Genomic DNA, 283,596 nt, shown 5'->3' on the forward strand with positions numbered 1-283,596 from the left:
CAGTAGCAAGACTTAGAGTTGATGACTTCAGGCTACAAAATTCATACGCATTATTGATCAGATGCATTTGAAATTGATCTTTGGTCTATGCCATTGACTTACTATGGCCATGTGACCATAGTTGGTTAATGACATTGACGTAATATGGTCCACATGACCATACTAGGTGTATTGCATTAATCTACTATGGCTATGTGGCCATATTAGGTCAACAGTCCATAGGTCAATATCATTGACCCAATATGGCCACTTGCTCATAGTAGGTAAGTGATGTCTTGAGCATCCTCACCCCTTTGTGTACATGCAGCTGTGGGGCAGGGCATCTCCCACCCGCAGCTCATTGACAGCTTACATCCAGGTTTTGCCAAACCCAAGCTCATCACTAGTGACCGATGGTCAGCATGAATGAGTGTACGTGAGTGAAAAAGGAACAACTAGAAAGTTCTTATCGCAGTCAGATCGGTTAATTTGAATGCAACACTCATCAGTTGTCATCCAATAAAACAAATTTGAATGTTTGTCTCTATCAGTTTATTTCTGGAACAAACATTCACTAATCCATGTCTAGTCAACTTTACATAAAGGTGGAGTTCCACCTCGATGTGATGTATGTAGTATATGCTGGTACAAGCTGAAAACGTTGGCCACCAACCATTACATGACTGCTCTCCTAGTCATCTGCTAATTATACTGTGATGATGTTTTATTCCTTGACTTCACTTGACACCTGCCAGGCATTTCATAAGCAAAAGGTGATGACAAATATTAATATTCTAGTTATGTATTAGGTAAAGATCATTAAAGAGCCTTGGTCACCTTGGCCATTCAGGAAATAATTATATAGATAACACAAACAGAGCACCAAATGGTCCTTTCAAGAGTCCAAAATCTTTTATTGGTATCACAAGTGACACCAGGAAAACAAAAGGCATCTGACACATTTTGGAGGACAAACATCCCTTCAACAGAGCCTAATTGAGCAAGCCTATCCTGCTATCCTGAGGAGCTTTTATGGTATGAGGTGTGAGAACAGCCACAGCTAGGCCTGCTGACCATGACACATACGATTTTCCTGCTACTAACCATCCTGGCCTTTGTCCTAGTTCTGCTCATTTCCATCCAGGAGCTTTTATTTGGAGTCCTATGGATACTTTTGCTTCATTGAGCCCCGATGAAAGAGGTTTTTTGGCCCTTGAAACTCATTGGCTGCCTTTTTTTCCTGTTGTCACTTGTGATACCAGTAGATGATTTTACTGTCAAGATGCCCATTTGGTGCTCTTTTTGGCTTCTCAGTGCATGGTTCTCTCTTTTTTTGGTGATGGAGGATTTTTGGCCCTTGAAACTCATTGGCTGCCTTTTTTTCCTGTTGTCACTTGTGATACCAGCAGATGATTTTACTGTCAAGATGCCCATTTGGTGCTCTTTTTGGCTTCTCAGTGTATGGTTCTCTTTTTTTTTTCGGTGATGATGGAGGATTTTTGGCCCTTGAAACTCATTGGCTGCCTTTTTTTCCTGTTGTCACTTGTGATACCAGTAAATGATTTTACTGTCAAGATGCTCGTTTGGTGCTCTTTTTGGCTTCTCTGTGCATGGTTCTCTCTTTTTTGGTGACCTAAATTTCACCAGGGATACCCCCTCTATTTTGACAGCGTGCCAGTTGTTAGTCCCTAACTTTGCATCATGGGAGGTCACATGCTCCCCATACTTGAAAGTACAAGGTATTTGGCAGCCACAAAGGGAGCATCGGGAGAGTGCTAGAGAGACCAATAAAAGGTGGCCAAGAACTGAGCTTTAAACAGACACTGTCCTTTTCCCTGAATGGACAAGGTGACAAAAATATTTTTATATGAATGTGTCATATCGACCTGTTTGAATGCTCTGTAGCGCAGGTCTTAGACCGAGTGAGAGAGCCAACACTACAAGCTGATCAGACTTTTTTTTTTGCTTGCATGGCGCTCTCTTGAGCATGCTTACAGAAAGGGAGAGCAGAGTAATGACCTTATCAATGGTCTTCTGCTCCTTCATTGTCCAATCACAGACTGTGGTGGGCTGGGATGGTCTCAAACCACCATGACCATTAGGAAAAAGGCTGTGTTGTATAAATAGAGACCGCATGGAGTTTGTTTTCTCAATCACTCAGACCCCATAATGGAAGGCTTGCAGTGAGATAACAGGATCAGCAAGTGGCAGGAAGAAAGCAGAGCCAATATGGCTGCCTTTTCTTATTTATAAAGTAGCTAACCAGAGACCTGCCTACACATGTTAAGTACCGCCAGACCCATTTTATAAACTTTACCAAAGTTGAGGCCAGGGCCTTGACTTTGTGTCTTTTGCCAGTTTATATAATGATAACCTATTCATAGGCTGATCGTATGCGCATGTATTTCTTAGAAACATTACAAGGATGACTCCCCTTTAAAAACGTGGTTATTTTTTAATATCGGGTTAGCCGAGCAATGCAATGATTTAAGCCTTCTTCTTTTTATTCCTAAATCTCTAATCCATGTTGAGCAGTATTAAATATTTCATTAGAATGACTGGGATTTGTATGCCTGTAATCATAAAAAAGAGTCATGCATGCTTAGTAACACTTTCCAGCCGGCAGGAGCTGGCCCTTGAAGAGGTTGTGATACCGGAGGTATTGTGGGGTTTCCCAGTCATGTGATCACTGTCATTGGCGATCACTTGATTGAGTGCTGGGGGCGCCAATGAGTGCAATCACTGTGCTGGGGCTGCCAATGAGTGCAATTACTATCCTAGGGGGACGCCAAGTGAGCGCACTACCAGTACAAACAAGGGACACTGGCTGTACGCATATATGCTGTAGTTTGGTGTTAAAGTCCACCACCATACAGCCATATAAATGCAAATGGCCACCATTGGGGTTAATGAGGGAAAAAAGCCAATTGTGGTAGAAGTTATTAGGCAATTACCGTCAATTGCTTCCAGTGAAGTGTAGTTGATAAAGATGTTTGTAATTTAAATATTATGATTAGATTGTTGCACTCCATTACTAAATTCTGCCCAATGCTGTGTATTATGGGATTCAGCTACCACGTAGCACTACGTCAGGGTTCATTGGGAAACGCTGGAACCAATTCTATCAGATCCTCAGATCTCTTAAGTAACTAATTATTTTACAGCTCAACACTAGGTTTGCTTCCCCCTTGGAGCACCAACCACCCGACAATTTTTAAACCCTCACAAATGCATATTCTAAATGTCTTCAGTCTTTTTTTGTGAGGTCACTGGTCCTATGTAATGACATGGTGCTGCTTTCAGCAGCATCCTCTATTGAACCCAAGTAGATGGATGACACATGCCAGGGGCACGTCCATGACAGCCTAGGCCAGTTATTCTCAACCAAAGTTCTGTGGAACCCCAGAGTTCCTCCAGAGTTAGCTAGGGGTTTCTTGAGCCCTGGCTAACTGTCCTCCCTTCTGATGGTGCCTGCATAGCTCCCAGGGTCCAGTGTCATTTGGCGGACCTAGTGACATAACTGCAAGGGTGTCATTCTGGCCACCCCTCTGGAGGTAGTGTAGCGCTACCCTCTTGAGGGCCGCCATGTTTCTAGGTCCCCCTAAACGCCACACAGCCAGGCAACCCGCATTTTTCATGTTTGCATCCACAGTCAGTGAACAATTTGTGAGCTTGGTTTTTGTTATATTAAAGGAAATAACTTAGATAGCGAATATGGGATGCCCAAATTGACTGAATCAATGCATGAGAACAACTTCCTACCTATTTACAGAAACAGATCCTGGGCTGTTCTTTTCCTTGAAAGCTGACAGTCTTTGCGGATTAGTAGCAACAGCCCCTTATGGGCTAGGGACTCTCAGCCCCTCTGAAAATCAGCTTAATTTCTTGCAAACCACATGCAGAGATGTCTCCTCTACCCTGTAGAACTGCTCCCAGCTCTACAGCCTGCATACATTACTAGCCCTTCTAGCTGCTAAAGTATTAAGAGCAATGCTGTCATTTGAAAGCTTGCTACATCTGGCAGTCTCTCCTTTTGTGGATCCCTGGGTGTGCTGATGTACTTACTCTGTCCTTTGTGCTCCCACTGCTCCCAGGCTTTGATCCTGTTCATGCTGTACTGCTGAATGGACCCTCCTGAGCCTACCCAAGTGTAGCCTAGAGGCCAGCCCCCCCTAGACCTAGGGGACACCTCCCAGGCTAACAGCAGTCTCCTCAGCACTCAATCTTTCACCCGACTCCCTTGCCAGCCTTATTGTCCCATGTTTGTGGGTTGGCCTCACCACTTTACCAAAGCCTCTAAACCTGGGATTAGTTAGACTCCCATAAATATGCAGATTAGGTCTCCACCTCTTCCAGCCACTGGCTTCTGGAAGGTTCTATGGTCCTCCAGAGCCAGGTGGAGGAGATAGAGACCCAATCTGTCAAGCCATCCAGCTTGACCTGCAATAATCTGATATTTGTCAGAGACTCACACAGTTACACTAGAGGGTGCTACAATAGCATTCTTTAGACTTGCCACCACAAACGTAAAGGGAATTTTTCCCAATGACCCATGCAGTTAAGTAACATACAGTCCCTCCCCCAGCCTGTGAAAGCCGACTGATGAGCTCATCTCTTGGTGACTCTGCTCTCTCCTCAGCAGCAGTAATCAGCATGCTCATAGATAGCACATGAACACAACTGATTGGCTCCTTATGCTGTTTCTCTTTCTTCCAATCTGAACTTTGCTGTAAGAGAGGCTGATGCCAAGTCAGATTAAAGGATTTACACTGCTTGCCTTTTAAAAAATTGTAATTAAAGTGTCCCTAAACCCTCAACATACAAAGCATGCTTACTGTGGAACCTAAAAGGGTTAATGTTCCACATTATGTAAAAAATCTGTTTGATCCTGGCTTCTCTGATCCTCCCCTTCTTCAACATTCCCCAATCCATTTGCTGATAGTACAGATCCCTAGGAGGCACTCTGCATATGCTCAGTTTGGTGTATATTTCTAGAGTGTGTTTTTTCTTTTTTTGGGGGGAGGGGTTGTTTCATGTGATCAGCACAGGATCAATCAGTGCAGCAGATGGTCAGGGGTCATGCAGCCTCATAAGACAGTCAAAGGAGAATGCAAACTTTAACGAGTGCTTGGCAGGACACTGATAGAAGTCACAAGACTGCTATATACTGCTTATGAGAAAAACCCAGAGTCCTGGGTTTAGTAACACTTTAAACACACAGAACTGTGTTTAATTGGTAACTTTTATATCTGCCTGGAGTCCGTTGTTAAGGCAAGCGAGGTTGAAGCAGTGCTGGTGGGTACACAGTTAAATGATTACTCAGTTATTTTGTTCCAAGGCTTTTAGACTGTGTAGCTGTTCTGTGAACTTGACCGTGCTTCCTGCCCACTCATTTCCTAATCTCTCTGCCTGTGTAGGTTGGATCTTTGCTTCCCATGGTTCATTATCTCTCTGGCCTGATTTCTACCAGGTATGACCTACATGTAAAACTAGTCCCAATGAAAGCCATTTGTGTGTCTGGACTTTTAAAGGGTTAATCACGTGTAATGACTTTATGTTTGTATTATCAGTTGCCTTATACTAAAGAACCCGTAGAAGCACTTAAAGCCATATAACTTGTTATAACAAATTATTTAAACTTTTTACTACATCTAACCATTGTATAGGTTTGAGAATTTTTCAAATGAGCTTATTTAAGAAAGCAGATTGCAAAGTGCAGTAACTCACAGCAACCAATCAGAATGCAGCTTACAAAATTACTTCAGAGCGTTGAAGTGTGATTGGCTGCTCTGGATTACAACGCTTTTCAAATCGTCTATTGATATTGCACAGTTTGACTGAAGAAGACAAAAAGTGGGACTAAACATTACAATTTAATGGTTTCCCAAAATGAGAAAGGCTTGGGTTGCCACTCAGGTTCCTGTGTCCAAATCCGGTGACTCCCACGTTGGGTGCTGACTTGGGAGGGGCTGATCCCAGCTCAATGTATTCAATCTGGAAGTAGGAAGCTCATCACCACACTCCAAGCTAGACCTGGTAAAAGCAGCCTTAGACTAGCTCTGTCCAAGCCACTCTCCCTGACGTGTTTTGCCTTGCCTCAGGAGCTTAGTAATGGAGGCCTAAGACACGGGGCAAAATGCGTCTGGTGTTGTCCTGTATGGAACTAGGCTGAGGCTGCTTTTACGTGAGTGACTGTTGGGTCTTGCTTGGAGTGCGGCGGGCGGGGCTTCCTTCTGCCAGGTTTCCCAAAATGGTTACACTCAGTGCATGCCATGAATGCCGTTTAATTCTCAACTAAACTGTCAAGCCATTAAATGGCCAGTGTCATAACTGATCACATGTTCAGCACCATGGCAACTGCAGATCAAACAGAGGCTAAGATGGCAGCTTCCCTGGCTGTAAAGGATAGGAGGGTTTAGTTTCACTTTAAGTTGACCATACGCACATAGACTGCATGGATGGACAAACCTCCTGCAGCTCTTGTATTATGAGAGCCAGCACTTAGTGGATGCGGGTGTTGTTTGGCCAACAATTTTCTACGCCCAGCTCCTTTCATTTTTAAAGGATGTTGGGTGGAATGGTGCCGACAGGGCTAAATGACAGTTAAAATTTTGGTAGATTTATTGGGAATTGGCCAAAATTTGCTCCTTGTATGGCCAGCTTGCCAGTGTATGGCAGCCATCGTTGACATCAGCATGATTGGATATTGGTGGAGGCCATTTTTTGAGAAGTACCAAAAACTAATGGCATCACTGAAGAAGAAATATCAAAGTTGTGGCCACCATTTAGCCAGCTATATGTAGTAGTAACAATACTATAGCATAGGTCACATCATATTGATAGCCATATTGTCAACTGAAACTCAGCCTATCACCGACTGAAAAGTTTTGTAATACTACAACCCCATAAGGCAGGGGTGTCAAACTGGCGGCCTTCCAGCTGTTGCGAAACTACAAGTCCCATCATGCCTCTGCCTTTGGGAGTTATGCTTGTAACTGTCAATCTTGCAATGCCTCATGGGACTTGTAGTTTGGCAACAGCCAGAGGGATGCCAGTTTGACACCCATGCCATAAGGCTTGAAGCCTTTTATTACCAAGACCAATATATAGCAAGTTCCGGGGATGACATCAGCTGCTGGAGACCAGATGGGCTTAAAGTGTATGTAAACCCTAAAAATGAACTTCTCTTATTTGCTCTACTTTGGTCCATTAAATATAAAATTTGAAGAGTTTTGATATATGTGTTCAAGTGTAAAAAATAATTGATCCTGCCAGAAATTAAGTGAACTTATAACTTCCTGTGCTCTCTATTTCTGCTGCACTGAAATCTCAAGCAGCTTTTTCAGCACTTCCCATTTCCCCTGTGTGGGCTACAGAACCTTTCCTCTGCGTTATAAAGAGATGAGGAGGGGTGGGGTGTCCTGTAGTCCAAATCAGGAGCTAACTACAATGCTGCTTCTCCATAGATATAGTAGGGTGAGTGAGCGTTGCCACCCTAGAACAGGAAATGTATCGCTGGCAGGATCTCTGCGTGACAATAAAGGAATAAAAGAATGAAAAAAGAAAACGATCACAGCCACCACATATAAGGACTGATAGGATGCAATACATTCTATTTTTTTTGGGGGGGGGGCATAGATACACTTTAATATTGTTTGTTTATTTAATGGCTTCCATGGTTAAGTCACAGGTACACTTTCATACACAGCAAATAAACCTGCGTGAAGATTTTGGACTGATAATTATCCGACTGAGGTGCCACAATTAAGCAGTTCACTGCCAACTCCAATTAGCCAAATGATGGCATAATTCAAAAATGTGCTTGTTCTAACAGACTATGCAATGTAATTGTCTACTGCTATTTAGCAAATCATCAAATGTGCCTTAATCATTGGTTAGAGAACCAAATGTCTTTTATTTGTTTAGATGCCAATAAATGTATAATTTCAAAATTGTGTGCTTTGTTTTGTCTCATAAACATTTACCGGGATCATTAAAGAAGAATTCACCCATGCCAGCGTCTACCATAAGGTGCAGGTATATAGAGCACGTTATAACACACTTACCTCTGGGTGTACTGTCCTCCGGAGATGTGAGGTTGAGCTCCCTGCATTGGTCCCTGCCAAGGCCATTTCCTCTCCTCTTCTTCTGCATTCACCATGTCCTTACTACACCCATTGGGTAGGCAGTGATGATGTAACTCTTGCACATGTGCTCTGAAGTCATTTTGGTATCCGACTCCATACAAATGCCACTTAAATAGGTATAGAGTGCTCAGTACAAAAGTCTCACTCCAGGGTCTATTTGAGAAATGTATTGAAGATAACAGGTAAAGTCAATGCACTTCAGGGGAAATGCCTCCCTTTCCTCGGCTGAAATTCTGGATGTACTTTAGATTGAGGCTTGTTTAACTTTTCGTGGATGCAGTTAGGGCCACAGCCAATATGCACATGAAAAAAAAAATATTGCTAGCAGGTAAGAGGTTTTTTTGGTAGAAGAGCATGATAAAATATATTCTACCAAAAGACCCCACCTACTGTCAAATTTTAGGGTTCGCTTCCAATTGGAGGTGTACACCCAATCAGTAAATCCTATATAACCACTTTAGCTCCGGAAGATTTTACCCCCTTCATGACCAGGTCATTTTTTGCTATTCAACACTGCGCTATCTCAACTGGCAATTGCACAGTCATGCTGTACCCAAATTAAATTTATGTCATGTTTTTCACACAAATAGAACTTTCTTTTGGTGGTGTTTGATCACAATTGGGGTTTTTTATTTTTTATATAAATATATCATTTATATTATATAAATGGAAAAAAAAACATTTTTGAAAAAAACAATATTTTTTACTTTTCTGCTATAAAACATATCCAATATAAAAATTTTAAAAATCTAATTTCTTCATAAATTTAGGCAAAAGTGTATGCTGCTACATGTCTTTGGTAAAAAAAATAAATCCCAATATGTGTTTTTAAATTGCTTTGCGTGAAAGTTATAGCATCTACAAATAATGGTATATGTGCTGGAATTTTTAATTTTTACACTAGTAAAGGTGGTGATCAGAGACTTATAGTGTGGCGGGCAATCTGACACTAAAGCAGGCCATACATGGGTCAAATTCTGAAATAATTTTCTTTGGAAAAATCTTTTCTAAGAATTTTCATTTGAATTTCTCACCATTAGTGGGTCACATAAATGGCTGATTTTCGTGTGACCATCAAATTTGTGTGATCGGGCATGTTGGAAAATTTTTTGAAAAACGAACGAATTTCGAATCAATGATGCGAGAATCATGCAAGAATGATAAAGCTGTGACCTGGAAAGAAAAGAAAATTCTTGGCCATGAAAATTCTTTTCTGTAGCAACATGAGGAGAAATTGAAGGCTTGGTTGGTTGAATTTCGAAATCAATGGTGGCACCATCAGATTACAAAATGCACAAAATTTCCGATTTTCTAAAGAAAATTGGTTCTGAATTCGACCCATGTATGGCCTGCATAACTTGACACTTTGTGAGACTGGCTAACTGACACTGACTTTACAAGTGACACTGATACCGTGCTAAAACTGTACACTGTTGCTTTACTAAAGACATTGGCTGGGAAGGGGTTAACATCTCGGGTTAATCAAGGGGTTAAATACATGCCTAACCATGTGTTATGTGTGCTGCTTTTTACTAAAGATTGCTTTGTTTCTCATGCCTGTTTGCAGAGATCCTTCCCTCTGTACAGAGCCCTGTGTTGTTTGCCAACACAGGGCTCTGAGCTGTAATTACACACAGCTGATCAGCAGGTCCTAGACATGAATCATTGACTGGGACCTGCTGACTAAGTCCCACTGTGTCAAATCACAGCAGAGTCATGGGTGGGGGGCCCGTGCGCACACCCCTGAACCCGGAAGAAAGCAGCGACGTTTGGGTATGTTACGGTGCCTGTACAAGCCGCCCATCTGCAGTACTGTATATGTACTGCGGTGGGTCAGCACAAGTGGTTAAAGGGTAAGTTCACTCTTTCACAAAAAATTATTCGTCTATCCTTGCCACCCTTCCAGACTTCGTGCCACACAGCTGTGCTGCCGGCGTAGCAGTCCCTACATCGCCATACACAGCCTTGGAGTGTGTATCTGATATAATGTTTGCAATGGCAAGTGCTGACCAATGAGAAGTGCACCTTTGTTCCGGGACACCTTACCAGAAGAAGAAGCCTCAGATGCTTTTCTCATTGGTCAACATGGACAGTTGTCTGCGCTGATCAATAAGCGCTTGCCGTTGCACACATTATTATGGAGCCAAGTGACCTAAGAAAGCATGTTCTCTACAGAGATGTTTGATGGCTGGATCTGTATGGTTTTTAACCTTTAGAATGTATAGCTTAATAAAGAGTGATGTGCCATGAGTTCCCTGGACTGTTTTCTTGGATTGCTACTTATTTGGTTACTTACTAGGAGAACCAAGACCTGCTGCCATGATTTCCCAGAGGTCAGAAGTGTGGGAATCTTCAATAATCACTAGTCTGAGTTCCTTCCAGAGCTGCTAAAGGTTGAGTGCCACACATTTACTTTACTTGCATTGTTGTGACAACACTATGTCCTGTCTACCAGCTGAGCTCCTGTGTTGTCGCTCTGATACCGGGGCTTTCTATGGAGACTACATGGTCCACTATGGTCACCATTGGGAAACCCACCCCGAGTAATGCCATGCAGCCATCGCTAGAGTGCATGCAGATAGAAAGTTGCTGCAGAATGTGCCGCATTGAGATACAAAATTAGATGACAAAACAAAAGGTCAGTAGTAGTATACATTCAAAATAATCAGTAGCATGCAAAAGATCAACATATAGTCATCAACAGTAATCTCAGGTTGATGTGCTTCAATCAAATCAGATGGATTAACTCCTTTTTTTTTTTCTTTTTTTTTTTTTTTTTTAAATCAGTGGTTTGCACATGCGACCCGTGGGCCAAACAGTATTTCTCCCACTGATACAAGGCACTATTCTTCCCATTGACACCAACGATGAGGCACTGTTCCTTCCACTGACACCAATGATGGGGCACTATTCTTCCCACTGACACCAATGATGAGGCACTATTCTTCCCATTGACACCAACGATGAGGCACTGTTCCTTCCACTGACACCAAACTGTGGAACTATTCTTCCTACTGACACCAATGATGAGGCACTATTCTTCTCACTGACACAATCGATAAGACATTATTTATTTCACTGAGACCATCGATGAGTCACTATTCTTGTCACTGACACCAATGATGAGGCACTATTCTTCTCACTGACACAATCAATGAGACACTATTTTTTTCACTGAGACCATCGATGAGTCACTATTCTTGTCACTGACACCAATGATGAGGCACTATTCTCACTGACACCATTGATGAGGCACTATTCTTCTCACCGACACAATCGATGAGGCACTATTCTTCTCACTGACACCATTGATGGGGCACTATTCTTTCCACCGATACCATTTTCTACTCCCACTAGCCACAGTCCGACCCGCCTAAAGTCCGTTATACTGGCTCTTTGTTTAGAAAGTTTGGAGACCCCTGTATTAGATTAACAAGGATGCCACCTGGTTTTATGCAATTATTAGGGTAATGTCCTACTGACCCTTGGCGGCATCCATTCTAATAGTAGTACTCGCTGTATATTGCTGAAGCCTACTTAGCTAAATCCACCTTTACAGTTTGATCAGCTTCCAAATGAGTGTCCTATTGTCCCAGGCAACTCTACAGGGCAAATCGCATCTAAAAACTTTTATCAAAAACATGAAGTGCCAGGAAACACTACATTGGAACGTTTGCACGCAATGAGAGTGGGTAGCATCTGACACCAGTACTCCTCAAGCTCCTCCAGATGGGATTTGACTCTATAAGGTAAGCCTACTCTGACTTTAAACTACAAAACAAAGTAAGTGGAAAGCAAGCATGGGTTGGAGATGGGTGGAAGCAGTAATTGGAAAATTCTTGTCCTTTCCTGTTGAGTTCAACTTCTATTGTAATGTTTCTGTTAAATACACCTGCAGTGATTCCAAAATATGACACTATGGGTGGAAAGAAGGCACATCGAGCAGCTAATATTATTATACAGGATTCATATTATGCCAACAAATTGCACAGAGCTTAACAAATTAAAGGGTGATACAGATACAATGCAAAGCAACACAAGAAGGTTAAGAGGGCTCTGAGGATCAAGTGATACAACTGTGAGGGATGAGTTGATGGAGAAGAGCAAATTACAGTTGTGAAGTAGAGGTGGGATAGCCTTCCCTGAAGAGATGAATTTTCAGTGATCACCTAAAGGAGGACAGAGTAGGGGAAATCTGGACAGGTTGGGGTAGAGAGTTTCAAAGAATAGTAGAGGCTCTGGAGAAGTCCTGGACATGAGCATGGAAGGAGGTGATAAGGGAACAGGAGGTCTTGGGAGGAGTGGAGAGGATGGTTTGGGTGATATGTTGACATGAGATTGGTGATGTAGTTCAGGGCAGAGTTGTAGATGGCTACGTATGCTGTTGTTAATACTTAACATTTTTTTTATTGGCCGAGCAGAAGCTGGTGGAAGGATTGGCAGAGAGGGGCAGGGGACACTGAGCAGTTGGTAAGGTGGAGGAGTCTGGCAGCAGCATTCATGATAGACTGAAGAGGGGATAGGTTATGTAAAGGTTGGCCAAGGAGGAGAGAGCTGTAATAACAATGTGAGCAATAACAAGGGAGTGACTTGGTGAATTGCTGGTGTCATTGTTTAAGAAGGGGTGTATCTTGACAATGTTACAGAGGTGAAGGCAGCAAGATATGGACAATGATTGGATGTAGAGCTGCAAGGAGAGGACAGATTTCAGGATTACACCTAGTACCCAGGATTGAGGGGAGGAATTGATAGTTGTGTTGTTGATCTACAGGGAAAAGTTGGGGAAGGGGGCACAGGGTAGTGTTCTTGATAGTAAAGTTAGAAAAGGTCATTGTTCTTGATGGAAAAGTTGGGGAAGGGGGCACAGGGTAGTGTTCTTGATAGTAAAGTTAGAAAAGGTCATTGTTCTTGATGGAAAAGTTGGGGAAGGTGGCACAGCGCATTGTTCTTGATGGAAAAGTTGGGGAAGGGGGCACAGGGTATTATTCTTTAAGGAAAAGTTGAGGAAGGGGGCACAGGGTATTGTTTTTTGATGGAAAAGTTGGGGAAGGTTGCACAGGGTATTGTTCTTTAAGGAAAAGTTGAGGAAGGGGGCACAGGGTATTGTTTTTTGCTGGAAAAGTTGGGGAAGGGGGCACAGGGTGTTGTTCTTGATAGAAAAGTTGGGGAAGGGGGCACAGGGTAGTGTTCTTGATATTAAAGTTAGAGAAAGGGGCAAAAGTCATTGTTCTTGATGGAAAAGTTGGGGAAGGGGGTACAGGGCATTGTTCTTGATGGAAAAGTTGGGGAAGGTTGCACAGGGTATTGTTCTTTAAGGAAAAGTTGAGGAAGGGGGCACAGGATATTGTTCTTTAAGGAAAAGTTGAGGAAGGGGGCACAGGGTATTGTTTTTTGCTGGAAAAGTTGGGGAAGGGGGCACAGGGTGTTGTTCTTGATAGAAAAGTTGGGGAAGGGGGCACAGGGTAGTGTTCTTGATATTAAAGTTAGAGAAAGGGGCAAAAGTCATTGTTCTTGATGGAAAAGTTGGGGAAGGGGGTACAGGGCATTGTTCTTGATGGAAAAGTTGGGGAAGGGGGCACCGGGTATTATTCTTTAAGGAAAACTTGAGGAAGGGGGCACAGGGTATTGTTTTTTGATGGAAAAGTTGGGGAAGGTTGCACAGGGTATTGTTCTTTAAGGAAAAGTTGAGGAAGGGGGCACAGGGTATTGTTCTTTAAGGAAAAGTTGAGGAAGGGGGCACAGGGTATTGTTCTTTAAGGAAAAGTTGAGGAAGGGGGCACAGGGTATTGTTTTTTGCTGGAAAAGTTGAGGAAGGGGGCACAGGGTATTGTTTTTTGCTGGAAAAGTTAGAGAAGGGTGCAAAAATCATTGTTCTTGATGGAAAAGTTGGGGAAGGGGGCACAGGGCATTGTTCTTGATGGAAAAGTTGGGGAAGGGGGCACAGGGTATTGTTCTTTAAGGAAACGTTGAGGAAGGGGGCACAGGGTATTGTTTTTTGATGGAAACGTTGGGGAAGGGGGCACAGGGTGTTGTTCTTGATAGAAAAGCTGGGGAAGGGGGCACAGGGTGTTGTTCAAAATGGAAAAGTTGGGGAAGGGGGCACAGGGAGGAAGAATTACTATGAGCTCACTTTTAGAAAGATATATTTTTAGAAAGTGGTGTGACATCTATGCAGATATGTTAGTAAATTAAAGATGTGTGAGTTGACTGAGGGGGTGAGGTGAAGAGTAGAGAGATAGATTTGGTCATCATCCGCATAGAGATAGTATTGGATGCCATAGAAGATTATGAACTAACCAATAAACGAGATAGAGTTGTAGGTGACATCAAAGGAACTCTTAGATAAATAGAGCAGAGTCATGTAGGCCAAGGGAGCAGAGTTTTTTGAGGAGGAGTGGGTGGTTAACTGTATCAAAGGCAGATAAAAAAAAGTTCTAATAGGTCTAAGAATAACTTGTTAAAGAGATAAAAAAAAGAGGGGAAAACCACACAGGAGAATACAATGCCTTGTAGTGCTTTTACCTAGGAAAATGTAGAATAAAAAGACATAGATTAAAGTACAATTAAACACTCTAAAAAAGAAACAAAAAAAAAAAACCATGTCATTTAGAGGTGTACAGAAGCTGATTCCATGTATGAGGGTTTTTTAAACCTCTTAAGCTGGCCATACACCATTGACTGAATAAAACCTAGTGAACAGATTTCTCTATCCACACAAGGTGAATGGTGGACCCCCCAAAACCCCCTGCCCTCCCTGGGATAGGATAGCAGCTACTGATCGAGGAACATTTTCCAACATGTCCCTTTGACAGAAGTCGATCTAACAATCAACTTCTGTCGAGCAGGAACGGCCATTTACGGATTTTGAATTTTGATCAGTGTATGGCCAGTTTGAATACAGTAGCAGGCACACTGTGTATAAATCAGCAACTCCCATGTCCCACTTTTTCATTGTGCACCTACCTCACAGCAGCAGGTCTACATCAGTTCTGTAGCCAATTACAGGGCTGGTGGGAGATACTGAGGCAGTTGCAGACTCACAGATAGGAAAGTGGCCATAATGGTAGCGTGCATCATAGAGAAGGGACCACATTTTTGTTTTTTCTTTTTTGGGGGGAAACTGGGTGTGGAGACAAAAAGAGGCGAAAGACAAAACTTAAAACAAGGTACTTATTTTTCCCTATAAGGGTTTGGATACACTTCTTACAGAATGGGGAGTACTCACTAACACCACCACCACACCACCTGGGATGGAAACCTGCAAATGAACACATAAAGCAGCCTTTCTCAACCTTCGTACCCCAAAGGAGCCCTTGTGAACATTTTCAGGGAACCCCTGCTAAGAATAGTCCACTGGTAGTCTTTGAGAAAGTGCCATTTCCATTATTGGTGGTACAGTAATTGGGAAGAATGCTTCCCTTGCAGTCATGCCTGTGGCTCTGCCAAGTGGCGTTGGACCTAGAACTATGCAGATACCATCACATTGGAGGTCAATTAGCCACAGCTCAATGAACCCCTAGCCACCACTGGAGGAACCATAGGGTACTATGGAACCCTGGTTGAGAATGGCTGACATAGGGAATATAAATATGCGTAGACCAGTAGATCAATCACACACTATGATTTGAAACAGTCTAGTGAGACTTTGGAAAGCTCAATAACAATGTATTCTCAAACTCCAAAAATGTAGAGGCTTCTGCCATTGGCCTTGAGACAAATGGGATTAATAGTATAAATAATCACCTGGTCTCATTCTGATCCATCGCTGCATGTTCCATGCACTTGGTCTAGGACAGCGGTTCTCAACCTGGGGGTCGAACGACGCTTCCACAGGGGTCGCCTAAGACCATCGGAAAACACATATTTCCGATGGTCTTAGGAACCGAGACACCGCTCCTCGCCGCCACCGCCGTCTCCAGGTGTGGGCGGGATGACATGCCGCCCCTGTCATCTGGACACACCTCGAGATCAATCCTCGCCTGTGATTGGCCGCCGGCACTGTAGCTCAGGAGAGGCACACAGGCGGCCAATCACCGGCAAGGAGGTGGAGCTTGGAGAGGAGGAGCCGAGCGGCACCGCGAAGATCGCGCGAGTGAAGAGGAGGAGAGCGGCCGGAGAAGGAAGACATCTGACAGGTAAGTGTCGGTACCATGGGAGAGGGAGGGAGCGAGCGAGCCCAGGCTGGAGCAGGGGTCTGCAAGGTAAGTATCATTGGTGTCAGTGGGAATAGTGCCCCATCATTGGTGTCACTAATACCAATGATGGGGCACTATTCCTCCCACTGACACCAACGATGGGACACTATTCCTCCCACTGATACCAATGATGGGACACTATTCCTCCCACTGATACCAATGACGGGGCACTATTCCTCCTCCCACTGACACCAATGATGGGGCACTATTCCTCCCACTGACACCAATGATGGGGCACTATTCCTCCTCCCACTGACACCAATGATGGGGCACTATTCCTCCCACTGACAGCAATGATGGGGCACTATTCCTCCCACTGATACCAATGATGGGGCACTATTCCTCCCACTGATACCGATGATGAGGCACTATTCCTCCCACTGACACCGATGATGGGGCACTATTCCTCCCACTGATACCAATGACGGGGCACTATTCCTCCCACTGATACCAATGACGGGGCACTATTCCTCCTCCCACTGATACCAATGACGGGGCACTATTCCTCCCACTGACACCAATGACGGGGCACTATTCCTCCCACTGATACCAATGATGGGGCACTATTCCTCCCACTGATACCAATGATGGGGCACTATTCCTCTCACTGATACCAATGATGAGGCACTATTCCTCCCACTGACACCTATGATGGGGCACTATTCCCCCCACTGACACCAATGATGGGGCACTATTCCTCCTCCCACTGACACCTATGATGGGGCACTATTCCTCCCACTGATACCGATGATGGGACACTATTCCTCCCACTGATACCGATGATGAGGCACTATTCCTCCCACTGACACCGATGATGGGGCACTATTCCTCCCACTGACACCGATGATGGGGCACTATTCCTCCCACTGATACCGATGACGGGGCACTATTCCTCACACTGATACCAATGACGGGGCACTATTCCTCCCACTGATACCAATGACGGGGCACTATTCCTCCTCCCACTGATACCAATGACGGGGCACTATTCCTCCCACTGACACCAATGACGGGGCACTATTCCTCCTCCCACTGACACCAATGATGGGGCACTATTCCTCCCACTGACACCAATGATGGGGCACTATTCCTCCTCCCACTGACACCAATGATGGGGCACTATTCCTCCCACTGACAGCAATGATGGGGCACTATTCCTCCCACTGATACCAATGATGGGGCACTATTCCTCCCACTGATACCGATGATGAGGCACTATTCCTCCCACTGACACCGATGATGGGGCACTATTCCTCCCACTGATACCAATGACGGGGCACTATTCCTCCCACTGATACCAATGACGGGGCACTATTCCTCCCACTGACACCAATGACGGGGCACTATTCCTTCCACTGATACCAATGACGGGGCACTATTCCTCCCACTGATACCAATGATGGGGCACTATTCCTCCCACTGATACCAATGATGAGGCACTATTCCTCCCACTGACACCTATGATGGGGCACTATTCCCCCCACTGACACCAATGATGGGGCACTATTCCTCCTCCCACTGACACCTATGATGGGGCACTATTCCTCCCACTGATACCGATGATGGGACACTATTCCTCCCACTGATACCGATGATGAGGCACTATTCCTCCCACTGACACCGATGATGGGGCACTATTCCTCCCACTGACACCGATGATGGGGCACTATTCCTCCCACTGACACCGATGATGGAGCACTATTCCTCCCACTGATAACGATGACGGGGCACTATTCCTCACACTGACACCGATGACGAGGCACTATTCCTCACACTGACACCAATGACGGGGCACTATTCCTCCCACTGACACCAATGATGGGACACTATTCCCCCCCACTGATACCAATGATGGGGCACTATTCCTCCCACTGACACCAATGATCGGGCACTATTCCTCCCACTGATACCAATGATGGGACACTATTCCTCCCACTGATACCAATGATGGGGCACTATTCCCCCCCACTGACACCAATGATGGGGCACTATTCCTCCCACTGATACCAATGATGAGGCACTATTCCTCCCACTGATACCAATGATGGGGCACTATTCCTCCCACTGACACCAATGATGGGACACTATTCCTCACACTGACACCAATGATGGGGCACTATTCCTCCCACTGATTCCAATGACGGGGCACTATTCCTCCCACTGACACCAATGACGGGGCACTATTCCTCCCACTGACACCAATGACAGGGCACTATTCCTCCCACTGACACCAATGACGGGGCACTATTCCTCCCACTGACACCAATGACGGGGCACTATTCCTCCCACTGACACCAATGAAAGGGGCACTATTCCTCCCACTGACACCAATGACGGGGCACTATTCCTCCCACTGATACCAATGATGGGGCACTATTCCTCCCAATGACACCAATGACGTGGCACTATTCCTCCTACTGCAAAATTACAGTTATGAAGTAGCAACGAAAATAATTTTATGGTTGGGGGTCACCACAACATGAGGAACTGTATTAAGGGGTCGCGGCGCTAGAAAGGTTGAGAACCACTGGTCTAGGAGATGATACAACGATTTGGAAATTATGGTGATGTTACTTTTTGAAAGTACAAGCAAATGCTTCTGTATCCCAGTCTAAACAAGTACCAGACCCAGTTGCTATGTGATGTACAAGTCTCATAATATAAACTTCCTTTACCTTTCTGTCAGCACCTGTAGTAGTGAGCTCTTGTTGATACTCAACTTGGGGTTCCCCTGGGCGTGGAGTCTAAGACCCAGCCTGCTTCTTCACCAGAGCCACTGATGGTGGGGATGGACTTGCAGCAAGCTGGGACCAGGTTGCAGCCCCTAGGTACGCCCAGCTGAGGTTGAGGAGACTGCTCACGGGAGCAGAGTATAATGGGAGGCGAGAAACGTAAATCCGATGGCTAGCCGATGTCAGGACAGGCGAAAAACAAGAAAGGTCAGAGAACAAAGCCAGGGTCGGTACACAAGTAGTCAATGTAGGATTCCGGCAGTAGCAACACACAGGAGCTCCGACAACTAGGAAGTTGCTCAAGCAAAGTGGCCTAGTCTGAGCATGTCTTATATAGACAGGCAAAAAAGGAGGCAGGCCAGGAAGTGATGGAAGGGAAGGAAATAAAACCCAGAGGACAGCAGATGACGCCCATAGATGAGCACAAACACCTGAGAAGGGATCAGGAAAAGGACTGCAGCAAGGCGGTAAGAACACAAACAAGAAACTGCAGGCTAACTTGTGACAGTTTCCTTGGTGAGCCAAATCTGCCTTCATTTGTGTCTCACACGCTTCCCCTCCCAAACACTGCAACTCATGGTGGGAGGGTTTTAGCAAAGGAGGCAGAGCTGTCACTCCAGAAAGCAGTAGGCAGGACTAGGTGTGACCAGGTGCTGGTTGACAAGCTGATAGCTTATCCCCCCCCTTCGATGCGTTCTCATCCCACTGTAGTCCAAGCCGGCACAGCCTACATGAGAGTGGCAACTCTGCTCTAATTTCAGGAGCAGTGCAGCATTGTTACCACCCCCATCACAGGTAGACTTCACTGGCAGGATTTGTGGGACTTTGCAGAGGGACTAAGAGAAAACTATAAGATGCACCTATGATAAAAATGCATATTCTTTTATTTGATTATATTGTTTGATTATATTATTGAATTAAATGTATTATTTTTGACTTCGTGTTTCAAATTTTATCATACCCGGGATGTTTACTAGACTCTTGTTCGGACAGATATCAGTGAGTTATTCCTAAAAATTACTGGCCTACAATAAAAAAAATACATATTTCCATGCAAAAAAATGTACCGCTTTGAGCACAGAAATATGGACATAATCAGACCACTAGGGAGGTTAAAAAAAAAATGTTTGTGCCCAGAATTCAGCTTTAAATAATCCATTCTATTGATAGGCAGGCAAGCCTTGTAGTAAGACCATATTCTACTGTCTTTGTATAAATAAAATGAGCTGTACAAATGCCTGAAGCATTCACACAGCTGTCACGAACAATCACCTTTATTGCATGTAATATGTTTATTTCCTATTTAGTTACCATCTAGTGGCTATAATGCAGTATTGTCCTGATTGAGATATTTTAGGAAATTGCCACACTATGGCCAATAGATGGAGATGATGATTATTAAAAAATAAACTTGTTATACGCAATATGGCGACTATTCATGACAGCTGTGCAATTGCTTGAGGCATTCACATACAAATTTGTTTATAACACACAGTATGGCGATTATTTGTGATGGCTGTGTGAATGCTTAAGGAGTTTGTACAGTAATTATTTTTTTTAGAAGTAGACGCCTCTGTGTAAATAATATAAGACCTCCACCTTAACTAGGAGCAGTTCATACTCCTGAGCCTTCCTATTGATCAGTGAGGCCATCTATCTTACTGAAGGGTCAATAGGAAGACATGGAAAGTAGAAGAGGGATACACAAATGTTTACTAGAAAAGTCAAAAATAAAAAATCAAAGCAAATATAATATTGATAAATCATATTTTCAGCAAGGTCTAATCACTGCAACAGTGTTACATTACCAAACTTTTATTCAGTTCTTATCAATCTGCTGTTGCCACAATCAAACTACATATACTTTGTTCTAATGGGAACAACCTGGAAACATTTATCTGCCTTTCATAAGACAAAATGTTCTGTTGGCAGTCAAAGAAGTTTTCCTCCATAAGCGCGGGATTGGAAAACCTCTGCATTGAGTGCCTATCTTCTCCCAACCCCCCACAATTAACACCTTCCTGCTGCTGGTGGACAGAGCTGTCCAGATCAGGTCCTTTGTGGATGAGAACTGAAGTGACCAATGCTCGGCACTGCTGCATGGATTCCTTAACATACTACAGCCCTTGGAAAGCCAATGGGTTACCATAACAGGCAGGCCCACCTTGAATGCCAATTCCTAAGTAATGCTTCTCAAGGGCTGTTGGCATTCAAAGAGATTTTCCATCATCAGCAAGTGTTTGGAAAACCTCTGTATTGTGCAGAAATCCTCCCCCAACCCCCACAATTAACACTTTCCTGCTGCTGGTGGACTGAGCTGTGAAATCTGGAACTCATGTGGATTGGTAACCAAATCTACTAGAGCTAGGCAGTATCCCTTAACACATGCAGCCTTTAGAGAGCCAATGAATTGCCATAACAGACAGGCCAGTCTTGAATGCCAATTCCAAAGCAATGGTTCCCAAGGGCTGTTGACATGCAAAGAGATTTTCCACCATCAACATGGTATTGGAAAACCTCTGTATTGAGCGGCTATCTTCCCCAAACCCCCATCATTAACACTTTCCTGCTACTGGTAGATGGAGCTGTCCAGTTCTGAACCTTTGTGGATCAGCACCAAAGATACTAGTGTTTGGCAACACTGCTTGGATCCCATAACACATTGCAGCCCTTGGAAAATAAATGGATTACCATAACAGGCAGGCCAGCCTTGAATGCCAGTTCCTAAATAATGGTTCTCAAGGGATGTTGGTATTCAAACAGATTTTCTACCATCAGCAAGTGTTTGGAAAACCCCTGTATTGAGCGGCTATATTCCCCCAACCCCCACCATTAGCACTTTCCTGCTGCTGGTGGATGGAACTGTCTAGTTCTGAACCTTTGTGCCTGAACACCAAAGCTACCAGTGCTTGGCAACACTGTTTGGATCCCATAGCACATTGCAGCCCTTGGAAAGTCAATGGATTAGCATAACAGGCAGGCCAGCCTTGAATGCCAATTCCTAAATAATGGTTCTCAAGGACTCTTGACATTCAAAGAGATTTTCCACCATCAGAGAGGAATTGGAAAACCTCTCTATTGAGATTCTATCTTCCCTCAATCGCCACCACTAACACCATCCTGTTCCTCATGGATGGAGCTGTCCAGTTCCAAACCATTGTGTATCAGCACCGAAACTACCAGTGCTCGGCAATACTACTTCGATCCTCTAACACATTGCAGCCCTTAGAAAGCCAATGGGTTACCATAGCAGGTGGGCCAGCCCTGAATGCTCATTTCTAAGTAATGCTTCCCAAGAGCTGTAGACATGTAAAGAGATTTTCCACCAACAGCAGGCAATTGGTAAACTTCTATATTGAGCTGCTATCCTTCTGCAACCCCCAACAATAACACCTTCCTGCTGCTGATGGATGGAGCTGTCTAATTTGGAACCTTTGTGGATCTCCACCAAAATGACCAGTGCTCCACAGTACGATTTGGACCCCTAATACCCTACAGCCCTTGAAAAGTGATGGGTTACTATAGCAGACAGGCCACCCTTGAATACCAGTTCCAAAACAATGGTTCCGAAAGGCTCAACAGCTCCATTAAAGTAGATTAACCACTTCAGCTTTTGAAATGTTTTACCTCTTTCATGACCAGGCCATTTTTGCTATTTGGCACTGTGCTTTTTTACATGGTAATTGCACATGTTATGCAACACTGTCCCCAAATGAAATGTATATCATTGTTTTCAAACAAATATAGCTTTCTTTTGGTGGTATTTGATCACTACTGGGTTTTTAATTTTTTATTATCTAAACGAAAAAGGACTGAAAATTTTGAACAAATATATATATATTTTTTTCTTTCTACTAAAAACATATTCAATATAAAAATGTGAAAAAAATCTAATTACTTCATAAATTTAGGCCAAAATGTATTCTGCTACATGTATTTGGTAAAAAAAATCCCAATAACTGTATATAGATTGGTTTGCATGAAAGTTATAGCATTTACAAACTATGGTATACAGTATATACTGGAATTTGTATTTATTGGTACTAGTAATGGCTGTGATCAGCGATTTATATTGGGACTGTGATAGTGCAGAAGGTAATCTGACATTAACTGACACTAGGTAGGAAGTGACTGACACTGACGTCACCAGTGACGCTAATACAGCAATCAGTGATAATACTATACAGTTACTGTACTAATGACACTGGCTGGTAAGGGGTTAACATTGTGGGTAATCAAGGGGTTAAGTGTGTGCCTAACAACTGTTACGGGTGTATTATGTGCTGATTTTTACTAAAAATCTTTGTTCCCTCTCCCAGCTTTGCAGGGAGAAGAATCAAAGAGATTATTCCCTCTGTACAGAGCCCTGTGTTGATTGTTGACTGAACACAAGGCCCTGGGCTGTGATTGGATACATCCGATTAGCAGCTCCTGCCCATGGATCATTGGCTGGGAACTGCTGACAAAATCCAACTGTGTCTAATCACAGTGGGAGCTGGCGTTCTGGAGTGTGCTCACGCCCTGTACCCGGAAGAGGCCAGTGACATACGGGTACATCAATGTGCCTGTATGGGCTGCCCTTCCGTACATTGTGGGCGGTCCTTAGGTGGAGTGTTAATGTCATTTCATAAGCCACTTTTTTTGGAATCTGCAGCTTTATTAAAATAATATCTAGTGATCCTGCCATGATTGTTCAGGCACTTCCTGTGATGATGCTCTGTCTCTGAGTGCCAGATGAGCATCAGGTAATCATCCCAAAAGTCCATAATTTTTTATTGGTGATAGCAGGAAGAATATAGTAGCTCACGTATTTCAGGGGCCAACAAATCCCCCTTCATCAGGGCTTCGGCTTACCAGGTTTTAACCAGGATTCCCATTAGATGTTTGAGATAGAACGGATGTTTCATTTAAATCATATTTCTCTTCAGGAGGTTCTACAGAGTCCATTTAAAGCGGGTCTCCACCAAAAAGGGGATGTTCCACTTTAAGGCTTTTTCCCCCACTCCCTGTTAAGGATTGACGCCTTTGGGGAGCGGGGAGGAGTGGGTACCCGAATCTGACAGGTACCTGCTCCCATTTCCTCCCTAGGTGATTGGAAGCGCAAGTTGCCCTCCCCCCTCCATCTTGTAGTCTTCTGGGACCTGTGACAGGTCCTAGAAGACTACGGGACCATTCACAAAGTGCAGCGCTACTCACACATGCCCAGTGGGCACCCGGCTGTGAAGCTGCAAGCTGCTACATCCGGGTGGCCAAGCTGTGGATGCCAGCCCTAAAGAGACAGGACGGTCAGTCAACCCGGCCGGTGCGAGGACACTGTGGGATTGAGGGACCGGTAAGTGTTTTTGTAGCTACTGACTTTTATTTCTTTTCATTCCCACTGGACCTCCTCTTTAAGTAGCCTTGCTATTTAGCCTAATCCCTGATGAAGGGGGCTTTCTTGGCCCCCAAAATGCATATTTTTCCTATTGTCACATTACTATCACCAATAGAGGATTATGGACTCTTGCGATGATTGTCTAATGCTCCGTTTTTTATTTCTCAATTTAAGCCTGCTTCTTTCCTTCATTGGATTTCATTACTTTCAAAGATGGAGGTTGAGCATCACATATGCACATTACCAGGGGCGGATTGACCATTCGAGCACTCGGGCACTGTCCGAGGACCCAGGGTCAGTAGGGGCCCCATGAAATGCCCCTGGTACCTTTTTATAGGCTTTTTTGGGTGTGGTTTGAGTGTGGGCAAGGACACAGGGTCCCCATGATCCCCTATTGCCCGGGGGGCCCCATGAGTTGTCAGTCCACCCCTGCACATTACCCAGGGTGGTCTATAGGCCCTTCCCACCAGCCATGATCTGCCTGTATTTTATAGAAAAGCGCAATAAAAATGGAGAAAACAAAAACCCAGCATGATGAAGAGGGGAGCAAATGCAAAATATAGGAAATTATAAACTTTAGCTTTTAGGTAATCTGTTACTTTTGTCCTGAATGGGCATAGTGCGCATTCACTGTGATGTAACCTTATACCTGACAATATCTCAGCTGCTCCCTGTTTGTACAAGCTCTGGATGTAGCCTGTATGTGAAAGGAAATACAGCATTTGTACAATAATGTGAGGCAGGACTAGACTCGGGATAAATGATCTCTTTCTTTGTATTATGATATGCTGGCTTCCTAAACTGGAACAGATGGCTTGTGGGAAATGTATATCCAATACAAGCCAACAAATGGCCATGCAAGATAGAACTCTAAAGAAAAATCTAAACTCCATTCCGATACGGAAATACACAAATGTACAGTATTTATTAAAACATCATGAAATTTATTTAATAAATGCAGTTAGTGTAAGTACCCGCGTCTGCAGGGCTGGTGCTAGGCAATACCAGCTACTTGTGATGCCCCAAAAAAAGAAATAAAATAAATAAAACATTTTAAAAACAGTAGAAAATATTAAATCAACAGAGCATGAAACTGCTAAATTTCTTTTAATTTGCAAAAGTAAGTGTCATAAGATGTCAACAGCACCAATATTAAAGATAAAATCAGTGTCACAGATGGACTGTATCTGTGGCTGGCAGTGGCAGAGTGAAAGTTGCAATGAGTGGAGGATGATGGATCCACACTCTGACAGATCCCAGACTGGAATTCCCCAGGCAATGGGGGGAGATAAAATGCTGTGACAGCAGGCAGCCTGGCCCACACACACACAGACCTGCAAGCCCTGCAGGCACTAGAAGAGCAGGCTGTGAGATCGTGATGATGTCATCACTCACTGACACATTGCACGTGTGATGGATGGCCGGCCGGGTCACACTCACACAGACATAAGACATCAGAGTCAGACATTACCTTCTTCTGCAGCAAAGCTCTGCCTCCACTGATGAATGGGAAGGGAAGGGCTAGATCTCCACAGTGATCAGCAGCTGCCAGCCAGCTTGCAGCAAGGGACTGAGTCTGAGAGAAACACTGGAAGGAGCCACAGCTCAGCTGCTACACTGGCCCCGGACACCCGGCATCTTCCTCTGTCCTTTCTTCCACCCCTTCCCTCGGCTGGAGGATCGTTCATGATGTGGCGGCATCCCACACAGAGAGAGCGCCGGCCAATGCTGTGCCCCTAGGTTGCAGTACGCCCTAGGCAGCCACATAGTTTGCCTAGTGGAAACACAGGCTCTGCACGTCTGTCATGATATCAGCCTCCTGCACAGCAGCACTCCGACTGGAGGTGTGCCAACATGCTGACAAGAAGAGAGAGTAGTGGGATGGCCCATCTGTATCTTTCTGCTCCTTCACTGCCCACTCACAGGCTGGGGGCTTACCAGGCTAGAGAAAAGGAATGTCACAACGTGGCTATGCTGTCTGGCAGGGCTGTGCAAATCTCAGGACAAAATTGCAAGCCATACGGCAGGTAAGACAGCCCTTCATATATTTATTTGATATGTGCATTTAGTGGTTGAACTGGAGTTTAGCTTTACATTTATTTTCCAGAATTCCTCCTATAAGCTTCACTATTGCTGACTATTTGGTTCTAATGATATACAAAGATCTCCAAACCTTTTGTCACGTATTGTATCATAGGTCCACGCTGCTTCTTCCTCCTAGTTTTACAATCTGCTGGATGGGCAGGTCAGTACATGTTGTCTTCTTATGTTTTGCATTTGAGAAACTGGATATATTCCCCGAACACAGACACACTTCTTTTTATCTTGCTTGAATACCAAATTTCATATTGCACCTACTTTTTCACTTACGTTTTGTAAGGACATTCCCTTGCAAAGTCAAGGGTCTATTTTCCTTTACTAAATCAACCCCAATGTATCCCTGTCAAAAGAAAGGGCTACGTGAAAATGTGCCTACAGAGGGGATTGAACCCCCTATACTCACCTTACCAGTGATCCCTCACCGATCCTTCGTTCTCCACAGCCAGCACTCAAAGTGGACGCTCAGCCACATCTATGGCTTTATATTTTCCTCCCCTTTATAAAGTTGGATTTTACTATTTTTTGGGGGGAGTGGCTGTTGGATACTTTTTCAGCGGGTCCTGACCTCACACTTCCAAGATTCTACCCTAGGCGATAATTAGGTCCCCCCTACCCCCGCTGGAAGCCTCCTGAGATACTACGGTCACACATCCCAAGGGGTTTTGGGTCAATCTCCCAACACACTACACATGTGCCTGGCAATCTCAACCAGATTGCAAATATGTCATCTGGGGACTGGCTCAAAAAAAAAAAAAAAAGCTGAATAGACTGCCGACCTCCTGATGACGTCAGAAAAGAAGATGGTGCTGTGGGATCCAAAATACTGAGATGGAGCAGCAACCTTAACCAGACAACGCTGAATTTGCTTGGCAGATGGGTATGTTTTGTGGTGACTACTCTGCTTTGCATTACAGAATGCAGCAGGAAGAGCTAAAACATGGAAAAGATAGATGGGAACACAACAAGGAAAGGTCTAGGAACTACAAAAGGGACAATTCATGGTTGGAGTCATCAAGAGACAGAAGAAGACTGAGAGTCAGAAGGTGAGTCAACCTAGCAAATTCCAATAATAACTGAAATACCTGCCCCTATTAATATTCTTGAGGTTGTGTCTTCCTGCGTACTTGATGATTATATATTATGGACTTTAGAATAGTACAAGCTATGTTTAGGTCTTTGTACCAGTACATTTTTTATAGAGCTAATAAATAGGAACTGTCTACATGAGCTTTGTTTTAGACAATAGCTGCTACTCAAGTTACAGTGTATTTGAGGTAGTACCTAACTGGTGTGATGTCAGAGTGATTATGTTCACATGGTAAGTGATTTTCCAATTCAAACTGTAGGGCTTGACAGCCCACTTTGATTGATCAAAATGGGGTTCAAGCAGGGGTTCTTCTACAACAACATGAATAGCCAACTGAGAATGCCGAGCCAACTGGCTCCCTTGTTGCTTCTTACCAGTCCCTCTGACTGTATTGTCCAGCTCTTCTGGTTCTCTTGGCTCTCTCAGTCTGTAATGGCCAGCACCCTGCTGCGTGGCCCACTCCTGGCCTCTGGGTAGGAGTTCTCCAGATACTCGATAGGCGCTTACCTGATTCCTAGGATGAGACCTCCTGGCTACTGGCTAGAGCACCTTTGTTCCCTGGTTAAGACCTTCTGTCTCTTGACTCCTGACTGGAGCTCCGCAGACCCCTTTGTGAAACCTCCTGTCTCCAAACTGGGAGCCCTGAGCTATCCTCAGGCTTGAGTATACAACGACCCTACACACCTATGTACTCACACAGACTGCAAGTAGACATGTGCAATTAATTTCAATACGAATCAAAATTGGGACGTCATTTTCGGGTTTTTGGAGATTTGGATGTATCCGAATTTCTGAATCACAACAGTAACAAATTTCAACGAATCCAAAAAAAATTATAACAACATTTTCTGAATTCAAATTTGAAAATGAATTTGAATCAGAATTGGAAACATATTGCAATAAATACAGTAAGGTATAAAAGCGAAGTAAGATGATGATTCCTACTTAGGCTGCTTTATAGAATAGAAAAGAATAGACTAGAATAAAACAGAATGGAATAAAATAAAACATAATAGAATTGATTGAAATCTAAAAGAATAGAATAGAGAAACATAGAAAATATCAGAATAGAATAAAAAAGAACGAATACAGCCGTCTTCTGAAATTCAAATAAAAATTAACGAATATACGAAACTAATCTGAATATACTAAACAAATTCCAAAAACAAATCATTGTAATATAACGTATGTAACAAAACGAAACTGTTAACAAACGAATCCGAAATGAAACAAAACAAATGTTTCTGTTGTGCACATCTCTAGCTGTAGGCATCCAGTAAAATCCAGACAGAATTGAAGGTTTCCGTCCCACCTGAGACACTTTGGAACCTTAGAGGTCCAGGCCCCAATCCAGGTTTACAGAATCCAGAGAAAACCAAAAACACAACTTTCTCTGCTCTGAAACAATAGTCTGGAACTCCACATCAAGCCTTAATATGAATTCTGTGGCATTTTCTCCTACATTTCCACTGTCACACTGGATATAAATAGAAGGAAATGTTTAGGCAGGCCTTCACAGTAAATAGTTTATAGTTTGAAGAAAATTGTACAGATTTCAAAGTGATCTAAAGGATGAGCACACATGGTCCAAACTTTATACAGGACAAGGTCAGGTTGTGTGTGGGTTCACAAGGGAGCAATAATGAGCACTTTCTGCCACTTGCTAATCCAAACATGCATTCTCTAACGTGCTGGAAATTCGCTGTCATGTTGGCGACAATCTTTCCATTGTTGAACAAAAAAAGAAAAGACAAGAGTTTCCTGGTTGTGTGAACACACCTATCACCCAGACCTGGAATACGATCAATAGCGTGAAGGCTGATGTCCCAGCATACATTACTCTTGGATGAAACGTCAATAGCCATTCATTATATCATGTTCAAAAGGGTTGGAAGACCTTTTTAAGAGATGTACTTATACTGTATATGTAATATAATATATACAGTGCATCCAGAAAGTATTCACAGCTCTTAACTTTTGCCACATTTTGTTACATTTGTTTCCTCAACATTCTGCAAACAATACCACATAATGACAATGTGAAAGAAGGTTGTTTTGAAATCTTTTCAATTTATTAAAAATAAAAAATTAATTAAAAAAAACACATGTACGTAAGTATTCACAGCCTTTGCCGTGACACTCAAAATTGAGCTCTGGTGCATCCTGTTCCCATTGATCATCCTTGAGATGTTTCCACAACTTGATTGGAGTCCACCTGTAGGAAATTCAGTTGATTGGACATGATTAGGAAATGCATACTGTAAACCTGTCAATATAAGGTCCCTCAGCTAATAGTGCATGTCAGAGCACAAACCAAGCCATGAGGTACAAGGAATTGTTCGTAGACCTCCAAGAGAGGATTGTATCAAGGCACAGATCTGGGGAAGGGTACAGAAAATTTTCTGCAGCATTGACGGTCCCAATGAGCACAGTGGCCTCCATGATCTGTAAATGGAAGAAGTTTGGAACCACCAGGAATCTTCCTAGAGCGGGCCACCCAGCCAAAATGAGCGATTGAGGAGAAGGCCTTAGCCAGGGAGGTAACCAAGCACCCGATGGTCACTCTGAAAACTCTCCAGTGTTTCTCTGTGCAGAGAGGAGAACCTTCCAGAAGAACAACCATCTTTGCAGCACTCCACCTATCAGGCCTGTATGGTAGAGTGGCCAGACAGAAGCCACTCCTCAGTAAAAGGCAAATGGAAGCCCACCTGGAGTTTGCCAAAAGGCACCTGAGGGACTCTCAGACCATGGGAAACAAAACTCTCTGGTCTGATAAAACAAAGATTGAACTCTTTGGCCTGAATGCCAAGCATCATGTCTAGAGGAAACCAGGCAATGCTCACCACCTGGTCAATGCCATCCCTACAGTGGGGATGTTTTTCAGTGATGGGAACTGGGAAACTAGTCAGGATCGAAGGAAAGATGAATGCAGCAATGTACTGAGATATCCTTGATGAAAATCTGTTGCAGAACGCTCTGGACCTTAGACTGGGGCCACGGTTCATCTTTCAACAGGACAACGACCCTAAGCACACAGCCCACATAACAAAGGAGTGGCTATGGGCCAACTCTGTGAATGTCCTGGAGTGGCCCAGCCAGACCCCAGACTTGAACCTGATTGAACAACTCTGGAGAGATCTGAAAATGGCTGTGCACCGACGCTCCCCATCCAAAATATGTGTTCCCAGCTTGTAGCATCATACTCAAAACGACTTGAGGCTGTAATTGGTGCTAAAGGGGCTTCAACAAAGTATTGAGCAGGGGCTGTGAATACTTATGTACATGGGGTTTGTTTTCGTTTTTTATTTTTAGTAAATTGTGAAGATTTCAAAACAAACTTCTTTCACGTTGTCATTATGAAGTATTGTTTGTAGAATGTTGAGGAAAAAAATGAATTTATTCCATTTTGGAATAAGGCTGTAACATAACAAAATGTGGCAAAAGTTAAACGCTGTGAATTCTTTCTGGCAAAAATGCCAAACTGTGCCCCTCTCCCCCTCCCCCTGGTTCATGATGTGCACGTTTAGAGGCTCCTATGCCCAGCAGTCACTCACTTGTCACAATTACTGCCTTTGTCACTACTCTCATCCCTTGTAACAGAAGGAAGGTGCCCCAATCCCTACAGCAAACCACTGTGCCCAGGGCAGCCACCCCTTGTCCTGGCCCTGATGGTGGGGTTTGGGGTTCAGAGAACAGCTACTCCACCATAGAGATCTCCCCTCAACTAGTGCCCCCACAGTTCACCCTGGATAAGACACCATGAGGCTACCACACTCCCACTAGTACCCCTCCAACTATGGACACCTAGTTGTTTCACAGCTCAAGAGAACATGTCCTCTTCCTCTGCATAACCTTTCCTCCACCTATCCATTGGTGTCCTTTTTCTAGATTGTTTTTAATCACAGATCAGGACCTCAGTTACACATTGCGGTGGGAAGAAAGAGACAAACTTTAAAGTGGTTGTAAACCTCAGATGTGATACTGTGTACTTGTTTCAATCCAGAGCCCTAAGTGTCATTTCTGTCTGCTGCTTTTTTCTCTGCTGTTGGTATGAGTCACTTCTGATTAGTTTTCCTGACAGCAAGAGAAAAATGGTGACAGGGGAGGATGCAACCTGTGATTGACAGTCTCAACTCTGTACTTCTGTGCTGTGCAAGGGAGGACTGACCATTTGGAAACTCAAGCACTGCCTGAGGGCCCGGGGTCAGTAGGGGGCCCCATGAGATGCCCATGGTACCTTTTTCATAGGTTTTTTTGAGTTTGGGCAAGGACACAGGAGCCCCATGATCCCCTATTGCCCGGGGGCCCCATGAGTTGTCAGTCCGCCCCTGGTGCTGTGTGAAGGGGAGTGTGTCCCTTCTCTTCAATCAGCTCTCAGAACTCTCGTCACTGATGTAACCAGCTCTCCGCCCTCTGCTTTTCAAACCTGAGAGATCCAGTGTAAATTCTGCACTTTGAATGGATGTAGGAAGGGGATCAGCAACCAGTAGATCACGATCTAATAATAGATCGCAGCCAGGTGACTGGTAGATCTTGGTCTGGGCTTGCTGACCCACCATCCCAGAGCATCAAACAGAGTCCAATGGAGAGGAACTACTTGTAAAGTTGAAGCTGTATTAGGGAGCAGGAGCCACATAAGCCAATGCCTCCTCTGTAGTTCTGTCCCATGTGGAGTGGTACCAACTGTACTCCACCTCTTATCCCGGCTAGTGGTCTCCAGAGTGGTGCCAGCAGCAGGAAAGAAGAGATCTTCAGGTTAGTGTAAACCAATATACTGGGCTTAATAGTATAGGGCTGCTTTCACAGTGACATGCTGAGGTTTACCCACACCGCGGGTGCAGTGCGATGCGGTTTACCCACCCGCACCTGCAGGTTAGCTGCGCTTAGCCATAGACGTCTATGATATCCTGTGGGTTTGTTGCACTTTCTGAAAGCACATCAAAACTCCTGAATGTAGTAGTTGTGGTGTGCTTTCTGAAAGTGCACCATACGTGCAGGATATAAAAGAAGTCTATGGCAAAGCGCAGCTAAACCAGGAAAGTCGCAGATGCACTGCACTGCACCCGCAGTGCAGGTAAACCACAGCACACCAGTGTGAAAGCAGTCTTATAGAGGGCTCAGAATAGTAAGGGTTCAATTACATTTTCAGTTTGGGGTGGTAACAAGGCACCCCCTTTAGCTGCAGTGGTCAGGGTTGTACACATTTTTTTTTTTTTTTTTTTTAAGTCCGCAAACGTGCAAACTACAACGAAAAACCCGTAAGTGATCACAAAAAAAGTGCAAGTGCGAACACCACACGAAAAAGTGCACTTAGGGGTGTGTTTGTCCTACCCCCGAAGGGGTTGAACCGTTACCCTGATCCCCCGGGGCACGAAGCTCCTGACAGGGACAAGGTTCCCATTTGGTCCTCCTGGCCAAAAGGCCTGGTGGACCACCGTTCCTTATGCCCAGCCGAAGCCGGACATCCAGGGGTGTACACATGTCACAGCTGCAGTAGGAGTTATACGCCTTGTCATGATTGGTGGGTGTAGCACCTGCCAAGCATGACCCATTCAAGTGAATGAGGCCACTCTGTGAGTGCCCTGCAACCTTGTGCAGTACAGCAAACAAGGGGTTAAAGCGGGCAGTGTTGTATTTCTCTCCTGCTTTAACCCCTTGGATCCCGCAGAAGCCTGCAGTTGCAGGGCGCTTGCAGAGTGCCCCATTTACTTGAATGGGTCATGATTGGCAGGTGGTTGCACCCACCAAAAGCAACAGGGGTTTAATTCCTGCTGCAGTACCTGTACACCTTTGGCTGCTGCCTCAGCAGCTAAAGGGGGGATAAAGATTGGGGGCAGTAAAACCATTATTAAACTGCAGGGTTTTACTCCCCCAACTCCATGAGTGAACAAGCTCTAAGGGTGCCGCTGCCAAATGCAGCTAGAGGCTCATTCACAAGTGCAGCAGGCACTGCTGCTCCTCTGAAAAGCGATCCGAGTGTGCTTGGCAAGCGGTGAGGAGTCGATATGTTGCCTCCTCACAACCTGATTTCAACCCACGATTGCTGTGCAGTGCACACTATTGCGACACGGTACTGTGGCAATTAACCTCCCTAGCGGTCTGATTATGTCAGTATTTCTGTGTTCAAAGCGGTACATTTTTTTGCATGGAAATATGTCGCTTTTTTATTGTAGGCCTGTAATTTTTAGGAATAACTCACTGAAATCTGTCCGAACAAGAGTCTACTAAACATCCCGGGTATGATAAAGTTTGAAACACGAAATCATAAATTATAATATAATAAATAATCATAAAAAATAATAATATAATAAAAATAATAAATTTAATTCAATAATATAATCAAATCAAAAACACTGAAATTTGAAATATAGCGCCAAGTTCGCACATCACTGAGCTTAGTCACAGAATCGTTTTCAGTGTCTGATGACGAGTTTCCCCACAAATCATTATCAATCAATTCTGCAAGTGGTTCTAATTTACTATCGCTGTTCTCTAGCTGATCTAAAGCCGCTTTTGACCTAAAGGGACGCTTTTTGGACGCCATGGACGTTTCTCAGTTTCCAGACAGAAAGAACAGTAAAAATGCAGGCAGGGCACAGGACAAAGCACTCGGGACAAAATGTATGTGAAATGGTTTTATACAGTAATGTTTTACTATGTGAATTTAGTGTATTGAATGTCATTTTTAAAATTTTTGAATTTCCCGCCGGTTCTGTCCCATGTACGTCCTGTACATCCCGATACTCGCAGGGACCGGAACCCAAAAGACGGATGCCGGCATTGGCCGGAAGAGATGGCCGGGGATGCTGCAGGGGGGACATCGCGGGAGCGAAGGACAAGGTAAGTTCAAGAGGGATCCCGGAGCAGCGCCGCATGGTAATCCCGAGTATAGCTCGGGGTTACCGCTTTTGGTACTGAAAGTTTACCCCGAGCTACACTCAGGAATACCGCCAGGGAGGTTAAAGGGTTCAATCAGGTGTGAGGAGGCGACACTGGGCCCGGTGATATTTGAATTTTCCCATGTTGTTCAGGTAGATCTCCTCCTCTTTGAGGCTGCTTACCCCTGATGAAGGGGAAAGACGTCTATAGATAAACAGGTACAACTTATGTAGGAGGATTTGATTCATCTCTGTGTATAGCTCTCAGGATGGTGAGTCTTCTGTCTGAAAGTGTAAATTCCTCCAGTATTTGACACTTCTTGTAGAGTCTACCGTTAGCAAGGTGAGCTTGGGATCACTGTACCTGATAACAGTACAGGCAGAGAGCACAGGAAGTTACCAACTCACAAACTTTCTGGCAATTGTAACATGTATTTTCTTCACTTGCAATGTGCCCCTGAACTTGCTAGAGAATGGACAGTCCAGAAGGTATCACTTTCCCTCTTCTCTTATAGGAGTGTCTAATTACTGTCTATGCTGGTCCAGCTCCTCCGCCCCTCTCCTTGCCTCCCTACATAACCTTTTATGTAGCTGTCAGAGGAAGAGCAAAAGTGAATATTATAGAAGGTCATTTGAGTGACAGTTCTGAGTCTGTTGGGGCTGATGACATTCACACTGGTGGCATTCAGCGGCAGTGTAGGGGCATTTGAAAGTCTAGACAAGGGAGGCTTTTACAGGTAAATAACTGGCATAAAATACATTAAAATAAATGAAATAATAACATTTTATTTATTTATTAGAGGTATTTATATAATGCCAGCAAATTACACAGCACTTTACAGATTGCACTTTCACATTAATCCCTGCCCTGGAGGAGTTTACAATCTGCGGTCCCTATCTCACATATATACTTACATAGGCACACTAAAGACAATTTATACAGGAGCCAATTAACTTACCAACATAATGGTGAGAAACCAGAGTACCCACAAAATGAGAGCATGCAAACTCCATGCATAGAGTGTCCTGGCCGGGATGTGAACCAGGGAACCCAAAGACAGATGGGAAGGATGCCCCATTCCATTCACTAAAGCACATGAATTTCACAGCATGATAATCAGTTTCAAGAGGAAATCCCTACCTTTCCATAAAGGGAACCTATATGTACCCATTCACACCAGCATAGACCTATTCACCCCAACATAGACCCATTCACCCCAACATAGACCCATTAGCACCAACATATACCCATTCACACCAGCATTGACCCATTCACACTAGCATTGACCCATTCACACTAGCATTGACCCATTCACACCAACAAAGACCAATTCACAATAACATAGACCAGTTCACCCCAACATAGACCTGTTCACACTAGCATAGACCCATTCACAATAACATAGACCCATTCACCCCAACATAGACCCATTCACACCAACATAGACCCATTCACCCCAGCATAAACCCGTTCACACCACCATAGACCAATTCACACCAACATAAACCCATTCACCCCAGCATTGACCCATTCACCACAGCATTGACCCAGTCACACCAGCATAGACCCAGTCACACCAACATAGGCCCATTCACCCCAGCATAAACCCATTCACACCAACAACACCAACATAGACTCATTCACAACACCATAGACCCATTCACCCCAGCATAAACCCATTCACACCAACATAGACCCATTCACACCAACACAGACCCATTCACACCACCATAGACCCATTCTCACCACCGCAGACCCATTCACACCAACATAAACCCATTCACACCAACATAGACCCATTAGGACAAAAATAGACCCATTCACACCAACATAGACCCAATCACACTAGCATTGACCCATTCACACTAGCATAGACCAATTCACACCAGCATAGACACATTCACACCAGCATAGACCCATTCACAATAACATAGACCCATTCACAATAACATAGACCCATTCAACTCAACATAGACCCATTCACCCCAGCATAGACCCATTCACAATAACATAGACCCATTCACCCCAACATAGACCCATTCACATAAACATAGACCCATTCACCCCAGCATAAACCCATTCACACCAACACAGACTCATTCACCCCAGCACAGACCCATTCACAATAACAGAGACCCATTCAACCCAACAAAGACCCGTTCACACCAACATAGACCCATTCACCCCAATATAGACCCAATCACCCCAAAATAGACCCATTCACACCAACATAGACCCATTCATCCCAACATAGACTCATTCACCCCAGCATAGACCCATTCACACCAACATAGGGCCCCTAAGACAAATCCATCATGAGAAAAATACGTATGTTGCCATTGCTGAACTCCTTCTGAAAATGCTAGTTGCTTGGCTGTCATACAAATCATCTTCTAAAATCTGAAGCTCTGCTTTGAGATCCCACTGCCAGCCTGCTTAATCTTTACCTTACCATAATAACTTCCTTTGCTTGGAGCACACAGGTTTCCCTTTGGTGGTTGGGGTTGTCAGGCAAGGTTGGTTGAAAAATATAATAAAATATGAATAAATACATTTCCTACATCATACAAACACAGAACCTTCCGGTAATTATAGGGGCACAAGTAGAACGCCATGCTTTTCTGGCATCCTTTGAAGTGATGCTCCCGAGCTGAGTGCGAAGCATTGTCTGAACCTGCAGACAGTCCTGTATACAGATCCTGTCTATCTCCCCCCCAGGGGACAAAACCTATCATACTTCCTTGATAAGACTTTCCCACCCATTGCCAACAGCCCAGCTCAACACACTGGATCAGTGAAATCCAACAGAAAACAAAACAAGCTGAATTTTCCCATGGGCAGTAAATAAAAAAAATACATAAAAAAAAGAAAATAGCATTTTTGTGTGTCTGAGCTGTGTTGCTTTTGCACAATTTACTTTGATGAGGCTGTATTAATAATTAAGAGCAGGATTAATCTTTGGGGGGGTACGATAGAATGGAGAAAACAGATGTATGCCCAAACGTTTGCTTTCAGGCATGACCGTGGTCCAAAAATCTGCTGTATCTATCTAATTGTACTCTGATGTTCAGTGTTTATATTGTGGTTGCTTTTATGCCTCGTATTCCTTCATGATCCACAACACAATGTACACACCGGGCCCTTCAATTCCCATAAAATTATATTTTTATTTTTCTTATTTTTTATTTTTAATATTTATTTTTATTATATATATATATACACTATATTGCCAAAAATATTGGGACACCCCTCCAAATCATTGGATTCAGGTGTTCTAATAACCTCCATGGCCAAAGAAGCACCTAGGCATGCAGACTGCTTCTACAAACATTGGTGAAAGAATGGGTCGCTCTCAGGAGCTCAGTGACTGCAAGCGTGGTCCCGTGATAGGTGGCCACCTGTGCAATAAGTCCATCCATGACATTTCCTGGCTACTAAATATTCCACGCTCAACTGTTATGCAGGCCATAGATGGGGAGAAAACCGGCCCTTTTTTTTTTTAGAAAAACGAAAAATCAGTCGTTCGATCAGCCTACGTTACCACCATTGGTAAAAAAAAGTTGGCTGATTTTCGTCCCGTCTACAGCCGGCAATTATATAGAATATGCAGAAGAAGAAGAAATAGAATATGCAGAAGAAGAAATAGAATATGAATAAAAAGAATAAATAGAATATGAAGAAGAGGAAATAGAATATGCAGGAGAAGGAGAAATAGAAGAAATAGAATATAAAGAAGAAGAAATAGAATATAAAAAAGAAGAAATAGAATATGCAGAAGAAGGAGAAATAGAATATGCAGAAGAAGGAGAAATAGAAGAAATAGAATATGAATAAAAAGAAGAAATAGAATATGCAGAAGAAGAAGAAATAGAATATGAATATTAAGAAGAAAAAGTTGCAACCTTGTATCTATTTGTATCCATTTCAGATACAGATGGTTCTATTCGGATACAAATAGATACAATGTTGCTATACTTTTAAATGTCAAATATAATATCGGACTGAAATTCTTTTTTTTTTCTTCTTCTTCTTCATATTCTATTTCTTCTTTTCTCTTCATATTCTATTTCTTCTTCATATTCTATTTCTTCTATTTCTTCTTCTTCTTCATATTCTATTTATTCTCCTTTATATTCTATTTCTTTTTTTTATTCATATTCTATTTTTCTTTTTCTACTTCATGATCTATTTCTTCTTCTTTTTCCTAATCTACAGTCAGGTCCATAAATATTGGGACATCGACACAATTCTAACATTTGTGGTTCTATACACCACCACAATGGATTTGAAATGAAACAAACAAGATCTGCTTTAACTGAAGACTGTCAGCTTTAATTTAAAGGTATTTACATCCAAATCAGGTGAACGGTGTAGGAATTACAACAGTTTGCATATGTGCCTCCCACTTGTTAAGGGACCAAAAGTAATGGGACAATTGGCTTCTCAGCTATTCCATGGCCAGGTGTGTGTTATTCCCTCATACCAATCACAATGAGCAGATAAAAGGTCCAGAGTTAATTTCAAGTGTGCTATTTGCATTTGGAATCTGTTGCTGGCAACTCTCAAGATGAGATCCAAAGAGCTGTCACTATCAGTGAAGCAAGCCATCATTAGGCTGAAAAAACAAAACAAACCCATCAGAGAGATAGCAAAAATATTAGGCATGGCCAAAACAATTGTTTGGAACATTCTTAAAAAGAAGGAACGCACAGGTGAGCTCAGCAACACCAAAAGACCCGGAAGACCACGGAAAACAACTGTGGTGGATGACCGAAGAATTCTTTCCCTGGTGAAGAAAACACCCTTCACAACAGTTGGCCAGATCAAGAACACTCTCCAGGAGGTAGGTGTATGTGTGTCAAAGTCAACAATCAAGAGAAGACTTCACCAGAGTGAATACAGAGGGTTCACCACAAGATGGAAACCATTGGTGAGCCTCAAAAACAGGAAGGCCAGATTAGAGTTTGCCAAACGACATCTAAAAAAGCCTTCACAGTTCTGGAACAACATCCTATGGACAGATGAGACCAAGATCACCTTGTACCCGAGTGATGGGAAGAGAAGAGTATGGAGAAGGAAAGGAACTGCTCATGATCCTAAGCATACCACCTCATCAGTGAAGCATGGTGGTGGTAGTGTCATGGCGTGGGCATGTATGGCTGCCAATGGAACTGCTTCTCTTGTATTTATTGATGATGTGACTGCTGACAAAAGCAGCAGGATGAATTGTGAAGTGTTTCGGGCAATAATATCTGCTCATATTCAACCAAATGCTTCAGAACTCATTGGACGCCGCTTCACAGTGCAGATGGACAATGACCCAAAGCATACTGCAAAAGCAACCAAAGAGTTTTTTTAAGGGAAAGAAGTGGAATGTTATGCAATGGCCAAGTCAATCACCTGACCTGAATCCGATTGAGCATGCATTTCACTTGCTGAAGACAAAACTGAAGGGAAAATGCCCCAAGAACAAGCAGGAACTGAAGACAGTTGCAGTAGAGGCCTGGCAGAGCATCACCAGGGATGAAACCCAGCGTCTGGTGATGTCTATGCGTTCCAGACTTCAGGCTGTAATCGACTGCAAAGGATTTGCAACCAAGTATTAAAAAGTTAAAGTTTGATTTATGATTATTATTCTGTCCCATTACTTTTGGTCCCTTAACAAGTGGGAGGCACATATGCAAACTGTTGTAATTCCTACACCGTTCATCTGATTTGGATGTAAATACCCTCAAATTAAAGCTGACAGTCTGCAGTTAAAGCACATCTTGTTTGTTTCATTTCAAATCCATTGTGGTGGTGTATAGAGCCAAAAATGTTAGAATTGTGCCGATGTCCCAATATTTATGGACCTGACTGTATTTCTTCTATTTCTTCTTCTTCTTCTTCATATTCTATTTCTTCTATTTCTTCTTTATATTCTATTTCTTCTTTTTATTCATATTCTATTTCTGCTTCTCATTCATATTCTATTTTTTGCCTTTTTTTTCTTTTCCTTCTTCTTTCATGTCACTGCTCATGCGCATTTTTTAAAATCGGAAAAAGATCGGCAGATTTGTCCATCATTGCCGCGAAAATCGGCAGAACGACAAATTTGGCCGATTATTTTCCAGCAGGACCGATAATCCAACAGGGCAAAAATCTGTAAAAACGGCTGACCGATTACCTCACTAACGATCCAAAAATCGGACGTTTTTTTTTTTTCGGCGGATTTTCGGCCATTTTTCATTCCATCTATGGCCGCCGTTACAGGGAGCCAGGCCTTCTCGTCTGACATCACTGCCTGACCTCACAAATGCCCTTCTGGAAGAATGGTCAAACCTTCCCATAGACACACTCCTAAACCTTGTGGACAGCCTTCCCAGAAGAGTTGAAGCTGTTATAGCTGCAAAGGGCGGGGCCAACTCAGTATTGAACCCTATGGACTAATCTGTTTACCCTACAGACTATTGTTGTTTATGTACTACACTAGGTGTAATATACCATCTTGCTAAACATTTATAATGGGCTGGTAGTTAAGACATTCTTGCCAGTAGACCCTGTTATACCTTTCAATGCTTTAAATGTGTTTATTACAGCTTTGGAAAATTCAAATGAAATACATCAAAGTTTGCAGTGAATCCAACGTTCAGTCGGATGCCATAATGGAATCTTCCCAATCTGAAACTTCCAGGTGTGTCGGGGGCTTGGATCTCCCCACTGTTGCTCTTTATACATTGCAAGCACTTTTCATGCAGATCCTTGCCTGCTTCCCCTGTAGATATCAGTATAGGCTGCTCTCTGGTTGCTACATCACTAAGGTGTCCGTGCGGCCTTTGCGCCTTGCTGGGAGCAGCAGGGCACACTAGTGCCATAGTAGCCAGCAGGGGAGCTACAGAAAGTATTCATGACAGCTGAGAAGCCAATTGTCCCATTACTTTTGGTCCCTTAACAAGTGGGAGGCACATATGCAAACTGTTGTAATTCCTACACCGTTCACCTGATTTGGATGTAAATACCCTCAAATTAAAGCTGACAGTCTGCAGTTAAAGCACATCTTGTTCGTTTTATTTTAAATCCATTGTGGTGGTGTATAGAGCCACAAATGTTAGAATTGTGTCGATGTCCCAATATTTATGGACCTGACTGTATACACAATATATACACACACTGTATATGTATATATATATATATATATATATATATATATATATATATATATATACACATTATGATATTTCATTAATAACATATACAACATAATTTCTATGAGACTTTATATATGAAAAAACATAAATATATATATATATATATATATAATAAACAAACTATATGATATTTTATATATGACATATATAATGTAAATTCTATGAGATTTTATATATTAAAAATATAAAAATTATTTTTAAAATGTATTATATTTTATAGATAGATAGATAGACAGATAGTAGAATATATATGATTGTATATATATATATATATATAACATCTTATATATGACATATACAGTACAGTACTATGACATTTTAGACACTGGGTGTGCAGCTGAAGCTGCACTAATGACAGCGGCCAATAGAGGTCGCACAGCTCCCCCTCCAGTAGGCTGGACTGGGAATAATAGCAGTGAATGGGGGGTGGGGGTGGATCTGCTGAGCTCTTGCCTTGTCTCACACTTGCTTGGAAGTTGGTTTTCTGGGAGTGAAGCTGCTACATGTGCAGGAGGGAGATCCAAGCAGGTAAGAGACCTCCAGCTTCATAAGGATTCCTTATTGCCATGTGTGTGCCCTGTGCAGGGGGGATTTTGCAGTATGGCAGGGTGGCAGTTGTGGCTTGGTGCAGGTAGGATTTGTAGAGCCAGGGATATCCTGAAAGTATGGCAGACAGCCCTGATGTGTGCTGGGAACACTGGGTGGTGTGTAGCCTTTCATTATTCTGTAGTAAATCATCATACACCTAGAACTATACAAAGTATCAGAATGTTCTATAACAAAGTAACAAACAGTTACAATATATACACAACGTATCGAATTGTTATATAACTATAAACAATCAGTGAAAACAAATTCAAGTCATTGGATCGTAGCCTGTCGTTACTTGAAAGGCATTAGATGGGGCTCATTCACAGCAGCACTGCCCAATGCAGTTGTGACGCATAGACGAGGCAAGTTGTCGTATTGGTTCGATGCACACCAATATGTAGCCAGAAAATAAAGTAGGACGTGTTGCATTTCTGTGCATTGTGCTCCATCGCTCTATGCTTGTAGCGCACTGCCACGCTTAGAGTTTGAATAATGTGTCCTTGTTCACACCTGTGCGGTTTTGCATGCGTTGGTTGACGCACGCCAATGCAGGACAAATGATTATTTTCTATGCAAGTTGTGTGTTTCCCTCCCGTGTGTCTTGGGGGGAGTCAGAGACCCTTTTTCAAGTGCGACAATGCGTGCTTTTGGCCCCATAGACGTCAATCGGAGTGCTTGAAAACATAGACACACAAGTATCAATCTTGAGTCTGATTTGTGTCCGGTCACACCAACGCGCAGTGATGGTTTAGGCCCCGTTCACATCTCGCAATTTGCGATCGCAGGCAGAAACCCAAATCACCATAGAATGCGCAATGCACTTTTGGGTGCCATTGTTCCTTAATAGCATCTCTGCGACTCTCCCGTGATCATGGCAAAATGCAAGTTTGCCACCCAAAAAAGAACATGAGCTTTTTTTTTCAGCGACAAATGCGCATAGGGCAGCCCATGACATGAGTGGATGGCCCTATGTGTGACGTGCAAAGTGCTGAACAAAACCGTGAGCAGGAATGCTTGTTTCCGCTACGTGAAAGTGTAAATGCAGCCTTAGGGTAAAAAAAGGGGGGGGGGGGTAGGTTGTATTATCGCACTGCCACATGTAGAGCTGAGAAAAAGTGTAAATCCATCTGCACAACTGTTCAATTTTTGCATGCGCTGGCCAACAAGACCATTTTTTTCTATGGGGGGTCATTCACACCTGTGCATTTCTCCGGTTTGGCAACAATATACATTGATCACTTCCAATCAGTTTTAAAAAAAAAAAAATCAAATTATAATTTTATGAAAAATTGTTTACATTTGTAATCGATCACATTTTTGGATCAGACAATACCGCGTGTTTTGCTTCGTTCAATACTTTTATGGCTTGTCTGCTCATATCTTAGGCGATTACAAATCTCTTCATGTATGGACACCTTCCATTGGATTGTCCAATCAGATTGTGCCGTGTATGGTGAGCTTTAAAGGTTCTCTGTGATGGGCTGACAATCCGGGTTTAAACTGGTACTATACAGGGGCGGACTGACCATTTGGAAACTTGGGCACTGCCTGAGGGTCCGGGGTCAGTAGGGGGCCCCATGAGATGCCCCTGGTACCTTTTTCATAGGTTTTTTTGAGTTTGGGCAAGGACACAGGGGTCCAGGGGTGGACTGACCATTTGGAAACTCGGGCACTGCACGAGGGTCCGGGGTCAGTAGGGGGCCCCATGAGATGCCCCTGGTACCTTTTTCATAGGCTTTTTTGAGTTTGGGCAAGGACACAGGGGCCCCATGATCCCCTATTGCCCAGGGGCCCCATGAGTTGTCAGTCCGCCCCCGGTACTATCACCCTACCTGGAGCGGTGGCTGCCTGCTGTGAGCGGTGAGGCATGGAACACTTACCTTTTCTTCTACTGGGAGATTGTTGCGTCATAGCGCGACACGGTTCGTCGGGAGAATAGAAAGGCGACTTTTATAGTCTGTGCACAGGCTGAAAAAAAATAAATAAACGGCCACTTTCTGCGGCTTTCTGTACATAGGCAGTTCTGCTGGTGACTTAAAGGGCCATCTCCGCCATGGTAAAGGGGTTCATGGAGCATTCTAGAAATAATACGGCTGCTTTCACACTGAGGAGTTTTTGTGTTTAAAAAAGCGTCTGAAAATCTCAAGAAAAATGCTTCCCTATGTATGTGAATGTATATTTATGAATGTTTTCACACTTTGTGGTGTAAAAACTCCTGCTTGCAGCATTTTTGAGGAGTTAAAAAAAAAGCCCCCAAACGTCTCTTCTCCTTGAAATCAATGGAAAACACCTGAAAAGCGTCTCAAAAACGCCTCTGAGAAGCATTTTTGGCGCAGTTTTCACGTGTCACGTGTCCTTTAAAAATGCTCAGTGCTGTAAAAATGCCTATGCCTATGCCCACAACAATAAAATCAGTCTGTATATGCAGTAAAGCATGCTTGTTATATTCGCTGTGGAACCTAAGGGGTTAATGCTCTGCATTGTGTAAAAAAGGCTGTTTGATCCTGTCTTCTCTGATCCTCTCCTTGTTCAAGCGACCACCTCTTATCTCCTGATAAAACAAACTGGCATTCTACACATACTCAGTTTGTGTATGGCTAGAGAGTTTTGTTGTTGTTTTTTTTTTCTTGGGAGAGTGCCTGTGATCAGCACAGAGCCAATCAACACTGGTACGACGGAGGTCAGGGGTTCTGCATCCTCCTAGAGTGGGGAAAAAACTCCTCCTACACGCTTTAACCAGTGCTCAGCTGAACACTGATAGAAGTAACAAGTCTAACAGCTGATGAGAAAAGGTATTTAGCAGTTTATATTTTCTAAAATAATTGCATTTCCATGTTGTGTGTACTGTGGGAGACCGGATAGAGGGAATGTCGGGTCCAGAGAGACCGGATATAGAGAATTCAGGATCCAGGGAGACCGGATAGAGGGAATGCAGGGTCCGGGGAGACCGGATAGAGGGAATGCAGGGTCCGGGGAGACCGGATAGAGGGAATGCAGGGTCCGGGGAGACCGGATAGAGGGAATGCAGGGTCCGGGGAGACCGGATAGAGGGAATGCAGGGTCCGGGGAGACCGGATAGAGGGAATGCAGGGTCCGGGGAGACCGGATAGAGGGAATGCAGGGTCCGGGGAGACCGGATAGAGGGAATGCCGGGCCCGGGGAGACCGGATACAGTGGATGCCGGGCCCGGGGAGACCGGATACAGTGGATGCCGGGCCCGGGGAGACCGGATACAGTGGATGCCGGGCCCGGGGAGACCGGATACAGTGGATGCCGGGCCCGGGGAGACCGGATACAGTGGATGCCGGGCCCGGGGAGACCGGATACAGTGGATGCCGGGCCCGGGGAGACCGGATACAGTGGATGCCGGGCCCGGGGAGACCGGATACAGTGGATGCCGGGCCCGGGGAGACCGGGCAGAGGGAATGCGGGGTTAACAGGGTCTGATACGTGGGCGTCCATAGGGTTCTGTGCTGAGAGCGCACACAGCACACTAACCCAGCTGTCGCCAACACTGCAATCAAACTGACTCTAGATCATGTGACTGCTTCAGCAGCCAATCACAGCCTGCCTTCCGATATTTACACCTGCTTAAAGGTGTGGTGTGCAGGTTTCTCTGATTTTCCTCCCTTTTGGTCTGATAAATTACGCCGTTGACAGCGGTTTGCTATATATGTTCAATAAGTATGAATAAAACAACTGTTGATCCTGCCAGAAATGCAGTGTTCTGTGCTCTCCTGCTGTGCTGATCAGTTACTTTTTTCCCAGCTACTCCTGAGAACTACAGAACCCCTCCCTTCTATAGTATGGAGGATAGAAAAGGGCAGTGTGTGCAGGAAAAGTCAAAAGAACAGTCTAGGGTGACAACACTTTCCTTACATACAGCTGCAGTGAATGAGCGTTGTCACCCTAGGACATTATGTGTGATACTGGCATGTGAAAATATACAGGAAAAAAAGAAAATGAATGCAGCCACCACATCTAAAAACAGGTGAGCTGCAATACATTACGATTTCTTCTTGGGTTTAGAGGCACCTTAGGAGGTGAATTTATTTTAAAAAATGCATGTACATTTATTCTGTGTAAATGCTGGCAAAATTGAATGTTATTAGGATATTTTCTCTTCAGGTCGAATTTTCTACATTCATAAGGACAGCATGAATATATTGTGCACCCCTTGAGAGTTAAGGACTGATGTGAATGTGCAATATATATGTAAAGTGCTGTGTAAATGGACTGCACTATATAAGTACCTGTAATAATAAATAAATCAGGAAAATAGCACATTAGGGCTGCTAGATGGAGCTGATGGTCATAATGAATAAGTATTTATTTCCTATGATTGGCAGTCCCATCTAGTGATGATAATATGGTATTTTTCTGATTCATCATTATGAATGAAGAACATTCGACCTGAAGATAAAATATCCTAATAGCATTCGATTTTTCCAATATTTGTACAGAACAAATCCACTTTAGGAGAAGTATTTATAAAAAAAAAATTGTATGTACATTTTTCTGTGCAAATGCTGGCAAAATCGAATGTTATTAGGATATTTTCTCTTCAGGTCGAATGTTCTTCATAAGAACAGCATGAATCAGGAAAATTTCACATTTAGGGCTGCTAGATGGAGCTGTTGATTATAATGAGTAGGTATTTATTTGCTATGATCGACAGTCCTATCTAGTGACAATAATATGGTATTTTCCTGATTTATTCTATTATTATGAATGAAGAACATTCGACCTGAAGAGAAAATAGCCTAATAACATTACATTTTGCAAGCATTTGCACAGAGCAAATGCACTTTATGAGAAGTATTTATGAAAACAAAATGTGTACATTTGTTCTGTGCAAATGCTGGCAAAATCGAATGTTATTAGGATATTTTCAGGTCGAATGTTCTTTATTCATAATAGTGAATCAGGAAAATGCCATATTATTGTCGCTAGATGGGACTGACGATCATAGGAAATAAATACCTATTCATTATGATCATCAGCTCCATCTTGCAGTCTTAATGTGCTATTTTCCTGATTCACACTGTTCCTATAAATAAATATTTATTTCCTATAACTAGTGACTATAATGAGGTATTTTCCAGATTTATTCTCTATCATTGTGAATGAAGAACATTCAACCTGAAGCAGAAATACCCTAATAACATTTGATTTTGCCAGCATTTGCACAGAGCAAATGTACATACAATTTTATTTTTTTTTTATAAGTCTCCTAAAATGTATGTACATTTGTTCTGTGCAAATGCTGGCAAAATCGAATGTTATTAGGATATCTTCTCTTCAGGTCAAATGTTCTTCATAATAATGAATCGGGAAAATACCATATTATTGTCACTTAGATGGGACTGCCGATCATAGGAAATAAATACTTATTCATTATGATCATCAGCTTCATCTAGCAGCCCTAATGTGCTATGTTCCTGAGTCACGCAGTTCTTATGAACGAAGAATATTCAACCTGAAGATAAAATATCCTAATAACATTTGATTTTGCCAGCATTTGCACAGAACAAATGTACACACAATTTTTTTTAAATAAATACTTCTCCTAAAGTGCATTTTTTCTGTGCAAATGTTGGTAAAATTGAATGGTATTAGGATATTTTCTCTTCAGGTTGAATGTTCTTCATTCATAATAATAGAATAAATCAGGAAAATACCTCATTATAGTCAATAGATGGGGCTGGCAATCATAAGAAATTTTTATTATGATCATCAGCTCTATCTAGCAGCCACAATGTGGTATTTTCCTGATCTGTGCTGAGTGAAAAACATTCAGCCTGAAGTGAAAATATCTTAACGTTCGATTTTGCCAATATTTGCACAGAACAAATGTTGATACTTTTTTCTTTTTATTTTATAAATACGTCTCCTAAAGTGCATTTGTTCTGTGCAAGTGTTGGCAAAATTGATTGTTATTAGGATATTTTCTCTTCAGGTTGAATGTTCTTCATAATAATGAATCGGGGGAAAATACCGTATTGTCACTAGATGGGGCTGGTGACCATAGGAAATACATATTTATGACGATCACCAGCTCCATCTAGCAGCCACAATGATGTGTTCCTGACACGCATAGAGTACAGTACAAAATGAACCCCTGAATGATATGAGTAATAATCTGCCTGGGCGGGTCGGTGATCAGGCAGAGCTGCTGCTTGGCTTGCTGTGACCCAACAACAGACCTGATGACATGACCAGGGGCGGACTGACCATTTGGAAACTCGGGCACTGCCCGAGGGCCCGGGGTCAGTAGGGTGCCCCATAAGATGGCACTGGTACTTTTTTCATAGGCTTTTTTGAGTTTGGGCAAGGACACAGGGGCCCCGTGAGTTGTCAGTCCGCCCCCGGACATGACCGTGCTATTGGTCTTGTGACCAGCTATCTCTTGGAGCCTGGTCATGTTTACTCAGCAAAATTGTTTCCTAGATCACTTATAGTTCCGAAGCCAACTGTGAGGGACTTTTAGGTTTCCTGGAGTTCTGGTTCTGGCCACACTGGTAGATTTTCGAAAGACCTTTGTGCTAAAAAAAAAAACGCCAAAAAAAACAAAAAATAAAACCTCATCAGTACACGTGATAACCAACAGAGATTTGACAAATGTTGATTGAATTCTAAAGAAATTAGGAGCATACATTATCATCTCTCTAATCATCACTAGGAACACCTTGAGGGGGATTTATGACCCTAAGTTCATACATCCAAGCATTGTCTATGAAAGGCCAACCTTTTGATACACTTGCAGGTGATTCTAGTGGTTCATCTAAAGCATGGATCCTGAAGAAGCAAGTACAGCGAAACGCGTTAATCCTAGACGCTTATTGTGTATTTCTGTGCAATATGAATGCAACCACATGTTGATGTCATCTTTAAAGACCATCTGGTTTTAATATGTGAAGTGAGACTTCATTTTTTGAACGATGAACCAATAAAAGCATATACATTTTATTACTGCTGCCTTATGTGATATTACAGATTTATGACACACATAAAGACCCATTTTTACTGGAGATAGAACAGGACCACCTGGTTTTACTGGATGCAACTGTATACTCCCGGTTCTTTGTTTTTTGTTCTAGATATATGTTGGGATGGTGCCATGATGGGGGTACGTATACTAGATTCCAGACCCATCATCTGTTTTAAAGATACATAGAAATTAATTTGCTCGAGAAAAAAATTTTCATCCTGCTCCTTCAAAATTTTTCCTCATTGTGGTTGAAAATGAACGTCGTTTTGACCCCAGCAACCAATGGTGAATAGAATGAGTGTTCTGGAAATGAAAATTTTCTAACAAATTTCTACTTATGCATGGCCAAGTTAAGTTCACTTTTTGTGTATCCTGTTCCACTCTAGACATGATGCCATTCTTCAGCTCCCCACCCTTGCCTGGGTTCTTCTGTCGATGGCATCCATTATTTTTTTTTTTTTTAATTTGGCACAGCGGCCCTCCATCCATTCGCAAATTTATTCACACAGATCTGTGAGACTGCAGGTTTCATTTTCCACCACAGCAGAGGGACTCTTAGTTATCAATGAAGCACAAGTCTGGAGACTTTGCTACACTCCTAGTCCGTTGATTACCTTCTCCAGCTTCATAGTTACATAGTTAGTCTGGCTGAAAAAAATAAATAAAAGTCCATCCAGTTCAACCATGAAAAAAAAAAAATGTATAATCCTACACCCACAGTTGGTCCAGAGGAAGGCAAAAAAGAAAACCATGATCCAATTTGCTCCTGCAGGGAAAACAATTCCTTCATGATCCCCTGAGAGGCAAACAGATATTTCCTGGATCAACTTTACCTATAAATGTTAGTATCCAGTTATATTCTGTGTATCTAAGAAAGAATCCAGGACTTTTTTTAAAGCAATCCACTGAGCTGGCCAGAACCAACTCTTGAGGGAGTCTATTCCACATTTTTACAGCTTTTCTGTGAAGAAACCTTTCAGTGTTTGCAGATTAATTTCTTTTCCTCCAGACATAAAGAGTGCCCCCTTGTCCTCTGTGATGGCCTCAGGGAGAGTTCACTATATAAACTACTGATGTATTTATATATGTTGATCATATCCCCCCTTATGTATTATACATGGAGATCATATCCCCCCTTATGTATTATACATGGAGATCATATCCCCCCTTATGTATTATACATGGAGATCATATCCCCCCTTATGTATTATACATGGAGATCATATCCCCCCTTATGTATTATACATGGAGATCATATCCCCCCCTTATGTATTATACATGGTGATCATATCCCCCCTTATGTATTATACATGGTGATCATATCCCCTTTATGTATTATACATGGAGATCATATCCTCCCTTATGTATTATACATGGAGATCATATCCCCCTTATGTATTATACATGGAGATCATATCCCCCTTATGTATTATTCATGGAGATCATATCCCCCCTTATGTATTATACATGGAGATCATATCCCCCCCCCATGTATTTATACATGGAGATCATATCCCCCCCCCCCCATGTATTTATACATGGAGATCATATCCCCCCCCCATGTATTTATACATGGAGATCATATCCCCCCTTATGTATTATACATGGAGATCATATCCCCCCTTATGTATTTATACATGGAGATCATATCCCCCCTTATGTATTTATACATGGAGATCATATCCCCCCTTATGTATTTATACATGGAGATCATATCCCCCTTATGTATTATACATGGAGATCATATCCGCCCCTTATGTATTTATACATGGAGATCATATCCCCCCCATGTATTTATACATGGAGATCATATCCCCCCCATGTATTTATACATGGAGATCATATCCCCCTTATGTATTATACATGGTGATCATATCCCCCTTATGTATTATACATGGAGATCGTATCCCCCCTTATGTATTATACATGGAGATCGTATCCCCCCTTATGTATTCTACATGGAGATCGTATCCCCCCTTATGTATTCTACATGGAGATCGTATCCCCCCTTCTGTATTATACATGGAGATCGTATCCCCCCTTCTGTATTATACATGGAGATCGTATCCCCCCTTATGTATTATACATGGAGATCGTATCCCCCCTTATGTATTATACATGGAGATCGTATCCCCCCTTATGTATTATACATGGAGATCGTATCCCCCCTTATGTATTATACATGGAGATCGTATCCCCCCTTATGTATTATACATGGAGATCGTATCCCCCCTTATGTATTATACATGGAGATCGTATCCCCCCTTATGTATTATACATGGAGATCGTATCCCCCCTTATGTATTATACATGGAGATCGTATCCCCCCTTATGTATTATACATGGAGATCGTATCCCCCCTTATGTATTATACATGGAGATCGTATCCCCCCTTATGTATTATACATGGAGATCGTATCCCCCCTTATGTATTCTACATGGAGATCGTATCCCCCCTTATGTATTCTACATGGAGATCGTATCCCCCCTTATGTATTATACATGTTGATCATATCCCCCCTTAATCTCCTCTTCTCAAGAGAGAATAAATTCAGTTCCTCTAATCTTTCCTCATAGCTGATCTCCTCCATGCCTCTTATCAGTTTGGTTGCCCTTCTTTGTACTTTCTCCAGTTCCCCAATGTTCTTTTTGTGAATTGGTGCCCAAAACTGAACTGCATATTCCAGATGAGGTATTGCTAATGATTTGTACCGGGTGTGTGTTGGGGGGGGGAGGGGTGATATCTCTCTCTCTGGAGTCTATACCTCTTTTAATACAAGAGAGGATTTTGCTCGCTTTAGAAACTGCAGCTTGGCATTGCATGCCATTATTAAGCTTGTGATCTACCAGAACTCTTCAGAGGGCTTGTTTACACCAGGCGTTTGTGAAATCACACTTTTTCCCGTGCCACATGCAAATGTACTGCCGTCTGCAGATATGTACAGGTGCCATTCATTTCTTAATGGCTCCACCATACATATAGAAAATGCGGGTGCGATCATGTTCACTAAAATTATACCACAGTACTATATGGTTTGGTGCATGCAATTTTAAAAATAATTTCTGCACTATTTTTGCATGTTGAGATTAATGGGCTGCCCTACAAATGCAAAAAAGTGCATGCTTGGACCCACCCCATAGTGTAAACGAGTCCTAACTGAAGGCCCATACCTCTGTACAGATCTGTGGCTGGAGGAAGAAGCTGGAAGAAGCCTGAGCATTGCTCCCACAATGCATTGATCATGGTTGTAATGCTTTACAGGCTCCAATGCAAAAATGTAATAAATGCACATTTGTTTTTGTTTTTTTTTAATAACTTTTTACAAAATGGTAGAATAGGCCTTACATACCTCCTTCCCCAGGATAAATCCTGTCTCCTGCACACCTCCACATGGGATACCCCAGAACCCGTGTTGGCTCGCTACTCACAACCCTGAGCCTCTGCCTCAACACCCCTTTCCTCCTTAACCCTATTTACCTCCTTACGGCAATCTTTCACAATCATGTTCTGTATACATATGTATAATGTTGCAATAATCAGCTGCAATTTAAATATTGTAATATGATAAGCTATACTTTGTATTTCACCTTTTATGAAAGTCTCCCAAAAACCTGCCACGTGTATGGACAGCATAAGGGGTTAACTTCCTCTTTTATTAATTTGTCGGTTGTAATTTCGGACCCCTGTTGTCCACACCTGATTCTTGTTACGTCTCCACGCAACAGTCTGTGCAACACACACTGAGCAGAGGTTGAGTGACTGCCACTAACAGAATCGTTAAAACGTTTAATCAGCATTTCTCGACCTTCTTAACCTGAAGGAACCCGCTCGAAATAATTTTCATGCCTCAGGGATCCCCAGCTGAAATTATATTAATACATCTAAAGCTCATTGGGTAATCATTTCTGATCAGTAAATTTGAAATAAATTACTACCATACATTATTATTATTATTATACAGTATTTATACAGCGCCAAAAAGTTTGTGCAGCGCTGTACAGCGTAGTGGGGGACAGTACATGAGACAATAGAGTAACAAAACAGTATACGAGGGGTTCGAGGGCCCTGCTCTTTCGAGCTTACAATCTAGGAGGATCATTGATGGTCATTGGAAAACTAACCTTTTTCGCTGGAAGTATAGACAGAAGATCAATCCACCAATGCTCACTTGTCATAGAATTCCCAACCTTAATCCTCAAGTACCCCCAACTGATCCTGTTTTCAGAATTTTCTTTACCTTGCAGAGGTGTTTTAAATCAATGTCAATGGCTTGGTATTTACAAGAGCTATTTTATCTAAAGGAAATTCACAAAACATGACATGTTGTGGTATGGTGCTTAAGGATTAAGGTTGAGAACCACTGTCCCAACATGACCTGCTGAGGTATGGTGCTTAAGGATTGAGGTTGTGAACCTCTGGCCCGTCATGACCTGTTGGGGTATGGTGCTTAAAGATTGAGGTTGCGGAACTCTGGCCTGACTTGGCGTGTTGGGGTATGGTGCTTATGGATTGATGTTGGGAACCTCTGGCCTAACATGACATGATGGGATGCAGGGGCAGACTGACAACTCATGGGGCCCCCGGGCAATAGGGGATCATGGGGTCCCTGTGTCCTTGCCCAAATTAAAAAAAGCCTATGAAAATGGTACCAGGATCATCTCATGGGGCCCCCTACTGACCCAGGGCCCTCGGGCGGTGCCCGAGTTTCCAAATGGTCAGTCCAGTCCTGATGGGATGTAGTGCTTAACGTTTGAGGTTGGGAACCACTGTCCCAACATGACCTGTTGAGGTATGGTGCTTAAGGACTAAGGTTGAGAACCACCAGTACAACATTACCTGTTTGGGTATGCTGCTTAAAGATGAGGTTGGGAACCACTGGCCTAGCAGTGTGTGAAGGTACTCTAGAGTCCCATAGAATCTTGATTGAGTTGGGATGTGTTTTGTGGCCAAAGCTGTTGTATTTCATTCTGCAGTAAAAATCCATCTTTTCTACTATACAGAGGGCCCACAAAAGCGTGGTACACATGATCAGAAAATTGTTCAAAAATACTGCTTTCTAAGAGATCGTACGATAATCTGATCGTTGGTACACATCTTTCGTCTGAAATATTTTGAAGGGACAAGCACGAAAATATTTCTCATACGATACCAGATCATACAATTTTCCTTAATTAGTACAGTTTTTGTCCGAAAACACAATACAAATACATTACAATACATGACATCACTACCGAATTTTTATTCTCTCCTACAAGTTTTTTCATAATTTTAGTAACCTTTTTATTATCGATATGAGACTAGCATGCAAAAAAAAAGACGACGATCATTTGTCCAATATTCTCATCGTGTGTATGGAGCTAAGCTATTAGAGAGGAAAGAGTTTTATGCTAAATTGGCAGTAATACTAATAATGTTAGCTTAACTAGTCTGAGAAACTTTTTGAACTGCCACCTTTGTAGAATTTATCAGGTTTATTACAAAGGATCTGGAAGTGATTTGCTAGACCTCCTTGTGGAACCTCAAGGTCCTCGTCATGAAGCAAAAGACCTGTAGGCTATGGCATGGGCAGACTGACAACTCATGGGGCCCCTGGGCAATAGGGGATCATGGGGCCCCTGTGTCCTTGGCCAAACTCAAAAAAGTCTATGAAAAAGGTACCAGGGGCATCTCATGGGGCCCCCTACTAACCCCGGGCCCTCGGGCAGTGCCCGAGTTTCCAAATGGTCAGTCTGCCCCTGGGCTATGGTAGAAGCAGCCTTACCATCAATTAATGGGCCTCAGAACTAGATTGGAGCCTCTTTCATAAAAGCCCAATTACACAGGTGGTATCCTTTCTGACAAGTTCCCTATATGGACTGATTCACATCACTGCATGGCAGTAATGCACAAAGTGCAGTGCCATTCATTTTGAATGCCAGCCTGATGCACTTAGGTAGAGCAGCACAGTGCACTTACATTTCAGTTCACTACAGCGCACAGACGTGGCCCATGAGAGACTCCCATTAAGAACTTTGAGTCAGCTCTAGTGTTTGAAGAATTGCTCTTCTCTTTGCAGCCCTGATGTGATGCTTAGCTGACAGTTGTCATTCTTCTGCTTCTGTGTTGGCCTTGGGGATGCCAAATGGAAATTAGTTGTAAAGAATTTCGCACCAGTATGTGCGCGGCATGAGGTGGTATGCACCAGGAGAACATCACCATGCACTGTTTGCTCATACTGATTGTCAAAATTGTCTAGTAGGACCTCCCTTTTCACCCCACCCCCAAGCTCCATTCATAGAAGCCTTAATATCAGATACCACTATGGAGGATGGGCAGTTGAGTAAAAGTTCCACCTTCTCCAATCACAGAATGCCTTTCATTGTTGGCAGTCACAGACACTCATACCAATAGTCCTGCATGGTACGTGAAGGCACAGAGTTGGGCACTGGCTGCCAGGAGAACAAGGGATAAGGTAGGTAGAAGACCATGTTACTCCATACCCCAGACATAAAAAGTGTTCAACCCTTGCAGCGCAGGGAGAGCCCCACTGCTATGGAATTTTTAGTATTTTCTACAATTCAGCTTTAAAGGGCCTCCTGTAAAATATTCTATATTCTGAGTATCTGGAGTATAGTATGGTAGTAGGATAGGATGTGGATCTGAAGAGCTTGCAGTCGGATGATTGCTGCAGACAGGATACAGATGCAGTGAGATACATTGTTGTGGTTCCTTCCATCCCTGGGGTAGGGATGTCTTTTGTATTACTTTGTCTCAGTTTGTCTTTTCCTGCTGTGTGTATTGACACTGTGTTTGTTGTTTTTTCATTTACCTACCCCCAGACATAGAAAAACAGATGGGACTGTGCACACAACAGGAATTAGATAATACATCTTATTTGAGACTTTAGGATTGTTGGGGAGAGAGAGAGAGAGAGAGAGAGAGAGATCTACAATGAATGGGCAGTGCAGACTCTAATCTGCAGTATAAACGTTATCCATCCTTTCGTGGTGGATGTAAATGGATGGTTCCATTGCATGATTCAAGGATAGTTCCTTGTACTATGGGAGCACACCGCTACTAAAACCACTAGCAATTAACCATGAAGAGTAGGGATCATTGGCGTGCACACAGCTCCTCCAAGAACTGAGTGATTTCAATGAGGACCCTTAAGTGAACCTCAAATCAAATGTTGACATTGCTAAAGAAAGGTCTTTAATTTTTATTTCTTTGCTGCAGCTGTATGTGAAGTAGAATTTAAATGATGAACTACTCAATCTGCTGGCTGGATTCCAAATATCACAGCCTATGAGAGGTATAGGTTGGGTAATGGAGGTGAGGTGGAGGCACTGGTTAGGTAATGAAGGTAAGTTTGAGGCACTAGAAATAGAAAATGAAGATGAGGTAGAAGAAATGGTTGGCTAAAGGAGGTGAGTTAGAGGGATTGGTTGGCTAATGGAAGGCAGGTAGCGACAGTGGATGGCTAATTGAGATGAGGTAGAGGCAATGGTTGGCTAATACAGGTGAGGTAGAGGAATTGGTTGTCTAATGGAGGGGAGGTAGAGGCAATGGTTAGTTAATGGAGGTAAGGCAGAGGCATTGGTCTTCTAATGGAGATGAGGTGGAGGAATTGGTTGGCTAATGGATGGCAGGTAGAGGCAGTGGTTGGCCAATGGAGATGAGGTAGAGGCAATGGTTGACTAATGGAAGTGAAGTGAAGGAATTGATTTGCTATTAGAGGTCAGGTAGAGGCACTGGTTGGCTAATGGAGGAAAGGTAGAGGGATTTGTTGGACAATCGAGGAGTGGTAGAGGCATTGGTTGACTAATAGAGGTCAGGTAGAGGCATTGGTTGGGTAATGGAGGTAAGGTAGAGGCAGTGGTTGTTTAAAGGAGGAGGTATAGGAATTTGTGGTCTGATGGAGGAGAGCTGGAGGTATTGGATGGGTAATGGAGGCATGTTAGAGGCAGAGATTGGCTAATGTAAGTTAGGTAGAGTCACTGGTTGTCTAATGGAGGAGAGGTAGAGGCATTGGTTGGCTAATGGAGGTCAGTTAGAGGCATTTATGGCTAATGGAGGTCAAGTGGAGGCATTGGTTGGCTAATGGAGGTCAAGTGGAGGCATTGGTTGGCTAATGGAGGTCAGGTAGAGGCATTGGTTGGCTAATGGAGGTCAGGTAGAGGCATTGGTTGGCTAATGGAGGTCAGGTAGAGGCATTGGTTGGCTAATGGAGGTCAGGTAGAGGCATTGGTTGGCTAATGGAGGTCAGGTAGAGGCATTGGTTGGCTAATGGAGGTCAGGTAGAGGCATTGGTTGGCTAATGGAGGTCAGGTAGAGGCATTGGTTGGCTAATGGAGGTCAGGTAGAGGCATTGGTTGGCTAATGGAGGTCAGGTAGAGGCATTGGTTGGCTAATGGAGGTCAGGTAGTGGCATTGGTTGGCTAATGGAGGTCAGGTAGAGGCATTGGTTGTCTAATGGTGGAGAGTTAGAGACATTGGTTGGGTAATGAGGTAAGGTATGAGAATTGGTTGTCTAATGGAGGAGAAGTAAAGGAATTTGTTGTCTGATGGAGGAGAGGTGGAGGCATTGGTTGGGTAATGGAGGTAAGTTAGAGGCAGTGATTGGCTAATGTATGCTAGGTAGAGGCACTGGTTGTCTAATGGAGGTCAAGCAGTGGCAGTGGGTGACTAATGGAGATTAGGCAGCCAATCAGTGTTTCTGCCATAGACAAGAGTTGAAGGCACTTGATAGCTTGCATGGGCTGACAAGGAATTATTTCAGCTCTCAAAGGTTTCTACAAATGCGCTTCATCTTGTTTAAGAACAGTGTGTACAGCAAACTTCCACAAGCATGTGTACAGTATACAGTGTGTACAGCAAACATATGGAAATCTTTCAGCTAGCTTTAAGCAGCTTTGTTGGTGGTTTTTTTTTTTTTCGTAAGTGGCTTCATTGACAGGGTCACTTGTACATCAATAGCTCACCTGGTAACAATTAATGCATGTACCGGAAACCCAACTGCTTCTCTTCTTCTGCTAGTAATCCAGTAAACTCCCAACTTCCCGATTGAGCTGATAACACAGTACCTTTGCTGGTCCTAAATCTCAATCAGCATTGTCATTGCTTCCTTCTGGACTACAGAACTCTGCCTGTCTTCCCCCTTCTCTGTTCCTCTAATGCATACATTGATTTCTTTACCAGCAAAACACTGCTACTGCCCTGATTCCCAAGAGCGTGTCCACATTCTGTGTGGGGAAAAGGCTCTTGGGAGATGTAGTTCTAGATTCTGAACTCCCAGCAGCTGCCTTTAAAGAATTTATGAGATTTGTGACTTCTTTTTAAATACAAGCAGTTTAGCTTCCTGATTGTGACCTGGTATCAGCCTTTTACAGTCCCTGTGTAGCAGGGCTGGAGTGTGAGAAAAAGAAGCAGCATAAGGAGCCAATCAATTCATGTGCTGACAAGGTATGATGCGGATATGAAGAGAGAGCACAGTAGCAGAGAGAAGAGGCCATTATTGTGCTGCTTCTCTTTTCACTGACCAATCACTGGCTAGAGGATGGACTGGGCTCAGAGGAAGTAGATTAAAACAATGCTGACTATCAGACATCTTGAACAGAAGTGCTGTGGCAGAGAGCTCTGGATTGAAAGTGGATATTGCAGAAAAATCAGCATTTTTTGAAAAAAATCTTTTAGGGCTCGTTCTCCTGTGCAGCAGCCCTTGCTGCCTCTGTGAAAAACTATCCACGGTGGGAAGTAGGCAATATGTCTCCTCGCTGCAATCAGTACTACATGGGTGGAATGCACTCGGCCCTGCATTGTTGAATTCCCAGACCCAGTTTCATATAGCAGTACAGACCTTCTGCTGGAGGAAGTAATAAATGGACTACAAGTGTGGTGGCATCACTGCACTTGTGGTGGCATCATTTCACATTTGCCTGCACGATCTGTGAGTTTCTCTGATTGGACTTGTAGTCTTCCCATTCACAGAGCCCTGTAAATGGATAACATGACTAGCTGTCCTAAATTCAAAAGTCAAGACCCTCCATGGAATGCTCCCCGCAATTCAGGGGAGGCAGTTTGAGGATGGGGGACTGTTATCATGTTTCACGTTGCTCCCTACATATGGTCCCATTCATGGACTATGCCTTTAAACACTCCATCAGTTCCTTTTTGTAGCATTCAAAGATCGGCATTCTAGAACTAAAAATGCTTTAGTGTTAATTTGAAGGCAAGTCTTTAAAAAAACCCCCATCAGTTTCTCTTTGTAGAGTACAAGGATGGCTGTTGTAGAACTAGAGGACGCTTTACTATCAATTTGAAAGCAAGTCCTAAACATCCCATCAGTTCCTCTTTGTAGAGTGCAAGGATTGCTGTTCTAGAAATAAAGAACGCTGACAATGTACCATGCTTTTATGGTGGGTATGTTTGCACAATGTCACCTGTCATGCATTGTCCACTGTACGCATGTAGCTATTTAACTTGCCCCATGTGAAAACAGGGCTTGTCATTGCCTCTTCCCATTCAATATGTGTAAGCTGAGCCAAATTAGAAGCAGCAAATCCTCTGGCAGACAGAAAGGACTATATATAATACCGTGTCCCCTTTCCCTTTGTGTCTCTGTTCTTCGGAGTCCACCACTCCCTTTCTGTGATCTCTGAACAGAAGCTTCTTGTTTCCTATGATCTCCTCCTCTGACTGCAGGGCCTGGACCCAGTGAACCTTCCGTAGACTGAATCATGCATGGCTTCGAACTGGAGCAGCCACCTCCTCGACGTGTAATTGTGTACAGTTTATGTTTTCTTTTCATTATCATGTGGGAATTGGGTAGGTGAATGTTTAGTTTTGAAAGATCATCCAGTCCCAATTCTCATGTTCTTGTTACCGACTCTGCCTGTTTCTGCTTGTCCATTCCACCAAATCTCACTCATCCTGAAGAGTTAAAGAGTGAGAGAGTTGGAACCAGTAATGGAAGAAGGTCCTCTGCACCCAAAGTGAGGCTATCAAAGTACCCCCCGTTATTGGCTCTGCTTGTATCTGCTCTCCTCTACCACCAAATCGCACTTATCGTGAAGAGTTAGAGAGACAGAGTTGGAACCAGTAATAGAACAAGGTCCTCTGCATCCAAGGTGAGGATATCAAAGTACCCCCTGTTACTGGCTCTGTTTTTATCTGCTCTCCACTCACTAAATCTTACTCATCCTGTTGAGCTGGAGAAAGAGTTGGAACCAGTAATGGGATAAGGTCCTCTGGCACCAAAGGTGAGGATATCAAAGTACCCCCCATTACCAGCTCTGCTTGTATCTCCTCCTCTCTACCATCAAATCTCACTCATCCTGATGTGTTTTCCATTATGTAAAAGTATCCAAAACATTCAGAGAAAGTGGAAAGCAGTGATGGGACAACGTCCTATGACAGTCAAGGTGAGGATACCAAAGTACCTTCTGCCTACCTCCCGAGCTTCCTGTGTTGCCGGCTCTACCTGTATCTATTCGCCTCGACCATCCAAGTGCACTCATCCTGATGAGTTCTCCATGATGTCAAAGTAAGGGAAACTTTCATAGAGCGTTGGAATCAGTAACAGGACATGGTCCTCTGGCGCCCACAAAGGTGAGGATATCAATGTCCCCTTCACCAAGCCTTTACCAGATCTGCCTGTATCTGCTCACCTCTACCACCAAATCTGACTCCTCCTGATGAGCTCTCCATGATATACTGTAAATGAATAGGAAACATTCAGCCAGTGATAGAAGAGGGTCCTATGGCACCCAGGGTAAGGATATCAAAGCACCCCACCAAACTTTGGTGTTACTGGCTCTGCTTGTATCTGCTCACCTTTACCACCAAATCTCATTAATCCTGATGAACTGGAGAGAACATTGAAACCAGTAATGGTATAGGGTCCTCTGGTACCTAAGGTGAGGATATCAAAGCTTTATAAACCATTATGTTAAAGTAACTAACACATTAATTACATTTATCTCCTCCTGATGATGTTCAAAGATGATAAAGTTGGTTTCAAGTGGTTTTTGCCTCTTGCCAACTATGTAAGGCATAGGTGCAGCAGCAGGGAGGTTGGGTCTTAACACCCATGGACACGTATGTATCCATGGTGGCTGGTGTTGAGAGCTTGATCACAGTGTACTCCCTCAGTCTCTCTGATTGGAAGCCGGCCGGAAGGGCTCCCAATCATGCCAACACCAGTGATCACATGGTCAAGAAGTCCACCCAGCAGCCCTTTAACTGGTTCTTAACACTGGGAAAGCAGGGGATGGCTTCTCCATCACGTGATCACTGTGATTGGCTGTCGCAGTGATCACATGATTAGGAGTTTTGAAGAGGATAACCGCTTAGAAATACCTACTGCACATTTTTACATTCGAACGCTCCTGTTTCTGCTCCCCATAGAAAATAAAGGGGAAAGGAGCTGTGATTTCAGTGCCTGTGTTTTGAATTTTGAAGATGACATTCTTCACAGTGCCTATGGCTATAGGGGTGATTGAGGGCTTGTATTAGTGAGCCTATACTGAATGTTCCGAATATGTAAATATTTTAGTGTGCATAGTCTGGGCACAGGTTCACTTGATCATTACTGCAGGGTTAGGGGGGAATGGCACACAGGTATGGTGCAGAGGGAGGATGATCTGGGTCAATTACTCAAACCGATCCCCTGTATGGCTCTCTCTGCAGCAAATGAAAGCAGATGGGAGGGAGAGGACAAGAAGCCAGCTTTCAGCTGCTGCAGGGAGAGCCATAAAGGGGATTGGTTCCAGTAACTGCCCCCCCCCTCCCTGCTCCAATCACCCTCCCTGTGCGCATCAGATTCACCCTGCTGCCTTGGCCCCCCTGCTGGCCTGGGCCCCTTACAGAAGGACTGGTGGTACCCCCTTATCCACAGCCCTGTAGACACCTCACATGAGACAGGCACATTGTACTTATTAAAAATGGCACATAGGATGCTTTTAACCATTTGGCTACCAGAGCCAATATTTCCATTTTTGCACACTTACACCCCTCATTTAAAAAAAAGTTGTATTGTCAGCCCACAGCAGGGCTTAGGCCTTGTTCACACATGCATCAGGTTTGTAAATGCCTTGGAAAAGAAATCCATGGTCGATTGTGTTTTAGAGTTGGTCTGGAGTTGTTGAAGGCATTCGGGAAGCGATATGCCACCCTCTGGGCCCCAGTTTTTTTTTAAACCACCAGGACGGATTTTGCATTGAAACCCTGCCGGACAGTTCCGCAGCAGCATACCTTAGATGAGGTCGCAGTGAGGTCCAATCAGGGGCGGATTGACAACTCATGGGGCCTCCGGGCAATAGGGGATCATGGGGCCCCTATGTCCTTGCCCACACTCAAACCACACCCAAAAAAGACTATGAAAGGTATCAGGGGCATCTCATGGGGCCCCCCTTCTGACCCCGGGCCCTCGGGCAGTGCCCGAGTTCCCAAATGGTCAGTCCGCCCCTGGGTCCAATTGACTTGTACAGTGGAATGGTTGGGTAGCACTGTGGCACTGTACTGCTGCAATAAAAACAGTTGCGATTTTGGGTGCACCCCTACTTACCTGAATCGCAAGGTTCATCCCGTTATTTTTGTTTTAATTCGGCTCCACCTGCACAGACGCTTCATCCATTCACAGAGATCTGTAAATGGAGAAACCACAAGTCCCATCAGCCCCCATGGCACAGAGACTCCTAGTTCTCAATGGAGCACAAGTGCCGTGATGACGTCACCGCACTAGTAGTCCATTGTTCAATTCTTCCAGCTCTGTAACCGGATCTGGGGGGGGGAATAGTCTGCCTCAAAACAAAAAATCATGATTACAGTGCTCTGCAGGCTTTAATGCAAAAATATAATAAATGCATTTTTTTTTTAAATTAATGTGTGCATTTAATCCATTTTTGTAAAATGTGGAATTTGAAGTTAAACCATAACAAACCTAAGATCAAAAATGATATATATTTCATCTTACTGTCCTTGGATATAGTGGCATCATTAGCTTTTCTTTTTTTTAGGCTAAGAACATTTTCAGCAAGTACAGAGGATCCTGCTAGAAATGCAGTGTCCTTAATGTAAGCTAAAGTGAAAGCAAAAACAATGTTATCTTTCATGTGTGAACTACTAATCCCATCAGCCCCCATGTAATGGAGATGAACAAAAGTAGACATGGTTGAAGTCCAGACTGTGTGATAACCATAGCTCCCTCCTTAGATACAGTGGATTACTGAGTGTAGCCACCCAAGGAAAGGACGTGTGCTACTTGCAGGCAGGGGCGCACTGACCATTAGAGCACTCGGGCACTGCCTGAGGGCCAAGGGTCAGTAGGGGGCCCCATGAAATGCCCCTGGTACCTTTTTTTTTTTATAGGCTTTTTTTGGGTGTGCTTTGAGTGTGGTCAAGGACACATGATCCCCTATTGCCCGGGGGCCCCATGAGCTGTCAGTCCTCCCCTGCTTGCAGGATTACTGTGTGAACATAGAGGGGGGAAAAAAGCCAGAGAAAAGAAAACTAATACAGTCACTGCATCTAAGGGCTGGTAAGGTGCACTGTAATATATTTTTTGTTTTTGGGTTTAGAGAAACTTTAAATTATTTTTATAGTCAACCGTGTGAGTTAAAAAAAAACAACAAAAAAACCTTTTCTTTGTGTGTGTGTGTGTGTGTGTGTGTGTGTGTATATGTGTGTGTGTATATATATATATGTGTGTGTGTGTATATATATATATTTCTTATATTTAATTTTTATAAATAATCATTAACCCTCCTGGCGGTATTCCCGAGTGTAGCTCAGGGTAAAGTTTCAGTACCACAAGCGGTAACCCCGAGCTACACTCGGGCTTACCATGCGGCACTGCTCCACGATCCCTCGATCACTTACCTTGTCCTGCGCTCCCGCGATGTCCCTCCTGCAGTGTCCCCGGCAATGTAATCCGCCGGATGCCGGTATCTGTCATCTGGGTTTCGTTCCCTGCGAGCGTCGGGACGTACGGGGGACGGAATGGCGGGAAATTTGAAAATGACAAAAAGTGACATTCACTAAAATCACATAATAAAACATTCCTGTATCAAACCATTTCACATACATTTTGTCCCTACTGCTTTGTCCTGTGCCCTGCCTGCATTTTGTCTGTTCTTTCTGCCTGGAAACTGAGAAACGTCCATGGCGTCCAAAAAGCGTCCCTTTAGGTCAAAAGCGGTTTTAGACCGGCTAGAGAACAGCGATAGTAAATTAGAACCACTTGCAGAATTGAGTGATAATGATTTGTGGGGAAATTCATCATCAGACACTGAAAACGATTTTGCGACTTTGCTCAGTGATGTGCGAACTTGGCGCTCTATTTCAAATTTCAGTGTTTTTGGTTTGATTATATTATTGAATTAAATTTATTAATATATTATAATTTTTATGATTATTAAATTATAATTTATGATTTCATGTTTCAAGTTTTATCCTACCCGAGATGTTTACTAGACTCTTGTTCGGACAGATTTCAGTGAGTTATTCCTAAAAATTACAGGCCTATAATAAAAAAAGACATATTTCCATGCAAAAAAAATGTACCGCCTTGAGCACAGAAATATGGACATAATCAGACCGCTAGGGAGGTTAATATTACAATTATGTGTGTATGTGTATGTGTATATATATATATATATATATATATATATATATATATATATATATATATATATATATATATATATATATACAATTTTTGTTTAATGGAATGTTTTACATATTTATTCAACATTATATTTGTTTATTTTTTTAAAAATTACATATATAATTTTTTTAATTGGACATTTTAAGCCATATCTGTACCATCTGTTCTAACCCATGATGTTAATGTGAGTGTTTTCTCTAGCTAGTAGATGTTTTTTCGCCCGATTGGTTGTTATGTCTTCAGTCATATATGAAATAATGTGTGACAACAAACAGCAGGGAACAAAGTGGCGAGCATCAGATCTGACGTTCTGTGGTTTTACTGTCTAGTGTGTGTCAGAAGGGGAAGGAAACCTCTTTGTGTATCAGGTCACAGCATGCGTCTTTCATGTAAAATCAGGGGGTGAGAAGAACAATATGCCATTAAATGGGACAACGCTGCTATTCTTCTTTTTTTTTTTTTTTTTTATTTGTGTAAGTTACACAATTCTCTAAAAAAAAAAAAATATATATATATATATTTATTATTATTATTATTGTTGTGTTTTTTTTTTTTTTTGGAAATAAAAGTGCATTCATTATTTTTATGCAAAACAGCCTGCAAAGCATTGCAACCACAATCGGTGGATAATGGATGTGATTAAATGCTCCTGCGGACTGTTCCTCTATTCCTCCAGCTCCATGTCGATGCAGAGCATGAGCTGGAGAGCTGCAGGATATGTCAAAGCAGTGATCACTTCCTGTTGTGGCTATGAGACAGGAAGGGAAGGAAAATCTCCCCATTGGGACACAAATGGCAAATTAAAACCAGGCAGAGGTTATAACCCTCCCTCCTCTATCCATAATGGAAGGTAAATGTTACGGTGTTAATTCCAGTATAAATCTGCCGCTTTCCCAAAAATACCTGGTGGTCCTACCATGAAAGTCCTTTTTTGGGGGGTGCTTGGGGCTCTTTCACACCTGCGACAATGATTAACGCCCTCTGAAAAGTGATCTGAAATGGATCACTTGTCAGTAAGTAGTATAGCAGGTGCTACTGTCGTTTCCTGATATTTTTTTTTTTATTTTAATTGAAGAGCATCGCAGGACCATGCTGCACCTACAAGCATTTGGCTCACAGTGCAGTGCAACCCCTTTGTTTTCAATGAGCAAGTTGAACAGATGGTGCTGCCTGTCCAAATCTGCAGCCCAAATTAAAAATGCTGTGTCTGCGAACCAAGACCTGTATACAGCCCTGCAAGGGTGTAGTTCCCGTGTGTGGCCTGTGGGGGTGGTAGAACCATGGCTCAGCAGCCTGTTTTTACTGCCCTCCTGGCTGCCAGTGTGAAAGAGCCCATAGGACAAATTCATCTGTGTGCAATGCATTCTTTGCGCATCAGTATTTTTATGCGTGTTTTATTGACGTTTTTAGCCATGCTACCATTGAACTCTATTAGAGCGCGTTTTGATGAAAGAGCATCAAAGTTGCAGCATACAGGCACTTTCATCAACACTTGCTCTTATAGAGTACACTGGCAGCACGGCTAAAAATGTATGTAAAACGCAACATGCAAGAAAAAAAACGCATCACGCACATGTGAACCCGGTCATTATGTTCCCTTCCCATGGGCGGCCAAGGGGTGGTAAAAACAAGAGGATGATCTGCGGGTTCATACGCACTTTTTTACAGCAGGTCTCTTTTATTATTGTTGAAGACTGCAAAGCTCTGGTCACCTGTAATTATGGCTTTATTATCCGGAAATTCTGGTGCTCATCTGGGTCTCTGCGGCAGAGAGCGTGCGCTTTGTTTGCAGTCTGCGTTCCCAGGTCACCGCCCCCACCCTGTTGTCATTCAGTGACAGTTGGGTCCAGGCATGATAAAAGGACCTTCTCCTGCTTTGTGTCTTCTATCTCCCCCTCCCCCACACCTGCAGAACGTGTCTGTCTGAGGCCCAGGAGACTCTTTCCAGGAGACAACACACCTGACTCTCCAGGGGTTTGTCTGATCGGCTCGGGGATTCATGGGACACAAACAGGTTGTCTGTTCAAAGGAAAGCTCTGCTAAGACAAGCACGACCTACTTCCGAAAATGCTGGTTTCCTGGCTCTTTGTAGACTCTGTGTCCAGGACTTAAAACAAGCATGCAGAAAGTGAAGTCAAACCCTGATCTGTACTTTACATGTGATGCATAAAATGCCGCCGTGCATGTACTAGTGGGAACTGAGCCCTGCAATCAACGGTTCTGATTTGCTCCCTTCTGGGCCGGTATATAAACCTTTAGATGTGTTGTTCTATCTGGTATAGAAACTGTTGATCCTGCCAGAAATATTGTGCTCTGAAAACTCCATGTGTCCTCTGCCTGGGCTGCGCTTTTATTCCCAGCTCTGTCTGTTGACTACAGGACCCCCCCCCGCATGTTAAATGGCTGGGATCTCCAACCAAGGCCTGTGGGCCAATTCCATATCCAGCATATGGACTGTAGTGGGGGTCCCTGACCAAGGGTGGACTGACAACTCATGGGGCCCCTGGGCAATAGGGGATTATGGGGCCCCTGTGTCCTTGCCCAAACTCAAAAAAGCCTATGAAAAGGTACCAGGGGGCATGTCATGGGGCCCCCTTTTGACCCCTGGCCCTCGGGCAGTGCCCGAGTTTCCAAATGGTTAGTCCGCCCCTGTCAGTGACTGACTGCTCACACAGGTCTTCAGGGCGGCCTATGGGCTCAACAACCTCCCTCAGGTCACCAGTGCAGGTTCCCCAGTGGGCACTGTGATGGAGACTCCAACGTAAGGGGGAACTCTGATGTGGACCTTGATGTAATGGGGGGGGGGGGGGACTCTGAAAGGGGGTACCTAAGATGGGGACCCAGATGTAAAGGAGGACTCTGATGGGGACCCTGATGTAATGAGGGGGGACTCTTCCAAAAGGGGGCACTCAAATGGGGATTCTGATGTAATGGGAGGACTCTGATGGGGACATTTATGTAAAAGGAGGACTCTGATGGGAACTCTGATGTAAGGGAGGACTCTGATGGGAACGCTGTTATAATTGGGGACTCTGATGGGTACCCTGACATAAGGGACGACTCTGTTGGGGACCCTTATGGAAGGGAGAACTCTGATGGGGACCCTGCTGGAATGGAGGACTCTGCTGGGGACCCTGCTGGAATGGAGGACTCTGTTGGGGACTCTGATGGAGCGTAGGACTCTGTTGGGGACTCTGATGGAGCGTAGGACTCTGTTGGGGACTCTGATGGAGCGTAGGACTCTGTTGGGGACTCTGATGGAGCGTAGCACTCTGTTGGGCACCCTGATGGAGCGTAGGACTCTGTTGGGCACCCTGATGGAGCGGAGGACTCTGTTGGGCACCCTGATGGAGCGGAGGACTCTGTTGGGCACCCTGATGGAGCGGAGGACTCAGTTGGGGACCCTGATGGAGCGGAGGACTCAGTTGGGGACCCTGATGGAGCGGAGGACTCTGTTGGGCACCCTGATGGAGCGGAGGACTCTGTTGGGCACCCTGATGGAGCAAGTCTCCAATGGGGACTCTGATGGAGACCCTCTTGTAGAGGGGGATTCTGATGGGGACCCTGATGGACCTTGGTATAAAGGTGGGGCGGGGGACTCACACATAATGGGAACTCTGATGGGGACCTTGATGGAGCGTAGGACTCTGTTGGGCACCTTGATGGAGCGGAGGACTCTGATGGGGAACCTGAGGGAGCGTAGGACTCTGTAGGGCACCTTGATGGAGCGCAGGACTCTGTTGGGCACCCTGATGGAGCAGAGGACTCTGTTGGGCACCCTGAGGGAGCGGAGGACTCTGTTGGGCACCCTGAGGGAGCGGAGGACTCTGTTGGGGAACCTGATGGAGCGGAGGACTCTGTTGGGGAACCTGATGGAGCAAGTCTCTGATACGGACTCTGATGGAGACCCTGTTGTAGAGGGGGATTCTGATGGGGACCCTGATGGACCTTGCTATAAAGGTGGGGCGGGGGACTCTCGCATAGGGGAACTCTGGTAAAAGAGGGACTCTGATGGTAGTGGAAGGACTCTGTTGGGGACACTAATGTAAGGGGAAACTCTCACGTAAGGGGGACTCTGATAACGGGGGACTTTGATGGTGACCCTCATATAACGGGGGACTCTGCTGTAAGGGCCTGGGACTCTGATGGGCTGACGTTTCTTTGGAATGCCGTTGCTTTGTGTTTGGAATCCTATGGCTCTGATTACACAAACCCAGAAACGTTCGTTATAGAAGGGACTTTCTCTGGCCGGTGACTATTTGTGAAATATCCATTGTGGTCCTGGCGGTACTGAAGGGGAGACCCTGGCCCAATGTTTGATGGTAGCTCCATAGGACATTGTACAATCCGATTGTCTAGTGTATGGTCAGCTGTAGGCTTCGCGTGGGGGCTGAGGGCGCCCAGTTTTGCAGCAGTTTTACTTTACTGTACCAGATCAAAAGTCCGATAAATATTCCAACAGACTGAATGTTTGCACACTTCCTTGGGCTGTAAAATAAAAAGAAGCATGCAAAGGACAAATACGGCACCGATGTTCAGGGCGGCAATGTTCTTGGTGCTATAGGCCAGGAAGGGGTTAATCTGTGCACGCATGACTGTAGGATTGATCCCCAAGCAACGTTTTCTTCATCAGACCCCCCTTTGTTGGGGTGAATAGTGAGAATGTTTCCATATAGTATATAGTGGCTTCCTGTGCATTGATTTGCATTGCGGGGCTGATTTCCATATGAATGCCATGGCTGGGCTCAGCATGTGATCAGTTTGGGGGGGAGTGGAGGCCTTGGTGCCTGATTTGATCCATGAGACTTGATGTGGACAGGTGATGAAAGGGGGCACTCTGATAGGGAGAATTGATGGAAGGGGGCACTCTGATAGGGAGAATTGATGGAAGGGGGCACTCTGATAGGGAGAATTGATGGAAGGGGGCACTCTGATGTGGACAGTTGATGGAAGGGGGCACTCTGATGGGGACAGTTGATGGAAGGGGGCACTCTGATGGGGACAGTTGAAGGAAGGGGGCACTCTGATGGGGACAGTTGAAGGAAGGGGGCACTCTGATGGGGACAGTTTATGGAAGGGGGCACTCTGATGGGGACAGTTGATGGAAGGGGCACTCTGATGGGACAGTTGATTTAAGGGGGCACTCTGATGGGGAGAATTGATGGAAGGGGCACTCTGATGGGGACAGTTGATGGAAGGGGCACTCTGATGGGGACAGTTGATTTAAGGGGGCACTCTGATGGGGATAGTTGATGTAAGGGGCACTCTGATGGGGAGAATTGATGGAAGGGGCACTCTGATGGGGACAGTTGATGGAAGAGGCACTCTGATGGGGACAGTTGATGGAAGGGGCACTCTGATGGGGACAGTTTATGGAAGGGGGCACTCTGATGGGGACAGTTGATGGAAGGGGACACTCTGATGTGGACAGTTGATGGAAGGGGGCACTCTGATGGGGACAGTTGATGGAAGGGGCACTCTGATGGGGACAGTTGATGGAAGGGGCACTCTGATGGGGACAGTTGATGGAAGGGGCACTCTGATGGGGACAGTTGATGGAAGGGGGCACTCTGATGGGGACAGTTGATGTGAGGGGCACTCTGATGTGGACAGTTGATGGAAGAGGGCACTCTGATGTGGACAGTTGATGGAAGAGGGCACTCTGATGTGGACAGTTGATGGAAGAGGGCACTCTGATGTGGACAGTTGATGGAAGAGGGCACTCTGATGTCCACAGTTGATGGAAGAGGGCACTCTGATGTGGACAGTTGATGGAAGGGGGCACTCTGATGGGGACAGTTGATGGAAGGGGGCACTCTGATGGGGACAGTTGATGGAAGGGGGCACTCTGATGTGGACAGTTGAAGGAAGGGGGCACTCTGATGGGGACAGTTGAAGGAAGGGGGCACTCTGATGGGGACAGTTGATGGAAGGGGGCACTCTTATGGGGACAGTTGATGGAAGGGGGCACTCTTATGGGGACAGTTGATGGAAGGGGCACTCTGATGGGGACAGTTGATGGAAGGGGACACTCTGATGGGGTCAGTTGATGGAAGGGGGCACTCTGATGGGGATAGTTGATGGAAGGGGGCACTCTGATGGGGACAGTTGATGGAAGGGGGCACTCTGATGTGGACAGTTGATGGAAGGGGACACTCTGATGGGGACAGTTGATGGAAGGGGACACTCTGATGGGGACAGTTGATGGAAGGGGACACTCTGTCCCCATCAGAGTGCCCCTCACATCAACTGCCCCCATCAGAGTGCCCTCTTCCATCAAGTGTCCCCATCAGAGTGCCCTCTTCCATCAAGTGTCCCCATCAGAGTGCCCTCTTCCATCAACTGTCCCCATCAGAGTGCCCTCTTCCATCAACTGTCCCCATCAGAGTGCCCTCTTCCATCAACTGTCCCCATCAGAGTGCCCTCTTCCATCAACTGTCCCCATCAGAGTGCCCTCTTCCATCAACTGTCCCCATCAGAGTGCCCTCTTCCATCAACTGTCCACATCAACTGTCCACATCAGAGTGCCCTCTTCCATCAACTGTCCACATCAGATGTCCACATCAGAGTGCCCTCTGCCATCAACTGTCCACATCAGAGTGCCCCTCACATCAACTGTCCCCATCAGTTGATGGAAGAGGGCACTCTGATGTGGACAGTTGATGGAAGGGGGCACTCTGATGGGGACAGTTGAAGGAAGGGGGCACTCTGATGGGGACAGTTGATGGAAGGGGGCAGTCTGATGGGGACAGTTGATGGAAGGATGCACTCTGATGGGGACAGTTGATGGAAGAGGGCACTCTGTCCCCATCAGAGTGCCCCTCACATCAACTGCCCCCATCAGAGTGCCCTCTTCCATCAAGTGTCCCCATCAGAGTGCCCTCTTCCATCAAGTGTCCCCATCAGAGTGCCCTCTTCCATCAAGTGTCCCCATCAGAGTGCCCTCTTCCATCAAGTGTCCCCATCAGAGTGCCCTCTTCCATCAAGTGTCCCCATCAGAGTGCCCTCTTCCATCAAGTGTCCCCATCAGAGTGCCCTCTTCCATCAAGTGTCCCCATCAGAGTGCCCTCTTCCATCAAGTGTCCCCATCAGAGTGCCCTCTTCCATCAAGTGTCCCCATCAGAGTGCCCTCTTCCATCAAGTGTCCCCATCAGAGTGCCCTCTTCCATCAAGTGTCCCCATCAGAGTGCCCTCTTCCATCAAGTGTCCCCATCAGAGTGCCCTCTTCCATCAAGTGTCCCCATCAGAGTGCCCTCTTCCATCAAGTGTCCCCATCAGAGTGCCCTCTTCCATCAAGTGTCCCCATCAGAGTGCCCTCTTCCATCAAGTGTCCCCATCAGAGTGCCCTCTTCCATCAAGTGTCCCCATCAGAGTGCCCTCTTCCATCAAGTGTCCCCATCAGAGTGCCCTCTTCCATCAAGTGTCCCCATCAGAGTGCCCCTCACATCAACTGTCCCCATCAGTTGATGGAAGAGGGCACTCTGATGTGGACAGTTGATGGAAGAGGGCACTCTGATGTGGACAGTTGATGGAAGAGGGCACTCTGATGTGGACAGTTGATGGAAGAGGGCACTCTGATGTGGACAGTTGATGGAAGAGGGCACTCTGATGTGGACAGTTGATGGAAGAGGGCACTCTGATGTGGACAGTTGATGGAAGAGGGCACTCTGATGGGGACAGTTGATGGAAGAGGGCACTCTGATGTGGACAGTTGAAGGAAGGCGGCACTCCTATGAGGACAGTTGATGTAAGGGGGGGCTCTTATAGGAATCCTGATATAAGGAGGAACTCTGATATAAGGGGGCACAGATTCTCTTTAATCATCCTAATCTAATGACTGTAGTACATACTCGTGTTCCCTGATCACTCTTGCACCACTTGTCAGATGTTACGTCTGGGTTGTAACTTGTGGTAGTGTGTGCTGAGTGAACAGGGAATATTGGCTCCCCGCATCACACTATTGATACTATGCTCCCTGACATATTGTTCTTCACCCCAGACCAGATCGGCTAGAACTGGCCCAGGCACAAAGGCATCTCAGGTATGGAGGTCCTAGATGTCAGGTTGTCTGCGCATGGGCGGAGAATCCTGTCTGTGCATAGAAATGCTTCAGATCTTTACCAGGTTTCAAAAGCCAGGCAGAGCCCTTCAACACATTTGCACCCATTATGAATTTTGCAAGATGGTGGCTCTAGAACAAGGACCTAAAAAATAAAACTAATGCAGCCACTGCAAGGAAAGTTTAAAGGCCAACTCTGGGCAAAAAATGAAGCCCCCCCCCCCCTTACCTGATCGTTGGAAAAAATAAAAAAAAACCCAAATCTAAATGCTATTTTTTTGGACACAGCATGGCCTATTGAGGTGCACCTGTGCTACTCACAAATCTAGTCAGAGGCAACCTTCTCTTGTCAAATACTGCGTTTGCCAATCCAGATCATGCGTTTGCTTTCAAATAGCAAATCCAGCATTTGAAAACAACGCTGGCCAATATGAGCTCTTTGATATATGGAACCAGGCAAGGTCCAAGTCTATAGACGCATTGGATCTGTTTAATACAGATATCTGATGTGTTCTGTCATGACTTACCCCTGCGTGGCATGCCTTTCATAAGCTATAAAAGCTACCATTACCATAAAAGAAATCCCAGTTCAATATAATGACCAGTCAGATGAAGGTGCAGGTCCACTGCCTCCTACCGGTCAGATGAAGGTGCGGGTCCACTGCCTCCTACCGGTCAGATGAAGGTGCAGGTCCACTGCCTCCGACCGGTCAGATGAAGGTGCAGGTCTACTGCCTCCGACCGGTCAGATGAAGGTGCCGGTCCACTGCCTCCGACCGGTCAGATGAAGGTGCAGGTCTACTGCCTCCGACCGGTCAGATGAAGGTGCAGGTCCACTGCCTCCGACCGGTCAGATGAAGGTGCAGGTCCACTGCCTCCAACCGGTCAGATGAAGGTGTAGGTCCACTGCCTCCAATCAGTCAGATGAAGGTGCCGGTCCACTGCCTCCGACCGGTCAGATGAAGGTGCCGGTCCACTGCCTCCGACCGGTCAGATGAAGGTGCCGGTCCACTGCCTCCGACCGGTCAGATGAAGGTGCCGGTCCACTGCCTCCGACCGGTCAGATGAAGGTGCCGGTCCACTGCCTCCGACCGGTCAGATGAAGGTGCCGGTCCACTGCCTCCGACCGGTCAGATGAAGGTGCCGGTCCACTGCCTCCGACCGGTCAGATGAAGGTGCCGGTCCACTGCCTCCGACCGGTCAGATGAAGGTGCAGGTCCACTGCCTCCGACCGGTCAGATGAAGGTGCAGGTCCACTGCCTCCGACCGGTCAGATGAAGGTGCAGGTCCACTGCCTCCGACCGGTCAGATGAAGGTGCAGGTCCACTGCCTCCGACCGGTCAGATGAAGGTGCAGGTCCACTGCCTCCGACCGGTCAGATGAAGGTGCATGCCTCCGACCGGTCAGATGAAGGTGCAGGTCCACTGCCTTCGACCGGTCAGATGAAGGTGCAGGTCCACTGCCTCCGACCGGTCAGATGAAGGTGCAGGTCCACTGCCTCCTACCGGTCAGATGAAGGTGCAGGTCCACTGCCTCCGACCGGTCAGATGAAGGTGCAGGTCCACTGCCTCCGACCGGTCAGATGAAGGTGCAGGTCCACTGCCTCCGACCGGTCAGATGAAGGTGCATGCCTCCGACCGGTCAGATGAAGGTGCAGGTCCACTGCCTTCGACCGGTCAGATGAAGGTGCAGGTCCACTGCCTCCGACCGGTCAGATGAAGGTGCAGGTCCACTGCCTCCTACCGGTCAGATGAAGGTGCAGGTCTACTGCCTCCGACCGGTCAGATGAAGGTGCCGGTCCACTGCCTCCGACCGGTCAGATGAAGGTGCAGGTCTACTGCCTCCGACCGGTCAGATGAAGGTGCAGGTCCACTGCCTCCGACCGGTCAGATGAAGGTGCAGGTCCACTGCCTCCAACCGGTCAGATGAAGGTGTAGGTCCACTGCCTCCAATCAGTCAGATGAAGGTGCCGGTCCACTGCCTCCGACCGGTCAGATGAAGGTGCCGGTCCACTGCCTCCGACCGGTCAGATGAAGGTGCCGGTCCACTGCCTCCGACCGGTCAGATGAAGGTGCCGGTCCACTGCCTCCGACCGGTCAGATGAAGGTGCCGGTCCACTGCCTCCGACCGGTCAGATGAAGGTGCCGGTCCACTGCCTCCGACCGGTCAGATGAAGGTGCCGGTCCACTGCCTCCGACCGGTCAGATGAAGGTGCAGGTCCACTGCCTCCGACCGGTCAGATGAAGGTGCAGGTCCACTGCCTCCGACCGGTCAGATGAAGGTGCAGGTCCACTGCCTCCGACCGGTCAGATGAAGGTGCAGGTCCACTGCCTCCGACCGGTCAGATGAAGGTGCAGGTCCACTGCCTCCGACCGGTCAGATGAAGGTGCAGGTCCACTGCCTCCGACCGGTCAGATGAAGGTGCATGCCTCCGACCGGTCAGATGAAGGTGCAGGTCCACTGCCTTCGACCGGTCAGATGAAGGTGCAGGTCCACTGCCTCCGACCGGTCAGATGAAGGTGCAGGTCCACTGCCTCCGACCGGTCAGACAAGGGTGCCGGTCCATTGACTGACCAATCAGATGAAGGCTCAGGCACATTGCCTACAACTAGTCAGGCGAGGGTGTAGGTCCACCGCCTACGATTAGAGAGAGGATAGTGCAGATCCACTGACTTTGACCATTCAGATGAGGGTGCAGGTCCACTGCCTCCAACCAGTCAAACAAGGGTGCAGGTTCAATGCCTACATTTAGCCAGAGGATGATGCAGGTCCACTGAATTTGACCAATGAGATGAGGGTGCCGGTTCACTGCCTCAAACCAATCAGACGAGGGTGGTAGCTATGTTACTTTGATCAGGAGAGAAATATGTGGCATGGTGCCACTCTCTGCAGGGTCCAGGATGGAAGGTGGTGCCTTGACACCATGGACTCACAGGAAGTAGGATGAAGGATCCTGGGTGTTAACCCAGAAGAAGCTACTCTGCTTTCCTGGATCTAGCTAGTCCGTGTGGGAGTCAGCGCCAGAGATCAGGTAAGTACGGTAGGTTGAGTCGCAGCTCCTTTCATCATTTGTATTGGTTGGCGGGGACTGTCTTTTCACATGCACTGCCCAAGGTGGAGTTGTCCTTTAAACCGCTGTCTGCGTGACTCTTCTTTCAGTATTTCCAGTCACTAAGCCAGGACAAGTAAACAAGTGTGCTGACTCTCCTGACCTACATACCTCTTCCAGGTCAGCGACTTCCAGAATATAAAATTCGATGAGTCAGGAAAGCAGCCAGGTATTGCAGAAGAACGATCGCACAAAGCCTCCCCTCCTGGAATGAAATGCCTTCCTCTGCTTTCCCTGTACATTGTGAGCTTCTCATAATGTGCATTAGAATCTGCAGCAAGTCAGATAGAGCTGCGCCTCATTCCCTGGCTGGAGGACACCCAGCATCATCTAGTACTTTCCTCCCCAGCCTGAATTTATCTGACTTGCGCCATTCATTCATTGGATTTTGGTTCTGCCAATCATAAGTGCCTCAGCATTACCTAATTGCAAACACAGCCTGTCACTCCTCCAGACCGACATCCACCCGGCAAGGCTTTTTGATATTTGCATAACTCCTCCCAAGAGCCAGCCCACTGCTTGCGTCAGGGCTGAAGACTTTTGAGAGTGCTTGGAGGTTTTCAGGAAACTATGTACAGCACCCTTCCGGCCCCTCCTACCGGCCGTGATCTGCCTGTATTGCATAGAGAAGCACAAAGACCCAGTTATGATGCCAGTGATGAGTCTAAAATTGAATATGTAATGACCTTTTTTTTTTTTTTTTTAATTAGCATGTTGATGGGGGAAGGGGACCAAGGCAGGCAAAAGAAAAGCCGATTACTCTTTAAAGTAGAAGTAGAACCTAACTGCATGGCATTTCTCTAAAGAACTCTGTATTACAATGTAACTATAAACGGCCATTTATACAATGTAACTATAAATGGACAATTTTTTTTACAATGTAACTATAACCGGCCATTTATACACTGTAACTATAAACGGCCATTTATACACTATAACTATAAACGGCCATTTATACACTGTAACTATAAACTGACATTTTTTTTACAATGTAACTATAAACTGCCATTTATACAATGTAATTATAAACGAACAATTTTTTTTCTACAATGTAACTATAACCGGCCATTTATACACTGTAACTATAAACGGCCATTTTTTTTTTTACAATGTAACTATAAACTGCCATTTATACAATGTAACTATAAACGGACAATTTTTTTTACAATGTAACTATAACCGGCCATTTATACACTGTAACTATAAAGGGCCATTTATACAATCTAACTATAAACGGCCATTTATACACTGTAACTATAAACGGCCATTTTTTTTTACAATGTAACTATAAACTGCCATTTATACAATGTAACTATAAACGGACAATTTTTTTTTACAATGTAACTATAAACGGCCATTTATACAATGTAACTATAAACGGACAATTTTTTTTTTACAATGTAACTATAACCGTCCATTTATACACTGTAACTATAAACGGTCATTTTTTTTTACAATGGAAATATAAACGGCCATTTTCACCTTTTACCTTTTGTTGACTTCTGCAGCCTCTTTGTAGCTTCTTCTACCTGCGCACCCTGGATGGCTACAGGTCATTTGTCAGGGCGAGGTTCCTGATGGTGACCACAGTTGGCCATACCTGTGTACCAGCCATTTGTAGTCTCCATGGGAAGCCTGTGTGACAACGTAGGAGCACAATTTGGGAGACGGGGGAATCGTGCAACAGGAAGTGCCTGAAGAGGAGTCTCCATGGCAGGATCACAAGGGAGAATTGTAAAGCAAGAATAGAAATGCTGAAAATGAGGGATTATATGGGATTCTAGTGATCATGTTTACATTCGCTTTAAGAAATTGGCAAATCAAAAAACGATGGGATAACGGGAAATACCTTGACATGTATCGCCTACACTGCTTCATCATAAGGTCATATGGGAGAAGCTGGCCTCCTTTATGGTATTAGGTTTGTAAGGAGATCACCTTTAAGGATATTGTACAATCTGATTGTATAGTGTATGGTCTCCTGTAAGAAGATTGTACAATCAGATTGCATAGTATAGATCACCTTTGAGTAGATTGTACAATCTGATTGTATTGAGTATGGTCGCCTTTAAGATGGTTGTATAATCAGATTGTATAGTATAGTCACCTTTTAAGGAGATTTTACGTTCAGGTTTTTTAGTGTATGGTCACTTTTTAAGAAGATTGTGCAATCAGACTGTATAGTATAGATCACCTTTAAGGAGATTGTATAGAATATGGTCATCTTTAAAGAGATTGTACAATCTGATTTATATAGTGTATGGTCCCCTTTAAGGAGATTGTACAAACAGATTGTACAGTGTGTATGGTCTCCTTTCAGATGGTTGTACAATCAGGTTGTATAGTGTATGGTCCCCTTTAAGATGGTTGCACAATCCAGTTGTATCATGTATGGTCTCCTTAAAGATGGTTGTACAATCAGGTTGTATAGTGTATGGTCCCCTTTAAGATGGTTGTACAATCCAGTTGTATAGTGTACGTTCTCCTTAAAGATGATTGTACAATCAGGTTGTATCATGTATGGTCTCCTTACAGATGGTTGTACAATCAGGTTATATAGTGTACAGTCTTCTTACAGATGATTGTACAATCAGGTTGTATAGTGTACGTTCTCCTTAAAGATAGCTGCACAATCCAGTTGTATCATGTATGGTCTCCTTACAGATGGTTGTACAATCAGGTTGTATAGTGTATGGTCTCCTTACAGATGGTTGTACAATCAGGTTGTATAGTGTATGGTCCCCTTTAAGATGGTTGTACAATCAGGTTGTATAGTGTACAGTCTTCTTACAGATGGTTGTACAATCAGGTTGTATCATGTATGGTCTCCTTACAGATGGTTGTACAATCAGGTTGTATAGTGTACAGTCTAATTACAGATGGTTGTACAATCAGGTTGTATAGTGTATGGTCTCCTTACAGATGGTTGTACAATCAGGTTGTATAGTGTATGGTCTCCTTACAGATGGTTGTACAATCAGTTTGTATAGTGTATGGTCCCCTTTAAGATGGTTGTACAATCAGGTTGTATAGTGTACAGTCTTCTTACAGATGGTTGTACAATCAGGTTGTATCATGTATGGTCTCCTTACAGATGGTTGTACAATCAGGTTGTATAGTGTACAGTCTAATTACAGATGGTTGTACAATCAGGTTGTATAGTGTATGGTCTCCTTACAGATGGTTGTACAATCAGGTTGTATAGTGTATGGTCTCCTTACAGATGGTTGTACAATCAGGTTGTATAGTGTATGGTCATCTATAGGAAAGGTATAGTTGGGTCAATAGGCATAGGTTGTGTTTTTAGGATTTTTGATTTCGGTACTTCTAGGGCGGTGTCTGTGGCGTCTTCCTCCGCCGTGTCCTGGGTGTTCCGGCAGTGAAGGGGTTGTCTGGTCCCTGTGGCCGGGCTCTGATCTGGCGATTACGAGGATTAGCAGCAATCCCTGTCCCCAGTCCCCACCACCACAATCATGTCCTGCAGATGTGACCCCCCCAGGCAGATTCCTGCTGTGAAGTGGAGTGTCTGTGACCCCCCCCCCCCCCCCAATCTGCTGGTACAGAACAGTGGAATTGAGCAGAGGAGGGGTGAGCGCCCTCCCCAGGCCCGTCCCTGTGTGTTCACATTTCTTGGAGTGCGCTGACCCGTGACCGATAAATATGAACTCCACATGTCAGCAGACACGGGTCCTGTTCATGGAAAGTGAGGTGCCACTCTACAGGCCTAAAGCTGAAGTCTAATCGGCTTCTATTTTGCCTTCTCTGCTTCCTCCCCTCCCCCCCCTCATCAACATGACAATGACATACCTTATATCAGCTCTATAGACATAGCCACTGGGTCTCTGTGTTTCTCTATGCAATGCAGACAGATCATGGCTGGTGGGAAGGATCTGACAGGGTGCTGTGCCTCAGTATACCTCTCCACAGCCCTCAGCCCTGAGACAAGCAGTGGGCTGGCTCTTGGGAGGAGTTATGCAAATCTCAGAAGACCTTGTCAGTCTGGAGGAGTGGGCGTTCCTAGGCAGGCTGTGGTAATGTCCACATGTAATGCTGAGGCACTATGATTGACAGAACTGCAATCCAATGATTGTAAGGGGCGGGCCAGAGACAGTCAGGCTGGGGAGGAACGATTGGACATCCTCCAGCCAGGAAATGAGGCGGTGCTCTATCTGACTTGCTGCAGCTTCTAATGCACATTATGAGAAGCTCACAGTGTGCAGTGAAATCAGAGGAAGCCATCCCAGTCCAAGACCGGGGCCGGTACAACTGTGCAACACTGGAGGGGAGGCCGGAGGTCGGATCTGAAGATATAAAAGGTGCAAATCGGTACAATGCAGCTCTGTAGTTATGAATACAGCCCTACGTTTAATTGTTAATGCCAGCAGTCTTCGTAACTGCATTTCATGTGGTATCAGCATCTTGCCGTCCTGTACAGCAGATCTCCGACTGGGAGAGGGAGGAACAGCATTGGGAGCCAATCGGCTGCGCTGGAGTGCTCAAGTGGAGGAACATGCTGATAGGAGGAGAGAGCAGAGTGACACAGAAATATGCTCATCAGTCATCACAGGCTGGGGTAGGGGCAAGACCTATAGCTGCACCCCCCCCCCTCCTTTCCCCATTCACACTTGCACATAGGGTATGCTAGAGCTGTGTAAATCTCAGGACTGGATGGATGAATACCTATCCTTTGTCAGATAACACAGCTGAGAGAGACAGGAGCTGTACATTCTAGCTGGGAGCACTGTCACAGGTCTGTCCATCCTCACTCTACAGAGATAGGTCATTACTAGAGTGATCTATTGCTGGGTGGCTGCACAGCTGCATGGGGGGGGGTCTGGCTCTTTTCTCCACTTACAGTATCCAGAGCCCCCAACGTAAGTCTTCACTTACCATATCTAGAGCCCCCATGTTATGTCTCCACTTACCGTATCCCGAGCCCCCATGGTATGTCCCCACTTACCGTATCCAGAGCCCCCAACGTAAGTCTTCACTTACCATATCCAGAGCCCCCATGGTATGTCCCCACTTACCGTATCCAGAGCCCCCATGGTATGTCCCCACTTACCATATCCAGAGCCCCCATGGTATGTCTCCACTTACCGTATCCAGAGCCCCCATGGTATGTCCCCACTTACCGTATCCAGAGCCCCCCATGGTATGTCTCCACTTACCGTATCCAGAGCCCCCATGGTATGTCCCCACTTACCGTATCCAGAGCCCCCATGGTATGTCTCCACTTACCGTATCCAGAGCCCCCATGGTATGTCCCCACTTACCGTATCCAGAGCCCCCATGGTATGTCCCCACTTACCATATCCAGAGCCCCCCATGGTATGTCTCCACTTACCGTATCCAGAGCCCCCCATGGTATGTCTCCACTTACCGTATCCAGAGCCCCCCATGGTATGTCTCCACTTACCGTATCCAGAGCCCCCATGGTATGTCTCCATTTACCGTATCCAGAGCCCCCATGGTATGTCTCCACTTACCGTATCCAGAGCCCGCATAGTATGTCCCCATTTACCGTATCCAGAGCCCCCCATGGTATGTCTCCACTTACCGTATCCAGACCCTTCATGGTATGTCTACATTTACCGTATCCAGAGCCCCCCATGGTATGTCCCCACTTACCGTATCCAGAGCCCCCATGGTATGTCCCCACCTAACGTATCCAGTGCCCCCATGGTATGTCTCCACTTACCGTATCCAGAGCCCCCCATGGTATGTCTCCACTTACCGTATCCAGAGCCCCCCATGGTATGTCTCCACTTACCGTATCCAGAGCCCCCCATGGTATGTCCCCACTTAACGTATCCAGAGCCCCCCATGGTATGTCCCCACTTACCGTATCCAGAGCCCCCATGATATGTCCCCACTTAACGTATCCAGAGCCCACATGGTATGTCCCCACTTACCGTATCCAGAGCCCCCATGGTATGTCCCCACTTACCGTATCCAGAGCCCCCATGGTATGTCTCCACTTACCGTATCCAGAGCCCCCATGGTATGTCCTCACTTACCGTATCCAGAGCCCCCATGGTATGTCCCCACTTACCGTATCCAGAGCCCCCATGGTATGTCTCCACTTACCGTATCCAGAGCCCCCATGGTATGTCCTCACTTAACGTATCCAGAGCCCCCATGGTATGTCCTCACTTAACGTATCCAGAACCCCCCATGGTATGTCTCCACTTACCGTATCCAGAGCCCCCATGGTATGTCTACATTTACCGTATTCAGAGCCCCCATGGTATGTCCCCACTTACCGTATCCAGACCCCCATGGTATGTCTCCACTTACCGTATCCAGAGCCTTCATGGTATGTCTCCACTTACCGTATCCAGAGCCTTCATGGTATGTCTCCACTTACCGTATCCAGAGCCCCCATGGTATGTCCCCACTTACCGTATCCAGACCCCCATGGTATGTCTCCACTTACCGTATCCAGAGCCTTCATGGTATGTCTCCACTTACCGTATCCAGAACCCTCTTAGGAGCAAGAGTTCTTGCTCAGGCTCTTGGCTATTTACAGCAATGTGCAGAGTTGTGCAGAGATGTCTGTGTGAAGACCGAACAATGACGGTCCCGATGCAGAGAATCTGATGTGATCCCAGTGTGGAGATCGGCATCACCACTGTGCTGAACTGATGTGTCCTGCAGCAGTAGGCCAGCAATCTGTCTTTGGGGTAGAATGACAGTCCCCCTGTGTTCAGCTCTGAATCCCACATAAAGAGAGCAAGCCAGCCCCTAGCTGTAGAATATATCTGTTTTCCCAGCATCCTTTTGGTTCCCTAGCTCTTTGGTAGTTGTATGTCAGTCAGTATTCAGAAATACAGAATGTATTGGCTATAGGACTACAGGTCCCAAGATCCTCTACGGTCAGTAGACCTGGATTCACGCTGTAATGTAACAGTCCCAGTACTGGGCACTAGAGGGGAAAAGAATAATCATAGTCTCATCTGTAAATGTCCTTGAAGGCATAATGATATAGCTGGCAACACTTACATTGGTGGTCAGTGGGAAGAATGTCCCTTACATTGGTTGTCAGTGGGAAGAATGTCCCTTACATTGGTTGTCAGTGGGAAGAATGTCCCTTACATTGGTTGTCAGTGGGAAGAATGTCCCTTACATTGGTTGTCAGTGGGAAGAATGTCCCTTACATTGGTTGTCAGTGGGAAGAATGCTACTTACATTGATGATCAGTGGGAAGAATGTCCCTTACATTGGTTGTCAGTGGGAAGTATGCCCCTTACATTGGTGATCAGTGGGAAGAATGTCCCTTACATTGGTTGTCAGTGGGAAGAATGCTAATTACATTGGTTGTCAGTGGGAAGAATGCTACTTACATTGGTGGTCAGTGGGAAGAATGTCCCTTACATTGGTGATCAGTGGGAAGAATGTCCCTTACATTGGTTGTCAGTGGGAAGAATGCTACTTACATTGGTGGTCAGTGGGAAGAATGCTACTTACATTGGTGGTCAGTGGGAAGAATGTCCCTTACATTGGTGGTCAGTGGGACGAATGTCCCTTGCATTGGTGGTCAGTGGGACGAATGTCCCTTGCATTGGTGGTCAGTGGGAAGAATGTCCCTTACATTGGTGGTCAGTGGGAAGAATGTCCCTTAGACTGGGTTCACATATGTGCGAGGCCGGTTTTAGTGCGACTGGAGTCTGCACCAATTTCATTCAGTGAGTTGTACCTGATTCTTTAATGGCCAGCCCACACATATGTGAACAGGCTCCATAGAAAGTCGATTTGTTTCACATATCACATGTGGTTTAAAACGCATCCAATTCGCATGTATGTGAACTGGGGCTTACAATAAATAGACGTGTCAGCTCAAGGAGGAACCTCTGGAGGAACCTAGTTGATGCTTGCTGCTTTGAAGTCTACCTGTTACTGGCTTACGGTGGACCATGGAGGCAAACCTTTTCTGGGCTGAACTTGTATATCAAAGAATGCAGCCCAACCATACCAGAGACTCTTCTAAGACATAAGGTGCCATGTGCCCAAACCTTGATGACGTTGCTACCAGGGGCGGACTGACCATTTGGAAACTCTGGCACTGCCCGAGGGCATGGGGGCAGTAGGGGCCCCATGAGATACCCCTGGTACCTTTTATCATAGGCTTTTTTGAGTTTGGGCAAGGACACAGGGGCCCCATGATCCCCTATTTCCCAGTGGCCCCATGAGTTGTCAGTCTGCCCTTGGTTGCTACTTAAGCATTTATGAGCCAAAGAACAGGATAGTCCATAAATTGCACAGGTACCCTTTAAGATGGAGTTGTAGGGTAACATTTAAAGTGATACTACTGTTATGACAGAAAAATTATACTGCCATTGCTGGTGCAAGCTCCAAGGCTGTCATCCTTATCCATACCTCAGTGCATTGCCTGGAACATGTATGCAGGTCAGGTCACATTCTACACCAGGGTTTCTCAACCAGGGTTCCGTGGAACCCTAAAGTTCCTCCAGAGGTTGCTAGGGGTTCTTTGAGCAGTGAGCAATTGTTGCCTCTCAGGTAAGTTCCCACTGACACCATTGATCCTTTTAGCAATCTGTAAGGGGGTAATTCGTCCAAAAACTAAGTGTAAGAAGTATTTTTGCCTATCACACTAATGTATCATGAATTGTAGATAGTCATTTTTAGCAGGGGTTCCCTGAGACTGTCAAGGGTTCCTCTGCGTTGAAAAGGTTGAGAAAGGCTTCTCTACACATTTGATTCTCTGGATAGGCAACCAAGCATAAGAATGACAATCCCAGGGGAATCTTCAGGAACACCCCCCTCCCCCCCTTAACTAATCACTAGATTTATAATAAAAAATCTACCTAAAGCCCCTTTGGCTTGCCTAAATCCGGGGATTGGGTGGGGGTTGGGGTCACATTTGTCCAGAGATGAGCTTTAAAAACAAGTCAACATGCGTGGCTTCCATATTTGCATTCTGACAGATTGGCTGCATATGTGGCAAATAGAATTCTCACCAATGGATCCTTGTCGTGTTTTGAAGGGCGTCTTTAGTGACTCATTATTGAGATGTCTCAATTATTTTCATGGTTTGAGAGAAGAATCCTTTTTGTTTCCAGAGAGACATTATCGAAGACCCCCCCAGACAAAGAGGGGCTTTCACAGGCTGTGCTGGCACTGAGCTCAGAGGCTGGAGGGTGGGTGGGGGAGGTCAGGGTCTCTGCCAGACTAGAGAGCCGCCTCGGTGTGGGAAAGCCGGTCCAGTTGTAAATGATCTTCTGCGGGCCTTCATAGGAAGGGATGACAGTGATATGTCCAGGAGTCTAATAAATCCAATCAATATGGGGCCAAGTTCTGGAATGGGAGGCTGGGGGTCCGGGACTGGAGCTGTTGTCTGCAGCAACATTAACGTGTATTTGCAGCTCCAGTTTTGCTTTAGCTAGGGGTGTGTGTGTAAATGTGCATTTATATATACATATCTATTTAGCTTCTTGTCCTTAAAGTTACACTGAACTCTGGTTTAAAAAAAAACTCTATTGTATTCTAAACTGAGGAAAGTCCCTTCTATTGCTCTTCGCCTCCTTCAAATCTCCAAATCCCTTTTTTTTGCTGCTGTGATCTGACTTCCTGTTGGAAGGTGGCTACATTCCTCCTCTGTGGTCCTACTGTATGCTGGAATCCTCTCTGGCTCGCTCCTAAGATGGACTGTGAGTTCTGGGGACTCTATGGGTTCTGTGAGCTCTGGGCTCTGTGAATTATGTGGACTTTTTGGGCTCTGGATTCCATGGGTTCTTTGGGCTTTGAGAATTCTGTGGGCTTTGGCCTCTATGGATTCCATGGGTTCTGTGGGCTGTGAGCTCTGTAAATTCTGTGGGCTCTGGATTCTGTGGGTTCTATGGGCTCTATGGATTCTGTGGGCTCTATGGATTCTGTGGGCTCTATGGATTCTGTGGGCTCTATGGATTCTGTGGGCTCTATGGATTCTGTGGGCTCTATGGATTCTGTGGGCTCTGTGTGGAGTCAGGGATCTGTGAGCTCTGGGTGCTATGGACTCTGTGGGCTCTGGGTTCTGTGGGCTATGGGTTCTGTGGGCTCTGGGTTCTGTGGGCTCTGGGCTCTGGGTTCTGTGGGCTCTGGGTTCTGTGGGCTCTGGGTTCTGCGGGCTCTGGGTTCTGCGGGCTCTGGGTTCTGCGGGCTCTGGGTTCTGCGGGCTCTGGGTTCTGCGGGCTCTGGGTTCTGCAGGCTCTGGGCTCTATGGACTCTGGGCTCTATGGGCACTGTTGGCTCTGATGATGGGCTATGGACTGGATGGGCTATGGACTATGGGATATGTAGTGTGCTTAAAGCACTGCACAAGACCACAACTAACATGCACTGCTCATTCCAAGCAAATGGAAGCGTGTGGGAAAAGGAGAGGTTCTGCAGCTCACAGAGAACACAGTGATAAGTCATTTCATGAAAATGACATTACAGGGCTATTCAGAGATGGATGTGTGTGAATTTTTTTCCAGAGAATAAGGATATTGTTTAGTGTCAATTTAAGGTTTCCAAACTCACCATGACTTTTGGAACCCATGCCCATGGCCAGTTTGAGGCACAAATATGCTGTAATCAGGGGTGGACTGACAACTCATGGGGCCCCCGGGCAATAGGGAATCATGGGGCCCCGTGTCCTTGCCCAAACTCAAAAAAGCCTATGAAAAAGGTACCAGGGGCATCTCATGGGGCCCCCTACTGACCCTGGGCCCTCGGGCAGTGCCCGAGTTTCCAAATGGTCAGTCCGCCCCTGTCTGTAATGTAAACATTCTGGCATTTTTCCAAGCCTGGGGAGCTGCATGTGACACGTTCAAATGGCCATAGAGGTGAATGGCTGTACGCAACCATACTCCAGTAATAGGGCAATGCTTTTATTCTTGGGCTTATGAGTTATTCCTTGTATACGGAGGAGGTGCAGGCCCTGTTTCTGTTTCATTGCTATGAATTGCATCATTTAAAATGCAGTGGCACAATGTGAAGGGAGCCTAATATCTGCCTGGGCGGTAGAAGGGGACCTGTGCTGATGGAGAAATGTAGGCTGCCATGGTTGACCTTCTGAAAATGCTGGTTGCCTGGCTTCCTCCACCCTCAATACTTTGACTTCACCAAGGGCATGCTTGCTCCACACCCGTGTCTTAGAGGAAAGTCAGAACACCTGATCTGCATACTTGTTCTGGGTCAGTCAATGGAAAATGTATACAGCCCAACTCGCACACAGCCCCAGGCTTTGTTTTGTGAATGGCTAGGAGGAGAGGGAGGCATAGACACACCTCAGGGATGGTCTATAAGACCTGTAGTGTCTACATCCTAGCGGCCTGAAAGTAGAGTGGAAACTGTGCTTCCCCTGGTATGTAAACCACATTTGCAGAACGTAGAAGAAAGTGTTCTTCACAGGAGGTGGCTCCTGAGGCAGCAGAGTCTTCAGCAGCTTTAACCTGAGTAAGCTGATTGTGTCCGGTGTTGGGCTTTAAATCCTGCAATTTAGCGTATTAGATGGGCAATTGACTAGAAAATTTAATCAATGGTAGCCTATCGGTCTTCTTAGTGTAGGTCTCCTTTAGTGTAGAAATAGGGTCTCCAAGGAAAAAGAACCAATCATCATGCACCACAAAACTGCATTTTTAAAACACGCATAACTGCCCAACAAGCTGGAAAATCTTTGCTGATACTGAAGAATGTTTGTTTGTTTTTTCATAGTTGCCAAAAACCATTAAGGTTTACATGCAACTTATCTGGCCAAAAACATCTACACTTAATTTTTTTATACTAAGTCATGAAATAAGAATGGACAACTCCCATTTCATGTTCTCCGAACTGCCCAATACTACTTTGATCTTGAGAAATCTACAGAAAAACTGACACCTCCAGGATTGTTGATCTCCTGCTTCTTCCATAGTTCTTATTAGATCCTCCTACTGATTTCCTTGCATTGTATGAGACTGCAATGAGATGGAGGGCAGCCTGAGGAACAAGTGAGATTTGTGGAGGACCCAGGAGATCGACACTTCTGGACGTGTCGAGTTTCATAAAGACTTCACATAAAGATTAAAAATGAGCTTAGGCATCCACCGAACTCATTTATACCCAAACTCAATTTTTTTACTCCAATGAACTGGTTGGCCGGGTTATTTCTGCCTTACAGCTCACATAAACAAAGAGGTGAGAATGACTTGCTGCAGCTTATTGGAATAAAAGGTGCTGGAGCTCAGGGGATGCCCGAGCTCCTATCGAAAGAAGAGTTCTCAGGATCAAAGTAGCAATTGGCCATATGGACTGTGGGAAATTTTCAATTTTCTTGCACTTGTTTGCAAATTTAGTATAGCAACAGGGTAGTTATCAACTATCAACATGGCCCTCTCCCTTCTCCAGGGCCTCCAGCCAGCTGAACATCTCTTAAGGTCCTCATGCCCCCTCCCAACCTCCCAGAGTGGCCCACATTCTGGGGGGATGGGGAACTGATCCTTCAACCTCCACGGTGCCCCCAAAGCCTGCTACAGAGTCTCCAGACTTTGAAACTTCCACATGGCCCCCTTCAGAAATCTTACCCACATAAAGGGTCACCAAGTCTTCTGCAGAGTCCCCTAACCCACTGCAGAACCTCCATCCCCTCCAAGTGACACCCAGCCTCATCCAGAGTCTTCTAACATTTCTATACATGTTTTGCATTCCCATACTTTTATTGTTTGAGTATAAACTTCAGTTGTTACTCTTGGGGCATGGAAAGTTTTGGAATTGTCCAGGCCATGATCTCAAAAAGTTTGGGAACCACTGGTTTAGAAAGTATAAGTCCAAGAGAAGGTGGAGGTGAGGCACTGCACTCAGGTCTTTGCCCATCAAAAGAAGTAAATTGCTGAGCCTAATGACTTAAATTTGGCTGCTCCTCACAAAAGCGAGGACCCCCCTCCAAATCAAAGGTGGTCATTCAGATTGAGAAATTCAAATGTAAATGAACTAAAAATGGTCAGCAAAGGTTTGTCTCAAGAGTCCAAAGTCCCTAGTTGAGTGATATTCATTGGGACCTTTTGGACCAGGGGCAGACTGACAATCCATGGGGCTCCCAAGCAAGAGGGGATCATGGGGCCCCTGCGTCCTTACCCAAACTCAAAAAAGCCTGTGATAAAGGTACCAGGGGCATCTCATGGGGCCCCCTACTGACCCCGGGCCCTCGGGTAGTGCCCGAGTTTTGAAATGGTCAGTCCGCCCCTGTTTTGGACTGTTGAGATGATGGTTTGTTGCTCTTTTTGGCTCCTTTAGTTTACAGTGTATATCCAACCAAAAGTTTTGGGTTTTTTTAGGATAGAATGGGTAAGGAAAAGTTAAAACATATGGCTAAATTGCCGCCACTCCGGAGAAGCGATCCATGATGGGCAGTGAGGAGGCAATATGATGTCTCCACACCATTTGTTTTGTCCCCACAGGTGCCACACCAAGGTGGTTGCAGCACGTTCCCCATCGTTTGAATGGGTCATATTTGATGGCGGTACTGACTGTCAAATGTGACTTTGCAGATGGGAGTGGGGAAGGGTTATAATTTTGCTTAACCCCCAACCTCAGGTCTACATAGGCTCTAAAGCTTAGAACCCTGCCTGGTTTATGCTGCTGCAGGGGTCTGTTAGAAATATTAACAATGGCATTACCAGACAGAAAGTGAATAGTCCCTAACAGAAAGCAATAAAAAAGTGCTGGGGGGGGATTGCCCTCACTTCTTTTCTTGGTAAACCGTTGTTTCCACCATAGGAAATGAAGGGAAAGCTTGCCAATGGAGCCCTGGTTAGCAGTAAAAACCCAACAGATATTCTAACACTTCCTCACTTTTTTACTTTAAGATTAAGTTTTGTCTGAATATAAGCTTTAACTCCATCTTGATCCTATTATTGCAGGCAGTGCTAGGATTGCAAACATCTGGTCTATGGGCATCAAATAATAACCTATTTTCGGCATTACTATTAACGTTTTTAGATAAATAGTCTTGTCTGGACTTTGGAGTTGGCAAGAGCCAAACTTTCATCTGTGCTGTCTTCGAAGCTTCTGCCTGCATCTGACGTGTGGGAAACTCTTCCCTGGGCTCTGTCAGGTCACCCTGGCATAGAAGTGGGTGCAGTGTGTACTCGAGCTGCCAGTCACTGCCTCCCACCCGTATGAAGTCCTGGCAGGGTACCCAGTTACGGTGCTTGTGGTTGCCAACTGCCAGCACAAAAGACCTTACTAGTCCATAGGAATAACACATCCTGCTGAGTTTGTCAACTGATTAGCTGACTTTAAAGGGAAACTGTAATAGGGTGGGTCACTTTTTCATTTTTTCTCTATTTGCATATAATGTATATACTGTGTGTGTGTGTGTATGTGTGTGTGTATGTATGTATGTGTATATATATATATATATATATATATATATATATATATATATATATATATATATATATATATATATATATATATATATATATAGTACAGGGGCGGACTGACCATTCGAGCACTACCCGAGGGCCCAGGGTCAATAGGGGGCCCCATGAGATGCCCCTGGTACCTTTCAGAGGCTTTTTTGGGTGTGGTTTGAGTGTGGGTGAGGACACAGGGGCCCCATAATCCCCTATTGCCCGAAGGCCCCATGAGTTGTCAGTCCACCCCTGATATAGTATATCTCTGTCAAACAAAATGATATGATAAAAGATCCCAGAGCGCAGTGGTTTGTCTAAAACAGCACAGCTGCATGCATGTTCCACTTCAGACACTGTAGTGTATGGAGGGATGGGGAGCATGAGTATGGGCAAAGTCACAGACTTCTTTCATTGGTGTGTAAATTTTCACTTGAGCTACTGAGCTCTGTAAACACTAAACAGGCTATTTACAATAGGATTAGTTCTAAATTGAACCTGCCCTTAGAACAAAGAAACTTTCTTTGCTTAGGAAAGCTACTGTATATCACAGAGATGTAGAGATTGTGACACCATTGCCCGCCTTTTCACCTTGCCCAATCAGAGAGTATCTTGCATTCATTAAGAAAAATTACAAGGCATTCTGTGAATGGTGCCCATGCCCAGCGAGTGACCTCCTGCGTTCACTATGCAGGAGGGCAACCACCCAGCTCAGGACTTGGATGACAGTGGTAAATAATGTAGTAGTTGTGACCAGGGGCGGACTGGCAACTCATGGGGCCCCGGGGCAATAGGGGATCATGGGGCCCCTCTGTCCTTGCCCAAACTCAAAAAAGCCTATGAAAAAGGTACCCGGGGCATCTCATGGGGCTCCCTACTGACCCCGGGCCCTCGAGCAGTGCCACAGTTTCCAAATGGTCAGTCCGCCCCTGGTTGTGACTACTACAGTGATTTGCAGTTTCCACACGGATCCCTCAGGTATGGAATATGCATAATTATATTGGTCCAACCTGATCCAATGTAACTATGCAATAAAAAATATACCTGGAATTCAGTTTTAGCAGAAATTCCACACAATGTTATTATCCCTGCCAAGTTAACTTCGGTGGATCTAAAAACACCTCCACCTTAAGTCCCAACACAATTGCTGTTCTAAGGTGACACCACTGCTGCTCCATAGATAAATGCAGTGGGGTCAGGGTTACACTAGCCCACACGCTGCATTACGCTCGTGGGTGCGGGAACTGCATAGAAACCGCATGGTTAAAAAGACTATGCAGCTTCCGTGTGGATTCATTTTGGAAAAGGTGCATGGACCTTTTCCCAGCGTGAAACATTGACGCAGCAACCCATTCAAATAAATGGGTTGCTGAGCCCGTGAAAACGCGAGCCGCACAGCGTGAGCAAGCATTGTCACCTTGGCACATAAAATGTGTAAGAGTTAAAAAAAAAAACTAATGCAGCCATTACATCTAAGGACTGGTAAGCTGCAATATTTATTTCTTTTTTACAGGGATTTATATAGCGCTGACAAATTACACAGCACTTTATATAATGTCCATTCACATCAATCCCTCAAGAGCTTATAATCTAAGGTCCCTATCTTACATTCATATACATACTAGCGCCAGTTCACATAGGAGCAAATTAACCTGCCAACATGATTTTGGAACGTGGGAGAAAACCAGAATGCCAGTTGGGTGGCAGTCAACCAACTAAAGACAAACAGATCGATCAGGAAACCTACAAAAGCACAAGAAGAATATGCAAACTCCATGCAGATAGTGTCCTGACTGGGGTTCGGATAACCACTAAATTATTACGTTTTGGTAGGCTTTTAACGTGTTCTTGAGCACCTGCAAAAAGAAGCAGTTGGGTGGCGGTCAATTGACTAAAGACAGATTTATCAGGGAACCCACAAAAGCACAAATATGCAAACTCCATGCAGATAATGTCCTGACCAGGATTCGAACCAGAGTCTAACCACTAAAAATATAAATTTTTGTGGGTTTGGGTAGACTTTTTTTTTTTCTTGAGCACCTTTACAAAGAAGCAGTCGGGTGGTGGTCGACAGCAGGGGCGGACTGACCATTTGGAAACTCGGGCACTACCCGAGGGCCCGGGGTCAGTAGGGCGCCCCATGAGATGCCCCTGGTACCTTTTTCATAGGCTTTTTTGAGTTTGGGCAAGGACCAGGGGTGGACTGACAACTCCTGGGGCCCCTGGGCAATAGGGGATCATGGGGCCCCTGTGTCCTTGCCCGAACTCAAAAAAGCCTATGAAAAAGGTACCAGGGGTATATCATGGGGCCCGAGTTTCCAAATGGTAAGTCCGCCCCTGGCAAGGACACAGGAGCCCCATGATCCCCTATTGCCCGGGGGCCCCATGAGTTGTCAGACCGCCCTTGGTTGACAGACTACAGACAGACAGGTTGATCAGGTGTTTGGGGGACATTAAAAGGTTCTCTAATTAATTGAAGGCCATGAGCCGTTGGTCCTAGTTGTGGCCAGCCAGCTGATGTCACACACTTCTGTCCTAGCCCCGTCCCCAGGGGACGTGTTGCGTGTGAGCCACGTTCACTGCTTTCCGGGGACAGAGGGACGTTGTTGGGGACTGGAAGTCCAATCTCTGTCACCCTCTGTGCAAGGCTAACACTGGGAAGAATTCATCATTCTCATGCAAATTGCTTGTGCTGGCTCTCCATGTTGGAATTTGGCCCCCTGCCCTCCTCTTTGTCTGCTCACTTGCCTTTTGACAGGGGGGAGGAGGTTTCCGCCAGGCATAGAAAGAGTTACAGAGAGCTTGGGTCTACACAGCAGAGCCCTGTATAGCGGGATGTCACCAGTATTCCCCATGTGGCAGATGCTGTCACTGTAACTCCAATAGGGAGGGGGAGAGGAGAATAAATCCGTCCAATGACAGAGCTACTTGCAGTTTCCGCTCCATCTCTTAATGTGTCAGACCCCCCTGGGCATCTCCTGGTCCCTACATTCACACATCTGCCTATTGTTCCTGTGCTGTCACTATGGGCTGTGTATAGTTGTGGAGAAACCTTTCACAAGCATTCAGACTTACGGGATTGTGAGTACCTGTTCCTGCTTCTTCTTTTCCTCCACTTTTTTAATGGTAGCTGTGAAATATTGGCCATGCTGAATGAAAAAGTGAAGTTTTAATTGATGTTGTTTAATTCACCAACAACTAGTTCTGCTTTTATACTCACTGAGTGTATTATATAGCTTGATGTCACTTTGAAGGTTTGCTAAACTGGCTTTTTTTAATCTCCAACAGATATGAATAATGCAAAAGGGACTAATAGATTTAGATTTTGGGAGTCAGATGAATGTGGAAACCAGCAGGCTGTTGTAAGCAGTTGGAGAACAAAAGCTTCCAATTGCATCATTTGGGAAGGTTAGGAAAGGTGGTGCCAAGTTAATTCTTTAAACTATAAATCAGCCGTTCTCAACCCTGTGTTCAGAGAAACCATAAGGTTCCTCCAGAGCAGTCTTCCTCAACCTTTTTACAGGTGAAAACCTTGACATAGCATTCTGATTTCAAGGAACCCCTGCTAGTACTGACAGTATTTACAGCTCATGGTACGTTAGTATGACAATCAGTGAGAAGATTGCTCCTTATGTTCGTGGTCATTGAAAAGAATCCCCCCTTACAGATAGCTAAAAAGATCATTGTTGCCAGTGGTTACTTATCTGAGAGGCAGATATTGCTCATTGCTCAAGGAACCCCTAGCGCTCTTTGAAGGAACCTTGATTGAGAAAGGCTGCTCTGGAGGAACCCTAGGGTTCTACAGAGCCTTGGATAAGAAGAGCTGCTCTGGAGGTACCTTGGATGAGAAGGGTTAGTCTGGAGGAATCCTAGGGTTCAGCAGAATGCTGAATGAGAAAGGCTGTTCTGGAGGAACCCTAGGGTTCTACAGAACTGTGGATAAGAAGGGCTGCTCTGGAGGTACCTCAGATGAGAAGGGCTACTCTGGAGGAACTCTAGGGTTCAGCAGAATCCTAGACAAGAAGGGCTGTTCTGGGGGAACCCTAGGGTTCAGAGGAACCTTGGTTAGGAAAGGCTGCTCCAGAGGTTCCTTGGAATTTCCTGAGCTGTGGCTGATTCACCCTCTCATTTGATAGGGCCAGTGCTTGGCTCTGCCAAGGGGCATTGACCCTGGAACTCCCGGGCCAATGCCACTTTTCAGAGCCAGCGGCGTGACGCAATAATCTATTTAGCTGTCTCTAAGATTGGCATTCTGAAAGTCACTGCAAGGGGTTTTTTCTTCCTACTGACCAACAGTGTAGGGGCATGTTTCCCACTGACCCCTAATGAATTATTTTTAGGGGGTGTTCTTCTAGACCTGAAATTAATTTTAAGGGTTCCTCAAAAGTAAACGGGTTGAAAAAGGCTGTAACCACTCGCAAGTACAAATGGACACCCAGCTGCCTAAAGTACCTAAAGTGCATAGTGTTGGATTTTTACACTAGATTACCTCTTTAGGCACCTACCAAGCTCCTCAGATTTCATACTATAGTATTTCTTTGTCTTTTTCTTTTAATGGTTGGACATGGTGTGATGCTTTCTACAGGGGAATTCAAGTCAAACCAGGACTTTAGAGTTTATATAATAAAAGAACAAACTTAAAGGAGTGGAAACTGCATTTGTTTTTCAACATACTCCCCTGCTACATTTTTACACTTATCCCAGCATTTAACTAATGCCTGGAAACTTTGGCATAGAAAGGTTTGTCAATATGCTTGAACCATCCTAGGACAGCCTGATTGATTGTGTTCACCGTTCCCACAGAAAGATTTGTCTCTTGTGCAATTTCACGACAGGTTATGCGTCGATTGGCTGGGATCAGGCGTTCCACACGCCGAGTATTCACAGGAATGACTTCTGTGGGGTGGGAACCACCACGACCGAGATCGTCACTGATGGATGTGCGGCCATCTTTACACCATCCAAATGTCTTGTTGCGGCAGAGCATCTTCTCACTGTACTGTGCTTGAAGTCTTCTGTAGATATCTGCAGATTTTACGCCTTTGTTCACTAGAAACGTCATCACCACACGCTGTTCCATGCTGTCTGCCATCTTGATTAATGGTTTCTGGACTGATCCCGTGACATGTGCACCACCTATCAGTAATAGGACACACTTGCCATTTACTACTGCATGTAGTACCTCCAGGCTAGCATCCCTTTTTACACCTGTAAAATGAAAAGTTTGACTTGAACGCCCCTCATACATAAAGACAATAGTTCTGTTGACTGCCTCAAGGATTTTGTGCTTGAGTGACTGAAAATTTTCCAGCATGACAGAATATTTGTGTAACTAAAGATTTCTGGCCCGTAAAAATGTTTATCGTTCGTTACTTCCTGTTCTATTTCCAGTTATTGCATGTGACGTGCAAACCCTCGGAGTGTCAGGTGAACGTTGGCATTCAGTTCTGGGTATTATCCATCTCTTTTCTCTTTTTGTTTTATTTTTTCCTCTGAACTTTTTAATGGGTCTTGTTGAGAGAAATATCAAATGTGGCACAAGTAATTTTTAGGAGGCCGATAGGTTGAACGATTTTGGAAGCATGTCTTGAAGACATGAAAAGGGTCTTTAATAGCACTGATATCCAGCCATCTCATGTATTGTGTCACCATTCTATGACTGTCTCCCAAAGTATGCCCTCAGTCGCCCCATTTTAACATGTCCACATTCTGTGACCATCTCCTATTGTGTTTTTAGTCTTTGACTTTCTGTAGCGATATTTTCACCAAATATTCTGTCTGCCCTCTGATGAAGTCAAGTTCTCCTATTTCAAGTTGACCAACACTGTTCGAAGGCATGTTCAAGGAAAGAAAATTGAAAATTGCTTGGTTCCCCCATCAACACAGTCAGTATTGATAGGGGAAGCCCTCCCACAGACCTATTGTGTTCTGCCGGTGGGGAATGCAAGGAGCCCCATCAGCAGAATACAATGATCACTGCCAGTGGAAAAAAATTGTCAGATTGTTTTTTCTTAAGGTGATCAATGGATCAATTTCTATGCAACCAGCCTGCCCATAGATGGATCAAAATTCTGCTGGACCAGCCAAACTGCTATCCAGCTTTGGATGGAGTTGAACTTTAAAGTGTTACTAAATCCACAACAGTAAAATCAGTCTGTATATGCAGTAAAGCATGCTTGTTATACTCACTGTGGGACCTAAGGGGCAGGGGCGGACTGACCATTCGAGCACTCGGGCACTGCTCGGGGTCAGTAGGGGGCCACATGAAATGCCCCTGGTACCTTTTTTGTAGGCTTTTTTGGGTGTGCTTTGAGTGTGGGCAAGGACACAGGGGCCCCATGAGTTATCAGTCCGCCCCTGCTAAGGAGTTAGTCCTCTGAATTGTGTAAAAACACTGTTTGATACTGACTTCTCATATCCCCCCCCTTCTTTCAGTGTCCCCCTCTTATCTCCTGATAAGACATATCAGTGTGGAGTCACTCTGCACATGCTCAGTTGGGTGTGTATTGCTAGAGAGGTTTTTTTTTTTTTTCCTTGGGAGAGTGCATGTGATCAGTACAGGACCAATCAGCAATGTCGAGACAGAGGTCAGGGGTTCTGCATCCTCCTAGAGAAACATTAAAACACCTCCTACTGGCTTTAACCAGTGTTCTGCTGGACACTGGTAGAAGCCTCAAGACTGCTATACTGCTGATGAGAAAAGGTATTTAGCAGTTTATATTTACTAAAATAATTGCATTTCCATGTTGTGTGTACTGTGGGAGATCGGATATAGTGAATGCAAGGTCCGGGGAGACCATATATAGTGAATGCAGGGTCCGGGGAGACCAGATATAGTGAATGCAGGGTCTGGGGAGGCCGGATATAGTGAATGCAGGGTCTGGGGAGGCCGGATATAGTGAATGCAGGGTCCGGGGAGACCAGATATAGTGAATGCGGGGTCCAGGGAGACCAGATATAGTGAATGCAGGGCCTGGGGAGACCGGATATAGTGAATGCAGGGTCTGGGGAGGCCGGATATAGTGAATGCAGGGTCTGGGGAGGCCGGATATAGTGAATGCAGGGTCTGGGGAGGCCGGATATAGTGAATGCAGGGTCCAGGGAGACCAGATATAGTGAATGCAGGGCCTGGGGAGACCGGATATAGTAAATACAGGGTCCTGGGAGACCAGATATAGTGAATGCAGGGTCTGGGGAGACCAGATATAGTGAATGCAGGGTACGGGGAGAGCAGATATAGTGAATGCAGGGTCTGGGGAGACCAGATATAGTGAATAAAGGGTCCTGTGTTTAGTTACACTTTAAAACGAATCAAGATCTCTATATTGGCAAGTTTGTTGACACCTGACCATCACACCTAAATGAGCTTGTTGGACATGCTATTCAAAAGCCATGGGCATTAAAATGGAGTTGTCCCCTTTTGAGGAAGTAACAGCCTTCACTCTTCGAGGAAGGCTTTACACAAGATTTTGGAGTTTGTGAATTTGTGGCCATTTAGCCAGAAATGTATTTGGGAGGTCAGGTAATGTTGGATGAGAAAACCTGTCTTGTAGTCCGTGTTCCAATTCTTCCCAAAGGTGCTCCATACGATTGAGGTCAGGGTTTTGCGAGGGCCACCACTTCTCAAGAAATGCCCGCAGCGAAAAAAAAAGAAAAGAATTAGCGCAGGGCAGGCATGACTAGGCCCAGAGTGGGAAGGAAGATGTGTAAGGGTTAATGTTAGTATTAGGGTTGGTAAAGGATAGCTGGGGGATCGGGTTGGTAGAGGAGAGTGTAGGTGGGGTCTCCTGCACTTTAGGGTGGAGTGTTCTGGGGAGGGGCGTCAGTTGGGAGCTGGACGTGGGAAAGAGAGCTTCCCTCTCGCCCTCCACCAGGGTGTCCTTCCCTGAGGTTTAGGTACAGTGGCAGCTGCCAGGGAGGGACATTTGGCCCAGCTGCGGCTTGCAGGGGCTGTACTGGCTGCGGAGCCGGGTCTCTGCCTCCCTGCGGGGCCCGGGCTAGTCACCAGTGGCAGGGGGGGCAGGAGCGCCCATGTGCTTAGGCCTCCGGAGCACTTTTGCCCGCCCCACAGAGAGCTCAGGACCAGAACGGGAGCCCCACTCGGGACCCTCCGGCCCCGCTGGCAGGGCGCTCTCCTGTGTCTGCCTGTGGGGAGGCCAGGATGAGAAGGACGGTTGGGCCGGGCTGGGTGAGTCTGCGGCCTCCAAGGGGAGGGCCTGGCTGCGGAGCCGGGTCTCTGCTTTTCTGCAGGGCCCGGGCTCCTCGGAGGTAGTTGGGCGGGAGCGCCCAGGTGCTGGGCGGTCTGCGCCTCCGGAGAGCTTTCCCCCGTTCTCCCTACTAGCCCTGGGCTCGGCTCCATGATGGGAGCCCCACTCGGGACCCTCCGGCCCCCGCTGGCAGGGCGCTCTCCTGCCTCTGCTCCCGGGTAGGCCGGGAGGAATCCTAGGCTTCGGCGGAGTTCGGGGGGGCGGGGTCACTCGTGGACGAAGCCCCGCCCCCCGCCCGCAAGGCAGTGAGGACGGGATGACAGCGGCTCCTCCGCTGACAAGGCACCTGTCAGGGAGGGTGCCCGGCGAGGGGAGATGTCCTGCTGCAGCTGCCGGGCTGTCTGGTGCTGCAGCCGGCGGGCCCCCTGTCAGCATGGAGCAGTGGCTCCATCAAAAAAAAAAAAAAAAAAAAATTTTTCCACAGGTGAAGCGCTAGGCGGAGGGCTGGCAAGTGCCCAGGGTCGTCAGGGAGCGTGGCTGGTGCTGGGCGGCAGGAGCGGCACAGACCTGCGGGACCCGTGGCTCCTGGGACTGGGAGGCCATCCAGTCATCGAGAGGAGGAGGACCGATCGGAGGGCGAGCTGTCGGAACCCGATCCGGGGGCAACAGCTGGCCGCTTGGCGCCGGTGGATTTTTGGACGCGCGGCTGCTGGGACGTCTCCTGGGCAGCCTGGTGAGTTACCAATTTTTTTTGGGGTCTGCTCTCTTCTTTTCAGCTGCTCTCCGGGAACTGTTGGGGGCGGGCTTCTGCGGTGTCGGGGGGCGGCATCATCTCGTTGGGTATTGGTGCGGGGGTCTGTGATTTGCGGTCCGGCTGGGGACTTGTTGCGGCGCTTTGCGCTGGGCGGTAGTGGGAGTGCTGGGCCTGTTTCTGTGTGATTCCCGCCTGCAGGTGGGGATGTTTGCGGGGGCCTAGGGCAGGATAATGGGGACGCATGGGGGCCTGGTGTTTTCTTCTCTGGGTTAGGGTCAGGGGTGGTTACGGCGGGGTCCGGTGCTCTGGGCTAGGCGGTCCCATCCACAGGTCTTGGGTGAGGGTGCAGGGGGTGCCAGGGCCGGGCGGCTTCGCAGGGTGCCTGTGGTTCGAGGGCCCGTTGGTGTGCATTGACATTCGGATGTACGAGAGTAGATTGGGTGAGGTGTGTATGTCGGGATCTTCACGCTCTTGCTCTTGGAGCGGCTGCCTGTCGATGGGTCGAGGGTTGACAAGGGCAGGCGGGAGGACGCGGAGAAGCGGCGTTCTTTTTCGTTTATCCCGCATGCTTTTGCTAATTGGTTGCAGGCTTTCGCGATTGTGGCCAGTGTCATTGGGGAAACGGCCCCTGAGCATTGCTCGGCGTTTTCTGTTCCCTTGACGCTATTAGCAAGGCTCCTGGGTTTAAGGGGGGATCGCTGGGCTACGGTGCGATGCACAGTTTCGGCAGCGTAGGGCGGTTTACCCGTCATTGCGCTGGGACAATACGGTCCGTGGCCTTTGGATACAGCTCATGACTCCGGCGAGGCCCTCTGGTCTGTTTTCGGGGTGGGCTGGTGGTTCGTTCTCCCCGGGACAATCAGCCTCAAAGCGTAGGGGTTCTGCTGGCGGTTCCAGTTTTGTTCGGAGGGTTTCCGCATCCCGTGTACTTTGACTTCGATTCCTCCTTTTAGCGCGGAACTCACGGTCGGCCTTGCAGTATGCAGCGGTGGTTTCGGATAAGTTGCGTAAGGAAGTGGGTTTAGACCGCGTGGGCGGCCCGTTTCCTTTTTCTCCCTTGGGGGGTTGTGCCCAAAAAGGAGCCTCATGTGTTTCGGTTAATTCCTCACCTGTCTTTCCTGACAGTGGGGTCGGTGACCGACGCCATCGATACAGAGTCAGGTGCGGTGTAGTATACGTCGTTCGATGCGGCAGTTTTCTGGGTTCTTCGGTATGGGCGTGGTGCGCTCCTGGCGTTATGGGATATTGAGTCAGCGCTTCGGCTGTTGTGGGTACATCCGTCCGGTCTTCGTGTTTTTTGGGTTGTCGTTGGGAAGGCTCGTTTTATGTTGTGAAGTGCCTTCTCATGGGGTGTTTTATATCCTACGCTTTGTTCGAGCAGTTTAGTTCATGCATGGAGTGGGTGGTGCGGGATGTCTCCGGGGTGCCTGCGGTCATCCGTTATTTAGATGATTTTCTTTGTGTGGGTCCGCCAGCTTCCGGGGTATGTGCAGTTTTTGCTGGCCACTTTGCAACACATTGCACAACGTTTCGTTATTCCGCTGGCGTTGGACGAGACGGAGGGCCCGGCTGCGGTGATTACTTTCCTGGGCGTTGTTTGGATTCCGGAGCTGTGGAGGGCCGGCTGCCTGAGGACAAGCTGTTGGCCTTCAAAGTTGAGATTCGTGGGGTACTGGGCAAGTGTAAGTTTCAGCTGCGGGCCTGGCAGTCGTCGTTGGGCAAAGCTTACCTTCGCTTACCGTATACTGCCGATGGGTTGGGTGTTCTCCCGCCGATTGCTGATTTGGCTCACCTTTTTGGATTCCTTCAACAGGCGAGCTCTGTGGATGTCTGGCCCTGGGAGCTATTTTGACCTGGATTTGTTCCCGGATGCGGCGGCTTCCGTGGGATGTGGGGCCTTTTGCTGAAGTCGGTGGAGCGCAGTTCCATGGCCTGCTTCCTGGTGGGAGGCGGGGGGGTTTGTTCTTCGTATCTTGGTGCTGTTGGTATTTTTTTTTTTTTTTTCCGGTGGTGCTGGTGGTTGCCGTGTGGGGGGAGCATTTTTCGGAAGTAAAGGTTCATTTTCGGTGTAACATTTTTGGGGGTGGTTCGGGTCATCAATCGGGTCTCCGCTTCTTCGCGGTCGGTGGTTGGCCTGCTTCGCCATTTCGTGTTGCGTTGCCTGCAGCTGACCATTTTTCTTCATGCTGTGCATCTCCCTGGGTTGAGCAAACTCTGGTTGTCGCTTTGGCTCATTTTCAGTGGGACACATTCCGAGGGTTGGTGCTGGGGGAGGAGCACCGCGGGGTTCCTTGTCCCGACTGGCTGTGGGATTTTGCCTTGGGGTCGTTGCAGGCTGGATCCGGTAGTCGGGGAGTGTGGCGACATGGTCTGCATACTCGACTTAAATGGTGTGGGACCCATCGTTGGTATGGTGTGCCCGGGTACATTCCAGTTAACCAAGGTTTAACTGGCAGGTGGTGGTGCTGCACTGCGGATGGTATGGTTGTCTCCGACTTGGTTGGTTGCGTCTGGAGGCCTAGTGGCATATGGTTGTCCGCAGGTGCATTTTTACTGGCGGGAGTGGTGGACCTGCTGCAGCGGGTCAATATTGATCCGTGGGGGCCTGAGGTGGGTTCGCTGTGTTGTAATTTTGGCACGGAAATTAGAGCGGGGGGTGTCGGCTGCTGTGTTTGATTGCCGGTTGGCTGGTTTGGCCTTCTTCTTAAGTTGCTGGGGTGTCGGGGTTTTTCACGAAAGCCTTTTTGGGTTCGACAGGCCCTTCGGGGTTCCCGTAGGGCTCATCGCTGCAGGGATTCACGGCATCCGGTGTCCGTTGAGTTGCTAGGGTCTGGGTTTGTGCGCCTGCGGTCTGTGTGTCTTTCGGGCTTCGAGGTGTTTGTTTCGGTACGGCCTTTGCGGTGGCCTTTTGGGGGCATTGCGTTTTGGTGAGTTTGGTAGTCCGTCTACATCAGTTATTGGGGGGTTATTGGGGGATGTGGTCGTGTGCTGGGTTTACTGGGGTGGAGGTGCTCGTCCATCGGTCTAGGACGGACCAGTTGGGGCGTGGTGCATGGGGTGCAGTTCTTTGCTCTTCCAGCATCTTATGTGTGCCCAGTGGGTGCGGTGCCAGATTTTCTATCCCATCGTCCGGTGGGGCAGGGGTCCTTTTTTCCAGCACGCTGAGGGGTCCTCTTAATTCCCTTTGTGTCAGTTTTCTGACGGTGTTTCACGGCGGCTGGTTGGATGCGTCCTTGTGTGCTTCGCATTCGCTTTGGATGGGGGCTACTACGGAAGCTGCCGGGTGGGGTTTGTTGGATATGGGTCGCACGTATTGGTAGGTGGGATTCACGGAGATTTCGACTGTGCATTTGTCCGCATCTGTTGGGGGTCTAGTGGGGTCTCGTGTTCTGTTGTCATGGCCTGGGGGGAGTGCCTGTCCTGTCTGGGTGATGTATTGTCCTGGGGGTATTGCTTGTCCTTTTCTTTCAGAGGGAGCGGTGTGGCCTGGTGTGGATCCTGGGTCACTCCTATGTGTTCTTGGGGGGCCCGGTGGGCTGATGTTAGGCCTACTGGTAGGCAGCTGGGGTTGGCTGGGCAGGAAGCTTCTGTCGGCTGGATGGGTGTGCCGGGTATGTTGTGGGGTCGTGTGCTGCAGGGGGGCAGCGTTTGACTCGACGGGATGGCCCACTAGATGTCCTGGTGCTTCCTGCGGGTGGCATCCATCTGAAGGTCGACATGGAGGTGGGGCGCTTCTTTGTCCATGATGGGGGGCTGGTGGTCCGGCATCTGGAGCTAGAGGTGGATACTTGGAGGTATCTTTGGAGTGCTGGGGTACATCTGACTGCGGTTGGAGCGGATTTCTGGTCTCTGGGTCTAAGGGATGGAGTTCGGAGGGGTTTGTTGTGGTGTGGCACGCATGGGTAAGGGCTCACCCAGTGTGCTGTGGCGGTGGTTGGTCTTTGGAGGCGGTTCTTATCTTGGAGGTACAAAATGGTGTGGGACCCATCGTTGGTATGGTGTGCCCGGGAACATTCGCAGTTAACCGAGGTTTAACTGGAAGGTGGTGGTGCTGCACTGCGGACAGTATGGTTGTCTCCGAGCTGGTTGGTTGCGGCTGGAGGCCTAGTGGAATATGGTTGTCCGCAGGTGCATTTCGGATCGTTTTGGTGGTGCCTTCAAAGACCAACGACAACTCTTTATGTTTTCTGTTATAAGGAATTGTTGATGTGTTTAAACTTGATTGGTTAATAAAAGGCCGTGCTGGCCATTTACTCCAAAATTGGTGTTGAGTTTTCTGTAAGTATAGTAAGTAAAGGGGATTGGTATGGAAGGGTAATGGTGGTGTAGTGGGGTCTGGATGAACCTATCTCGGGTGCACTAGTCAAGAAATGCCCGCAGCGAAAAAAGAAGAAAAGAATTAGCGCAGGGCAGGCATGACTAGGCCCAGAGTGGGAAGGAAGATGTGTAAGGGTTAATGTTAGTATTAGGGTTGGTAAAGGATAGCTGGGGGATCGGGTTGGTAGAGGAGAGTGTAGGTGGGGTCTCCTGCACTTTAGGGTGGAGTGTTCTGGGGAGGGGCGTCAGTTGGGAGCTGGACGTGCGAAAGAGAGCTTCCCTCCCGCCCGCCCTGTTTGGTGAATGTTGTGTTCCTCCTGGGGGGGGGGTGATTTTGGTTCCTGGGCGGTGGTTGGTCTTTGGAGGCGGTTCTTATCTTGGAGGTACAAAATGGTGTGGGACCCATCGTTGGTATGGTGTGCCCGGGAACATTCCCAGTTAACCGAGGTTTAACTGGAAGGTGGTGGTGCTGCACTGCGGACAGTATGGTTGTCTCCGAGCTGGTTGGTTGCGGCTGGAGGCCTAGTGGAATATGGTTGTCCGCAGGTGCATTTCGGATCGTTTTGGTGGTGCCTTCAAAGACCAACGACAACTCTTTATGTTTTCTGTTATAAGGAATGGTTGATGTGTTTAAACTTGATTGGTTAATAAAAGGCCGTGCTGGCCATTTACTCCAAAATTGGTGTTGTGTTTTCTGTAAGTATAGTAAGTAAAGGGGATTGGTATGGAAGGGTAATGGTGGTGTAGTGGGGTCTGGATGAACCTATCTCGGGTGCACTAGTCATGGCTGTTAGGTTCCAACAAATTACATTTTTGTTCTTGACTTTAGATCCACTTTAACTCCTCTGTTAAATTTCTGTTGCCTAGCTGATCTGGAAAATGCAGAAGAGGAAATCTACATATTTTGTGGTTGGGTTTATAAACATTTTAAACCTGAAGGCTGCATGCTTTGATTTCTTGTTCTTTGCGCAAGTATAGATCTGCAGTGGGAATTGTTTTGCTGTCCTGCACCTGAATGCAAAATGTAGCCCCTATTACATTACACATAATACCTCCTGTCTATGTTAACCTCTAGTGTTCCAACTCAGCTGTCACAGTCAAATGCTGCATTCAGCCTTCCTAGAGGGAAAAAAACACAGTTTAGCTGCGTTGACTGTGGTCCCCAGTGGTATGGGGCACTCAGCTGCACAGGGACCCAGCAGATGACGTACATTTGTCATAGAACAATTAGGCACGGTCATATCACTGTTGTGCAGTGCATTTTACTCCATCAATATATTTTGGTACCCTTTGGAAAAAAATAAAAGCACCAAACTGCACACTGGCACAGAAAAAATGTACATTGGTGCGCAAAGACATTTGTAAACAGCTAAATACATTACATTTACCAAATATTATGTGCGGCACTCCCTTTTGGTGACGTCAAGAGCCGCACTTGAACCCCCCCCCTATCAAATGTTTTGCTTGTCAAATGATTTCTGTCCCTCCATTACTGGAATTTACACAGCTCTGCCACATGGCACAGTCCTGTTTGGCAGGGCTGGAGACATGATTTTACTCTACTGCAGTTAAATAACATTTTCAAGTCCTGTCTCTCCCTCCTCCAGCCTGAAACTGGACAGTGAGTTCATCTCTTAAGTCATTCTGTTCTGTCCTCCTATCAGCATGCTTTTTGCAAACCTCTCGTTATGTTCTGGTGACCCTTGTCACTGGAACTCAAAAAGAGAGAAAATCCAAAATTTTGAGTGGTCATCAGAACAATAATAGTGGGTCCCTACTGGAGATACTTAAGCTCTTGTTGTGTCCTGGTACCTATTGTCAGTGGAACTCAAAAATAGACAAAATCACTGAAACTCAAAAGAGAAAATCCAAAATTTTGTGTGGTCACCAGAACAGGAATACTAGGACAATTTCCCAATTAAGGTTTTAGCTCACTTTGGAGAGATTTCTTCTCACTTTGTATTCTAACGGTCAGAAAGTGAAAGGAGAGCCCCCCAATGAGACACAGAAGACAAAAAAACAGGGTTTTAATAATTCCTTACTGTATCCACGATTTCCCACATTATGTGTCTTATGTTAGGACAGCAGGGGCGGACTGACCATTTGGAAACTCGGGCACTGCCCGAGGGCCCCGGGTCAGTAGGGGGCCCCATGAGATGCCCCTGGTACCTTTTTTCATAGGCTTTTTTGAGTTTGGGCAAGGACACAGGGGCCCCATGATCCCCTATTGCCCGGGGGCCCCATGAGTTGTCAGTCCGCCCCTGGGACAGCCTATTCCTTTTGAATGGACTGCCAACCCACGTTTCTCAATGTCTCTATGACACAAAGCAATGATTTGCATGGCTCCAGCCCAGAGGCGGACTGACCATTTGGAAACTTGGGCACTGCCCAAGGGCCTGCGGTCAGTAGGGGGCCCCATGAGATGCCCCTGGTACCTTTTGCATAGGCTTTTTTGAGTTTGAGCAAGGACACAGGGGCTCCATGATCCCCTATTGCCCGGGGGCCCCATGAGTTGTCAGTCCGCCCCTGGGACAGCCTATTCCTTTTGAATGGACTGCCAACCCACGTTTCTCAATGTCTCTATGACACAAAGCAATGATTTGCATGGCTCCAGCCCAGAGGCGGACTGACCATTTGGAAACTTGGGCACTGCCCAAGGGCCTGCGGTCAGTAGGGGGCCCCATGAGATGCCCCTGGTACCTTTTGCATAGGCTTTTTTGAGTTTGAGCAAGGACACAGGGGCTCCATGATCCCCTATTGCCCGGGGGCCCCATGAGTTGTCAGTCCGCCCCTGCTCCAGCCACTATCCTCAAATAAGGATAAATTCCCATAATTTTCAGAATTTTTGATGGAAGGTTTGATATGTGAATACCTCCAACTCAAACTCACGATACACCAGTAGCATTTCATTCAAACATTCAGCAGAAAAGTCCGAAAAAACATCCAAGAGTACATTTATGGACTAAACAAATTTTCTAAACCCCCTGAAAAACTGGTTGCTATGCCAAGGTTTTGACTTCTAAAGTCGATTTGGAGATGCATATGCGTCTTACAATAAGTATGATTTCCCCCCCCCCCCCGAAGGAAAACCATATTCAGTTTAGAATTTTGTTCATTCGAGAAAAACATTCCATCCTACTTCTTTGGTTTTAGTTGAAACAAATGTCAATTTGACCCCATTAACTATTAGAAAAACTAGTGAACATTCCAAAAATGAAATTTTTGTGTACATGTCAGGCTATATTTTTTATGGTGTTTAGAATGCTTTACTGACCTATGACCCCCAGGTCTTAACTGAAGATTAGCCTTCCATGGCATGGTTTTGTTCAGATTAAATGAGGTGATTTGGAATGTCTGCATGGGGTGTGTTAAGGTTATAAGGTCAGTGTGAAGATAAGCCAACATTCTCTCTATACCTGTGTGAATCTTAAACAGATATGCAGTTCTATGGGACATGGGATGTGTTTAGTCAACTGGCAGGCTCCAGATAAGCTGTCATAATGTGTCTGCAACCCCAGAAAGTATGATTTAAGCAGGCCATAGACATGGGGAAAATCAGCAATTTTTTTTTTTAAATCGTAAATCGATCGTTCAGATGGCCGATGTTGCCACTAATTAAATAAAAAAAAAAGTCTGCGGGTTTAGTCCCTTCTACGGCCGTCAATTAATATAATAGCGGTGTTCCTGCATAGAGACCCGCTATTATATTTGACAGAAGAAATAGATTATGCAGAAGAAGAAGAAGAGAAACAACATTGTGTCTATTTGTACTTGAATAGAAACATCTGTATCTGAAATGCATACAAATAGATACCATGTTGAAACTTTTTTTCTTCTCTATCTTCTTCTGCAAAATCTATTTCATCTTCTCTTTTCTTTTATTCTTCTTCTTGATATTCTATTTCTTCTTCTCCTGCAAAATCTATTTCTTCTATTTCTTCTTTTTCTTCATAGTCAATTTATTGTCAAATCGGCCAGAAGAACGGCCGATTTGACCATAAATTACCGCGAAAATCAGCGGATCTAACAAATCGTCCCAGGATTTTCCAGCTTGGACGATTTTCAAAATCTCTTAAAAGTAAGAAAAATGACTGACATTTTTCCCCACTAACGGTATGAATATCAGCCGATTTTTTTTTTTTTTCATCGGCCGATAATTCGGCAAGAAAATCGGAAATCTATGGCTGCCTTTACTCAATGGTTCACTTTTGTTTAGCACAATACAGTTAAACTTTTTTTTTTTTTTTTTTATTTCTTGCATTAAATGTCCAAAATCCCTTTAAAATCTGCCAGTTTCAGCTTGCTCCCAGTGTTTCTTGAGGTGACGACACTATGTCTGGTGTGCTATCAATGGTGTGATAGTGTTGTCACCAGGGGTGGACTGACCATTTGGAAACTCGGGCACTGCTCGAGGGCCCAGGGTCAGTAGGGGGCCCCATGAGATGCCCCGGTACCTTTTTCATAGGATTTTGTGAGTTTGGGCAAGGACACGGGGCCCCATGATCCCCCATTGCCCGGGGACCCCATGAGTTGTCAGTCCGCCCCTGGTTGTCACCCAGCCAGGTCCTACACCAGCTTTTCCTAAACGTTTTACCCCAGATGAACCCCTAAAATTTTCAAGTCATGGGGAACCTTAACTAAAACCTATTAATTGGGGTCAGTTGGAAAAATGATTCTTAGATTGGTGGTCAGTAGGAAGAATGAAACTCTTATTGTGGGGGTCATAATGCCACGCTGAGAGTCAGCTAAAGAGATAATTAGTATCATGCTGCTGACTTTCTAGTTGTCTTCGCCCTGGAACTATGCAGACACCTTCAAACTCCTAGCAAACCTCTGAAGGAACCCTGGTTGAGAATTTTTCTCCTACAATACGCAAGGTCCCGAAGTCCCTCCATTACATCCCTGGCAGACCAGAGGTTTATGACTGACAGTGGAGCCTGGAACTTGTAGTAGGGAAGTGGAAAACAACATCAGCATTGTCAAAAGGTTGATGGATCTCTTTTTATTAGGAGCTACACTCCTTAGGTTTGCATAGGCTACAATAAATGTGACCAGACAGTCACTGCATACACTGGACCAATGTTGTGACCTGTCACGAAGGCTGATCTCATAACCAGGAACAATGGGTTGTGAGAGCTTCCTGTGCTTGTAGGTTACTGGGGTGAGTCAACATGACTTTTATCCCTGACTTAGAGGTGCCTTAGAGATGGTAATGTCTGTTAAGCTTTACAGGTTTCCAAAATGTTGAAATACCTTTTGTGTCTAATAAAGAGGATTTCTAAAGCTCACAACTGCATAGATCTGCATAAGTATTTACAGAACTGTCCTATTTTTTGGTCTGATGTACCATTTAATATGGCAAATAGGATATGCTTAAGAAAACCAGTTTTTTGCTAAATAGGGCTTGCTGCATTTCATTCACTGTTTATACATTATGGACCTCATGATTACTACTAAACTTTTTTTAGGCATTTTTTTAGGAACTTGAATACTATTTTGTGTTTTTCCTGTTCTCCTGAAATAATGATGAGTTATCAGATTGTCATACCAGTTCTTGTAAAGGTTGCCCTGTGTGGTTTGGAGCATGTTGTCTCAGCTGAGAAAGATAATTAATAATTTTTCTTTTTCCATTTTAGCTGATCGTTATGTTGGATCTAGCTCAGCCCCTGCTCATTTTCCTCTGCCTGTCTTCATCGATTTCTTCTTTCCCTTATTTTCTCCGGCCCAATGTCACCTTCAACCATATGGCTTATGACCCTGGCTCGGGCTCAATCTACATCGGGGCTGTCAACTGGATCTTCCAGCTCTCCCCTGGCCTCCTGCTTTTGGCAGAGGTCTCCACAGGCCCTGTGTCTGATTTCCCAGATTGTCTACCTTTCAAGGAGAACAGAGACTGCCCTCACGCGGCTCCCACCCAAAACACTAACAAGTTACTAACTGTCAATACCCATAGTGGGGAGTTAATAACGTGTGGTCACGTGTTTCAGGGCATCTGTGAAAAGAGGAGGTTAGCCAACATTTCCAGTATAATTTACCAAACCATAGATCCTGGTGACAATCAGTTTGTGGCCGCCAATGAGCCCAAAGTCACTACTGTTGGAATAGTAGAGAGGACGTCACAAGGCCTTGATTATCTATTTGTAGGCCGTGGTTTAACATCTAAGCTGTCGAGTGGAATACCACCAATCACCATAAGACAACTATCAAAGTCACCTGTCTTCTCCAATGAAGGTTTGGGCAAATTGGTCGTGGGAGACTTTTCGGATTACAACAATACGTTTGTCAGTGTGTTCTCCAACGAAGGGCACGTCTACTTCTTGTTTTACCGCCGTGGGTCCAAATCCCAAATGGACTACAAAACCTACCTCAGCAGTGTGTGCAGCCAAGACCTCCACCTCTACTCCTATGTGGAAGTCCCCCTTGTGTGCCAAGGAGGCTACAACCTGGCACAAGCTGCCCACCTGGAGATTAAGAACCAGGAACTCTTTGTGGTATTTGCTGCTAGCCAAGGTTCCAGTCCAAATCCAAGCAGCCGGACTGCTTTGTGTTCTTATAAGATGAAGGACATAAAAGAAAGGATAATGGCTGCTCGAGTCCTTTGCTACACAAAACTCGGCAAAGGAGAAAGCGGACAGGAAGAGGCTGGCATCGAGTATGGAGTGAATTCAAGATGTGGTTCCCTTCCTATGGTATGTGTCTGTGGGTAAATCGTATAAAACAACCAAAGAGAGCTTAGAGAGTTAAGAATTTAGTTGCAAGTCAGTTATCTTTTAACCAACTTTGCAAAATTCAGGTAAAAGCACATAATTATCAGGTATTGTAAACCTTTAGTTGCAGCGTTTTTCCTTTAGATAAATCATTTTTTTTATAGGCTACCAATGTGCCCCTAAACTGGCTAGAAAATGTGACTACTCCAGGAACAGTCAATTCCCTAGGACAACCTCCTCTCTCCTTGCATGTCATAGCCCTCTCCCCTTCTAGGGGGGTGTAATTACTCTCTATGCTAGCCCAGTTTCTCCACCATTCACCTTCCTAAAAAAAAAAAAATTTTTCTTTTTGTTTTTTTTTCCCCGAGAAGCAACGGGGAATACTTTAGAGTGTCACTTAAGAAGCTCTCTGGCTGCTGACATCACACCCAAGATGGCAGTGCCCAAGCAGCCATCTCAGAGCATTTGTCATTAGCTATAAGGGTTAAGACCAGGGGCGGACTGACCATTCGAGCACTCGAGCACTGCCCGAGGGCCCGGGGTCAGTAGGGGGCCCCATGAAATGCCCCTGGTACCTTTTTTATAGGCTTTTTTGAGTGTGGGCAAGGACACAGGGGCCCCATGAGCCCCTATTGGTTAAGACGGGGGGGCGGACTGACAACTCATGGGGCCCCGGGGAAATAGGGGATCATGGGGCCCCTGTGTCCTCACCCACACCCAAAAAAGCCTCTGAAAAAGCCAATGAAAGGTACCAGGGGCATCTCATGGGGCCCCCTACTGACCCTGGGCCCTCGGGCAGTGCCCGAGTGCTTGAATGGTCAGTCCGCCCCTGGTTAAGACACAGGAGGTGCACTGCCATATTTCAGGAGGAATTCAAGACAAAATCTTGCAGAGTCCTGCGTAGGCGCAATGAACATTTTGTAAAGATTTCCTATAAGATAGCCAACCTTCTCTTTTTTAGTTGGAAAAGCAGCAAGGTAATCCAGGACCTCTCATGACCGTAATGACAAATGTCTTGATAAGATCAAAGGTTTGCTACCACAAATAATTTTTGTTTCTCTGTTTCTTCCCAGGATTCACCAACTCTCTTTCCATGTGGAGGTGATCACACCCCCAGCCCGATAGCCAGCCGGGTCCCTGTCTCCGTGTCACCTCTCCTTACATATGATGCCAACCTGACAGCAGTAACAGCCCTAGCCATAGACTCTAACACTGTTGTCTTTCTTGGAGATGCTTTGGGATATATCCACAAGGTGACCTTCTTTCACTCTAAAATCACTCTAAAATCTATGGAGTAGAGAAATGTTAGAACCCCATTCAGGATTTAACTGATGTCTGTGGAGATTTACTTATTCTGTTTGTCCTGGTTTCCAACATCAATTCCACTAGAAGTTGGGGAAGATCCAAAGATATGAGTTTCCCCTTAAACAGATATAGAGGGGAGATTGTCCAATGGGGACATTTGTTTAGTGACAGCTAGACAACTTTTTTAGAGATATTCCCTCACTTCCTGTGGTGTTTAAAGGGCAGGAAAGTATGTAAAGTGGTCCTTGGACGGATCTCCTTCCCAGGAACCGTTTTGATAAGTCTGACTTCTTCAAATATTTCATCCCTAGGCTGCTCAAACTTGTAGACTAGGGCTGTTTGTACTTGAATGGGACTTCGCTCTGCCCTGTAAACCTCTGAAGCCCCATACCTTGTTTCAGAAGCTTGAACAGTGCATGTATCATCATGGTCCTGTCCACTACAAGCCTACGACTATGTTTCCAAGTATAATTTGTGCTTTCATTCTGCATTGCCCATGCATGCCATTATCAGCTATACCGTGGGTGGCACTGTTCGAAGCAGTTTACTGACCTGATAGGAGGTTCCATGTGCCATTGCATGCTACATCGTAGAAGAACTCATCAAAGATGGTGGATACACTGGTCCTACAAGGCAATTATGTAGCACTTGCATAGCCACCCTTATATACAGGAACTGCAGCCTGGGTAGGAGCAAAAGGGACTATAGAGCATCCTTTCTCAAACTTTTTACCCCAGAGAAACCCTTGCAATAATTTTCAATTCTCTGGGAATTCCTGTTAAGATTATTGGTGGTCATTGGGAAAGTGCCACTTGAATTGGTGGTGGTAAGTGGGAAGAATGCTCCCCTTACAGTGGTTGTAAAAATGCCCATGGCTCTGCTAAGTGGTGTTGGACATAGAACCATGTACGTGCCATCACATGGGAGGTCAGTTAGCCAAAGCTCAAGGAATCCCTAGACACCTCTAGAGGAACCCTGGTTAGGAATGACTGCTATAGAGTGTCACTTGAGTGTCACTTGAAGTCTGCTGTGGCTGCTGACATCACATCCAAGAAGGGGGCACCCAGCAGCAGTCTCTGGGTATAAAGTTTGTCAAATGTACATATAATCTAAGAAGAAAATTGTTGTAGAAATTATTGATCTAGCAAAGGGGTCTCTTTAAATGACATGAAAGTGTTTGGTAAATAAAATGTAATGCTATGAAAGTGTTTGGTAAATAAAGTGTATTGCTATGAAAGTGTTTGGTAAATAAAATGTAATGCTGACACCAAGAAATATCTCATTACCAAATCAACTACTCCAAAAAGCTGTATAATGAATGACTTTCCTGGGAAATTGCTGATTCTTTAACCTGTATGTCTCATTGTAGGTATTTGTGTCATCCGGATCTGGACAGAACTACAGCGCTCTGACTCTGGCTCCTGGATCTCCTGTCAGTCCTGACCTCATATTGGACAGAGAAGAGAAGAACTTGTATGTAATGACTGAGTTTCAGGTAAGAGACTTCAGCTCAGCTATGGAACTTGAAAAATTACCAATCCCCATGTACACCATAAGTGCACCATGGTTTTCTAGTGGTGCCACTGATTGGCACCAGACAGAGTGTTTCTAAACCAAAAAAAAAAAAATTATTACATTGATCGCCTCTTCTCAAGGAAAAATACATTTATTTCAGTTAAAGTGGTAATTAAGTCCACTATAACGTTTTTGTTTTTCTTTTGGGGAAGGGGGGCAGGTGGGTTATGCCATAATGTGCTAGTGTCAGAGGCGGACTGACCATTTAGGCTCTCGGGCACTGCTCGAGGGCCTGGGTTCAGTAGGGGCCCCATGAGATGCCCCTGATACCTTTCATAGGCTTTTTTGGGTTTGTTTTGAGTGTGGGCAAGGACACAGGGGCCCCATGATTTCCTATTGCCTGGGGGCCCCCTGAGTTGTCAGTCCACCCCTGGCTTGTATGCATAGCATACTAGCACATTATGGCAGACTTACCTGCCAAAGAAACTCTCCAGCGCTGCAGTGTAATCGATCCCTGCTGCTTCTATTTTTGCCCGGTCCTCCTTCTGGGAACAGTGCTTTCGGCCACTTGCATGGCCAGGTCACAATAACGTCACTAGAGCGCATGTGCGTGGGAGTCACATTGCCACGGTACAGATCAGGGGCCGTGACTCTACACTTAGTTGCGCATATGCACATGATGGTTGACAGGCAGAAGGGAGCTTTTAGGACAGAAGAAACCCAGAGGGTCTCTTCTGTCATAACTGTCCTGTCTGCCAGTAATTTTTAAAATAAAATTCAGTGTACTACCACTTTAATCTTTCCTCGTAGCTGGGGTCCTTCAAGAAGCATGCTGATAGGAGGAGAGAGCAGAGTGACAGAGAGATGAGCTTATTACTATGCTGCTTCTTGTTTTACTGTTCCGTCATGGGCTGGGGGTGGGTACAGAATGACCTGGGCTCAGAGGAAGCAGGTTAAATAATGCTGGTTATCAGACTTAGAACACCTAGTGGCAGAAAAAAGTACCTGCAGGAGTTCTCTAGATTGAAGGTAAATTACTCATTATTTTCAATGCTTACTTCTTTTTCAGTAAATTGTTTTTTTTCAATTGTGAGGTGCCTTTAAAATCCAGGACAGTCCATTGCGTAGTGCAGTCCCTCTCCCTCCTTGTACGTCATAGTCATCTCCTCTTCTGGGAGGGTCTAACTGTTATCTGTGCTGGCCCAGCTTCTCTGACTCTCTCTTTATTTCCTTACATAGTTACGGATATAGTGATTACAGGGTCCGGGGAGACCAGATATAGTGATTACAGGGTCCGGGGAGACCGGATATAGTGAATGCAGAGTCCGGGGAGACCGGATATAGTGAATGCAGGGTCCGGGGAGACCGGATATAGTGAATGCAGGGTCCGGGGAGACCGGATATAGTGAATGCAGGGTCCGGGGAGACCGGATATAGTGAATGCAGGGTCCGGGGAGACCGGATATAGTGATTACAGGGTCTGTGGAGACCGGATATAGTGATTACAGGGTCTGGGGAGACCGGATATAGTGATTACAGGGTCTGGGGAGACCGGATATAGTGATTACAGGGTCTGGGGAGACCAGATATAGTGAATGCAAAGTCCGGGGAGACCAGATATATAGTTACTTAGTTAGTCTGGCTGAAAAAAGACAAAAGTCCATCCAGTTCAACCATAAAAAAAAAAAAAGTTATAATCCTACACCCACGGTTGATCCAGAGGAAGGAAAAAAAAAATCCCACAAAGCATGAACCAATTTGCTCCTGCAGGGGAAAAAAATCCTTCCTGATCCCCCGAGAGGCAATCGAATATTCCCTGGATCAACTTTACCTATAAATGTTAGTAACCAGTTATATTCTGTGTATCTAAGAAAGAATCCAGGCCTTACATAGCTTATCTGTAGCTGCCAGGGGAGGAGCGTTGGGCCCAGGGGCGGACTGACAACTCATGGGGCTCCCGGGCAATAGGGGATCATGGGGCGCCTGTGTCCTTGCCCAAACTCAAAAAACCCTATGAAAAAGGTACCAGGGGCATCTCATGGGGCCCCCTACTGACCCCGGGCCCTCGGGCAGTGCCCGAGTTTCCAAATGGTCAGTCTGCCCCTGGTTGGACCATACTACACTTTACCACCCTAAATGACAGCTATGAGTTTGCTGGGGCCGTAGATAATCACATTCAAGCTGGCGGCACCCAACAGCACTTTCAAGGTTTTTGGGTGCCTACACAATGGAGGCTTTTACAGGTAAATAATAGGTTTAAAGTATGTTAAATGCATATAAAATATAATAGGAATATTTTGTGGAAATGGATGGTCTTGTTAATAGCACATGTAATAAACCAGTAAATGGTACTTTCATGATGGAACCAGTCAGACCACATAATTATATCTTGGAGTAAGTGGCTGCTCTATTTGTATGGCTGAGGTTTATTACAACCTTGTGTCCTCACACACCATATATCTGTATCCAGCTTAATTCTTGGGTTGGAGGAAAATGATATATTGGGCTTCTTTACCCTTACCTGGTACTTATCTGGTTGGTATGTGCACCTGGAGTATATGATTTTCTGCACGTGCTTGGTATGTGTGCCTGAAGTGTAAATTGCTAGCTGCTGTAATTGTATGTCTGGTCACGGATTATGTGGTTATGATTAGGGTTCCCTAGGGCCTAGAAGAGAGCAAGTCACAATTAGGCAACGATCTGCATGTTCTGACTGTAAATAGAATCAAGTAAGTGTACTAATGAAATATTTATATTGGCATTCAGGACCAGGATAAGGGGGTACCACCAGTCGTCCTGTACAGGGCCCAGGCAGCTGGGTGAATCGGACGTAGGCAGGGAAGGTGCCCGGCACATCGGGAGGGGCAATTACTGGAACCGATCCCCTGTATGCCTCTCTGCAGCAGCTGAAAGATGGCTTCTTCTCCTCTCCCTCTTGCTGGCTTTCAGCTGCTGCAGAGAGCCATACAGGGGACCAGTTCCAGTAATTGCCCATCTGGTGCACCCAACACCCTCCTTGTGAACCATACATTTCCCCCTGCTACCCAGGCCCCCCTGTGTGCCCCACCCCTGCAGTGCTTCCAGCTTCCTTCCTCTCCTTCTCACCGGCAGCTGCAAGCACACCATAAGATCCTTCAGGATGGAGAGTGGGGGAAGGGTCCTGTAAATATGTCACATTTACCAGCCCCTTCATTTTCTTCCTTTCCTGAATGAACACAATGAGTGATTCGTATTGATCACTCAGTGAGTTCATTTAGAACTGAAGCATAGTAAACTGTGTTGTTTTTTTTTTTTTGTTTGTTTTTTTTGGGGGAGGGGGGCTGTCAGATTGGCTGTATGGGGCCCCATGGTTTCTTACAGCAGCCCTATTGGCATTACTTTGCCTGACTGTGACACTTCAGGAAAATGTTAGAAGCTAGAGGTTACCCTAAATCTGACACTTGCTCTTCTGTTGACTGCGGGACCACACATACTCCAAGTGGAGGTGGGTGTGAGGTGCTGAATATGAATGCTTTACTAGTAGATGAGGTGGTCCAAGTCTGAGCTAGATTGTAAGCAGGGCCCTGATTCCTTCCTTGCTGGCCAAGCGCCACCACCCCCACCGTCCTCCTGCTCAGGAACAAGATAGGGTACACACACCATAAGTGGATTTATTGCTATCTTCACTCACTTTCATTCTCCAAGCCTGAAGCCCACCTCCAGAAGAAAAGAGTCTACAAATTCAGCCTTTTAATGATTTCACTGTAGCAGAAGCATTATTGAACAGTTCTTGGTCAACACACTCTTCATCTCTGCTCTTCCTGCCCTGACATAATTTGGCACAGTGCCGCCAAACATTTCCATGGTCTAGGTAAGGCAACAATCTACAAGTTCAGGGTCCCCCCCAGATATGAGGGTCACTCAACTTGAGACGTCCATGTGTAGTTTAACCAGAAAGCATGAAAAACAGTTGTTGCCAAGAGTCTGAAAGCACTTTATTGGTTCTTCGAGGGAAGAGGGGGAAAAGAAGCGAACACGTTTCATGGGCTAAAAACTTCCCTCTTCATCAGGGCTTTAGCAATTCTTGCTGTATCCTTAAGAGCTACAGTAGGTAATTCTATCAGAGGCAGAAGAATAAGCAGTGAATGGGTGCCGCGTCAAGGGGCAGACTGACCATTTGGAAACTCGAGCACTGCCCAAGGACCTGGGGTCAGTAGGCGGCCCCATGAGATGCCCCTGGTACCTTTTTCATAGGCTTTTTTGAGTTTGGGCAAGGACACTGGGGCCCCATGATCCCCTATTGCCTGAGGGCCCCATGACTTGTCAGTTCGCCCCTGGCACCCACTGACCTAGCTGTTACTGAGTCCAACTGTGATAATTGCTAAGCTCTGATGAAAGGGGGTGTTTTGGCCCTCAAAATATGTTGAACATTTTATTGTTTTCCTGTTCTTTATGGAACCAATAACATACCTTTGGACTCTCAACAATGTGTGTTTTGGTTCTGGTTCAGCTACATATTGATCACATATTAGTATTATACAGTATTTATATAGCGAGTATTTATATAGCGAGTATTTATATAGCGCCAAAAGGTTTGCTCAGCGCTGTACATTATACTGGGGGACAGTACATGAGACAGTACAGTAACAAAACAATACATGAGGGGTTCGAGGGCCCTGCTCTTTCAAACTTACAATCTAGGAGATTGTATACCATATCCCAGCTCCTGAGGCTGCATAACACTGTCACATAATTGAGCCATATGGTTAGAAAGAATGTAGACAACTATAGATCTCTGTTATTTGATCCTGGTATTCACTCCTCAAATTTCAAACATTGTGTGGAATCAATCAGATGGACGCAACTACAGTCAACGTAAACTCACAGGGCTAGCTGAGGAGGTGAAGGATTCCTTACATCAATGCTACCAGTGCACATACTGCTTATTTATTAACTATAGGTACTTGTATAGCACCATCCATTTACGCAATGCTTAACTCACATATATTGTACATTCACATCACTCCCTAACCCTCAAGGAGCTTACAATCTAAGGTCCCTAACTCACGTACATTCACACATATTTGGGCCAATTTAGTCAGGAGCCAATTAACTTACCAGCATGTCTTTGGAGTGTGGGAAGAAACCGGAGTACCCGGAGGAAACCCATACAGGCACAGGGAGAACATTCAAACTCCATGCAGGTTGTGTTATGGTTGAGATTGGAACTGACGACCCTAGTGCTGCTAGGTGGAAGTGCTAACCACTTAGTCACTGTGCTATATGCATATCTGCAGATAAGGATATATTAAGTGGGAAGAGCTTATATTTTACATTGGGGTCCTGTACCTTATAGCTATGAAGCTGACATGGCAGCTTGGCATGGCAGCATGTTCTTGGGGAGTATAGAGGCACTTGAATTCTTAGGGCTGGGAGTTTTTCCATTCGTAAAGACTTCCACTGGCCCTTTGGATTTGTAAAGCCCTGTATACACGATCAGAAAATTTATACGAAAAATGTCGCTTTCAAAGCAATCATACGATAATCTGATCATTAGTACACAGCAATCGTCTGAAATTAATTGAAGGGACAATCACGAAAAATTTTGTTGTACAATACCAGATCGTACAATTTTCATTTAATCAGTACAGTTTTCATTTGAAAATACATTACAAATACTGTACATTAGATGACTTCCGAATTTTTATTTTGTTGTAACCTTAGTAACCTCTTCACTTTTGATATGACATTAGCATGCAAAAAAACAATAATTCGTCCAACATTTTCAATGTGTATAAGGGGAAGGGAATCTGTGACTGAAGCTCCTGAAGCTCTATCTTGAAATGTAATTATCCAGACACTAATATTTTCCAAGGTAAGATTAGATGAACTATATCATCTAAAGCCAAAGCATTTCAGGGGCTCAGCATGCCACCTCCTTCTTCAGGGCTTGAATGCTGGCAAGGAATTTAGATGTACTGGACAATGGTTACAATGTCCTATGGGTATTGGAGTGGCGATTTGGGTCACCAGGCTGACAACCTCAACTTTTAGATTTTAGGTGAATTATGCCGTGTGACACTGTCCCAAAGTGTAAGGCTTAAGCTGGACATGTACAGTTAGCTATTTTAAAAATGAACAGATTCCACACAAACATGTCCGAATCCTGTTGCAATGGATGGAGAGAAGGTCCTACAAGGGGGATGGAGGGTGATCCTTGATACCCCGGGGTCACAGAGGACTGCCACTGGACCAGTGGGGAGGACTAAGGGGCAGCCTTGGCCCATAGAGAGGGTGGCAACATTTTTAATTAATTAATTAAATAAATAAATAAATATATATATATATATATATATATATATATATATATATATATATATATATATATATATATAAATGTGTGTGTATGTATATATATATATATACTGGAAATTGACTTACATATAGATCAGACTGTGCAGTTATAATAATTTTAGGCTGAATATTAAGATTCTTGATAACCTAACATTTGGATTGGTTCTTCTGAATGTGCTATAGGCAGTTCTGCGACGCCAATCAGATTGAGAATAACCAATTTGGTCTTGTTAGGGCAGAAAATCTTTTAACAGGAATTATGTTCCACGTGGCGCATAAAACAGAGGACAGTATGCTCCATATACTGTATGTTCCATCAGGTATCGGCATGTCTGTACAATATTTGGAATGTGAGCAGAAGAAGGAAATGAAGATTAAACTGTCAGGTGGGAAGATCCATCACTCTGAAACAGGGTCGGACTGACCATTTGGAAACCCGGGCACTGCCCAAGGGCCTGGGGTCAGTAGGGGGCCCCATGAGATGCCCTGGTACCTTTTTCATAGGCTTTTTTGAGTTTGAGCAAAGACACAGGGGCCCCATGATCTCCTATTGCCCGGGGGCCCTATGAGTTGTCAGTCCGCCCCTGCTCTGAAATATACTTTTGGAAAGCTGTAGTAATTTGATATTGCATACAAAGGATATGGTTTCGTTGAAGTTCCTATCTATTTGCCAGTGAGCGTCTCTTTCCTGGAGATTTCATGCGTGAGGGTGAATACATATTTCATGAAGATGTGACCCCGTGCTTCAGCCCCCCCCCACCCCTCCTTCTAGACAGGTCACCAAGCTGAATATTTTATTACAGCTTCGCACATGCAAATTTAAAGGGCTTGAACTGACATGAAGCACCACCTGTTCTATTGTGTTTACATACATTTTATATTGGCCATTTTAACTGGCAATGAAAACACAAAGAAAAAGACCTTGCTGTATAGGGAGGGTCCAGATTGTGGTTAATGCAGCAAATTGGCAAGGTAGAAATTGACTTTTTTATTTTTTACTGCATTTATAGTAAATTTAAAACAAAGCTGTCACTGTTCTAAACTCCTAAATCTCCTTCCAGCCTTGAGGGTCTCAAGTGTTGGCCCTCACTTTATGCACTCTCATTCAGGGAAAAGAAACAGACACATACTGACATTAATTCTTTGTAGATACTTTATTGAATTAGCCAAGAACAGGCCGATGCCCACACTTGAAGATGGCTCCTCCAACACCTTTCACCCTCATGAGCTTAGTCATATCCCATTCTTGGTTAGTTCAGTAGAGTTTTTACAAAGAAGAGATGTCATTCATGTATGGCCAATGGTTTTCTTTAGGTGTGAGCCAAAGTAATTGTTTAAATGTTTTGCTACATTCATGTCTCACTCCAAAATAAAAGATATGTCTAGTTTTATTGTACACTGCCAAAAACACCATGGCCCAGTATTTCAGGGGAATCTTTGTTCATTGTTTCTCACACTTAACCTACCTGTGTGTGAGCTGGACCAACTTGCCCTGTACGTGGGGCTTTCTCTATCTCGTGCACGTGCTCACTAATACTCGGGACAAGGTGGGGTTATATTCTTGTGAACGTAACATTAAGGTGGCATCCTGGATTAGAAGTGAGTCGTACACCTGGAGCAACCATACTTTACTTGGGGCTTTGTTATATCAACTACTGTCCATGATATGCACCCCTGGTCTTATGGAATGTGACATTCACAATGGAACATTGCTGAGCTTGTGTCCCATTCCACCAGTTCAGCCTTCCTATCACCCCACTCCCAGTGATAGAGTACGGGTCCGGCCAAATAACAGTGCAAACCTCCTGCATGCATGTTTTGTCTCAGTTAACTGTTCCCTTACCTGTGGCTGCTAGGTCCCTGAGGTCTCCACCACGCACGTTTGGTCTCAGTTGACTAGGGCACTGACCGCTAGGGAGGAAATTGGTGAACCGATCCCCTCGCTACACAGAGAATCCGTCACCCCTGCCGGTACTGTTCTTCCTGTCTGGCTGCCATTTCATCCCTGGAGTGTTGGTTACCCTTAGCAAGTACGTGTTCTCCTCTTCACCCCACGTGTATGTAACTGGCCCTGTTCTTTTAGATATGCCATTTACCGCCATGAACCCCTTTGCAATAACTTCAGACCAGGCATGGAACGGTTCTTGAGGTTTACTGAACATATTCAGAAAAACAGTCCAACAGTGCAAAGAACATTCAACACAGTTCTTCCCTTACTGACTAGGTCCATGCTGCCCAATGCATACCTTCCCAAAGGTAGGAGTCTATAGTGTGGGAGAGTCCTGGCCAAGGTGACTTCCCTTTATGGTGCTCCGTACATTGCTGGTGGTTACATCTTCATCCTGTGCCTCCTGACTTCTTCCCATGCAGGCCACAGCAGAGAGCTCCAGAACAGAACCTTCATATTAATAGCTCAGGGTGGAGGGCAGAGTCCAGAAATGCCCCGGAAAATGCAGAGCCTTGCCTAACCTCTTCCCGCCTGGAAAACCTAACTAGCTCAATACCAGCACTTGTAAGCATGTGTAGGGTACCTGTCACTTGTCTGGAAACCAATCAATATTTACCTTTTTTCATCTTTGTGTGTATTTTGTAGGTTTTTATGGGCCATCAGTGGTGATGGAGATTTCTCACATTTTTTTTATTCTTTTTCAGGTTTCCAAGCTTCCAGTTGCAGAATGTTCTCACTCATCTACATGTGATGAATGTGTACGCGCTAAAGACCCTTTCTGTGGATGGTGTGTACTGCAAGGAAGGTAAGTGACTGATCCTTGGTGTATCTAATGTATTTGTGTTCTATATAACAGTTACTGGTTCTTGAGTGTGCAAAGAAAGTAAGGCTTGCCTTTACGAAGATTTGAGACAAGTATGTCAGATTTTACCATTTTGGATCTGACTGGTTCCAGAGAAAGGGAAGTCATCCGTTAGGGGCCCTGTCACACCACAGGTGTACATTATGGTGCACTCTGGTTTACATTTTGCATGCTGTGATGTGTTGTTCCTATGGTTTACAGTGTCTACTTCTTATATTTAAAGTTAACAAAAAATCCTTCATTTAACTCTATGTACAATAGTATGTTGCAACACATAGCTGGCCTTTTGTAACACGTTTTTTTTGTGATGCATCAAAATGCAGGCATGCTTCACAATTTTTTTCCTTTCAAAAAACTTTATTGAAGTGCAAATTAATTAAAGGCACTGGGATATACGTTTACATTTCCAGACATAAACAGAACAAATTTTACTACGATGCAGGCGTACAATGAAGTACAAATGCATACAGAAAGTTTGAAGAACAAGACCAGGGACTAGGTAATTCTTATCCATCTATAATGGTTGTTAGAAGTTACTAAACATCTCTTGGGGACTTTATTGGTGAGAACTCAGCACTTCAATTTTGGGTCTGCACACCCAGGGGCGGACTGACAACTCATGGAGCCCCCGGGCAATAGGGGATCATGGGGCCCCTGTGTCCTTGCCCAAACTCAAAAAAGCCTATGAAAAAGGTACCAGGGGCATCTCATGGGGCCCCCTACTGACCCCGGGCCCTCGGGCAGTGCCCGAGTTTCCAAATGGTCAGTCCGCCCCTGTGCACACCCACTATGACCATGGGTTGCCACTGTCCTTGCTGGACAGTTAACTCTGCGTTTCTCAACCTTTTTTTTTAGTGATGGTAGCTTTTACAACGAAAAATGAAAAATCTTGAGGCGCGCCAGTCTAAAATGTAAAAACATAAATGTAATCATTAATGGCAAATCTGAGCCTTGGGCAATGGGAAACCTGAGACAAATGTTGCAACATAAAAGGCAGCAGCACCTAATCTAATACTGCTCATGTGCTCTGTCCACCCCTTACACTGGTGATCAGAGTTGTGCCCGTTACATTGGTGATCATTGTTTCTGCCCCCTTCTTTGGTGGTCAGTGCTGTGCCCCTTACATTGGTGGTTATTTTTGTGCCCCCTACATTGGTGATCAGTGTTATACCCATTATATGGGTGGTAAGTGTTGTCCCCCTACTTTGGTTTTCAGTGTTGTACCCCATATATTGGGGGTTAGGTAAGTGTTGTGCCCCCTTTATTGGGGATCAGTGTTGTGCCCCCTACATTGGTGATCAGTGTTGTGCCCCCTACATTGGTGGTCATTGTTGTGCCCCCTACATTGGTGGTCATTGTTGTGCCCCCTACATTGGTGGTCATTGTTGTGCCCCCTACATTGGTGGTCAGTGTTGTACCCCTTATATTGTTGGTAACTGTTGTGCCCCCTACATTTATGGTCAGTACTTGGCCACTTACATTGGTGATCAGTGTTGTGCCCCTTACATTGGTGGTGAATGTTGAGCCCACCACATTGGTGGTCAGTGTTGTGAACTTCATATTATTGGTGATTGTTGCACCCCTTAAATTGATGGTCAATGCCTCTGCCCCTTTACTTTAATGGTCAGTGTTGTCCCCCCTACTTTGGTGGTGATCGTTGTGCCCCTTAAATTGATGTCAGTGTCTCTACCCTCCTGCATGGCGGTCAGTGCTGTTCCCCTTACATTGGTGGTCAATGCTGTACCCTTTACATTGGTTGTCAGTGTCCTTGCTCCCTTACATTGGTGGTCTGTGTACCCCCTTTCATTGTTGGTCACTGAGAGAAGTTTTACTTGCAGGATCAGTAGGAAGCACTGCCAGCGGAGTGAGGGAAGGCTCTCAATAGTAAATTCAAGCTGTGTTTACATTTGTGATCTCTTTGGGTATCAAAGGCACAGGGCCACTCTTATTGGCTCTGTGCCTTTGTCTGTAATGCAATGTCTAATGCTTGAGATGTGCAGGTGTGTGGGCAACCGTGATCCTCTGGTACACCTGACAAATCCAATGGCACCTTAGGGTAACACAGCACCCCGGTTGATACACTGATTTAATCTGTATTTATGGAAAATGTAACAGGAGCTGGAACTCACAAAACTGCAAGGTGCACAGGAACAAAGTCAGGATGAGAAGATCTCACATTTATAGTAACAAAGACATATAAGGAAGCCAGGGGCTGACTCAGCTTAAATATAATTTTTTCAGTGGACTAACAATTTAACCCTTTGGAAATTCATGTTGTCAGTCATGTTTTACATAACACAACTCCTTTTTATTATCTAGTAATGCATCACCATTACATTTACACATGCTGTAAAATGATGTTTTACATCAGGTGATGATGGAAGTTTGTCACCTGTAATTGTCATTGTTTGCTATGAATGGGGCTTCTCATCTTTAAGGAAATGGATTTACAGTGTTTAATTGAAGCAGTGTCCACCATGAAGAATGGTGGATTATGTTACTTATTATTGATTGCAAAGTTCAGGCTATGTAAGGATTAACCAGAGTGTGATAAACTTTTGAAACAAGAATAGAAGCATGGAAGCTGCCATTGCTTTTCAAGAAGGCAGAATCTGGGGTCATCACCCAGCTTTACCACCTTGTGATTCACTGATCAGGAACAGGAGTGTAGCCATTGACATATGAAATGTCTGAATCTCATGATGCATGCATGTTCTAGCTAAGTGACTCACTAGGCCAGACTTTTTCAACATTCCCTACAAAGAGGAATCCCTAAAAGAAATCAAATTGTCAGATCATGGGGAACCTTTTCAAGTTATCAGGAGTCAGTTGTAAAATGCTCCAATGGTGGTCAGTAGGAAGAATGCAACCCTTACAGTGATGGTCCGAATGCCTCACTTACAGACAGCCATGAATATATATTGTGTCACGTTGCTGGTTTAGCGAAATAACAATGGTCCTGGGAATATGCAGGCACCATCAAATGGAGAGGTCAGTCAGCCACCACGCAAGGATGGGAGTGCCACAAGTCTTTAACTGGTTCAGTAAAGATTTATTAATCTTGATAACAGACAATTAGGTCATCCGACGCATTTTTGGTTGCTTATAACAGATTAGAGATCTTAAAAATTTTAGCAACGATGAAGTAGGAATTGTGATCCCTGAAATGGGTTGGATTTACCTTCTATTGAGCTTAAGGGCTCTTGCACATGGTTGTACATTATGGCGTACAGAATAGTTTTTTCTTTCCTAATTCCCATTCTTTCTGATTTACAGGTGCACAGAGAAGCAACAATGTGAGAACAGCGATAAGAATAACCATTGGCTGTGGAGCTTTGATGATCAGATTCACTGTGTGACCATCCAGGATCTCTCACCAGCCAATCAGAGTCGGCAGCAGCAGACGGAGGTATATGATGGAGAGCAGAATGTGGCTAGCCATGGTTTTATGGTGGCCATATCCCCAATTACTGTGTATATGTTAGGAATGAATGGTCCCATCCAGGAGCTAAACAGCATTTAGCCATAGAGGACACTATATGTCCAGGAATTCCTTATGCTGAGTATAGTTTTGAGTTGAAGCAGATCCTAGCAGGGTTGCTAGTGATATGCTAAGGCACATACAATCCTATAGAGTAATATCTCCCATCTTTTCCCATTAGATTTCCATGACAGTTATGCAGCTTCCAGCCATCGCAGAAGAAGACAGTTGGAAATGTGTCTTTAATGCGTCATCCAGTACTGCCCGGGTGTATAGCAACCAGGTCATATGCAGTTCTCCACCCCCAAAAGAGCTGCCGTCCAATCCTCCAGGGAAAGGTAAGTCAAGAAGTAGACTGAAGTACACCTGATAGATTTTGTGTGACTTGAAGCAAAGCTGTGCATTGCCCATATAGTCCAAAGTAACAGGTTTGCTTTAATTCCCCATCAGAGGGTGGTTGACAGGTGGGATATCATGCTGTGAACACATGTTATTGGAATACATTTTTCAAGCACTATGATGTATTCAGTACACAAGCCCCTTTCATTCCTTCCTTCCAAATGGTTGTGGACTAGGGACCTTCCCTTGAGCGGGCACCTGATAATCACTGGAGGATCAAGATACAGTGAGCATTTTAGGAGCAGAATGGAGTGTTGCTGTTACTGCAACATGCAAATTCATTATATTTTCCTAAATATTTGATCTTTCTCAGCTTTTTTGCCCCAGAGTAACCCAAATATAATTTTTAGATCTTGGGGAAACCAAGATCTGGTGGTCAGTGATAAAAAAAAATCTGTCCGAATACCATTCTTACAGACAGCTAAAAAGATCACTGGTGTCCTGCAGCTGGCTCTTCCTGATGGCATTGACCCCAGAGCTGTGCAGGCACCATTAAATGAGAGGAAAATCAGCCATAGTTCATGGAACCCCTAGCAAGTTCTGGAGGAACCCTGATTGAGAGTGGCTTCTGGTAACTGCACTGGATACCAATAGTTGCACACTGATGCACAGAGTCCAGCACACAGTCTTAGGGATCACCCTAAAGTCACTACTCACAAGTCCCCAGAACAGCTGCCTCATTCCAGCTTCCTTCAGACCCAACCCAGTGAGTGAGATGGAGCCTCTCAAGAGAGGATCACTGGTGGTGTGGTTCTGTAGCTAGCTCTGAGCAAGGTTCACTTGAGCTTTTGATCCTGGCACCTTTGTTGCCTCCTTGAGCAGTAGTTCATTCCATGGGCTGAGTGACAGCAGCAGACCCTGTCTGTGGAACCCTACTGGGGAGAAGGAACCTTGCTCTGCAAAGTGTCATACTATTTATCCACACTCTAGCCCCTTTTGGAAACTTCTCCTCCAGGGATTGTCCAGAACCTGATAAATATTCAGATTGGGTGATTTAAATCTCCCACCCTAAGCTCTGGAAGCTTCTCCCAGAAGTAGGAGGAAACAGTCAAATTCCCAGCCTTTGAGACCCTGAACAGTCCAGACTAAACAATTGCTGCTCCCTTGATTACAAGAGGAGCCAAAGCTAAATTTGCCTAGCATCCTACTCCACGAAGGTTGTCAGGTAACTTAGTTGGAGGCCAAAGTGACAAGAGTGCTCCCCTTGCGACTCTGGCCCGAGCATGTCTGAGTGTGAGAACAGGAGCACAGATCACATAGGAGCATGGGTGCCGGTAAACTGGTAGCAGTGGTCTCTGGACTGTATTCAGCAGCAGTTCAGGCACACCAGAGGAAGACCAAGGGCAGAGGTCTGCAGGAAGGCACCAGGAAACTAGACCTTGGAAGCTTTGTACAGAGACTGTGAAGACAGGTCAGAAGCAGGCATAGGTACCCATCAAGATCAGGAATGTGGTCAGATGGCAGGCCAGGGTCAGCACAGATGGACAGTAATTACATAGTCAATAACCAAGCCAGAATTATACATGAGGAGCAGTCTGTGGGGGTTCAAGCTCAAGTCAGGCTGGAAGGCGCTGGAGGTCAGCCCTCTATCGCCTCCCCCTGGTTCTGGAGATCCATGGAAACCTCTAGAAGCTTGTGGGCAGATGGGAAGAGGCAAGGACCTGAATGTTTATGAGAGCCTGACCAATCCCAAGCAGGAGGCCTGGCAGTGTGGTTAGATGGGCCTATAATCATCAAAGAGCCCAGCCAGCAGGGGCGTCTGGTGATCGGATGGAAGATGGGGTGCTGAAGATCGTGTGGCCTGGGAGGGGACCCTGTGGAAGGAGGGCTCTGCTTCCACGCTGGAGCTGAAGGAGAGAAAGCTGGAGAAAGGAATCCTCACCACCCTGTACTGTTATGCTAAAGACACCTTGCCAAACATGGGAAGACTATCACAGTGACAAGGGACAAAGTGAGTACCTTTACATCCCCTGGGCCTACATGGTAGAAGGCTGCCAGATGCAATATCCAGCATGCCTTCCCAGGGAAATATCTCTTGCTTTGGCACATTTCACAAAGCAGCGAGGTGGGGTGGTATTTTCTTACAAAGTGTTGGGACTTTGTGAGTCACATACAGTAGAGCTACTAAAAGAGGAACCTTTGTAAATGATCATTTAGAGACTAGAGACTGATTATTCCAGAGGAATACAGTCCAGGATCTGCATTTTTGTGTACATAGAGAAGAAAGTTTGTCCTCAACTTGTTCTTTCAGGTCAAGTTGGGCATCCCATAATCCTTTATCCTTATTGAAGTTGTTTTCCCCTTCAATAAAAACAAACCCATGGACTGGATTTGTGCATACAGGTATCTGCTAAAAAAAAGCGTATTTCCTGGCTGTGCAGGAATAAGGGGATGCAAAAATCTAGCAGCCCTCTAGGGGGTAACACTACACCAGGAAGACAGCAAAGCGTGGTCAGAGGCAAGCCGAGGTCAGAGTCCAGAATTCACAAAGTAATGTCAGGGGTAGGCCAGGTTGGCAATGAGAGATCACATAAGAGCAGGAACACAGGTCTTGGGAAGCTGAAGAACAGCCAGCAATTAGCACAGATCTGGACCTTCTTTAATTCGGTAGCTTGGGGCCAGTGCATGGACATGTGCCTATCAGAGATTTCCCTTGCAGTACTTTTTTTCTGTCGCTAGAGGTCCTCAGTCTGATGGTTAGCATCATTCAACTTCCTTCCTTTGAGCCCAGGTCAGCCCCAACCTGTGATTGGAAAGGGAAAGGGGGAGCAGCAATGTAATAAGTGATGAGCCCATCTCTCCATCAGTTTGTTCTCTCCTCCAGTCAGCATGCTTTATGCTTCAGGCTTCTTCCTCTCTCCCTTGCTCCACAGAGGCTGCAAAAGGCTGATACCAGGTCATATTTTGGTACTTCATTCATTTAAAAAAAAATGTAATGATGTATTATTGAATGCAGAGTTGCATTAATTTGTGTTTTTTTATATTATCCTGGAGATAAGCTATAAATTTTGTGTTCTTTTAGATTTAGGTTTAGATGCATTTTTTTTTCAACAAATACTTGCAGCATAGGTGAGAGTGTTTGCATTATTGGCACATCTCTGCCATACCAGATTTTACTGTGGAATGCACTTTGTCTGTCTGGAAGTAAAACAATATGAAAATAGAGAGCTCTGCATTCTGTAATCAGGTTTTGGAGGAATGCTGAGCATTTGTGACGCTCCAGAGGCAGCAGATGGGTCATGCTGGTATAGATGGGGAAGTGACTGGTTCCCAGTCTGGGCATATGGCGTAACTGATCACAGGACAGTCCCTGACGTCTGATGACAACTTTTTTTACTATTTGTGTCTTCAAGTCATACTTGTGTTATTCTTGTCTTATTTTATCCTAGTTCCTCTTTCTGATGATTTTCACTCCATTGTCTTACAGACAGAATTTACTTTAGAAAAAAAACCAAACAAACAAATAAAAAAAACAATATGGCAAATATGAAAGACGCACATTAATAAGGCTCTGCAACTATTACTACATCAATAAATTCATTTTTTAATGCAAGTAGTGTAAGTACTCATATTGGACTTGTGTATCAGCTTCTTGCCTTCCCTTTACAAGATTTCTGTGAGATTTGACAAACAGCATAACTGTTAAAAGGCCGCTGAGATAAAATCACTTACAGGATTTTCCACCTAAGAAACAAATGTTGTACACTGCCTGAGATGAGGTGTAGATTTTTCAAACAGCGCAATGTATAAATATGTGATCTGGAGGGCAGAATATACTGGAGCAGGGATCTCTAAACTATGGCCCATGGTCCACATCCGGCTTGCTGCAAGATTTTATCCGGCCTGCAGCTAGCGCCAGTGGTATGATGTAAGAGGGGGACTTTGATAGTGATCCTGATATAAGAGGGAGGCCCTGATGGCAATACTGATGTAAAAGGAGGACTCTAGTGTGAATCCTAATGTAAAAGGGGAATTCATGTAAGAACAAGACTCTGATGAGGACTCTGATGGGGATTCTGATGTAAGGGAAGGACTCTGATGGGGATCCTGATGTAAGAGGGGGAAATATGGTGGTAATCCTGATATAAGGGGGGACTATAGTGGGGATCCTGATGTCTTAGATTGTAAGCTCCAAGGAGCAGGGCCCTCCTAACCCTCTTGTATTGAACTGTATCGTTGCTGTTTTGCCTCCCTTTATATTGTAAAGCGCTGAGAACTGTTGGTGCTATATAAATCCTGTATAATAATAAGTAGGAGGGGAACTTTGATGAGGATCCTGATGTAAGAGGAGAACTCTGAAGAGGATCCTGATGTAAGAGGAGAACTCTGACGAGGATCCTGATGTAAGAGGGGACCTCTGACGAGGACCCTGATGTAAGAGGGGACCTCTGACGAGGACCCTGATGTAAGAGGGGACCTCTGATGAGGACCCTGATGTAAGAGGGGACCTCTGACGAGGACCCTGATGTAAGAGGGGACCTCTGACGAGGACCCTGATGTAAGAGGGGACCTCTGACGAGGACCCTGATGTAAGAGGGGAACTCTGACGAGGACCCTGATGTAAGAGGGGAGTTATGACTGGGATCCTGATGTAAGAGGGGAGTTATGGTGGGGATCCACATGTAATAGGGGGACTCTGATGGGGATCCTGATGTAAGAAGAGGCTCTGATGGGGAACCTCAATGGGAGCACCCTGCAACCTTGTGCAATGCAAGTGACAGTGGTGCCAGTTTTTAAGGGTTAAAACAGAAGGCAAGGACATGACAGAACACCACCTCACTGCTTCTAAAATGCCCTCTGAAGAGATATCCACTGCACTGAAAAAGCTGAATGTAGAAGCTGATTGGTTGCCATGCACCACTTTCCAGATTCTATCTGTTCCAGTTTTAATAAATCCCCCTTATTATTTTTAAAATGGAACTCCACGGAAAGTAAAAGTGTTCACTTGCAATGGTGTTGCCCCTGCATTACGGGGGTTAAAAGCTTGTTTAGGTCTAGGTTACTGGGAAAAGCAGATTTACTTTCCGTCCTCCACTCCCCCAGGCTCCCTCCATATTGCTAGACCAGTCCCCACAGCCTTTTCTTCCCTGCACTCCAGTGATCGCAGGTCATTTGATGTCATCGAGTCAAATGCAGAGGCCATAGTCTTGCATTGGACCTGAGGCTGCAGAGGGACAATACACTGATAAAGTATAGAGGTGTGCCACCTGCTGGGGAAGAGGATTGGGTAAGTAAAACTGCATTTTCAGTCCCCCAGACCTAAATGAGAATTAAATTTACATACATTTTATATTATTAAATATTTTATATCATATTATCTATCTTATTATATTTTTTATGCTTTTACGGCTTAGCTGAAACCAGGGGCGGACTGACCATTCGAGCACTCGTGCACTGCCCGAGGGCCCGGGGTCAGTAGGGGGCCCCATGAAATGCCCTTGGTACCTTTTTTATAGGCTTTTTTGAGTGAGAGCAAGGACACAGGGGCCCCATGATACCCTATTGCCCGGGGGCCCCATGAGTTGTCAGTCCGTCCCTGGCTGAAACTTGTGCTTTCCAATGAAGTTTTGTTTAGTATATATTTTATTTACAATGTGTGCTATGTGTTTCGTATCGAATGGCTTGGAGCACCGCTCTAAGTGTGGAGATATCTGCTACGGAGATCCACAGCTAGTGTGGTTTCTGGCATCACAAATACTCATCCATAAGTCTTATGTGTAGGTAATATGGAGACTCCACACCCTGAGTAGCCCAATCTATGGGAAGAGTGAAGAGACGCGTTTCACCTTGCTCTTGAGGCTCAGTCATAGATGTCTCTGTGACTAAGCCTCGAGGGTGGGGTGAAACGCTTCATTTGGTCTAGGAGGAGCCTAGGCTGAAGCCGCTCTTCACTCTGTGTGTTTGTTCATTTTTGGTGCCCTCTGTTCCTAGAATCCTGAATTGAAATTGTCTTTTTCCTGGCAGATCACGTAATTGTGCGGCTAGAATTGGTGTTCCGTGATATTACCATTGCTGTGACCGACTTCATCTTCTATGATTGCTCAGCTGTAATGGATTTGGCAGTCTCTAACCCGTGAGTTTCTGGGCTGGTTGTTCTTTTTTTCATTGAGGTGACTGGAGAATCGTTTGATTGGGTGTTTGAATACTGTGTCTGCGTTTTCTGCTACATTAGTTTATATAACAAATTGGGCAAAGTAACCTATAATAGCCAATCAGAAATTGACACTTAACTCCTTTCCACTGGCTTCCCACCACCCGTTTAAGAGATCCTGGGCTTCCCAATCACTGGTCCCAGTGATTGGCTGTCACAGGCATCACAAGGCACAGAGCCACTCTGACTGGCTCTGTGCATTTTGCCTTTGACTTGCATCTTGTAATGACAACTTGATCACAGGCCACTTTTTTAGCTTTTTTTATGCAGTGCTGTTTATAAACGGCGCTCAAGAAAATTGAGTACCCCCTGTAATAAGGTGTTTAAACATATATTTTTTTAGCTTGGTATATCCTGCCTCCCAATCCCAGATATCATATTTATAGTTTGAACTGTTTGGCCATAATGCTAGAGTGGGGTGATTTTTATTTTTGAATAGAGTGGAGATTAATGAAACCCCTGTGAAGTGTGAGGAATTCCTCCTATGCTGGTCACAAATGTATCCATGTGCTCATATAACTGGCCAAGCCAATCAAAAAAATGTTGCAGACTGAGACTTTTTATCAAATCTGCAAATTATGGAATAGATATAATCACCAGGTTGGTATAGCCAATCAGCCATTGATTATTGGAATATTATTAATCATTTTGCACCGAGCAGCAGCACTGAGATACTTTGTTCCTGAAAATGGTCATATTTCAGTTGATCAGATTGTTCGATTACATGATGGAAACGGAGATGTGATCAATAATTTACGATTGTATCTTAATTATCGATCGTAATCCACTTCTCTGTGTGCTGCATATCAAGCAAATTAGTTGTTGACTAACTGATCAATTATTCCTATCTGGAGAGATTGATCATAAAAAAATCGATCATTTATTTGCGCATGTATGGCCACCAATACTGATCACAGATTACTACCTGAATGGACACCATCAGACCCCCGTTCACACCTAGTATTTTTAAGCACACTTTTTTGTGCACACATTTTCCCCAACATGCATAGGGCAGCTCTTTTATTTCAATGGACTACAATATGCGCAACAGGCACGAAAAGTAGCTCATGTAGAATTTTTGTTGCATTATGCCGAGCCTGTTACGCATTATTGCACACGTCTGCTTGCTGTGTTTAGGGTGCCATTAACAATGAATGGCACTGCAAAGGTGACTCACATTTCTAGTGTGTTTTGTAAACATGCGCAAAAATGTTTGACTTAGCATGCATTTACAAAAATGCTCAGGCGTGAATGAGGCATTAGAAAGTTATCGCTGATGCAGGTGTCCCCATTTCCCTCTACTCCTGTCCTGGAGAGGACTGTAGGATTTTGGTTTTTCCATTACTGCATGACACACAGAACAGATGGAATTTCGGAGAAAATGTGAAAAAGTCATCTCTGGTATTTTTCATGATTAATTGAATTGAGCATTTTTCTGTTTTGCAGGTGCGGTGGGTGTGTGAGCAGTCCTTGGAGGTGTCACTGGTGTCTATCGGAGCATGTGTGTACCCACAACGCAGAGTGCAGCCAGACTCTCATCTACAGCCAAAATGTAAGCACCAGCTTTTATATAATGCAGTGGTCTCCAAACTGGGGGGCTGTATGTTGCCCTCTGCTTGCCTTTATCTGGCCCTTAGGGCTCCTTGCTTCGAAATGTGGCATTGGATATGCTTTTTTAAAGCACTCTGAATGTCAGTCAAAGCCCCTGTCACTAAATAAAATGGTCACCTTATAGTCCTGTTCAAATGTTGCTTTTGCATTGTTTTGATTAAAAAATTATACCCCATGTTGCTTTCTCCGTGCTTCAAAGCGTCTCCAAAGCCTCCATGGAAAACTTTGACAATTCTCGATAACAGCACCTGCAGCTTTTGAGGAGCTTTTATTCAGAGTTAGCTTTGCTTTGTTTTGAAGGTATTCTAGGTATGAGATATCCCAGGATGCACTGGGAAACCAACAAGTGAACCAAAAAGACCTCATCAGCAGTCACTTCTGCTTAATATGTATATATTCTGGAATTTTCTGGTGCAAAAGTCACATCTGGTTTGCAGCATGGAGCAGCAGGAAGGTGAAGGCAGGGTTCAGACCAGAGTGTAGCAACTAGCAGATAGCATACGTGGTGTGCAACATGAGAACACTATAGCAGAAGGTGAGCGGGGACCAGAGAGAGAGGACTGAGCAGCAGAGAATCAGAAGAGCTGGGGTACTAGAGCAGGAAAAAATAGCAGATATTACATATGGTGTGCAGCATGGGAGCAATATAGCAGGAGGTGGGTGGGGACAGGAGACAGAGGAGGGTTAGCAAACCAGAGGATCTGCAGAGCTGGGGGTTACTACTGAGCGGGGGATCAGTGGAGCTGGGTATTGTTACTGAGTAGGGGATCAGCAGAGCTGGGGTTTACTACTGAGTGGGGGATCAGCAGAGCTGGGGTTTACTACTGAGTGGGGGATCAGCAGAGCTGGGATTTACTGCTGAGTGGGGGATCAGCTGAGCTGGGATTTACTGCTTAGTGGAGGATCAGCAGAGCTGGGATTTACTGCTGAGTGGGGGATCAGCAGAGCTGGGATTTACTGCTGAGTGGGGGATCAGCAGAGCTGGGATTTACTGCTGAGTGGGGGATCAGCAGAGCTGGGATTTACTGCTGAGTGGGGGATCAGCAGAGCTGGGATTTACTGCTGAGTGGGGGATCAGCAGAGCTGGGATTTACTGCTGAGTGGGGGATCAGCAGAGCTGGGATTTACTGCTGAGTGGGGGATCAGCAGAGCTGGGATTTACTGCTGAGTGGGGGATCAGCAGAGCTGGGATTTACTGCTTAGTGGGGGATCAGCAGAGCTGGGATTTACTGCTTAGTGGGTGATCAGCAGAGCTGGGATTTACTACTGAGTGGGGGATCAGCAGAGCTGGGATTTACTACTGAGTGGGGGATCAGCAGAGATAGGGTTTACTACTGAGTGGGGGATCAGCAGAGATAGGGTTTACTACTGAGTGGGGGATCAGCAGAGATAGGGTTTACTACTGAGTGGGGGATCAGCAGAGCTGGCGGTTACTACTGAGCGGGGCATCAGCAGAGCTTGGAGTTACTGCTGAGCAGGGGATCAGCAGAGCTTGGGGTTAATACTGAGTGGGGAATCAGCAGAGCTAGGGGCTACTACTGAGTGGGGAATCAGCAGAGCTGGGGTTTACCACTGCGTGGGGAATCAGCAGAGCTGGGGTTTACCACTGAGTGGGGAATCAGCAAAGCTGGGGGTACTACTGAATGGGGGGATCAGCAGAGCTGGGGTTTACTTCTGAGTGGGGGATCAGCAGAGCTTGGGGTTACTACTGAGCGGGAGATCAGCAGACCTTGGGGTTACTACTGAGCGGGGGATCTGAAGACCTTGGGGTTACTACTGAGCAAGGGATCTACTGAATGAGGATTCTAAGAAGCTGGGGATCTGCTTAATGTGGGTACTATTGAGCCAGGGTTCCACTGGACCCCTTTAAAACAAATCGAAAATCAACACAACCAGGGCATTTGCCAAGCTTCATTAAAGCTTCAAAAAAAACATCTCAGATGCATCACCAATACATCAAAAAACATGTTGAATTGGTAGGCGCATTGATGAGTGTTCTGTCAAAGTCAAAGCAAGTGTAAATGAGCCATTAGGGCAGTGTTCTGGCTTGTGTAGCAATTGTATATGCTATTTTTTTTCCCAAGAAAGTGAATGTAGCACTTGTCCCCATAGAGGCCACTGTGGAATTGAATAGGATTATTCTCAGGTTAGTGCAAAGCAACCAGGTAAACAGCTGTCCTCTATCCACTCTGCCTCAGTAAACAGTCTAGTGATCTCTTTTTGTAAATTTTTTGCTGGTAGAACTTGGGGAGGGGATCAGGGAGTGAAGCAGGGTACTCCAAAATGGAACAGATTGCTCTTGGAGGACACTTCTACATTGACAGCAGCACTAGTAATCACGGAGGTTAATGATAATTGGCTAGGACAATATATACGTGCATAGCTCATCACCATGCACTAAAAATGTAGAACAAGTCATAGACTGAGGTAGTGCACATTTTACGGCCAGAGACCATGAAAACTTCAGCACAAGAGAGGAAGCTTCCCCATACAGAACATTACAGAAGAGCACAGCAGTGGGTAGATGTTGTTGTACTATTGACGGTTGGGCTACATGAAGAACCAGCCATTGAATAAAGATCAGCAATCACTCTACGAGACCCCTAGCACACCAAGGCCACTAGGAGTGCAGAGGCATGACTCAACCAAGAGAGGAATCTTTACTCCTGGGGTCCCAAAGTGTACTCAGTCCATAGACACAGTCCTAATGAATAAGTCCACTGTCCAGCCTAGAAGTGCCCAAGGGCAAGCAGATCCAATGAAGCTCAGAGGTCCATTCCCACAAAGGGGAAAGGCATTCTCCTCTGGACACCAGCCTATTTAACAGGAACCCATTCACCATCTGAGCACACCTCCCCAGGGATTGGATATGCCCTGTTAATTATTTAAGCCAGGTATTTGAATCCTCCAGCCCTAACCTCCAGAAGCTTCTCCTAGAGTCAGGAAGAGGTAATCAAACTCTGAGTCTGGTGTCTCGAGCAGACCAAACAAAACAATTTTTGTCTCCTGTGGCTACAGCAGACGCCCCATACTAAATAACAGCCTATGTATGATTGTCCTACATGAAGTTGCCCTTTAAGGGTGCTCCTTGATGCTTTTTTTCAGTATCTGTGGGACAGTATCTGTGGGATTAAAGAAAAGAAAGTTGGTGGGTCCCTTGATGACGTGTTTCAAGAGACAGAAAAAGGAAAGGCGATAGGGCATATTTGCTCAGTCTGTCTGGATATGAAAGTAAAAAGTTATTAGAAGTTTGCCTTAAATTTTTAAAAGGTCATGGACCCCAATTCCACTTATTACTTCTCGTAAAACAAAAGCATTCATATCCGTGGTTGTAGTAGCCTCCTACTCAGATGTCTTCAATCTGTCTAAATCTGGTAAATATCTTGTGCCTCCTACAGGATGAAGATAAGGAGCTGTCGGGTCCAGATAATTGCCCGAGAATAGAGAGGGTTGAGGGGTCCCGTCTGATTCCTGTTGGCTTGGAAAGAGAATTGGACCTTATTGGACGGAATCTCAATCTTCTCAATGTGAGTTGGTTTTGCATAGTGCGGTTGAAAAAAAGTCCATCTAGTTCACCCAATGGAAAAAAAAATAGAATAAACAGAAAACCTCCATATACAGAATCCTATAACCACGGCTGATCCAGAGGAAGACAAACCCCCCCCCCCCCCTCCCAATAAAGCTTTTTTCGATTTGCTCCAGCAGGGGGAAAAAATATTTCCTGATTTCCCATAAGACCATCATATTTTCCCGGGATCACCTTCTCCTGGTGTTATTACCTAGAAATGTTGGTATCCAGTTTTCTTCAGATCAGGAAGCTTTTGTCATAGAAACCTAAAAAAATATGGAGGCTGCCACTGCTGACCTGAAAATGTCATTGTTGTGTCTTCAATACTAAAAAGTCCAATTCTAATTAATTATTTTTTAACTTTGCATGTAGCAGGGAAGAAATATAACCTCTATTAAAGCAGAACTCCAGAAAAATAAAAAAAAGCTCACTAACCTCTTGCCACCCACCTAATGCATAATGCAATGATCTTAACCTCAATGATTTGCATTTATGTCCATGGATGGCCGAGCACAGGGAGTATTCTATCATAGGCAGCTCTAGGTCTCTAGTAATGATCTTGTGATGGCAGGACAAGCTCCTGATCATGTGACTACTGTGACAGCCAATTGCAGCGGTCAGGTAGTCCATCCTACCCTCTCCTGAACATAAAGACCCACTTAATGGGTCGCCAGGGCTGGGTGAGAACAGGTGAGCAGATAAAACTAAAAGAAAAAACAAACAAAAGGCTTTTGTTGCAATACTTATATCCATCACTAGATGTCCTCAGCCTTTGAGGTTGATTGACAGCCAGCATCATTTAAACCACTTTCTCTGAGCGCAGGCTGTCAAGGACCCACCCCCAGCCTGTGGTTGGACTGTGAAAGGGGAAGTAGCACAGTAGTGAGCAGGGGCCGACTGACCATTTGAAAACTCAGGGACTGCCCGAGGGCCCGGAGTCAGTAGGGGCCCCCATAAGATGCCCCTGGTACCTTTTTCATAGGTTTTTTTGAGTTTGGGCAAGGACACAGGGGCCCCATAATCCCCTATTGCCTGGGGGGCCCCATGAGTTGTCAGTCCGCCCCTGGTCGTGAGCATATTTCCCTATCACTCCGCTTTATTTCTTAACTCTTCTTTTCCCCTGTCAGCATGATTCTATCAGCACGTGAACTGATTGGCTTCTTGTACTGCTTCTTCCTCTTCCAGTCTGAGTTCTGCTGTAGGTTCAACTGGTGAGAGCCTTTGGGTATCCCTCCATGCTTCTGTCTAAGCAGGCGAACCTATACGCAAGCTGGGTATATAAAAGAGTCATAAATGTAAATGCTGATAATAGCCCGAGGAGCAAATATATATATAGATATAGATAGATAGATAGATAGATAGATAGATAGATAGATAGATAGAGAGAGAGAATGAATATCTGCCTGGGATTAAATCTTTCCTCATTCCTTCTAAATCTGAATATAAGGTTTGGGTAGTGTTCCACTTTAGCTTCTAGAACTGAGATTGTATGGTTTCTCTCCCCTGTTTGCCCTGTTTTCCCACAGAAAAAAAACACTTTGCTTCACTAAAACCTGTGTCCTAATTCCAGTTAAATACATTTAAATTACTGGTAATCACATGTAATAGTGCTGGAGTTCTTATCACAGGCCGGATATCATGCTGAATGGCATGTGATTTGTGTTAGAGCAGCTGGAAGAGTCATTGGGCAGAGATGTGTTCTCTCGTCTCTGCAGACCGCTTATTCAATAAGAGACTGGGGGGGGGGGGGGTTAAGGAAAAGTGCAATGTCCAAAAACAACCAATCAGATCTCTCCAAATAGGGGTTCCAATTTTTCCGTGCACCCATAGGCTATATTTCAGGTATAAATTGACTGTGAGATAGTGATATGAGCAGTGTAAGATGCATAGTAGCTTCAACTCTGTTTTTTGCAAAAAAAATATATATATACAGTGTGTGTGTGTATGCATGTATGTATGTATGTGTGTATGTGTGTGTGTGTATATATATATATATATATATATATATATATATATATATCACACATATAATTGCAACTGAACTCCAGCAGTAGACGTGCATGCTGAGGCAAATGATCATCAGATTGCACACCCGAAGTCTGCAGCATCCAGTGGACAGCAGGGAGGAGCATGAACAGCTACAGAGATGCTGGGGAAGTGTTCTTCCATATAAAGCTCCTCAAAGTGGATCCGAGGGGAGGGTGCTGCGATGTTCCTCCATTTTCTGTCTGAACAGCTTCAATCCTCATCAGTTCCCTCTACTTTTTAGTCCATCTCTCACGGCTGTTAGCCTTCTTTGCCATTAATCATTTTTATTCCCTAATATTACATGACAAAACACATCCCAGTATACCTTCAGACATGCATGCTCAAGCAACTGGTAGGCAAACTGCAGCTAAAGTCTACAGCATCCAGTGGCCAGGAGGGAGGGACATGCACATCTAAATGGATGCTCGGGACGTGTTCTTTCTTGAAAGAGGAGCTGAGGGAGGGTGCCATGCTGTCTCCCCAAACCAGCAGCAGTCTTTGCTGATAAAGTCACTGGGTCTGAACCCCAGCCTTACTTTTTTGAACCCACACTTGTAGCAAGTGTTTTCCTGTATCACCCTTTGAAGCTGCAGAAGCTATTTTGAGCCCACCTTCATTTCCTGTCTGAATAGCTTAAATCATCATCAATCCCCTCTTCTCCAGAACTGTTGTTGCCAGCCTCTCACAGAAATTAGTTTTCTGTCAATCATTTTGTTCCTGTTATATGAAAGCACACATAGGGATGCATCCCTTTAGATTTGCATGCTCCAGCAACTGATCAGCAGAGTGCACAGCTAAAAGCTGCAACACCCAGTGGACAGCAGGGAGGAGCATGCATATCTAAAGCGAGACCAGGGATGTGTTCTTTCATGTAATGTTCTTGAAAGATGATCTAAGGGATGGTGTTGTGATGCTTATAGGAGCTTTTTGGCCCCTCCCACCAATCCTAGAGTGAAGACCAGCAGACAAACCCAGTGATGAAGTCCTTGAGATTTATTATTACTTACAGCTGAACTCCAGTCTTGCCTTTTTTCCCTGCATTTGTAGCAAGTCCTCCTCGGTGTTGAAACTGATTACTCTCAATTCCCTGCAAACTTTCATTTCCATGATATAACCCTTTGAAGCTGCAGCTGCTTCTTCATTTTGAATCCACTTTATTTGTTGTCTGGACAACTTCAATTATCAGCAATCCTCTCTTCTCCTGAATGGTTGTTGCCAACCTTTCACAGCTATTCGCTTTCTCTGCCATCATTTATTTTTTTTCCCTAAGTATATGAAAGAACACCTCCCAGACATCCCTTTAGATGTAAGCAAAAGAAAACCACGAAAGGACGCATTCTCCTCATGCATTACCATGGTTACAAATGAATTAATTAAAAACGCAACAAATGGATACTCTCAAACCAAATGTAAAAAACAAACATGAAGCCAAATGGGTCAATGTCACACGACTGGAGTCCTGTGATGATGGTGCCCGGTGGGAAAAGCTGACGCATTTCATGAGTTGATCTCCCTTTTTCAAAGCTAAGATGGTAGAGAATTTTTTTACATTTGTTTGTGAGTATCCATTTGTCACGTTTTTAATAAATTAATTTGTTACCACGGTAATGCACGAGGAGAGTGCGCCCTTTTGTGTTTTTCTTTTGCTAGTATCAAGACTCCCCCATCTTTAGAGGGCTGCACCACACCAAGTAACAGATACAGTTTTACATGTGGAGCATGAAGATTAGAGCGCTGGTGTTTGTTTCCTTTGGATCCCTTTAGATGTGCATCAAGCAACTGATCAGCAGAATGCATGGGCAAAAATAAAATAAAATAAAGGAGTGCGCTTGCAGATATGCACATTCTTGCATGCTGCTGCATGGCCAGGGGCAACCCTATATAAAAAGCCACATCTGTCTTATGAACGCGACATGGCTCTTAGCACCAGAATCTGTGAGGTACCATAAGGCTAGCCATTTCTCCAGCTTCTAATAAATTCTGAAATTCTGTGCATGCACTTACTGTTTAATCAGATTGCATTTTAAAATCTTTTATTTTTCTGTTTGGTTTTGTATTACTGCATTTTGTACAATGTTCTTTCCACTGTCTTCTCTGAAAGGTAAGGCTGGAATTTTATTGCCATTTTAGAGCGGAGATTCAGATTATTACAAATACAGCCTGTACTGCTTAGCCTAGTTCACTGTAATGGAGCAATGATTTCTGCACCCTGTAACTAGTATTTCTATGACATTCTAGGGCGGGGTTCTGGAGTACAGCTGTATCATAGAGGTGGAGGGTTCCCCCATCACTCTGCGAGCACAGGTGGAGAAAATGTCTGGAGAAGAGGACCTGTATTCAGTGCATTGTGAGACCTACAAGGTTCGTAGACATCTGTGCTAGAGGAGAAGATTCAAAGACCATTGTACATAGTCATTCTATAAGGGGTTTATCATGCTTCTTGGTTGTGGGCCCCGAAACATACCTGTGATGACAGAAATTCCCCCGTTTATGTCATGGAAAAGCTGCTTGTGTGTTATTTTTGCCCATCCACTCACAAATGCTCTACACCAGCCTCTTTTTAACTTCTTTACCCAAGAGGAACCCTTAAAATAATTTTAGGTCTCTGGGAAACCCTGCTAAAATAAATTCACTGGAGGTCAATAAGCAATATGGCCCTTACATTTATAGTCAATAGGAAGAATGTCTCCTCTAAGAATACCACCCTTACAGACAGCTAGGGCAAGTGGCATTAGACCTAGAACCATGCAGGCACCATCAGATGGGAGATCCGTCCTCCATGGCTCAAGAAAACTCTTGCAGCTGCTGAATGCCATAGAATTCTGTTAGAGAATGGCTGCTCTACGCAGTCTCCCGTTATTAATGCCATACTTTTTTCACCTGAGTCTTGCTATGTCCTTTATAATCCCACTTATTTAGCATATACATATATATATAAAAAAAGTGTGTTATAATAACTTACATTCTCTAAAGCAACACCTACCTTTCACCTTGGCCACCAATCACCCCAGCACACTTTGGTACTCTCTCTTTAGCACACAGTGAACTCTCCTTACCATGAAATGGTTGGTTGGTTGGGCTTGCCTCCGGAGCCAGAGTTCCTAGTCCTTCCATGCCCAAGTGTAAAGGTGAGATATACATACAGTATCAGTAATAGTTTGTATTTTCCCATATAACCTAGCTGGAGTACTGAGTACAAGAGGGAGGCTTGCCTAATGACGGTCATTCATGGATTGAATTTCGACCAGTTCCCAATGAATTGGCCAAAATTCAAGCCATGGGTGGTCCTGCTCCGCAAACTTCGACCAAGAAATCAAAGGAGCCAGGTGGTTAAAAAAAAAAAAAAAAAATAAGCCATACAGTGCCTGCAGCATATAAATTTATTTTTTTTTTAAACCCCTGCTTACCGGGGGTCTTCTGCACAAACCAGATACCCACCCAGTAGCTTCAGCGTTGTCCCTTTGCTTGGTCCCGTGCTGCCATGTTGAGGCGTCATGTCATTGGTAGGCACTAGGTTTTCCCCAGTTCAGCCAGCCACCCTACTTATGACATGCTGCTTGGCCTGCCCCCCTCCTATGGATTATTATTATTATACAGCGCCAACAGTATAAATAAATTATTATTTATATAGCGCCAACAGTTCGCTCAGCGCTGTACATTATAATAGGAGACAATACATGAGACAGTACAGTAACAATACAATATAATACACGAGGGGTTCGAGGGCCCTGCTCCTTGGAGCTTACAATCTAGGATTAAATGGTCATTCCCTCCAGGGATATGCACGTCACAAATCCAGGAGGCAAAGGGCGCGCAGTCCATGTCATTCTGGGCGAATGAAGTACACTAGGGGTCTAACCTTAACACATTGTAAAAAAAAAAAAAAAAGACAGGACTATTTAAGGATGGGGGGGAAGAGGAGGGAAGAGTTCCGAAAGGGTGAAGAGCCACTTCAAGACAGTTCTACGTGTGTTCCTGACATTACATGACAATTCCTTTAACAATAAAATTGTCCAATGTTACCATTAGCTTACGAAGTGTTCTTGACGATGGACTGTAATTTATGTTATAAAAAGTCTTAATAAAATATCATGTTTTATAAAAAAAAAAGTGTCCAACTTATTAAACTCTGAACTGTTTTAGAACATATTTGCTAAGCTCTTACGTGTGTAATAAAGCAGCTCAGATTTAATAAGATTGAAGTTTCATAAAATATATAGAAAGCACATGCTGCCGCCATTTTGCCCCTCCTTATAGTCCGCACCTCATAAGGCCAGCAGTGCAGATCGAACTATAAAGGCCCCCTCCACACTATGCTGTTCCATTGCAGTGTGTTGGTCACATCGCATTAAAGTGTTACTAAACCCACAATAGTAACATCAGTCTGTATATGCAGTAAATCATGCTTGTTATACTCCCTGTGGAACCTAAGGGGTTAATCTTCTGCATTGTGTAAAAAGGTTGTTTGATCCTGTCTTCTCTGATCCTCCCCTTCTACTGTCCCCAATCCATCTGCTGGTAGAACAGAGCCTTGGGGGCAAGCTCTACATGCTCAATGTGGTGTGTATTGCTAGAGAGTTGTTTTTTTTTTCTCTTGGGAAAGTGCATATGATCAGCACAGGGCCACTCAGCACTGTCCAAACAGAGGGTCAGGGGTTCTGCATCCTCCTAGAGCAGAAAGAAAACTCTTCCTACAAGCTTTAACCAGTGCTCTGCTGGACACTGATAAAAGTCACAGGACTGCTATATACTACTGATGGGAGCAGGTATTTATCAGTTTATATTTACTAAAATAATTGCATTTCCATGTTCTGTGTACTGTGGGGGACCAGCTAGAGTGGATGCATGGTCCGGGGAGACCAGCTAGAGTGAATGCAGGGTCCGGGGAGAGACCAGCTAGAGTGAATGCAGGGTCCGGGGAGAGACCAGCTAGAGTGAATGCAGGGTCAGGAGAGACCAGCTAGAGTGAATGCAGGGTCCGGGGAGACCAGCTAGAATGAATGCAGGGTCCGGGGAGAGACCAGCTAGAATGAATGCAGGGTCCAGGGAGACCAGCTAGAGTGAATGCAGGGTCTGGAGAGACCAGCTAGAGTGAATGCAGGGTCGGGAGAGACCAGCTAGAGTGAATGCAGGGTCGGGAGAGACCAGCTAGAGTGAATGCAGGGTCCGGGGAGACCAGCTAGAGTGAATGCAGGGTCCGGGGAGACCAGCTAGAGTGAATGCAGGGTCCGGGGAGACCAGCTAGAGTGAATGCAGGGTCCGGGGAGACCAGCTAGAGTGAATGCAGGGTCCGGGGAGACCAGCTAGAGTGAATGCAGGGTCCGGGGAGAGACCAGCTTGAATGAATGCAGGGTCCGGGAAGACCAGCTAGAGTGAATGCAGGGTCGGGAGAGACCAGCTAGAGTGAATGCAGGGTCGGGAGAGACCAGCTAGAGTGAATGCAGGGTCCGGGGAGACCAGCTAGAGTGAATGCAGGGTCCGGGGAGACCAGCTAGAGTGAATGCAGGGTCCGGGGAGACCAGCTAGAGTGAATGCAGGGTCCGGGGAGACCAGCTAGAGTGAATGCAGGGTCCGGGGAGACCAGCTAGAGTGAATGCAGGGTCCGGGGAGGCCAGCTAGAGTGAATGCAGGGTTCGGGGAGGCCAGCTAGAGTGAATGCAGGGTCCGGGGAGACCAGCTAGAGTGAATGCAGGGTCCGGGGAGACCAGCTAGAGTGAATGCAGGGTCCGGGGAGACCAGCTAGAGTGAATGCAGGGTCCGGGGAGACCAGCTAGAGTGAATGCAGGGTCCGGGGAGACCAGCTAGAGTGAATGCAGGGTCCGGGGAGACCAGCTAGAGTGAATGCAGGGTCCGGGGAGGCCAGCTAGAGTGAATGCAGGGTCGGGAGAGACCAGCTAGAGTGAATGCAGGGTCGGGAGAGACCAGCTAGAGTGAATGCAGGGTCCGGGGAGACCAGCTAGAGTGAATGCAGGGTCCGGGGAGACCAGCTAGAGTGAATGCAGGGTCCGGGGAGACCAGCTAGAGTGAATGCAGGGTCCGGGGAGACCAGCTAGAGTGAATGCAGGGTCCGGGGAGGCCAGCTAGAGTGAATGCAGGGTCGGGAGAGACCAGCTAGAGTGAATGCAGGGTCGGGAGAGACCAGCTAGAGTGAATGCAGGGTCCGGGGAGACCAGCTAGAGTGAATGCAGGGTCCGGGGAGACCAGCTAGAGTGAATGCAGGGTCCGGGGAGACCAGCTAGAGTGAATGCAGGGTCGGGAGAGACCAGCTAGAGTGAATGCAGAGTCCTGGGTTTAGCAACATTTTGTTATCCAGTTCATCAAGCCTGGACTGCCAATGCATGGTAATGTATAGCAATGCTGGTGATAGCCCCCCCGTGGTGTTCCCTCCTGACCCCCCCATGGGTCCATAATGTCCACAGGCGGGTGTTCTGAGAGAGTGATGGTCTTGTGTTACTTTAAGGATCACAACTAATTTGTCCTTTTGGCTCATCCTTATAACCCCGAGATTAGTAATCAGTACATTCTACAACCTTTTGTGTCTATGGTCAGTACTTGATTTCAGATTCTTTATTTCTCTTCCAGTACGAATACCCTCTGAATACGTTTGAGCATCCAGTTACTGTGTATGTGAAGAAGGGGGATGTATACCGAGTAGACAATAAGGATGATATAAAGGGTAACTCCTCAGTCTGTCTATGTCCTTCTGTTACTTTTTATAATAATTAACATTTTTGGGCTCATTCGCACGGGCATCTATCATTGCCGTCCCACTGAAAACCAATCTGCAGGAAATTGCTTTTCAGAGAGAGACATATCACCTCCTCACGGCCTGTTTTAACCCTCAAGATGCTGACCCACCACACGCATTGCACGTAGTTGTAGTGGGGCGCAAGCAGTTATAAAGATTGCGTTGGGTGGCGATAATGCAGGCTGAGTACAATTTGCGTTTTGGTTTTTACAGCAAATTATCACAGCCTACGCACCGCATATGTACAGCTCTGAGCGGTTGCATTTATTTTATTTTATTTATTGCAGGTACTTGTATAGCGCTGTTAGTTTACGCAGCACTTTACATATATATTTTGCATTCACATCAGTCCCTAACCCTCAAGGGGTGTACAATCTAAGGTCCCTAAAATGCATTCATACATACACATACTAGGGCCAATTTAGACAGGAGCCAATTCACCTACCAGCATGTCTTTGCAGTGTGGGAAGAATTCCACACAGGCACAGGGAGTACATGCAAACTCCAGGCAGGTGGTGCCATGTTTGGAATTCGAACCAACGATCCTAGTGCTGCTAGGTGGAAGTGCCCGCCACTCACTCACTGTGCTCCCCGCATGCCCTTCTTTTGGTTGGCTGTCCAATGCGATCCAACCGCCTGCTTTAACCGCCCCCTGATTGCCTGTGTGAACGAGTCCATGGAGCCATGCTGAATAGGTGCGAGCCAAAGGCAAAGAATGATTTTACAACTGTGAACAAGGTACCTCTGAAATCCTACATTTGACCACTAGGTAGCGCTATATTTATAGACATAGTAGGGGAGATTTACTAAAACTGGTGCACACAGAATCTGGAGCATCTGTGCATAGTAATCAATCGGCTTTCAGGTTTTAGTCACCGTTCACACCGCTGCGATTGTGCGCAATTTCAGGTTCAATTTCAGGTTCAATTTCTGAAGACTTTATTGCTACTTGTGAAGATCTTCAATGATTTCTTGCAATTTGCAGTGCGATTTCTATTATATTCTATATATGTGAAATTGCAACAAAACTGCAGAAAAAGTAAAGCAAGAACTGCTTTAGAAATCATGCTGCAGCAAATTGCACATGTTAAGACACTGATATTCATTCCTTGCGATTTCAATTCGCAATCACACCAGTATGACCGACAACTTATGCAGGCCATAGATGGGGAGAAAACCGGCCGATTTTTCTTTAAAAAACGAAAAATCGGTTGTTCAATCGGCCGACATTACCAGGAACGGAAAAAAAAAAACGGCCGATTTTCATCCCGTCTACAGCCGGCAAAAAGTGTCTCTGCAGAGAGCTCCGCTATTTCTTTGACAGTTCTTTGACATTTATAGCGGCTGCAACATTGTATCTATTTGTATCTATTTCAGATACAGATGTTTTTATTCGGAAACAAATAGATACAATGTTGCAGCCGCTATAAATGTCAAAGAACTGTCAAAGAAATAGCGGAGCTCTCTGCAGGGACACTTTTTGCCGGACTGGAATTCTTCTTCTTCATCCTCCTTCTTCTTCATGCTCTTCTTCATCTTCTTCCTCATCTTCTTCTTCTTCCTCATCTTCTTCTTCTTCCTCATCTTCTTCTTCTTCCTCATCTTCTTCCTCATCTTCTTCCTCATGCTCTTCTTCATCTTCTTCCTCATCTTCTTCTTCTTCCTCATCTTCTTCTTCTTCCTCATCTTCTTCTTCTTCCTCATCTTCTACTTCTTCCTCATCTTCTTCCTCTTCTTCTTCCTCTTCCTCTTCCTCTTCTTCTTCCTCTTCCTCTTCTTCTTCTTCTTCCTCTTCTTCTTCTTCTTCTTCTTCTTCCTCTTCTTCTTCTCCTTCTTCATCCTCTTCTTCTTTCTCTTCTACTTCCTCTTCTTCTTCTTCATCCTCTTCTTCTTCATCATCCTCTTCTTCTTCATCATCCTTCTTCTTCTTCATCATCCTTCTTCTTCTTCATCCTCTTCTTCTTCATCATCCTCTTCTTCTTCATCATCCTCTTCTTCTTCTTCTTCTTCATCATCCTCTTCTTCTTCTTCATCATCCTCTTCTTCTTCTTCATCATCCTCTTCTTCTTCTTCATCATCCTCCTCTTCTTCTTCTTCATCATCCTCTTCTTCTTCTTCATCCTCTTCTTCTTCTTCTTCCTCTTCTTCTTCTTCTTCTTCTTCTTCCTCTTCTTCTTCTCCTTCTTCATCCTCTTCTTCTTTCTCTTCTACTTCCTCTTCTTCTTCTTCATCCTCTTCTTCTTCATCATCCTCTTCTTCTTCATCATCCTTCTTCTTCTTCATCATCCTTCTTCTTCTTCATCCTCTTCTTCTTCATCATCCTCTTCTTCTTCATCATCCTCTTCTTCTTCATCATCCTCTTCTTCTTCATCATCCTCTTCTTCTTCATCATCCTCTTCTTCTTCTTCATCATCCTCTTCTTCTTCTTCATCATCCTCTTCTTCTTCTTCATCATCCTCTTCTTCTTCTTCATCATCCTCTTCTTCTTCTTCATCATCCTCTTCTTCTTCTTCATCATCCTCTTCTTCATCCTCTTCTTCTTCTTCTTCATCCTCTTCTTCTTCTTCTTCATCCTCTTCTTCTTCTTCTTCATCCTCTTCTTCTTCTTCTTCATCCTCTTCTTCATCCTCTTCTTCCTCTTCTTTTTGTCTTCCTCTTGCAGGTCACTGCTCATGCGCAGATTTTTTTATCGGTAAAAAGATCGGCCGATTTGCCCATCATTGCCGCGAAAATCGGCCGATTGTTTTCAAACTTTACCGATAAAAAAAATCTGCCAAAATACCGAAAAACGGCTGACCTATTAACCCACTAACGATCCGAAAATCGGCCGATTTTATTTTCGGCCGAAAAATCTGCCGATTTTCCACACACTCTATGGCCTGCATTATTGCCAATGCTTAATTAAACAAGCTGAAGTTACAAGCTGATTGATTACCATGCACAGCTGCACCAGATTCAGTGTGTTCCAGTTTTTGTAAATCTCCCCCACTGTATGCTTGGTTATAGTAGTAGTTAAAAAGCAGCTTTTCAACAGTCAGTTTCTTTTAATAAAGATTAAAAATCAGTTAGTTGGTTATGGCTTGAAATAATCCTTCAGATAGTTAAAAAAAAAAAAAAAAATCACCCCAATGACTAAGCCCCATGGGCGGGGTGAAACGCGTCGGAGATGTGTGGCTCAGACGGAGCTGGCTGCCACTGACTGCGGCAATCTGCAAACTCTTTGCCTTTAAAACCCTTCAATTCAGTTACGCATTAAAACATTACATGCATTTTTAAATAAAGCTATAGTAGAGGGTTGAGAAAGTTGTCATTTAAGGGGTGCAGTTAAAGATAAAAAAAAGAATGCAGAGCTATCCTTCCTGTGAAAAGGCTCTGTACAAATGGGGTAAAAATGAATGATGTTGGGCTATTTTCTCTGCAGGTCGAATGTTATTTCTTCATACAGATTGAAATGAATCAGGAAAATACTGCATTATGGCCACTAGACGGAGCTGATTATCATAGGAAATAAATTATTTCCTATGATCGTTCGCTTCACATCATGGCCCTAATTGTCAAAGCACATGTAGCATTTTTTCCCATCTTCATGTGCTAAGACTAGCTATGAGGTTGGACAGGCACATCTCTTCCCTCCCCAGCCATCCGACAACACAACTGTCAAGGAGATGGTTGTATTGACAAACAACACTTTTCTCTCAGTGCTTACCTGCTTTCCTGGAACATATTATCTGACAGTTTCCCCTTCCCTTGCATTCCTTATGGGATGCTTGTGCTTAGAGATGAAGAAAAGTTACATCTGTCAAAGTAGCCATCTCCTTGCTGGCTGCGTTTTTGGATGGCAGTGGAGGGAGCAGGGTTGTCCTGCCTGACCTCACAGCTACTCTTAGCGCATAGGAAGACGGGACAAAGTATTTCCTCTTTAAGGTAACAGAGACCCAACAGATGCCTTTTTTTTAATTCTACACTTCAGGTTTTTTTTTTAAATAATTGAGGTTGTTGGCGATATATTCTGAAACAAACTGATCTCACTTTTGGTCTTTTGTGCTCTTCCTTTTGTGTCACTCCCATTGTCACCATCAGTGACGTTGTATAGCTGCTCCGTTGGACAATCAGACTGCAGTCGTTGCCAGGCCTTGGACCCCGAGTACATGTGCCTGTGGTGTGGTCAGGAAGAGGAAGCCTCATGTGTACATAAGGAACAGTGTGACCAGTCCACCATCAATGTTTGTCCCACGCCGCATATCTACTCAGTAAGTATTGGCAGGCGATGATGGATTTATGAGTGTATGGCTAAAGAGACCCTGTCCCAGTCTAATTTCATTAGAAAGCAGTCACAGCCTGCAGTAGAAAAGTCCAACCCTTGCCAGCCAGAGAAGAAGCCTTGATATTTTTATGAAAGCTGTGGTCTCTCTGCAGATATTCAACACATAATCTACTATGTCAGCATTAGAGCTCTCCAATCAACAGGGAACTTTGCTGATTGTACAGCTATAGCTCTGAATTGGCCTCCCCTCCAGCCCACCCTTGTCCCAACCCTCCTCTCCAGATCTGGCTTGTCTCCTCCAGTGCTACGCTGACAGGAGTAGTAAAACTGCTGTCACTACTACTGTCAGCTTGTAGGTAGGAACTCCCCATGTGGAGCCCCCCCCCACCTCACATGATACTACGGTTCCCAAGGCAGCTGCTCCTCCAGCCCACCCCTTGTCCCAACCCTTCTCTCCAGATCTGGCTTGTCTCCTCCAGAGCTACGCTGACAGGAGTAGTAAAACTGCTGTCACTACTCCTGTCATCTTTTAGGTAGGAACTCTCCATGTAGTGCCCTCCCACCTCACATGATACCATGCCGCCCAGGGCAGTTGCCCGTCCAGCCCACTCCTTATCCAGACCTTCCTCTCCACAGCTACACTGACAGGAGTAGTGAAACTGCCATCACTACTCCTGTCAGTTTGTAGGTAGGAACTCTCCATGTGGTGCCCCCGCACCTCACATGATACCATGGTGCCCAAGGGAACCGCTCCTCCAGCCCACCCCTTGTCCCGACCCCCCTCTCCTGATCTGACTTGTCTTCTAGAGCTACGCTGACAGGAGAAGTAAAGCTGCCATCACTACTCCTGTCAGCTTGTAGGTAGGGACTCTCCATGTGGTGCCCCCCCCCCACCTCACATGATACCACGGTGCCCCAGGCAGCTGTCCATCCAGCCCACCCCTTGTCCCGGCCCTGAGAGAGATCACCATTTCCACACATAGATGGGACCTTTTCTGCAGCATGCTGGCAGAGGCGGGCTTTCTACTGCAGGCTGTGGCTGCTTTCTAAAGAAGATAAACTTTTAAGCACGCCATACATGGAACAAATTTCATCCAGTTCCTGAGAAACCAATGCAAGCCTTGGGTGGTGACATCCCTCAGTCTGCAAATTGAAGAAGCCAGAAAATTGTCAGCCGAACAGAGGCTTCATCCAATCAGATGTAGTTACAGTTTGGGTATTCTGACAGCTGAGTGTTCTGTCTGTCAGTATACAATAGCCAATATGGGATATTTGTCCATCCATGCTGTTTATATGACAGAAAGCAGGATGCCATTACAGACCTCTACTTCTGAAAATGCTAGCGACCTGGCTGTCTTACCAGTTTCTCAACCCTCCAAGGCAATCGGATATCCCCTGGATCAACTTTGCCTATAAATGTTAGTATCCAGTTATATTCTGTGTATCTAAGAAACAATCCAGGACTTTTTTGAAGCAATCCACGGAGCTGGCCAGAACCAGCTCTTGAGAGAGTCTGTTCCACATTTTCACAGCTCTTACTGTGAAGTACCCTTTCCATGTTTGGAGATTAAATTCCTTTTCCTCCAGACGTAAAGAGTGCCCCCTTGTCCTCTGTGATGACCTCAGGGTGAATAACTCTACACCGAGTTCACTATATGGACCACTGATGTATTTATACATGGAGATCATATCCCCCCTTATGTATTATACATGGAGATCATATCCCCCCTTATGTATTATAGATGGAGATCATATCCCTTCTTATGTATTATACATGGAGATCATATCCCCCTTATGTATTATACATGGAGATCATATCCCCCCTTATGTATTATACATGGAGATCATATCCCCCTTATGTATTATACATGGAGATCATATCCCCCCTTATGTATTATACATGTTGATCATATCCCCCCTTATGTATTATACATGTTGATCATATCCCCCCCCTTATGTATTATACATGGAGATCATATCCCCCCTTATGTATTATACATGGAGATCATATCCCCCCTTATGTATTATACATGGAGATCATATCCCCCCTTATGTATTATACATGGAGATCATATCCCCCCTTATGTATTATACATGGAGATCATATCCCCCCTTATGTATTATACATGGAGATCATATCCCCCTTATGTATTAAACATGGTGATCATATCCCCCCTTATGTATTATACATGGAGATCATATCCCCCCTTATGTATTATACATGGAGATCATATCCCCCCTTATGTATTATACATGGTGATCATATCCCCCCTTATGTATTATACATGGAGATCATATCCCCCCTTATGTATTATACATGGAGATCATATCCCCCCTTATGTATTATACATGGAGATCATATCCCCCCTTATGTATTATACATGGAGATCATATCCCCCCTTATGTATTATACATGGAGATCATATCCCCCTTATGTATTATACATGGAGATCATATCCCCCTTATGTATTATACATGGAGATCATATCCCCCTTATGTATTATACATGGGAGATCATATCCCCCTTATGTATTATACATGGGAGATCATATCCCCCTTATGTATTATACATGGAGCTCATATCCCCCCTTATGTATTATACATGGAGATCATATCCCCCTTATGTATTATACATGGAGATCATATCCCCCTTATGTATTATACATGGAGATCATATCCCCCTTATGTATTATACATGGGAGATCATACCCCCCTTATGTATTATACATGGAGATCATATCCCCCTTATGTATTAAACATGGTGATCATATCCCCCCTTATGTATTATACATGGAGATCATATCCCCCCTTATGTATTATACATGGAGATCATATCCCCCCTTATGTATTATACATGGAGATCATATCCCCCCTTATGTATTATACATGGAGATCATATCCCCCTTATGTATTATACATGGTGATCATATCCCCCCTTATGTATTATACATGGAGATCATAACCCCCTTATGTATTATACATGGAGATCATATCCCCCCTTATGTATTATACATGGAGATCATACCCACCCTTATGTATTTATACATGTTGATGATATCCTCCTTATGTATTATACATGCAGATCATATCCCCCCTTATGTATTATACATGGAGATCATATCCTCCTTGTGTATCATAAATGGAGATCATATCCCCCCTTATGTATTATACATGGAGATTATATCCCCCCTTATGTATTATACATGGAGATCATATCCCCCTTATGTATTATACATGGTGATCATATCCCCCCTTATGTATTATACATGGTGACCATATCCCCCCTTATGTATTATACATGGAGATCATATCCCCCCTTATGTATTATACATGGAGATCATATCCCCCTTATGTATTATACATGGAGATCATATCCCCCTTATGTATTATACATGGAGATCATATCCCCCTTATGTATTATACATGGAGATCATATCCCCCTTACGTATTATACATGGAGATCATATCCCCCTTACGTATTATACATGGAGATCATACCCCCCTTACGTATTATACATGGAGATCATATCCCCCCCTTATGTATTATACATGGAGATCATATCCCCCTTATGTATTATACATGGAGATCATATCCCCCCTTAATCTCTTCTCAAGAGAGAATAAATTCAGTTCCTCTAATCTTTCCTCATAGCTGAGCTCCTCCATGCCTCTTATCAGTTTAGTTGCCCTTCTCTGCACTTTCTCCAGTTCCCCAATGTTCTTTTTGTGAATTGGTGCCCAAAACTGAACTGCATATTCCAGATGAGGTCTTACTAATGATTTGTACCGGGGTAATATGATATCTCTCTCTCCGGAGTCTATACTTCTTTTAATACAAGAAAGGATTTTGCTCGCTTTAGAAACTGTATAGACAGTGGGTGGGGGGGGGGGGGGGGTGTTACACTTCGTGATCATGTTTTAATTGCTTCTCTTTTAGTTTTTCCCATCCACTGGGATTATTGATGGAGGAGCAATCATAACGATTAATGGCCGGAACATGGGCCAGAAAGCAGAGGACATATCAGTGACTGTTTGTGACCAGCCGTGCACGGTTTTGCCTGAGTTGTATGTCGTCTCTAACAGGTAGGTATACAGTCTGTACAGTGTTCCTTTATTATTACACTGCATAGGTAAGAGGTTTTGATGATTTTGTATGGCTCCCTTTAAATGCGATGTCTTATTCACCAGCAGCTGCTTACACACTGTTGTCAGGCCTTTGGGGTGTTTAATTTCAGTGCCTGGTCCATTATAAAAGTTCCAGTAGCTGGCTTTTATCAAACAGAACGCTTCCTGAAATAGATGTGTTTATGGCTCTGCATGCTGCCGGATGGCATTTTACTTGTAATGGATTTACTGCCTTGGATCATTGCCATGCGTCTTCACCCTGTAGTACACTAGTGCCCTCTGCTGGGAGGTAGTGGTAATGCACTATTCTAAATAAAGCTTCATACATGTTTTACACTGTACTGCAGCCTCCTGTCTGCCCTATAAGTGGGCTGTTATGCCCGGGAGGTGGCGTGGCTTCTGTATCATGTGACCACTGTGATTTGCCTGATCAGAATCCTGTCGGTGACAGCTTGGTCAATGGGCTGGTAACATGCTGTGAGTGCGGTCTCAGCACGTAACTTCTTGCCACCCTATGTGCAACAGGCAGGTGTTAATGCCCACCTTTCGTGCCCCTGCATGTGTGCATTTCACAGTTAACAAGACATTAAAGTGACCCCACCACTACAGGTCATTTTATTTTTTACACTCAGTATCCTATAATGACAAAGTGAAAATAGAATTTTATAAATGTCTGTGAATTTATTAAAAAGAAAATCTGAAATATACTTTGCTGAAGCACATTTGGCAGCAATTACAGCCTCGAGGCTTTTTGGGTATGACACGACAAGCTTTGCAGACCTGGATTAGGGAATTTTCTGTCATTCTTCTTTGCAAATCCTCTCAAGCTCAGTCAGATTGGACAAGGATGACTGGTGGACAGCCATTTTCAGGTCTCTCTGGAGATGTTCAATAGGGTTCAAATCAGGGCACTGGCTGGGCCACTCTAGGACATTTACAGAATTGTCCCTAAGCCACTCCTGTGTCGTCTTGGCTGTGTTCTTAGGATGGTTGTCATATTGGAAGGTGAACCTTCGTCCCAGTCTGAAGTCCCAAGCGCTGTGGAACAGGTTTTCATTGAGGATATCTCTGTGCTTTTGCTCAATTCAGCTTTCCCTCAACCATGACCAGTCTCCCAGTCCCTGCTGCTGAAAAAAACTCCCACAGCATAATGCTGTCACCACCATGCTTCACGGTTGGGATGGTGTGAGCGGTGCCTGGTTTCCTCCAGACGTAACATTTAGAATTAAAGCCAAACAGTTCAACTTAGGTTTCATCAGACGAGAATCTTGTTCCTCACCGTCTGAGAGCCCATCAGGTGCTTTTTTGCATGTGCTTTCATGGGCTTTCATGTGTTTTGCACTCAGGAGAGGCTTCCATCTAGCCACTCTGCCATAAAGCCCAGATCGGTGGAGAGCTGCAGTGATAGTTGTATTCCTGAAACCTTGTCCCATCTCCACGCAGGATCTCTGGAGCGTAGTGAGAGTGACCATCAGGTTCTTGGTCACCTCTTTTACAAAGGCCTTTGCTCAGTTTGGCCGGTCGACCAGCTCTTGGAAGAGTCCTGGTTGTGCTAAACATCTTCCTCTTGAGAATTATGGAGGCCACTGTGCCCTTGGAAACCTTCAGTGCAGCAGAATTTTTTTGTAGCCTTCCCTAGATCTGTTCCTATCTCTGAGCTCTGCAGGCAGTTCCTTATTTTTCATATAAACCAAGAGGAAAATCCAGCAAGTATCAGTGGCTTTACAAGGTTCCCACCCTAATCAGGGCTTCAGTAAATTGTATTGTACGATTAATTTGTGTAAGCCAAGAAGATCAGCCTACAATTATCAGGGGCTTCAAGGTGTCCCGCTTCATCAGCTTATTATTTTTCATATGAGCCATAAGGACAAGCCAACGAGTATCAGGGTCTTCAAGCTGTTCCCCTTCAATAGGTCTTTAATAACTTGTATAGTGGCCAATATGTTTTTTTGTTTGTTTGTTTTTTTTTCATATTTTCATATAAGCCAAGAGGACAACCAATGACTATCAGGGTCTTAAAAGGGTCCTCCTTCATCAGGGCTTCAATGACTTTTATAGAGGTCAATACGTTTGTTATATTTTTTATAAACCTAGAGGACAAACCAACGGGTATTGAGAACTGCAAGGAGTCCCCTGTCATCAGGGCTTCATTAACTTGTATAGGGGCCAATAATATATGTTTTTTTTCATATTTATTTATTAAAAGTACTTACAGAGTGCTGTCAGTTTATGCAGCACTTTACATATATATTGTACATTCACATCAGTCCCTGCCCTCAAGGGGTGTACAATCAAAGGTCCCTAACTCACATTCATACATACACATACTAGGGCCAATTTAGACAGGAGACAGTTAACCTACCAGCATGTCTCTGAAGTGTGGGAGGAAACTGGACTACCCAGAGGAAACCCACGCAGGCACAGGGAGAACATGCAAATTCCAGACAGGCAGTGCCGTGGTTGAGATTCGTACTGACGACCCTAGTGTTGCCAGGTGGAATAGCTAACCACCTAGCCACTGTGCTGCCCCAAAAGGACCAGCCAACAAGTATCAGGGCCTGAAAGGATACCCCTTCATCAGGGCTTTAATACCATTTATAGAAGTCAATAACTTTATTATTTTTCATATGAGCCTAGAGGACAATCCAACAAGTGTTGAGGCTTCAAGGTGTTCCCCTTCATAAGGGCTTCATTAACTTGTATAGAGGCCAATAAGTTTTTTTTATTATTTATATAAGCCAAGAGGACAAGCCAGTGGGTGTTAGGGGCTTCTTAAGGCCCCTTCTTCATTAGGGCTTCAATAGTTTGTATAGAGGCCAATAAGCTTTTTATTTTATATATAAGCCAAAAGGACAGGCCTACTGGTATTGGGGGCTTGAATGGGGGTCCCCCTTCATCAGGATTTTATTAACTTGATCATGTGCAGGGGTGCCAGATGCATTGAGTAAAAAGTCCAATAATAAAAATGTAGCTAGTACGTAAACTTGCTGATATCCTTTTCACTGATATCCTTTCCACTCTTCAGAATTGTGTGCAGTCTATTGGCCAGTGCAGGTGTGGAGTCTGGCAATGTAAAAGTCTCTGTAAATGGCCGTGAACCCGGAATATCCACCCAGCTTTTCTATTACCAGGTGAGTCAACCAACTGCTTTTACAATAGTAAAGCTACAATCGAGACTGAAATTGAGCTTCAAACTTATAAAATGATTACCATTACTTTACCAATGTAGCGCTGGAGTCAGTAACCAGTCCATGAACTTGGTTTTGTGATTTTATTAGGGGTTTAGAACTTGGATGGAATTGATGGGTATATGGGATGTCCAAGGAACTGTAGAAACTTGGACATCTCAGAGCAACTATGTACATAGATGTGGACAAGAAGAAATAGTCTCCCCTCTGGGAGCATTCAAAGCCCTCTAGTGTACCTCCTCAGACTCCAGATGAACCCTCCTTTTCACTCCGCTGTATTGAGAGTATTGCCTGGGCAAGGGGACCCAGATGTTGCCAGATGAGATAATTCAGTTTTCCATCTGACTGCCCTCTCCCCATCCCAGGGGGTGTAAGAGTACTCGCACTGTCCTTCCTGTCAGCTTGTTGGGTTGGTGGCTGCCTTCAGGCCTTCCGCTGGGTTGGATCCTTCCCTGCTGCTCTGGATGCCCCTCTTAGAAGATGGTGGTGCAGTGGAGATTACCTTTTCCAGCACCCACCTGTAAGTAGGCCCATTCCCTGGGCCCCATCCCAAGCTCCACACTCCATCTTCCACCAGATACTAACTATCTCTCCTCCCTGGCTCTGAGATACTTAAGGGTTGCCTTGGTGATCATGTCCAGCCTCCTGCATTGGGATTGACCAAGGTCCCTCAAGTATGTATATCTGAGTCTCTTCCCTTCCTCCGTCCCTCCTCCAGAAAGCTCAGGTTTCTGGAGAGGTGGGAGGGCTGCAGAAGGTCTGATTTTCAGAACCTCCCTAGCCTATCCTGAGGTGAACTCCTGCCTCCTCACAGACTGATTCATCCTAGGCTGTTACTCTGCCTAAAAAGAAAAAAACAAACAGCCTTTTTAGCTCCCCTGGAGGGCATTACACTAATATGATGATAAAAGGTGAGGAGTACCCTAAAATATGTCAGTTCTGACATTGATCGCACCTACCAGCTTTTAGTATCTTGGGAAGCCTGTTGGCTGATTGTTGAGATTTCTGCTCCTACGTATCACTCTGGTCATAGCATGCTCAGATTAAAGCTGAACTCTGACCTTCCCTTCAGTGTGGGTGTTACTAAGGGTGGTCTACCTGCAAATACAGCCTACCCAGGAATATCCACTCCTCCAGACTAACACCCATCAAGGGATTTACTCTACTTGCATAAGGGCTGAGGGCTCTTGAGAAAAGTACTGAGGCAAGCTTCCGTGATGTTTTCAGTAGTCTATGTACAGCAGCCTGCTATCCCCTCCCATCAGCCATGAGCTGCCTGCATTGCATAGGGAAGAACAGAGACACAGTGATGTAACTAGATCTAAAATAAGGTATGTAATAAAATTGAAAGGTTTTGTTGAAAAATGTAATTAGCATGTTGATGCGGGGGAAGAGGTTAAGTAAGAAAGATACCCCTCCTGCTAGATTCTCCTTAGAAACACATTTAGCTTGGCATGACACCATTTCTCAGCTGAGGCCACAATGACTGTAGTAAAGGCAGATCTGGAAATCCTTTCTGTGAAATCATATTTTTTTTGGGTACTGAAAGATGCATGAATCCAGTCAGTGATCCAAGCCCTAGTGCTTACCCAGTTCCCATATTAGTTGTGGTGCAGCGAGTAATTTGAGTATGCAAGGGACATTTGATTGCAAGCTCTGCTAGGGCATTTATTGATCTCTGTGCAATATGTGAAATCTTCTTCTCCGATCTTTACAGGACCCCCAGTTTTATTCTCTGACGCCGGTGAAAGGTCCAATGGCTGGAGGAACCAAGATAACCATCTCTGGAACCAAGCTGTCAACTGGAGATCGGATTACAGTGACTGTGGGAGGCTTGCCATGTGAAGTGTCAGTAGCAGAATTTGTGTTATGTGTTAATGTGATCACACGACTAAAGTCCTTTGTAGTGATGCAGGTTTGTCCTCTTCCTTACAGATTAGAGAATGTGACAGATGGTCAGATATGTTGCATTACTAGCCCTAGTTCTGTCCAGGAGGAGGCGCCAGTTCTTGTGTCCTATGGTGGGGTAAAAAGAAGTCTGGAGGGAACATTGTACAACTACACAGAAAATCCCACCATCTCCTCTGTTTCCCCATCTAGAGCTTTCCGTGGGTAAATAAGTGGAGAAAAAAAATGTATTTCTGCTTTTTTTTACTGTGCAGGACAAAGCAGTAGGTTCTCCTCAATACCATTACTTGCAGCTGTTTATACTTACTTGCCTGATACTCATCAGTTACTCTGTTCAGCTGCAGGACCAAGGAGAAGAATACCTGTATTAACAGTAGAGGTTGGTCACATTGAACTGGACTTGTCTGTAATTTCGAAGATGTTTCGTAACTTGACCAAGCCACTTCTTCAGTTCGAATGGGTGCACCTGTACCTTGATCCAGTCACACCTCCCATCCTATTCTTAGACAATAACATCTTCCTTTCCATTTTGATTGGATCAAGTTGGTGAACATAAACGCTGGGGTATCTTCTTAACACTCATCAGAACTGTGGCTTGGAAAAGCCTAGAAATGTCTTCAACACTACAGAACAAGTCCAGTTGAATGTGACCAACTACTACTAGCTATGCCATCACCTGGATAATGGAGAATCTTCATAGACAACATCTGTATTAGTTCCAACTTGGAGCTTAAGCTGGCCATACACAGCTTCATCCTGGCTTGGTCAAAATTTGAGGAGCGTGAGACCCTGCTGGCACCATTCCATGCAACAAAAAGTTGATTGTTCAGTCAACTTTTGTCAAAAGCCTGTCAAGAAATTGTTGGCCGAAGAACACCTGCAAGCAAATACTTCCCTTAAAATGAAGCCTTCCAGCGGTGCACTGTCCCTGCTCACAGGGCTTCTATCTTCATCCAGCCTTCCTTCTGGGTTCGTGGGCTCCGGGCTGTCTCACTGGCCGAGCCACAATTACATCACTCCCGCACATGCGAGTTGGGAGTGCTGGGCATGGCACAGAGCTCTGAAGGAATGGCATGCGTACGCCATTCCTTCAGAGCGCATGCGCTGGTGACGTCACCGGCTGCCGCTAGCTGGAATATTTTTTAAACTGTGCACATTTAGGAGATATTCATTTTACCCACAGGTAAGCTTTATTGTAAGTTTACCTGTAGGTAAAAATAAAGGTAGAGAGTTTACTACCACTTACTCTCTAGGGGTTTTGGAGTTTTACTTGGGAATGATGAACTTGGATGGAGTTGGGAGCATGGGATACCCCCGAACTGTACAAACTGGAGAACAACAAATAACGCTGAGGACTTGCTAGGTCTTTGGTTGTTCTGTAATAAGATCTAAGCTGTATTGAACAGCTGTGGGAGTGGTAGTACAAGTAGTAGTAATCCCAGCAAAAGTAGAATGGTGACACAGCACCTGGCTGTATTGCACTGCACCTGGCTGTTCTAGTCCTGTAATTGAGAAGTGGTGTGCCCCCTGGCTGTCTTGCTGTGCACTGGGTTACACCTGGTCCTGACCCATGAAGTATTGCAATTCACTGTCTCTCCTCCCTTGCTTAATACTCACTCAGTCCCAACTTCTCTTCCACTGCTGACAGGCTGTTTGTGGATTGATTGATTGAAGGCTGATGGGTCATAAGCTTGGTTTGGTCTCCTGGGGCTCTCCTCTTCCCCTTTCAGCCCCCAGCACAGGGGTCCCTTCCAGATGACTGGACCCTGGACTCTCCTCCCTTGTCACTCAGGCATCAGACTGCTTATAGGTGTAATGGTGGAAGCACCAGAAATATTTAAGCTGCAATCTCTGTCCCTTCACCCACTATGTTCTGGAAACCTCCAGTGAGTTCCAGAACACAAGGGGAGGTAGCAGAGCTGCAGCCTGTGAAAAAACTGAGCAGCCCTGACCAATTGAACCCCACTTCACTGACTATAGTGCAGCCCAAATACTAAATTTACCTAGCAACCTAACTAATTAGGAGGGTGCTATACTGACAAAGCCCATTTCTGATTGGTTTTCTTTAAATCACAAGGGACACCAAACCTATGATGCTCTTTGTGCAGCTTTATGAGGAAAGCTTGAATCTTCACATAGGTGGAGCAGAATGATCCCGCCAACCCTAGGTGGTTCCAGGATATACATATGATCAATGTTTGTGGCCTGGCAAAATAAATATTTCTTAGTATGTTTCTTAGAATTTAGAGTACGAATATAAACTGTATCCAAAGAAAAAACCCATTGGAAACTTGAAGGCCATATGTATGTCTCTAATGTGTTTCTTAAATTGTTTCTATTAAATACAGTGGTGGGAGACATATTACTGTCACTGGTTCAAATCTGGATGTGGTGCAGGCTCCACATATGACTGCCGTGATCAAGTCTTCTTCAGAAGAGCTTCAGAATGGAGAAAGTAATCGCAGAAGGAAGAGGAGGAGAAGAAGAAGAGAACTAGGGCACAGTATTGTGCAAGAGGTAAGCTATTCTTCTAAACTATAATGCCTAGCTAAAGGAAATAAGAGGTTTAAAGAAACTGTCACCTTACCCATACACAGGGCTTTTTGTTCAGCAGGAACTTGGTGGAACTCAGTTCCACCACCTCCAGCTCAGGCCCTCTGCTCCCTGCTCACCATGAACACTTGTAAACACAGACGTCCGGCTTCTGTGTTTACAAGTGACAGCTTGCCTCACTGTGGCTTCCACATATCTGATCTCCTGAGTGGCTCCCACTGAGTGCAGGAATGGGACAAGTGAGATGGAGGTGCCCAGGTTGCAGTGGGTGGGAGGGTAACAACACGTGGTAGGTTGCAGCCTCTGTGATCTCCATTTTTTCCCTGGTGTCCAGATGCCAATGCCCCCACTGAATGATCTCCCTGCAAATGAGAGAGGCAGAGCCACCTACAGTGTTCAAGGAGATACTAGAGTTGGCAGGGTGCTTCAGCTTAATACGGCAACAAAAGTAAGACAGATGTAAGATGGTGGAGCATTAAAGGAGGGGGGACAAGATGAGGGCAGTAGAAGAGGGGTTGTGTGGGGGTCAGAGCTGAAGAGGGGTGAAAGTGAGATGTGAATGAGAGATGCAGAGGTTAGCAGCCGTGGAAGAGAGCTGAAATTTGCACTTTGTGTGTAGCATACTCCTGAAATCTGCACTTTGTACGTATTGCACCCCTGAACTCTGCATTCTGTGTGTAGCACACCTCTGAACTCTTCAGTCTGTACAGCGCACCCTTGATCTTTGCACTCTGTATGTAATGCACTCCTGGTATTTAACGCCCCTTTAAGACCCTTCTATTGTTAGTGACATTTGGCCAAACCTACTTTTTGATGTGGTGTGGAGGTTGTGGGGCATGGTTAAGGTCCTGCACCTGTTCTCTGACCAAAAAAAGACTACTCTCTCAGAAAGATATGTTCACCTATCCATGCTCCCATGCTACCCACTTTCCCCTGTCACGCTGACAACGCGGGGCATCTGGTATAGAAGAGCATTTGACCTTTCCCCTGAGTCAGTCCCAATTAACAGGCCCAAAATGATAACTTTTTTGGGAATTCGAATCCTCCTGGGTTAGCGTCACCACCATCTGAGCTTTCTCAGGGTGGACTCCTACAGCGGGGAATGAAGATGAGTGAGTGTACCTTACTTGGGGAGGTTGGGCTAGCAGGAGGCTCTATTATTCTCCCAGAATGGCCGAGTGACAGTGTTTATTTAATCCACTGAATTTTTTGGATCTCCAGCTATTGAACACTGTGGACTATCACTGTACCTTTATCCAGGTAGTAATGCCTTAGACTTAGAATTCGCACGGTATTAGCGAATGATGTAGCCTATTTTAGCATCACTTACATCAGCTGGTCAGTATATGGGCAGATCATAAACACCAATGACTACTTTCAGTGCTCACATATTGGAAAATCTCTTTGGTCTTTGTCCACTTGGCACTTGTCTCAATTTCTCCATAATAAATAGAGTTGGTCCTTATGTGTAAGGCATATTGCAAAATTAGAAAGGTTTGGGTGAGATCTAGTGAAGCAAGAGTCATACCTTGGCCTCATATTACCCTTTCTTTTCTGATAGACCTTGACCATGCATGGTTGCCCTAAGTGTTATTGGTTCCTGTTTGTTAAATAGCTCAAGGTGTGCTTTCAGAGCCTGTAGTAAATAAATCAAGGGTAGGATTTAAGGACTGCTGCCTCCATTGGCACCTGCAGCCATAGAGCACTCCTGCCATTGGCAACAGGATGGTGTGTAAGGCTGGAGGGATTGAAGCTTGTAAAATAAAGCTCCACGGGTCTTAGACTTCTGAAGGTGAGGTCCCTGTTTTTTAATCATGTGGTCGGTGTATATATGGGATGTGGTGAAGATCAGTTGGTGTTCATTTCTTTTGAATGCAGTCTTATACCTTTTCAGTAAACTGTTAAAGTAGCATATTTCCATTACCCATTGCAACCATAATTCAGATGAGTAAAGAATGGATTACGGGGAATTAAACCACTGCACATTTTGCTCCTTAGGAAAGGATCACTATGTTGTTAGATTGTGGGATTGAGTTCCTAGAACTTTCTGTATGTCTTCACAGACTCTATATATCCTCTTACAGATTAGTGAACAGTGCCATCACAACTCCTCCACAGCCATGCAGTGTCTTTCCCCTGCCATTCCTGAAGACGCCATCATCGTTGATGTGCTGTTTGTCCTGGACAACATTCATATTCCATTCAGCAGTCTCGGGGAGAATTTCACCTACATAAAGAACCCAACTCTCAAACCTCTAAATAAAGACAACCCCAGTAAACCTTATAGCCTGAAGCCCGGGAACGTGCTGGATATAGAGGTAATCTAGATACAACCTCATTATTTCTTCTACTAACATCTTGCTAGCAAATGTTGTCTTTCTCCAGAGTATTCCTCCAACATCAGATGTCTATTTTATTTCCCAATAGGGAGAAGACTTGGACTTTGGGATTGATAAAGAAGAAGTTCGAGCAATGATTGGGAATGGCATCTGCACAGTGAAAACTCTCACCCATAACCACTTGTACTGCGAGCCGCCACTTACTGCGCCCCAGCCGCTGGATGGAAGTGCCCCTTTGCCTGAATTTGTGGTTAGTATACTTAGCCCTTTCAAGCCATTTTTTTTTTTCCACTTCCATTTTTTTGCACAAATGTTATAATATACGTTTTAGGCCTGAAGATTAGCTGAAACTCCCAAACATTTTCTAAAAGGAGAGGCAAGTTCATTTTAAGGCACACAAACACAATTTATTAAGCATTTTTTGGTATAATATAAAAAAAAGTTGCATCGTGCCTGTGAAATGGTTTAAAACTTCAGTGTCCAAAATTGCCATAAGCAACGATTTAAGACATTACAGGTCATCAGCTTAGCGTTAACCATGAATAATGGCCCTAGAATTTATGTTTTGATTCCAACATTTGCAGTGATACCTAATACTTATGGTGGAATCAGTCTTTTTGTATGCAGGCGCACCCGACGTATGTGTGTGCACATGGGGGGGGTGTTTACATTTTTTTTTTTTTATTGATTTACTGTACCTTTTTAATTTTGTCGCTCTTGCTCACAGAATTTTTGTGGACTGAATGGTGTCATCCCTGCCCAGTCGACTCATTTTAAGCGACTCAAATCCTCCTCAGGTGTATTTCCTGCCCAGGAGCCACTGGTACTGCATACACCTTTTGAAATCAATTGCTGTACGTGGATATACGCTGGCACTTGTGTAAACATGTGCATGTGTATACATGTACACCCCTGGGCTCAGGCTGTCTACGTCCAGGGTCATATGTCTGTATGCATGTTTAAACAACCAGCAACGTAGGCGCAGCCATTGATTTCAGTGGGTGGCTATACGCAGCACCAGTAGCTCTTGGGAAAGGAAATATTCATGAATTTTACATTGTACATCCCCAGCGCCTGTGTGTGTTTAAGACCTGTTGTCACCATCAAAAAAACCTGCCCTGAGATGCATGCCATGCAACCATTACTGGTCTGCAGGTAGACAAGAATTGGCTGCAGGAGATTGGCAGCACTGAGATGTAACAAAGGATGAACAACATGAAAACAAGTGTATTTACACAGCTTTGACCAATTGTGCTATACCTCTGGTTTATTACAGAAGAATGAGGGTTGTAGCTGGGCCTGTTGGGCATCCTCCGGTTCCTAGGCTCCTGCCTAGGTTGCCTTGTGGAAGATCCAGCTCTGACAGAAAGTACAATTGTGTGATAAACCAAAGATGTCTTGTCTTCTATATTACATTTTGAAATGTTTTTTGTGTTTCACAGATTCACATGGGGAATCTTCGCTTCAACCTTGGGCAAGTGAAATACGATGTAGAGGGCCAATCTAGTTTTCCAAAGGAGGCCAAGATTGGACTAGGAGTTGGTGCAGCTTTGCTTGTTCCTGTTGTCTTAATAATAATTTTCATGTACAGGTATGTGTTAAATTGGTAGTTTTTTTTTGTTTTTCATTTTAAGGGGCCTATGTACAAAACATTTGTTCTGTGGATTTGACAGACATCTGAACATTTAGACCGAAAAATCACAGTATTTTCTCTAGTATATATAGTCCCTATATCACCATTGCCACCTAATGGCCAGCATGTGTTTCTTTTTCCATTAATTATTTAATTTCAGATACTTCTATAACGCCATCAATTTATGCAGCGCTTTACATATATATTGTACATTCACATCAGTCCCTAACCCTCAAGGGGCGTACAATCTACGGTCCCTAACTCCCATTCATACATACACATACAAGGGCCAATTTAGACAGGAGCCATTTAGCCTACAAGCATGTCTTTGGAGCGTGGGAGGAAACTGAAGTACCCAGAGGAAACCCACGTAGGCACAGGGAGAACATGCAAACTTCAGGCAGGTGGTGCTGTGGTTGGAATTCGAACCAATGACCCTAGTACTGTCCTAAATCCGTAAAAAAAAAAAAAAACTAATCGTGTCCACTAATGTATATTTTTCAGAATACTGCTTAGGCACAACTAACACTTCCAGATGTTCCTATTCCCTATAACTTAGCACATCTTTATTTTTGAGTTCAGTTCCCCTTTATGATTGCAGCAGTCAAAGTGGTCTTAAACCAGCGAAATAACTTCACTCCTCACTTAAAAGTGACATTTAGCGCTCTCTAGCCTATTAGTACCATTGAGAAAACTCTGGGTACCAGCAGCCCCAGATCGGGGACAGGTCTTATGTAAGGCAGAGCCTCTGACTGGCTGCTCATTTTAGCCTAAAAAAGATGGGTTTTGCTATAGGCACAAGTGTGTAGGCAGGTGCAGTCTATTTTCTCCACTACAGATGGCGCTGTTCCAGAACGGCAATGCAGCTGGAGGAGGAAGTCCAGGGAAACTGTTGTTTCTTTTTGATTCCCTCAGTCCCCTGAGGCAGAGTCCAAATTGGCTACCCTGGATCCAGGTGACCCTTGCGGCCATGTTGGGTCATGCAGAGTCTTTTTAAGTCCCTGCCCCCCAGGTTTTGGTGAAGTGGCTAGTGTAGGGAAAGCATACCTATCTGTCAGGGACTGCACTAACAGCAGGAAGAGGTTACAGAGGAGTAGGGAAAGCTTAGAGCCTACGTCTGAAACTTCAGAATGCACCCCTTCTATGTTGGACCAGCCAGGCCCCATTCTGCTCTCCTTGGCAGGGACTGTCTTTAGATTGGGCCTACTCACCGCTGCCTTTCCACACCATTGGTTGTAAAGTTCACGGTTGGGTGAGGTTCCCCACCTGGATGTTGTACTGTTTATATGTTCTACAATACTGTACATAATTTCCTGCATTCCAAGCCTCTGTGTGTTTACTACCAAGATTTACGTACCCAACAAGTGGACTAATAATTGTGAAATAATCTGAAATTGGCTTCTGACTGGCCCTTTTAGACCTACCTGGGATAAAATTGTAATGATTGCTGTTTTCCAGGAGGCAGAGTAAGATGGCAATGAGGGATTATAAGAAAGTTCTTGTCCAACTGGAGAACCTAGAGACCAGCGTGGGAGATCAGTGCCGCAAAGAATTCACTGGTATTGTCCCGTTCTTTGAGTCTACCAATGGCCTCAGTTCAGTTTCGTAACCTAATCATCTTGTCTTGCCTTCTGTCCATTTTCAGATCTTATGACGGAAATGATGGACCTCACTAGTGATATTGAAGGCTCTGGCATTCCCTACCGAGACTACGATAGCTATACTGAAAAGATATTCTTCCCTGGTGATACCGTTTCCCCTTTACAGAAGAATTTGGACGTTCCAGAGAACAGGAGGACCACTGTGGAACAAGGCCTGAACCAGCTCTCCAACCTTCTCAATAACAAGCTATTCCTCACCAAGGTGCAAAAAATCTACAGTCTGTATCCCTTTAGCAATCCTGTCATCATAACCCATGTGATCACGGTTATGTATTTATAACCATGTCTGTGTGCAATTGCCAGCTGTAGTCACTGCACACATGAGATGAAGTCCACCTGGGTGCACTACAATCAGAAAACATCAATAGATCAACAGGTGGAGGTTGAGGTACTCACAGGTCTTGCAACCAGGAAACAGGTTTTTATTGTGTCTGACGTTTGGCTGGGTCCCTGCCCATCTTTATCAATTCAACTACGACTTAAATTAAAAATAAACAGAAAGTGAAAACCATATGGTACCTTATATTTCCTTGATAATACCATCCCATAATCTATAAATACCATGAAAGGTACCTACCACAAACATTCCCAATCAACAGTGTTGTGGGTACCATTCATGGTAATCAACTACATTAATTGTGCAAACCTATAGTTTTTGTGTGTGTGTGTGTGTGTATATATCATAGGCACTCACAGCATTCGAAAATAGGAGCATATGTAAGAAAGAATATAAGAGACAGCTGACGTTTTGGTGGGGCAAAGGAGAGCTTTATCGTGTGTTGCATATCAAGTGTATTAAATTTTTGGTTGCATCGCACAGTAAAGCCTTCCTAAAAAGGAAGGTGTTCATGTGTTATTTCATCACATAATCCCCCAAAATTAAAAGGATTATTTTTAATTTCAGGACAATGAGTGGAGCCTTGCAAATCATTCCTTTATGCCTTAAATAGCTAGACACACATCTCAGAACTGCTGGCGTATAGTGCAAAAAATCTTTGGGTCTGCCAATGGCCTCAGTTCAGGTTCTTGACCTGATCATTTTAATTTGCCTTCTGTCCATTTTCAGATCTTATGGTCATTAGAGATGCTGAAGGGTCTGGAATTCCTTACTGAGAGTGCAACGCCTATATTGTAAATTATATATACAAGATGGTGGCACCTGCACTCCATCCAAAACACTGCCTTGGTGGTCTGCACAGATATGGCAGACATAATGGACAGTCTCAGGACTTTCATAGAACAGGACCAATCAAAAATTATATTTATTTCACAGATTTTTTGGCAGTGTTTGAATTTAAGGGTTGTTTTGGTTTATTTGACATAGATGAGCCTCATATTCCCCAACAGGTATCAGTATATGTCAAAAATGTGGAGATCTGTTGTATTTGTCATAAATAAAACACAGCTGAATATGTTAGCCATTTTAGAGTTGAGACTGTTGAAATGAGGCTTGTCAGCTGTGACCAGCCTGGCTAATGAAATGATTCCAGCATAAATGATACGGTTTGAGGTGGAGAAGAAGGCAGCTTTTGCTGTATGTAGTGCTCTGCAGTCCTGCTGAAATAAGTTGTGATGCCTATTGTGGTGAGCATTTATAAATCCGATGATCCTAGGGGTTGTTGGAAACATTTGACCTCTTGTCTTCTTCTTGCAGCTCATCGAGACGTTGGATGCCCAGTCCACGTTGTCACAGCGCGATCGTTGTCATGCCGCATCTTTACTTACTGTGGCACTACATGGCAAGCTGGAGTATCTCACCGATGTCATGAAGACTCTTCTGTCTGAATTGATAGACCAGTGTGTGGCCAAGAACCCAAAACTGCTTCTTCGCAGGTAAAATGTCCAAGCAATGACCACGATGGGCAGAAAAAGTCAATAATTTGAGCTCAGCGAGCAGATGTTTTGACTTGTGGTTGCAGTTTCTATCTTTAAAGTAGTGTTTTAATGTAACTTTCATACATTTAATTATAATGTGCTGCTATTTAACAATAAATGTAGAGATTTGAAGATTGGCTGTTAGTGGGTTCTCTCAATATCTCAGTTGATTTGATGCTAACTGCCAAACAACTATTGAGGTATATATCAGCCACTTAGGGAGTGTATTGCTTTTAGTGGGCGAGCTGACCTATACACTCGCATTCTGAGATGGAGCAGTAAAGCAGAACCATTGGGAATGATTTACTAAAGGCAAGTAGGCTGATTACTTTGCAAAGGCATTTTCCCTGAACTTAGCAAATCAGGTGAAGGTCTGCTGACTTCCATCATCCAATCCTGTGCATGAACAAAATATGTGATTGGGTATTCATTGCAAAGTGAATATTGACCAAATTCCGTAAGCTATGGGAAACCACCTATTTGCAACCCCATTGTGTGGCACAGTAAAACAAAACTGATTGGATGGTGGCTGACCGTTATCTGCCGGGCCAATCCAGTAAGCTTTCAGAAGTTAGAACTATCATCATAATGAAGGAAGGTTTGTGAGTGTTATAATGCAGCCACAGGCCAGCATTTCAATAAACTTTATTAATCCAGGTGGTTTACACAAATCGTGCCTGCCTCTTCCTGTGCTGATGCATTTCACCTTAAGAACAGGCTTGGTTTGTAGCAGGGCCATCATAATAGCATCATGGACCCCTGGACAAAGTAATGCATGGGGCCCCTATCAGCCTGCCCCAATTTATGCACCTACTGTCAAGTATTAAAGTAGTCAGGAGGGCACAGTACAGGAGGAGTCAGGAGGGCACAGTACAGGGGGAGTCAGGAGGGCACAGTACAGGGGGAGTCAGGGAGGGCACAGTACAGGGGGAGTCAGGGAGGGCACAGTACAGGGGGAGTCAGGGAGGGCACAGTACAGGGGAAGTCAGGGAGGGCACAGTACAGGAGGGGTCAGGAGGGCACAGTACAGGAGGGGTCAGGAGGGCACAGTACAGGAGGGGTCAGGAGGGCACAGTACAGGAGGGGTCAGGGAGGGCACAGTACAGGAGGGGTCAGGGAGGGCACAGTACAGGAGGGGTCAGGAGGGCACAGTACAGGAGGGGTCAGGAGGGCACAGTACAGGAGGAATCAGGAGGGCACAGTACAGGAGGGGTCAGGAGGGCACAGTACAGGAGGGGTCAGGAGGGCACAGTACAGGAGTGGTCAGGAGGGCACAGTACAGGGGGAGTCAGGAGGGCACAGTACGGGAGGGGTCAGGAGGGCACAGTACAGGGGGAGTCAGGAGGGCACAGTACAGGGGGAGTCAGGAGGGCACAGTACAGGAGGGGTCAGGAGGGCACAGTACAGGAGGGGTCAGGAGGGCACAGTACAGGAGGGGTCAGGAGGGCACAGTACAGGAGGGGTCAGGGAGGGCACAGTACAGGAGGGGTCAGGGAGGGCACAGTACAGGAGGGGTCAGGAGGGCACAGTACAGGAGGGGTCAGGAGGGCACAGTACAGGAGGAATCAGGAGGGCACAGTACAGGAGGAGTCAGGAGGGCACAGTACAGGGGGAGTCAGGAGGGCACAGTACAGGAGGGGTCAGGAGGGCACAGTACAGGAGGGGTCAGGAGGGCACAGTACAGGGGGAGTCAGGAGGGCACAGTACAGGGGGAGTCAGGAGGGCACAGTACAGGGGGAGTCAGGAGGGCACAGTACAGGGGGAGTCAGGAGGGCACAGTACAGGGGGAGTCAGGAGGGCTCAGTACAGGGGGAGTCAGGAGGGCACAGTACGGGAGGGCTCAGGGAGGGCACAGTACGGGGGGAGTCGGGGAGGGCACAGTACGGGGGGAGTCGGGGAGGGCACAGTACGGGGGGAGTCGGGGAGGGCACAGTACAGGAGGAGTCAGGAGGGCACAGTACAGGAGGAGTCAGGAGGGCACAGTACAGGAGGAGTCAGGAGGGCACAGTACAGGGGGAGTCAGGAGGGCACAGTACAGGAGGGCACAGTACAGGAGGGGTCAGGAGGGCACAGTACAGGGGGAGTCAGGAGGGCACAGTACGGGAGGGGTCAGGAGGGCACAGTACAGGGGGAGTCAGGAGGGCACAGTACAGGGGGAGTCAGGAGGGCACAGTACAGGGGGAGTCAGGAGGGCTCAGTACAGGGGGAGTCAGGAGGGCACAGTACGGGAGGGCTCAGGGAGGGCACAGTACGGGGGGAGTCGGGGAGGGCACAGTACGGGGGGAGTCGGGGAGGGCACAGTACGGGGGGAGTCGGGGAGGGCACAATACAGGAGGGGTCGGGGAGGGCACAGTACAGGAGGGGTCGGGGAGGGCACAGTACAGGAGGGGTCAGGGAGGGCACAGTACAGGAGGGGTCAGGAGGGCACAGTACAGGAGGGGTCAGGAGGGCACAGTACAGGAGTGGTCAGGAGGGCACAGTACAGGAGTGGTCAGGAGGGCACAGTACAGGGGGAGTCAGGAGGGCACAGTACGGGAGGGGTCAGGAGGGCACAGTACAGGGGGAGTCAGGAGGGCACAGTACAGGGGGAGTCAGGAGGGCACAGTACAGGAGGGCACAGTACAGGAGGGGTCAGGAGGGCACAGTACAGGAGTGGTCAAGAGGGCACAGTACAGGGGGAGTCAGGAGGGCACAGTACAGGGGGAGTCAGGAGGGCACAGTACGGGAGGGCTCAGGGAGGGCACAGTACGGGGGGAGTCGGGGAGGGCACAGTACGGGGGGAGTCGGGGAGGGCACAGTACGGGGGGAGTCGGGGAGGGCACAGTACAGGAGGGGTCGGGGAGGGCACAGTACGGGGGGAGTCGGGAGGGCACAGTACAGGGGGGGAGTCGGGAGGGCACAGTACTGAGATCAGAAGAGCACAGTATAGGTTCTGGGACGCTGCCTGGGGCATCCCAGGGCAGATTAGTAAAAAGCTTGACTGTCCCGACAAATCTGGCAAAGCTGACAAGTATGATACAATGCAAGATTAACTTGGGAGCCCCTGGGAAGTGCCCATGCATTAAACAGCCCTGGATTGTAGGGACACAGATGAACAGTACAAGTACAGGGGGAGTCAGGAGGGCACAGTACAGGAGGGGTCAGGAGGGCACAGTACAGGAGGGCACAGTACAGGAGGGGTCAGGAGGGCACAGTACAGGAGTGGTCAGGAGGGCACAGTACAGGAGTGGTCAGGAGGGCACAGTACAGGGGGAGTCAGGAGGGCACAGTACGGGAGGGGTCAGGAGGGCACAGTACAGGGGGAGTCAGGAGGGCACAGTACAGGGGGAGTCAGGAGGGCACAGTACAGGAGGGCACAGTACAGGAGGGGTCAGGAGGGCACAGTACAGGAGGGGTCAGGAGGGCACAGTACAGGAGTGGTCAAGAGGGCACAGTACAGGGGGAGTCAGGAGGGCACAGTACAGGGGGAGTCAGGAGGGCACAGTACGGAAGGGCTCAGGGAGGGCACAGTACGGGGGGAGTCGGGGAGGGCACAGTACGGGGGGAGTCGGGGAGGGCACAGTACAGGAGGGGTCGGGGAGGGCATAGTACGGGGGGAGTCGGGAGGGCACAGTACAGGGGGGGAGTCGGGAGGGCACAGTACTGAGATCAGAAGAGCACAGTATAGGTTCTGGGACGCTGCCTGGGGCATCCCAGGGCAGATTAGTAAAAAGCTTGACTGTCCCGACAAATCTGGCAAAGCTGACAAGTATGATACAATGCAAGATTAACTTGGGAGCCCCTGGGAAGTGCCCATGCATTAAACAGCCCTGGATTGTAGGGACACAGATGAACAGTACAAGCAAAAACTCTTTTTTTTTTTATTTTCACTTTTTGTTATGGTGGGTAAGCTGAGATTTTTATTATCGAATACATGCACAAGAACCAATTGATCTCCCATAACCAATGTTGCAATAAGAGTGCCTCCAAAACAGGAGTGGGGAGACTCGAGGAAGATCCAGATATACAGAATACAGTAGGGGCGCCACACCAGTGGTATTGGAGTCTAGAGAGAGCGTTTATTTGGCATAATAACCCAACGAGTTTTGGGACTCGCACACTTTCCCAGGGGCTTGAGTCCGCTGTGACGTCAGCAATGCCTGCTTTCAAAGACAGTCTGAAACTATTTATAGATCTGTACCAGCAGATTGTGCAGCTTGAAAAGTTGGCGTCAGCATAATGGGTAGTGTGAATCCTAGCCCATTATGTTGTCCATAATGCTAACACTGACTCTGGTATCTACTACCATCAGGGGGTTGGGTCCCCTTACTGCATTCTTTATATCTGAATTTTTTATTGTGATCTCTTTTCCCGTTTAGGACATTCACTCTTTGTTTTCCTTGTGACCATTTTTGGGAAATCCAAAATATTCGAGTTGTCATCAGGAAATCTCCCACTTGAAAGAAATATTACGCTGGCAATTATCCAAGATGGGATTCCCCTCAATTTGAGGAAGTTTTCTCTCACTTCCTGTTGTGTCTCCTGGACAGGAAGTGAAAGTAATTCTTCATTCCATGACAGAAACAAAAAATATGACAAGTGTTTTACCCCTATTACTCGATCCAACAGTTTACAAAAAAAACAACGTTTTTGCTACACGTACACTTTAACAGAAAGGAGTGCCAACATTTATACACAACTGACATAGGACTAATAATGTGTTTTAAAGTTCCTGATACCATGATAACATTTTTAAAGCACTCCTTGTTTTGTATATTCGAACCACAGAGTGCTAAAAGTTGCCATATTTCTGTATAGTATTAAATGATTTGTTTCCAAAACTGACACTCCCACCCTAAATACATTGATCTTTATTATATACAAGATAAAAACCAATAATACATTTTTTTTTGTTGCTGAGTGATGGCCATGATGGGACACTGTTTGTCTGTGGCTTTGTTTCATAAATAAATCTCTATATGCATACTTTATCAGAATATCTTACTAGAAACTCCAATGTAGAGCTTCAGACATTTCCTATAATGTTTCACAGAAGTAGAGTGTAGTAGGAATGACATTATAGCCTCCTTCTTGTTTTTGTAGGACAGAAACCATAGTGGAGAAGCTGCTGACCAACTGGATGTCCATTTGTCTGCACTCTTTTCTTCGGGTCAGTGTCTGGTAACTGGTCACATCCATTTAACTTGTCTTCCCTAACTGGCCACATCCATTTAACTTGCCTTCCCTAATGGCCACCTTCATTTTACTTACCTAACTCAACTGGCCATATTCATTTAACCTTTCAACAATTCCAGGTCTTTGTTCAATACTAGAGATGCTCATAAAAATCCCCTCATAATAGATCTGGCACTCCTTCCTTTTAGGTCAGTGACTGCTAACTGGACATATCCATTAAGCTTAACTGCTTTAACTGGCTACATCCATTTACCTTACCTACCTTAGCTGGCCACATCCATTTAACTTACCTACCTTAGCTGGCCACATCCATTTATCTTGGCTACCTTCCAACAGTTTTATGTCTTTGATTTAATAGAGGAGATGTTCTTCAGAACTCCCCTCCCTGTAGATACTCCTTATTTAGGCTCAGTGTCTGTTAACTGGCCACATCCATTTAACTTGCCTACCTTAACTTGCCATATTCATTTAACTTTCCTACCTTCCAACAGTTCCTGTTCTTTGGTCAATACAGGAGATGCTCATCAAAAATCCTCTTATTTTAGAACTGGCACTCCTTTCTTTGGGTCAGTGACTGCTAACTGGACATATCCATTAAGCTTAACTGCTTTAACTGGCTACATCCATTTAGCTTACCTACCTTAGCTGGCCACACCCATTTAACTTACCTACCTTAGCTGGCCACACCCATTTAGCTTACCTACCTTAGCTGGCCACACCCATTTAGCTTACCTACCTTAGCTGGCCACATCCATTTAGCTTACCTACCTTAGCTGGCAACATCCATTTAGCTTACCTACCTTAGCTGGCCACATCCATTTACCTTACCTACCTTAGCTGGCCACATCCATTTACCTTACCTACCTTAGCTGGCCACATCCATTTACCTTACCTACCTTAGCTGGCCACATCCATTTATCTTGGCTACCTTCCAACAGTTCTATGTCTTTGATTTAATAGAGGAGATGTTCTTCAGAATTCCCCTCCCTGTAGATACTCCTTATTTAGGCTCAGTGTCTGTTGACTGGCAACATCCATTTAACTTGCCTACCTTAACTGGCCACATCCATTTAACTTTCCTACCTTACAACAGTTCCTGGTCTTTGGTCAATACAGGAGATGTTCATCAAAAATACCCTTATTTTAGAACTGGCACTCCTTTCTTTGGGTCAGTGACTGTTAACTGGCCACATCCATTTACCTTACCTACCTTAGCTGGCCACATCCATTTAACCAGCCTACCTAAACTGACCACATCCATTTATTTTCCCTACCTTCCAACAGTTCTATGTCTTTGGTCAATATTGGAGATGTTCGTCATAACTCCCCTCCCTGTAGATACTCCTTATTCTGGTAACTGGCCACATCCATTTTACTTGCCTAGCTTAACTGGCCACGTCCATTTATCTTATCTACCTTAACTGGCCACATCAATTTTAGCTTGTCTACCTTAGCTGGCCACATCTATTTACCTTACCTGCCTTCCAACAGTTCTATGTCTTTGATCAGTTCAGGAAATGTTCATCAAAACCCCCTCCCTGTAGATTTGACATATAGGCTGTATGTTTATATCCATGCAGGAGGCAGCAGCAGAGCCCCTTTACATGCTGTACAGTGCCATAAAGTACCAGGTGGATAAGGGCCCAGTGGATGCTGTAACGGGGAAAGCAAAGCGCACTCTGAATGATGGACGTCTTCTACGGGAGGACATTGAGTACCGGCCGATGACCCTCACTGTTATAGTGAAGAATGGGATGGAAGTGCAAAGGGTGCCAGTCAGAGTACTGGACACCGACACCATCACTCAAGTTAAAGGGAAAATCCTGAATCATGTGTACAAAGGAACCCCCTTCTCCCATCGGCCTGCAGCACATACACTTGATCTGGGTAAGGCCAATTAAGATACCTTTAAAGCAGAGTTCAAGGCATTTGACTAAATACATATATGGGGAGCAGTTGTACCTGAAAAAGGATTGGCATTTTCTATCCATCCAGTCTTGAGAATTGCACAGCTTTTTCACGGACCACAACCTGTCTGATAAGTTTTTTTCTGCTGCAGTTAAGTAATACTCACTTCTGACATTGTTTTGACTTTCTTGATTTTCATACTTCTTGAGGTCTGTGCCACAAACAATATTGAAACCAGTGAGTGTGTAAGCATTGCAGCCAGGCAACTAAAATTTTTAAAAAGAGGTCAGTAATGGAAGTCCTCATCTTTACTAAAGAAATGCGTTGACCTGTGTTGTTTCCACAGAGTGGCGTGCTGGTCAAGCTGGCCATTTGACTCTATCTGATGAGGACCTGACGTCACAAGTTCAGGACCAGTGGAAGAGGTTAAATACTCTGCATCATTATAAGGTGAGGTGCGGGTCTTGTGTACGTATGTGTGAGTGTCTTCTGTCAATGGTAGTGGTGTTTCTGTCTTACAGTCTGTTTTTTGTTTTTCCTCAACAGGTTCCTGATCTTGCAACTGTGGCTTTGATACCACGATTACATAATAACCAATGTGAAACGCCAAACAACAGTTTCCTGAGTGGAGAAAGTGAGTGTGTGCCCCCCCCCCCCTCACTTTATTTTTATGACCCTACCTAATGTGGCATCAGAACTTCCATCTGACAAGACTGACCTTTTTGAGGCTTTCTACAACAATAAGGCCCCCATAGCAGTGGCTTGGTACTGTCACCATTGTTGATCATTCCAGCAGTAAACTTGATGATTAGTCATCATCTTTTAACAAATTGCCAGATTAGTGATCCACGGGCACAAGTACTTTAACTGAAATATGTTCCTCAATAGCTACAAAGGAGATAAATCCACTCTGTGTGCACCAAATGCCTTTGTAAACCTGTACTGAACATAGCTTGTGCAGAAAGCAGAGTGCTAAATGGGACCCAGCAGATCTTACCACTACAGAAGCCATTCTTAACCAGAGTTTGCAGAATACATATGGTCTATTTTTACCTAAAGCTTAATTTAGCACAGGTCCGTGTAGATTGACAACTTTGTAGGTCACTACAGAACATGTTTGAAGAACTTTGTTTCAGCTTGCCTTTTGCCAATATTGAAGCAAGCCATCCACAGCACATTAGCATCAGGCTGAGGAAATTAGCATAGGTCTTCAGTCACCACTTAGCTCAGTGGGAGGGCATCTCAGTTTGGCAGAAGAAAGCACTCAAACCAAACTGAGCAAAGGACCAAATTGTGTCCAGCTGACATTTTTATGGCCTGACTGCTGCCTCTCCTCATCCAAATGTTGTTTTGTTTATGGAGAGCCTGCTATAGTGGCTTATCAGTGGAGCTTCAATGGTCTGTATCAGAAGAAAGAGCTCTACAGAAGGCCACCAAATGGAGCAAATGTACATAACATGCTGTAAATATTATGACAATACTGAAGTGGAGGTTGTATAGGTTAGTATTCTGATAGATGGACTTCTTTTTGGACAATAGTGGCCCTCCTGTAGACCAGCCTTTCTCAGCTAGGGTTCCTCCAGTGGCGGCTAGGAGTTCCTTGACCAATGGCGGACTGACCTTCCAGACTTGATAGTGCCTAAATAGTTCTGAGATCAACTTCACTTGGTAGAGACAGTGGCAAGCTACCAACACTGTTTTTGGCTGTCTGGAAGGGCGGCATTCTTCTCATTGACTATTATTATTATTATACAGGATTTATATAGCGCCAATAATTTGTTCAGCATTTTACAATATAACGGGAGACAATACAGCAACAATACAGTTCAATACAAGAGGGATAGGAGGGCCCTGCTCTTTGGAGCTTACAATCTAGGATGTAAGGAGGCATTTCTCCAATTACCACTAGTGTAAGGGAGTCTGTCTGTCTGTTTTTTGTTTTTTTTTTCTGCCCATTATTTCTTTTTATTTTTGTGATTATCACTGTTAAATATTTTGTGATTATATCTGAAAATTATTATTAAATTCAGAGAAATGTGGTCTTAAAATTACCAACCATGAGTGTCAATTGTACGTTTTTTAACTAACTTACTAATATTGCTATACAATGAGTTGTAGAAATTATTTTTGCAGTGGTTCCCCCAAGACCTTAATTTTTTTAAGGTTTTATCTGGGGTTAAATGGTTGAGAAAGGCTGCCTGCAGAAAACTAAAGGAGGAGGTTGATGCAAGACCAGTCACCCTATACAAGATGGGAGAGCAACAGTGATTGGTCTGTATGACAGGAAGCTCCTGCACAAGGAGGCAAATTATTATACACAGATCTAGAAGAAATACACAAAGAGCACCAATATCTAAGTAAGGCAAAAAAATTGACAGTAGACAAGTTGGACCTTTTTAGGTATAGTATAAAAATATTTAATTTATATTAACATAATTATCAGTAATTTTTGCGTTTGGAGGGTGTTCCTTTGCTAATGTTCCATTATATTGCCCATGGTGAATGCTGCCTGTACACGCAGCCCCATATTAACTAGTGTTTGGCAGTTGCTGCCTTTTTTGGCTCCCACACCTGCTCTCAGGGAGAGACTTGCTACATCTTTGCCCACAAGTGTGCTCCCCTATGGAGCTCTCCTGCTTGCTCTTCTCACCTCCTAAAGAAGCAGGTGCTCCTGCAAAATGGATTGAGATTGCCCACCCATGGAAGACACTACAAGTTTAATATCTAATTGAGAAATGACATGGCCTTCAGAAACAAACATGCTTTAGTGCATATGTTTCTATGAGTGGGACTTTGAGGGCGTTTTTTGTGTGTGCACTAGTGTGTACATAATGCCTTTTTGATATATATGTGTTTTTATTGACAATTGTGTTAATCAAAATGAAATATTTTTTATACTTTGTTGTTATAATTGGTACCTCAACAGTCCAATTTTTATTCTGTGAATTTTTGGTCTACATTTTCAGAATGTTGGTGCCCTTGACTATCTTTTTATCTTCTACAGTGTAACATTCAAGTAAGAAAATACATGGCTCTTGTATTTAGACAGAATTTTTCATTCCAGATTTCAGTTGTAGGTTGTTGGTAGGTCTGTGGCAAGTAAATGGTTTGGAACAGCACAAGAGAGACCTGTCTTGGGTACTGCAAGAGCAGAACACAACTCATTTGATCATACTGTGCTTCTTGATTTGTCCTCTTCTCTGAACTCTGGTAACTCTGCCACCTGTGTCTATAACAGAAACCCCAATGTTGGAAGATGGAGAGGAAGGTGGCATTAGAATGTGGCACCTGGTGAAGTCCATGGAAGAACCAGAACCATGCAGGAGGCGCAGCAGTTTGCGAGAGAGAGAGCGTGCCAAAGCCATTCCTGAGATCTACCTGACACGTTTACTCTCTATGAAGGTGAGAAGAATGGAACACTGCCCATGGTGGTCATGAGATCCAAGGGTGCAAAAAACAAGCACCAGACTATTTAACAGTCCACAAATGGTTTGTAGTGTCAGTTTAAAAGACAAATCATTTTGAGCAATGCTGAAACTATGGAGATCTTAAAAGGTATACGTTAGGAATTCCTGAGGTCTTTTGGGTGCTTTTTTTCTAATTGTGCTAATAATACTTTTAACACAAAACCCACCAATTCCTGTTTTTATACTTCTAGATCTCCTTAGGTTCAGTGTTGCTTGAGCCCTGCTTAAGAGAACCCTTGCCTCTGAAAAACGTGCTGGTTAAAAATGGATGCTACATACAATAAACTATCTCCATTATATATTATATAACCATTTAATAGTTATGTGCTTCTCTTTTTCCACTCTTAGATATATGTTACCCTCAGAAGTAAACCATGGGAGATGAGTCTACTGATGTACATCTAGCTGAACCCATATATTCATTGGGAATAGTCGATCCTCTTAAGGAAATCCAACCTCTACAAATAGATTTCCTTACTATAGTCACAAGATGGCAGGTGCCCAATCTAGCCTCTTTGCGGCTAAGTCTTGAGGTGCTAGATGTTGAATAGCTGTCCACACCAGCTACTTAATCTGTCAGGTTGGAAAAACTACCCCAGTCTCTTTTGTTCATGGTCGGGATAAGTGGCACCAATAACAACAGCCATTGTCACGTTTAATATAGTTATGAGACGACAGGTGTCCAGTCTGGCCTTTTTTGAGGCTAGGATGTTGATAGACTAGGTCCTGAGGAGTTGGCCACACCAGCTCCTTTCAGCAGAACACCAGTCTGACAGGTTGAAAAACCTACCCTATTCCTTTTTTTTGTTAATGGTTGAGATAAGTGGACCCAATAGTGACGATCATTGCAACTTTTACTAGAGCCATGAGATGACAGGTGCCCAATGTAGCCTTTTTGGGGCTAGGTCTTGAGATGCTGTCAACACCAGCTACTTTCAGGGGAACTTCAATCTGTTGTGTTGAAAAACCTACTCCAGTCTTTTTGTTCATGGTTGATATAAGTGTCACCAATAGTGACGGTCATTGCCAATCTTTCTCTCTCCATTGCTGTAACTTCTCAACTGAACCAACCGTTCATTTTATGGAGGCTATGCCCTCACAAGTGGTAGGAAGTTCTCTGACCTGCATAGTCAACTGCCCTGCTGTTTCTGTTGGCTCCCTTAAAAAAATTTAAATAGTTTCATGGTCTTTGTGAGAAGCAGAGGATGAACCTAAACCTTTTTCTTCTTATAGGGTACTCTCCAGAAATTTGTGGATGACACATTCCAAGCCATGTTGGGGGTCAACCGACCTGTACCTATCGCCATCAAATATATCTTTGACTTCCTAGATGACATGGCAGAGAAACATGAGATTGAGGATGCTGAGACAGTCCACATATGGAAGACACACAGGTGTGTGTTTAGTTGGCTCCTTGAACCCTCCTTTTTACACTTTGTTATCCTCATGGCGTTTGCTTAAATCTCTTTATGTCTGTTTGGCTGCAGTCTAATGCAGAGGTTCTGGGTCCTTATTCTGAAAAATCCTCAAATGGTCTTCGATATTGATGTGTCTGAAAACGTAGACTCCATCCTTGCAGTCATCGCTCAGACCTTTATAGACTCCTGTACCATCTCTGAGCACAAAGTGGGCAGAGTGAGTATGAAATAGATAAAGGGAAGATGTGAGAGGGGGTCATAAGAACTTTCACTAATTTGTATTTCTATCAATTTAGGACTCGCCAGTCAATAAATTGCTTTATGCACGTGAAATCCCACGGTACAAGCAAATGGTTGAGAAGTAAGTGTTTTTCCACTACACTGCATATTATTTTGCATTTTCAAAGTGTATACAAGCTCTATTGATGAGCAAAGTTGAATATATGGGTCTCCACATTCTAGATAGATTAAGGGCCATCTCACCTATATGAACTTATTGGACATCCAATTCCAAAGCCATGGACATTGATATGTAGTTGCACCCCTCTGATGTTCTTGGAAAGCCTTCCATAAGACTGTGGGGTGTGTCTGTGAGAGCTTGTGCCCATTCATCCATGTAGATGCTTTTTATGTATTATTTGTGGCATCTTCCTTTTGTAGGGTTATACTGTTCTGTATGTATTTTTGCATGAACACAACCTGGGGTAATTCCAAGAAAGCTGGTCATTGTGTGGTCTTAATTGTATCTTTGTTAGGTACTATGCTGACATCCGGGAAGCCACTCCTGCCAGTTACCAAGAAATGAATTCCTCTCTCACTGAGCTGTCAGCGGTGAGTAGCACAATCATAATCACCAATCATAGAGCAATTCCCTGAAAAGCTATAATCACATGGTCTGCCCCATTTTTGTAAAAAAGTAAATATTTCTATCTCAAGTGTCATGTGGACACGCATGTTTGGCCAGCACAGATGAAAGCCTAACTCCAGGCAACACTTTTTTAAAATAAAATATTCCCCAAGCTGGTGCTTAAAATTAAAAAGCCACTCGGGCTGCAATACTCACCTCTTCTCCAACACTGTTCCTTTTATTAATCTCGTTATGCCACAGGAGGTCCTCAGTTTTTTGGATTAAATGACACCCAGTGCCACTTAACCTAGAACAATGATGAAATCCTGTGAGTGCCAGGTGTCAAGGATCTGTTCCCTCGGGGAGGAGGGACATAATGAGCCAATCCCCTGAGGAGGCATCATGAACCCATCCTCTGTGGGAGTATCAAGGACCCTGAGAGGGGCATCATGAGGTCATTCAGGTTAAATGACACCAAGTGTCAATCAACCCAGAACAATAAGCAGATCTTGTGAGTACCAGGTGTAATAGACTCATGTCCTGAGTGGGGCATCTTGGACCTGTCACATCCCCTGAGAAGAGCATCTTGGACCCATCCCTTGAGAGAGTGTCTTGGTCCTGTCCCCTGAGAGGGCGTCATGGACGCATCCCCCAAGAGGGCGTCTTAGACACATCCCCCGGGAGGGCGTCTTGGACGCATCCCCCGAGGGGGCGTCTTGGACGCATCCCCCGGGAGGGCGTCTTGGACGCATCCCCCGGGAGGGCGTCTTGGACGCATCCCCCGGGAGGGCGTCTTGGACGCATCCCCCGAGGGGGCGTCTTGGACGCTTCCCCCGAGGGGGCGTCTTGGACGCTTCCCCCGAGGGGGCGTCTTGGACGCTTCCCCCGAGGGGGCGTCTTGGACGCTTCCCCCGAGGGGGCGTCTTGGACGCTTCCCCCGAGGGGGCGTCTTGGACGCTTCCCCCGAGGGGGCGTCTTGGACGCTTCCCCTGAGGAAAAGAACTTAGTGTGTCACGTGACAGGCCCAAATAAATCAAGGATGGTAAGAATTGGGGGTGAGAGTTGAACCCAAAGTGGAGTTTTTAAGATCTTGCTCACATCTATATGTACATATTGTAATGTGTTGTGATACATCAAAGATGCATGTTACCTGGCAGCCCATTGTTGTCAATGTTGATCTTTAAAGAGGCCCTGTCACCAGACCAAGACTGCTTTTGGGGGGTGCTGCCATATTGCATGTGATGTCAGCAGACTCCGAGCTGTCTCTCAAGTGACACTCTATGGTATTTCCTCCTCTTGTTATGAGTGAGTGTTTTCTGTTTATTCTCAGTCCAACTGACCTTTCTCCTTCCAGATTCATGCAGCAGATCTCAACTCCCTAGTCGCCCTGCAAGAACTCTACAATTATATCAACAAGTACTATGATCAGGTCAGTGGTTCACATGTATTGCTGGTTACTCTGGTCATTAACCCTTTTGCTGCCAGATCTGTTTTTTTATTTGCACACATTCAAACAAATAATTGTAGGCCTAAAGATTAGTTAAAATCCCAAAGCATTTTGAAAGCGGAGACCTTGGAGCATAAAATGGTGGTTATTCCAATTTTTATATGTCACATGATATGTGTGCAATGGTTTATCAAATGCAAATTTTCAGTAATAAATACACTAAGGGTAATTTTAGAGCACACAAACACAATATATTGTCTGAGATTTGGTAAATTATTAAAAGATAAGATTGTACCGAGTAAATAAATACCCAACATGTCAAGCTTTAAAATTGAATGTGCCTGTGAAATGGCAACAAACTTTGGTGCTTAAAACTTTTCATAGGTGTCTCTTAGATTGTAAGCTCCAAGGAGCAGGGCCCTCCTAACCCTCTTGTATTGAACTGTATTGTTGCTGTATTGTCCCACTTTAATTTGTAAAGCGTTGAGCAAACTGTTGATGCTATATAAATCCTGTATAATAATAATAGGTGTCAATTTAAAAACCCCTACAGGTCATCCGTTTGTAGCAGGGGTCTCCAAACTTTCTAAAAAAGGGCCAGTTTTCAGTCATTCAAATTTTAGGGGGGCTGGACTATGACCAGTGTGAGTATAAAATGCCTTGGTGTCAGAAGGAGTAGCCATGCCTCGGGTTTTGGTGGTCAGTGGGAGTAAAAAAAAAAAAAGTATATAGAGTTGCTAGTGTCTCGTCATTGGTGTCAGTGAGAGGAACAGTGTCCCTTCCTTGGTGTCAATGGGATTAATAGTGCACAATTCTTGATGTCAATGGGAGAAATAGTGCTGCATTATTGGTGTCAATTGGAGAAATAGTGCTCCAGCATTAGTGTAAATAGGAAGAATAGTGCCCCATTGTTGTCATCAGTGGGAGGAATAATGCCCCATTGTTGACATCAGCGGGAGGAATAGTGCCCATTATTGATGTCAACTGGAGAAATGGTGCACCATCATTGGTGTCAATTGGAAGAATGGTACCCCATTGTTAGTATCGGTGGGAGGAATAGTGCCCCATCCTTGGTGTCTGTTAGAGAAATAGTGCCCCATCGTTGGTGTCAACAGGAGAGGTTATGTCCCATTGTTGGTGTCAATGGAAGTAATGGTGCCTCATCATTGAATAGTGGTAGGAATTATGCTCCACTGTTGGTGTCAGTGGAAGGAATGGTGACCCTCATATCAATGGTAGGAATGATGATACCCCAAGGGCCAGAAAAGGGCAAGCAAAGGGTCACAGTTTGGAGACCACTGGTTTACAGCTAACTGTGAATAATGGCCCTAGAATCTTTGCTCTCACTCCGGCGTCTGTGGTGATAGGTATCACGAAGCTCAATCAACGGTTTCATGCAGAGTGTGTGTTTACGCTTGTATGTATATGGGGGTGAGTAGGGGGGCTCACAATTTTTATGAGGAGGGGGATTAAGGGCTTGAGTGTAACTTTTGTTTTTTGTTTTTTTTAATATGGAAACACTCTTTGTATTACATTTAGGACCAAAAGTGATACAATTTTATTGAGACATTGAGAGCTATTAGAACCTTGATGTCTCACCCTTCATTGAAACTAATGGAATACACATTTTCCCTGGCGGTTGAGAAAAGTGAAAGCCAAACTCATACGTGATGTAATGCACACAAAAGTAGACTCTCATCGGTCCCAGTTGAACCGTGCATCACATCTGCACATGCTTGGGTGTTTCTGTGCCAAAGGCTGGGAAGAACCCTTTAGCACATCTGTGCCCGCATCTATATGTATTTCCATTGCACACATTCCTGAAGTAGGCAAGAAGAAAATGGGTGCTATAGCAACCACCAGCTGGTGGCTGGCAACCTCATGGGTCAAAACATATGTCACCAGAACACCAGGGATCTTCCAGATAACATCCAAGCCTGAAAAAGGGTCCTGTTTGACCTTGAAACATTGCTGTTTATTGCTCTGATCACTTAAATAAACTATTTGGATGTTATTTTGAAGAACTTTGTGTGTTTGTAATATATGTTTAGACTAAGAAAGATGGTGGCGCTGAAGGTGGGTGGGAGGCAAAGCAAAAGGGGACTGAAGTTCCTATTTAACGTGTTCTATCTTTTCTTCTCCACAGATCAGCACAGCTCTAGAGGAGGATCCCAATGGGCAGAAGATGCAGCTGGCCTACCGTCTGCAACAGATCTCAGCACTGGTGGAAAACAAAGTAACAGACCTTTAATAACTCTGATGAATTGGTCACTTTGGTGAAGACTGTGGGACGTGTCATTGAGAATTTCAGGCCCTATGTTATGCTTTTAGGGAATAGTCAATGCTTCCACATGTTCAGAAGATCTGCAGTTTGGGAAAACTGGACTTGAACCCCACATGGAGGAGAGTTATTTGCTTCTGAATCAGTAATACACAAGTAATGCCAACTTTCTCTGCTTCACCCAGAATCCTTTGCTCTTAGCCCAGCAGTGCACTGCCTACCTCAGTGGAACTGTAAAAGTGCCTTAGTTTATTACACATTCTGGTTCTTCCTGTGGTCGGGCATGGCCGGGTAGGTCCTTCTGGAATCTGTAGAAGGTCATTGATGTTCAACAGCACATGTTGCCCCTATTATGGGAGAAGATTCTTTGAACATAATAAGCTTGTGTGTGAGCAAAGGAGTAACTGGCCTTGGTGCAGTGCGGAGGACATTTAGTAGCTGTATATGATGAATACTGAGCACCATTCACTTTTACTGGGTCACTTTGGCCCTGAGTTGTAGTCCTTGAGACTCAAAAAGCTGCCCAGAGGTCTCATATGAAAGTGCCAGAAAGAACAAGAGTCTATTGCCATTAGCAGCCAAATATTCCCATTAATTAAAAAAAAAATCTGGTTGCTTTGGACACCGTACTTTCTGAAGCCATCATCCAGTGCTCAACCTTGGATCTGGTAGTCATCTATTCACTGTCTTCGGTGAGTTTGCTCACACTGTTTGTACGTCTGTCTGCCGAGTGTCTTGTATAGCTTTTTTTTTCTAACTTATGCAAATGCTGTAAATAGGTATAACTATATTTATTGTTCTTTTTATGCCAATGGTTTTGCAAATAAATGATTTTTTAGAAAGAAAATTTGTATTTTTCTATCATTACTAGTGCAAGCCTTCCAGAGAAGAACGCATGCTGGATACATTTGTCCTCATCTTAGTTAAATGTCACTCAAGCTGACCTTTATGCTCCATCCAAGACCTTCTGTTCTCCAGATCCCTCACCCACTCCCATGCTCACCTCCAAGGCCTTTCCTGTCCTGTTATCCCCTTCTCTGTCCACCTTTAGGCAGTTCCTGCAAACTCAGCTCTTCAGGGAAGCCTTTCACATCTCCACCTAAAAATCTACATGCTCCATCAACTCATTCCCTCCACAGGTATTACCTTTTGTAAGTTCTCATGAGCAGAGCCTTCTGATCCCTCTTGTATTGTAACTGTACTGTCTCATTTTACTTTAAAGAATTTATATAGCACCAACAGTTTTCAAAGTAATAATAATTATATGAGAGACACATTTCTACAGCCCTGGAAATGGTGCTTCACTAGAGAATCCAAAACCCATTGGAAAATAAGTAACAAATCAAGGTTTACCCAACTTTTGAAACAAATAATATGGGAAAGGTTATAATTCTGCATACCGTTGGTGTACAGAACGCCCCCAAAAATATAATTTCCTGCTTGAGTGATTGGGGACACTAGTTCCGTTAACCTGGGGGTCACCAAGGCATTCCCTTAATTTGCAGAGATTTTCCTGTTTTGGCTATGAGACAGGAAGTGAAGGTGAATCTCCCCAATAAGGCACAGATGGCAAAAAATAAACTGAAAGGTGTAACCCTCCCTTACTATATTCAAAATGAAAAACAAAAGCTTTTGCCTTTAGTTCTACTTTAATAGAGAAACATTTACCTATTTTTATTGCAACATAATTTATAAAAAAAACAAAACAAAACGCATTTTCCCCAAATAGTGATGTACATTTAAACATTACCTGTATTTCTGGGATATATGACTTTTTGGACACTATGGGAGTGGATTTACTAAAACTGGAGAGTGCAAAATCTGGTGGAGCTGTGCATGGTAGCCAATCATCTTCTAACTTCAGCTTGTTCAATTACGCTTTGACCATAAAATCTGGAAGCTGATTTTGGTTTCTATGCAGAGCTACACCAGACTTTTCAATGGGCCTGTACCAGGGGCAGACTGACAACTCATGGGGCCCCCGGGCAATAGGGGATCATGGGGAACCTGTGTCCTTGCCCACACTCAAAGCACACCCAAAATAGCCTATAAAAAAGGTACCAGGGGCATTTCATGGAGCCCCCTAATGACCCCGGGCCCTCGGGCAGTGCCCGAATGATCGAATGGTCAGTCCGCCCCTGGCCTGTACACACAGGCGCATAAAAACCAGTAACCTAGCACATGTTTAGATCAGTGTATATAAATAAAAAATTATGTGTTACTGGTCAGTATTGTATACATGCATGCACATAAATCACACCTCCCCTTGTATAGTAGATTGCATATACTGTATAAATACTGTATAAAGTGTGTGTATGTATGTACGTGTGTATGTGTGTGTATATGTATGTATATATATATATGTATATGTATGTATGTGTGTATATATATATATATATATATATACATATACACTTGTATAAATAAGTGTAACAGAAACATATAGAAATACACTCTGTACACTTTTGAAGAATAAATATTTATTAAAAGACTAAATTCTTAATATACAGATGAAACGTCCTATTTACAGTCTACAATAATTAAAAAAAAACACACAGGCTACATGTGCACGTGGCCACCAAAACCCAAAAGGTATGTTGTTATTAGGGGTGCCACCAGTCATTAAAACTGAACTCCAGGTGGATATAAAAAAGAAAAATTATGCATTTGTTAAAAATTAATTGAATGCATGTTTAAATCCAGCTAGTCCAAGCATCTAATTCTGATATATCTACGACTTGTAAGAGGGAGGGGGTTGTACTCTGAGCCAATCAGGATCTGCCACAGGCACACATGCAGATAAGGAAAAATTCTGCAAAAAGGATGAGATGACCTCATGAGTCTTCTGCTGCTCCTTCATTGTCCAGTCACAGGCTGGAGGCGGGGAGGTGACCTAGCTGAGGTGCTTAACTGCTGTAGGTAATAGTGAGGTCACAAACCTGGAGTTCAGCATTCATTTTAGGGTTAGGTTTCTTGGCAATAAAAATTACCAGTGGCAGTTTTATTACCACAACCAAATTCCATATTTACAAATTGGAAGAGATTTCAGTAGGACGGGCTTGTGATGGCACCTCACGGCTGTAGTGTATCTGTGGAGGTCCCCTGCAGAGTCGGGATGGGGACAGGGTGGCACTTCGGTAGGATAATTCTCGTTGGTAGTCAGCATGGGCTGGCTGATGGGTGACGTGGTAGTAGGCATCGGTCCTACCATAATGGGGAGCGCTCTGTGCCCGGGGGTGATAGGTGTTGTAGTAAAGGGGGGGCATTGAGTAGGACACTGCGTTCTCCTTCTGGTATCGGATGGTGTAGTGTCCGTTGTACAGAGAGCTGTTATTCCTCGGGATGACTCGCAATTCTGAGCCATGGCACACCGCTGCCTCTTCATTGCATGGGGCATCTAAGAAAAGAAATTGGATATGACATATATGCTATATTCAGCACTATCCCCTAGGGCTCTTTTGCTCAGGCATTGAGAATAAGTGGTTGGGTCGCATTTATACTGATTCAAAACCACTCAAAATTGCTTGCTCCCAAGTTGACTATGGGATTTGTAGTATGCATAGGCAGTATACATGACAGACATAACATGCAATTCTCGTTCTAAACAAAAGGAAGTGAGGGGGGAAAAGGAAATGTTCGGAAGCTCACGGAGGACACAAGGAGGCAGAAAAACACACAGAAACAATTTCACGAAAAATGAATTACAGGGCCATTTAGTAGTGGATGAATTTTGAAGAATAAGGATATAGTTTAGTGTCGCTTTAATTCTCGTCTCAGGTTTCCTTAATTGATTCTTCAGATTAAAACATCTAAAACATTCCAGGTGCATCAAAAAAGGTGTACAAAGTGTTAGGCCTGGTTCACACCAATGTGTTTTTTAGTGCTTTTTGCAGAAACACACTACAGTCCATTTACTGTGGTTTCCTATGGGACATTTTCACATTTATGTGGACAGCACAGTGGCTAAATGGTTAGCACTTCCACCTGGCAGTACTCGGGTCTTTGGTTCAAATCCCAACCATGGCACCACCTGCCTGGAGTTTGCATGTTCTCCCTGTGCTTGCGTGGGTTTCCTCCAGGTACTCCGGTTTCCTCTCACACTCCAAAGACATGCTGGTAGGTTAATTGGATCCTGTCTAAATTGACCCTTGTATATGAATGTGAGTTAGGGACCGTAGATTGTACACTCCTTGAGGGCTAGGGAGTGATGTGAATGTACAATGTATATGTAAAGCGCTGCGTAAATTGACGGCGCTATATAAGTACCTGAAATAAATCAATCAATCAATCTATGCTTTTTTTTGAGCTGCTGTGTTTTTGGAAAGGGTCAGGTTTCCATTGAACTCTATTGTAGCAAAAGTGCTGATTTTTGTGTTTAAAAAAACTCCCTGACCCTTTCCAAAAAGTTTTTTTGAACACAAAAATCAGCCCTTTTGCTACAATAAAGTTCAATGTAAACACTACTGAAACGCACGTAGTGTGTTTTTACTGCGTTTTCATTCTGCCCAGCAACAACAAATATTCTACTTTAACCACAACAAAAAAAGCTGAAACCCCCCCCCCCCCCCCCCCCGCAAAACACGTTAAAAAAGAAGCATGCAAAAACGCACTGCAAAACGGACAAAAAGCACGATACATTGGTGTGAACCAGGCCTTAGAGTTAGTTTTCATTAGAAAACAGACACAGTTTGAGTCAGGGGTGGACTGACCATTTGGAAACGTGGGCACTGCCAGAGGGCCCGGGGTTAGTAGGGGGGCCCCATGAGATGCCCCTGGTACCTTTTTCATAGGCTTTTTTGAGTTTGGGCCCAGCACTGTCTGTGTGGAAGCTGTGGTCTCTATCCAGAGGTCTGACATGTCCCCCTGCTGAGACCTATAGCTCTGCAATAAACAAAGTTTGTGCTTCCTGCTGATTGGAGAACTTTGGCTCTGACTCAGCAGAGGGTGTGCCAGACCTCTGCAATGACACCACTGCTTCCACATAGAAAGCAAGGGTCCTATTCTGCAGCATGCCAGCAGGGGACAGCCCTTGTGTAGAGGCAGTAAAGACTCAATATGCCCTCTGCCAAGTCAGAGCTAGAGCTTACAAATCAGCAGGAACCATGAACTTTGAGGTCTAAGTTAGCAAAGTGCATGTCAGACCTCTGCAGAAAGGCCACTGCTTCTACAAAGAGAACAAAGATCCTTCACTACAGCATGCTGGCAGAGGATGGGCCTTTCTACTCAAGCTGTGGCTGCTTTCTAAAAATTAAGTGAAATGTAGACTTTGTGTATTTTAGGCCCAACTGAAATTTCAAAGTCTACATTTCACTTCATTTTTAGCTTGAGTACAGCATGCTGTAGAGGACTTTTTCCTCTTTGTGGAAGCGGTAGCCTTTCTGCAGAGGTCTGATGTCCTTTGCAGACTTAGACCTCAAAGTTCATGCTTCCTGCTGATTGAAGAACCTTGGCTCTGATTCAGTAAACAGTGTGCCGGACCTCTGCAACGAGACCACTGCTTCCACACAGAAAGCATGGGTTCCTCTCTGCAGCATGCCAGCAGGGGACAGCCCTTGTGTAGAGGCAGTCAAGGCCCAGCACACCTTCTGCTGAGTCAGAGCTAGAGCTTACAAATCAGCAGGGACCATGAATTTTGAGGTCTGACTCAGCAGAGAGTGTTGGGTCTTGACTGCCTCAACAAGGGCTGTCCCCTGCTGGCATGCTGCAGAGAGGAGCCCTTGCTTTCTGTGTGGAAGCAGTGGTCTCATTGCAGAGGTCCAGCACACTGTCTGTTGAATCAGAGCCAAAGTTCTCCAATCAGCAGGGAGCATGAACTTTTTTTATTGCAGAATTATAGGTTTGAGTCAGCAGGGGGCATCTCGGAGCACTGCTTCTATACAGAGCATGCTGACAGAGGATGGGCCTTTCTACTCCAGCTGTGGCTGCTTTCTAAAAATAAAGTCTTTGCACACCTGTAATGTAATTAGTTACTTTAAACTGAAATTTCTGCTGGGCCTAAAATATACAAAGTAGAAAAATTGACAGGTGGTAAAAGGAATCCTACCAGTCTGTTGCTGGGTGGGCAGCACACTTCCTTTCTTCACACCTTCCCTGCTGGTGTCTGAGGAGCTGTCATTGAAGTCACTGTCACCTTTCCCACTGTCCTTGGCACTGAACTGCTCTTGTGGCAGGCCGCTGAAAAGAAAATATATATTTATAAAAATAAAATTTAAGGGATAATTCTGCCTGACTGTATTATAGTAATGAAAATCAAAGCTGCAGCTTTAACATAATGATGATTTTCTTAAAGAATTATTTAAGCCGAATCCCAAGTATAGATATCTTTGGTCCAGCTTGGCACGGATGCCATTCACAGAATACCTTGCATCTTCCTCAGTGAAAACAAGGAGTTTTGTGACTGGACTAGGTGCAGATTGTGACATCACCTCCCTTCCCTGTCCACCTTGTCCAATCAGAAAACACCTTGCATTCATTGAGAAAAATACAAAACGATCTGTCAATGGCACCTGTGCAGAGCAAGCGACCCCCTGCAGCTAGATGACATTTCCGATCGCTGTAGTTGTGGTGACTACCGCAGTTATTTTCAACTTCCGAAGAGATCCCACAGGTATGGAATAAGTACACTAACATAAGTCCAATATGGACCAAATGTAACTATGCTATAAAATACATTCCTGGGATTCAGCTTTAAGTGCAACCTCCAAAACAATAACTTACATGAGTCTATAAAGTTTTTTTTTTTGTGATTTTGGTATTGCATCTATACCTGTTATTTATCTCTTTGGACACATTGCACTTGTAATAATCATTCTTTAAGGGTCCCCATATGCAATACAATCTGTGTACAATCAACCTTCGACCTACCAAAAATATGGCCAATCAGCCAGTCCAATGCACTACATAGTTGTTGGTAGATTTAAAGCGATGTTAAACCCAAAACCAAAAATGTAATATATTGCAGCTTACAAATCATTACATGTGGTGGCCAGCTGCGTATTTACCACAAGGCAAACAAGGCGTTTGCCTAGGGGCAGCAACTTTCAGGGGGGCACTGCCCACCGGAGGAAGGGTCACAAGTGGAAGGAATGGAGACCTGGTCAGCTCTGCCATGAGAACCGGAGTAGGCTGCGCACAGCTGGAGGGTGCGAGGATGGCCAGCTGCTTCTGTGATTGTGGAGGATAAGGTTGGTGCACAAATTGGGTGGTCTCAGTGGGGGTGGGGGGGAGTGCATTGTCAGATGTGTGTTGGTTAATGGTGTCGGCGGTGATGGGCTGTGGTGCTGGAAGCTGGGGGGGGGGGGGTGTGGCTGGGGGGAGGGGGGTGGTATTATGGTGTTGGCGGGGTTTAGAGTTGCCTAGGGCAGCACATGAAATAAATACCACCTCTCCTGTATTAGAACACCTCCACTCTGGATGAAGGAACACAGGGGGCACAACAGACAACAGCATTGTCAGTCTGAGGGGAGTGTAGTCTTAGATGTACTAGCAGATTTAGATACACCAACAAACAAGCCAAACTCTAGATCACACTTTATAAGAAGTTACAGCAAACAGGTTTTTTTTTTCCTTTTAGGTTTTACAAGAATAAATAAAAACGCATCATTATAAGCACCCCTGTCAGTGTTAAATGGTTTTCCTAATCCCTGTAAATTGATACATCTGGAAAAGAACATGTTCTCAAAAACAACAGACTTAGTGGCCAGATCAACAGATGAAAATAGAAGAAAGAAACCCTAAATAAGAAAATGAATGGAGCCATCACATCTAAGAATTTGTAAGCTGTAATATAATAAAGGTTTGCTTTTGGGTTTATTGCTGCTTTATTTCCTTTACTAAGCAATAAAATATATTTTAGTAAGTTGTTTGATATAATAGATAATCGTTACCTGGTACCCTCCGTTGTCTTTTCTTGCTGCCAGTCAGATGAAGGGGCACCAACTGAGCCCTGAAAAGAAATAAAAATACAATATAGAATATAAGTTGGTTTCAGTCTTCCTCTCCTCGCCAGTCTAGAAAAGATGACACTACAATATGACTAAAACCAATGATTCAAGCTGGCCACACATTATATATTTTCTTCAATTTTCTTTAGGTTTACCTTCAACTATGTAGTGCGGGTGCCTGTCTGATTGCATACAAATTGAAAGTTTATAGGTTTGATTTCATATTATTTTGTTTTGGTAAATCCAAAGGAAAGTTGTACACGAAATTGTATAATGTATGGCCATCTTAAGTGATTGTTGACTTACTGAAAACAATGCACCCCCTATGTACGCTATCCTATCTAAGAAGAGAAGAGCTCTCTCTAGTGGAAAAACTATAAATCTTTGTCTTTAGCACAATAACTGCAAGGCTTTGTTTACTTGTGCTGCTAGGGGGTGGTAATACTAAATGACTGATCTGTGGTTTTACCAACCCCTCAACTGCTAGCCTGAATCTGGGCATGCAGCCACTCAGGGTTGTACACATGCCAAGGCTATGGTGCTATGCTTCGAGGATGCAGCAAAAATTAAACTGCATGCCACATTCAGCGGGCATTATCATCTCCAAACGCAGCCAAAGTAAGTCTTTGGGGCTGTGCCCCAACTGTCGTGCAACACGCACGATTGCAGCACAGGAGTACAGCATTTAAAGGGTTAAATCAGACTGCATGAATTGAACCCAATATTGGTGTCCTCCTTAAGCTTCATGAATTGAGTCCAGCATTAATTCTTTTCAAAAGCTTAATGAATTGAGCCCATTATTGGTACCCTTCCTATTCTTCATGAATTGAGCCCAATAATTGGTACCTTTCCCAAGCTTCATGATTTGAGCCCATTATTGGTACCCTTCCTATTCTTCATGAATTGAGCCCAATAATTGGTACCTTTCCCAAGCTTCATGATTTGAGCCCATTATTGGTACCCTTCCTATTCTTCATGAATTGAGCCCAATAATTGGTACCTTTCCCAAGCTTCATGAATAGAGCCCAATAATTGGTACCTTTCCCAAGCTTCATGAATTGAGCCCAATAATTGGTACCTTTCCCAAGCTTCATGAATTGAGCCCAATAATTGGTACCTTTCCCAAGCGTCATGAATTGAGCACAATATGGGTACTCTTCCTAAGCTTCACAAAAGGAGCCCAATATTTATATTAATCCTAAGCTTCATGAATTAACCATTCACAGAGGAGCACATGAAATGCATGAGGTTACTGGGCACTGATATGGTTCATGGTCAGGGGCGGACTGACAACTCATGGGGCCCCCGGGCAATAGGGGATCATGTGGCCCCTGTGTCCTTGCCCACACTCAAAAAAAGCCTATAAAAAAGGTACCAGGGGTATTTCATAGGGCCCCCTACTGACCCTGGGCCCTCGGGCAGTGCCCGAGTGCTTCAATAGTCAATCCACCCCTGTTCATGGTTTAATATGTTGATATGCATTGTTTAATACTTTTGATTTGCTTGCATTGCAGATTATGTATACGTAGGGATGCACTATTGCACACATCTAGAATTTGCACATGAATGAGAACTAGTACCCCTGAATCCCTGTGCATGTTTCACAATACAGCTGTACATACAATTTATTCCCAAAATGTATGCAGCTTGTGTGAATACAGAGAGACAACTTTTCATAGTATTGATTAACTCTCAACCTTTTCAACACAGAGGAACCCATTAAACAACTTTCTGGTCTCAGGGAACCCCTTCTAAAAATGACTACAGTATATGTACAACCCATGATTGTCAGAGGGAAGAATGCTCCTTACACTTGTGATCATTGGGAAGAATGACCCCCTTACAGATGGCTAAAAAGATCAATGGTGTCAGTAGGAACTAATCTGAGAGGCAGAAATTGCTCATTGCTGAAGGAATCCTAGGATTCCATGGAACCTTGGTTGAGAAACCCTGGTGGTACATGCTGTATATTAGTGCACTTGCGACAGAAACGATTGAGTACTGACATGATACTTTTTTTATTTGCACTAACATACAATTTTGAGGACAAGCTTTCGGGGTATGTCCCCTTCTTCAAGGTCCAAGCAGTACTGCTTGGACCTTGAAGAAGGGGACATACCCTGAAAGCTTGTCCTCAAAATTGTATGTTAGTGCAAATAAAAAAAGTATCACGTCAGTACTCAATTGTTTCTATCATACTAGTATGACACTACTATAATTCTATATGAGAGCAGTTTTCATTTTAAATACATGTTTAGCCCAAACTTTTTATTTTAGATTTGGATAGAGGAATGGTTAAAACCAACAACAGGTTATTTTTTTGCTGTTTGGGACTGTCCTCAAAGGGATACAAAGACAACAGAAAGTTGAGAAAATCTCCAAAAAAGGGAAGCAAATTTCCCACTAAGACAATCATCCCCTGAGCAGGTGTCCCCATTAGAAAATTTCTTCTCAGCTCTTGTTCTGGAGACAACTCTAAAATTTGAGTTCTGCTCAGCTCACGTTATACATTGGTCAGTAGTATTAATAGAGATGGTAAAACTCCCCAATGGAGACACAGACAGCTATATATAATTGGCCAAGCGTCTAACCCTTCCACACTATATCCAAAACTAAAAAAGAAGTTGTTTTGCTTAGAGATGTATTTTAAACACAAAAATGTCTATTTGCTATTCCTTTCTGTACAGTATGTGTTTAGAAGAACATTTCTTTGTAAATAATCATTTCTAACATTTCAAAAGCAATATCCGGTAACAATATCTACCAATTCAGTGTAGAAATGAATAAGCAATACTTACATCGGAAGCCGAATGCAGGTCCCTACATTGATCTTTACTGGATGTCAGACTGCAGCTCTCAGAGTCTGTGTTGACTGACAGTTGACAAGGCTCAGAGGAGGTAGAGGAGGAATCCTTAGGAGTAGCTGTGGTATTGAGTAGCTGGCCCTCTGCATCCCTCCTGCGCTCTTGGGATTCCTGCTTTGTATGTCTACTTTGGTGTTTACAGGAACAAGCCACAAATATGATGGCAACCAGCAGCAAGGTGCATCCTCCTGATAGAACAGCGATGAAGATAATCGATAGATCGAGTTTTTGCTCCTCTTCCTCTGATGACTGCATGCCAACTATCTCCATATTGGATGGAGGGTTGTCAGTGAGAATAAACTTTATGGTAGCATTGCAGGACAGGGAGGGCCTACCATTGTCATGGACCACAACCACAATGCTAAGGTCCACATCTTGTGTTGGTTTTATTATCCGGCGTAGGAAAACTTCCCCACTTGCTCTGTTGATGGTAAAGAGCATGTGTTTATCCTGAAGCATAGTATAGGCAAGTTGTGAGTTCAGTCCTTCATCTGTATCCACAGCTTTCATGCTAAGCACTAAGTGATTTTGGGGTGATTTGACTGACAACAAAATGTCTGCAGATCCATTGTATAGCAAAGGAGATATTATCACTGGGAGGTTGTCATTTCTGTCAAGTATTTTTATTTTCAACTGAGTATGGGTTGAAAGTTTGGGAACACCGTGGTCACTAGCCTCAATCTCAAGGTCAATTTCTTTAAGTTTTTCATAGTCCAAGGATCTAACAGCACGGAGGATTCCGGAATCAATGTCAATGACAACAAATGTAGACAAAGACTGACCCATTATCTTTTCATCTAATAGTCTGTAGGACACTTTGCCATTGTGCCCTAGGTCAGGGTCTTTGGCCACAACTGTGGTGATATAGGCCCCAGGGAGATTATTCTCAAAGACCGTAACTTCATACAGTGATTTAATAAATGAAGGGGCATTGTCATTCTCATCACTCACCCTAATTTTATACTGTTTGGTCATCTTCAATGAAGGGACTCCAAGGTCTTCAGCTATTAGGGTGAGGTTGTAGTCAGCGATCTTTTCTCGGTCAAGAAGCGAGGTGGTGACTATCATGAAACTGTCCTCACTGGCTTGCTGTAGCCTGAAGTGTTCATGGCCAAAAAGTGTACAATGAACTTGTCCATTTATCCCAGAATCTCTGTCTTCCACACTGATCAAGGCAATAAAGCTATCTTTAGCAGCGGCTTCAGTGATATAGGCTACTCCCATGCTAGTAGAAGTCAAGGGAGTGACAGTAATTGCTGGGGCATTATCGTTGACATCTACAATATGCACTGTGACTTTGCAGGTTGTGGATAGTGGGTTTGGACCCATATCTTGTGCCTGAACATCAAACTCATAAACATTTTTAGTCTCAAAATCTACTTCACCTTCTAAAGTTATAGTGCCTGACTTATGATCAATTTTGAAGAGTTGTTGTACCTCTTGAGACACTTGAGCACTGAACCCATACATGATTTCTCCATTTGCACCCTCATCATAGTCAACCGCATTAAGGTCTAAAAGAAGGGATCCTACAGGAGCATCTTCCAACAAGTCCACAGTGAGGGAACTCTTCTCAAAGATTGGGGTGTTATCATTGAAGTCCAGGACACGGATGTTAACTGTTGTACTTCCAGAGAGTGGAGGGTTTCCACCATCACTAGCAACCAACTCCAGGGTATACAAGGACACAGTTTCTCTATCAAGTTCTTTCATAAGAATCAGTTCAGCATATTTCAGTCCATCCGCCCTGGTCTGTACGTCGATACCAAAATGACTGTTACCAGAGATTAAATAGTCCTGGACTGAGTTTAGGCCTATATCTTCATCTACTGCCATCTGTAGAGGGATTCTGGTACCCAATGGAGCTGCTTCAGAGACATCTACATGCATTTCAGAACTTGGAAAATGTGGGCTATGGTCATTTATGTCCCTTACCTCCACTTTCACATTAATGAGTTGGAATTGATCTTTAGAAAAGCTGACCATATCCAGAGACAGAACACAGTTTGGAGAGCCCCGGCAAATTTTTTCTCGGTCTATCCTTCTCCCAATACTCAGTTGGCCATCGCTTTCATGAACATGGATGAAGGAGCTGTTGGATTGCTTCATCAACCGAAAATTGGTAGCAGGTTTCTCCGTAGAATTAAAGACTGAATGATGGGATAAAACAGCAATCACTGTTCCAATCGGTTCTTCTTCATTGGTATGGAGATAGATGGTTTCACCAAAACATAAAGATGAGAAGAGGCTTGACAAGAGCACCAGTCTGACTGTAAGAAGGCAGAACATTTTTTGCCTGAAACTGATGCAGCAGCCTACTATGTGTCTATGTGCAGTCCTGCAGATGGGAGTTCAGCTCAAGAACTGTGATCTAATGAGCTTAGTCCTCTCTCCACTCAAGTTACATCTTCAGTGATATGCAAATGGGACTGACACTACAGTCACCAATCTCTAGTCTCTAAGACAAATGGCCAATGTGGTGGACAAATGAAGTTGCAATTAACACAGGGCTCAGCTGGAGTCCACCTAATATTCTGCTAGACACATACAGAGTGCAAGTCAAATATACATATGGCACAGGAAACAGTTAACTACACTAGAAGACAGAGATGATTAAGACAAGCTTGCTGTTAATGAAATGTAAATATCAACTTGTAGAATAAATCCCAACAGCTGCCTGAGGACATCAGAATGGTAAACCTACAAAGTTCTTTAGCTGAATTGTAATGTGTATTTGACAGTGTGTGTATTGCTGGCCAGGATGAGTCAACTTTTTGGCCACTGTGGTTGAAGGAACCCATAGATATGCTTTAAGGATCCCATATATAATAATCTGATACCTGATAGCTGTATAGGATAGCTCTTTATTGAGCTAGGATCATCCAACTAAACATCCAGCAATTTTTCTGGTCACCAGTGGGCGCCCACAGACTATGATGGTCAACTGCAATCAGGATGGGTGATTTATCACAGTAAGAAAACGTGTCCTGATCATTATTGTTTCCAACATTGTAACCCACTCTCTAAACTCTTCTTCCTCTCTCCATTGACATAATTTGAATTTAATGCTGAGCTAGGCATATAGGTTTATGGAGCACTCTAGGGGCAATTTAGGCCAGCTTGAGATATTAGAGAATATGAAGCTAAGATCAAGAACATGGGAACATGACTTCAAACTAGCAGGAGGAAAGTTTAAAACTAATCTTAGAAAGTATTATTTTACAGAAAGAGTAGTTGACTCTTGAAACAGCCCTCCAGCAGAGGTAGTGAGCTAGTCAACAGTGAGGGAGTTCAAACATGCGTGAGATTAAGATCTATACTAGGGTTTCTCAACCAGGGTTCCATGGTACTTTGGGTTCCTCCAGAGGTTGCTAGGGGTTTCTTGAGCAATGAGAAATTTCTGCACCTCAGATTAGTTCCCATTGACACCACTGATATTTTTAGCTATCTGTAAGGCGGTAATTCTTCCCATTGATCACAAGTGTAAGGAGCATTCTTCCCACTGACCATCACACTAAAGTATCATGAGCTGTAGATATAGTCAATTTTAACCGGGGTTCCTAGAGACTGGAAAGTTATTTCAAGCATTTCTCAGTGTTGAAAAGGTTGAGAAAGTCTGACAAAAAAAAAATGGAGCAGATTTTATGGACCACTAGGTCATTTTACTGCCATTACTCTTCTAGAACAGTTGGACTTGCATACATAAGACCATCTCCCCATGCCATCTTAGGCCTGTTCCATTAGAAACACGTGAAGAAGATCCCATGGTAGCTGCAAACTCAAATCTCATCCCTCAACCCACATCCGTTACACCAGGGTGCAACCATTAGAGATCTCAGATGACTCCCTAGATCAGGGGTCTCTAAACTTTCTAAGCAAAGGGCCAGTTTACTGTCCTTAATACTTTGAGGGGCCAGATTGTGGCTAATGTGAGTAGAAAATGCCCTGGTGTCAATAGGAGTAAACAATGCCCCATCATTAGTGTCAGTGGAAGGAATAGTGCACCATCATTGGTGTCATTGGAAGGAATAGTGCCCCATAATTGGTGTTAGTGAAAAGGAATAGTGCCTTTCTGTTGGTGTCAGTGGGAGGAATAGTGCTCCATCATTGGTGTCAGTGGGAGGAATAGTGCTCCATCATTGGTGTCAGTGGGAGGAATAGTGCCTCATCACTGGTGTCAGTGAGAAGAATAGTGCCCTACTGTTGGTATCAGTGGGAGGACTAGTGCCCCATTATTGGTGTCAGTTGGAAGAATAGTGCCCTACCATTTTTGTCAGTGGGAGGAATAATGCCTCGTCGCTGGTCTCAGTGGGAAGAATAGCGCCCCATGGTTGGTGTCATTGGGAGGAATAGTGTCCCACTGCTGGTGTCAGTGGGAAGAATAGTGCCCCATAATTGGTATCAGTGGGAGGAATAGTGCCCCATAATTGGTGTCAGTGGCAGGAATAGTGCCCCATAATTGGTGTCCGTGGCAGGAATAGTGCCCCATCACTGGTGTCAGTGAGAAGAATAGTGCCCCATCATTGCTGTCAGTGGGAGGAATAGTGCCCAAATTTTGGTGCCAGTGGGAAGAATAGTACCCTACCATTTTTATAAGTGGGGAGGAATAGGGCCCTGCTCTTGGTGTTAGTGGGAGGTTTACTGCCCCGTCATTGGTGTCAGTGGAAAGAATAGTACCACAATGTTGGAGTCAGAGGTAGGAATAGTGCACCAAGGGCCAGATAAAAGCAAACAAAAGGCCACTTCTTGCCCCTGGGCTGCAGTTTAACGACCACTGCCCTGGATAGATTGGGATAGCTACTGCGTTCAAGACATGGATGACACCAGAAGATCACTCAGTACATTAACCTGCTTTCTTGGTCAGATCAACTATGCATGTTTGTATCATGGTTATGCTGCACAATGATCATCCACTGGCCATAGCTCACATCTAAAGCCATAGTGTAGTGCCAGATTTAACATGTCCAGAGACATTAGGTAACAGTCTTATGCAGGCCATAGATGGGTCGAAAATCGGCCGATTTTCGCACTGTTAGTGGGTTAATTAGTCAGCCGTTTTTTGGATTTTTGACACATTTTGTTAATCGGTAAAGTGGAAAAAAAATGGTGGGCAAATCGGCCGATCGTTTTACCGATAAAAAATCTGCGCATGAGCAGTGACCAAGAAGAAGAAGAAGAAAAGAAGAAGAAAAAGAAGAATTCCAGTCCGCTATTATATTTTATATGAAAAGTCTTGCGGTTGCAAAAATGTATTTATTTGTATCCAAATAAAAACATCTGTATCCGAAATGGATACTTTTTCATATGAAATATAATAGCGGAGCTCTCTGCAGGGACAGAAGTAATTAAATGCCGGCCATAGACAGGACGAAAGTCGGCCGATTTATTTTTATCATTGGTGGTAATGTCCGCCTATTGAACGACCGATTTTTCGTTTTTTATTTTTAAAACAGCCGATTTTTGACCCATCTATAGCCTGCATTAGCTGGGTATACACTAGCAGAATTTCAAATGAAAATTCCTATGAAAATTCTTAGGACAAATTGTACAAAAATTCCCAGTACACTCGAATGTCGTTCTCAAGTAGTTCAAAATTTTGTTTGCTTTTAACATTCGATTTTGGAATGAATGGACTTCACTGAAAACTACACACAGTTAGAAATTCAGACATTCGAGAAAAATTTTCCATCCTGCTCCTTCAAATTTTATCATCGCTGCGGTCAAAAACAAATGTCGTTGTGACCCCACTAATGATTAGAATAAAACGAATGAATATTCTTACATCGAAAAAATGTTGAACAAAAACTATTGTATACTAGCTTAAAGCCAGCCATACATGGATCGAAATTCCACCAGTTCAGCAGGAACCGGACAAAGTTCGATCCATGTATGCATAAGCAGGTTGTACAGAAATCGATCTACAGTGCAACCACCCTGTCTGGTTTTTCCTGAACGAATATAGCCAGCAACACTGGTCAGTGTATTCTCTCTGCTGTCAGGATACAATTCCTCAGCAGGAAGGATTCCTCCATCCACCTCAAAAGTGTAGATGGGGAATCTGATCATTGTATAGGATGCCTATTGCATGGGTCGAATTTTGAATGACTTTTCTTTAGAAAATCAGAAATTTTGTGCGTTTTGCAATCTGATGGTGCCACCATTGATTTTGAAATTCGACCAACCAAGCCTTCAGTTTCACCTTGCTGTTTGCTACAGAAAAGAATTTTCATGGCTGGGAATGTTCTTTTCTTTCCAGGTCACAGCTCATGCTCATTTCTTCTTTGATTATATTTCTCGCACGATTCTCTCACCTTTGATTAGAAATTTGTTAGTTTTTCCAAAAATTTCCAACATGCCCGGTCACTCAAATTCAATGACCGTAGGAAAATCGTCCGATGCTGTGGCCCACTAATGGTGCAAAATTAAAAAAAAATATTCTTAGTTGCAATCTTCTAAAGAAAACGAATTTGGAATTTGACCCATGTATGGCCTGCATAACTGTAGTGTGTTTGGGGCAGATTGGGTAAAATTCAATGCCCATAAACACATCTCAGGGATTTTAGTTTACGGAGCTGCTTAATCTGGCCATAGAGTAGTAGAAAAACGAATGAAATTCCAACATAAATCAAAACGTTCTGTGATCCAACTTTCGGTGGCCCAGTCATTATATTGGAAATTTTCCAGCAAACCTCAACATTTTTTTGAACGTTTTCAAAATTAGGGTGTTACTAAACCCAGGAATCTGCATTCACTATATCTGGTCTCCCCGGACCCCGCATTCACTATATCTGGTCTTCCCAGACCCTGCATTCACTATATCTGCTCTCCCCGGACCCTGCATTCCCTATATCTGGTCTCCCCAAACCCTGCATTCCCTATATCTGGTCTCCCCGGACACTGCATTCACTATATCTGGTCTCCATGAACCCTGCATTCACTATATCTGGTCTCTCACAGTACACACAACATGGAAATGCAATTATTTTAGTAAATATAAACTGCTAAATACCTTTTCTCATCAGCATTTAGAGCAGTCTTGTGACTTCTATCAGTGTCCAGCAGAGCACTGGTTAAAGCTTGTAGGAGGAGTTTTCATTGTCTCCTGATTGTCCTATGAGGCTGCATGACCCTCTGTCTGGACAGTGCTGATTGGCCCTGTGCTGATCACATGCACTCTTTCAAAGAAAAAAAATAACTCTCTAGCAATACACACCAAACTGAAAGAACGGTCTGGATAAAAGTGCACAGATGTGTCCCAAAGGAAATGAGTGAATGGTATATGTCAACTGTGATTAGTCGGGAAAAAAACTCACTGCTGCCATGGTAAAAACACATTGTGGAAAGTATAAACAAGAGCCAAGCAAAGTCTCTTGATAAAGCGCATGCGCACGAAACATGTTGTCCCGGCAACCTGCCTCCTCCTTCTAAAGCTGCGGCTCCAGCGAGAGTTCCCCCCCTCCGTCTCTCCACATTGTGGTGACGTCACCCGGGATGCTGGGACGTCGGGTACACGTGGTCCCTGCACTGACAGGTATTCTACTCCACTGCTTCCCTCTGAGCGGACATGCCGTCCATCTTGGAACCTGGCTTCTTAAAGCCACAGGCTGGTTATTTATTTTTTACCATATGAATTATTAAAGGCACACCTCCATATAAGGTGTATTACTTTTATCACAAAACTACACAGCGCCTGGCTCTTGTTCATACACACCAAACTGAGCATGTGCAGTTTGCCCCCAAGACTCTATTCTATCAGCAGATGATAATAAAAATGTGAAAAATATACAAATCACAAATAATAGTGCAAACCAAATCACACAACTAAATATAACCACCACCAAATAAGTGCATATTAATAGTGCAAACAAAAAATCTATAAATAGGGAATCTCAATATAGTCCATTCAGAAAAGTCCATATAAACATGATCCTCAGTAAATGAAGTAATGAGATCCTCCTTCATAAGCAGTGTGATATTCAGTGCTCAAAAACACCCCATCAAAATGCACACTCACCATGTGCTAGTAATTAACCAGCATGTCAGTATATATCCAGCATTCACCAAACAGACTTCAAAGGACGATCCTCATGTGTTGGTAATTACTCAGCATACTACTATGTATCCAGCATATCACCAAACAAACTCCAGAGAAGATCCTCTCATTTCCAGATTAGCACATGTGGGTAAAGAAAATACTCGCCATAGTGCAGTATCATCCAACAAATTTATTGCCAAACAAACCCCCCTTAAAATCACACTCACAATGAGCAAATAAAAACAAGGCGTTTTGTTATATCAGAGCTCCAGTCTCTGCATCCCTCGGAAGAAGTCATTGGACGAAACGCGTCAGGGTGGGGCCTTCCTGTGACGTCACTACTCATGCTGATGCACGTGTCTGGATCACGTGATCGCGTTATTACCATCTTGAATGCGGGTTGGCTGGTGAGACACAGGATGCAGAGACTGGAGCTCTGATATAACAAAACGCCTTGTTTTTATTTGCTCATTGTGAGTGTGATTTTAAGGGGGGTTTGTTTGGCAATAAATTTGTTGGATGATACTGCACTATGGCGAGTATTTTCTTTACCCACATGTGCTAATCTGGATATGAGAGGATCTTCTCTGGAGTTTGTTTGGTGATATGCTGGATACATAGTAGTATGCTGAGTAATTACCAACACATGAGGATCGTCCTTTGAAGTCTGTTTGGTGAATGCTGGATATATACTGACATGCTGGTTAATTACTAGCACATGGTGAGTGTGCATTTTGATGGGGTGTTTTTGAGCACTGAATATCACACTGCTTATGAAGGAGGATCTCATTACTTCATTTACTGAGGATCATGTTTATATGGACTTTTCTGAATGGACTATATTGAGATTCCCTATTTATTGATTTTTTGTTTGCACTATTAATATGCACTTATTTGGTGGTGGTTATATTTAGTTGTGTGATTTGGTTTGCGCTGTTATTTGTGATTTGTATATTTTTCACATTTTTATTATTATTTTGAGTTTTTTAATAATAGCAGCATCCAGTGAGTGTATTTCCTCTCTTTATTATATTGGCGCAATGATGTTGGTATAGTAGAAGTGTTGTATTTATTGGAACATTTCTTTGGTAACTAACTTTTTAGTGATTGTTTGTATCCTATTAGCAGATGGATTGGGGACAGTAGAAAAAGGGGAGAATCAGAGAAGACAGGATCAAACAGCTTTTTTACACAATGCAGAGGATTGACCCCTTAGGTTCCACAGTGAGTATAACAAGCATGCTTTACTGCATGTAAAGGGGACACTGGAAGAGGGGGCACTGGAAGAAGGGGAGGATCAGAGAAGTCAGGATCAAACAGCCTTTTTACACAATGCAGAGGAATAACCCCTTAGGTTCCACAGTGAGTATAACAAGCATGCTTTACTGCATATACAGACTGATTGTACTGTTGTGGGTTTAGTAACACCCAGGGGCGGACTGACCATTTGGAAACTCGGGCACTGCCCGAGGGCCCAGGGTCAGTAGGGGGCCCCATGAGATGCCCCTGGTACCTTTTTCATAGGCTTTTTTGAGATTGGGCAAGGACACAGGGGCCTCATGATCCCCTATTGCCTGGGGGCCCCATGAGTTGTCAGTCCGCCCCTGGTAACACTTTTAACAGTTTTTATTTTCTGATTGATTTCTACTACCCCTACTGCTCATGTGCATTTCACTTCAATTTTTATTTTTCTAAAAACTAACCTACGTATGAGAAAAAAAAAAATTCCAGCATTTTCATCATTTTTGATCTTGAAACGGAAATGGACTGTCGCAATAAGTACAGTATACAAAAATTGAGCAATGAGTCCACTGATTTGCTTTTTTTAGTCCATTCATTTATCTATCCATGGACAGCTTTAGGCACAATTTGCTTGCCAAAAAAAAATTAAGAGGACAGATTTAAAGGGTCTATTCCATTAGAAAAATGTTAATTTTAGGTGAAAAGTTCAAAATAGTTGGGAGCAGGGGCGGACTGATCATTTGGAAGCTTGGGCACTGCCCAAGGGCCCGGGGTCAGTAGGGGGCCCCATGAGATGCCCCTGGTACCTTTTTCATAGGCTTTTTTGAGTTTGGGCAAGGACACAGGGGCCCCATGATCCCCTATTGCCCGGGGGCCCCATGAGTTGTCAGTCCACCCCTGGTTGGGAGGAGCTTTTGTAAGCCTCTGGAGCCATTGAAAGCTCATAAAAGTGCCTTTAAGGTCGGTTCACACCAGGAATCGCATGACGTGCTGTGCGTCTCTGTCCGATTCCCATGTGCTTCAGTGTGGTGCGATTTGAGCCCATTCATTTTGAATGGGCTGAATTGCACACCAAAAGTAGTGCATGCAGCACTTTAACCTCCCTGGCGGTATTCCCGAGTGTAGCTCGGGGTAACATTTCAGTACCAAAAGCGGTAACCCCGAGCTACACTCGGGAATACCATGCGGCACTGCTCCGGCATGTGTTCTTCACTTACCTTACCCTGCGCTCCCACGATGTGTCCCCTGCAGCGTCCCCGGCCATCTCCTCCGGCCGATGCCGGCATCCGGCTTCTGTGTCCTGTCCCTGTGACGTCGGGACGTACGGGCGCCGCCGCCGGCGGCGGCGGGAAATTTAAAAATTTTAAAAAATGTCATTTTTTTTTTTTTCATTTTACACAGTAAAACATTGCTGTTTCAACCTATTTCACATACATTTTGTCCCGAGTGCTTTGTCCTGCGCCCTGCCTGCATTTTGTCTGTTCTTTCTGCCTGGAAACTGAGAAATGTCCATGGCGTCCAAAAAGTGTCCCTTTAGGTCAAAAGCGGTTTAGATCAGCTAGAGAACAGCGATAGTAAATCAGAACCACTTACAGAATTGAGTGATAATGATTCGTGGGGGAAATTCGTCATCAGAAACTGAAAACGATTTTGCGACTGAGCTCAGCAATGTGCGAACTTGGCGCTCTATTTCACATTTCAGTGTTTTTGGTTTGATTATATTATTGAATTAAATTTTTTATTATTTTTATATTATTTTTATGATTATTTATTAAATTATAATTTATGATTTTGTGTTTCAAATTTTATCATACCCGGGATGTTTACTAGACTCTTGTTCGGACAGATTTCAGTGAGTTTTTCCTAAAAATTACAGCCTACAATAAAAAAAATACATATTTCCATGCAAAAAAATGGTACCGCTTTCAGCACCAAAAATCTGAAATAATCAGACAGCCAGGGAAGTTAAGCCCTTGCCCTCCAGAGGATTTACCCACGTCGTGACAAGGCCAGTTTTTGCAATATGGCGCTGCGTTACTTTAACTGAAAATTGTGCGGTCATGCAACGCTGCACCCAAATGAAATTTACATCCTTTTTTCCCCACAAATTAAGCTTTCTTTCTGTGGTATTTGATTCCCTCTGCATTTTTTTTTTGTGCTATAAACAAAAAAAGACCGACGATTTTGGGCACTTATACCCCTTTTCCGCTCAGGCCAATTTTCAGCTTCCAGCACTGTCGCACTTTGAATGACAGTTGTGCTGTCATGCAACACTGTATCCATATGAAATTTGTATCATTTTTTTTCCACAAAAATAGAGCTTTCTTTTGGTGGTATTTAATCACCACTGAGATTTTTTATTTTTCATTAAAAAAAAACCTGAAACTTTTGAAAAAAAAATGCACTTTTATTTATTACAGATACTTATATAGCGCCGTCAATTTACGCAGCGCTTTACATATATATTGTACATTCACATCGGTCCCTAACCCTCAAGGGGCGTACAATCTAAGGTCCCTAACTCACATTCATACATACACATACTAGGGCCAATTTAGACAGGAGCCAATTCACCTACCAGCATGTCTTTGGAGTGTGGGAGGAAACTGGAGTACCCGGAGGAAACCCACGCAGGCACAGGGAGAACATGAAAAACTCCAGGCAGGTGGTGCCGTGGCTGGGATTTGAACCAACGACCCTAATACTGCCAAGGCTGAAGTGTTAACCATTTAGCCACTGTGCTGCCCAACACTTTTCTTTGTTTCTGTTATACAATTTTGCAAATAAATACAATTTCTTCATAAGTTTAGGTCAAAATGTATTCTGCTCTATTTCTTTGGTGAAAATAATAATAATAATTAAATTTGTATTTTTTTATCAAATGTTTCTATTATTTTTTTTTTTACATTATTTTAATTTTCTTTACTATTTTTTTTTCAACACAGTGACCAAAGCAATACAATGTTACCATAGTAACATTGAACTACTCTGGGCAAGTGATCAGGATGTTTCTTTTTACACATTATGATTGCTAATACCGATGTATTTCATTGATGTTTGCAATCATTGTTACTGAATGAAAAGGATTCATTCAGTCTTTTGTTGTGAATAGCTGTGATTGGGCAAAGCTCATTACATGATACAGATGGGCTGTGATTGGCCCTGTCTGTACCATGTGACTGCTTTGACCAGTCACAGCTAACAACATAATTGTATACAATGAATGGCATGACAGGAAGCCATCCATTGTATATAATCAACATGTGATCTGTTGTGATTGGTCACAGCGGTCACCAGGGGCGGACTGACCATTTGGAAACTCGGGCGGTGCCCAAGGGCCCGGGGTCAGTAGGGGGCCCCATGAGATGCCCCTGGTACCTTTTTCATAGGCTTTTTGAGCTTGGGCAAGGACACAGGGGCCCCGGGATCCCCTATTGCCCGGGGGCCCCATGAGTTGTCAGTCCGTCCCTGGCGGTCACGACACTGGCAACGGGCCAGTGTATTGATATGTCATCGGCTGTGTCATCACGTGAGCGGCTCGTTTTGACAGGACGCCGTATGACGTCCAGTTACAACGGCGAGTATTCCCATAGGAATGCACTGAAAACCAAATAATTTGTTCCGGAGGTCAGAAAAAAGTAAAAAAAAAAAGTCTTATCTGTTCAAACCGCTTTATAAAGTGCACTTTAAAGGCATAAATACTGTACAGGGACGTGATTAAACATTTCCAGAATGGCTCCAAAACTCAATGCAAAAACCGCTCCAACACCTCCACATTCGACACCACGTGCTACCCACTCCAGCATGCACAGGGCCGGCGCGATAAACCTCCCAGGCGCAGTGCATCCTAAGGAAACTTGCTTCGTATTGCGAAAAAAATTTGTAAACCGAGGCATTATTCAATGGATTTGCACTCATAAACCGAAAATTACATTAACCGAGGCGTTCATAAACCAAGGTACGACTGTATATTTTGGCCTAAATTTATGAGGAAATTAGATTTTTTTTAATTTTTTCACTGGACATGTTTATTATACACTATTTATATAGTGCTAACACATTATTGCCTGCATTATCTTTTATATTTTACCAAACAATTAGGAATTATACTGTGTTTTTGTGCAGTAAAATTTATTAAAGTGTATTTTTCCTAATAAATTGAGTTTGAAAAATTGCTGCGCAAATACCGTGTGACATAGAAAAAATTGGCAATACCCACAATTTTATTCTCTGGGCCATGGGTTTTAAAAAAAAAATATAATGTTTGGGGGTTTTAAGCAAAAATATACTTATTTTTACACGTAAACAAAAAGGTAAAAAAATTTGTCCCAGCCTTGAAGTGGATAATCATGGCTGTGGCATTTGGTCTAGGCGATAACTTATTTGGGGAGAAGACTGTGGAAATTTGTACTAATATTGTAATAATATGGAAGCAATACCAATTCATATAACCTTCTCAGGAGGAACCCTTAAAGTGCATTGAGAACTATTTGTAGAGTTGTTGATGACCCTTGGGGTTGTGACGGATCGTTCATATGGGTGTCCCACATCAATATGCTTTGGATTCTCAAATAAAGCCAAGCTGTGGGTAACATTTAGGGTTATTTTAGGGAATTTATATTCCAAGGCATCCCTTTGCAATTTTTTAAAGTGGAAGAACCCTTGAAATAATGTTGTCTTTCCATGGAATGACAAAGTATAGACCTCTTTCCTGCTGCTAATAATTACTATATCCCACTGTACATTGGTGTGTTGCGTTCAATTGGAAGAATGCTTCTTACATTTGTCGTCAGTAGGACGAATCCCCCCTTACAGATAGCTAAAATAATCAGTGTCTATTCATCAAAATGGTAGAAATTGCTAACTGCTCAAGGAACTCCTAGCCACCTCTGGAGGAACCCTAGCTGAGAAAGGCTGGTCTACAGGAGGGCCACTATTGTCCAAAAAGAAGTCCATCTATCAGAATACTAACCTATACAACCTCCACTTCAGTATTGTCATAATATTTACAGCATGTTATGTACATTTGCTCCATTTGGTGGTCTTCTGTAGAGCTTTCTTCTGATACAGACCATTGAAGCTCCACTGATAAGCCACTATAGCAGGCTCTCCATAAACAAAACAACATTTGGAGGAGGGGAGGCAGCAGTCAGGCCATAAAAATGTCAGCTGGACACAATTTGGTCCTTTGCTCAGTTTGGTTTGAGTGCTTTCTTCTGCCAAACTGAGATGCCCTCCCACTGAGCTAAGTGGTGACTGAAGACCTATGCTAATTTCCTCAGCCTGATGCTAATGTGCTGTGGATGGCTTGCTTCAATATCGGCAAAAGGGAAGCTGAAACAAAGTTCTTCAAACACGTTCTGTAGTGCCTTACAAAGTTGTCAATCTACAAGGACCTGTGCTAAACAGGGGCGGACTGACAACTCATGGGGCCCCCGGGCATAGGGGATCATGGGGCCCCTGTGTCCTTGGCCAAACTCAAAAAAGCTTATGAAAAAGGTACCAGGGGCATCTCATGGGGCCCCCTACTGACCCCGGGCCCTCGGGCAGTGCCCGACTTTTCAAATGGTCAGTCCGTCCCTGGTGCTAAATTAAGCTTTAGGTAAAAAAAGACAATATGTATTCTGCAAATTTTGTAATTTTCACACGGTCTGTCGAAGGAGTTTGGAGTTTAAGTGATACCCTTAATTGGCTAACTTAAACTGTACCCTGAAAGTTTGCGTCTAATAATTTAACCAAAAAAGGGTATTAAATTCCAAACTTTCTCCATAAATGGGGGTGAAAGTTATTTTTCCCTATAATCTTCATGACAATTGATTTTGTCAAAATTTTATTATTTTGACAAAACACATTGAAGCCAATAGACAAGTTTAAATTAAAGGCTAACTTCATATTTTGCAGCATGTTACACTCGTGTAACATAGGGTGTAGCATGTAACATGGTACAAATGTACCCCCATTTTCAAATCACCCCTTCCCCCGTGACATCAAGTAAGGGTTCTTCTTCCTCGCCGTGGCTGTCACTTTTGAAACAAGCATGGCTAAGCAGGCCTGTCTGTGACTGGATGAACTACAAATCCCATCTTCCACCATGGCTGTAGGAGATCAGCAGCACTGATATTCAATAAAGGAACCAAAACAACAGACCAACAAAAGTCCCTGCAAAGGAAACTTAGGCAAGCCATTAGTGATTGCAGCAAAGAAATTGCTCGATTTGCCCATCAACACAGTCCGTTGATGGGGGAATCCATCCTGCAGCTCTATTGTGTTCTGCTGGCCAGGAGCATTCCCTTCTAGCAGAACACTGAATACTTCTACTGATCAGGGCTATAGCTGCTGGCAGTGATCTCATGCAAAAAATCTGACAGGCAGGTTGTACTGAAGTCAATCAATTGATCGACTTCAGTACAACCAGCCTGCCCATAGATGGATCAGATCTCGGTCAGTCCCCACTGAAAAGGCCAAGATTTGATCCATCTATGGCCAGCTTAAATGTCTAGAGAGAACATTTCACTACAGCTGAACATAAACTTATTCCTCCATCTATGCTAAATAATTTGGATAGAATAATCTCCCCTACTGGCTATTGTACCAGAAAAGTGGCTGCATCTGACTGGATGCAGTCACTGTTCACCCAACAATTTCCTACCTGGCTCTTTTCCCCAAAGTCATTTGGGTTTTGCCAACAAGGGCAACCAGGGACCAAATTTTGACCAGTTCTGCAAGAATTGACAAGAACATTTGAGCTGTTTATAGCAGCCCTAATTGAGGAACCTTCGTGTATCTATGGGACTTCCCTGGTTCCTCCTGAAGGAGCCAGATTATTGATTAGCCAGGATGGATTTTCTGAGCCAGCTACTTCTTTTACATTGAAGACAGTTGAGGTCTACAGCAGACCCCCTTTCTTACTCAATAGACACAAATACGCTGGTTTTCCTGATGGAAATCATAAGTTCATGGCTGGTTTAGTGCTTGTAGGCAACTCTGGATAGCAAAGGTGCCGGACAGGGGCGGACTGACCATTTGGAAACTTGGGCACTGCCCGAGGGCCCGGGGTCAGTAGGGGGCCCCATGAGATACCCCTGGTACCTTTTTCATAGGCTTTTTTGAGTTTGGGCAAGGACACAGGGGCCCCATGATCCCCTATTGCTTGGGGGCCCCATGAGTTGTCAGTCCGCCCCTGGTGCCGGAGGATGGTCAGCTTGTGAGACTATACAACCAACTCCTCGCTTGTATGCATGTATGGACACCTGTATGTGAGAACACCTGAAAAGGCCTCCACATGCAAAAATGATATTGAGAGAAGATCTTATGTCTATGTCTAGGCAGAAATTGCTTAGTGGTCAAAGAACCTCTAACAACCTTTGAAATATTCGTAGGATTCCACATAACCCTGGTTGACAAAGGCTGCTCTAACTGATATTTCATGTATGCATTTAATGTAAAAGCAGCACGCATCAAACACTCTCACTTGTTTTCCATCTTTTCACATGCTTTGTTGCAATTCAGTTCTGCTGATCTCCTGCAGCATCTTGTAACCACTTCCTATCTTCATGCCTGCACTTCAAGATGTGTTTCCCTATGGTGACAACAGTAGGCCATGCCTGTGTAATGTGAGCCAGAAATGGCCACTTGTAGTCTTCAAACCTAATAGGCAGGGTGACAACATAGGAAAATAACTTTTGAAATTCAAATGCCATGTTAAAGCTTATATTAGATTTTAGTGATTGGGTTTACATCTACTTTAGGTTCTATTGGAATGTTTTGTCCCATAATATTTCAGTATATAAATAACATTAGGTTCAGCATTACCAGGGACAAAGGGATGTAAATGTGGCATTTAATGACACCATTGTATAAACATGGCAGGGGGGACATCCCAAGTGATTGAAGTGCATTTGTTTATCATAGTGTGAAAAATGGGCCATCAGTCAGGGAATCAGGGGGGGGGGAGGCAGACAGGGCTTCCTGCCCCAGACTGGCTATCCTCAGAAAAAAATGCCATTTTGTTTGTCGGAAAAGGTTTATTTTGCCTTTTTAGGCAAAAACCTAAATCATATGTAAAATGTGCGTTTTAAGGTAGACTATCAAGAGTAAAAAAAAAAAAGAAAAGAAACGGAGCAAACAGGGATAGCATAGTGATTTCAGGTAAATTACTTAAATTGAGAAAAAATTTTCCATCAGAAAAAAATGAACTGACGTAGGAACCTTCCATTTGGTTATTTGTACTTTTTTAATTTTTATTTCTAGTGAGTGGATTTTTTGGGGGGTGTACACAGGGCTGTTTTGTTGATTTCATTTAGTGTTCTAAGGGCTCACACAAAAAAAGAAAAAAAAAAGAAAATGGGTTTAATCAGTAAACTTTTTTTAAGGATCTGAGCATACAAGTGTATTGCTTTCCATAGGCCATTAATAAAACAAGAAAAAAAGAAAAATATGCATGCTAATGTTTACATGCGTGTACAGCGCAAATGTACTCTATTGGAGTTCAACACTAAAAAATTCTGGATGAACCCTCTTCACACTTCAGTACACCCTTTCTAGCAACCTTTGCAATAAAAAGACAGGAATTTGTAGTTCACATACTGTACATTGCAATGTATATTTAAATTGGCCAACTGCGTCAAAATAATTCCTTCCTGGCCAGTCTCTATTTTCCTGTACAAAATGCAGATGCTATAGCGGATATAGTGCCACATACATGTAGAAGCTTCAGCTACATTGCAGGTCAGTGACCAGACCTAAAACTTGTAGCTCTCCTACAACTTGTGTCTATCTGCCCCATATTGGCACTGTATCCACTGTAGCATTTTGCAGAGCAGATTAGCACTGGCCAGAGAGGGTTTTCTTTGACGTAGTTGGCCAGCGTAAATATGCATTGCACTGTACAGTATGTGAACTAAAACTTTTATTGCTACAAAGGGTGTATTGCAGTGTGCAGAGGGTTCATCCAAAATTTTTAGTCTTAATATGTGGTCACACCCAGGGGCGGACTGACCATTTGGGAACTCGGGCACCGCCCGAGGGCCCGGGGTCAGTAGGGGGCCCCATGAAATGTCCCTGGTACCTTTCATAGGCTTTTTTGGGTGTGGTTTGAGTGTGGGCGAGGACACAGGGGCCCCATGATCCCCTATTGCCCGGGGGCCCCATGAGTTCCCATCAGTCCGCCCCTGGTCACACCCCGTTAGAACTTGCTAGATTAATTGTAGAAGTTGTTGGGATTTGAGCACGAGTATATCTTCTATTGTAGTTTGAGTCACCTAAGTCCTATTAACACAGTGACACTAGGTGGCTTTCTTCAGAAGCCACCCGCAACCTAGCAAAATAGGATGCTAGGAGTCCAAACCCACCTGAGAAATAGGACTTTAGGTGGCCAAACCCACCTGAAAAAAAAGGGCTGTAGGTGGCCAAACCCGCCTTCAGAATAGGACTCTAGGCGGCCAAACTTGCCTTCAAAATAGGACTCTAGGAAGCCAAATCCACCTAAAATATAGATCTCTAGGTGGCCAAACCCACCTTCAAAACAGGGCTGAGAGTGGCCAAACCCACCTGAAAAATAGGGCTGTAGGTGGCTACAAAATAGGACTGTAGGCCGCCAAACCCACCTGAAAAATAGGACTTTAGGTGGCCAAATCCACATGCAAAATAGAACTCTAGGCGGCCAAACCTGCCTCAAAATAGGACTCCAGGTGGCCAAACCCACATGCAAAATAGGACTCCAGGTGGCCAAACCCACATGCAAAATAGGACTCCAGGTGGCCAAACCCACATGCAAAATAGGACTCCAGGTGGCCAAACCCACCTGCAAAATATAACTCTAGGCGGCCAAACCCACTAGAAAAATAGGACTCTACGTGGCCAAACCGACATGCAAAACAGGACTCCATGTGGCCAAACCAACATGCAAAACAGGACTCCAGGTGGCCAAACCCATCTGCGAAGTAGAACTCTAGGCGGCCAAACCCACCGAAAAAAGGGCTGCAGTTGGCCAAACCCACCTGAAAAATAGGACTCTAGGCTGCCAAATCCACATGCAAAATAGGAGTCTGGGTGGCCAAACCCACATTCAAAATAGGACTCCAGGTGGGCAAACCCACCTGAAAAATAGGGTTGTAGGGGGCCAAACCCACCTGAAAAATAGGACTCTAGGCGACCAAACCCGTCTTCAAAATAGAACTCTAGGTGGCCAAATCCGCTTTAAAATAAGATCTCCAGGCAGCCAAATCCACTTAAAAAATAGGGCTGTAGGCAGCCAAACCCATCTTTGTCCTGGCAATAAATACTACACAGTAATAGCTTCCTGCGTCCTAACAACAGGATACTAATTTGTATTCTCCATATCGTGGTGTGTGATGGATGGGCTCTGTGATGGGAATACTGTGATTAGGGGACTCTGATGTGATTATAGGACTTTCTGATGGGAGGACTCTGATGATGGGGAGACTCTGATGTGATGGGAGGACTTTGTCATGGGGGTATTCTGATGTAATGGATGCTCTCATGTAGAGGGGGACCCTAATGTGATGGGGGGGGGGGTGTCTCTAATGTGAGAGGAGGCCTCTGATGTCTCCAATTTACAATCGACCTCAATCCACTGTTTAATTGGGCAACTATGTGGCAAATGGGGTTTAATGTTGATAAATGTAAGGTTCTGCACTTGGGGCTAAGAATATGCAGGCATCATACATACTAGGGGGGGGGGTACAACTGGGGGAATCAATGGTGGGGAAGGATCTGGGAGTTCTGGTAGATCACAAGCTTAATAATGGCATGCAATGCCAAGCTGCGGTTTCTAAAGCGAGCAAAATCCTCTCTTGTATTAAGAGGTATAGACTCCAGAGAGAGAGATATCATATTACCCCAATACAAATCATTAGTAAGACCTCATCTGGAATATGCAGTTCAGTTTTGGGCACCAATTCACAAAAAGAACATTGGGGAACTGGAGAAAGTACAGAGAAGGTCAACCAAACTGATAAGAGGCATGGAGGAGATCAGCTATGAGGAACGATTAGAGGAACTGAATTTATTCTCTCTTGAGAAGAGGAGATTAAGGGGGGATATGATCAACATGTATAATACATAAGGGGGGATATGATCTCCATGTATAATACATAAGGGGGGATATGATCACCATGTATAATACATAAGGGGGGATATGATCTCCATGTATAATACATAAGGGGGGATATGATCTCCATGTATAATACATAAGGGGGAATATGATCTCCATGTAGAATACATAAGGGGGGGGGGATATGATCACCATGTATAATACATAAGGGGGGGATATGATCTCCATGTATAATACATAAGGGGGGATATGATCTCCATGTATAATACATAAGGGGGGGTGTGATCACCATGTATAATACATAAGGGGGGATGTGATCTCCATGTATAATACATAAGGGGGATGTGATCACCATGTATAATACATAAGGGGGGATATGATCTCCATGTATAATACATAAGGGGGATATGATCACCATGTATAATACATAAGGGGGGATATGATCTCCATGTATAATACATAAGGGGGGATATGATCTCCATGTATAATACATAAGGGGGGATATGATCTCCATGTATAATACATAAGGGGGATATGATCTCCATATATAATACATAAGGGGGGATATGATCTCCATGTATAATACATAAGGGGGGATATGATCTCCATGTATAATACATAAGGGGGGATATGATCTCCATGTATAATACATAAGGGGGGATATGATCTCCATGTATAATACATAAGGGGGATATGATCACCATGTATAATACATAAGGGGGGATATGATCTCCATGTATAATACATAAGGGGGATATGATCTCCATGTATAATACATAAGGGGGGATATGATCACCATGTATAATACATAAGGGGGGATATGATCTCCATGTATAATACATAAGGGGGGGGATATGATCTCCATGTATAATACATAAGGGGGGATATGATCTCCATGTATAATAAATAAGGGGATATGATCTCCATGTATAATACATAAGGGGGGGATATGATCTCCATGTATAATATATAAGAGGGGATATGATCTCCATGTATAATACATAAGGGGGGGGGGATATGATCTCCATGTATAATACATAAGAGGGGATATGATCTCCATGTATAATAAATAAGGGGATATGATCTCCATGTATAATACATAAGGGGGGATATGATCTCCATGTATAATACATAAGGGGGGATATGATCTCCATGTATAATACATAAGGGGGGATATGATCTCCATGTATAATACATAAGGGGGATATGATCTCCATGTATAATACATAAGGGGGGATATGATCACCATGTATAATACATAAGGGGGGATATGATCACCATGTATAATACATAAGGGGGATATGATCTCCATGTATAAATACATAAGGGGGGGGGGGATATGATCTCCATGTATAATACATAAGGGGGGATATGATCACCATGTATAATACATAAGGGGGGATATGATCTCCATGTATAATACATAAGGGGGGGATATGATCTCCATGTATAATACATAAGGGGGGATATGATCTCCATGTATAATAAATAAGGGGATATGATCTCCATGTATAATACATAAGGGGGGGATATGATCTCCATGTATAATATATAAGAGGGGATATGATCTCCATGTATAATACATAAGGGGGGGGGGGATATGATCTCCATGTATAATACATAAGAGGGGATATGATCTCCATGTATAATAAATAAGGGGATATGATCTCCATGTATAATACATAAGGGGGGATATGATCTCCATGTATAATACATAAGGGGGGATATGATCTCCATGTATAATACATAAGGGGGATATGATCACCATGTATAATACATAAGGGGGATATGATCTCCATGTATAAATACATAAGGGGGGGGGATATGATCTCCATGTATAATACATAAGGGGGGATATGATCAACATGTATAATACATAAGGGGGGATATGATCTCCATGTATAATACATAAGGGGGGGGGATATGATCTCCATGTATAATACATAAGGGGGGATATGATCTCCATGTATAATAAATAAGGGGATATGATCTCCATGTATAATACATAAGGGGGGGATATGATCTCCATGTATAATATATAAGAGGGGATATGATCTCCATGTATAATACATAAGGGGGGGGGATATGATCTCCATGTATAATACATAAGAGGGGATATGATCTCCATGTATAATAAATAAGGGGATATGATCTCCATGTATAATACATAAGGGGGGATATGATCTCCATATATAATACATAAGGGGGGATATGATCTCCATGTATAATACATAAGGGGGGATATGATCACCATGTATAATACATAAGGGGGGATATGATCTCCATGTATAATACATAAGGGGGGATATGATCACCATGTATAATACATAAGGGGGGATATGATCTCCATGTATAATACATAAGGGGGGATATGATCTCCATGTATAATACATAAGGGGGATATGATCTCCATGTATAATACATAAGGGGGGATATGATCACCATGTATAATACATAAGGGGGGATATGATCACCATGTAAAAAAAAAAAGCGGGGATATGATCTCCATGTATAAATACATCAGTGGTTCATATAGTGTATCAATGTAACAAGAAACAGTGCAGCGCTCAAGAATTGATAAATAAATGAAAACCAAGTATATATATATATATATATAAAAGTCTGTGCAATATCCGTGGTATCGTCTGGTAAGGTGAATACACATCAGGAGTATATACTGCCTCGAAATAATAGCAATGCGCACTCACCAGAAACGCATGGATTATGCGCATGTAGGGTAAATCATCCCAGATATCAGATCCAACGAAGACCGAGTGGTGGGCGTCCTACTCACAGTGGGTCATCAGAAACACCAAGACTGATCCAGAGGTCCCTTTAAGGCAACTCAGGTAATCCACACTGATGGTATTAATCCCTCTTCAGGCTGGTAAAGGCACCCTTTCTGTGGAAGTAACAGCTCCACAAAGGAGCCCCAAAAACAGGTGCCAGAGATAGTGTAGTATGCTCTTAAGTGTTTTTATTGATCAGACATAGCAATAGGGCAGTATGCATATCACAACATAAATGTAGAGGTGAAAAACAGCATTGACTGACCCCAATAAAGATGGCCGCCGGGCCTCCTCGTGGCTCCGGCGGTAGGAAGTGACGTCACGCTCTGCACAGCTCCTCCTTAGGCCTTTCGTGCTACAGGCACATCATCAGAGGGGAGGCTGTACAGGATGATGTGATGTAATACATAAGGGGCCATCTTTATTGGGGCCGGCGGCCATCTTTATTGGGGTCAGTCAATGCTGTTTTTCACCTCTACATTTATGTTGTGATATGCATACTGCCCTATTGCTATGTCTGATCAATAAAAACACTTAAGAGCATACTACACTATCTCTGGCACCTGTTTTTGGGGCTCCTTTGTGGAGCTGTTACTTCCACAGAAAGGGTGCCTTTACCAGCCTGAAGAGGGATTAATACCATCAGTGTGGATTACCTGAGTTGCCTTAAAGGGACCTCTGGATCAGTCTTGGTGTTTCTGATGACCCACTGTGAGTAGGACGCCCACCACTCGGTCTTCGTTGGATCTGATATCTGGGATGATTTACCCTACATGCGCATAATCCATACGTTTCTGGTGAGTGCGCATTGCTATTATTTCGAGGCAGTATATACTCCGGATGTGTATTCACCTTACCAGACGATACCACGGATATTGCACAGACTTTTATATATATATATATATATATATATATATACTTGGTTTTCATTTATTTATCAATTCTTTGTTTCTTGTTACATTGATATACTTATATTCTAAAGGTATTGTGGTTACCTGAAGTGTTCCAGCTGCTATATATATTTAAGAGCGCTCACTACACATTTCTTTATTACCGGTTCATATAGTGAACTCGGTGTAGAGCTATTCACCCTGAGGTCATCACAGAGGACAAGGGGCACTCATTACGTCTGGAGAAAAATGTAATCTCCAAAGACGGAAAGGTTTCTTCACAGTAAGAGCTGTGAAAATGTGGAATAGACTGCCTCAAGAGTTGGTTCTGGCCAGCTCAGTAGATTGCTTTAAAAAAGGCCTGGATTCTTTCTTAGATACACAGAATATAACTGGATACTAACATTTATAGGTAAAGTTGATCCAGGGAATATCCGATTGCCTCTCGGGGGATCAGGAAGGAATTTATTTCCCTGCAGGAGCAAATTGGATCATGCTTTGATGGGGTTTTGCCTTCCTCTGGATCAACTGTGGGTATAGGATTATAACTTTTTTTTTTATTTTAATGGTTGAACTGGATGGACTTTTGTCTTTTTTCAGCCAGACTAACTATGGAACAATGATGTAATGGAGGAACCTTTGACATGATGGCAACCTCAGCCCCTGACTTGAGGGGTAGGCTTCTGACCTGAAGAGGGGACTCTGATGTGAAGGAGTGCTTTGATGAGATGTGGGACCCTAATGTGAAGGAACCTCTGATGTGAAGGGGACTTCTGATGTGATGTGATGTGATGGGGGGGGGGGGCGGGCGGGTGGGAATTTGACGTAAAGTAAGGACCTCTGATGGGAAGGAGGGCTTCTGATGTGATGGGGGAACTCTGAAGGGGGGCTTTTGATACGATGGGGGGACTATAACGTAGAGGGGGACCCTGTGATGTGATGGGGGAACCTGTGATGTGAAGGGGAGCGTCTAATGTGATGCAAGAACCTCTGTATGAAGGGGGGCTTCAGATGTGAAGTTAATTTCATCGAGGTGGTTGTGTGCTTTGTCCCAGGCTCAGATTTCTGATAGATCAGTAATATTTACATTGTTTCACCTTTCATGGTTTCCCCATTTAAAACTGGGGTGCCCTGAGACCTTCCATAGATTTAAAGGGTGTTCTGAGGAATAAGGTTTGAGAAACACTGCTGTATAGTATTACAAGGGCACATTCTACCAACGGTGCAGCAGATATTATGGGTATACTAACATGAACTCTATTGGTGCAGCAGTGATGAACATGGGAGTAGACTATTCATGCTCATAAACAAGGAGCCATTTGGTGCCATACATCTCTAATGCTTCATCCCTGTGCCCATGTGATTAAGCATCGCTAGCAATTGGAATCACTCAAAACATTGAAGAAAAGTTCAATATATATGCATATGAGCAGTGCAGAGCCGGGAGAAGGGGTAGGCAGGAGGGACATTTGTCCAGGGCACAGTGGTTGGGGGGGCACAGACCCTCAGCACACACAAGCCCCAGATCAGTGGCTAGCAACTATTGGGCTGCTCAGACAAGTACTGCTGTCACACTGTGCTTCACCATGCCCACTCTCTGCCCACTCTCTGCCCACAGCAAGCATTTGCAACTACCTTATATGTGCTAGAAAACCAGCAGTTGGCCACGCATGTTCAGTGTACACTCCATGCCAGCCAGAGCAAGGGGGCAGCACGCGCTAGAAGCGGTAGAGGAGGCAGAGTTCCTCATCCTTGCCCTGAGTGCTGACATTGCCTGTCCTGGTACTGGATCAGTGGATACCAATATAAACCAAGGAGCCAATCCAGGCAAGGGTCCTTCTATCAGAGTTGCTGAGCTACCTAATACCATTTGGATTGTACGGCTCATTATGAGAGGAATGCCTTAGTGTTTGCACTGTCCTTGCAATCTGGTGCAGGAATCAGTGCAAAGGTAACGACACCCCAAACGCAGGTTGTAAACGCACTGCATTTACCTGCACCAGATTGCATGGTAGAAAAGCACCATGTGATCTGGTTAACGTGCGTTTAAAGAAAGTGTGCATGCGCTACTTTTGGTGCGGTGCGATTTCAGCCCGTCGCATTGCACAGAACTGCATGTGAATGGAACAGCGTTCCTGTGCGATTTACATGCAGTTCCTAGTGGCAATGGGCTCCCAAGATGGTGGCACTGGAGAAGATGGGCGAAGGGAGAGCCTCTGCTTCAACCAAGACAATGCCGGACTCCATTATCTTGTAGAATTCCATTAGAAATGTTTTAATTCGAGAGAGTTTATTTGATATTCTAATGGTTAGTGGGGTTAAACTGACATTTTTTTGAACAAATGGAGCAGAATGGAACGTTTTTCTTGAAACAAACTAACACTTAACAATGTTCCTGGCTTTCGTTTGGGTTTGTCCATTGTTACAACATCAACTATGAAAGCAAAATTAAATTTTGGAGTGCTTTCGAATGACATTCAAGTCAATGTATTGAGATTTTTCATACAAATTTGTATATAAACATTTGTTCAAAAAGCTACTTGCGTATTTTTTTTTTTTGTCTTTTTTTTGGGAGGTTAGGCAGAGTAAATCTTCTCTTTAATTGTGGATACAGATAGATAAGCATGCACTTTGCAGTATATTTTTAGAGCCTGTATCTGGTTTTTCTGTGTGTGTGGCCATGATTATTTTAAATGGTTTTAATCTTTTGTGACACTGGGAGGTGATTTTGTACCATTAAAGATTTTTGTATTTTTCTCGATTTATTTCTCTTTTCTCATTGCATATTTTGTATTTTTTCATATTGTGCTATAATAAGTTCTCCGTACACTTGTCACCGCAGTAAGAATTTTTTTGAAAATATGCACAACAATGGACAACTATATTTTTTGTACATGCTTTTTTCAGGAGGCAGGGAGTAACTACTTACCCTTTCAAAATTTTATTTTTTTATTAAGTATCCTTTTGTGGGTATGGGATGGTTATTTGTGTACTGCTGGTTTACATCATTTTTTTTATTTCAGGTACTTATATAGCTCTGTCAATTTACACAGCACTTTACATATATTGTACATTCACATCAGTCCCTGCCCTCAAGGAGCGTACAATCTAAGGTCCCTAACTCACATTCATACATACACATACCAGGGACAATTTAGACAGGAGCCAATTAACCTACTAGCATCAATAGTTGTATTCTATTATCACTGACCTTTTTTTTTTTGGTCCAAGAACGGGTCCAGGGCAGTTAAAAGGAGCTTCTGTTACCATATTTGCCAAACCTTTTGCTTATCCTTTATATCAAACAATAAAATAGTTTATTACTGTACTGATAAACACAACTTTATTAGAATTTCAGTTATCCCTGCTCCCCACATATTTTTAGACTTGGACATCCTTCTCCTACAACTGTCCTCCATTTGGGCCATTAAGTGACACTTTTTGCATTTGGCAGAGGAGGCACATGGTGGGCAGAGTGACTGCTTTGACACCTCTGTTTGAAAATGGTCAAACCCTCCTCTTTGTTGCCTTCTGCAGATAATCAATTTGACTTGTCTGATGTGGACTTTACCAGTAAGGTGTCTCCTCCAGCTGTTGCTGACTCCATTTATCTCTTGGGTGGTGTGGGAAACATCCTGGACATCTGGAGTCTATTAGCCAGTTGGTGATATTATCACACTAGTCATCTCTGGACTGCTGTACCATATCTTACATATTCCTGGGATGCTGATCACAGTGATGGACAATCTGCAGAGTCCACCCCAGAGCTATTTTGATAATGGGGGTCAGGCAGGCAGACAGATGAAAGAATGTTATCTGGGAAACAACATATGAGATCCTGCACAGGACTGACAAAAGGGCTATCTGGTTCTTATCACTTCTGGAATGTGGAATTTTGTTATTTTTTTATGGTGGTGTCTGGATGGCAGGGTCCCTCAACAGCAAATATTGGCCACCATGCACATTAGGATGCAACTACCCTGTTCTTACATTAGACTGGCTATTCTCAACCAAGATTTCTTGGAATCCTAGGGTTCCTTCACAGCTGACAAGGTGTCTCTTTGGCTGGGTAACCTCCCATTTAATGGTGTCTGCAGAACATGTCACCAAAAATGTTTTTGGCTGTCTGTAAGGATGACGTTCTGACCACCACTGTAAGGGTTGCCATCTTCACTACAGGCTACCAATGTAAGGGGCATATTTCCCACTAACCCCCAATGAATTTGTTTTAACAGGGATTCCTTGTGTAAAAAAACACCAAAACTCTTGGGACCTTAAATTATTTTATGGGTTCCACTGGGATAAAAAGGTTAAGAATTACAGTACATTCTCCATAGAGTTAGGGCTGGATTTACCATTATGCACTAGAACCTTGGGCCTGCAAACTGTTCAGGGTCTACAAGCATGGGAGATATTAAAGTATAATGGTTAGCGCCTCCACCTGGCAGTACTAGGGTCGTTGGTTCGTATCCCAACCACGGCACCACCTGCCTGGAGTTTGCATGTTCTCCCTGTGCCTGCGTGTGTTTCCTCCGGGTACTCCGGTTTCCTCCCACACTCCAAAGACATGCTGGTAGGTTAATTGGCTCCTGTCTAAATTGGCCCTAGTATGTATATGTATGAATGTAAGTTAGGGACCTTAGATTGTACACCCCTTGAGCGTTAGGGACTGATGTGAATGTACAATATATATGTAAAGCACTGCGTAAATGGACGGCGCTATATAAGTACCTGAAATAAATAAATATCTTAAGCCTATATCTTTTACTAGTTTTGAATAGAGTAGATGGAGTACATTGAAGTAGTATTGTCTACAATGATCAAAGTACAGGTCTACTTTAAGGGTATGTTTAAAGACTTGGAGGATAGTGAATGCCCAGTGACATGTAGGAAGGAGTTCCACAGGAGAAAGGCACAAGAAAAGCCTAGATCAGTAAGAAACCAGAGAGAAGGAAAGATGAATAATAGTGTTTTGGATGAGGTAATAATGGTGACTGAAGAGGAGATATACGTTTTGGATTGTTGAGGGATGTTTAACTTGAACAAGGATTTGCCAGTTTGAATCCTTAGCAAATATCCTAAGATACTTGCTACATACAATATATTATTTTCCCTACACACAGAGGGTTCTGGAACTTCACACCTGGGTATTCATTGTCTACCAAGAGGACAAAAGTAATACAGAATGCTAAACCTATTAGCAGGTATGGACAAACTTGCTTTGATTTGACTGCAAACTAATTACCTAATGAATGTTACTAATGAAGCTAACTGTATTCAAGTTCCACATGTCAATATTGATCCTCTAATTGTCCCTAATGGAAATAATGTTGTTACACTCAGTCCCATTGACATCTATGTGCGTTTTAATTGCAAGCTTACCAATGCTGCATGAAAAAAAGAATTAATGGCCACCATGTGTACTATCTGCAAATCTCCCTTGCTTTTTGTTAAAATTATTATATTATAATTATTATGCAGTATTTATATAGCGCCAAAAAGTTTGCTCAGCGCTGTACATTATAGTGGGGGACAGTACATGAGACAGTACAGTAACAATACAATACACGAGGGGTTCAAGGGCCCTGCTCCTTGGAGCTTACAATCTAGGAGGGAGGGGATAGTGGTACAGGAGGAAATGGCTGTGGGGGAATGGATCTTTGGCCTGTTTTTCCCTCTCTCTGAGTTCACACAGCCCTTCATATATGAAAGATACATTTTTCTCCCCCCCCCCTCCCTTTACAAAATTGCACAAGGCAGCATCGCAACTGCATGTGAATGAACCATTATGTACAGAACTGGATTTGTCCTCCCATTGAGAAGCAGACCTGATGGGGAATTCATTTAGCCAAGTGTACTCAACTACACAAAGGCTCCATCCCAACCGCCATTTCCACCTTCCGCCACCAGTATCTCAGCTCCAGTAAACATCACATCTGAAATAAGCTCCACCCCTCCATGCTGAACCTGTTCCATTACACAGAGGCTACACCCCCTGCACAGTGCTAGATACAATATATTAAAAACTCCATACCCTGTCATCCATAAGCAGACCTGAAGGCTACAAGGCTACCATTGTTCTATCAGCCAATGATGCTGTGTGGGCCACACAGTGTCTTTGGTTGCTAGGATGCAAGCAGTGACACAGCATCTTTGGTTGCTAGGACATAGGCAGCCACACAGTGTCTTTTTTTTTCTAGGACGCAGGTGGCCACGCAGTGTTTTTGGTTACTAGGACATAGGCAGCCACACAGCATCTTTGGCTGCTAAGATGCAAGCAGCCACACAGCATCATTGGTTGTAAGATCTCAGGAGGTGAAATAATGAAGCAAACATTTAAAAATAAAAGCAACAAAATATAACTCCCAACATACAACAAATGTCCCTTCCTCTCACTCCAGCTCAGAGAGGCCACATCTGATGAGGCAGAGGTAGCTTGGAAAGTGACCTGTAGCCAGGTGAGCAGCTCTCTATTCTCAGAACCAGTGTGTAGGCAGCAGTCTAATAGCACACAGCTTCTCCAGAAGACACAGCTATTGTTGGAAGCCAATTCCTGATTGCTACCAAAGTCCCAATAGAATGGCCCTTTGTTCTTGGACCCCTCCAGCTATTCAACTGTGTTACCAGAGCTACCCTCTTCACCAGAATGCCCTCCATCTTGATCCTGCAGAGAAGATGAAGAAGGCGTTTTAGAGGAGGAAGGCATAGATCAGGTGAAGATGATGCCACCAGAGCATCCACTGCTACTGCTAGAGGATCTTTGCATCTGTAGACAAATTTGCTGAGTATGGTGCTGAATATGGAGGCCAGAAGGTCCACATCCAGCATCCCCCACGTGTGCCTTAGGTCCTGAAACACCTCTAAATCTTAAGGACCTTCTCACATTTCAAAGTGTTGTCAGCTGAGATAGACCACTTGCCAATTGTCCATGCCTGGGATGTGAACTGTGGACAAGGCCAGAAGAGCTACCCAAGATAGGATCTCTCCTCTTATTTTGCAGCAGTGAGACTTCTAGGTTCCTCTCTGATGGTCAAACTACACCATTGCTGTTGTCCAACTGAATGCAGATTGGATGACTTTTCAGTCAGGATGCACAGAGTCGTAAGGACAACCAAATCGCTCAAAGCTCCAGTATGTTGATTGGGAAGCAAGGTTCCACCCATGACTAATTCTCTGTACTGATAAGGTATCTAGGACTCCCTCCCAGCCTTTCAGGCTGGCATCTATTTTGGGACTCCTCCAGGATATCAGAAGGATGGATTTCCCCAACTCCAGAACTTAAATCCTGAGCCACCAGGCCTGGACCTGGATGTCAGGTGAATCGATTTGTCCAAATAATGAAGACCCACAGTGACAGGATATTGAGTTGTAGGGATCTGGATTGGAACTGGGCAAATGCAACTGCATCGAAGGAGGCTACCATCAGGTACAGGACTGTAATGCAAAACTGCAGTCAGATAGCTCATGGACTGTAGAATGTGAATCTGGGAGCGGAGTGTGAAAACTTTGTTCTTGCGGAAGAAAGACTTTGGCTTGAGTCATATCAAGGAGAAGGCACAGATACACCAAACAGTCTGTACCAACTGTTCCTTTGACATAAGGTCATCCAGGTATCTCGACTGTAATTCACCGGAAGTATAAGAAGGCCAATACTGGAGCCAGATCCTTGGAAGACACTTGTGGTGCAGAAGACACACCAAATGATAGAACTACAATTTAGTAGTCCTGAGGGCCTAAAGCGAAACTAAAATAACTCTGGTGTGTTGGAAAGGTTTGAATATACAAGTTCGTAGCCTTGATGTCCATAGAGGCCATCCATGAGTAGCCTATCCACAATGTCCACATGCTGTACTGATAAAGGGAGACTATTACAGACTTGGTGTATTGCATGCAAAAGTTTTGGCCCTGAATAAAGACAGTTAGGGCCTTCAGATCCAATACGGTGTGGATACCCCCTTTTGGTTGTGAACTGTGAACAGGTTGAAGTAAAACCCCTGAAATTGTTCCACTGCAAGAACTAGAGCAATAGATAACTCCTTGATCCAAAAGATCTGTAAAAGCAGCCTGGATGTGTGTTAGTCTGTGTGGAGATACAGACAGGTTGGACAACATGAAATGGGGTGACGGCAGAGTGTTGAACTTGAGTTTGTAGCCTTTGAAACCACATTTTTTTACCCAAGCATCTGAAATGCTTACTGATCTGGTATCTGTAAAGGCCAGCAGATGTTCCCTACTATGGAAAGTGGGTGCATCCTTTCATGCTGAAGTGGACTTGTCTACAGATTTGGGCCTTTAGATGCCAAGAGCTTATGGTCTGGCCTTGGGAGTGAAGGCCTGGGAGTAGCAAAAGGAACTTTCCTTATCTTCACAGGGAAGAGTAGTTTTTCCACTTTGAGGCTTGCGCTTCATCTGTTGTGAGAATTCTTACCCTCTTAATATGAGTGAGTGTCCAAGGCATCTCCAATGAGGCATTCACATTTAAAGGACATACACCACAGACAGTTTTCACAAGCCTGCTGCAATGTAAGGCTCTTTGAAAGGAGGGGAAATGCACACAACCCTAGATCTTGAGTTGGATAGACCAGTTACAGAGGAACGTCTCCCATTATGCTTGGGATATGAAATGTTCCACTGCTTAAACAGACAACAATCTAAGAAAGCGTACCTGGTAAAAACCTTGTGTACTCATAAAATGGCTGCTGACAGCAGAAGAGCTTCAATGGGTGCAAGTCACCAGGTCACTGTAGGTGGCACAAGGACCAAAGTAAAACCTGTATGTCTTGCAAATGAGAGCAAAGGCGAGAAGGTGCTACCTCATGCTGAAAGATGGGAAAGGAGAAAGGACTGCGTGCATGCACATATTCCAGCACTCACATGTTGCTATTCTATGTCTTTGTCATTAGATATGAGATCAGGTGTCCTACAAAGTTAACTATTTCCAAACATCAAAATCGTGCATATTTTTCCAGTCCAATCAGCTGTGAGCCAGGTTATTCAATGCCCCGCAGCACATATAAACAATAGGGCTGGTGACCTCAGTGCCCTTTTATAGACATTTGCCCATATTTAGTCAATGTCATTGGATAAATATGGGCGTATGTCCAAATAAAGGCACTGACATCACCAGTATCTCGCCCCTTTGTGTGTGTTGGGACAAGGAATGACATGACCCGCAGCTGATTGGAATTAAAAGAAAAACAAAGCAAAAAACAGTGATTTTGATGTTGAGATGGAAATAAGTTCAGAGGATGACCAAACTCATCCCTATTTGCCATAAGAGGAAGGAGTCCCCTTTTGTCTCATTTGCCAACTCCAGAACTCTCTATGCCTCCACACACCTGCGTTTAAAGCATTAAAGCAGACCTTCACCCTCCTCTATAACTTTCTATTGTGTTTCTCATAAATACTTTTCCTGCGCAACCCGCACTTCAAACAGGTGCCATTGATACAGGTAATGAGTACAGGACAGAGGAGCCTCTTAAAGAAGAAGGTACAGGTCTGTGAGAGCCAGAAATCTTGCTTGTTTGTAGGTGACCAAATACTTATTTTCCACCATAATTTGCAAATAAATTCTTTCCAAATCAGCCAATGTGATTGTCTGGATTTTTTTTCTCATTTTGTCACTCATAGTTGAGGTCTACCTATGATGCCAATTACAGGCCTCTCTCATCTTTTTAAGTGGGAGAACTTGCACAATTGGTGGCTGACTAAAGACTTTTTTGCCCCACTGTAAGTATTTGATCCCCTATCATTCAGCAGGATTTCTGGCTACCAGGTGTCTTTCATACAGGTAACAAGCTGAGATTAGAAGCAGTCTCTTAAAGGGAGTGCTGCTAATCTCATTTTGTTACTTGTATAAAAGACACCTGTTGTCAGAGGAAAAGACAAGGAAGCCCGGGCAAATGTGCCAATGCGCAATATGGCCACGCCAATTCACGCAAAGAAGTGCACATGTGCATAGGCGGGAGACACGTAATAAAACATTCTTGTGCACGAAAACACACCAGCACATGCAGGGTGCACTAATTGCTGACTCTCAGTGGCTTTTATAAGGACTGCAGCTCTGCTCAGTGATTGCTGGATTATCGTCAGCCCCTCCTGTTCCTGTGTTCCTGAGTCTACTGCTGATTACCCATTACTGACGTGGCTTGATCCTGACGTTGCTCCTGTCTGCTGTTCCATATTGATCCTGTCTCTGGCTACTGACTACTCCACCCATCCTCCAGGTTCCATGTGTTCTCTGGAGAAACTCATCTTGCAATTGGAGCACCCACAGGTTCAATCTCATCAGGCATTTCCAAGCAGCAACACCACAGGCAACCCGTGCTTCTTTGGGCACTGCACCTCCTGTTTCAACCTCCAGGGGCGCACTGCACTTAGCTGTAAGGGGAGCCCTCTATCTATTACAGCCTCCGGTCAGGTACGTGACACCTGTCCACGGAAGCAATCAAAAAAATCAGATTCCAAACTCTCCACCATGGCAAAGACCAAAGAGCTGTCCAAGGATGTCGGGGACAAAATTGTAGACCTACAGGTGAAACTCGAAAAATTAGAATATCGTGCAAAAGTTCATTTATTTCAGTAATGCAACTTAAATGGTGAAACTAATATATGAGATAGACTCATTACATGCAAAGCAAGATAGTTCAAGCCGTGATTTGTCATAATTGTGATGATTATGGCTTACAACTCATGAAAACCCCAAATCCACAATCTCAGAAAATTAGAATATTGTGAAAAGGTGCAATATTCTCGGCTCAAAGTGTCCCATTCTAATCAGATAATTAAGCCATAACACCTGCAAAGGGTTCCTGAGCCTTTAAATGGTCTCTCAGTCTGGTTCAGTAGGAATCACAATCATGGGAAAGACTGCTGAGCTGACAGTTGTGCAGAAAACCATCATTGACACCCTCCATAAGGAGGGAAAGCCTCAAAAGGGAATTTCAAAAGAAGTTGGATGTTCCCAAAGGGCTGTATCAAAGGACATTAATAGAAAGTTATGTGGAAGGGAAAAGTGTGGAAGAAAAAGGTGCACAAGCAACAGTGATGACCGCAGCTTGGAGAGGATTGTCAGGAAAAGGCCATTCAAAAGTGTTGGGGACTTTCACAGGGAGTGGACTGAAGCTGGAGTCAGTGCATCAAGAGCCACCACACACAGATGGATCCTGGACATGGGCTTCAAATGTCGTATTCCTCTTGTCAAGCCGCTCCTGAACAACAAACAACGTCAGAAGCGTCTTACCTGGGCTAAAGAAAAACAGACCTGGTCTGTTACTAAGTGGTCCAAAGTCCTCTTTTCTGATGAGAGCAACTTTTGCATCTCATTTGGAAACCAAGGACCCAGAGTATGGAGGAAGAATGGAGAGGCACACACTGCAAGATGCTTGAAGTCCAGTGTGAAGTTTCCACAGTCTGTGTTGATTTGGGGAGCCATGTCATCTGCTGGTGTTGGTCCACTGTGCTTCATTAAGTCCAGGGTCAACGCAGCCGTCTACCAGGAGATTTTGGAGCACTTCATGCTTCCTTCCGCAGATGAGCTTTATGGGGATTCTGACTTCATTTTCAAGCAGGACTTGGCACCGCTCACACTGCCAAAAGCACCAAAACCTGGTTCAATGACCGTGGGATTACTGTGCTTGATTGGCCAGCAAACTCGCCTGACCTGAACCCCATAGAGAATCTATGGGGCATTGCCAAGAGAAAGATGAGAGACATGAGACAGAACAATGCAGAAGAGCTTAAGGCCGCTATTGAAGCATCCTGGTCTTCCATAACACCTCAGCAGTGCCACAGGCTGATAGCTTCCATGCCACGCCACATTGAGGCAGTAATTGCTGCAAAAGGGGCCCAAACCAAGTACTGAGTACATTTACATGCTTATACTTTTCAGAGGTCCGATATTGTTCTATGTACAATCCTTGTTTTATTGATTGCATGTAATATTCTAATTTTCTGAGATTGTGGATTTGGGGTTTTCATGAGCTGTAAGCCATAATCATCACAATTATGACAAATCACGGCTTGAACTATCTTGCTTTGCATGTAATGAGTCTATCTCATATATTAGTTTTACCTTTTAAGTGGCAGTACTGAAATAAATGAACTTTTGCATAATATTTTAATTTTTTGAGTTTCACCTGTACACAAGGCTGGACTGGGCTACCAAACTACCGCCAAGCAGCTTGGTGAGAAGGTGACAACAGTTGGTGCAATCATTTTCAAATGGAAGAAACACAAAACAAGTGTCAGTCTCCCTAGGTCTGTTGCACCATGCAAGATCTCACCTCGTGGAGTGTCAATGATCACGAGAACAGTGATTTAGGGGGGGACACTGATGGGGTCACCGATTTAAGGGAGGGGACTCTGATTGGGTCACCGATGTAAGTGGGGAACTCTCATGATGTCACTGATGTAAGGATGACTCTGATGGAGTCACTTATTTTAGGGGGACTCTGATGGGATCACTGAATTAAGGGGGATTCTGAAGGGGTTACTGATTTAAGGGGGGGGGGGACTCTGATGGTGTTACTGTTTTAAGGGGGAAGGGAACTCTGATGGGGACCCTGATTTAAGGGGGAGTATCTGATGGGGACTCTGATTTAAGGGGGGGCTCTTATGGGGTCACCAATTTAAGGGGAAGGGGAATATGATAGGGACCCTATGTTAAGGGGGGACTCAGATGGGGTCACTGATTTAAGGGGGACTCTGATGGGGTCACTGATTTAGGGGGGTGACTTTGATGGGGTCATTGATTTAGGGGGGGACTCTGATGGGGTCACTGATTTAAGGGGAGGGACTCTGATGGGGTCACTAATTTAAGGGGGGTGGAATTTGATGGGGACCCTGATTTAAAGGGGGCATTTTGATGGGGACCCTGATTTAAGGGGAGACTCTAGTGTGATCACCAATTTTAGAGGGGGACTCTGATGGGATCACCGATTTGGGGGGGGGGGAATCTGAAGGGTTCACTGATTTAATGGGGGGGGGACTCTTATGGGGACCCTGATTTAAGGGGGGAGAATGATGGGGACCCTGATTTAAAGGGGGGGGGGATGCTAGTGGGGTCACTGATGTAAAGAGGACTCTGATAGGGTCACTGATTTAAGGGGGGGGACTCTGATGGGGTCACTGATGTAAGGGGGGGACTCTGATGGGGTCACTGATTTAAGGGGGGACTCTGATGGGGTCACTGATTTAAGGAGAGAGTTTGATGGGGACCCTGATTTAAGGGGGGGAATCTGATGGGAACCCTGATTTAGGGGGGGACTCTGATGGGATCACTGATGTAAGGGGGAATCTGATGGGGTCACCGATTTAGGGGGGGAGGACTCTGATGGGGTCACCGATTTAAAGGGGGGACTGATGGGGTCACCGATTTAAGGAGGGGACTCTGATGGGGTCACCGATTTAAGGGGGGACTCTTATGGGGTCACCGATTTAAGGGGGGGACGCTGATGGGGTCACTGATGTAAGCATGACTGATGGGGTCACTTAATTTAGGGGAAATCTGATGGGGACCCTGATTTAGGGGTGGGAACTCTAGTGGGGTTACTGATGTAAGGAGTACTCTGATTGGGGTCAATGATTTAAGAGGGGGGCTCTGATGGGGTCACTGATTTAAGGGGGGGTGGGGACTTTGATGGGGGTCATTTTTTTTAGGGGGACTCTGATGGGATCACTGATGTGAGGAGGACTCTAATGGGGTCACCGTTTAAGGGGGGGACTCTGATGATGTCACCAATTTAAGGGGGGCCTCTGATGGGGTCACTGATTAAAGGGGGGGCTTTGATGGGGTCACCAATTTAAGAGGGGGGACTCTGATGGGATCACCGATTTAAGGGAGGGAGACTCTGGGGTCACCAATTTAATGGGGGACTCTGATGGGATCACTGATTTAAGGGGGGAACTCTGGTTCCACAGATTTAAGGGGGGGGACTCTGATGGGGGCACCGATTTAAGGGAGGGAGAATGATGGGGACCCTGATTTAAGGGGCGGAGAATGATGGGGACCCTGATTTAAGGGGGGGGGGACTCTGATGGGATCAATGTAAGGGGAAATCTGATAGGGACCCTGACTTGGGGGGGACTCCAGTGAGATTATTTCTGTAAGGAGTACTCTGGTGAGGTCACCGATTTGGGGGTGACTTTGAGGGGTCACTGATTTAGGGGGGGACTCTGATGGGGTCACTGATTTAAGGGGAGGGACTCTGATGGGGTCACTAATTTAAGGGGGGTTGAATTTGATGGGGACCCTGATTTAAGGGGAGGAAATTTGATGGGGACCCAGATTTAAAGGGGGACTCTAGTGTGGTCACCGATTTAAGAGGGGGGGACTCTGATGGGGTCACTGATTTAAGGGGAGGGACTCTGATGGGGTCACTAATTTAGGGGGGTGGGATTTGATGGGGACCCTGATTTAAGGGGGGGAGTTTGATGGGGACCCTGATTTAAAGGGGGACTCTAGTGTGGTCACCGATTTAAGAGGGGGGGACTCTGATAGGATCACCGATTTAAGGGGGGAAATCTGAAGGGTGCACCAATTTAAGGGGGGGGACTCTGATGGGGACCCTGATTTAAGGGGGGCGAATGATGGGGACCCTGATTTAAGGAGGGGATGCTAGTGGGGTCACTGATGTAAGGAGGACTATGATGGGGTCACTGATTTAAAGGGGGGACTCTAGGGTCACCAATTTAAGGGGAGACTCTGATGGGGTCACCAATTTAGGGGGGACAATGATGGGGACCCTGATTTAAGGGGGGAGAATGATGGGGACCCCGATTTAAGGGGGGGCTGAAGTGGGGTCACTAATGTAAGTAGGACTCTGATGGGGTCACTGAATTAAGGGGGGGACTCTGATGGGATCACTGATGTAAGGGGAAATCTGATGGGGACCCTGATTTGGGGGGGGGGACTCCAGTGAGGTTATTGATGTAAGGAGTACTCTGATGGGGTCACCAATTTGGGGCGTGACTTTGATAGGGTCACTGATTTAGGGGGACTCTGATGAGGTCACTGATTTAGGGGGAGGGACTCTGATGGGGTCACTAATTTAAGGGGGTGGAATTTGGGGACCCTGATTTAAGGGGGGGAAGTTTGATGGGGACCCTGATTTATGGGGGGACTCTAGTGTGGTCACCGATTTAAGAGGGGGGGACTCTGATGGGGTCACCGATATAAGGGGGGACTCTGATGGGATCATCGATTTAAGGGGGGGAATCTGAAGGGTTCACTGATTTAAGGGGGGGACCCTGATTTAAGGGGGGGAGAATGATGGAGACCCTGATTTAATGGGGGGACGCTAGTGGAGTCACTAATGTAAGGAGGACTCTGATAGGGTCACTGAAATAAAGGGGGGGGACATGGGCTCACCAATTTAAGGGGGGACCTGATGGGGTCACCAATTTAAGGGGGGACTTTTATGGGGTCACCGATTTAAAGGGGGGACTCTGATGGGGTCACCGATTTAAGGGGGGGACTCTGATGGGGTCACTAATTTAGGGGGGACTGTGATGGGGTCACCAATTTAAGGGGGTTGTTCTCTGATGGGGTCACCGATTTAAGGGGGGGACTTTGGGGTCATCTATTTAAGAGGGGGGAGATTGATGGGATCCCTGATTTAAGGGGGGAAGGATGATGGGGACCCTGATTTAAGGGGGGGACTCTAGTGGGGTCACTAATGTAAGGAGGACTCTGATGGGGTCACAGAATTAAGGGGGGAATCTTATGGGGTCATGGATTTAAGGGAGGGACTCGGGGTCACCGATTTAAGGGGGGACTCTGATGGGGTCACTGATGTAAGGGGGATAATGATAGAGACCCTGATTTAAGGGGGAGACTCCAGTGGGGTCGATAAATTTAAGGAAGACTCTGATGGTGTCACTGAATTAAGGGGGGGGGGACTCTGATGGGATCACTGATGTAAGGGGGTTGTTCTCTGATGGGGGTCACTGTTTTAAGGGGAGAACTTTGATGGGGGTCACCAATTTAAGGGGGGACTCTAATGGGGGTCACCAATTTAAGGGGGGACTCTGATGGGGTTACCGATTTAAGGGGGTTGTTCTCTGATGGGGTCACCAATTTAAGGGGGGACTCTGATGGGGTCACCAATTTAAAGGGGAGAGATTGATGGGGACCCTGATTTATTGGGGGAAGGATGATGGGGATCTTGTTTTAAGGGGAGGACCCTAGTGGGGTCACTAATGTAATGAGTACTCTGATGGGTTCACTGAATTAAGGGGGGACTCTTATGGGTAACGGATTTAAGGGAGGGACTCGGGGTCACCGATTTAAGGGGGGACTCTGATGGGGTCACCGATTTAAAGGGGGAGAATGATGGGGACCCTGATTTAAGGGGGTGATAATGATGGAGACATTGATTTAAGGGGGAGACTCCAGTGGGGCCAATGATTTAAGGAGGACTCTGATGGTGTCACAGAATTAAGGGGGTGGGACCCTGATGGGATGACTGATGTAAGGGGGAATCTGATGGGGACCCTGATTTGGGGGGGGGGAACTCCAGTGAGGTCATTGATGTAAATAGTACTCTGATGGGGTCACCAATTTAGGGGGGAGACTTATGAGGTCACCGATTTAAGGGGGGGAGTGATGAGGTCACCGATTTAAAAGTGGGAACTCTGATGGGGTCACCGATTTTATGGGAGGAACTTGATGGGGTCACCAATTTAAGAGGTGGGGACTTTGATGGGGTCAATGATGTAAGATGTGGGAACTCTGATGGGGTCACTGATGTAAGAATAACTGATGGGGGTCACTTAATTTAGGGGGATCGGTAATCTGATGGGGTCAACGATTTAGGGGGGTGTGGGGACTCTGATTGGGGTCACTTACTTTAGGGGGACTCTGATGGGATCACTGAAGTAAGGAGGACTCTGTTGCGGTCACCGTTTTAAGGGGGGACTCTGTTGGGGTCTCCGATTTAAGGGGGGGGGACTCTGATGGGATCACAGATTTAAGGAGGAACTACGATGGGGTCACTGATTTATGGGAGGGAGATTCTGATGGGGTCACTGATTTAAGGGGGGGGGGAGAATGATGGGGACCCTGATTGAAGGGGGGGAGAATGATGGGTACTCTAATTTAAGGTGGGGACTCCTGTGGGGTCACTAATGTAAGGAGGACTCTGATGGGACCACTGAATTAAGGGGGGTACTCTGATGGCATCACCAATTTAAGGTGGGGGACTCTGATGGAGTCACCGATTTAAGAAGGGGGACTCTGATGGGGTCACCGATTTAAGGGGGGACTCTTATGGTGTCACTCATGTAAGAGGGGGACTCTGGGGTCAACAATTTAAGGGCGGGACTCTGAAGGGGTCACTGATTTAAGGGGGGACTTTGATGCAGTCACCGAGTTAAAGGGGGAACTCTGATGGGTTCACCGATATATGGGAGGTGGACTCTGATGGGGACACTATTTAAGGACGGGGGGACTCTGATGGGGTCACTGATGTAAGGGGGAAACTGATGGGGACCCTGATTTGGGGGGGACTCCAGTGAGGCTGATGGGGTCACCAATTTAAGGGGGGGGACTTTGATGGGGTCACTTAATTTAGGGGGACTCTGATGGGATCAGTGATGTAAGGGGGAATCTGATGGGGACCCTGATTTGGGGGGGAACTCTAGTGGGGTTACTGATCTAAGGAGTATTCTGATGGGGTCAACGATTTAGGGGGGAGTGGGGACTCTGATTGGGGTCACTTATTTTAGGGGGACTCTGATGTGATCACTGAAGTATGGAGGACTCTGATGGGGTCACCGATTTAAGGGGGGGACTCTGATGGGGTCACCGATTTATGGGAGGGGGATTCTGATGGGGTCACCAATTCAAGGGGGGTGGGGATAATGATGGGGACCATGATTTAGGGGGGGGAGAATGATGGGGACCCTTATTTAAGTGGGGGAGAATGATGGGTACCCTAATTTAAGGGGGGACTCTAGTGGGGTCACTAATGTAAGGAGGACTCTGATGGGGTCACTGAATTAAGGGGGGTACTCTGATGGGGCCACCAATTTAAGGTGGGGGACTCTGATGGGGTCACCGATTTAAGAAGGGGGAATCTGATGGGGTCACCGATGTAAGGGGGGACTCTGATGGGGTCACCAATTTAAGGGGGAAACTCTGATGGGGTCACTGATGTAAGGATGACTGATGGGGTCACTTAATTTAGGGGGAATCTGATGGGGACCCTGATTTGGGGAGGGAACTCTAGTAGGGTCACTGAAGTAAGGAGGACTCTGAAGGGTCACCGATTTAAGGGGGGACTTTTATGGGGTCACCGATTTAAGGGGGGGACTCTGATGGGGTGACCGATTTAAGGGTGGACTCTGATGGGGTCACCAATGTAATCGGGGTAGAATGATGGGGATCCTGATTTAAAGGGGGTAGAATGATGGGGACCCTAATTTAAGGGGGGGGGGGAATGATGGGACCCTGATTTAAGGGGGGAGAATGATGGGGACCCTGATTTAAAGGAGGGACTCTAGTGGGGTCACTAATGTAAGGAGGACTCTGATGGGGTCACTGAATTAAGGAGGGGGACTCTGATGGGATCACCAATTTAATGGGTGGACTTTTATTTTAAGGGAGGACTCTAATGTGGAAACTGATTTTTAGGGGGGCACTCTTATGAGGACCCCGATTTTAGGGGGGCACTGATGGGGTCACCGATTTAAGGGGGAGGACTCTGATGGGGTCACTGATTTAAGGTGGGAGAATGATGGGTACCCTAATTTAAGGGGGGACTCTAGTGGGATCACTAATGTAAGGAGGACTCTGATGGGGTCACTGAATTAAGGGGGGGACTCTGATGGGGTCACCAATTTGAGGGAGGGGGACTCTGATGGTGCCACCGATTTAAGGGGGGGACTCTTATGGAGTCACTGATTTAAGGGGGGTAGAATGATGGGGACCCTGATTTAAGTGGGGACTCTGATGGGGTCACTGAATTAAGGGGGGACTCTGATGGGGTCACCAATTTGAGGGAGGGGGACTCTGATGGTGCCACCGATTTAAGGGGGGGACTCTTATGGAGTCACTGATTTAGGGGGGGGAGAATGATGGGGACCCTTATTTAAGTGGGGGAGAATGATGGGTACCCTAATTTAAGGGGGGACTCTGATGGGGTCACTAATGTAAGGAGGACTCTGATGGGGTCACTGAATTAAGGGGGGTACTCTGATGGGGCCACCAATTTAAGGTGGGGGACTCTGATGGGGTCGCCGATTTAAGAAGGGGGAATCTGATGGGGTCACCGATGTAAGGGGGGACTCTGATGGGGTCACCAATTTAAGGGGGAAACTCTGATGGGGTCACTGATGTAAGGATGACTGATGGGGTCACTTAATTTAGGGGGAATCTGATGGGGACCCTGATTTGGGGAGGGAACTCTAGTAGGGTCACTGAAGTAAGGAGGACTCTGAAGGGTCACCGATTTAAGGGGGGACTTTTATGGGGTCACCGATTTAAGGGGGGACTCTGATGGGGTCACCGATTTAAGGGTGGACTCTGATGGGGTCACCAATGTAATCGGGGTAGAATGATGGGGATCCTGATTTAAAGGGGGTAGAATGATGGGGACCCTAATTTAAGGGGGGGGGGAATGATGGGGACCCTGATTTAAGGGGGGAGAATGATGGGGACCCTGATTTAAAGGAGGGACTCTAGTGGGGTCACTAATGTAAGGAGGACTCTGATGGGGTCACTGAATTAAGGAGGGGGACTCTGATGGGATCACCAATTTAATGGGTGGACTTTTATTTTAAGGGAGGACTCTAATGTGGAAACTGATTTTTAGGGGGGCACTCTTATGAGGACCCCGATTTTAGGGGGGGCACTGATGGGGTCACCGATTTAAGGGGGAGGACTCTGATGGGGTCACTGATTTAAGGTGGGAGAATGATGGGTACCCTAATTTAAGGGGGGACTCTAGTGGGATCACTAATGTAAGGAGGACTCTGATAGGGTCACTGATTTAGGGGGACTCTGATGAGGTCACTGATTTAGGGGGAGGGACTCTGATGGGGTCACTAATTTAAGGGGGTGGAATTTGGGGACCCTGATTTAAGGGGGGGAAGTTTGATGGGGACCCTGATTTATGGGGGGACTCTAGTGTGGTCACCGATTTAAGAGGGGGGGACTCTGATGGGGTCACCGATATAAGGGGGGACTCTGATGGGATCATCGATTTAAGGGGGGGAATCTGAAGGGTTCACTGATTTAAGGGGGGGAGAATGATGGAGACCCTGATTTAATGGGGGGACGCTAGTGGAGTCACTAATGTAAGGAGGACTCTGATAGGGTCACTGAAATAAAGGGGGGGGACATGGGCTCACCAATTTAAGGGGGGACCTGATGGGGTCACCAATTTAAGGGGGGACTTTTATGGGGTCACCGATTTAAAGGGGGGACTCTGATGGTGCCACCGATTTAAGGGGGGGACTCTTATGGAGTCACTGATTTAAGGGGGGTAGAATGATGGGGACCCTGATTTAAGTGGGGACTCTGGTGGGGTCACTAATGTAAGGAGGACACTGATGGGGTCACCAATTTTAGGGGGAGGGGCTCTGATGGGGTCACCGATTTAAGGGAGGGGGACTCTGATGGTGCCACCAATTTAAGGGGGGACTCTTATAAGGTCACTGATTTAAGAGGGGGGAATGATCGGGACCCTGATTTAAGGGGGACTCTAGTGGGGTCACTAATGTAAGGAGGACTCTGATGGGTTCACTGAATTAAGGGGGAACTCTGATGGGGTCACTAATTTAAGGGGGACTCGGATGGGGTCACCAATTTAAGGGGGTTGTTCTCTGATGGGGTCACCGATTTAAAGGGGGGCTTTGATGGGGTCACCAATTTAAGGGGGTGACTGTAATGGGGTCACCAATTTAAGGGGGGGCTCTGATGGGGTCACTGATTTAGGGGGGCACTCTGATGGGGTCACCTATTTAACGGGGGACTCTGATGGGGTCACCAATTTAAGGGGGTGAGATTGATGGGATCCCTGATTTAAGGGATGAGGATGATGGGGACTCTGATTTAAGGGGGGGAATCTAGTGGGATCACTAATGTAAGAAGGACTCTGATGGGGTCACTGAATTAAGGGTGGGGACTCTGACAGGGTCACCAATTTAAGGGGGGGACTCTGATGAGGTCACCGATTTAAGGGGGGGAGAATGATGGGGACCCTGATATAAGGGGGGGGAGAATGAGGGGGACCCTGATTTAAGGGGGGGAGAATGATGGGGGGGACTCCAGTGGGGTCATGAATGTAAGGAGGACTCTGATGGGTTCACCAATTTAAGAGGGAGGACTCTGGGTCTCTGATTTAAGGGGGAACTCTGATGGGGTCACCGATTTAAGAGGGGGGACTCGGGGTCTCCGATATAAGGGGAGAACACTTATGGCATCACCGATTCAGGGGGGGACTCTGGTGGTGTCACCGATTTAAGGGGGGTGTTCTCTGATGAGGTCACCGATCTAAGGGGGGACTCTGATGGGGTCACCGATTTAAGAGGGAGAGAATGATGGGGACCCTGATTTAAGGGGGGACTGTAGTGGGGTCACTAATGTAAGGAGGACTTTGATGGGGTCACCGATTTAAAGGGGGGGGGATTCTGATAGGGTCACCAATTTAAGGGGGGACTCTGATGAGGTCACCAATTTAAGGGGGGCTCTGATGGGGTCACCAATTTAAAGGGGTGAGATTGATGGGATCCCTGATTTAAGTGGGGAGGATGATGGGGACTCTGATTTAAGGGGGGACTCTAGTGTGGTTACTAATGTAAGGAGGACACTGATGGGGTCACTGAATTAAGGGGGGGATTCAGGGTCACAGATTTAAGGGGGGACTCTGATGAGGTCACCGATTTAATGGAGGGGGAGAATGATGGGGACCCCGATTTAAGGGGGGTGGATTCCAGTGGGGTCACTAATGTAAGAAGGACTCTGATGGGGTCACTGAATTAAGGGGGGGGAGACTCTGATGGGGTCACTGATTTAAGGAGGGGACTCGGGGTCTCTGATTTAAGGGGGGACGCTGATGGGGTCACCAATTTAAGGAGGGGGACTCTAATGTGGTCCGATTTAAGGGGGGTGTTCTCTGATGAGGTCACCGATCTAAGGGGGGACTCTGATGGGGTCATGATTTAAGGGGGGGAGAATGATGGGGACTCTTATTTAAGGGGGGAGTATATTGGAGACTCTGATTTAAGGGGGGGGGGGGAATGATGGGGACCCTGATTTAAGGGGGGGATTTTAGTGGGGTCACTAATGTAAGGAGGACTCTGGTGGGGACCCTGATTTAAGGGGGGGACTCTAGTGGGGTCACTAATGTAAGGAGGACTCTGATGGGGGCCCTGATTTAAGGGGGAGACTCTAGTGGGGTCACTAATTTAAGGAAGACTCTGATGGTGTCACTGAATTAAGGGGGGGGCTCTGATGGGATCACTGATGTAAGGGGGTTGTTCTCTGATGGGGGTCAGTGTTTTAAGGGGGGACTTTGATGGAGGTCACCAATTTAAGGGGGGACTCTGATGGTGCCACCGATTTAAGGGGGGGACTCTTATGGGGTCACTGATATGGGGGGGTAGAATGATGGGGACCCTGATTTAAGGGGGGACTCTGGTGGGGTCACTAATGTAAGGAGGACTCTGATGAGATCACTTAATTAAGGGGGGACTCTGATGGGGTCACTAATTTAAGGGGGGACTCTTATGGGGTCACCAATTTTAGGGGGAGGGACTCTCATGGGGTCACCGATTTAAGGAGGGGACTCTGATGGGGTCACCAATTTAAGGGAGGGGGACTCTGATGGTGCCACCGATTTAAGGGGGGGACCCTTTTGGGGTCACTTATTTAAGGGGGGTAGAATGATGGGGACCCTGATTTAAGGGGGATTCTAGTGGGGTCACTAATGTAAGGAGGACTCTGACGGGGTCACTGAATTAAGGGGGTTGTTCTCTGATGGGGTCACCGATTTAAGAGGGGGACACTGATGGGGTCACCAATTTAAAGGGGGGCTCTGATGGGGTCACCGATTTAAGGGGGGGACTCTGATGGGGTCACCTATTTAACGGGGGACTCTGATGGGGTCACCAATTTAAGGGGGTGAGATTGATGGGATCCCTGATTTAAGGGGGAAGGATGATGGGGACTCTGATTTAAGGGGGGGACTCTAGTGGGGGTCACTAATGTAAGGAGAACTCTGATGGGGGTCACTGAATAAAGGACAGGGACTCTGATGGGGTCACCAATTTAAGGGGGGGACTTGGGGTCACCGATTTAAGGGGGGACTCTTATGAGGTCAAGGATTTAAGGGGGGAGAATTATGGGTTCCCTGATTTAAGGGGGGGGGGGGTGACTCCAGTAGGGTCACTAATCTAAGGAGGACTGATGGGGTAACTTAATTAAGGGGGAGACTCTGATGGGTTCACCAATTTAAGGGGGGGACTCGGGGACTCCGATTTAAGGGGGGACTCTGATGGGGTCACCGATTTAAGGAGGAGGACTCTAATGGGGTCTCCGATTTAAGGGGAGAACTCTGATGGCGTCATCAATGTAGGGGGGGGACTCTGATGGGGTGACCGATTTAAAGGGGGACTCTGATGGGGTCACCAATCTAAGGGGGGACTCTGATGGGGTCACCGATTTAAGGGGGGGACGTTGATGCGGTCACCGATTTAAGGGGGGAGAGAAAGATGGGGACCTTTATTTAAGGGGGGAGAATGCTGGGGACTCTGATTTAAAGGGGGGAGAATGATGGGGACCCTGATTTAAGGGGGGGACTCTAGTGGGGTCACTAATGTAAGGAGGACTCTGATGGGGTCACTGAATTAAGGGGGGACTCTGATGGGGTCACCAATTTAAGGGGGGGGACTCTGATGGGGTCACCAATTTAAGGGAGGGGGACTCTGATGGGGTCACCAATTTTAGGCGGGGGGACTTATGGGGTCAACGATTTAAGGGGGGGAGAATGATGAGGACCTGATTTATGGGGGGGAGAATGATGGGGACCCTGATTTAAGGGGGGGGGACTCTAGTAGGTTCACTAATGTAAGGAGTACTCTTATGGGTTCACTGATTTAAGGTGGGGAATCTGATGGGGTCCCCGATTTAAGGGGGGGGGGACTCGGGGTCACCGATTTAAAGGGGGACTCTGATGGGGTCACTGATGTAAGAGGGAATCTGATGGGGACCCAGATTTGGGGGGGAACTCTAGTGGAGTTACTGATGTAAGGAGTATTCTGATGGGGTCAATGATTTAGGGGGGAGTGGGGACTCTGATTGTGGTCACTTATTGTAGGGGGACTCTGCTGGGATCACTGAAGTAAGGATGACTCTGATGGGGGTCACTGTTTTAAGGGGGGGACTCTGATGGGGTCACAGATTTAAGGGGGGGAGAATGATGGGGACCCTGATTTAAGGGGGGGAGAGTGATGGGAACCCTGATTTAAGGGAGGGACTCTAGTGGGGTCACTAATGTAAGGAGGACTCTAATGGAGGTCACTGATTTAAAGGGGAACTCTGATGGGGGTCACCAATTTAAGGAGGGGGACTCTGATGAGGCCATTGATTTAAGGAGGGGGGACTCTGATGGGGTCACCGATTTAAGTGGGGGACTTTTTTGGGGACACCCATGTTAGGGGGGACTCTGATGGGGACGCTGATTTTGGTGGGGACTCTGATGGGGACCCCGATTTTAGGGGGGACTCTGATGGGATCACCGATTTAAGGGGGGACTCTTATGGGTCACCAATGTAAGGGGGGGACTCTGATGGGGTCACCAATTTAAGGGGGTGGACTCTGATGGGGTCACTGATGTAAGATGGGGGGAACTCTGATGGGGTCACTGTTGTAAGGATGACTGATGGGATCACTTAATTTAGGGGGAATATGATGGGGACCCTAATTTGGGGGGGAACTCTAGTGGGGTTACTGATGTAAGGAGTATTCTGATGGGGTCACCAATTTAGGAGGGGGTGGGGACTCTGATTGGGGTCACTTATTTTAGGGGGACTCTGATGGGATCACTGAAGTAAGGAGGACTCTGATGGGGTCACCGGTTTAAGGGGGGGACTCCAGGGGTCACCAATTTAAGGGGGGACTCTGATGGGGTCACAGATTTAAGGGATGGCTCTGATAGGGTCACTGATTTAAGGACTTAAGGGGGGGGCTCTGATGGGTTCACCAATTTAAGGAGGGGAGAATTATGGGGACCCTGATTTAAGGGAGTGACTTTAGTGGTGTCACTAATGTAAGGAAGACTCTGATGGGGTCACTGAATTAAGGGGGGGACTCTGATGGGGTCATCGATTTAAGGAGGGGGGACTCTGATGGGGTCATCGATTTAAGGAGGGGGGACTCTGATGGTATCACCGATTGAAGGGGAAGACTTTTATGGGGTCACCCATTTTAGGGGGGGACTCTGATAGGGACCCTGATTTTAGGGGGGCACTCTGATGGGGTCACCGATTTAAGGGGATCACTTATTTAAGGGGGGAGAATGATGGGGACCCTGATTTAAGGGGGGGGGGAATGATGGGGACCCTGATTTAAGGGGGGAACACTCTAGTAGGGTCACTAATGTAAGGGGAACTCTGATGGGGTCACTGAATTAAGGGGGGGGGACTCTGATGGGGTCAACAATTTAAGCAGGGGGACTCTGATGGGGTCACTGATTTAAGGGGGGGAACTCTGATGGGGTCACTGATTTAAGGGGGGGACTCTGATGGGGTCACTGATTTAAGGGGGGAATCTGATGGGGTCACTGATTTAAGGGGGGACTCTGATGAGGTCACTGATTTAAGGGGGGGGACTCTGATTAGGTCACTGATTTTACGTGGGGGGGACTCTGATGGAGTCACTGATGTAAGGGGGGGGGGGGGTGCACCCTGATGGGGTCACTTCTTTAATGGGGTGGACTCTGATGGGGTCAGTGATTTAAGGGGGGGAGCTCTGATGGGGTCACTGATGTAAGGGGGAGGGAGAAATCTCATGGTGTCACTGATGTAAGGATTACCCTGATGGGGGTCACTTATTTTAGGGGGAGTCTGATGTGAACACTGATGTAAGGGTTAATCTGATGGGGGCCCTGATTTAGGGGGGGGGTGGGGTTCTGATTTGGTCACTGATGATGGGGTCACTGATGTATAAGGGGGTCTCTGATGGAGTCACTACTGATTTAAGGGGGGACTCTGATGTGGTTTATTTAGCGCATCACTGATGTAAATTGGGACTCTGATGGGGTCACCGATTTAAGGGGGTTTCCGATGAGCTCACTAAAGTAGAAGAGGGTCTCTGATGGGGTCACTGATTTAAGGGGGGACCCTGATGTGGTCACTGATTTAAGGGGGGACCCTGATGTGGTCACTAATTTAAGGGGGGACTCTGATGAGGTCACTGAATTAAGGGGGGGACTCTGATGGGGTCACTCATTTAAGAGGGGACTGACGTGGTCACTAATGTAAGGGAGGGAGTCTGATGAAGTCACTGATGTAAGGGGGATTCAGATGGGTCCCTGATTTAAGTGGGACTCTAATGAGATCATTGATGTAAAATGGGACTCTGATGGGGTCTCTGATGTGTAAGGGGGACTCTGATGGGGTCTCTGATGTGTAAGGGGGACTCTGATGGGGTCTCTGATGTGTAAGGGGGACTCTGATGGGGTCTCTGATGTGTAAGGGGGACTCTGAAGGGGTCTCTGATTTGTAAGGGGAACTCTGATGGGGTCTCTGATGTGTAAGGGGGACTCTGAAGGGGTCTCTGATTTGTAAGGGGGACTCTGATGGGGTCTATCATGTGTAAGGGGGACTCTGATGGGGTCTCTGATGTGTAAGAGGGACTCTGATGGGATCTATGATGTGTAAGGGGGACTTTGATGGGTCTCTGATGTGTAAGGGGGACTCTGATGGGGTCTCTGATGTGTAAGAGGGACTCTGATGGGATCTATGATGTGTAAGGGGGACTTTGATGGGTCTCTGATGTGTAAGGGGGACTCTGATGGGGTCTCTGATGTGCAAGAGGGACTCTGATGGGGTCTCTGATGTGTAAGGGAGACTCTGACGGGGTCACTGATGTAAGGAGGGATTCTGATGGGGTCTCTGATTTAAAGTTGGAATCTGAATACGGTCACTAATGGGGTCGTTGATTTATGGAGGAATCTGATTGGGGTAACTAATGTAGGGGGGAATTCTGATGGGGACATTGATCTAAGGGGGAGGGGGGTGACATTATCTGTAAGGGGGGGACTCTGATGGAGTCAGTGATGTAAAGAGGACTCTCATGGGGTCACTGATGTAAGGGGGGAAACTTTGATGGGGTCACTTATTTAAGGAGGGGAATTCTTATGGGGATACTGATGTAAAGGGGGGGACTCTGATGGGGACATTGATGTACAGGGGGCCTCTTATGGGGTCACTTATGTAAAGAAGACTCTGATGGGACCATTGATGTAAGGAAGGATTCTATTGGAGTCACTGATGAAGGGAGGGACACTGATGGAATCACTGATGTAAAGGTGGACTCTGATGGGGTTACTGATGTAAGGAGAGATTCTGATGGCATCACTGATAGAAAGAGGACTCTGATTGGGACACTGATGAAAGGAGGGGTTCTAATGAGGTCCCTGAGGTATTCAGAATTCTGATACGGTCACCGATGTAAGGGTGGACTCTGATGGGGTCACCGATGTAAGGGTGGACTCTGATGGGGTCACCGATGTAAGTGGGGAGGGACTCTTATGGGGTCTCCGATGTAAAGGAGGGGTCTCCGATGTAATGGGGGTGACTCTGATGTAGATTTGGCAGTACTTTTCTGCTTCTTGTCCTCGTTGCTGATGGCTCCGATATGAGGAAGACAAGCCCTACCTCTGCTAAGATGGCCACCACATGACCCCTTTCCTTCACCGGCAAGTGTACAGTCCAAACGCACACATTCCTGCGTTAAAAATGGCGGTGTGTATCAGTGGGTGCTGCAGCGACCGTCAGCTGGAACCGAACAGAATCAGCGAGGGAGAATGTCACCAGCTCCAGCAAAAGAAGAACTGAAAGGAACCAGATTGAAGGCCAGTTCACACCACATGCGTTCCAGTTGCTTTGGAGGGAACATGACATCATGGGGTGGGGCCAGGCTCTTTTGACTTCACTCTGATTGGTGGATGGTTTCCTTAAATAGTTCTCCAGTTTCTGTCACAATTTGTCACATGCCCGATGAAGGGGTCCTGCGAGACTCCGAAACATTGCCTTGTGATCATACCATGCCTGATGAAGGGGTCCTGCGAGACTCCGAAACATTGCCTTTCTGTAACTATATGATTGTTCATGAAAACTTTTGAACCCGTATTGGTGATCCTCGGTGTGCTGCTGACATTCTCCCTTGCTTTCCTTCACCTGGGCTCTGCATGGGCGGGGTCAGTACTGGCAGCCCGCTATGTGTCTTAGTTATTCTCTGCAGTTTAGCCACCTCCCCCCCAGTGTGTTCCAGTGAATCAGGGAAGGAGAGGTCTGAACATTGAATTGGAGGTTTTCAGTGTTTTTTTTTTGGGGGGGGTTATAACCACTTTGGGGTGTTAATGTCTGGAAATATATAGCATACCAGTGTAGTTGGCCCTGGAAAAGACTGCCACTGGTCCATGTCAACATACTTGACGGCCAATATCTGGTTCTAGTGACATTGTTGGAGTAGACTTTGTCCTCAGGAATGAGCACATCAAGGAGGTCATATCCTCCAACCAACCAATTGGGCCCCCAGATGCAGAGTCCAGAAAAGCCTCTCCTTCCCCAAAAATACTTTCCACTGTCCTGGCACGGGGTCTCCTGAAACCTTCAGCCGCTGCAGCCTTGTGTTACGTTCCTTGCAATGGCCTAAGTGGTAGTTTCTGTAAGACCCTGCTCTTGGATGGAAGTTAGTTTTTGGGGGCTGGAGGTTAGTTTTTGGGGGGCTATAGAGAAGGTTGAGTTCTTCTGAGAGGCCAATATTTGCGGTTTGTGACCTAGTTGGGAAGACTGACACTTGGTACCAGTTCCTGTGACACCGTGTTGAGAATGGATATCATTGTGACTGAGAACTTCGAATGGGTTCCAACCTTCCCCTGTTCTTTGCTGTCGTCTCCTTTCATTTGAGATTCGCTATCAATTCCTGTCTGTGTGACAACCTCTTCCCTGGAAAGGAAATAAGCTGAATTCTCCCCTGCGGGCACATAGATGGCAATGAAAATGGAGGTTCTAACTGATTTACACTTTAACATAGAAGAACACATGGGAGCCATCTCAATGGACGTGCATAAAATCTTTTGACCAGCCCATTCATTATTGCACGTTCCTTGAGAGAGTTTCTGTGTTTTCCTCCTGTCTGAGATCACCCTTCATGATTCTTTAACAGTCCAATAGAGAATTCTGCCATATTATTTAAGCCCTGGAGAAGAGGAATCTTTTAGCCCCCGAAACATGCTGGTTACCACTTGTCTTCAGTTATCAAATTATTATTGGTAATAAAGAATGATGGACTTATGAGGTGAACGATTGGTGCTCTTTTCTTGATCTTCTCAATCCAGGTGGCCCTTGTTCTTTAGAGCAAGGGTTCCAAACCTTTATGGAGACTAGGGCCTGGTAAGGTCCTCCAAACCTCTCCCAACAATTAAAAAAAAAAGTTGATCCTCACAATAAAAGTATGAAAAAGGAAAACATGGTAAGAGATGCAGGAAAGCTCTGAATGGGGCTGTGGGGGTTTGAGGATTCTGAATGGGACTGGGGACTGTGCAGCAGCTTTGGTGGCCCTGGAGGGGGCTGGAGTCTCTCTGGAGACTGTGGGCTTTGCAGGGGGGTCTAGTGGGACACTGTTGGATTTTGGGAGAACTTTAGGAGGGGTGTAGGCTTTGCAGCAGGGGAGTATTGTGGGAGGTTGGGGTGAGTTGTGCTATGGGTACGTAGGTGCTCCAGGCAATTGTGGAAAGTTGGGGGCACTATTGTAGCTGTAACGCACTATGCTGGGTTAGTGGATCTGTAGCTGGTTTGAGGCACTGTGGGAGCTGTGGGCTATCAAGGGGCCTGGAGGCACTAAGGTGGCAATCGGGGTGGGGGCACTGTGGAAGCTGGGAGGTACTATAGTAAGTTGTGGAATCTACAGTTAGCTGAAGGTCAGAGAGGATGCCGCCCAGCAGCAGGCCACATCCCGGTGGTTTTGGGGCTTCTACTTTAGAGGACCCCTCACATTGTGATAGCGCTCCCAAGGCTTTTTCACCAAATCCCAACAACACAGTTTGTTTGACCATTGATAGAGCAGAGTCCATGGCCTCATATCTACTCATTTTGGGCATAAGGCTAGATGACCTCTTACAAAGATGTTCATCTGCTCGGCTTATAACAAACCTCGATGACCTGGACTCATAGAAGTCTTGCCCTTGTGCCATTTTAATAATTTCGGGGGATTAAGCTCATGCACTAGTCATCATTTGATTTGTAATACTTCAGTTCTCATTTGACGTCTATTTTTGTTATCCATAGGCCTGTTGCCCACCCTGCTTGGAGGGCTTCCTATGTATCGGTCATGATGCATATAAAAGGAAGGAGCTTATTGCAAAGGAGATCAATATTCTACAGAAGCTGATCTTTGACATAAATATCCCCGAACCTTATTACTTCCTGAGTCCCTTCACAAAAGGTATTTTTTTGGGTTACGAAAGAAAAATAAGGAGGCGATTCCTTCCACTGCCTATCTGAATATACTGAAGGTGCCAAAATTAATTTTCATTAAACCTAACCTGAAGAGTTTTCAAAAGTTTGCACCCCAATATTATATAGTAGGTCAATGAAAGGATACTTGCCAATATGAAGAAAAAGTATAAAGACAACAATCTTTAAACCTGAGACCTATGTTTGTCATTTATGGTCTATTAGATAACAACTATAGGACAACATTGTACCCGCATTGTAACCGTCTCTATGGTATAAATAATTTTTTATAAATTTTATAAAAACTTTCTAAATCAGGTGCCCCATCACAGTGAGCTCTTAAATCAGATGTCCCTTACCCAGTGTCTCCATACATCAGTTGTCCCCATCAGAGTGACACCTTAAATCAGGCGTCCCCATCACACTGCCCCCTTACATCAGGCGTCCCCATCACACTGCCCCCTTACATCAGGCGTCCTCATCACACTGCCCCCTTACATTAGGCGTCCCCATCACACTGCCCTGTTACATCAGGCGTCCCCATCACACTGCCCTGTTACATCAGGCGTCCCCATCACACTGCCCCCTTACATCAGGCGTCCCCATCACACTGCCCCCTTACATCAGGCGTCCCCATCACACTGCCCTGTTACATCAGGCGTCCCCATCACACTGCCCCCTTACATCAGGCGTCCCCATCACACTGCCCTGTTACATCAGGCGTCCCCATCACACTGCCCCCTTACATCAGGCGTCCCCATCACACTGCCCTGTTACATCAGGCGTCCCCATCACACTGCCCTGTTACATCAGGCGTCCTCATCACACTGCCCCCTTACATCAGGCGTCCCCATCACACTGCCCCCTTACATCAGGCGTCCCCATTACACTGCCCCCTTACATCAGGCGTCCCCATCACACTGCCCTGTTACATCAGGCGTCCCCATCACACTGCCCCCTTACATCAGGCGTCCCCATCACACTGCCCTGTTACATCAGTATCCTCATTGCAGTGCCATCTTAGATCAGGTGTTCCTGTCAAAATGCCCCTTTTACATCGGGTATCCCCATCAGAGTGACCTTGGGGTAGGGCACATATGAGACAACATTGAGACTGCTGGCATCCTAACTACCAAACAACCAATCACAGCAGAGGAGCGGGGGAACCTGCTCTGGAGACTGGTGGACTGAAGAGAATTGTCAGTCTGTTTGGATCTGGACCACGGTTCGCCATTTTTTGATGCCTGCCCTACATGAACAATAATAGGGTACCACACCTCCTCACACTCTGCTACGCACATTGCTATTCAAAGTGTTTACAAGTAAAACAGATCCCATAGGGTGTATTAACTGTTTTCTTGACCATCATAGCAGCATTAGGTGGGTTGTGGCGTTGCCCCCTCCTCCCCACAAGATTGAATGTCTATAGATTTTGGCTCATTCTTCCTAATGCCATTAGCAACAATGATGACCTCAAAACCCCAACTACACTTTATTAATATAATAGCATCTCCTGACTGATGCCTGCCATAACGACCTCTAAATGAGTTCTACACGAGGCCTCCAATTCTTCAGGTCTTCGGGAGCTTTACTGGTATTCAGTGCCCTTTTTTTGATGGTGGGAAGTATACAGATAGTTTACTGGGCACATGCGCATGGGGACTGCCTGCACTGCGCACACTGCAAGAGCTCGATGGTGCAATCTGGACACTACAATGCCAGCCGACCAGCAACGGCAGTCTATTTAAAGCAAAAATAGATGGCAGTTGATGAAGCCTGTGCCTTATCTGCTGGAGGGGCGTTCTATGCTGTTGTTGCCTGTTGCTCCTTCTTCCTTGTTTGGTCCCCAAATATATTTATATTAAAATAAGTATTGAACACATCACCATTTTTTTTATAGGTAAATCTATTTCTAAAAGGTGCTATTGACATGCAATTTTCACCACATATCAGTAACAACCCATGCAATCCATACAGAAACCAAAACAAATAAGTTCATAAATCAAGTTATGTGTAATAAAATGGAATAACAGGGAAAAAACATTGAACACATAAAGAAAGTACAAAGGCTTGGAAAGCCTAGTGATACTAATCAGTGATCAGTGCTAAAAATATACACTGTCACTGTACTAATGACACTGGCTGGGAAGGGGATAAACATTAGGGCGATCAAATGATTAACTGTGTGCCCAACCAGTGATTTTGTGTTTACTTTGAATGTGTTTTTACTGGGGATGTGATAGATTTTATTCCCTGCTTTGCAGGGAAACAAAATCCAGCACATCGCTGCTGACAGGACACATCTCTGCCTTGTTTACATAGGCAGAGCTGTGTTCTATCTCTTTCCTCGCCGATCCGAGTGTGCCGGTGGTTATCCATTGGCAGGCACACACTGATCAGCTTCTACTGTGACTAACCGTAACAGAAGGGGTTCGCCCGGAGTGCGTGCACCCCCTCAACCAGGAAGTGCAGAACCACATATACAGCGGGTAAAATAAGTATTGAACACGTCACAATTTTTCTCAGTAAATATTTATTTCAGGTACTTATATAGTGCCGTCAATTTACACTGCACTTTACACATACATATTGTACATTCACAACAGTCCCTAACCCTCAAGGGGTGTATAATCTAAGGTCCCTAACTCACATTCATGCATACACATACTAGGGCCAATTTACCTACCAGCATGTCTTTTGGAGTGTGGGAGGAAACCAGAGTACCCGGAGGAAACCCACGCAGTCACAGACAGAACATGCAAACTCTAGGCAGGTGGTGACGTGGCTGGGATTCGAACCAACGACCCTAGTACTGCCAGGCGGAAGTGCTAACCATTTAGCCACTGTGCTGCTATTTCTAAAGGTGCTGTTGACATTAACTTTTCACCACACGTCGGTAACAACCCATGCAATCCATACAGACAAAGAAACCAAAACAAATATGTTCAGAAATTAAGTTATGGGTAATAAAATGGAATGACACAGGGAAAAGTATTGAGCACACTAACGGAAATTTAGTTAATGCTTAGTACAAAATCCTTTGTTGGTAATGCCAGCTTCAAGACGCCTCCTGTATGGGGAAACTAGTGGCATGCATTGCTCAGGTGTGATTTTGGCTCATTCTTCCACACAGTCTTCAAATCTTGAAGGTTCCGGGGGCCTCTTCTATGAACTCTGATCTTTAGTTCTTTCCATAAATTTTCTATTGGATATAAGTCAGGTGATTGGCTGGCCATGCTAGCAGCTTTATTTTCTTTGAAACCAACTGAGAGTTTTCTTGGCTTTGTGTTTGGGATCATTGTCTTGCTGAAATGTCCATCATCCTCTCATCTTCATCATCCTGGTAGATGGCAGCAGATTTTTATTACGAATGTCTTGGTACATTTTTCCATTCATTCTTCCTTCAACGATACAGAGTTTGCCAGTACCATATGCTGAAAAACAGCCCCACACCACGATGTTCTCATCTCCAAATTTCACTGTTGGTATGGTGTTTTTGGGGTGATGTGCATTGCGATTTGACCTCCAAACATGGTGTGTATTATTGCATCCAAAGAGTTCAATTTTGGTCTCATTGAAACAGACTGTATACTCCCAGTATTTAACAGGCTTGTCTAAATGTTGTGCAGCAAACTTTAAACAAACTTCAACATGCTTTTTCTTCAGCAATAGAGTCTTGCGTGGTGAGCGTGCATACAGGCCATAGCGGTTGAGTGAATTGTTTTCTTTGAAACAATTGTACCTGCTAAATCCAGGTCTTTCTGAAGCGCTCCACAAGTGGTCCTTGTCTCTTGGACAGCTCTTCTAATAATACTTTTCACTCCTCTGTGAGAAATCTTGCGAGTAGCACCTGGTCATGGCTGATTTATGGTGAAAGGATGTTCTTTCCACTTTTGGATTATGGCCCCAGCAGTGCTCATCGTAACATTCAGACATTTAGAAATCCTTCTGTAACTAATGCCATAAGTATGTTTTGCAACAATAAGGTTGTGAAGGTCTTGAGAGATAGCTTTGCTTTTAGGCATCATGTTTCTTGTGTGACACCTTGGTAATGAGATACTGAACCAGCTGATATTAATTTGCACTGACAAGGGGCAGGATTGTTTTCTAATTTCTGACAGCGCCCGGTGATTACAGAGCATCTCCGATGGGATGGAAGACTGTTTTGTTTACTCCTTGTCACAGCACAGCCATCCAGAGCAGTGTGCTTAAAGTGAAGCACACACCCGCCCACCCCCTAGAAAAACACTCCCTACACATAACCCTTTGATCGCCTCTCATTAACCCCTTCCTGCCCAGTGCCATTAGCACAATTAGATTGCCGCCATTACTAGTAGAAAAAAAAAATCCCAGTATCTATACCGCCATTTGTAAACGCTATAACTTTCACGTAAACCAATTAATTTACACGTATTGGGATTTTTTTTTTTAACAAAGACGTGTCGCAGAATACATTTTGGCATAAATTTTAGATAGAATTTGATTTTTTTTTATTTTCTTACTGGACATGTTTAATAGCAAAAAGTCCAAATATTGTTTTTTTCTCAAAATTGTCGGTCTTTTTTTTTTTATAGCGCAAAAAATAAAAACCACACAGGCGATCAAATACCACCGAAAGAAAGCTCAATTCGTGGGGAAAAAAAGGACGTACATTTCATTTGGGTGCAGAGTTGCATGGCTGCGCAATTGTCAAAGTAACGCAGTGCCATAACGCAAAAAATGGCCTGGTCATGAAGGGGGGTAAATCCTTAGGAGGGTAAGTGGTTAATTTCTGAACTTGTTTTGTTTGTATGTATGGCTTGCATCGGTTGTTACCAACATGTGGTGAAAATTTCATGTCAATAGCACCTTTATAAAATATAATTACCTAGAACAACGGTGACATGTTCAATACTTATTTTACCCGCTGCATATGCACGTGATTTTGCACAGAGCGGTCTCCCTGTAGCAGTAAACCTGCTATAGGGTGGTCGTAATCTGAATATGAAAGGGGACTTGGGGACAATATGTCCTTATTCCTACACAGGGGCGGACTGACAACTCATGGGGCCCCTGGGCAATAGGGGATCATGGGGCCCCTGTGTCCTTGCCCAAACTCAAAAAAGCCTATGAAAAAGGTACCAGGGGCATCTCATAGGCCCCCTACTGACCCCGGGCCCTCGGGCAGTGCCCGAGTTTCCAAATGGTCAGTCTGCCCCTGTTCCTACATACAGGAGGTCCTGGCACCAGAAGACAGCTTCAAAGAGAAAGCAATTCTCTGAAAGCAAAACTTTCCTCTCTGATGGCTCATAAAGCTATTTAGCTGGTCATGGTCAGCCAACCCCAGATCTGATTTATTGAGAAAAATCTTTTTTGGGAGCAAGTTTTATGCAATAAAAAGGTGACTGAGAGACAGACGGTCCTTTTCCATACAAATACAAGGTCCAGGTATCAGAAACCAGTTTCCAAGAAAAAGCAATTTTCTGACAGACAGGATACAAAGTTAAAAATTTCCTAGCAAAATCTTCAGAAGCAGGTGGAAAAGTACCCAATCATCTCTTCTGAAATCAGGAAAAGAAAAACCCAAGCAGCTCTGCAGGATTCCCAGATGTTCTTCAGTGTGTGTGTGTGCCTACCCAGACAGATCTGGTTGAAGCACAATTAAAACTATTAAGGCGTAGGCTGGCAGAGTAAATGATTCCTTGGCAGTCTCCACTATCACTGGTTATTCAAAAGTGGTCCTCCAGGGATCGAAGGATTGAGGGATAAAAGCCCTTTAGATTGGTAACCTGTTTTAGGTTGGTTGGAACCCTGGGCAGCTGGTGGACAGCAGATGTGTTGAAGGAAGTCTTCCCATCTTGGGCTAGAAGATAGTGGCATGTGAGCTCTCCGAGTGTTGGATGAACACTGAGGGGGATGAGGATCAGGGACTGCTCCCTTAAAAGAAGGAAAGAATTGGACTATAGCCCAGCAGTAGAGGACATGCTTTGACTATGTGTGCAAGTGTGGGCAGGAGTATTGGATATTCACAACATTTGTTGAAATATATGTGCCTTCAGATGTTCCTGTGAAGTAACAGCTACCTCTGATGTTTATGTTGCTTTGGCGGAAAATCTTTGAGATTGTGGGCTTTGTAGACGGAGTTTCCAAGAGGGTGAGGTCTTGCTGTTGCTGTTCTGCCCTGAGATAACCAGGAACTCCATAGCACTCCATGCAAAAGGATTACAGTGGCGTCACATTGCCTGCCCCAAGCTAAAGTAGTTAAATCTCTACGTGGTCCCACTATGGTACATATATATATATATATATCACTAATGACAAACAAAAATCTCCTTCTGTTAAGAAACAATTTACAGTGTACATACAGACATTTGCCAGAACGCTCAGAAAAATGTTTTGCATGTCCAAGCAAGTAACTGATGATTAATAGATGCAGTAGGCAGCTATTGAAAGTTGTTAGAAGAACTCCAGGCTAATGTAAAACTAGAAAAAAAAAATTATATATGTAGCACACCCCCGTAGGAGCCACTAGTTTGATAAACCCTCTGACACACCCCTACTCAATGGAATGAACAACAGATTCAATTAACACTGTGTGTATTAGAAATAGATTTGTCAAATAACGCAAGGTAACAGAACTTTGACCAAAATGCCGTAACACCTATTTCTATACAGAGTACTTCTATACCAAAATTGGACGCAACAGCAATGGTAACTGGGCACAGTTTTCACCATACATCCTAAATTATACCAGTCACCAAAGTACAATAAGAGCAGCTTGTTGAAGGACAGTATAAACCCCTGGAGGCTACACTGCCATTAGACCCTGCAGTGACCCTGCTAGGTCCAACTCTGCTTGCAGGACTTTTAATAAAGAATAAATAAAGCAATTCTCAGGGAAAAGAGAAAATAAGTGGATGGTAAGATCTACGCAAAGTACTGTGAGACAAAATGGGGTAATCTCAAAATTGTTATTTCTGCCAGCTTTGTTGGGGTCCTTACAGTGGTGCACAAGTGGTGATGCTTGGTGACTTCCATCTGCTCTCAGTTCAAGAAGACAAACTATTGAGCTGGTGTTTGGTGGAATTAATTTGCAGAAGAACATTAAACAGTTCAGTTACAAGTTAACTGGGCAGTCCTAGACTTAGTAGTAGACTAAGTGGGAAGGGCAATGCCTAGGGATTAGAAGGATAAGGCTGTGTTGGGCTAAAGTCTCAATTTCTGCTGTACAGTGTATGTAATGGGTTGAAAACCCTCTCACCAATTCTGTGCTTCAGCTGTGGATGCCAGTGGCAGAGATTGATGCTTTGAGCTCTGGCGAACTTGCTCTGTACTGATGGAGATGCAGAATAAGACTGGGAACCTCGCACGCGAACACTGGGGTGCTGCTGCTTAGGCTGCACTGGAAGGCGAGTGCCTTGAGGGCTGAGCACTCTAGCCTGGGCATCTACTTCCTGCCTCCGTCTGGCGCCAAGTGCCCCGGATAGTTCATTGAGCTCCTCTCCACTTCTCCTCCCAGGCCACATAGCTCCCTTGGAACTGTAGTTTCTTTGTGTAATGCGTTGCCGCCTGTACATAGTGAAACTACACCTCCCAGGGTCCTTTTTTTTAATTTTATCTTTCATTAATTTTTTTGTTGCAAAACTCAACAGTATATCATGTTCAAAAAATAAAAATACAAAATTTCATCTAAATTGTCCATCCCCATCTCTCTCCCTTCCCTCCCATCCACTACCCCTCACCCTACCCTAGTCCATGTAGCTCTTCCCTTCTATTTCCATCGTTTCTAACCATGTCCATATTCCTTTTCTTCGATCATCTCTTCCTTCACATTCCATTCTCTCCTTCTCTACATCCTTTCTTTTCCCTGATCCTGTTTCTGCTACAGCCCTCCAAATGTTCAATTCAGTTCCATCTCAAACCAAGGTTCCTACTACTTCCATATTTTTTTTGATGTCTTGAAGTCATACCATCTACCCCATTCTTTTCTAAATGTTTCCATTTTATCTTCATCTATATGGAGTAACTCTTGCATCTTATTTATATATTCGACCCTATCTATCCAGTCTCTTATTGTTGGAGGCTCCTGTACCTGCCAGAATTTGGGGATAAGTCCCTTAGCCGCACTAATTAGATGATATAATACACTATTCGTATACTGTTTCACTGATACCTCTGACCTATAAAATAAACACGCCCACGGATCCTGGTACCCATTATCTCTTGTATAAATTGGATTATATTTTGCCAAAACCCTTGTATTTTTGGGCAATCCCACCATATATGTGCCATTGTTCCTTTAGATACACATCCCCTCCAACACAACAGTGAAACATTTTGCTCGTTGCTTATGTGCTACACATAATGCTAACACCCCACCTTGTTAAACATTTATAGTTAATTTCAACTGTGTTCATATTCATCATCCCATGTGTTAATATAAATATTTTATTTTTCTGTTGATCACTCATTTTTGTTCCCAGCTCCCTTTCCCATTTCTCCAAGAATAACGGAAATTAAATAAGAATTTTGTGCAACCTAGAAGTGACTTGTTTTGGAGCTATATTAAAACTCAACATTTTTTCAAATGGGAGCATGTCCTCCTACTATATCCCTTAACCGTGTATCTCCGTCTTTAAATCCAGAGATGTGATTATTCGTTTCCACTATTATGAAGATAGAGAAATAATATGGAAAAAACTGCGTGAGATCACTGAAGTAAAATATGTAGAAATAAAATTAAAAATGTTTGCCGACATTTCATTTGAGACATTAGCCAGCAGAAGATCCCTGAAACCATTGTTGGAAGAAATGAGGGAGAAGAAAGTTCAATATAACTGGGATTTTCCAGCTTGTCTGATCGGGTGGAAAGATGAGAAATCTGCAAGTCTGAGATCCCCAGAAGAACTAAGTGGCTTATGTGAAAAACTAGATTTCCAGAAAATGGATATTGAGGGTTGGACAAAGGGGTTTAAAGAGGGGGCAGGGCTTTGAAGAGAAAAATGGCAGAGGGTTTCTAAAAGGAGAACATGAACTGGAGGGGGACTAGCTACACCTGTATTCCCCCTTCCCTTTTTTTGTGGCCTGCCCCTCCCTTTTTTTTTTCCCCTTTCCTTCTTTTCTCTTTTTTTTGTGGCCCGCCCCTCCCTTTTTTTTTCCTCTCTCCTTCCTTTTCTCTTTTTTTTTTGTGGCCTGCCCCTCCCTTTTTTTTCCTCTTTCCTTCTTTTCTCTTTTTTTTGTGGCCCGCCCCTCCCTTTTTTTTTCCTCTCTCCTTCCTTACTCTTTTTTTTTTTTTTTTGCAGCCTGCCTCTCCCTTTTTTTTCTTCTTTTCCCCACTGGTAGCATGATTCCCTAATTAGATAAAGGGTTAGATAAGCAACAGGACCTTTGGAGGAAGATTAGTAGGAAATGGCGTGAATGTCTGGAGATTAAACTTGCTCCTAAATTCTAGATCCCCTATGAAAAATATAACAAAAATAATTCTGCGCTAAATGTCTTATACTGGCCCACGGCTCGAGACTTTATTTGCCCTCAGTTGGGTCTTCCGCTCCTTCAGGGTGGGCCCAGGGATTGGTTGACCACTTTACATATATCCTCATTTTGCAAACACCTATACGCTTCCTCCTACACGCATCGTCCACTCACTGAGTTTGAGTGGCTGTGCTCCCTCTCTGAAAAGACATGCCCTAGCCTCCCTATATAAAGTGTTACACAATGCTCTTCATTCTGAACTCCCTCCCTACACCAAGGTGTGGGCTCAAGACCTAGGTAGAGATAGATCGGAGGAAGACTGGTCGATGTCATTCCTCTTCACTCATAAATCGTCTATTTCTTGTTATTCACACGAAAAGAAAGCTCCTTTCTCGATGGTACAGGGACCCCCTCACCTTACACAAAAATATTTCCTTCCACACCTAATCTCTGCTGGCGCTGTACTAAAGCTGTTGGTACACAGCTCCATATTTGGTGGGATTGTGACCTAATACAACCTTTCTGGCGACAGGTCTTTGCTGTCTATGATAAGATCTATGGTGAGTCCTTGGCCCCTTCGCCAGAAATTGCCCTCCTTTCTATATTACCGGGTTCGCTGGCTGCGCAGAGGAAAAATTTGCTGCGCTTCTTTCTATCTTCGGCCCACCAATTGATACCTCTCGTTTGGAAAACGGCCACTCCCCTTCCTATTCCGCTGCGGGTCTCTGTACTTACCGATACCATGCGTATGCAGGAAATGCTGGCATTCGCCAATGATACCTATGACAAACATAAGCTGTTATGATCGGTCTGGCTCCATTTCTCCTCCTCCTCGTTTCTCCAAGATTTATGTTCCCCTGTCATGCCTTAACGGAGTTGAGCCCTGTCCCCCCCAATTTCTTTTCCATCCTAATATGTTCACTGGTGTGGCCCTGCAGACTGTATTGAGGTTCGGTCAGTGGGGTCCACCTTGTCCTTGCTTATTGCCGTGTATTTCTCCCGACCCTCTCTCTTCTTTTCCTTCTCTAGCTTTACTACTGATGTCCCTCCCCCCCCCCCCTTTTTTTCTCTCTTCTCTTTCTCCCTTCTCCTTCCTTTTTTTTTTTCCTTCTCTGTTTGGGTATATATTCTTGGTTGTACGGCGTTCTCATTTTGCTGCATACATCTTGTCTGGGGATGCCTCCCCCGTACCTGTGTTTTTGCCTATCTCCGTGATTTATTTATTTATGTTATTGAGCCCCACATCCTGATGTTATTTGGACTCATTTTCCTTCATCCTCATGGATCATAGTCATATCTGTACTGTTTTTTTTCTTTTTTTTTGTATGCCCTTTTTCTTGTCTCTATTCTCATTATTTACTTGCTATATACTGTTTATTTTGACACAAAATTTAATATTAAATTTTAATAAAGACAAATTTGCCTTTAAATGTCTTATACTCAGAGAGAATTAAACAGCTGACATAAAATTGCTGGTAACAATAAAAGTAAAAAAACTATACAAAATGTAGTGCTTAATCTCTCATAATTGACATAAATAATACAGATAAGAGAAAAATATTAAAAGAAAAAAGTCCTTAAGGTAGTGATAAAGTGTTTCATATATCACGTTGTGAAAAAGGTGATGAGTTGTCACAAAGAGAAAAGATCCTCAACCATGCGGTCTTACACCTCAAGGCACCTCCACAGTGCGCACCACAAATAGTTTCAAAAACAATTTTATATGAAAAATATATATATAAAAATATATATTGTGTGGCTCTGTAATTATTAAACACACACCTATATATACACAGTTGTGTTCAAAATAATAGCAGTCAGACATCACTAACCTGATCAATCACTGTTTTTGGTAGAAATGATATTTCTACATGGCAAATAATTTACTAGCAGGTGTAGTAGAGTAATAGAAATCCAACAGACCCAACAGTCATGACATGCATGCTGCTGATTCTGTGTCATTGAATCACTCATTGAAAGGGGCATGTTCAAAATAATAGCAGTGTGGAGTTCTATTAGTGAGGTCATTCATTCTTTGAAAAACAGGTGGCAATTATTGCCCTTATTTAAGGAAGGAAGGCAGCAAATGTTGTACATGCTGGTTACAGTGCATTTCTCTCTGAAATTCTGAGGAAAATGGGTCGTTCCAGACATTGTTCAGAAGAACAGCGTACCTTGATTAAAAAGTTGATTGGAGAGGGGAAAACATATAAAGAAGTGCAGAAAATGATAGGCTGCTCAGCTAAAATGATCGCAAACGCTTTAAAATGGCAACCAAAACCTGAAAGACGTGGAAGAAAGCAAAAAACTACCAATCGAATGGATAGAAGAATAGCCAAAATGGCAAGGACTCAGCCAACAATCAGCTCCAGGAAGATGAAAGAAGGTCTAAAGTTACCTGTGAGTACTGTTACAATTAGAAGACACCTATGTGAAGCCAAGCTATCTGCAAGAAGCCCCCACAAAGTCCCACTGCTGAAAATAGGACATGTGCTGAAGAGGTTACAATTTGCCAAAGAGCACATTGACCGACCTAAAGAGAAATGGCAAAACATTTTGTGGACCGATGAAAGACAGATTGTTCTTTTTGGGTCTAGTGGCCGGAGACAATTTGTCAGACGACCCCCAAACACTGAATTCAAGCCACAGTACACTGTGAAGACAGTGAAGCATGGTTGCGCAAGCATCATGATATGGGGATGTTTCTCATACTACGGTGTTGGGCCTATTTATCGCATACCAGGAATCATGGATCAGTTTGAATACATCAGAATACTTGAAGAGGTCATGCTGCCTTATGCTGAAGAGGAAATGCCCTTGAAATGGGTGTTCCAACAAGACAACGACCCCAAACACACCAGTAAACGTGCAACATCTTGGTTCCAGACCAAAAAGATTGACGTTATGGAGTGGCCAGCCCAATCCCCGGATCTTAATCCAATAGAAAACTTGTGGGGTGACATCAAAAATGCCGTTTCTGAGGCAAAACCAAGAAATAGAGACGAACTGTGGAATGTAGTCCAATCACCCTGGGCTGGAATACCTGTTCACAGGTGCCAGAAGTTGGGTTACTCCATGCAACACAGATGTACAGCAGTTCTCAGAAACAGTGCTTATACAACTAAATATTCATTAAGTGATTCAAAGGAAAGCAAAATCTTCAAACATTTTTCAGTTTATATAGTGAATGTTTGAGTTTGTAAAGAAGAATACAAACACTGCTATTTTTTTGAACAGTCTAATATTCACTTTTCTTCAATTTTTTTTAGAGGAACAACACAAATGTGATATATTTTTCTTCATGTTTTGATTTGGAATAGAATGTGTAGTGTTCCCAATGCATTTGTGTGTATGGAAATAAAAGCTGTTAGAAGGATTTTCAGCTTTATTCACTTTTTTCAACACACTGCTATTATTTTGAACTCAACTGTATATAGAGGTCAGGAAGAACTAAGGGATATGTTCAGGATGGGAGGTATATTTGTCCCAGGTTGATGCTCTACACTGACTGTTCTCCTTTTGTGCTGTGTAGTGACCCTGTTTGGCTTATTGATGAATTAATGAGGTCAGCTGTAGTAGGTTAAGGGCTCTGGGCTCTATAAAACTCCCAGGCTGCTTAGGGAGAATGCTGCAACCTGGAATCAGTTTGCTGTGCAGGACAGGCTGGGGAGCAACCAGACATTACTGTGGTGAGAGTAACTCTGTGTGATCTTGGACTGGGAAGTGCTCTGTGTGAACACCCTGTGTCTGAGCAGTGATAGGCTGTATCCAGACAGTTAGATAGGAACCTGTGTTTGCAGTTAGATGCCCAGAGTAGAAAGGCTTTATTTTCTGTTTTTGTATTTTTTTGTTGTTTTGAATATATGCACCTTGTATTCACCAGACTTATAAATAAAGCACCACGTTCTTCACCAAGATCCTGCTGAGCCTCTTTCACTGTGCTCTGACTCATCCAGGGGGTCAAGCACAACCTGTCACTGGGCTAATCCCTCACAGTGTGTGTGTGTGTATATATGTGTGTGTATGTGTATATATGTATGTGTGTATATATATATATGTGTGTGTGTGTGTATGTATGTATGTATGTATGTATGTATGTATATGTGTGTATGTATGTATATATATATAATGTGTGTGTGTGTATTGGGCAGCACAGTGGCTAAATGGTTAGCACTTCTGCCTGGCAGTACTAGGGTCATTGGTTCAAATCCCAGCCACGGCACCTCCTGCCTGGAGTTTGCATGTTCTCCCTGTGCCTGCGTGGGTTTCCTCCGGGTACTCTGGTTTCCTCCTACACTTCGGTTTCCTCCTACACTCCAAAGACATGCTGGCAGGTTAATTGGATCCTGTTTAAATTGCCCTAGTATGTGTATGTATGAATGTGAGTTAGGGAGTTTAGATTGTACGCCCCTTGAGGATTAGGGACTGATGTGAATGTACAATATACATGTAAAGTGCTGCGTAAATTGATGGCGCTATATAAGTACTTGAAATAAAAAAAAAAAAAAAAATATATATATATATATATAATCAAGATCATATAACTAATAACAGTTGGAAACCACATTGATGTAGCAACATCTTGCGGTCAGAAAACAATATGCATATATGAAAAACACAAAAATAAAAAATAATATACAAAATAAATATTTATACAGCTACAGATTCGCTCTCCCGTGGTTTTCACGCCCCTCCCAAATGGCGTCAGATTGCCCATCAGTACACCAGTAATAACATTTAACCCTTGATTGCCAGGAACACGCTCATACACAATAAACCTCCAATGCTAGTATAGTGTTTGAATGGATCAGTATCTTTGATCAGATCAGCACTATACCAACGTTCACATTAGTATAGTGTCCCCAAAAACGCAGCGTTAGCGGGATCAGCACTGGTACCTGCCAGCCAGTGCATTTAGCCCCTACGCTTACCCCCCCCCTTCTCCTACAGCAAGTGCAGTGTCAGTAGGTCACTGTCACTTGATACATTGCACACAAAACCGTAGTGTTTGCAGAATCAGGCCTGATCTCTGTTAGCACTTGCCGGTAAATTTTGATGACTCTCATATGCAGCAGAGTGCCCGTACTAGTGCCGCGCTACCTTTTGGTGAACTGGTAAGCACTAGCGGCCTAGTACATCCTGGTCTTTCACATTCCTTTTAGATTGTAAGCTCCAAGTGGGAGGGCCCTCCTAACCCTCTTGTATTGAACTGTATTGTTGCTGTATTGTCTCCCGTTATATTGTAAAGCGCTGAGCAAACTGTTGGCGCTATATAAATCCTGTATAATAATAATACCAGCACTACAGTATCACTTGGTTACGTGGCGAGTCCCATAAGTGTAGTACAAGCTGGAGTGGTGGTGAGCACAAGTATTGTCCCACAGCCATCAAGAATTTGCACACAGGCCCGTAGAGCCCCTAGTATTTTTCCAGATGTGCTTGCAAATCCCGATTGGCAGCCTACAAATTCTGCAGCACCCATACTTCCCCCATTCACTGCTCAACTTGGAATTTAGGTGGAAACAGCAAATTTAACTACTCCCCTTGATTTTTGGAGCTGTTTTTCACGGACGATCTGTATGCATTGATTGTGGATCAAAGCAATTTATATACACAACAATTTATAGCCGCCAACCCAAATTGAAACCTTGCCAGACCATTCACATGGAAACCCATTACGGTTTCCAAATTTAAATTCTTTTGAGGCCTAACCCTCAACATGGGCATTACTAAAACAAATTAATTGCGGTTGTATTGGTCCACAGACCCCATTCATCATATGCCTGTGTTCTCTACTGCCATGGCCAGGCATAGATATGAGGGTATGATATGCATTTCAAGGACAATACACTCTGTAATCCTCGGGGTGACCCTGAATTTGACCGACTCCACAAAATTCAGCCCCTCGCAAATCACCTTAACCAAAAATTTGCAGATGTCTATACTCCCCAGCAAAACATCTGCGTTGATGAGTCCCTCATTCATTTTTCTGGCCGCCTTGCATTCAAACAATTTTTCCCCAGCAAGCGTGCCAGATATGGGGTCAAGATGTAGAAGACCTGTGAGAGGGCAACAGGCTATACTTATAAGTTTTGGATTTGCGAGGGAAAAGATAGTCACGTGGAGCCCCCCCGGATGCCCAGACTACATGGGGAGTAGTGGCAAGATAGTTTGGGACTTGGTGTCATAATTTCTCCATATAGGGTAACACTTATACGTGGACAATTTTTATTCAAGCGTGCCACTATTTAGACATTTGTACAATCTTGGAACTGGCGCATGTGGCAAAGTGTGACCTAATGTGTGCCCACCATTAGAAGTGGGTGGATGCAGGGCGGTATATTCTAATGGTGGGCATACCACACACTTTTTCTGGCAGAGATTTCTTCTCTTTTTTTCATTCAGCCCACAGGCTGCATACACAAAAAAAAAGAACATAGCATATATACCCAACAAGGACCAGCGATGTACTGGTACATCACTGCACTTTGAATGGTTATACCAGGATGATGCCTACAGCTGCAGGCATCCTCCTAATATAATTTTTTTCAGTCGGCGATCGGCTTTCATATAAAAGCAATCCTAGTGGCTAATTAGCTGCAGGATTGCTTTTACAAGCAGCGGGAGACAATGGCCCCCCCCCCCGCTGCCTTCCACGGCCTTCTCGGGCAGTCCCGTGCCATCGGGGGAACCTGAGAATACAGCCGGTGTTTCTGCCAGCTGACCATAGCGCTGATTGGAGACCAGAGTGGTGCCAATCATCTCTATAGCCTAAGAAGTCAGAAGCTACGAGCATTTCACTACTTCAGTTTCGCAGGATATAAACAGTGCCATTTGTAAACTGGGAAAAAATCTGATCACACCGATCTTGGTTTGATTAGATAATGTAAGGGAAGAGGAGAGATCTAGAGTATGATAGACCCCAGATTTCTCAAAAAAGAATATATGACAATGCCCATTGAAGTTATAGGGGATATTTACATTCTCTGTGATAGGATTAAAAGCAATAAAAAAAAAAATGAAAGGAACAGTGTAAAGATAATTAAAAAAATCAAAATAACAAAAAAAAATAACCCCCCCCCCCCACATGCGCACACCTGTGTGCACTAGTGTTGGCTCTGTGTCCGTAAGTAAACAGCAGTTGCACCTTGCATGTAAAGGTATCAGATCAAGGGCAGTAATTCTAAAACTAGACCTCCTCTGTAAATCTGAAATGGGAGGTTGTAAAGGCTTTTAAAATGTTGCCTATGGCTGGCCATGCACTATACAATTTTCTTTAGAAAATTGGTTTAGATTTACCAAGAGCCATATAATGAGGTCAAACCTAAACAACACTTTCAATTGTATCCAATTAAGCGGGCCCTTGCACTACACAGTTGAAGGTAAATCTAAAGAAAATTGGGCAGAAATTGGACAGAAAATTGTATGGTGTATGGCCAGCCTATGGATATTGAAAACGTATGCAGTTTGTCGCCATTATGTCACCACCATAAAGAAAATGGTGTTGCCCTTCCATATACAGTGCCTAAATACACTTAACAAGACATAATTATTGCATAAATATAAATCTCATGAATTCTAACAAAGAAAATATACACATCAAAAAGGACAATATCATGTGAAAATGTGCAACAAATATATATATATATATATATGTGTGTAAACGAAAAATCACACACTGACGAAAATGGTGAGACACTAAACATGCATTCCTTAAATCAGGGAAAAAATGTGACATAAATCACAAATAAAGTGATGAATCAATGGCATAAATTATGCCTGGAAAAAAGTGCCATGATCAAAAGACTCACAACTGGCATAAGTAAATTAAAGTGAGACTGTCAGGATGAAACCTGACTCCAAACACAACTTTCAGGCCACACAAAGTCCTACCACATAAATGTGCTACAAAAACGTTATGTGACAAAATCTAATGTATGACTCGTGATGAAATCCCTAATTGGGATTTATTTGTGTGAACACAAACACTATATCACAATGTGCTGAAAATTAAATAAATAAAATATAAAAAACAGAAACAAAAAAGCCACGTAATGCCACAAATGTGCCACTAAATAATGTAATAATGATAAACAACAAATGTCCCCTTGTGAACTGTTGAAACAAGTGGAAAATTCCATGGTAATACAGGTGAAAACATTGGGATCCGTCACGGGCTGGATTGCCCCCTCACCTTCATGCAGCGACTTCAAAGGGCCAATAAACCTTCACAATATAAGATATAGCAATACGACCAATCCGCATATATGGATCCAGGTTAGCAGTAGTGGTGGTATCCCCCTTGTGGAGCAATGGGTATGACCAATCCTGATATCCAAACTTCTTTTAGGCAGGATGATATAATCAGCCAACTCAGACGACGCTCCAACATCCTATCAGCTCCCCCGGCAACTTCTCTCACATCTTCCAACGGCTTGACAACCAAGTTTGTAGCCATTGCACGCGGCATGCACAGTTTTAAATCATGTCATGTTTGGTATCTATTTACTTGACATACCATTATATTTTACCAAATAATTGGCCAATATATTGAGTTTTTGTGCATTAAAAGCAAACAAAATGTATTTTTTTTTTTAAATTTGCTTTTGAAAAATCGCTGCGCGAGTACTATGTGTGATGATTGCGGTGTCAGACCCCAGGCCTTCTCACCAAACTCGTGACCGAAGGACTAGCCAATCTAAAACCGCGCTGTCACGTGCGTAACAATGCCACGCCCAGCTGCACTCTGCACAAAGATTTTCTAGTTAATGGACCACAATGTGTGTATCTGCAGCCTGGGAGTGATTGTTACTGGGTCAGGGGTTCTTAGTTTGCATTAAAGAGCTTTAGAAACAGTTCAACACTTTCAGAAAGTAAGATTTATTACTAAAAGGTCAAAAGGGTGCAATAAAAATATTTACAGAAAAAGATGTAGCCAATATATATGTATATAAATATACAAAGAGCAATGGCACAGCAAAGAGAAAACAGAAAGTTTAGAAGGATAAAGTACTTGCCGTCAGCCTTGGGTTAAGCAGATCAGGTTTCAGAGCCAAAAGGATGCCTTATCTCCCAAAATTAGTTCCGATGTTTAAAGGGAGAATCTTCAACTTAGCTCAACTCAGCTTAGCTTTTTCTAGGAACTCCACAGGGTGTCTCCCTGAAGCAGAGAACCAATCGCCTCATTTGGGCGGGTGTTGCAGGCGGAGACCTAAGCTATGACCAAAAACCCTCACATTTGATGTCATGGTTCATAACGTATTCTCAGTGCATTTAGCAGCCTGGCCACTAGTAGAGTAATATGCAGACACATCTGCTGAATGGTTAGAAATTAAATATGACATATCTGCTTGGATGGTATAAGGAGATATAATTTTCTGAAAAAGTGAGTTTTTAAATGTAAGTCTGTTTTTACGACTCCCTGGAATGTCTTTTGAAGCTCAGTGAGGACTCGGTTTATGACTTTATAACCCCTTCTCCAGCAAGATTCTCACAGACAGAGGGGCACCAGCTAGTTGTGGGATTTATAACCATGATGCCCTCCCACTGAGTTTGCTGCCTGTGATCTGCATCAAACAGACCACATGTCACTCAACAGAGAGGGAGGGGGGGTGAGGAAAGCTGATTTGGGAGTAGAAATTATACAAAATGGAAGATTCTGAACAAGATGGATGACCGCATCCATCTCGGTGTGCACGATTGCTACACTATGTGACATAAAAAATTGTAGTACCCACCATTTTATTTACTAGGGTGTCTACTTTTAAAAATATATAATGTTTGGGGGTTTAAATTAATTTCCTAGAAAAAAATACAGATTTTTTTTTCATGTGAACAAAAACTGTCAGAAAAGGCTTGATCTTCAGGTGGTTAGAAGAGTGAGTGATGTGGGGCATAAACTTCTAATGCTGGGTATAAAATGCCCCCACCCCCCAAAACGACCCCTTTTTGGAAAGTAGACACCCCAAACTATTTGCTGAGAGGCTTGTTGAATCAATAGAAAAATATATTTTTTTAGCACATTTATTTTTTTTTGGAAAATGACAATTTGTTTTTTATTCTTTACACAAAATCACTTAAATGATTTACTGCTCACACATGCCATGGGTATATGTGGAATTACTCATCAAAATACATTCTGCTACCTCTCCCAAGTATGGGGGTACCACATGTGAGAGACTTTTTGGCAGTCTAGCCAAGTACAGGACCCCAAAATCCAATAAGCACCTTCAGGCTTTTAAAGGGCTTTATCTCCTCATCACTTCCTGACTACCTATCAGAGTTTCGGAGGCCCTGAAATGCCAGGATAGCACCCCCCCCCCCAAATGACCTCTTTTTTGGACACCCCAAGGAATTTGATAAGAAGCATATTGAGTATTTTGCAGATCTTGTTTGTTGCCACAAGTTTTTGGAAAATTTTGAAAAAAAACAAAAACATATTTTTTCTTTTCTTTTCTTATATTTCAAAACCTCATGAGAAAAAATTAGATCTGCAAAATACTCACCATGCCTCTTTTTAAATTCCTTTGGGTGTATACTTTCTAAACAGGGGTCATTTCAGGGCCTCCAAAAATGTGATAGGTAGTGAGGAAGTGAAATGAGGAAGTTATGCACCTTCAGGCTTTCAAAGTGGTCATTGGATTTTAGGCTCCTGTATGTGGCTAGGCTCCCAAAAAGTCTCACACATGTGGTATCCCCATACTCGGTAGAAGTTGCAGAATATATTTTGGGGTGTAATTCCACATATACCCATGGCTTGTGCGACAAATAAATTATTTAAATGACAACTTTCTGTAAAAAAAAATGTTTTTGTAATTTTCCAGAAACTTGTGGAAAAAAAATAAATCTTTCATGGACTCAATGTGCCTGGCAGCAGATAGGTTAGGGTGTCTACTTTCCCAAAAGGGGTCATTTAGTGGTGTTTGTACTGTCCTGGTATTTTAGCACCTCAAGAAATGTGATAAGCAGTCAGAAAGTAAAAGCTGTGTAAATTCCATTATCTATACCATAGTTTGTAGATGCTATAACTTTCACACAAAGCAATCAATATACACTTATTGGAATTTCTGTAACCAAAAACATGTAGCAGAATACATTTTGGCCTAAATTTATGACAAAATTTTAGTTTTTTTTGGATATTTTTGTATGACCGAAATGAGAAAATATTGTTTTTTGTTTTTTTTAAATGTTTTTCTTAAAAACTTTTTTGCTTATAGAGCCAAAAATAAAAAGCGCACAGGTGATCACATACCACCAAAAGAAAGCTCTATTTGTGTGTAAAAAAAGGACATAAATTTAATTTATGTACCATATTGCATGACCAGTGCAATTGTCCGTTAAACTAGTGCAGCGCTGTATAGCAAAAAATGGCATAAATTGCAGTATCTATACCATAGTTTGTAGAAGTTATAACGTTCACACAAAGCAATCAATATACACTTATTGGGATTGTTTTTACCAAAAACATGTAGCAGAATACATTTTGGCCTAAATTTATAACTGACTTTGAGTTTACTATATATTTTTTATAGCCGAAAGTAAAAAAAATCGTTTTTCTTCAAAATGTTCGGTCTTTTTTTGTTTATAGCGCGAAAAATAAAAAGCTCACAGGTGATCAAATACCACCATGCATGACCGTGCAATTATCAGTTGAATTAGTGCAGCGCCGAGTAGCAAAAAGAGGCCTGGTCATTAAGGGGGGAAAATCCTCAGGAGGGCAAGTAGTTAATAATTTCGTTCTGGAGAGCCATATACTGGAGAGTTATATACCGGTACCACCTACTATTCATGATATAGCCAAGAGGAGGGAGTTCCACCACTACTGTCGGAGGAATCCATCTTACATCCGGAGGGACACCCATTGCATTACCCAAGGCTCATTGGTCCTTAGGGGCCTGGGCAGGAAGGTGAGGGGGCACCCCAGCTATAGAGGATTGGCACATTGCAGTTCACATCTGCATGGAATCTGTTTGATACACATGGACACTACTCACAAAGTTATTTTTGTGTCACTCTAATGCATGAGATCCCTATTTTTGTATTTTTGTGTGCTTCACTTCACACTGATGATATATTTATGTGTGTGCATATGTTTATGACCACCCGGGCCACACAATATTGAGTGGCTTGTGTGACTATATATACATTTATATTTGTGACCTTTAGCGCCGTACTGTTTGTTTATATTCTAATAATTACAGAGCCACACAATACATTTTTTATATATATTTTTTCATATAATTTTTATTTTAATATTATTGATTATTATTTATAATTAGTTATTTGTTCTTTGACAGTGTCATTTTTTGACCCTGCTTTTGAACTTTTTCTTTTTCTGGTTTATGCAACGCAAGCTGCTGCACTATCTTTCTGGGTGGCTATGGTCGTTTCCTGGTCTGGTAACTTCAGCTTGCAGTTCTGGCCTGTGAAACGCAACTGAGAGTGGATCATTTCCTCTCTGGCACTATTTAAGGCATGATGTATGTCGTAGGCCACGCCCCTGATAACACCATTTATGACCAAACACGTAGGGTGGAGCTACATCCTTTGACGTCATCACGCTACTTACCACGGCCATTTTGTCGGTTGGAAACAATAAGCAAACCCATATGCTTTTACTACTGTTGGTTTGTAAGTGTATTTCTTCTATTAAACATTGCTTTTTCCTATGCCGTGAGGAGCCTTTATTTCTCTTTTACATGCACCCTAAAATCCTGAGTTGGTCTAATGAAGTATAACCTTACATTATTGACTGAGGAGTTATCTTTTGGTGGAGAAGCCCTATGGTTCCATAATTTCTCTCTTATGTTTGTAAAACCACTATTTTGAAGTACAACCTTTGTGGTGCGAGCTGTGGAGATGCCTTCAGCTGGAGAGGTTTTTTGGTCCTACTCTTCCATGTGATCCATTATAAACGCTCTCTAAGACTGCATGACCTGTGGTCTTGCTCTCTGGTAAGAGGCTGTCTATGGTGTTGGTGGAGGATCTTTTCTCCTTGTGACAACTCATCACCTTTTTCCCAACATGATATATGAAAGACTTTATTACTACCTTAAGGACTTTTTTATTTTAATATTTTTATTTTATCTGTATTATTTATGTCAATTTTGAGAGATTAAGTACTACATTTTGTATGGTTTTTCTAGATCCCCTCTGCCGTGGGAGAGGGGACAGAGTAGGTGTGTATGTCCAGAGTCACACCCTAATTTAGGAATCGATAGTGGGAAGAACCCACAACATATTCCAGGGCAATATTTAGGCCAAGGGTTTTTTATTTTAGGGAAGGGATGGGGTGGGCTGGAGGTAGAATATTTGGAAGAAGGGGGTATGGGAGGGGTGGGATAGGGGGAAGGTCCATGTTTTGAGTAGTCTATATCTCTTTTCCTTTGAACAGAAATGTGGAGGAGAAGAGAAATACTAGATAGCTATGAGCCTGATTAATCTTACGACATATAACGTGAAAGGTTTGAGTTGGAGGAGAAATTGGTGGATCCAGAGGGCCGGTTTCTATGCTAAAGAGGGAAAATGCGGGGACAAAACTATACATTGGCCAATATTTATTGCCCAAATCAAAACCCAGAAGTATTTCTATATGGAGTGTTGGGGAAAATTTTAAGAGGGGTAGTCTTATCTTGGCAGGAGATTTTAATTTTTGTTTGGATCCATGGATGGATACATCTTTGAATGTGCAGAGGTGAGGTGGTAAAAAACTAAGGATGTTGAAAAAGATGTTACATCAAAGTCAGCTAATAGATACATGGAGGGTATTTTGAAATGGGGTGCCTCAAGACTGTCCATAATTTTAAAGGGTGCCTCAGGACTGTCCATAATTTTAAAGGGTGCCTTAACTGAAAACAAAGTTGAGAAACACTGCTCTAGCGCATAGGTCATATTCATGATTAGACTATATAGTGATCCAGCATAGACATCTACTATAGAGGTTATGTCTATCTTTGATCATGCTTCTGTCACAGTGAGACTAGAAGGAGAAGGGAATAAGAGGGCTATGTGGAGATTAAATGAGATACTTATACAAGATCCTACTGTTTGGGAGGCACATAAGGCCTATATTAGGGGAATTCTGATAGCCGCAGGGACCAAAAAAAAAAAGAGAGATCGTGAGAGAAAAATAAAGGAGGTGACGGAAGAATTATATAAACTAGCTCAGGCACATAAAAAAAGATAGGATACAGAGATATATTCAAAGATCATATTTACAGCGCTGAGCAAACTGTTGGCGCTATATAAATCCTGTATAATAATAATAAGAGAATGTCAGGGAGCGAGGAGCCAGACACACAGGGAGGTGCAATTAAAGGTAGGTTTATTTACACAGAAACAAGGCAAGAGTCTATGCAAGTCCGACAGCAACAGCGGATGACAGAAGTTCTCCTGCCGAGGTCGTCTTCCAAGATAATCAAGTCGAGAACCAGCGGGAACCGTAGCCAAAGTCGGGGTCAGAAGCCAGGAAGAATGGTCGCCAGAGCCGGGGTCAGAAGCCAGGAAGAATGGTCGCCAGAGCCGGGGTCAGAAGCCAGGAAGAATGGTCGCCAGAGCCGGGGTCAGAAGCCAGGAGGAGTCTTAGCCAAAGCCGGGTCGTTATCCAGGAGAGCAATGAGTTAACTGAACAGGAGCTTGCTGCTATGCAACAGACAGGACATGAATGCAATGGACAGCTACAAACTGCAGACTTAAATGTGATAAGCCCCACCTCCTGGGAGGAGCCGCAGAGGGCTGAAAGTATAAAGGATCCCACAATGCTTTGCAGACACCTAAGATGGAGGCCAGCACATGGAGCAGCACAAGCCTTGAGGAAAGGTAGAACCTTGATAGAGAAGAGCTAAAAGATCTGTTGGAACAGGGATCAAGTAATATATTCAATAGGGCATCAAAGGAAAGATATCTGTGGGGGAATAAGCCAGGAAAATACCTGATGAAAAGACTGAAGAAAAAGAAATCGAAGAACTATATTGAAAAAATTAAAGGTGAAAAAGGAGAACTGGTGTATTCCACCACTGATATAGCCAAAATGTTCCAAAAATACCATAGTAGGCTGTATGATGTGAATTCTAAGAATCAGAAAGTTACAGAGGAAGAAAAGAGAGGGAAAAGGCAGGAATATCTAAAAGGCAGCAGATTTGCCAAAAATATCAGAAGAAAAATTAGTGTCTCTAGAGCAAGCGCTCTCCATAGACGAAATTAATACCACTCTGAAGAATACAGTAGGAAGAAAGAGCCTAGGATGGGGGTATACGGTGGGATATTATAAGAAATTTAAGGAATTATTGGTCCCCAAACTCTTTACATATATGAATGCTTTCAGAGAGGGAATGGGAATAAGAGAAGAATTGCTGCAGGCGCATATAACAACAAGGGAAGGATAGTTCACAATGCGCCAGTTGTAGACCCATATCTTTATTAAATACAGACACAAAACTGTTTGTGAATGTGTTAGCTACCAGGTTAAAAGAACTAATGCTGGAATGGACACATTTAAATCAAGAAGAGTTTGTCCAAGGTATTGAAGGGAGGGATAATGGTTTAAGAACACAACTCCTGCTACAAAAGGCAAAGAAAAGAAAAGTTACGACAATTATATTGTCGCTTGATGCCAAAAAAGCTTTTGATAGGGTAGACTGGGGGTTTATGATAAATACTTTAGAGGTCTTAGGAATAGGGACCAGGATGTTAAGGTGGATAAAGAGCTTTATAATTGTCCGTGTGCAGCAGTTAAGGTAAATGGGTGCCTCTCGGGGTTTTTCAAAATGTATAACGATACTAGACAGGGATGTCCATTATCTCCGTTATTTGTTATATCCATAGAACCTCTGCTGGCGACGGTAAGAAGGAGCATAGATATTAGAGGAATTAAGATAGGGGAGGTAGATCATAAGGTAGCAGCATGTGCAGATGATATGCTATTTTATATTGTGAACCCTGGAATAACATTACCTAATCTATAGAGTTTACTAAAACAGTATGGGAATCTGTCAAATCTGAAAATAAACCCCTCAAAATCAAAGATTCTGAATGTAAATATGTCAAAGAGAGGCAGACCCTACAAAAAGATTTTCCATTTACATGGAGGGAGAAGGAATTAGATTATCTAGGAATAAAGTTAACCCCTTCAATAAAAAAACATATATTGGGTAAACTATATTCCATTAATAAATGAAATAAAAGATGAGTTGAGAAGACTCTCAAGAGGTAGGGTCTCCTGGATTGGGCGTATAAACTTGGTTAGGATGGTGGTAGTCCCAAAAATCTTGTATAAGTTTCACATGCTCCCAGTCCATGTTCTAGGATTCTTTTTTGGGATAATAAAAAAAACTATTACTTAAGTATATATGGGTCAATAAGAAACCAAGAATTAGGTATGAAGTTTTGTGTAATAAAAAACAGAAAGGGGGAATAAATCTGCCCAATATTAGGAATTATTACACTGCGGTGATATTGTCACGAGTTGCAGATTGGACATATAATTCACAGGAGAAAAGTTGGGTTAAAATAGAAGGTACTTTAAGTAACACACAATTAGATAGGATTATTTGGATAACACAAACGTTTCGTGATATGGACGAGACTAGTAGCACATTGACACAGGAGGTGTTTAAAATATGGGACGGAAGGCACAAGCAAATGGGTTGGAAGTATAATTCACTGTTGATTCCCCTGGTGGGCACTAAATTTTTCCCACGAGGGAAAGACAATATTTCGGGGAAATGGTTTAAACCCAGGGTCCTTAACAGCATCTCCTCCTCATAGTCCAATGTCTTCCAATCAGGGGAGGACATAAATAGTCAATAAAGACATAGCGAATGAGCATGCCCAGATTTGTTGTCCCACATTAATAATTCTGTGCAGTCCATCTTTGCCCTATTTTTCTTAAAGTGGCCCTTGTGCCAGCACCTGGCTACATATAACAGTGCTCAGCATAAAGGAGTACACCCCTTTTGAAAAGTAAGATTTTAATCAATATTTCAAAGAACACAACATTAATTTCCAAAATGTTTACAAAACTGAGTTTTATAGAACATTTCTCTAGCTCATTACATGAAAGTAAAGTTAATAATATAACTTAGATGACAAAATCTTCAGTTTTACTCAAATTATTTGATGCAAAAATGAATACACCCCACAACAAAAACTACTACATCTAGTATTTTATATGATCTCCATGATTTGTAAGGATAGCGCCAAGTATTCTAGGCATGGAATGAAAAAGTTGGCGACTTATTGCAACATCAATCTTTTTCCACTCTTCAAGAACGACCTCTTTTAGGGCCTGGATGCTGGATGGAGAGTGAAGCTCAACTTGTCTCTTCAGAATTCCCCATAGGTGTTTGAGTTCAGATCAGGAGACCTACTTGGACAATGAATCACTTTAACCGTTCTTCAGAAATGCAACAGTGGCCTTAGATGTGTGCTTTGGAATATTGTCTTGTAGGAAAAGTGAATGATGACCAAGGGCACGAAGTAATGGTAGCACCTTCTCTTTCAATATAGAGCAGTACATCTGTGAATTCATGATACCGTCAATGAAATGCAGCTCCCTGACACCAGCAGCAATTTTGCAGCCCCACAAAAGGGCACTGCCATCACCATGTTTCACTATAGGCACCATGCATTTTTCTTTGTATTCACCTTTGCGATGCCATACAGTTTTGAAGCTATCAGTTCCAAAATCATGTATCTTGGTTTCATCACTCCAGAGTACAGAGTCCCAGTAGTCTTCTTTTTCAGCATGGGCCCTGGCAATTTCTAGGCGGACTTTTTTGTGCATGGGCTTTAGGAGAGGCTTCCTTTGTGGACGACACCCATGCATGCCAAGGCACTCCTGTCGAGGTGTTAACTTCTGTGGACGGCCTAGACGTCTCTGTGAGATGGTTGCAGTTCCATCTTCGTTAAATTTTTGCATCACTTTTGCTACAGTATTCTGACTGATGAGTAAAGCTTTGCTGATCTTGTAGCCATCACCTTTCTTGCATAAAGAAATTATTTGGTGCCATTGCTGACAGCATGAAATGGGGAAGGATTGTCTTTGTGAAGTAATGCACTTTTACAGTCAACTGTCTGCTGGACACCTGTTTAATAAATAATTAGACTTGCCTGTAGTTGAATTCTTGTTAATTAGGATTTTGTTGTCTAAAATTTAGCTTTGCTCCTAAGATTTTCATTGAGGTGTATTCATTTTTGCAACATGGTTTTGGATGAATTTAGGAATATTACTTTTTTATGTGTACAATGAGCAAATCTTGCTTACTATCAATGGCTTGCATTTGTGTGAGTTTTTTGTAGTATAGTGTCCCATAGAAAATGTTGATTCTGAAAGGAAAGTAAAAGGTTTTCTGACAAATCTAGTGGGGTGTACACATTTATGCTGAGCAATGTATATGATGTATACACTCTCCGGGCCACTTTATTAAGTACACCTGTTCAATTGCTTGTTAACACAAATTGCTTATCAGCCAATCATATGGCAGCAATTCAGCGCATTTAGGAATGTAGACATGGTGAAGACAACTTGCTGAATTTGAAAGTTTACATCCATTTTTCATCGGTTTGCATCAGTTTTTCATCCGTTTTTTTTTTTTCACGGAAGAAAAATAGTTTTTTTTTCTGTTAAAAAAACATATGTTGACGGATACCGATATTAACGGATGATCATCCATTTACATCCACTAATCCATAGAAATACATGGGTATCCTTTTTTCATCCATAAACAGACAGATGAAAAACCGACACACAGAACGCCCATGTGAAAGAGGCTTTGCACTCACCGGCCACTTTATTAGGTACACCTGTTCAAACACAACTTGCTAATCAGCCAATCACATGGCAGGTTCCCAAAGCATTTAGGCATGTAGACGTGAAGACGACTTGTTGAATTTGAAACCGAGCATCAGAATAAGGAAGAAAGGGGATTTAAGTGAATTTGAACGTGGCATGGTTGTTGGTGCCAGGCGGGCTGGTCTGAGTATTTCAAAAACTGCTGATCTACTGGGATTTTCATGTACAACCATCTCTAGGGTTTACATAGAATGGTCCAAAAAAGAAAAAATATCCAGTGAGAGGCAGTTGTGTGGACGAAAATGCCTTCTTGAGGTCAGAGGAGAATGGGCAGACTGGTTGCTGCGACATTCAGATGGTATTGTCAGAAATTGGCGTAAACTATGTGAAAGCATGGATCCATCCTGCCTTGTATCAACGGTTCAGGCTGTTGGTGGTGGTATAATGGTGTGGGGGAGATTTTTTTGGCACTAGTAAAGTGTACCTAATAAAGTGGCGGTGAGTGTGTATCATGGTAAACATAAATCTAAAATATTATTAACCCTTGCCCTCCAGAGGATTCCCCCCCCCCTTCCTGACCAGGCCATTTTTTTGCGTTACGGCGCTGCGTTATTTTAACTGACAATTGTGCGGTCATGCAATGCTACACCCAAATGAAATTTACATCCTTTTTTCCCACGACTAGAGCTCCCTTTCACTGGTATTTGATCGCCTGTGTGTTTTTATGTTTCGGGCTATAGAAAAAAAAAATGCGACAATTTGGAGAAAAAATTTGCTAAAAAAAATTCCAATACGTGTAAATTAATTGGTTTATGTGAAAGTTATAGCGTTTATAAATGGCAGTATATATACTGGAATTTAAAAAAATTTTTTTTTTTTACTAGTAATGGTTGCGATCAGCAACTTATAGCGGGACTGCGGTTGGCATTCTGACACTGAGGGGAACTGACTTGGTATCACTGACATCCCCAGTGGCACAAATACAGTGATCAGTTCTAATAAAAAGCACTAATACTGTACTAATGGCACTGGGCAGGAAGGGGTTAACATGTGGGACAATCAAAGGGTTAACTGTACGCTGTTGTACTGTGTGCTGTGTCAGTGCTTTCAACTTAAGCACACTACTATGTATGGCTGTGCTATGCAGAGCCATACAAAACAGTGTGCAGGAGCTGACAGGAGAGAAAACTGTATTGTATACATACAGTTCTCTCCCTCCGTTGATAATGCTTGGCGATCACCAGGTGCCGGTGAGTAATCACCGGCCGGGACCCAGTGATTGAAAGCCAAGGCCACGAATAATGGCGCGGGTATGGATCGCGCCCCCTACCCGGAAATGCAAAATCATGTGTACATATACACACATGTGATTTTGCACACCCCTGCCGCCCTGTATCAGTATATCCGCTATAGGGCGGCGGGAAAGCAGTTAAAATATAAACCTAATATCTGTAATTACCTACGATGTTTTTGTGCACTGAACTCAATCATCCTTTCCCTTCATTCTGTCGGTGTCATCGCTGGAGGGAAGTGGGAAATTGCTTAAAGCAAAACTTCCCTCTAAAAGTGAAGTACTGCTCAGTCTCTCCCTCCTACAGCCTGTAACCGAGTTGTAGGGCTTATGTTTTGGGGGGGGGGGGGGGGGGTTGGGCATGGAGGGAGTACCATTTTTTTGCTGATACCCACTCCCACTTCTATAATCTGTGCATAGGTGAGGATGTTGTTGCTTATCCCACCCAAGGGCGGACTGACCATTTGGAAACTTGGGCACTGCCCGAGGGCCCGTGGTCAGTAGGGGGCCCCATGCGATGCCCCTGGTACCTTTTTTCATAGGCTTTTTTGAGTTTGGGAAAGGACACAGGGGCCCCGTGATCCCCCATTGCCCGGGGGCCCCATGAGTTGTCAGTCTGCCCTTGATCCCACCCAATTACATGCAGGTAGTGTTCTGCTTGGGGTTTGACTCAAGAACCACAGGGCAGGAGTACTAACCACTGTGGCGCCCTCATCATATTTCCTTAAAGTGTTCCTAAACCCAGGACTATATTCACTATATCTGGTCTCCCACAGTACACAGAATATGGAAATGCAATTATTTTAGTAAATATAAACTCAACACACTTTTTCTTAGCAGTTAAAACAGTCTTCTGACTTCTATTAGTGTCCAGCAGAGCACTGGTTAAAGCTTGCAGGAGTAGTTTTCATTTTGTTCTGGCAAGATGCAGAACCCCTGACCTCTGTCTGGACAGTGGCCCTCTGTTGGTCCTGTGCTGATCACATGCACTCCCCCAAGGAAAAAAAAACCTCTCTAGCAATATACACCAAACTGAGCATGTGCAGAGTGACTTCACATGATATGTCTTATCAGGAGATAAGAGGGGGTACTGAAGGAAGGAGAGGATCAGAGAAGTGAGGATCAAACAGCGTTTTTACACAATGCAGAGGATTAACCCCTTAGGTTCCACAGTGAGTATAACAAGCATGCTTTATTGCATGTAAAGGGGACACTGGAAGAGGTGGACACTGGAAGAAGGGGAGGATCAGAGAAGTGAGGATCAAACAGCATTTTTACACAATGCAGAGGATTAACCCCTTAGGTTCCACAGTGAGTATAACAAGCATGCTTTGCTGCATATACAGACTGATTGTACTATTGTGGGTTTAGTAACACTTTAACATGTTCAGAGACATTAGGTGACAGTCTTAGCTGGGTATACACTAGCTGAATTTCAAATGAAGATTCTTAGGACAAATTGTACAAAAATTCCCAGTACATTCGAATGTTGTTCTCAAGTAGTTCAAAATGTTGTTTGCTTTTAACATTCGATTTTGGAATGAATGGACTTCACTGAAAACCACACACTGTTAGAAATTCAGACATTTGAGAAACATTTTCCATCCTGCTTCTTCAAATTTTCTCATCGCTGTGGTCAAAATGTCAGTGTGACCCCCACTAATGATTATAAAAAAAAGAACGAATGTTGCGGTAAGTACAGCGGCCATACGAAAATTGAACGATGGGTCCATGAATTTGATTTTTTTTTGTTTGTTCATCTATCCAGCTATGGTCACTTTAAAATGACCAAGGGGATATCTTAGGTTGTTATGGATTATTGCACATAACCATATTAGAATTTACAAAAAAATTAATTCTGATTGGCTGTTAACTTAGTGAATAAGGATTGAATTATCCAAACAAAAAAAAACCCTTGCAGTGCATTCCCCTTCTTCTTGTATGCGCAGGAGGCAAGTTTGCGACCGTTTCAGAGAGCAGCTTAGAGATGATGCTTTGAGGGGTCAGTTGCACAGATGGAGGCAGCCTGTTGAAGCAAGGAGAAGTAAAACAGCCTCTTCCTCAACCCCCTA

At 44.5% G+C, this 283,596-nt stretch overlaps 2 protein-coding genes across 4 annotated transcripts; one reads left to right on the forward strand and one right to left on the reverse strand.

Annotated features, from left to right (window-relative positions):
- The first annotated feature begins 42,117 nt into the window (after window positions 1-42,117).
- Window positions 42,118-187,319, forward strand: PLXNB3 (plexin B3). 3 transcript variants are annotated; one of them, XM_089674948.1, is made up of 36 exons: window positions 93,365-93,497; window positions 102,442-102,458; window positions 109,364-110,416; window positions 111,508-111,687; window positions 113,109-113,234; window positions 122,240-122,340; window positions 125,674-125,806; window positions 126,060-126,216; window positions 132,242-132,350; window positions 133,875-133,980; window positions 137,438-137,566; window positions 141,874-141,996; window positions 146,218-146,311; window positions 150,464-150,633; window positions 154,585-154,730; window positions 157,798-157,903; window positions 159,678-159,808; window positions 159,896-160,072; window positions 162,217-162,385; window positions 164,506-164,739; window positions 164,849-165,010; window positions 166,203-166,351; window positions 167,852-167,952; window positions 168,039-168,256; window positions 169,709-169,887; window positions 175,012-175,078; window positions 176,685-176,991; window positions 177,359-177,462; window positions 177,559-177,646; window positions 180,251-180,414; window positions 181,713-181,873; window positions 181,967-182,114; window positions 182,194-182,258; window positions 182,653-182,728; window positions 184,099-184,173; window positions 186,338-187,319. In XM_089674948.1, exons 1-36 carry the CDS (start codon window positions 93,365-93,367, stop codon window positions 186,440-186,442), a joined length of 5,763 nt encoding a protein of 1,920 aa, XP_089531074.1. In that variant the 3' UTR covers window positions 186,443-187,319. The 3 variants fall into 3 exon arrangements, with proteins under 3 accessions (XP_089531073.1, XP_089531074.1, XP_089531072.1); XM_089674947.1 differs by lacking the exons at window positions 93,365-93,497; window positions 102,442-102,458 and adding an exon at window positions 42,118-42,208; XM_089674946.1 differs by lacking the exon at window positions 102,442-102,458 and having other exon boundaries at window positions 93,383-93,530.
- A 2,179-nt stretch (window positions 187,320-189,498) lies between these two features.
- Window positions 189,499-199,568, reverse strand: LOC149463435 (protocadherin-8-like). Its single transcript, XM_089675310.1, has 4 exons — window positions 197,214-199,568; window positions 194,359-194,417; window positions 192,516-192,646; window positions 189,499-189,869 (listed from the first exon to the last, which is right to left on the reverse strand). The coding sequence occupies exons 1-4, from the start codon at window positions 199,566-199,568 to the stop codon at window positions 189,499-189,501; spliced, it is 2,916 nt and encodes a 971-aa protein (XP_089531436.1).
- Between the last annotated feature and the right edge of the window lie 84,028 nt (window positions 199,569-283,596).

This window comes from Staurois parvus, unplaced genomic scaffold, assembly GCF_062004578.1.
Source record: "Staurois parvus isolate SC_StPar_1 unplaced genomic scaffold, SC_StPar_1.0 ptg000154l, whole genome shotgun sequence".
Classification (NCBI taxonomy): domain Eukaryota; kingdom Metazoa; phylum Chordata; class Amphibia; order Anura; family Ranidae; genus Staurois; species Staurois parvus.

Coding starts and splice junctions, on each gene's coding strand:
- LOC149463435 (XM_089675310.1), bottom strand. CDS start 199,568: ATGTTCTGCCTTCTTACAGTCAGACTGGTGCTCTTGTCAAGCCTCTTC. Junction 192,647..194,358: donor AAGACAACGGAGGGTACCAG/GTAACGATTATC, acceptor TTTTCTTTTCAG/CGGCCTGCCACAAGAGCAGT. Junction 189,870..192,515: donor GCCCACCCAGCAACAGACTG/GTAGGATTCCTT, acceptor TTCTTTTCTTAG/ATGCCCCATGCAATGAAGAG.
- PLXNB3 (XM_089674948.1), top strand. CDS start 93,365: ATGACAGAGCTACTTGCAGTTTCCGCTCCATCTCTTAATGTGTCAGAC. Junction 150,634..154,584: donor CCACGCCGCATATCTACTCA/GTAAGTATTGGC, acceptor CTTCTCTTTTAG/TTTTTCCCATCCACTGGGAT. Junction 166,352..167,851: donor ATAATAATTTTCATGTACAG/GTATGTGTTAAA, acceptor GCTGTTTTCCAG/GAGGCAGAGTAAGATGGCAA.